Below are 238857 nucleotides of genomic sequence, written 5' to 3'. Positions count from 1 at the left end.
AACATATATGAGGATCTTCTTTCCACTTTAGTATTTTTGAATTGTAACTCATCATTGATTTGATCTGCTGTCAGTGAAAACACACAATACGCACCGTCCTTTTGATGTTTTGTTTGGTATGTGAATTGTGCACGTGAGTAAAAATGAATGACTAATGTGCTGTAATGTTTGTACAATAGGGTTGTTCACGAATAACTTCTTATTTATTTTACTGGGTGGCTACTTGGTAAAATTGTTATGTTGCATAAAAAGAACACTGAATCTGGCTAAATTTTAAAATGTAGAATCAATGATATGAGAGGAGAAAATTTTATATTTGAAAATAAAGGGAGTGTTTTTGGTGAGAAATTGTTTCATATAATATAATTACATGCTAGTAGTAAGCTGACTATTTTGTCACATCCAAAATATTCCACTCTAATAAATTCGCTTTTTCTAGTTGGAATTGAGCCAAATTTGCTAAGAATCATATTTTTACACAATATAACAATATCATTAGGTAGCCGGTAAAATTCGAAATCTCTATTTGTGGTTAATCCAAAATTTCTTTTCATATTCGTAACGCTCAGGCGGCTATTTCGGGAGCTGAGCAGGAAAGCTGACCTTTTTTTAGTCAAAAACCTGATAATGTGAAAGAAAAACTGTACGTCTACATAAACATGCATCTGTTGATTCTCTATCAGCTGGTATCTAGACGTGAATTCGTTGGTTCTATATCAGATAGCCTGTAGGATCAATTCGTTGTTTCTCCATAAGCTATAAGCTAATTCAGGATTGAAAACATGAGTTGAACATGACTTCAATACTGTGACTTGGACTCGACTCGAGTCATAACACTATGACTCGGACTTGAGCCTTTACACGGTGACTTGGACTCGGACTCGACTCGGTGATGAATTGAAAACGACTCGACTTGACTCGAGTCAAAACCACAAAAGTAAGATTGACTCGGAACAATGTGACTTGGTTACAACCCTGCTAATTCGTGAAGCAAGTCAATCAGTGCCCTATTTCTATGAATATATCACCACCCATAAAGGATGTCAAAAAAGTAAAGCCGAAAGCTGAACCTCATGGAAGGTTCGGAGGACTAAATATTTGTTTACTCCCCGTATTTTTAGTAGCTAGTGCCGAGCACGCCGCCGTGTTTGAGGAGTATAATTTAAGTGGAATCTACGACAAAAACACGAAGACATACACTCGATCAAGGGATGGCGAATTTAGGAATACTGCAAGATTGGCTCGACAACACGGCCATTTCGGCAAGCTGCACACTTCTCGGAAACCAGCTACCAAGAAAATAAGCCTAATATAATCCTCAAGACCATACCTTCCGCCCCCCCCCCCCAACTCCCCAATTAGGGCGGGGGCGAGCTCGAAGAGGACCTAAAATTATTTCGTGAATGAGCATAAATTACAGACTTTTTGAAAATTTAATGTTAATTTAATAATAATTTATTATTAATTAATTATTAATTTATTCAATTTTTTTCGCGCTGTGTGCGATATAGTGGTCGATGGTGCCACAACGCACCAAGATATATATGAAGTTTTGGTCAACATGGGATTCCGAGAAGGCTCTGCAATTGCAACTGCTGATCAAATTAAATAAGTAAAGGGAAAACAGCTCGACAGCGAAATAACCTTGGCTGAAAAGGACTGCCCTTATGCTGACCGAAAAACCACGATGTCCAATTGCCCATATGCAATATTCGTCAGAAAAGAAATACCAATTGGGAATCGTGTGCGTCTCTTACTTTTGTACGCATTGGCGATTTCAATGTCTTTTCATATAGCAGACGGGAGGTCACGAAATAACAACATGTAACGAAGTAATCATACCAACGGGCCCTCCCGAATATGTCCAAGACAGCACCTTACTCAGCTCTAGCTGTAAAACTGGGTACGCGGGCTGAGAGAGGTTAAAAAAATATATGCAATTACCAATATTATTGACCGATTGAATCATGAATCATGGAAAAATTCCGCGCTTGGCGCGATCAGGTCGTAAAACGTTGCCAATTAGTGTATACATGACATCTTGTGCATCGTGCATCTCGATGGGGGCTGGTCTGGGGGAAGCCACCAGAAGCTTGGTTTAGAACTGTATTGGGGGGGGGCACGGCCAACGTTTCGGGGGATGATGACAGGTTGTTTCGGTCATTCCAAATACTATTTGATTTATTGATATAAAAACGCGGATAGGGGTTTAAAGAAAGTTAAAAATGTATCATGTTTACCATTGTCTCAAAATATGACGGCAAATAAATATTTTTGGGTAATTAACCATCACTTTGTCATTCTCAATATCAACACATCCACTGAGCACCAATTAGTGCAATTCACTGCTTCCAATCTAGAAATAAAATCAATATCGCTGGATATTCTAAAATTTGTTACTCGGCCAGCCAGCATATTTTTGCTTCTCATTTGGCCCGCGGGGAAAAATAATTGCCCATCCCTGCCTTAGATAGATGTTACATTGACCAATTTTCAGACTTAAGACTCGCTATTACGTCTCGTAGCTAAAGCTATAAGTTTATAGATTTTACGCGCATTGTCTTTGTATAACATATCCCGCAACTTCTAAACCCTCTGATAATCAATTTTAAACCTGGCGGTATAGTAGTTTCCTCAGCTGCAACATCAATGAGTTGCTAAGTGGATCCCGACTCCAAAAATCGTATATCTAAATGCTGGATTTATCTTGGCGCCACCTTGTCATTCTATCCATGTATTTTGTGCCCGAAAAAAGGCTAGAACGAAAGCTGGCCGTGCTAGATATCGGTGGATAAGGATTCACTATAAAGAAGAGAATGTCAGCCTGGCGTGAAGTGGCCAATGAAGTCAAAACACGATGAACAGGCAAAAACATAGGGATATCGAGATTCCCATGCAGAAGCAAGAACAGCAACACTCAACGCGATATTGCAAATAGCTTATACTTTCTAAACTTGGATTTTGCTAAATACGCAATATGTTTCATATTGCATATGCTGACATTAAATTACAAGTATATTAAAACGAAAGAAGAAATTCGATAATCTGCTGGCCTGTCGGGGGCAATGGGTGAGTAAAGCAATCCAATATTCTGAATATTGCATTTCTGTTACGGTATGATTTTTTCGCAACATCACGGGTTGTTTGTAATATCCCGTTATCACACTGGAATTTGTTATACACCAGTATTCATTATTGTAAGCGAATCATGTAATTTTGCGCGTTTTCGATTGCTTTCAGCAACTCCTTTTAAATAAGATGTGCCTAACTGCAACTATTCAGAGGCAGATCAACATAATAACACAACATAACACAGGAATCGATTTTTCCAAGCACAGCACTGAAAGTATAAACTTGCTGAAGTTGCCAATTAGGGATAGCACTCATGCTCAAAATTAAGTCGTTGGCGTTTTGAATTTCTTAGATGCCTACCGCAGCCGAAACCTTTGAAAATGTATCGGTCCCGACCTCACTATGGCGAGAGCAATATAATTGAAAATAGATATAATAAGACTATAACTTATCAAGTTACAACTAACAAGGATATATATAATGAAGAAAAAAAATGAAACAAGTCCTCGCAGTATTTTTTACTACTTTCAATATCTCTATAACGTTTCTTGGGGTCTTCGGGTCGACACAAAATGTTGCCACATGTTGCCACTTCTGAAGTATACTAAACCTTCTAGTCAACTTTCGTAACTGCCCAAGTCTGCCTTTACGCAACTGGATCTCTTTGGTTTCATGTAATTCGGTGTCCCGCCGGAGTTCGACTTCAAATTGATAATGATCATCAACGTATGGATCGTCGCACATTAGATAACCATCATACTCTCCATCTAAGGATTATTTTATTTACCCCGCTGCAGTTCACTCATGTATAGACGTTTAGTCTACTACATACACGCATATTTGAATGAGCTATCCGTGTTTAGACAATGGACAATGGGCATAAAACGACAATGTCAGAGTCGAAATCGTGCTTGTGCATTAACTAAGTCAAAAGACTGTGGTTACGTTTAATGGTTCAGAGAGCATATGGGATTAGTGTTTGCCAAAATGAACACATTTGGCATATGTACAAACTCTCGTCAACTGGACCATTATAATTGTTACGTCACATTGAATAGTGTGGCAATTCGTAGTAGAATTCTAGCCTGCTTGGATCTTCATTTTGTTCAAGCCCCAGCATATGCCCCTATGACAGACCAGGGCAATGTGTGGCCCGCTGGTCAAATGCTGCCCGAGACGCGATTCTGACCGGCCCGAGAAAGGTTTCTTAAAATTTGGACTATATTATCTATTTCTTGATAGTACGGGATGTACGAAATCGATAGACTCTATATAAACTGAACCGAAAATGCGTTGAATTGGAGGACAAATTTTTGTATGTACCGTGATTACGTAACAGGCGTAGTGCGGGTGATACAGGTTCAAAATAAAGAGAATATAGCAAAGTATGCCATGACAATTATAGTTATAAGTCACTGTTTCCATATGCAACTTCAAATATTGTTTGTTCCCATTGTTACATTAGAAATGACAAGGCCTGCTCTTTAAACTGCTGCGCCATACGATTCCAAATCATAATTCGTAAAATAATTCAAACAGTGAATGTGATTAGCGGTGATCCTCGATCACAAACAATAATATATCAAGCAATCAAAGGTGCGGCTGAAGGCCAACATTTCAACAAGATTTCTACCACTAAAAAAGTCATCCGAGAAACGGTCTTTTTAGTTTATGATGAGCACCGAGCAGTTATCCATCTTTAAGGAATAAATGTTGAGTCGGCAGCATATGACAAAATCATGCAATGAAATACATACACTAGGTGGATGTGGAAGACCAGCTATAGCCCAGCTAGAAAAACAGCAATGCTGTTGCACCACATAGTACAGGTAGCAGCATATGTCAACAACCTAATTCACTGCTTTTAATTTAGAAATAATACAGTAAGCCTCAGAAAATCTCTTTTGTCTCGACCCGCCGGCGTATTTTCTACTTGACATTTGGCCACCACTGTCCTATAGTGTGTAATCAGCATTTTCGAACTGAGATATTGTTTCGGCTTATAGATTTGAATAAATTTGAGGACAATTTAGTAGCCTTATATGGGGACACTGTTTTATTTCGATTTGAATTGGCACGGAGTTTTAAGATTTCTCGTATAACCCCTGTTCATTTTCAACACAATTTCTGATGGTACCTATATTAGAATCAGAAGTCCTATTCATATGAAATCGCGCTTATCGCGAAGACTATTTTCCAATTGAACAAATTGGTCAAGAGAATATTCCACAGCATATAAACCTAATGCCGCAATGCATCTCGTACACCCAGATGTGGTGCTTCGTACCCCGATGGGGTCTACCGACCCTGGTTAAGAACCCCTGTGTTTGAGACCTCTGCTCTATACCCATGAACATATTGAACGCAGAATATTAACTGAGGATGAAATTCTTAGACGTCGGCTCGGACAAGATTTCATAAAATTGAAGGAATTTCCAGGGTTCCAGGTGTTGTATACGCGGTGTTCGAATTACATTGGTCATTTTACACCAAGTCGATATTACGTATTATGAGGTCTGATCTTGTGACTTTTGACACGGCCCCTTTTCTTGGGCTTTTGTAAGACATCGTTTACGCCTATGGGAACTTACGACAAGCACTGCGCCTTTGTACTATTAACTAAAAAATTTACATCAACTTTGGTGCAACAGGCACTGCGCCTTTGTTTATCAGAGAAATTTCCAAATGAATAAGATAGGATCCCCGCAATTCTTTCAAACTATTATTCTCACGAGTATACGCTGAAGTCCTATATTGCAAGCGCTACCAAACGATCGGAACAAACTCCCAAATTCCATGTGTATCTGCAGCTGCATACCCTGACTTGGCATCGTATCAAATCGCTCTGAAAAATCAATCAAATTAGCAGTTCGACGATGATATGACAGCGTTTCAATGCGTGTGGTGATACAACCAAACCGATTTTTGGAAATGTCACAATGTGCAGGGAAGGGTATGTTCGAGTGGCAACGCAGTACCAACACATCTCACATGGCCTATGTATGCCAGGGTTATAATACGTCCTCATTTAGGAGGATTTTTCCTCCTTTTTGAGGTATCGAGGACACCTAAATGTCCTCCTATTTGGCAATTTGTCCTCCTTTACAGCTTTTACAGCTAAGATAATGAACTAATTCGAGCGAAAAAGGCATAAATGACGCTAAATAAGAAATTCGTGGTTCGTTCGGAAGCGACGACCTTTTTTTAAGTGAACCCACCAAAATTTTCAGCAAAAAAACCGAAATCGACTGATTTCAGTTTTGATCAACCAACTTTTCTAATTTGGTAAGAGTGTTCTCCTTTCCCTATTCCCTTTCCCTAGTTCCCTCTTGCATTACCGTACTTCGAAAAGTGAGGTCGCATGACATTTTATCTGCTGTCCGTGGCCAAATTCAGTTTGTAAAGCTCTCTCCTGGGCAATGGGTAGGGCATATGAACACAGGCCAAGATTGGATCGTTAGGGCACATATATCATTCGTGACACCATTAATCGAGCTGCTCCAAAGTTCGTGTTTTTGTCGCTTTTGTTTTAGAATTGTGGACTTTTACATATTTAAACAAACTTGACGACCGTAAGCAGAACGAAATGGAATCCGCCAAGATATACGATCTTGCTTCTGTAGCCTAATTTAAGCTTTATTGGGCGGTTGGAACTCAGTTCCCTTTATAGATTTGGTCATTTCGAACACTTGGGATAATTTGGCACTTTTTCAGTCAATTTGGCACTATTTTTCGAAAAATTTGGCTCTCAGAGCCTTCACGCAGTTGGCAACTCTGATGCAAATCCTACGTCTTGAGAAATATCAACTCAGCCATGCAGTCGGAATAACCACAAGCATATAGTAGGGTTACCATATTTCGGAATAGGGAAAGGAGGACACATTTACCAAATCAGAAAAGTTGGTTGATCAAAACTGAAATCATTCGATTTCACTTTTTTTGCAGAAAACTTTGGTAAGTTCACTTAAAAAGAGGTCATCGCTTCCGAACGAACCACGAATTTCTTATTGAGCCTCATTTATGCCATTTTCGCTCTAATCGATATATCATCTTAGCTGTAAAAGCTGTAAAGGAGGACGAATTGCCAAAAAGGGGGACATTTAGGCGTCCTCGAAACCTCAAAAAGGAGGACAAATCCTCCTAAAGAAGGACGTATGATAACCCTGGCAAATAGGCCATGTGAGATGTGTTGGTACTGCGTTGCCACTCGAACATACCCTTCCCTGCACATGGTAACATTTGCAAAAATCGGTTTGGTTGTATCATCACACGCATGGAAACGCTGTCATATCATCGTCGAACTGCTAATTTGATTGATTTTTCAGGGCGATTTGATGCGTTGCCAAGTCATGGTATGCAGTTGCAGATACACATGGAATTTGGGAGTTTGTTCCGATCGTTTCTTAACGCTTGCAATATAGGACTTCAGTGTATACTCGGGAGAATAATAGTTTGAAAGAATTGCGGGGATTTTATCCAATTCACATGGAAATTTCTCTGGTAAACAAAGGCGAAGTGCCCGTTGCACCAAAGTTGATATAAATTTTTTAGTTAATAGTACAAAGGCGCAGTGCTCGTTGAAAGTTCCCATCGGCGTAAACGATGTCTTACAAAAGCCCAAGAAAACGGGCCGTGTCAAAAGTCAGAAGATCAGACCTCATAATACATAATATCGACTTGGTGTAAATGACCAATGTAATCCGAACACCGCGTATACAACACCCGGAACCCTGGAAATTCCTTGAATTTAATGAAATCTTGTATGATCCAAAGTCTAAGAATTTCATTCTCAGTTAATATTCTGCATTCATTATGTTCATGGGTATAGAGCAGAGGTCTAAAACACAGGGGTTCCTAACCAGGGTCCGTAGACCCCATCGGGGTACGAAGCACCACATCAGGGTGTAAGAGATGCATTGCGGAATTAGGTATATATGCTGTGGAATATTCTCTTGGCCAATTTGTTCAATTGGAAAATAGTCTTCGCACTACGCGCGATTTCATATGAATAGGCTTTCTGATTCTAATAGGTACCATCAGAAATTTTGTTGAAAATGAACAGGGGCTATACGAGAAATCTTAACGAAAGCACACGGGGTACTATCGCTAAAAAGGTCAAGAAGCAATGCTATAACTATGGTTCAATAAAGATTATATTAAAGTTGTTATTGATATGATCCAATAATAATCAAAGGCAAAATCTAACGCTGAATTAATTTGACTTTTGTAATGACAGTAACAATGGCCTATACTTATAACGACTATATCAAAACCAGGATTAGGCTACACCGCTGATATGCTCTGATATCAGACCAATCTTCAGTAGATGTTAAAATGTTCTACACAAAATTGTGGTACGTCAAAGGTCCAATATCTGCAATAATATATCCAGACTGTTTTAAGATGTCATGATGCGTTCTTTCGATGATGTCATTAATTACAAAAATTATGCTCGCCACAAAAACAATTTTATTCAAATATTTGAAAATGTGATTATTTCCGTGTCAAGCGTGAATAGTCCAATAGTAAATTACATTTCTACGATGTTTGTGGAATGCATGTCTGCAAGGCCCCCGTCAAATAAGGCCTACATGGAGATTAATCATTGAATATCTCTATTATTGAAGGTGTGGCCCGCGACGTCATCAAAAACTAGGACATTGGCCCGAGAGCACATCTGAGTTTGAGACGTCTGGTATAGAGCTATATAAGCTGTAGCTCATAATAATTTTTCAATGGATCTCATTACCACGATATAATTCCATTAGGTGCGGTTGACACAAATTAACACCATTTTTCAGGATTTTCCTCCCGTTTTGCAAGTCTGAAAGTTTTGAAAAAGCGTCCTCTTTTCACATTTCCAAAATATGGTAACCTTAGTAGTATTGAACATAAAACATACTTTATCTTACACCAACTCCGTGCCGATTCAAATCGAAATAAAACAGTTTGCCCTTGTAAGCAGGGTTGCCATACCGTCCTTATTTCAAAGATTTGTCCTTATTTTGGAGGGCCACGTCTTAGAAAACTCGACCGTCCTTATTTCTAAGAAATGTCCTTATTTTCGACTTGCGTCCTTATTTTGTCTTATTTTAAACCTCTACGGAACTTCGATAGTTTTCCTCTGGTATCTGTGTTGCATAATATTCTCAAATTATGCTTTTGCGTCGAGATTTTATGACATCATAAATGAAAGGAACTCTCCTGACGTTCACACCACAAGATTTGTTTTCTAAGTAGTGAGAGGGGTAGGGCATGCAGTGAGTGATAGCAGTTTTGTCTGTACCAAACTACCGCAGCGGACGTCAATTTAGCAGTAAACAGCAGTACCAGGTTCCTGCTGCTTGGTCTACAGCAGAATAAGCTCAAGCTGTGGGGAAGGCAGCATTTATTGCGTAGTGAAAAATGCGCAGTGCAGTCGACACATTGTTTAAAATGTAGTAAAGCTATAATTAATTGATAAATTTATCTAAATTATATTGCACCTGCTCATATATTTTTAGCTACTAATAAAGCTAAATCTGATGAGTTAAAATGAGCAGGCGTAAAAACATTTTTCGTGACGATTATGAGAGAGAATTCAAAGGCATATAACGAACCTTGAAGGGCGAGTGTTTCGCACATTGCAATATCTGCAAAGCTGCAATTGTGACATTAACGTGGAGACCATATGAAAGGCTATTCCAACTCACATTGATACCCCAAAACATAAAAAGTATGTCATAATGATTATTTTAAGCCAGTCGATGAATAATTACTACAAGGCAGCTGCTGCTGAGAGTACCATGGGCATTCCACACTGTCAAACACCAGCAATCATTCCTCGCCAACGATTGCACATCGCAATTGTTCAAAGCAATATTCCCCGATCCCAATACCGCAAATAAGTATTCATCGGCCAGGACCACGACTACCAGCATTGTTACGGGAGTTCTCGCTCCATATGCTCAAGAAATTATTTTGTCTCAACTTGGTGTACGGCCATTTCCCATCTTGGTTGACGCCTCTAATCACAACGAGTCGAAGAAGTTTGGTTATCACCCTATGGGTAGGCCCAAAAACCAGCGTTTTTTTGGGGGTGGGGGGCTGACGAAGTGCTGTTACGGCCCTTAGTAAAGGTAAACTTAGACCTGGGCTGTTGCGAGATCCATGAAGCACTTTCTAATAACAAGGAGGTGCTGGAGCAGATTGTTTCTGGCGAAAAATATGGAATATAATATGCCACGGCTCGTATAAATACAAAGTATGTACAAAAACGCTCTTTCATGCTAATCAAATTTCTCGACTGTCCTTACTTTTGGGTCCTTGTCGATGGCAACCCTGCTTATAAGGCTACTAAATTATCCTCAAATTTATTCAAATCTATAAGCTGAAACAATATCCCAGTTCGAAAATGCTGATTACACACTATAGGGCAGGGGTGGGCAGTTGTTTTTCTCGACAGGCCAAATGTCAAGCAGAAAATATGCCGGCGGGCCGGGACAAAGGAGACTTTGTGAGGCGTGCAGTATATTTTCTAAATTAAAAGCAGTAAATTAGGTTGTTGACATATGCTGCTACGTGGGCTATGTGGTACAACAGCATTGCTGTTTTTCTAGCTTGGCTATAGCTGGTCTTCCACATCCGCCTAGTGTATGTATTTCACTGCATTATTTTCTCATGCTGCCGACTCAACATTTATTCCTTAAACATGGATAACTGCTCGGTGCTCATCATAAACAAAAAAATACCGTATCTCGGATGACTTTTTAGTGGTCCAAATCTTGTTGAAATGTTGGCCTTCAGCCACACCTTTCATTGCTTGACATATTACCGTTTGTGAGCGAGGATCACCGCTAATCACATTCACTGTTTGAATTATTTTACGAATTATGATTTGGAATCGTATGGCGCAGCGGTTTAAAGAGCAGACCTTGTAATTTCTAATGTAACAATGGGAACAAACAATATTTGGAAACAGTGACTTATAACTATAATTGTTACGGCATACTTTGCTATGTTCGCTTTATTTTTAACCTGTATCACCCACACGACGTTCGCACTACGCCTGTTACGTAATCACGGTACATACAAAAATTTGTCCTCAAATTCAACGCATTTCCGGTTCAGTTTATAGAGTTTATGGATTTCGTACACCCCATACCATTAGGAAATAGATAATATAGTCCAAATTTTAGGAAGCCTTTCTCAGGCCGGTCAGAATCGCGTCTCGGGCAGCATTTGACCAGCGGGCCACAAATTGCCCTGGTCTGCCATAGGGGCACATGCTAGGGCTTGGACAAAATGAAGATTCAAGCAGGCTAGAATCCTACTACAAATTGCCACACTATTCAATGTGACGTAGCAATTATAATGGTCCAGTTGATGAGAGTTTGTACATATGCCAAATGTGTTCGTTTTGGCAAGACTAATCCCATATGCTCTCTGAACCATTAAACGTAACCACAGTCTTTTGACTTAGGTAATGGACAGCACGATTTTGACTCTGACATTGTCGTTTCATGCCCATTGCCATTTTCTAAACACGGATAGCTCATTCAAATATGCGTGTATGTAGTTGACTAAATGTCTATACGTTAGTGAACTTCAGCGGAGTATATTAAATGATCCTTAGATGGGGAGTATGATGGTTATCTAATAAGCGACGATGCATACGGTGATGATCATTATCAATTTGAAGTCGAACGCCGGCGGGACACCGAATTACACGAAACCAAAGAGATCCAGCTGCGTAAAGACGGACGTGGGCAGTTACGAAAGTTGACTCGAAGGTTTAGTATACTTCAGAAGTGGCAACATGTGGCAACATTTTGTGTCGACCCGAAGACCCCAAGAAACGTTATAAATATATTGAAAGTGGTAAAAAATACTGCGAGGACTGATTAATTTTTTCTTCATTATACATATCCTTGTTACTTGATAATTTATAGTCTTACTATATATTCTCAATTCGATTGCTCTCGCAATAGCGAGGTCGGGACCAATACATTTTCAAAGGTTTCGGCTGCGGTGAGCATATATCTCAGAAATTCAAAATGCAAACGACCTAATTTGGATCATGAGTGCTTTCTTTAATCGGCAACTCCAGCAAGTTTATACTTTCAGTGCTGTGCCTGGAAAAATCAATTCCTGTGTTATGTTGTGTTATTATGTTGATCTGTCCTCTGTATAGGTCTTATTTAAAAGAAGTTGTTGAAAGCAATCTAAAACGCGAAAAATTACATGATTCGCTTCCAATAATGAATACTGGAGTATAACAAATTCCAGTGTGATAACGGGATATTACAAACAACCCGTGATGTTGCGAAGAAATCATACCGTAACAGAAATACAATATTCAGAATATTGGATTGCTTTAGCCACGCATTGCCCCCAACAGGCCAACCGATTATCGAATTTCTTCTTTCGTTTTAATATACTTGTAATTTAATGTCAGCAAATGCAATATGAAACATATTGCGTAGCCTATTTAGCAAAATCTAAGTTTAGAAAGTAACCTATATGCGATACCGCGTTGAGTTTGTTGTTGTTCTTGCTTCTGCATGGGAATCTCGATATCCCTATGTTTTTGCCTGCTCATCGTGTTTTGACTTCATTGGTCACTTCACGCCAGGCTGACATTTTCTTCTGTATAGTGAATCCTGATCCACCGATATCTAGCACGGCCAACTTTCGTTCTAGCCTTTTTTCGGGCACAAAATACATGGATAGAATGACAAGGTGGCGCCAAGATAAATCCAGCATTTAGATATACGATTTTTGGAGTCGGGATCCACTTAACAACTCATTGATGTTGCAGCTGAGGAAACTACTATACCGCCAGATTTAAAATTGTTTATCAGAGGGCTTAGAAGTTGCGGGATATGTTATACAAAGACAGTGCGCGTAAAGTCTATAAACGTATAGCTTTAGCTGTGCGACGAAATAGCGAGTCTTAAGTCTTAAAATTGGTCAATATAACATCTATCTATGGCAGGGGTGGGCAAACTTTTGAGCTCGCGGGCCGCATTCAACATCTGATTCCATTCGCGGGCCGCACTAGATAAAATTGGGACTATAAACCAAAACGCAATATTGGTATTTTATTATATAGTGAGGACATGGAGATAATATATATGCTTATTTACAACAATCCACACAGTGATGATATCGTACACGCGTCAGAAACAGTGGCGAGATTTCATAGGCTGGTCGGCCTCAATAACCAATTTGTCGAAACTATAGCGATGAAAGTCGGTTGTCCCGATTCTTAGAACAGGATTGAAATATAAATCTATGAGCAGCGATCTGACAGCATCATAACCACGTTAGCTTCAAACACGCTTCTACTGTGTGTAGATAAAATAAAAATACCCTAATTCCACGCATACAGAGAACGAATCTACCTAAGACACGCGCGAATGGTTTTTTTCTATGCACATCACTGAAATAATTAGAACTCGAGTGGCCGATCTGAAATCACACTCGTAATCCGAATTATGTCAATCTCGTTTAGGATTCCTGTGATGTTTAGCAGATGAAACCTTTCAAACTGCGTGGGCTGATAGTTCGATGGCATGGAAGGTTACGACTGTGGCTGAGAGATTTTTAAATATGAAATTCAGACCCGCGGGCCGTAGTTTGCCCACCCCTGATCTATGGTATTGAAATATTTGCAAAAATTAGCAACCAGTATACGAAATAAGTAGAACCGATAAGTATGTTGGGAGTACTTGTCGCTATTATTTGCACTTCGATCGTGCTCGTTCGTGCTGACTTCCCGCTCTCTGGTAAGTACTTGAGCAACGATTTTCAGTAGTTTATTCAGATATTAAGTATTCGTAGACTGTATCGAGGTTTTCTGATTGCAAGTCGCGACCGATTGTCTTCAAGTTAAATTAACTCGGATGTCCGGTTTTGTCCACAATAAGGAAAATTGGAATTGCCATTTGGTGATATAGGTGACTCATTTTGATTTGAATCAGAAATAATGAAAAGAGTTCCTAATACATTTCCAGCTCAAAAGTCGCGTCAAAGTATCAGGGCCACAGATTGATTTTCTTTTTCTCGCAATACCCAGGATTCGGTGTAAATATATTGAAATATGCCCGCGCCGGCACCATTACGATTTCTCGCTTTCTTCCAACTCTGTTTCCCATTCCAGGGGACGACTGCGCTGCGAGAAATGTCGCCCTCGACCTCACATTTCTGGTCGACGGAAGCGGTCCAATTAGTAAAGCCAACTTCGTTGGAGTAAAAGAATGGATATTAACCGCTGTGAATCGATTCGAACCGGTAGAAAGACTCGCCGCGAATAAAATGCAAGTGACAGTGGTTCATTATTCTGAAAGCTTCGCAACGGAGCTTGATTCGCAAGAAGTACTGACATCATCGGATGAAATCAGAGCAAACGTTACCGGTATCAATCAAATGAAAGAAGGAACGAAGACTTACAGCGGTCTTTGCTACGTCACAGACCGTCTTAATCTACGCGAAGCAGCGTATAAAGTTTTGATTACTATAAGCCCATTTACATGGTCAAGTCGTCTTGAAGCCAAGTCGTCTTGGAGTGACGTCATGAGACGGCTTGCCAAAGTGATCGAGTTTACATGGTCATGGTTTATCGCATCTCGGGAATATGCTACGGCAGTTGAGATATCCAGAAATACTTCAACACAATTCTAGAATGACCAAATACACCGTGTATATATTCTTTCTGATAGTGAGTTGGGCAAGTTATATTGTTGGCTGTACCCGATTCCATAGACAACTCCTAGTCGCTTCGACATCTTCCTTTCTTTTCATTGTATCGCATTGTTTGTGGTATATTGAACTGATAAAATTGCTAATAAACCAAAGTTGTGACGCTGAACAAATAAGACCACGTGCATATTATAAAAGCAGTATCATGTACTGATAGAGCTTTCACATTCAGCCAGTTGAAATACGTGCTGGTTTCGTGAAATATGAACATGAAATGTTGGTATGTTGCTGTAGTCTGGATTCGTTCTCGAGTACCGGTACTGTTCAAGCCGTCTCCAAGCGACTCTGCGGAACGGATTGAGCTCAAGACGGATTGAGGCCGTCTGCTTTTTTCTCTTTTTCAAAAACGAGAGAGTCGGATTGACGAGTCAGCTTCGAAGCTGACCCAAACGGCCATGTAAATGGGCTTAATGACTGATAAGAGAGAAAACGAGAATCGAAATACGACTGCGGTAGACAAGACATCGGGTATTTCGATCTTATGGCAGACGTCGGAGTTGGAAAAGATATCAACGGGGGTGATTTGTTGAATGATTTGACGAAAGGAGTGGGACCCTTCACGATAGACGATTTCCTCACCCTGGATAACATTACAGGAAACATCAAGGCTGCAGTCAAACCAGGTAAGAGCTTGGATAAGTGTACGAACTGAAGGCGTTTGCGCATCAATTGGGATGGAACTTCCTAACGGACATGACCCCAGAGTTTATGAATAATTGATTTCTGGCCGCTTCCTTTAATACAGGGCCGGCCAACCCGTGGCCCGCGGGCCACATGTGGCCCGCGAGAAGGTTTTGAGTGGCCCGCGAGGTCATTTCCAAAATTTCTAATATCATCAAAAATGGATTGCACAGATTGTGAACTTGCAAGGCCAACCAAAAATTTGATTATTCTGGCCGCAACACTTGAGATGTGATGACTAAAATATCAGTTCCGACGCATTGACAGATCCATCAGCCATTCACATATTGGTATATATATCTTCGTACACTACAATAAAGCAGAATAATTTGCGGTAGATTTATCAAAGGTAAAAATTTTCTACAAGCTTGGCGCAACATGTTGTCACTCGATTTCTTGTTTTTAATATTGTTGCCCTTTTATGAAAATGTAAGAACACCTAATCCTAATGTATCAGATTGAGTCTAACTATATTCGCGATTACGAGACAAAGTGTCGTTCAACATATGCGACATTGCGTTTGCGCTCGCAGTAAGACCGTTGGCTATGAAACCTAGGCACGAAATGATTGACGCATGTTGGTCGCATCTTTCAATATCGATATGTCCATGCGCCGAATAGCCCTGTCCTCGCAAAACTAGCCCAGCGATGTACAACAGGCCCGCAATATAGCCAAATGACAATAATATTGACCTGTGAACTTCAAAAAATTTTCGCGCTTAGCGCGGCTAGTGGCCCGCGCGAAAATTTGTCAATAGAATGTGGCCCGTTGGCTGAAAAGGTTGGCCAGCCCTATGACAGGTCACATCTACTTCCTTTTCTTCACGAAAGCGGCTTCATTGTGCAGTACATCAGCCTGCCCGTCCTCTATTGAAACGGCGGGCGATAGGGACAGCAATGTCCTTACCTCGTTGGACTGACAGTTCGACTAAATTACGAAAACTTTGCGGCGATTATTCAAGTCGTGTGAATTGCGGTCGCCAACATCGACTATATCATCCAAAGGATAACTATATCCATTACAAGGCTTCCCAAACCATGGGTCACGACCGTAATTGGGGTCGCGAAACATTACGCTTTATGATATTGCCGCAATAAATAGTAAACCATACCTATACGTAATATATCGTTTTCTAGTCCGGCTTCGCCATTGCCAAGTTGTTATACCGTGTCGTGAATGGCTTGGTCATTCCCAGTGCTAGACCATAATATTATTCCAAGTACGTTTGCTATACTTTAGTTACTATATGCTTTTGGCATCACAATAACGGGTTTCTCCTAACATTTTACATTGCAGTAAGATCCCATTTATGCTAGCATTAGAATTGCGCAAAGGCCGGGCAAACTATAGTGAATGCTCTTTATCCGGTATGATAATTTGCTAAGTTTAGGGCAGGGGTCGTCAACTCAAAACGAGCTGCATGCGGCTCTTTGACGAGCCTTTGATTGCGGCTCTTTATTGATTGCAGGCACATGCGTCTCACCACTTTGCCAGAGAAGTTTAGCCTGACTATAGATTGATACATTCTATCATGTATTACCTATATGCAGGGTTTCCATACCGTCCTTATTTCCAAGATTTGTCTTTATTTTGAAGAGCCTTGTCTTAGAAAGCTCAGCGGTCCTTACTTCTAAGAAATGTCCTTCTTTTCGACTTACGTCCTTATTTTGTCTTATTTTCAACAAATACAGAACTTTGATCGTTTTCCTGTGGTAGCCTATCTGTGTTGCAATATCTACAATTCTGACATTAACCTGGGGGCCATAGAAAAGACGTTTATTTCAACTTATATTGATACTCCAAAACACAAGAAGTGTATCATTGATTAATTAGAGCCAGTCGATTAAAAAAATTTCACAAGTCGATCAGCACCAGCGACCACAGAAAATTTTCCGATTTTTTATTATTCATTTTTATATAATAAATAGAAATTTACTTCTCCTGTAGCAAAGCGGTTACTGGCTGGAATTGAACCAAATTTAGTGTGTAGGTTTAAATTAGGTAACATAACAATTTTATCAAGTAGCCAGTACGATTTGAGAAAAAAAGACATTTTTGAAGAGCCCTACTATACAAGCATTGTTACTGGAGTTCTTGCTCCATACGCCCAAAAAACGATATTGTCTGAACTTGGTGTGGAGCCTTTTTCTATCTTGGTTGACGCTAGGCTGTGAACCTCTGTAAGGTTCGGGTTCGTGTGAACGCGAACCTTCATGAAAGGTTCTGTGTGAACGTGAACGTCATGACGTCATATTGCTTATTCCAACCCTACATTTCAGCGCAGTGATAGCCTATATTAATGTACACGATACCTAGCGACGACTCGGGCCACACAATGTCACAATGCTGAATTACACATTGACGTTTTAAACGTCACCAAATGTATCAGCGGCGACAATCAAATGATATAATAATCCCATAAAATCAATATCTTACGTCGCTGAACGGTCTATGCCAGACCAGACAATGTATTCGACGTCTGAATATTGAGCAGAGTGTAAAACGGGTTTCTATACTTGCTGCCGATATTACCCCATTGACAAGTTATATAGCAGTAGCTAAAACTCCAATCGTCCGGATTTGGTTTTTATAATGCAATAGACATATGAAGTCGAATTGACCACGTACGCCTGCTAGATTTTTTGCATCATACAACGATATCAATTTCATTGATTAATTGAATAAGCATCATTCGCTGACTTCATGCAGTGTATTTCGCTCTTGATATTGTGTGATTGCGGGTCCATCTCACAGCAGAGAGTCATTAAATATTTACTAACGGAAAGCTGGATATTTCGCGCGAACTTTTGTAACAAAGTGGGTAAATATATTTGAGATTGTCAAGGTGCATGCCCGTTTTGTGTTGATTTTTTTAATGGTGCCAGCGCCATGCGCAGAGTGGTCCACATTTGAAATGAAATAGATTTCATACAAAGATTTTATAAGGAAGTGAAAATTATAATATATGAAGAAGGTTCACAGTGCAGAAGCTACCAAGGTTCGTTTTGGAACGCGAACCTCTAAATTTCCGAGGTTCACACACAGAACGCGAACGTGAACCTCACGCTCACACCATCCCTAGTTGACGCCTCTAATCACAACGAGGTGAGGGAGTTTGGTTTATCACCCTATGGCAGACCTGGGCAAAGTGCAGCCCGCGGGCCAAATGCGACCCGCGAAGCTATTCTGTGCGGCCCGCGAAAGGTTGCTTGGAATTCAAAACATAAAACTTGCTTTTTGAATGACTAAAACCATAGGCTGTATCAAATGAGCAGGAAATTCGTTTACTTTGAAGCCTGTTAATTAATATGCCACGATTAGGCTGCCTATGTACCTGGCATGCGTGATCCAGAATCAAAATAAAGGCAATGTGGCAAAGTATGAGTAGCAATTGAAGTCACAAGAAATCACTCTTTCCATATAGTTTAGTTCAAGCCTTCCTTGCTGACATTGTCACATTATGCATTATACTGTATGTGTATCAATTTGTGACGTGATATGTTTCCAAATCCTTAATTCGTAATTCGTAAAACAAGTCAATCAGTGCTCGCGGCGATTACTATATGACTCATCGTATCTATCACCCGTAAAGGATTAACGGGCATGCCAAAAAAAGCCGAAAACTGAAATTCAAAGAAGGTGTAGGTTTAGAATTTAGAGCACTAAATATTCGCATACTGGAGTCAGGGGTAAACCTATCCTTTCAGTTGTTGCCGATCATGTCGCCGAGATTAGGGGATTTAATTAAAGCTTGTCTTATGACAAAAGTACGAAACACTCGGTCAAGGGAGAGTTCAGAAAGTTCAGAAGAACTGCAAGCTTCGCTCAACATAAATACTATTTAACATACACACGGCTCGGAAGGCAAAGATCAAGAATTCAAGCTTTGTACACTGTATGTACATTTCAGTGCAGTGGTTCTCTAACTGAGAGATGTCAAAGCATCAAAAGGGTGGCGCGAAGCCGAAGTTTATTGAAAAATATTTTCGCGCTCCGCGCGATATGCCCCCAGCTTATAGTTGTTGCTCTGCGTTTTATCCGACTTTAATATTTCGCAATGTTCTCATCAACAGCCCTAATCTTCCATGCCATCAAACTAACCGTTGAGAGTGCTAACGTTCTGGTTGCACTTTTTTGTATTTTGTGACATCATGATAAGTGGGCGCGAAATTGTTTACTATCATAAAGGGAGGCGTGCCTAAAAAGTTTGAGAACCACTGTTTTAGAGTCTTAATAGAAGAACGTGGATAGCGGTTTAAAGAGTGCTAAAATATATCATGTTTAACATTGCTTCGAATCATAACATCTAATAGATATTTTTTAATTAATTCTAACTTTCTCATGACCTAATATCAACACATTCATAGGGCGGCATTAATTAATAATGTAATTGAGAAAAACAATTAAAATACGCTGAAGAATATAGCTAATTTTTTTCACTCGGCCCGCCAACGTATTTCTTTTTCTCATTTGACTCGCGGAGGAAAATAATTGCCCACCCCTGCTCTATGGGGTCCCAAGACCGATTTTTCGGCGAAAAGTATGGAAAATGATATGCCACGGCTAATATAAGTACAAAGTATGTACAAAAACTTTCCTTCTTTTTGAGTCCATGTCGATGGCAACCCTGCCTATAAGCATATTGTTTTTGGTTTTTTTTTCTGATGGTTTACGTCACACTTGAAGAATTTATGGAAGATGACACTACACAGGGTTCAAACTTGGCAATTGAATTCTAGAATCGAGTTCACATAAACGTTTTCACCGTGCATGGTCATTGGTCAATTGTCATCAATCAATGATTATTCATTTTGTTCAACAATGAACTTGATAATAATAAGTCACGGGAGCGCAGGTCACAATCATTTACAGGCTAACATGGGTGAATATGGCTTTTTCATTTGTATTGTAAGGCAAGAAATAACTGCAGAATCTGTCGTTGAGCGATAATTGCAAGAAAATAAAGTATGAACGGGAAAATAGAACTGAATGAGAGGAAGAGTATGCATTCTGTGAAAATGGAGGTAATCCGCTGTACTTTATCTGTGAAGATTTTCTCTACAATCACAAAGCTAGTAACTTGAAACGTCATTTAGCAAGCAAACACCAAAACTTTGCCACGAGTTATCCAACGGAGACAGATTTACAAAGTAATAAGATTACCGATCTGAAATCTTCATTAAATGCTCAGCACCAGTTGAACTGCTACGTACTGCTTTGACGTCATATCAGCCTGATTTTAAACACCTTTCACCCCAGTTGGAATGAGACGCTCCACATCACCCCACAATAAGAAATTTCATTGGAGAGCCTACATTTCATTGTGACGTAATAAATTCGTAGTTTTAATTTTTTGTGTTGTGGCTCTTTTAAAACTCGGATTTTCTTATGCGGCTCCCGCATGAAGCAGGTCCGCATACCCCCGCTATATAATATATAATGCGCCTATATAATAGTACAGTATTGCGCTTTCCAACCTGTGGGTCGCGAAGAAGTTCTTAATATATCAGTCACGGTTTTCTATTCAATTTTCCAAATATTCCGAACACTTTATCTTCACAATATTAAACGAGTGAATGCACAATGCACATTCTCTTCCTTAAAATAAAATTGCTTTTTTTGCGTCCATAAGCGTCACAAGCCCCGTCTACGTGGTCACAATAATTCGTGAGCTGGATTTTAGTCACAGTCATTTTGATTGGAGCGTGAAATTGGACAGTACGTTATTGTGTAGGCGTGAGAATTGAAATTCAATCTTTTCTCCAAAGGCTTTGCGAAGTTGATCGGTACACGCAGCAATCGAGCCTCATTTGTCGTTATAATTAGGGCTGGGCACAATGATTCGAGTACTCGATTCTGAATCGAGTGATTACTTTAATAATTCGAGTCGAGTAGCAAAATACGATTTTTTCGAGTACTGAAATTACACGTTTGTCGCTACTGAAAGTTATTTTATCTACAAGAATTATTGTTTCGATACCATTTTCCACTGTGGAAGCCTTGAAACCTCGATTGGCCGTGTCGCAGCATACGAAACACATAGTACAAAGCTACGACCGTAACTGGAAAAACATTTCCCAAGTCATGATCCTCCCACAACATTCTAACAAAGTGCAATGAAATTGGTAGGGTCGAAGAAATACCAAAGTATCTTTAATGTGATGGATAACAGGCAATATATATTCTTTATGGTGGCACAAAAGGTACATATTCAAACTTCGGAACCTTACGATTTGTTGTGACGTCATAATGTGTGATACTCGAATACTCGACTCGTCTCGAAGCATTATACGTGATTCAGAATCGAATCACTCAGGTACTCGATTTTGCCCAGCCCTAGTTATAATCAGCTAACAATCGCCGCTACCCACGACGTAAGCTATACTCAAAAACCCCTTAGTGTTCGACGTAAAAGAAGAATTACTGATTGCATACGCGCTTTTTCGTCTGTTTGTTTGTTTGTTGAACAGTATTTGGCACTTATCACCTATTTCGTCATTTGTGCCCAGAACATGAATGTTGTAAAGTTCGTTGGTCTTTGTCACTTCTGTACGCTTCGCGGACGACTTCCAGTCTCGCACGCAATCACCATCCTTCACTCTCGCTTCCGTGCGTCCACTTCAGTATCTGTTGCTGTCGATTATTAAAAGCTCGACTTCACTTTATCCGTCTGGGCTTTTCGTACGACACCGCTCAAGCAGTGAGGTCGGCGATGAGGAGCCCAGATAAACCTCCGACACTTAGAAACATGGCAGAGCCGAGACTCGAACCAGCACCCATTGGTGTCGTGACAGCAGTGTTTAACCAACTGCGCCACTCGCTTCCCTTTTTTAGTCTGTTGTTGCTTGTGGTATTTATGGTTTTCTCGACTACAATGGTCATACACCAGACCGATATTTTTCATTATGATTCCGCATCAACCAACTTGTATGGCAGGGGCAGCTCACCTCCAGACTTTTTCAAGACACCGCTTACGCAGATCGAATGGCGAGGAGCCTGGATAAGCCTTTCTCGTCTGAAATCATCTGGTACATGCAGGATCGTAACTGACGCACGTAATTGGTGCATCCGCATCGAGCTCGAATGAGCCAAAATCATCTCATGAATCAACATAAATTATGGATTATTTATTTGGAGAATTAAGGGCCGAGACCAATTTCTCTACTGAGTAGCGATTCTCTACTCAGCAGCGAATTTTTTACTCAACTCACGCCAAAAAGTATACTCACACTCAAATACGTTCGAATCGGCACTCAAATCTAAGTCAGCGGACCACCAGACTTAAGTATCGGGTCGAGCAGCCAACTGTAGGCATTTTAGGCAGCAGTCGCTGCGGGTTCGCCAAATACCGGACACCGGTACGGTACTCTATTGCTTTCTGCTGAACGGATGAAATCAGTGTCGCCTGCTGTACCATTTCGGCTTCTTGTACGGTATCTCGATTTACCGGAATGGTAACTTCTGCTGTATGAATTCGTTAGCGTCAAGTTCCGTTGAGTGAATGAGTGCGCTTTGATGGATTTTGTTCCATAAAATTTTATTATACATACCGTACGGCATGTCAACTGCCATTTGAAATTTATAGATACAGAAATGGCGACAAAGGTTGATCGTCAAGCAAAACCGACAAGTTTTGGGCTGCTGCTAGCGATTGAATTTAACGCTGCCGGCACTTTACGAATGCTCCTCTCACAATTAAGAAGATGCAGCATTTTGAACCTGAACTGATAGAATTCTTGGTGATATCCGTGTTGGGATGGAGTCACTATACCTTCAGGCCTTTCAAAATTCAGACGAGACTCCCCGTCAACAGACCAGCAATAAGCTTTCGGAAACAAAAAATGCTGAATATATCAGGGAGAAAATGTAGAGTGGATATGGCAAAGTTTAATGGTAGAGGAGCTAAGTGATTCGTGCATGGACGATCTACGATTGGAAAGAAATCCTGAAGAAATGTCAACTTTCAATTTATTTACACGATATCGACGCATTTTGTTCTTAGAGGCCTGCACTTACGTTATTGTGGCCTGTTGTGAAACTTTAACTTGATAGATTTCGAATGGGTTTGTGGCATCTTGCGAATATACTTCTGTGGGGCAATGGAACGTTGTGGGTATCTTTAAGGACTTCTAATATTTCTAATGGGCCATCTTCAAAGGGTATTGATAAGGTAAATCAGTGAGATCGACGTATACGTAAGTAAGTTTTGTGACGAAATAACGAGGCAAGCGTCTCGTTGTCATGACAAAATCGTTCACGCGTGTCTGGTTCAAGGCTAAAAAAATCTGGCAACACAACTTCGGAAAATGACGCCTGGAAATCGATACTCAACTGAGTTGAGAGAATTGGCGCGCACTCAACGCTGAGTATCGATCGATACTTAGTTGAGTGGAGATACGCATTTAAGCATTACTTAGTTGAGGAGAAGAATTGGGCTCCACCCTAAGGCACTATTTTCAAGTTTTCTGCGCGCTTTGTGCAATTTAACATCGCTGGATGGGTTGGTTTTAATAGGGGTAGCCCTCACCTAATGAAAAAATACGCATAATTTACAGAAATAGGGCTTTCGGTGTCGGTCATTACCGCGTCTCACAACATACCAAGACATTGGTATTGACGTTTTGGCCAACATGGGATTCCGCGGAGTGTGCTGCCAAAACATTGACAGCAGTGGCGGCTTGTCCTATAGGGCAACCGGGGCATTGCCCCACCTAAAATTCTGTCCAATAACAATTCTTTACCATTTATAGACGCACAGCAAGCTATATATACCGAAATCACAGCGAAAATCGTATTCTTCTTGTTCTTTCGCTTGTAAATACCCATATATAGCGAAGTGTCTGCGAAAATCGAATTCTCTTCTGTGTTTTCGCTTTGCGAATGCCTAGCCGAGGCATGCCCCGGTAGTTCTCATAACAAGCTTTCACTGTCTATTCTCTCAAAGCCGCGCACAATAAAGAAACATAAAATATTCATATTCATGAAATTACCGAGCAAGTTGGCACAATAGGTCTGTATCCCTAAGGTGTGATGTAACAATCGTATCTATATCTGAACTCGGTTACCGTCATATGCGTTTGGTCGACCTTTGCTGGTATAAGTCGATTTTGATGGTGTTTCACACCATGAAAACTCTTGGAACTTGGTATGTCATGCCGTGATGGTGGTATTTAACACTGTTCCAAGTTTCAGGGTTTCTACTTTAGTTTAGGGTAGTAATTCTGTTTCCGAAGTTGAGTGTGTGGTGATCCGTCATGTATCGCAAACAGATTTTACTCAAAAGGCGGTATTGGTATCCATTGATTTTGACGATGTTCCATACTGAGATCGGTTATGACATTTGGCATGGTGAGTGTCGAACCCTGTACCAAGTTTTAAGTTTGTCAGTGAACTATGTTAGTGGTAATTTCGTTTCCTAAGTCGAGTGAGAGCTGACTCGTCATTTATCGCTAACAGATTTTACGCAAAGCCGGTATTGGTCTCTATTGATTTTAACGATGCTCCTTACCTAGATCCAGTGGCGGCTCGTGACAATATCGGGTGGTGGGGCAAGGGCTGCAAGCGACTTTTTATCAAGATCACGTCACAATCGCGTTTTCCAACGTAAACAAGTAACTTGGTGGTACGGTAACACGAACTTCCCGACAACAGTGATTTTAACGTATGTGCCGCGAGAGGTCTGCCGGTGAGCTGTGACTTGAAGTGTGGTAACTGCGTAAACGGCGTACGGAACAAAGATTCGACACGGTCATGTTCGCACTATACCTGACTAATTATCTGCAGAAATGGAAATTACTATAACTCGAGAGATTGCGTAAGCCTAACTGGAAAGGTCAACGAGTTCGGACACATACGCAATTGTTATCTCATAAATTGGACATGTCATATTGAATCCAAAACATAATTCTGAAGAACTACGGATAGCAGCCTCGGAAATTCGGTCCCGTTACAGCAGGGGTCACCAACCTTTTTGCAACCAAGGGCTACTTTTGGGTACTGATTGAAGCGACGGGCTACCATTTACTCCCGTCGTTTACCCGTGTCAAATGGAATTTCCGCTTTGATATCCATAGCATTGGGCAGGTATCGTATAGCGGTAACACTTCTAAGGGATTCTTTTAATTCAGAACATCTCATTTCAACCAGCTAACCACGAAGACATTTTAAGAAATCACGAATTACTTCGCACCGTGTTTATATAAATTATTATATAACAACTGTAAGCTCAGATTTTAAAATAAATCACGTCACGCGTTAGACTGGACATCGTGTTATCTGTTTCTATATCAGTCAGTGGGAGACTTGGCATCGCATCCTATCAACTAGTGCGCTGTAGTCTGTACTCTGGTATGTAACTTACACTGCAACTCCGAGTGAGTGTTGCAGATGTGCATCAGTGAGGCGTGTTCTGTGTTTGTTTTTTGATGAATGTCGTGTCCGCAAAGGCTGATACACAACGATAAGTTGAACCAAACATTTCAAGAAGACCGTGGATGGCATGCCGTCATATCGCCTGTATGGGCAGTACGCCGTATTCTACGTCTTTGATCTCTTGTTATTCTATTCCATGTTGGTATATTACTAATTTTAGTTGGGGATAATTGATATCATTATTTTAAGTGTTTATATATATATAAATGTGTGTATTGTCATTTCTAAGTCACGTGTTATAGTTTGATTTAAACAAGAATAGCTAAATCAATCAATTTATATATTTAAAAGCTCACTGGTGATAATCTGACGAATATTGGCAAATGCTGCTATTCGATCTATTTTTAGAACATGCTCGCGGGCCACTCATCTGGTCCTCGCGGGCTACCTGGTGCGGGCACCAGGTTGGTGACCCCTGCGTTACAGTATACGAAATTTTGGCCTTGAGGCTGGAGACTGTCACACGACACATACGGCTTACGGTCTATATGTCTGCTGCAAAATCGCCTTTGGAAAATATATTACCGAATAAATACGTGGATGAAAGCCGAAAACTTGGTACACTGTTACATGAAATCATCGAGAAGTAGCATCATGACCGTTTTCGGTATGGTACACTGTCAAAATTAATACGAACAGACCAACACCGAATTTTGCGTAAAATTTACTGAGGAATAGGCTGATCGAGCGATCAGCTGTTAGCCGCCATCGCAAACGAAACAGCTATCGCGCTTGACATGGGTTGTAACTTGTAACTTTAAGCAAATGACCTGAAGGCCTCAATTTCACGGTGAAATTGACATTGGAGAATATAAAATAAAAGTAAATATTTGAATGCAAACCGAGGATGTTTGTAAACTGTTTCATGATATCATCATCTCATCACCTATCTCAGTATGGAACACAGTTAGCGTTAACACAGATACAGCGGCTTTTGCGTGAAATCCGCACTGCGTTAGGTAGGCTAAGTGTCAGATCAGCGCACATCTCTACCATACTCGACCTTGATAACGAAATTGCTGCCCTAATCATTGAGTGCCAACCTTGAGACTTGGCACAGCGTTCGATGCTAAAATCATGACTTACCATGCAAAAGCTCTTGACGAATCTAGGTAAGGAGCATCGTTAAAATCAATGGAGACCAATACTGGCTTTGCGTAAAATATGTTTGCGATAAATGATGAGTCAGCTCTCACTCGACTTAGGAATAGGGCTGGGCAAAATCGAGTACCTGGGTGATTCGATTCTGAATCACGTAAAATGCTTCGAGTCGAGTCGAGTATTCGAGTATCACTCATTATGACGTCACAACCGAATGTACTATGTCAAAGTTCAAATATGTACCTTTTATGCCCCCACGAAGAACATAATGCTTCTTATCCGTCACATTAAAGATACTTTGGTATTTTTTCGACCATCCCGATTTCATTGCACTTCTTGACAATGTGGTGGGATGATCATGACTTCGGAAGTGTGTTATTGCCAGTAATGTCCCTAGCTTTGTACTGTCTCGTATGCTGCGATACCGCCAATCAAGGTTTTAAGGCTTCCTCATTGGAAAATAGTATCAAAAGTATAACTCGCGTTAGTAAATTAACTTTCAGTTGCGCGGAGCGTATAATTTCAGTACCCGAAAAAATCGTCTTTTACTACTCGACTCGAATCATGAAAATTAATACTCGATTCAGATTCGAGTACTCGAATCATTGTGCCCAGCCCTACTTAGGAAACGAAATCACCACTAACATAGTTCAGTGACAAACTTGAAACTTGGTACAGCGTTCGATACTAACATTAAGACTTACGGTACCAAATGACATGACCGATCTCAGGGAAGCGAGTGGCGCAGTTGGTTAAGCACCAGCGTCACGACACCAATGGTCGTGGTTCTATGTGTCGGAGGTCATATGGGCTCCTCATCGCCGACCTCACTGCGATTGCGGTGACTTAAAAAGCCCAGATACGACAGTGGGTCGAGCTATCAGTCGACGGTAAAGGAAGATCCGAATAAAAAAGCCTTGAAGCTGCAAAGACTGCGAGCGCACGAGCCATGAGCGCGAAGAAATGACATTGAACTGTGTTATAAAAAATGTGATGTCGTGGAGCACAAAGCCCTAATCGGGCTATAAGCACCACTGTTGTATGTTGTATAATAATAATAACATGACCGATCTCGGTATGGAACATCGTCAAAATCAATGGATACCAATACCGCCTTTTGAGTAAAATCTGTTTGCGATACATGACGGATCACCACATACTCAACTTCGGAAACAGAATTACTACCCTAAACTAAAGTAGAAACCCTGAAACTTGGAACAGTGTTAAATACCACCATCACGACATGACATACCAAGTTTCAAGAATTATGGTGTGAAACACCATCAAAATCGACCTATACCAGCAAAGGTCGACTAAACGCATATGACGGTAACCAAGTTCCGATATAGATGCGATTGCTACATCACACTTTAAGGGCAACCAGGCTATGTTGCCCCACCTTCTCTGTAATTTTATGAATAGGAGAGAGTAAATCACTGTTTCTTTATTGTGCGCGGTTTTGAGAGAATAGACAGTGAAAGCTTGTTATGAGCGCTACCGGGGCATGTCCCGGCTAGGCATTCGCAAAGCGAAATCACGGAAGAGAATTCGATTTTCGCAGAGACTTCGCTATAAATGGGCTCTTACTAGCGAAAGAACAAGAAGAATACGATTTTCGCTGTGATTTCGGTATATATAGATTGCTGTGCGTCTATAAATGGATAAGAATTGTTATTGAACAGAATTTTAGGTGGGGCAATGCCCCAGTTGCCCTATAGGACGAGCCGCCACTGCCTAGATCCGTCATAGTGATTTTAGTATCGAACGCTGTGCCAAGTCTCATGGTTGACACTCAATGATTAGGGCAGTAATTTCGTTATCAAGGTCGAGTATGGTAGAGATGTGCTCTGATCTGACACTTTAGCCTACAACGCATTGCGGATTTCACGCAAAAAGCCGGTGTATCTGTGGTAACGTTAACTGTGTTCCATACTGAGGTAGGTGATGAGATAATGATACCATTCTCAGTTTGAATTCAAATATTTACTTTTATATTATATTCTCCCATGGTTGTAAGACTTGTAACCAAGTCACTAAGGCTCCGAGTCACAAGTCAATCTCACTTTATAGTTTTGACTCGATTCAATCAGTCAAGTCGAGTCATTTTCATTTTACCACCGAGTCGAGTCCAAGTCATCGATCAGACGTTCGAGTCCGAGTCATGGTATTATGACTCGAGTCCGAGTCCAAGGTCATTGTTTTGGGTTCTATACCAATACCGGAAAACCATTACCGCGAACGGACATTACCGAGAACGCTATTACCGAGAATGGACATTACCGAGAATTGACACTACCGAGAATGGACATTACCGAGGATTGACACCACCGAGAATGGACATTACCGAGAATTGACACCACCGAGAATGGACATTACCGAGAATTGACACCACCGAGAATGGACATTACCGAGAATAGACCCACAGAGAATGGACACTACCGAGAATTGACACCACCGAGAATGGACATTACCGAGAATCGACACTACCGAGAATGGACATTACCGAGAATTGACACCACAGAGAATAGACACTACCGAGAATTGACACCACCGAGAATGGACATTACCGAGAATTGACACCACCGAGAATGGACATTAGCGAGAATCGACTCTACCGAGAATGGACATTACCGAGAATATGGAAATTACCGAGAATTGACATTACCGAGAATGGTCATTACCTAGAATGGACATTACCGAGAATGGACAGTAATAAAGCCGTATGTTTCGTGTTACAGTCTCCAGTTTCAAGGCCAAAATCTCCTATGCTGTACCGAGACCGAATTTCCGAGGCTGCTGTTCTTAGTTCTTCAGAATGATGTTTTGGATTCAATATGACAGGCCCAATCTACGCAACAACAATTGCATATGTGCCCGAACTCGTTGACTTTTCCAGTTAGGCTTACGCAATCTCTCGAGTTATAGTCATTTCCATTTCTGCAGATAATTAGTCAGGTCAAGTGCAAACATGAACCGTGTTGAATCTTTGTTCCGTACGCCGTTTACGCAGTTACCACACTTCAAGTCACAACTCACCGGCAGACCTCTCGTGGCACATACGTTAAAATCACTGTTGTCGGGAAATTCACGTTACTTGTTTACGTTGGAAAACGTAAACACCCGATATTGTCATGAGCAATGTTCCCTCTAAGCTGCGCACGTGCGCGAATGCGCAGTGCTGAAACGGTCTCTGCGCACAGAAAATCTAGGCTGTGCAAAAAAAAATCGAAGTGATGACTTTATTTTTAATCGTTGTGCAATCTTGTCCAAGGCACCGCGCAGGCGCTCAGACTCGAGAAAAATGAGGGGAACATTGCCAGGGTTAAATAGTGCTATCGCTGAAGTCTGAAACCGAGGTAGGCCTACAAGTGCGGCAAATACTGTGATCCGCGAAGCAATGAGAATTTGCAATCGTGTGCGACTCACGAAAGAGATTTTTCTTTTACTATGGTATCGTACGCGTGAGCGATACTGATATCATATCAATAGCGCAATCCTTTGTGGGAATGGCGAAATAACATGGTTTAACTTATTTATAAATAACAATGGGCTAGCTCGAAGTTAACTGCGAGAAACCAACGAATAGTCTTCTCCGCGTGGCATGGATATTGTGTAAGATTTACAGTACAATTACATGCCGCGAATTTTCGAAGTCATCACTTCCATCAGGCGAATCTGATCACGTATGGTGATATAGGATAATATGCAGAATATGCAAGTACAAGCACCAATATTGTTGAAAAAATCCATCCCTTTGCAAACGTTGATCGGGAAATGCAGCAACTATATGCACTGTAGGGCGTTGCATTAGATCAGCTTCTCAGCAGCACAAATTTGTGATTTTATTCGATTCGTTTGAACGGGTATCTTCTGTCGATAAGGTCATACGCTGATCTTGTTCTTGCTTCAATCAGACTTGAATATTCGTATTATTATATCTGACGTCACATCAGTGTTTTAACGCGATAGGCCTACATCGATCGCATGTATTGATTTCAAGTGCGTTCTCGTGCGTGTATGTCTGTCTTCTAGTAATCCATAGCATGTCACCATATCGTCGCAGTGGAATCAAAGTGACTTATGTTCAGATTTCAATATCTTTTGGCATAGCAGATAGGAGGTCACGAAATAGCATGATATAAGGAAGTCATTATACCAACGGGTACGCCAGAAGATGTTTAATTATATTTAGGGGTCCTACCTTTTCCAACACATATCACTCGATCAGCTTTACCTGTAAATGTGATTACGTGAGCAGAGACATAGGTTTATCACCCTATGGGGGGCTGGTTGCGCACTGTTGTCCAATGGCCTGCGCAGTGAGTTGGCGTATATTTGCTCAGACTCGTGAAAAATTAGAGGGAACATTGGTCATGACTCATGAGCCGCCACTGACTTCACAGAATAATCATCAGAATAAACACTCGATTCTAAATTGAGTTCACGAATCAGTGTCTAGCCCTAGTGATAACGCTTGCCACGATTTATAGTAAGAAATTGGTTCAGTAAATAATTGTACAATGCGGTAGTCCAAAAAATAAGGCGAATAAGCAATCATTATTTATTTAACAATTGCACGGGGAAAATGGGCGCACATTCCGCCTTTCCGTCGTCGAACAGTCGCTGATAATGACAGTACGATCTCAAAGCCGTGAATGGCAGCTGTTGATCCCATGATCGCGGTTCCACGAAACTTATGGTCGTGGTCAAGACATGAGTGCGGTATGGTTATATTGTTAACCAGTTCACTTCGAGATCCGACTTGACATGTACTATCCCCACAACCAGGAATTCCTCGGCAAGGTAAGTATATCGAGCCACTGCGAGGGACAATCAAGGAAGAGCTCAATGAGAGTTCGCCTGTTAGTGACGAGTGAGCGACGTACGTACAGGATTTGTTTACATTCATTTTCTGACTTCGTTGAGATTCGGGATAAGTAAGGTTGCCTTGTCGAACTGACTTCGTTGAGATTCGTGATAAGTAAGGTTGCCTTGTCGAACACTTCGCGTTCCAAAATATGTGTTCATGTTTTGTTCCTGGGTATTTTACAATATGTCCTTGCGTGAAGCTGGCAATTCATTATTTATTTCTAAAAGCAAAAGTTCCGAAGCATATTAGACACTAGGTTTGGTCATTGCACCAGGAAACTAAAAAACTGCTCCAGTTTCCCTAAAATAGCCGGTTCACGTTTCCTTTGGGACTTTCATCAACTTTCCCACGTGCAATTAGTTGAATACAAATTGTTAGGCACAGTGAATAACATGTGTCAGCTCAATCAAGGTAATTCCTTGTCTGCCTGTCGGCACAATGATCTTCTAGAGCAGCGTTCCTTAACCTTGCTGTCTTTGCGTACCGCTTTTGTCCACGAAGGCCCCAAGTGGGCCCTCTCAAGTTATAGTTCAAATTGAACTCAATTATCCTGCATCAAGTCTCGTGCAAATATTAACTGTAGAAGTGCGCTTTGCCTGAAAATTACTTCATACCATGCGAAATTTGTGACGACTTTTCTTGTTTCATAGCGAAATCACTTCATGGAATTTATGCATCTGCATATCAGAAGGAAGTATTACATAGGTGATCGTGTTCGGAAAATCCGCGACTACGAATTATATGCATGAAAGCTGCCGAAAATCAATTTTCACGGAGATAGGTGGAATCAAATGGAATTATAACGCGTATCGCTTCCGACAACGTCTTTATATAATACCGCAACATGAGGCACGCACTAAAATTGTGAAAACGATTTTTCAGTGAACACATCTCGTCCAGCCTAGTGCAGTAAGCTCAATTAACTGTTAAAATCATGTAACACCCAGACCAGATCTACTTTCCGAAATTACCTACTTGAGCATTTCTCTGACCTTCATATTACTTCCCCTTGTAGTAGTCTTGACATTGCTTGGAAATTACTACTTCTGCTTCTGCATTTTTTCAGAACTCTTTATTCACAGTCCATCCTAACGGAATCATAGAAACTCTCAAAGAGAATGTGACATCCCGTAATTTGGATCATAATCACACATCTCAAGTTTGCGGTGACCCCGGATTTGGTGATTACGATACTTTCGCAGTAGACGGGCAATGTGTCTCTTGCCGCACTCGAGGTCAGTTAGAATGTGCGTCCGAGTGGTGAAAAAGTTTCGAAAAGTGCCTGTAAAAGTGTAAATAGATGATAATAGGTCTGTAGATTTACGCAACTGAATTCAACCAGAATCACGTTTATTTCGTTGAATACGCAGCGCGCAAATATAGCAGGTGTTACGATTCAAATAATGCGAATGATAAAATAAAACATTGAAAAGTACTCTCAACTATGGAGCTGGATTTTAACCTTAGATGCATATGTTCATCACTAGAGATATGATGCCGCTCAATTCAATTTTGACACTTCGTTATGTTTCTATGATGCCGCTGCCGATAAGCTTTAATGCCTATAGGGCAGTGGTTCCCAAACGGTGGGGAATTCCCCACTGGTGGGGAATTCAATGGTTTCAGGTGGGGAATAGACGCATTTTTTCAAAATTATATACAGGACAGTCTACATATTCACGGAGACACATGCGCAATCACCTTTACCAGTTAACTGCTCTGGAATGTATGTATCGAAAATTATACTGCGTGTTGTTCACAAAACCTCATTTTTAACTCTGGGGGGCCAATGATGGCGTCACAAACGCATCCAGCACGGCTATAGTTTGACGTGAAATAACACTATCTTGAAATTTTGAGCGTTACTGGCATCGGTTCACAATACGTTTTATGTTGCAGTTACAGGCGATTGACTTACGTACTGATGTGGTTGTGTGTCTTGTGTAGTCAAACCAGCAAATAGCTGCTCTGTGATGACATAAGTGCTGGGTAGTGGGGAGCAGGACCGTAAGTGCCGCACCCCAAACCCCCCAATTAGGGGGGCGAGCTCGAAGGGGCCCAAAATTATTTCGTGAATCAACATAAATTAAAGTATTTTTTTAATTTATGCCACTTTTACAAAAAAAAATTTGCACTTGGTGCGCGATTTAATATTGCCGAATATCTGATTATTGGGTACCTTTCCCCCACAAAAATACGTAGAATTTATAGAAATAGAGACTTCGGCCTCGGCCATTATTGCGCCACGACGCACCAAGGCATATGAAGTTATAGGCAATGTAACATGCAATTCCGAGAAGTGTGCCAGAAGGATCAGCAACGAGAAGACCTTGACCGAGAAGGAATGCCCTTGATATATATACAATACACATATATGTTTAATTGGCTAAATGGCTGGCGCCGAATGTTCCTGTCTGGGCGATCTGAGCCCCAAAGGACAAATGCCATCCCGCAGGGAAAAATTATTTGCCAGTAAAGCAATACCAATTTGAAATCGTGTGTGCCTTTTACTTTTGGCGATTTCCATATCTTTTGACATAGCAGATTTAGGAGGTCACGAATAGCATAATGCAACGAAGTCAATATACCAACGGGTCCGCCCGAGGATGTTCAATTTTTATTTAGGGGTCTTTCCTTTTCCAACACACCTCACTCAGCTCTACCGGTAAATCTGATTACGTGAGCAGAGAGGGGATAAAAAATTGATAGCAAAATATATGCAATTCCCGATCATATTGGCCGATTCAAACACAAATTATATAAATCTTTCGCGCTTCGCGCGTTTAGTCGAAATAATGCGACGCACTAAACAGTAGAGACCCAATGTAGCTTATAAGTTACAGGGAAAAAGCTTACAGGCTCAGCGGGGCTGAGGTGGTTCTGGGGGCCCAATACCAACGCTTTTGTGGCGGGGCTAACACAGTGCTCTTACGGTCCTGGTGGGGAATGAAGGCTCGGAATAGATCTGAAGTGGGGAATGAGACAAAAAGGTTGGGAACCACTGCTATAGGGATTGTGGCCCCGTTACAGATAAGAAAAATACCCAAAAACTTTATGCTTCGCAAAATTGTAGAACTACAAAGTAATAAAAACTTATTCAAAGACTGTGCACTAGTTATGGCAGAATTCGAGCTAAAACGCCTTCCGAAATGTTACAATCATCTCGGCCCTACGTTTGTGCTTACGATCCAGAGCCGGGTACCGGGGTAATGGATTGTATCGGGTTGTTACACCTAAAAAGTAAAAGAAAAGCGACTAATAAGGCAGTCTTAAGAAGTAATGTTGTCGTTCAAAATACAAATTTCGATGAAGTCGTTCATCTCATCAATTCATCCCATTTCTCCCTATGAAAACTAGGGATGGTGTGAACCTCTGAAAGGTTCAGGTTCGTGTGAACGCGAACCTTTTTGAAAGGTTCTGTGTGAACACGAACGTGAACCTCATGACGTCACGTGACGTGACGTGATATTGCTAATTCCAACCGTACATTTCAGTGAAGTGATATATAAATGTACCACACGATATCTATAGCGACGACTCGCGCCATATTATGCCACAACGCTGAAGTACATACTGACATTTTAAACTTCGCCAAATATATCAACTGGAGCAATGAAATGATATAATAATCCCATAAAATCAACATCTTTCGTCGCTTTGCCAACAATTTCGACGAAGACTTGCAAGGTAATATAAGCTTACACCTTAAACGGTCTAGGCTAGACCGAAATATGTATTCGGCGTCTGAGTATTGCTACATTGATATTTAGCAGAGTGTAAAAAGGGTTTCCATAGTTGCTACCGATATTATCCCATTAACATGTTATACAGGAGTAGCCAACACCCCAATCACATCGATTCTTTTTTGTATGATACAATAAACATATCAAATCAAGATGGTCCTCGTATGCCTGCCCCGTACGCCTGCGGGTCAAGCTCACAGCAGCGTCCCTAAACATTCACTTACGGAAACCCGATACTTCGAACGAACTTCTTGAACGAAGCAAGTTAACTTGTTGAGAGTGTAAAGGTGCGCCCTGCGCATGCTCGTTTAATATTGATTTTTTATGCTGCCAGCGCCATGCATAGAGTGGCACGCAGTTGAAATGCAATGAATTTTAACCAAAAATGTTATAATGACGTGGAAAATTGTAATATACGAAAAGGGTTCACAGTGCAGAACCTACCAAGGTTCGTTTGTGAACGCGAACCTCTCAATTTCTGAGGTTCACACACAGAACGCGAACGTGAATCTCACGTTCACACCATCCCTAATGAAAACCGTGTTAAAAGTAATGTTTCTATTTAGAATTCTCGATCAATGTTACGTGTCGAAGTAACGACTGATCAGTGATTGTGACTCTCCCAGTAGGTGGCGGTAAGCTACCCGACTCTGCAGAATGTCATCCAGCAACGTGCGTATCGCTTCGTGCGTGGGTCATGTTTAGTATGCTGCCACCTGCAATGCGACCAATTGAAGTTTTCAGCCATTTCCACTGTTGAAAATAGTATCGAAACTACTGTTTAATTCTCTGATTGATTAACTCTTGTTGGCCAGGAGCATTCAATCTCAGGACTCGAAAAATCATCTGTCGGCAAATAGGGATGAACACGATTGAACTTGATATTGAACTTGGCGGACATTACGGACATGACATGTGCTATCGCCGTAATCATGAGCTCCAGTGCAATGTCGTATATCAGGTCATCACGAGAGAAATTCTACGAAGAACTCGATGAGAGTTCAGACAGGTTAGTGATGAACCTCGCATACAAATGCGGAGTGACTTCTCTCATGTATTGCCTTATGTTTCATTTTTGATAATAGCAGATAGAAGTTACCCCCGTTGTCCTGACAAGAGGCCAGGGCAGAGTATAAGGTAAAGATGTAAACTGATGTAAACTGCGAACATTGCGCTTTTCTTGAATATGACATCAGACTATGCTAATTGTAACGACTTTTATTGCTTCAAAGCGAAATCACTTGAGGGTCACTGCTCTCTATATATGACAAGGCCTCGAATAAGAGATAAAGTCGGAGAAACAATTTTGGCGGCAGTCATTCTCTTCAGAAAGCCACGGTAATGGAACTGCAGCTATAGTATTATCACAATGATCTCCATTGCATTCTAGCTGCATAAATCACAGATATGTTAGTGTTACCAAACCAAAACACAGCAACATCAAATCCGACAAGTCCAAATCACGTACACTCGCAACAAGACCGCATCTCATTATTATATACTTATATAGGGCGATTTTTGGCATTGCGAAAGAGTCAAAATTTTATCAAAATTGCAGTGTTTGGTCAGAAAATTGCCAAAATTGCTTACAAAGTCAAAACTTAGATTTCCTTGGTATCGTATATTATGTTTGCACTGTCGGTTAACTTGTGATTTGACATTTTACAGCTTGTAGCCTACGATAAAAAGGTTGCCGTACGTCCTACTTCTTCAGGATATTGAAAATGTCGTCCGAGGACTCCTAAATGTCCTCATTTTGGCAATTAGTCCCCCTTTACAGCTTTTACAGCTAGGATAATAGACAGGGTCAACTGAAAATCGGCAGAAATGACGCGAAATAGGTGATGCGGACTCTAAAAATAACTGGTACTTTGTAGTGTACTTTCGAAGTTGAGAAATGCAGTCTCGTGGCCAATGCAAAATAACTAAGGAATCTACTATTAGATAAAAATTTGTTGGTTACCGTGATTAATGTTGAATTTCGTCCAGTTGTTATTACAATTTCGCTCATAAAAGTGATGAAAACCTATTCCAAAACCACAAAGTGTTAAAAATAAGTTGTTTCGCTAAAAAATGCTGAAGTAGAAGGGAAAGCAGTCTAAAAACATAACGACTTGAGTAACTGGTGCCAATACAGAGGTGGTCAGTAACGAACTACTTCTACTTTTTGAAGTACTTGAAGTAGATTTTTCCTACTCACACTACTTTTTAAGTCGATACGATTTTAGACTACTTCTACTTCTACTTGACAGTTTTCAGTTTTGTAGGCAAAAATAAGCGTAGAATACCTACTTACTTACTTACTTGTGAACCACCACTCCTACTTCAACTTGAGTAGAAATTCCGGCGTTACTTCTATTTCGAAGGTTTATTGCTTATAAAGCCCTAGTGCGGTACACAGTGCTGTGCTAGCTCGGTCACAGGCCCTCCTAACACACATGTAAATGACTATAGTCCTAAGCATGCCTTATTCGCTTTCGTTTTGCAAGAGCATGGGAAAAGCTTAACCCATAATTCGCGTCGGAGCCTTTGGGGCTTCGTCACCCTTTCGGGCAATTCATCGTCTATAACGCGGCCTTCGAGCAATGCGGTAAGTCGAGTTGCTCCACATGATCCATTCATCGAAACCTCCCTCGCATACAATAGCTGCGATTGAGTAGCGACGGTGACTACTTTGACCATCTCTGAGCCAATAGACAAAACCGTGAGCACTACGAAAAGTAAAAGCGCACTTACTATATCAGGAGTTTTCAAATGTGGTACGCGAGAGCATTTTAGGTGGTACGCGAAGAGTGCTGTGAGCATAATGTCATACCTAGAGTTACATTTAAAACAAAAATCAATTCATTTTTTTTTAGCCATGACGTCATGAATATTTAATTGTGACGTCACAGTGGATTGACATTGACACTTGAAAACATGAGGTAACTATGGCTCCTTCGACAAAAAGGGCTTCCGATCACTGTCATGAACAGACCAAAATATCTTTAACCAGGACTACATCGTTATGCGGCAATCGGTCGGCTGTCATCATCATCATAACACCCATTCCATACCAATGATATATATCTACTTGCAAAACTGTTGAGCCAACGACGATTTCGAGGGTTCCAGCCACCCCACATCGTATACGTCGACTATTTTGGGTGCAAATCGTCCGTAGGCTCATACTACGTGGTTTTTCAGACGTATTTACACAATTATGGTATAATTAGACAACAACAATTTTGTTCTTTTCGGGAAGGCATGTTTTAAACAAAGTGTTTTAGATAGGCTTACCATATTTTGGAAATCTAAAAAGAGGACACTTTTTCAGAAATTTGAGACTTGCAAAACCGGAGAAGAATTCTCAAAAACCGGTGAATTTTTCCCACTTTGTGATCGCTTGACTAAAAAAAAGGTCATCTTTCCGCTCAAGAGCTCAAAATACCGTTTTTTCTCTCCGCATTGCTAGGTGGATGACTAAAAAAAAGGTCATCTTTCCGAATCACCGTTTTTCACTACGAAATACCCACCGGAGCGTCACTTGTGTGCTAATTTACGGCATATCACTCGCAATTTGCTCTACATCTGACCTAAATTTTCAAAAAAAGAGGGCAATATCTCAAAAAAGAGGACAAAAGGGCGTCCTCCGAGGACACTTTCAGAAAAGTCAAAAAAGAGGACAAATCCTCTTAAAAGAGGACGTATGGTGGTATGCCATGCAGTGAAACACAAATTAGTTGTGCGCAGCGTGGTAAAAAAACAAATTGGTGGTATAGGCGTACGCGATGGAAAAAAGTTTGAGAAACACTGTATTATATTGACCATGGTTCTTCCGATCAGATAGAACAATTCTGATGGCAAGTCCACTATGTTTCAATGTTCGTTGTGAAGCTAAATTCATAGATTGAAGTGAACAAAAGCACATAGTCGAATTTTCTGATGATTTCTCGACTAGCCAGACAAAAATGTTAATTTCACGAGGGACGTTGATTTCACCATGGACAAAATGCGTTGTTAGATAACGGATAGCATTCCTCAGCGTATATCATCCAAAGTGAAGGCGTTTATAGGATAACTATCGGTCAGTACTTTTGACGCATCGTGAAATTTAGTGCCAATGCGCCTGCCTCTTACACCTGACCGCGCGTGTAAATGAGTGGATTTTTTGGTATGCTGATTTCAACGTAAAGTGTAAAATCGTTCGCTGCAAGTTTTCCAACACTTAATGCTGACACTTTTCGGGCAAGCTATTGAATTGAAATATTAGTGAACGCTCTCTTCGCCTTCTACTGCATCATCCCGCCGGCGCGAAACGTGACAGCTTCACCTTTAAGCCACCGAACTGAACGTTATATAGTTCCATCGTATAATGTGAATTTCTTCGTGAGAGAATGGTATAAACTACTATCTGCGACATCCGATTCCACGATCTCCAGTTAGTGAAACCCCTGTACTTAGTTGGGGGTAAACCTGATATTATATCATAAGGCGGGATCATACTAGGGATGGTGTGAACCTCTGAAAGGTTCAGGTTCGAGTGAACGCGAACCTTTTTGAAAGGTTCTGTGTGAACGCGAACGTGAACCTCATGACGTCACGTGACGTCATATTGCTAATTCTAATCATACATTTCAGTGAAGTGATAGCCTATGTTAATGTACTAGCGACGACTCGGGTAATATAATGCCACAATGCTGAAGTACATACTGACGTTTTAAACGTCGCCAAATGTATCAACTGGTGCCATCAAATGATATAATAATACCATAAAATCAATATCTTCTGTCGCATTGCCAACAATTTCGACGAGCACTTGCAAGGGAATATAAACTTACACCTTAAGAGTCTAGGCCAGACGGGACAATGTATCCGGCGTTTCAGTATTGCTAGGTTGATATTTAGCAGAGTGTAAAACGGGTTTCCAATTTCTATACTCGCTACCGATAGTAGACAACACCCCAATCGCACGGATTTGGTTTTTATGATACAATAAATATATGAAGTCAAGAATAACCCCGTAAGCTTGCTAGATTTTTTACATCAGACAACGATATCAATTTCATTGATTGGTTGAATAAGCATCATTCGCTGACGACATGTAGTGTATTTCGCCCTTGATCGTGTGTGATTGCGGGTCAAGCACACAGCAGGGAGTCACTAAATATTCACAAACGGAAAACTGGATTTTTCGAGCAAACTTTTGTAACAAAGCATGTAAATATTTTGAGATTGTCAACGGGCATGCTCGTTTAGTGTTGATTTTTTTTATGCTGTCTACGCCATGCATAGAGTGGCCCGCAGTTGAAATGCAATAAATTCCAACCAAAGATGTCATAATGAAGTGAAAATTGTAATATATATGAAAAAGGTTCACAGTGCAGAACCTACCAAGGTTCGTTTGTGAACGTGAACCTCTAAATTCCCGAGGTTCACACACAGAACGCGAACGTGAACCTCACGTTCACACCATCCCTAGATCATACGTAATCTCGACTCGATATGACTGTTACGTAATCATGCGGTCCGAGATCACACAGGTCGACAATACCGACTGGTATGTGCTCCGTGCTTATGCGTGGGTTGTTGGGTTGTTGGCTCGCTCGGAATTTTCGTTACTGCGTCTCTAGCGAATCTAATTGATTTATATCTTGTAGCCAACACACTTCTTCTGACGCACCTTCGGATTCTCGAATAGTCCATGCCAGTGCGAGGTCTTTCGCATTTCACAATACCCATTGCGCACTTAGTCTTGTGTAAGAATCTTGCGTGAGATGGAAAAGCTGCGTATACATTCCGTAGATGTTCAAGATTTACTTGAAAAGTAAGCCGCGTAGCAATAGTAATGGTAAAATTGCCTAACTATTGAGAAATGAAGTTTATCCCTTGGTGTAGTTATTCGATTTGGAAAACCTTTTCTCACATAGCTCGTCACATGCGACCGGTTCGTGTCCACTGTCCACGTTCACGGGATTGACACCTTACGATTGAGTTTTGGACAAAAGTATGGTACGAAATTACTGAACGCTATTTTCGCTAAAATATGGACGGTGCGAAATTACGATATTTATATCGTAGTATATCGTATCGTATATCGTATTTGTTGCTGCTGATTTGAAAAAGTCAATCAATGTCACAGCAGTTATATTGCTTGTCACAGCAGTTATATTGCTTGTCGTAGCAATGTCATATACGGCGTTGTAAATTGCTGTGCTACTAAAACCCTGGTCCTAGCGTACCATACCTATATAAAATGATAAGCGCCACGTGTGTCATTTTCAATATTAATAAATATAATAATGATATGCTGCTCCATTATTGCCATAGTAGCCTATGCTACGTCACAATGTACTTGGTTGTTCACATGAGTTGCCAGAGAGACAGCGCCATACACCACATGAAAATAAACGCGAGGGCTACTTCGCTGCCTGGGGCAGCGGCATCGAATAAAATCACCGATGACACTGGGAGAAATACACAGTTTGTGTGGGGTGTGAATTTGTGATGAACTACATCGAGATAGTCCCCACAGCTGTTACAATGCTTCTGCCATATCCATGCCAATTGCTTTTATGTGAACCATAGCAGCACAACTATACGCGTCAGGCTCACCACTGTGACGTTGAAAATATGGCGGAAATGATATACCAGCACCAGGTGTGGGTACTGGGTAGACCCGCTTCATGCGCGAGCCGCTTATAAAAAATCTTAGCTTCAAAAGAGCCACAACACAAAAACTCAAAAATACGAATTTATTACGTCACAAGGAAATGTAGGCTATCTAATGAAGTCTGTTATTGTGTGGTGATACTGTGCAAGGTGTTTGAAATCAGGCTGATGTGGCGTCAAAGCAGTGAGGAAAAAATCCCTTCAAGTGCTGCTGTGAATTTAAAGAAGATTTCAGCTCGGCAATCTTCATTGAGTAACTCGTGACAAAGTTTGGGTGTTTGGTTTCGTAATGGCGTTTCACGCTAGTGTTCTATTTTGCTGTTCATACTTTCTTTTCTTGCAATTTTCGCTCTCCTCTGGGCACAGTGATTCGAGAACTCGAATCTGAATCGAGTTTATTGATTCAAGTCGAGTAGTAAAGGACGATTTTTTTCGAATACTGAAATTGTACGCTCCTCTCAACTGAAAGTTAATTTACTGACGAGGATTATAGTTTTGATACTATTTTCCACTGAGGTAGCCTTGAAACCTTGATTGGCCGTGTCCCAGCATACGAGACATAGTACAAAGCTACGAACGTTACTGGAAATAACACGTTTCCCAAGTCATGATCATCCCACAGCATTGTCAAGAAGTGCAATGAAATCGGTATGGTCGAAAACATAGCAAAGTATCTTTAGTGTGTCGGATAACAGGCATTATGTTCTTGTGGTGGCATGAAAGGTACATATTTGAACTTTGACGTAGTACATTCTGTTGTGACGTCATAATGAGTGGCCCTACAATTTTGCCCAGCCCTACTCTGGAATTATTGCTAGCCTTTACAACACAAATGGAAGAGCCGTGATCATCATTGCTAACTCGGAAATGATTGTGACCTGCGCTGGCGGCTGGCATGATTATTTATCAAGTTCCTTGTTGAACACAATGATTTATGATTGATTGATGGTCAGCCACCATTGTTGCGGGTGAAACGTTTATCTGAACTGGATTCGAGAGTTCAATTGCGAATTTCAAACCCTGCAGTGCCACATTCCCTAAATTTTGCTGGTATTGCGTAAACCATAAGGAAAGAAACAACACGAAAACAATGCGTGATAGAATGCTTCATTTATAATCAGATTAACCCTCTCGAGTAAAATGACGAAACGCATGCGCATGTGCGACGTGCGGGCAATCATTAAAGAGCCGCAACCAAAGGCTGAGAGAGCCGCCTGTGGCTCGCGAGCCGCAGTTTGCCCACCCCTGTGATATACCATCTTACGTTTCGGATATCCAGTGCTGAGAATTGAAAACATGCCAATGTTATTACGACAATAATGAAAACTATGCCCAGATTGCCCACTCCTGCATCATACGATCGGTTTGGTGACTCATTACGTTTGTCTGCAAAGCTCTAAAGATCGCGGCAATGACTGTCTTGTATAGCTGTTCAAAGTATATTGGAAACTAGAACAACATCTCATGTCGTGAGACGAACACGACTCCAAATTAGCATTTCGACGCTGGGCCCATTATTTTTCTCTGCGGGTGTCATTTGCACCGTACGACTCGGGACAGGATTATTCGGCGCCGGTCAATTCGACGCCTGGACAAGTGGAGAGTGGACATATCAATATCGAACGTTTTAGCCAACATGCGGCTTTTAGTTAATTTCAAGGTTTTATCAATTTATCAATATGGCGTCACGTGACATCATATAGGTTCATGTTCACATAGAACCTTTCAGGGGTTCGTACCATCCCTAATCTGCACGTGCTCGTTCCAACACGCATGTATTTTGAAGTGCTATTGCTATCGTCGATCGGTTAATAAAACTACTCAAGTAAGGCGATTTAATTTTACCGATTATTCCCACTACTGGTTACGAATCTTACAGATTTAATTTCTGCGGGAACGGGCTCATTCAGTATTCTTGCGCGAGTAAACTGCGAAGAGAGCTGGTTGTTTTATCAGTCACCCGTTGCAGATATTATCGCTTCGGTGTCAAGAGGTGACGGCTTTCGGCGACTGCGGTAAGGAGTAATCTGCTGCTCATTGTACGTGTAGGCCTACTGCACAGTGTACTGTACAGTGTACAGTACATGTACATTGTACAATTTTGTACATATGGGCGCGAATCAAATTCTTTGAAAACCATCCCAGAATAATATGTACGTCCGTATATCCGTACACAATATATATTATAGCTTAATTCTGAAAGTATTGCAAACCAAGGCATCGTCTCGTAATAAAGATAATATACTAATACTCGACTTGCAGGACAAGAATTGAGCACCATAGCCTGATCATCTCGAAGCGTGATAAATGCAGGCTTTATTTCCCAGGAAATGAGATGTTACAAACGTTAAGACGTGCTGTGTACTTTTTGAAAAGAATAATGGTGCCACCAATTCACTGTTTACCATGTGACGCGGAGGCAATATTTGAAACGTACAATTTAGTCTTAATTTTCATGGCTCCGTGGCTTAACCGTTATCATCCTGGCACCGATAAGCAATGGAGCAGTGTGTGTATGTCGCTGAGCCGCGGCTTCAGGGTATTCGCGAAGAACACCGACCTATGAAGTGACTGTAAGCGAAGGAACAGATTCATCTTCATTTTTAGGGATTACGAGCCGATCGATTCACATTTTCAGCGTTAAAAATCGGAATATGAACACGATGTTGAGCGAGAGCAGAGATACGCGACCAGCAAACGCGCGTTTTTTTATTATAAATATCATCTCGTCCATGTAGATTTTTTTCACAATAATCAATTACTTTTTGAAGAACTAATTTGCGAGTTTTGCTGATAATTGACTACGGGAGTGACGGTGCAATGGCATATTAGATATGGCCGACTGAGTTTTCATTCATTAATGCGCCGAGGATAGATTTAATACATTATGTAGTTTATGATATACACCAACAAGTTTACAATAGATGGAACAGGTGCCGTCATGACGCCATGAAACACTTCCATCACCGAAAATAATTTAACCGATTCCACTGATAAACCAAGGTGATCTCATAGCTGGAGTAGAAGTAAAGCCGTCTCGAAATTAATTTAAACATGTAACAAAATACTCCCCGAAAACTCACCCCACAGAGAGGGCATCTCACATTAAAAACATTCTCGCGTTGGTAATGAGATTACGCATTCTTACGGGCGTAACGAGAAAAAAGCCGAAATTTCTACGAAATTGATAACCGATCTTACCTATATATGTTACGACAGGTGTACTTTACAGTTACGGCGTTGGTTTTTCGCCGACTGCTGTTGATAAAGGAAGTTGATGATATATATTTTATAAGATTAATAATAATAATAATCATTTAACAAGTAGCCTGCGTAAAGCGAAAAGGTCGCAAACTAAATAAATACGGAATGGAGCTGCATAAATGGTACCGACGTTCGAAGAGCGGAAGCTCGAACCGTTTAGGCGTGAATCATATACATGAGAGGTTTCCAACACGGTTTCAACGTAAACCATTTAATAAAATCGGGACAGTAATATTTTGCGCATTCAAAAACATGCGGTCGAAATATTTTGACTGATCAAATTGTCGCGAAGTTTGAGCACTTAGTGACGTTTCTTGAGTACGGGCCACGGTGCATACATTTTCAAGTTTTATGATGTCTTCACGTTTTCAATTATTTTCATCGTTATTTTCTTGCCTCAGATACAATACGACTGGAAACGAGCGAACCTAAAAAATAATCAGACGGCCCAATATTGGGACGCAAGTCACCATCCGTATGATGGGTAGCACTGATCTACATAATCTGCAAACCTAGTGATGTTTGGTATTGTGTCGTAACATACGGAAACACTTCGCTTCCATGCTGTAATGATAGGAAAAATCTGCCGTGATGGTCAAACCATCAATTCTAGCCTAGCAGCATTTACCACGACGCATTCCGTGATTTCCATCAGCATATCCTAACGTAGTGAAAGCAGCGTCACCGCGCAACCTACGGGTATCAATTCAAGCGTTGATTATCAGATTACGAATTCACCGGGTGTAAAGAGATGATTTGAGAAGATACAACAGTTGAAGCGCCTTTCTCGGAAATTATACCGCGTTGAGTTAGCTTATCATATGCTTTGTTAGAGTGTGGGGATCATACTTTCGCATGACCCAGTTGACAATAAACGCTGCCGGCGAACTATTATCCAATCCCCACACCTATATACGTGTTCGGTCGCGTTGGAATTCAGTCATTTTTATGAATGAGATTGAGTGGTAAGAAGTGCACATTCTGGAATTTGTGACATTCGTTGATTGCGGAATGAAAGGTCACTGCAGATTTTCCGTTCTCCATACACCGGACAACCCCCGCATTACTAACACTCTCCTAACACAGGAGTTATGCATTGATGCGTTCTCAAATCATGCACATACGTAAACTAAAGTTATTTTGCTCTTTTTTCCGTCGCTGAAAAAATATTCTGGAAACGCCCAGTCTATGTAAAAAAGAACATTGCATTTTCACTTGAAAATCATCGCCTGTAATATTATTCAAGTACAACTGCACTAATCAACTCCAGCGATGGCAGTTAGTGTACCGTTACTTGGTATAACATAGCATAACATAACATGGTTGGGTTATATTTTTGATCTGGTAATCAACCTGCGATGTAGGCGTTACTCAGAACAGTCGAAATATGGACATTGCGTATCGAGTGCTATGTGAGAGGCAGATAGTGTAAGCTCAAGTGCTAATGCTCAATATACTAAAATTATATATGCTTGTTGTTATGATTACTATGCGCACTTGGTGCCGCTGATTACTCATCATCATCAGCATTGGTTTATTAGCAATTTTATCAGTTCAATACACCACAAAAATGCGATACAATGAAAAGAAAGGAAGATGTCGAAGCGACTAGGAGTGGTCTATATGGAATCGGACACCCACCTTGGCCTAGGCGATGTCAAGAGGAGGGTAAAGAAGTAAAGAAGATAGTATAGGAAAAGGAAGCGACAAGAAATAGGGCGGCATGTCAGGGGAAGCGAGATCGATAGGTCAGTCGTGGTCCGGTAATCTTGAGGATGGACTGTGGATTCTGTTCCTTCCAATATTGTAGGCATACGTCTTATGTCCTTAGAGTTGATTTTCACAGTTTTAGTCAATAAAAACACAAAAAGCTATTAAGTAGATTCGTCGTTGCTATCTTCGGAAGCCCTACTAGAATATTCAATCAACTTCAAGTCCAATCGCAGACCGCTCCAAGTCGTTTCGAAACCCTTCGATCTTTTCATCATATCACAATCTTGTGGAGTATTGATCTGATGACATTATGAATAATAAACTGAACTGAACTGAGTTAAGACATAAGCAACTGACGGAGGAATAAACAGAATACGCATAACTAAGTAAACTAATTATAATAATCTGCACATATACGTCAAGCGTCCATGGCAATGACTGCGCATGTATGTATTATACGAAATATAATAATGCAGTTGCTTGATAGCAGGGGTCGTCACTTACGAAGTGCAGTAGAGTAATTTTGACAGCTTTGTAAGCCGAAGTATAAACCTTTTACTTGAAAAAAATAATATTGTCAAGTAAAGAACGGTTCTGGGACACGTTTTGTCTTTCCAATGATCGGAATACTCCTAAATTTGAATCTATAATCAATTGGAATGGTGACGCATATTGTTTCGAATGCCAATTTGGGTTTATCGTCCACAAAATGGAATTTTGTCAATTTGGAAGTGTCATCGGCGATTGACAGCTCGTCTCAATCTACTTTTTAAAGCTTTACTATGTGTAATTTTTATTGTTGCCTCTAAGAATTCACATGCCTCTCGAATCCGCTACCCGCTATGACCACCTCTACGCACTAAACAAAGATAGCTGTCTGAGCAATCGGTTAAAACCGGTCTATTATATCAGATTTTCCGCGAAGAGTACGCCGTACAAACAACTCGCGAACACTTTCCATCTTGATTAAAGCTATAATATGTTTTGCTACAGCCCAGACGAATTGTATACGTGTCATACTGTCAACAGCAGCAATGAAAGGATTAGGAAAGTGTCTGTGCCTCTACAGTCATAGTTCAGAACCAGGGATATCCCTGTTCAGAACTATCGAACTATTGAGCCAATTATCCTGTTGTTCAGGAAGCTAGCGATTTCCAGTGATGGCAGGAAGTGTTTCAGACAACTTGTGGTGTAGCGAAAAAATAAACCCTGACACAAAATGCAATATTGGATTGCTTTACTATCGTATTGCTCAGTAATTTTCATCGTGAATATTAAAAAACGAAGTGAATTTGACTTTGGTTTTAAAGTGATTTTATTAATAGAAAGTACAATATGAGATTATAATGCGTAATTTAGCGACATCTGAGTTAGGAAGAAAAGATACTGAAGATACTGGAAGCTATGTTTGAAAATTATTACCATAAGTATTAGCAGTTGCGTCGTTGATTCAACAGTTATAGGACGTAGTTATATACCACAGGAACGGAATTGATGTTCTGATGATGATGACCGCCGACCGTAAAAATGCTGCATGATGATATGGTCCTGGACCTCCCGGTCAAAGATATAATTTCCCGATATATGACAGGGGTCCAAAACCTTTTTCGATAAAGGAGTCATATTAATATTATTTTGCTATTGTACTTCTTAAGGAGATATGTAACAGTGCCACTCCCTTGTGGCATCACAATTCATAAATCCCGACGTAATGCCTACAAAATAGCATGTTTTGAAAATGTTTGTTTTAAATCAGTTTTTGTTTCAAATGTAACCCTACGTACGTATTTGCAGATATTCTCAATCATTTTGGTCAGCGTACGAAATTAGACCGAGTATCGCCGATAAGTATGCTGAAAAATCTTGTGCTTATTTGCACGTCTATCGTGCTTATTGGTGCTGACTGCCCGCTCTCTGGTAAGTACTTGAGTGTCCATGTTCATTAGATCATAATTATATCAAGTATTCGTGGATTTATTTTGATTGTGTTGTATTTTGAATATTTTAAATTTTACCTCGCATTTCGCAACGAATCAGTTACCAAGTTACGTCAACTCGTAATACTAAAATGAGGAAAATTGCTTTGGCAAATTGCGATATGAAGAACTCATTTTCATATTAATCGGAGGTAATGATTAAAAATTTTTCTACCAAATTTTCGTACCAAAAGTTGCTGATACAGTCCCATTTGTCACCAAATTTGGTTGTTGGATATAATTGGAATTTTTGAGGAGCTATACACTGTTAATTTACTTTCGTAACTGCAAACAATTTTTTACTATCTAATGTATCTACTGTATTTACTATACACGAGAGACACTTGTCGAATCATTTTAGCGTACCCTATCACTCTCCCGTGATCAATTTTCTTGCAAGCAGTATGCTGTTGAAATCAATCTGCATTAATTTGTGTTTTCGCGTAAGCATTCCGAATTCTATACCATTAGCAAATTCGTAATCCTTACGCGCTAACACATACTATAAAGGCAGACCATTGCCACGTTACAAATTAGAATCCATTTGTTACAACGGAAGCATAACCTGGGCCCACGAATCCGTCGCCTGATTCGCAAAGATGGTCAGTGGTCCCCGGTAAGCAAGGGGTTAACGTTATGCGTAACATTTTTCTTTTGTAAAGTTTGTGATCAGGCGTGCGTTACTTAACATGCGTGGTCTTGGTATTTTGTTTCGGAGTCTTTATCGCCGGTGACCCGTTACCAGCAAGCCATCAAATTCAGCCGGGTTTAAATTCAATCAAAACTTATTACACATACCCAGTACACATGCACTCGCACTCCAAAACGACCCCTTGCCCAAAACCACGTGAATCCAAACGAATCGGATTATCTAATCAATGACGACAAAAAAATACAATTTCCAGACCGCTAATAATAACCAATGACCAAGGGGTCACCCCGTCACACTTTGAAATTGAACTATATTTCGTTTTATTGCTCATTCTAATACCTGCATGGGGTAAATTTACTAACCGCGTTAACGAAAATGGTAAATGATGCAAGAAAAGGTTGAGAACAAACAACTGTTCCACAGTCTTTAAGGGGTTCATCAAAAATACCTTCAAAGGTTAGGTAACACAGCTGTAAAAGAACATCCTGCCTACAAAATCGCCGCGATTACTAATCTCTTGTTGCGGTCGTCTTGCAAGCACATTGCTGCAATCGCAGCGTACAAACGTATGCTATCTACAAGCTTCGAAATATCTGCATACCACACATTCGGGCATACGCAAACATGCGCAAACATACTCAAAAGCCGGTGTAAATAGGTGGGAATGCGCCCGGAAACCACTGCGATTTTCTGCTATTACACAGCCCCCTTTTCGCTTTTCAGATGACGCCTGCGCCGCGAGAAATGTCGCCCTCGATCTCACATTTCTGATCGACGGAAGCGACTCAATTAGTGAAGCCGACTTTGTTCGAGTAAAAGAATGGATATTAACCGCTGTAAATCAATTCAAACCAGCAGAAAGATCCACTGAGAATAAAATGCAAGTCACAGTGGTTCAGTATTCTGAAAGATTCGTAACAGAGCTCAATTCGGAAGTCGTGCTAGCTTCATCGGATGAAATCAGAGCAAACGTTATCGGTATCAATCAAATGAAAGAAGGAACGAAGACTTACGGCGGTCTTAGCTACGTTACAGACCGTCTCAATCTTCGCGAAGCAGCGTATAAAGTTTTGATCACGATGACTGACGGGAGAGAAAACGACAATCGCAATACAACTGCGGTAGAGATCGCTAAAGGTTATTTCGATCTTATGGCAGGCGTCGGAGTTGGAAAAGACATCGACTGGGCTGATTTGCTGAATGATTTGACGAAAGGAGTGGGACCCTTCACGATAGACGATTTTCTCACCTTGGATAACATTACAGGAAACATCACGGATGCAGTCAAACCAGGTAAGAGCTTGGATAAGTGTACCAACTGGAGGCGTTAACGCATGAACTCGGATGGACTTTTTTGAGCTTTTGACATTCACGCCCCAGAGCTTAAGAATACTTGCAACCTAGCCGAGCCGTATCTTTAAATATGACCGGACGCATTCACTTCCCTGTCTGTACGAAAGCGTATTTATTGTCCAACAGATCATCCCGCCCCTCGTCTAATGAAGAGGCGGCAAATACTGTGAAGCACGAAAATGTTAAGATATATTGGACATATTTTATGATAATATCGTGAAAGTATTGGTAGGATTAATTCCATGACCCGCTCGACAGTTTCCCAGTATTCGGGGCTAAAAGTCCGTGACTTATGCACTGCCGTCTATCAAATAAACTTAGGGAATTACAAACAATCACAATGATTCGTATATGTAGGCTTGAATACTATTATATTCATTATTAGAGCTACAGAACTTCAATATACAATTAAATAATATATTCATATTGAAATGATTGTTGAATGTTGATATACAATGTTCTTTCCAATTCCTTACTAGTTGCTGAAGATTATCCCTGACGAGTGTCAGCCGAAAATATTTGGGTTTATTTCAATATGAATATAATATTCAATTGTATATTGAAGTCATGTAGCGCTGTAGACTACACACGAGAAGTTCCTCATAGGTAGGCTTGTACAGTACACCGACACCGACAGTCTGGCGGAGATAATTTCACTCACCAAACATTTTACCTCGATGAACTGACGGATCTAATAGGCTACCATTGCTTTTCGACGTTTATCCAAGTGTTTTGAATCGACTATTGCAAACGTCCACCGCCATCAGAAGGATAACTATCCATTAGTACAAGGCTTCTCAAACCGTGGCTCTCGACCCTAATTGGGGTCGCGAAGCATTACGCTGTCTTATGATATTGTCACAATAAATAGTAGCCTATACCCGGGTAATGGATCGTTTTCTAGGCCAGGTTCGCCGGCACCGAGTTGTTATACCGTGTTATGGATGGCTTGACCATTCCTATTGCTAGATCAGTGATATTATTATAAATGTACTATAGGCTTTAGTTTAGTTTAGTTACTATGGTTCTGCCTTCATAATAGCGGGTTTCTCCTAACATTGTACGTTGTGTAATACGCTCTCATTTATGCCTGCGTTAGTATTGCGCCTTAATGCTGGGCAGTGCATAAACCATAGGGAATGTCTTTTTATCCGGTATAGGGTATATATTTATTTTTTCATCTTACTGAAAAAAACTAACATTGAAAATCAAATGGTTTTCATTCGCTTCATATAAGAAATGTCTTAGTCGCTCCCCAGTATTTGTCAAATTAATACTTCAACTTTAAAATCATCAATGGAAATCCGTTCTATCGATATGGACAATGGAAAATGAGTAGGGCGATTATTCTTGAAACGTCAAAAACGTCAAATTTTTGTCAAAATTGCAGCGTTAGGTCAAAAAATTGTCAAAATTGTTTACAAAGTCAATTTTTTTGCAAACTGCATTTCGTTGGTGTCGTAAAGGCTGCACTTATCAATATCATTTTACATTTTGCACCTTCAAGACTACTTCATAGGCGTACTGTTGGGGAATGAGGATGACCCATTGTCATAATTGTGAATCATAAGCCATCGCATGAAACAAATAAGTTGGCATGTCGTGATGATCAACACACCTCTAAACCAGCGAAATTTTAGTAGGTCTCAAGTTTTTACAGGCTCACACCGATATCTCCAACTGAATTTGAAACTTGACGACATTGGTTCTTACAGCACAGTGGTTCTCAACGTATGTCAGTCAGTCAATCAGTATGCTTTATTCATCTCACCAACAAACACAACATGGGTGAATCGCGAGATGTTAACAAAACTCAGATTTGGTTTGTGTTCTAAAAGTGCGATGTAGACAACAATGCCAGTATGACGCAACAGGTGTGTTACTAGCAATCTAGCAGTATGTACTGAACTTCAATGCTGCCAGCAAACAACTGCTGCTAGCTATTGAACGCTTTTCTCTATTCTTGCGGACAGATAATACCAACCAAAGATGTGGAAAAGTACTACAATTATAAGACTTCTAACATTATGAATATTGTTTGGCAATGCCTAATTTAAATACTCGAGGACTCTTTTTTCAAAATCAAGGTTTTCAATGTCAAAAAACGTCAAAACCTTCCGTTTATAGGAAAAAAAATAATTGCCCTAATGATGAGGATATTATATTCGAGTGTACCTGCACAATGTGCAGTGCACATGCACAATTGCACATGCTCTGAGTATATTTACGAAGAGTTCATCAGCTGATAGACAAAAGCTGCTGGAGTAAACCAAACGGAAAGTAGTTGACGGGTATTATAGCAGTATCGCACCTTTATCAATAGGCGTTCGTCAGTAGAGTACTACATCATGATACCAGACATTGTAATTTGTAATTACATATTTGATTTATTCACTCGCGCTGGATGACGCGAATTAACGAAATGTTAAAGTTCGCCGAAAATTACTCTAATTCAGCATAGTTGCGTAGCATATACAACCGAATTCGGACATGCGGACTCGCGCCACATTCACGCTTAGAGGAATTCATATCTGTGATTGCATGAGACACGGTATCTCACTCGCGCACTGCAGCGTAGCTGAAATATTTATACGCAACATCAAAATTTGTGTATTAAGGAAGCAAAATGCGCATTCTCACTATTACCTAACCCAGATTTAGTTTATTAGGGCGAACGCCTGAACACGAACGGTGTGCCAATTTGAATCGGTCGTCGACGCACCTCGTACAGGTACTGACGACCTGCATGGTGCGAATGATCGAATTTCAAACAATTGGTAATTAGTGGAATACGCAACCCCAACAGTTACGTTCGTGCCAATAAGCAGCAGTTATATTCCTGAAAAGTTCGAGTGCATTGCATTGTTAACAAATAATAATCCTTAGCGCGGTTATTTCAACATCAAAAGATGCCCTTTTGAATGCATTTGTCGTTTGAGCCAGGCCTTATGCTTATCCCAGCAGCGTAAGCTCTATGACATGTAGAGTATTACAACTTGTAAATACAGGCACACTTGAGAATTTCATAATATGAGCAATATTTCCTACATACAAAAATTCTGTTTCCGCCAGTTTGTGTTGGCGTGGATGCCAAGTGCTCGACTGCGACGGATTCCAGCGTTTCTTTGGACCTCAGCGTTTGTGTATATGGAGGCGAGGACTTCAGCACTGTATCTCCTATGCTTTCGGTGAGTTATCCTACTATGATTACCTTCTGATAGAATTCATTTTTATTCTTATTATTAACCTTTTGTGTAAGTTGTTTGTGTTATTCACGGTGCCTGTTGACTACAATGGTCAATTACTTACACCTGGCCGATATTCCTCAATTTTTGGTTCCGTATCTGCCGACTATAGTGACACGGCTGACTTCTAGGCTTTTTGTAAGACATCGCTTACGCAGATGAGATGGAGCCTAGATAAACCTCCAATACTTAGGTAGGAATACTGGAGACCTCTAACTGACCCATTGCTGTTTGCTGTAGCTGTGGAGTGTGGATTATACTTATACCACTATGCTATCTCGCCACTAGGGCTGGGCAAAATCGAGTACCTGAGTGATTCGATTCTGAATCAGGTAATATGCTTCGAGTCGAGTCGAGTCGAGTAATCGAGTATCACCCGTTATGACGTCATAACGGAATGTAAATCGTCACAGTTCAAATATTTGCCGTTTATGCTACCATCATGAATATAATGCTTGTTATCCATCTCATAAATGATACTTGGGTGTTTTTCCGACCATACCGATCTCATTCCACTTGGTGACAATGTTGTGGGATGATCATGACTTCGGAAATGTGCTTTGTACAGTACCCTTCGTAGCTTTGTACTACATATTTTGTATGCTACGATACGCCAATGAAGGTTTTGAGGCTGGAACAGTGGAAATTAGTATCGAAACTATAATTCTCGTTGATATATGAACTTTCAATGACGAGAAGGCTATAATTTCAGTACTCGAAAAAGTCGTATTTTACTACTCGACTCGAATCATTAAAATTAATACTCGATTCAGATTCGAGTACTCGAATCATTATGCCCAGCCCTACTCGCCACCCGTTTGTGTAAGTAAAAATATAATTGCGACTCTAGTCGAACTCGAGTCTCTACAACCCTGGTGACATCTCACAGAATAGCCAATATTGCCACATTTGTGCCTGAATATCTCCGAATTTCCTCAAATAGGCGGTGTATTCCCACATTAGGGGCTGACATATACCCTTGAGCAAGACTGTTGGTTGGCTTTGACTCTTGACCGTCAGCAGGCTGTTGATTTTGGGATATCAAACGATGGCGATGGAACTAAGGTGTTTTCACACAAATTTAGCAGTGGCTCGGGTCGGCCCATTACCTACTGATCTGTGGATTGGGACCAACGGTCGAAATCAGTGATCACATAACCAGTGCGGGTACGCGAGGGGGTCGTTACTGATCAGCGAAAAGTCGGTATACTTTTAGCAAGTTTAGTCACGGTTCAGAATTATAGTGGTCAAGATCACGGAGTAAATCTAAAAAATCACGTTCATCCATCTATTTAATCGGCTCGCGTTTGTTACTAATACATTGGACACCCTTCAAAAACCTTATATAGTGTATGGAGCGCCAATAAATGTTCAATTGTGAGCATTTGAATATTTTGAGGATCGGTCAGCAAAACAATTTCATTTTGAAACCGCTGCGCAGAGCAAAAACGTTACAGACCTGGTATAAATAATGACCGATTAGTAGAGTGCTTTTTAGTGACCTACAAACAGAATATTTTGACCTAAAAATCATAATTTTGACATTTTTTTACCTTAAAAAACTTAGATATGACAAAATTTTGTCCTCAGGTATGTATGTAAGTTGAATGTTTTCGCGCGAATGCTAGAATTGTACTAGTTATCTTCATTTCCGGTTAGAACTGTCTGTCCGTACGAAGTGGTTTGGCCTGACAACACTTTTTTGACTTGAAAGCGGACAAATTTTTCCGTGAAAAAACTTTCTTTTAACGAAATCTGGACCTATGAAGAATTCCAGTAGTTACATCGCGCATTATGGTAGAAATAACTAAAATTTGTTGTACTACAACGAAAGATACTTTCCTATATTCTCGGGTAGAAAGTGTCTGGCCTTCGTAAACAGCTTGCCAAGAATGGAGAAATAACGTTCAACAGCAGCAGTTGTTGGCTGGCAACACTGAGGTTGTGCGTGCGTACACTGCGTGTTGCTTCATTCTGATAATGCTGTCTACGTCACAGTTTTTCATCATGCGCTCCTTGATATAAGAACCAATGCCCACGCAGTCTTGCTTCAGTTAGGATATTACGGTACGTTGAGCAATAACACCATGTCAACCCATTTGCTGCATTTGACCGTTTATGATTCACAATGATCAGACAACGGGCCGTCTACAACGGCCGGCGTATAAAGTAAGCTACAGGCTGTAAATGCCAAATGTAACATGATACGTTCACCTACAGTTGCTAACATCTACGATACAAACGAAATGCAGGTTGACAAAATGTTTTGAAATTGTAAACAATTTTGACATTTGTTTGACTTATTTTGACATTTCAAAAAAAATCGCTTTACTGATTAGTAATGTATTCCTTCAATGCACTCAGAAGATATTTTCACCAAAGACCCATTCACCTGCTATTTTGCATTCAGACATATCAAGCTTCCATCACGCCCACAGGAACAGGGACCAGTATCGTTACGAATCAACTTCGTAATGGGACATTGGAATTTACAGGACTGGATCCATTCACTTCTTACACTATTACTATCGCTGATCCAGCTGCCAGAAAATACATATTACATGTACCGAATGCTATCAGCTGTCCCACTAAAGGTAGGTTGACATACATGAAATTCGAATATCTGACGGTAAGGTGATATATCAACCATGCCACATTCCCAATTCTTATCGAGATTCCACTACCTCACTCAAGACGAAACCCAAGTAATTGCTGCAAAATCAACGCAACTCTGAGATCTTACAAAAGTTAAACGATTTTTTCATTTGACTCACTAATTTAGTAGCGGCTCTATTTTTCTACTGTGTTGCGCACTACAGTAGAGAATATATTGTTGTCTGGTAATTGCATATTTTACCTTTATGCATACTCGCTAATATTTGATTAAATTTCTATGTTTTCTCCGGGCGCTTCACAAAGTTTGCATTCCTATTTTCTTACTTTATTGTATCAACCATGGCATAGGCGGATGGTTTATATTTCCACTGGTTTGATTCAGTCGGTCCAGCACATTTATGACTTTACATATATAGCGACACACCTTTGCAGTGTAGAGGATTCTGGCTGCGTTTGCTGGTCATAATGCGATAGGCCTATGTGCTTCTTGTTCAATAGGAACTGGGTAAGTGTCGAATTTCAGCAACGCCTTTCCTATTTCAGGTAGAATTGAGCTGGAAGCAAGCTGTGTGAATTCGACTGATGATTTTCTTGCCGTCAGCTACTCCGGCAAACCAAGCGGCCAAGTTGATTATATCAAAGTATGAAATTGCCTCTCTACATGAATTTATAATGGTCTATTTCATTGGCTTGCGCTAAATTGAAAAGATATAGGAGGTGTCAAATGGCTTGGCGACCGTCTTTCGATCAATCAAATGGCGCAAGACACTGCGTTACGGTCGATTGATTGCCAACTGTACGCGGTGTAGATAGCTTGGACACAACTGTGAAGATATACGCTTCGGATTCATTTTCGGCAGAAAATAGCCGATATCTGACGATTAGTGCATTTATTTAATTTCAATTTCAATTTTAGGACTTTTATATCGAAATTTCGCCGTCGGATGCTGCGATTAGTCAGGTCACGAAAGCAAACGGAGACGAAGCTTTGGTGATGTTTACTGGACTGAACCCCAACACTTCATACTCAGTTAACATTGCTGCCGTGGCTAACCAGAGTAATTTCGTGATAATCAACGGGTCCGCAACTTGTCCCACAAGAGGTAAACATTTCAAATAATGTCATAGTGAATGCTGCAAGATGTAAAAAACGGCCAATTCGATAAAAGGTAATGAGCTGAACTATTTATGCAACACGCAGGACCAGTGCTTCAAATTACCGCGATGTGCGTCTCTTACGCTTTATGAACTTTAATGTGTTGAATGGATACGAGTACATGAAACCATATGTGGTGTGGTATTCTTTTTCTTCTAGCACAGCGCTTGTAACTATAAGTATGATTAGTTTTCGCTGTGCTTCACTGACTTGAAATTGATGATGCAGAATGTCATAAACACTGGACAGAGATGATTCGTCATGGAGATTATCATATGGAATCGCCCACAAGCATTATATCGTATGTTGTGGTTGTAAGATGTATCAACGGCATAATGATAATGCGTGCTTTAAGCTGTGTTCACTTTTTGTATTAATCGTATAGAATCGGACTATATTCCACTGTTTCCTCGCGATTAGCGAAATGCACTCAAATACTCCTCTTCATTTCAATTTCCCCCAACCTCGGACTAAGTGATAAACCACTTAATTTGCAGTGATTCCAACATGCGGTGAGAAGACACTCGGCCTGACATTCTTGATCGACGGAAGCGACTCTATCGAGATGGACGAATACGAAGAATTTATCGAATGGATGCTGACTGTTATCGACGCGTTCAAACCGCGGGAAAGGGACAATGATCTACGCGTCGACATGGTTCAGTATTCTTCCACGTTCCGAACGGAGTTGTCTGGACTGTACGTTAGCGATTCGTCAAACGAGATTCGAAACCAATCTCTTGCCGTCGTGAGCGGGCAATTCCGATCCGGTACGAGGCCTTACAACGCGCTTCAATTTGTTATGGACAACGTGCCTGTACAAACCAGCGATGGATCTTACCGAGTCTTGGTGACAATTACCGACGCAAACTCGATCGAGCCCAGGGATCTGAGTATTGTTAACACGGCAAGATCAAATTTTGCGAGCATGGTGCTGTTCCAGAATAGAGACGCAGAGGATTCCAAGCAAGAAGTGATCGACGACTTGACTTACAATAGCGTCCCTGCGTTTGTCAACAACGCTTCTTCGCTTTCTAGCATCGCGCAAGCGATCTTGAATCAGATTCACGAAGGTGAGGGATATGTTTTATTTGGATTAGTCCCGACCAAAAATATCGATTTTTGACATCTACTCTCAAGCATATTCCCAACATAGTAGATGTTCACTTTATCAGGAATTGCACATTAGTCTCGATTGGTCGATAGCATCTAACGAGTGTTGATGTTCGAGTCTGCCTTGCTACATGATCTCGATTACGCATATATTTTTATAACTGCCGTAGGCCCTATCTCACGATCAATTCTGAATGCGTTCATGCCTGATGTAATGCAGGAATCCTCATTGATATCTCAATTAGGGTTGTATTTAAAACAATTGGTTGTTTAAAACATTTTGCGTTAAAACATGTCTTAAACAAAGGCCTTTTTAAAAAAGATTGTGTTGTTTTAAGTTGTATAATTATGATATAATTGTGTAAATACTTTCCAAAAACATGTTGTATGAGTCTGCGAACGATTACATTCCGATATAGCCGACGTATACGATATGGGGTGGCTGAAACCCTCAAAATATTCGGTTCAACAGCTATAATAGTACCTGGATATTTCGTCGAAGGAGCTGTATTTACCCTATATTTTAAATTGTCGATGTCAATCCACTATAACGTCAAAATTGAATATTCGTGACGTCATGGCCTTAAAAAAAACAATAAAAAGCATGTTTTAAACAAGGACCTTGTTTCAAACATGTCTGGTTTAAATTGATTTCTGTTTCAAATGCAACCCTAATCTCAATGATAAGGAAACAAGCTTGTTGTATGGGTTCCTAATAATTTCCTATGTTTTGCGCAAACAGACTGTGTGATCTTCAATGCGACGTGCGGATTGTCGAACGATACCTCTGTAACCGTGAGTTACTCGTACAGAATATATCCCGTCACCAGAGACGTCTCATACTATCTTCAAGTGAGTTTAATTGCTTTCTGAAACACTGGCACATATACTATTGTGTGGTCCGCCAATCCGCATCCAGGTGAAGATTTGCGCGGTTTAGTGCCGGCTAATATCTTGAAATATTTCCCCATGTTACAATATGGGTGTATTTTGGTAAGGAAGTTTCTTTTAGCCCTTTATTTTGATGATTTTCATCAAAGCAAAATTAGAATTGATCTGAAATACTCAACGGAAACACCGAATTCCATCTATTTTACATGAATACTGTACCTCGTTATTTTACTTGAAAAAACTTTACTCCAGGATTTGATTGTGTCAATATCGCCAACTGGAACAGCAGACAACAGATTGGTTAGAAATCTTGACCAACTGACCTCTACATTCACTGGACTATCGCCAAACACGAATTACAATATAGCTGTTACTGGGACGAAAGTGCCTAACCGTTACTTTGCGTTGGAGCCAACTTCGGTAACTTGTGCTACCAAAGGTGAGTAAAGTATTGAGATTGTCCGGATTCATCCTCGGTGAAAACATGTTTTGATGTGATTGGCAATTCATTTGCATTAGATATAGCTGATATAGGGCGGCTTGGTATCAGAGCTAGATAGTTTATATCCGCTTTTGTGGGTATACTTGAATAAATTATTTCTACTTGTAATACACTGTATCATGGGTGGAGAAATATTGTGTATTCCTCAGATTTTCACCATAGCATGGGGAACAAATCAAGTACCAAACTATGCTTTCACACCCCTTTCAAAGCGGGAACAGGAGTTAAACACACTAATCATTACGGAGATATATCCCAGGGATGTATTGGGTTATGTTTGCGTGTACCAGCTTTTGAGATTTGGAGTGGAACACAAATACAGCGCCCACTACACACATGGGATATATCTCTATAAGGAGTGGTGTCTTTGACTCATTTTAACCGTTGGGACGGGGTTTTAAAACGCAATTTGTACCTGGAGTGCCGTTCACCTTAATTACACCCCGCGCTATGGTGGAAATCTGATGAATACACATATATTTACGCCCACGTAATTGGCACTGCAGTGCAGTGTACATTGAGTACAAGTTCAAGCAGGTTTATTTCTTTACTATACTACCCTTCCACTTTAATCCTTTTCGGAGTCAAACTAATTATTAGTTTCCATATTTCATTTTATAATTAAAGTGTCCTAACAACCTGATAATACTTTCTGTTTGTTGCTATAAAAAAGAGTGTGAATATTGCCTCGTGTTGCTTTTTCCGTCAACCTGTTCTAGTAAGGAAGACGCGTCAACAAATTCCAAAAGTTGTACACTTGTAAAATATACTGCTCAAAATAGTAAGAGTTGTATGGGGTTGATAAGGTTTAACATTTTCACTTTCCATATTCCGTGGAAGTAATTCTGACCATTTCTCGACTCTATCTCGATAGCATTAGGATCTCAGAAGCTAAGGCAGTTTTAATAGCGATCTCATCTTTGCTATTATATCTCAGCTCGAATCCAAGTGACAGTGACCTGTCTACCCACCCTCAGTGATACGGCTTTGTCTGTTAACTATGACACCGTCCCCGCAGCCCTAGCCACTGATGCCACGCTCATCGAGGTAAGTTGATCGAATTCATAATGGCTGTCTACTTGTATTGCAATTCTTTTGTATATTTGCTCATGTGCAAGTTGCCGTATTGAATTTGATTGTTCGTATCATTATGTGAATGAGTCATAATGAGTGAGTCCTTTATGTGCAGTCCGGTTGTGTGAGTACTCTACGTTATATTTGTATATGTTGAAGCACATGTCACAAGGGAACATTTCTTGAAATTGCGGTTTTCTTGTACGCTGACAAAATGTAGACACCTGTGCCACATAATCCCTGACATAAATAGGTATATCTTATTTAAAATTCGTTACCAGGGAAATTTTCCTAAGCCAATTTAGTGGCCCTGGAACTCCCAAAATCAGCCTCGATTTTTTCATTGTTATGGAGATTGGTATTGGGACGCAACAATGCGGTCTGGCGAAACGAGAGAGTAGCTCAAGAGAAAAAGAGCCATACAGCATTGTTCAGCATTGTTGCGTCCCAATGCCAATCTCCATAACAATGAAAAATTCGAGGCTGATTGTGGGAGTTCCAGAGCCAAGAGCGGAATAAAATTTATATTTTCGTAATCAGTGCAGAGTCAGCTTTCGATTGATACCCGTTTTACCAAATTTAATGCTCGGCAAGCCGTCAAAAATGACCGCCAAATTGCCTGTAGCCAAACGGAAATTGTGACGTGATACAATTTCACTGAGGCGTGAGATTTGCCTGTGTCGACACCATATAGGACGCTATGGTGAGACGGTATCAAAGATATTTCTGTACTTCGGCATTTTCGAGAATTTACTCATCTTTGCCCTGAATTGTCATTAAATTTCTCGTTGGAATGCTATACCAGCAGTTCTAATTTATTGATATGTTTTGTATCAATTTCAGAATTACCGAATTATCATCTCACACCAAAATGGTACCGAAGTTGCTTCCTTGACAAAGGCAACCACTGAGCAACGCACAGCATCATTCTCTGGTCTGACTGCCAACACCGAATACACAATCAGTGTAACCATCGGGGAAGCTGCTGGAGCTGAAGTTGTCGTGATTCCAGGATCTGTAACTTGTGTTACTGCGGGTATGGGCTGCTAGCTCGCGGTGATTTCGATGTTGTTAGAACTTGTTTACAACAGATTATTACAACTTGACTTTGTAGCCTATTTCATCTAGTGCTAGTTGACTGTCAAGTCGCTAACAAATCGGGTGCAGTATTTTTCAAAATATGCAATGAAGCGTAAATATGAGGAATAACATTTAATATCTGACCTTCTATTACCATTATAAATTATCATCACTCAGTGATTTTATGTGACTAAGCTGAAATTTTTTCACTGTGATCCGGATAACGTATTTTCTTTTTTATCAGAACGCGTCAATCTAAATGTCCAATGTGATGCTTCTACCGACTCTTCCATTACCGTGAGCTACTCAACTGATCCTGCCTCTGTTGGCAGCAACTCCTCCTACATTCAAGTAAGTGTTTTCTCAATACTATAATCGGATGAACAAACCGGTTTACTGAACACCGGCCGAGAATCAATTGACATTAATTGTGTGCATTAACGGGTCGACTCGTTTGGTTTTTGTCGCGTAATAACAGGGGCCTTTTTAAAATAATAACTCAGCATCGATCTGTTTAGTGGAAGGGTGTTTTACCACTAGGGATCGACGAATAATTTGCCTTTATGTTGCCGTAATTGAATGTGAACGGTGTTGTATGCAAATACGATAATGGGGGTGCAGCTTCGGATTCGAGTTGGCACATTACGATTTCACTAATGCCCGATTGTAGCAGGCTCTTTTTCACAAACGTGATTTTTAGGGATGGTGTGAACGTGAGGTTCACGTTCGCGTTCTGTGTGTGAACCTCGGAAATTTAGAGGTTCATGTTCAGAATCGAACCTTGGTAGGTTCTGCACTGTGAACCTTTTTCATATATTTAAATTTTCACCTCATTATAACATCTTTGGCTGAACTTTATTGCATTTCAACTGCGGGCCACTCTATGCATGGAGCTGGCAGCATAACAAAAATCAACACTAAACGAGCACGCACCTTGACAATCTCAAAATTTTTACCTGCTTTGTTGCGAAAGTTTGCTCGAAATATCCAGCTTTCCGTTTGTGAATATTTAGTGACTCTCTGCTGTGAGCTTGACCCGCAATCTCACAACATCAAGAGCGAAATACACTACCTGTAGGTAGTCAGCGATGATGCTTATTCAACCAATCAATGAAATTGATATCATTGTCTGATGTAAAAAATCTAGCAGGCGTACGGGGTCAATCTCGATTTCATACGTTTATTGTATCACAAAAACAAATCCGCGCTATTGGGGTGTTGGCTACTGATGTATAACTTGTTATAGTAATATCGGTAGCAAGTACAGAAACCCGTTTTACACTCTGCTCATTATCAACGTAACTATACTCACACGCCGAATACATTGTTCGGTCAGGCCTATACCGCTAAGGAGTAAGCTTATATTCACTTTGCAAGTATCCTCGTGGAAATTGTCGGCAAATCGACGGAAGATATTGATTTTATGGGATTATTATATCATTTGATTGCCTCAGTTGATACACTTGGCGACGTTTAATACGTCAATATGTACTTCAGCATTGTTGCATTATGTGGCATGAGTCGTCGCTAGGTATCGTGTACATTAATATTGACTATGAATTCACTGAAATGCAGGGTTTCAATTAGCAATATGACGTCACGTGACGTCATGAGGTTCACGTTCGCGTTCACACGAACCTGAACCTTTCATAGGTTCACACCATCCCTAATTATTATTATTATTATACAACATACAACAGTGGTGCTTATAGCCCGATTAGGGCTTTGTGCTCCACGACATCACATTTTTATAACACAGTTCATTTCTTCGCGCTCATTGCTCGTGCGCTCGCAGTCTTTGCAGCCTCAAGGCTTTTTCATTCGGATCTTCCATTACCGTCGACTTATATTATAGCTCGACCCACTGTCGTGTCTGGGCTTTTCAAGTCACCGCAATCGATGAGGAGCCCATATAACCTCCGACTCATAGAAGTTAGTCCGAACCGGGATTCGAACCACGACCATTGGTGTCGTGACGCTGGTGCTTAACCAACTGCGCCACTCGCTTCCCACACCATCCCTAATGATTTTCTCTTTACTGCGATAAATTTATGAAATTGAATCACGCAATGCTTTTCGATCAATTTCGGGGGTGGTCTTCTCAAATTCTCACTTATTGCAATTGCTATGCTAATAGGCTATACGATCATAATCAGACATTGGATTTTGCTGTGGTATGATGTGACGTCACATGAAGATATGTCATAATTACGTACTTTTTTTCTTCAAAACGTTTGTTCATGTATAGTCCCTACTTCGCATGACAAAAGTATTCAATGATCAATTTTCCGTTTCAGAATTTCATAATCTCAATAGATCCGAGCGGAACGTCTCAAAATCCAGTCACTAACGCAGTCGGTTCTGCGATGACCGCAACGTTTTCCGGCTTGCGGCCAGCGAGAGATTATGTTATCACCGCTAACATCGTAAAGGCCAACGACGCGATATTTGAAGTGGACCCGAGATCTGTGACATGTCGTACAAATGGTGACTGCAAGCTTCGTAATATCATAACATAATCTATCCCCACGAAGTTACGTTTTTCTAGCTGTTTGTACGATTTCTTTTCAAGACCAGACATTTTAAGCATTCCATATTGTCCTTTATGAAATCTGAGATCTTCTTACCCAGTATTTGCAAGTATGTGCCCGTATTTTCTGTGTCGTGTTAAACGACCATCCTTTTCAGATTTGGTCTTGCTGAACGCAGCCTGCCTATCTGGTAACGATTCTTCGTTGACTGTTGGCTACGGCATCGACCCTGCAAACTATGCTGATATTACTGTGAGTATCCAGTAAGAGTGTAAATAACATGCACGTATCGGTATTAGCATCCTTGTTCAAATTATTAATTAGGGAATGCTGACGTCTTCAGATACGGGGATGTTCACGCATTTTCTATTATGATCAAAATCACAGGCATCCTGAAATTCACAGTACCAATATAGGCTAAATATTAAACCATGCTTCTTTTACAAGGGTTTCCGCGTCGATATGTCACTGAACGGAGTGGTACAGGCCACGTTTATGAAATCGGCCGACGACTTGACGGCGTCTTTCTACGGCTTACTTCATTCCACGAGATACTCTTTCGCGATCACCGCGCTTTTGTCAAGCGGTTCCACGGCTGTTTTGCGTCCGAACCCGATTACGGCGGAATGTGTCACAGACTGTAAGTCCTGATTAGACTGTACTCTACGATAATGATATTTCATTTAAAATATAGCGCAAGATATCACAATAGCGCCTCCTCAATATGTTTCAACCGCTCTAAAGATTTTATAGGATAGGCAAAACTCATAACTGACTCGATTTTTTATTCAAGGTTGTAATCCGGCCACTGAACATAATTCAGTCCAGTCTGGGGTTTATTAACCGGGGTCTATGGATATATTATGGGTCCATGAAAAGGAAATATCCAATCTACATCTATAAAACTACATGGTCCTGCATAACAGATGTCCTTTTTTTGAATTTTTTCGCCATCAGGTAGTTTTAGGTATAAATTATAGACCAGAGATGACAATATGTGATTAACTTTCATTCTTTGGCCTCAACTACCCAGATTGCAAGGTTATGGAGGACCACGTAACCACCGCAAAATGTCAGGGGGCCATGTGAGAAAAAATATCAAGACATACTGTTTAGTCTAGCAAAATGCTTGAAGGGTCTAGCTAACGATTGCATATGTTGATTTTAATAATTTATTTACGAATTTGACAAAATTCTTCACGACATCTGTTCAAGTCGTTGTTTCATTAATTCTTGAAGATCGGGAATGCACCGAAATTCCGATCAACCTCGTGTTTCTCATCGACGGAAGTGACTCGGTTACCGAAAGTCAATTCTCGGAAATGAAAGACAACATTCTGGAAATCGTGGATGCTTTGAATCCGTCTACCCTCAAAAATAGACCACGGATCGACGTGTTCCAATACTCTACCGATGCGCGTACTGAACTGTCCAACGCAGTTATACAAAATTCTGCGGATGAAATACGTGCAGCCGTCGAAAACATCACGACAATCCAAGAGCGGAGTAGACCGTACACCGGACTTGAATATGTTAACGCGATGGTAAGCAACGAGACGGCGTTTAAAATATTCGTCTTGATGAGCGACGGAATGGGACGGGAGCCCGCCGACCAATCGGTGATCGACACCGCTCGGACGAAATTTGACCTCATGATCGCAGTCGCCGTTGGCCAGGATGCAGACGTCGGTCAGCTGCAAGCGTTCTCCGATGTCGGGAACCCGGTGGCCAGCAAAGGCTTTTGGTTTTCACGAACCGCGGTCGAGCAGATCAGGAACGCCAGTTGCGAAGAAGGTCATTGTCAATTTGTTGATATGAAAATGTAATTTCATGAATGAATTAAAGACTATTGGGATGATTGTACTCATCGAAGTCCGAGTTACACAGATCTTTGTTTTACCGTAACTTAACATAGCAAATAACTCCGTTTTGCTGTTTCTAAACTATCTGCAATCTCTGCAATATTCCTTTTTTCGCAGATAACATCCAGTTTGTCGTGGAAACGGTGGCTACGAAAGATACCGTGAATGTGACGTTTTATCCGATTCCCATCGGTGTCGGCATGAACTCTACTCTTGTCGATGTAAGTTTTTCGCGTAGACGGGCACGCTATGCAAAGATATTTAATGGTGCGATAATTTACGGTTACTTAAGCAGTGAGCAAGGTATTGTATTGTGTTGATAATCCCGGTCGAGGACGGCTTTGGTAGTCTCTGGCACATTGCCCAAGCTCGAGACTATACGCATTGGGAAATGATGACCGATTCACGAGCAATTACACATATCGCGCACTTCGTCCACCCCGTCATTGAGAAGACCTATAATTCAGCGTAAATGTTGTATTCAGAATTACACGATCGTGATTTCATCGAATGGCACGGTGGTGCGTTCCGTTGTGGTAGATTCCGATGTGAGAGACTATTCATTTTCGGGGTTGACGATGGGTACCGATTACATCGTATCTGTGACTGGAACCAAAATCTCCGGTGCCGATGTCTTCATTGACGAAGCCACCGTGACAACTAGTACCAAACGTAAGCTGTGTTTTCATATAGTCAGATTCGACATATTCGTATATTTAGACTAACAGTATTTTACTTCTTCCAACTATGAATGCATCTGGAAAAGTAATCAGAGAAGTAAACAACTTGACGCATCGTTAACATAATTATGCTGCCCGAAAAGTCGAAAATGCCTTGTTGGAAAGATGGCAGCAGAGAGCTTACTTAGTCACTTAGCGCAAGCAGGGGACTTATATGTTTCTGTTTCTATGAATATCGGGATTTCAAAGACACTGACCAGCATTTCCTTCTAACAGCGTGCTACCAACCCATTGTAAGCTGCGAGTCTACCACTGAAGACACAATATCCGTGAACTATACAGTATTGCCTGGGGGATTAGACTCTTCCGCCGCTGATGTGAGTTGTTTACGTTAAAACGTCCGTTTTCTCTTTGCATTATGTGCAGTTAATGGTCTGTAACTCTGTACTGCCTGCTGCCAATTTCAGTCGTGGCTTTGATGCTTGAATATGCATAAGTAGGCTATCTTCAAGTCCAAATCCTGTGTCATGTCGCATATCCCTCCAAAACCACCAACATTCAATTTTTTTATCCAAATGCTGGGGCCAGGCTTTGCGATTTTGGGAAATATCCGTTTCTTAACACAAACTATGTGCTAATCCTCTTCCAGTTGGACTGAAATTATAGTGTTTATACCAATCCACGAAGTAACTTACCGAATAATACCCATTGACTATTTTGTTCTGCAATTATCATCACCTGGTATGCACACTCCCTATAAATATGTGCAATTGTGCATACTGTCCTCGCCACTAGGGATACACTCTCGTCATCACACCGACCGGAACGGCTGAGAACACGGTGCGAAAAACGTTTGATGAAAGTAGAGCAATATTTTCCGGATTGTCCCCGTACACCGAGTACTTGGTGACAGTATCCATTGATAAATCGTCTGCTGCGAACGTTGACGTCGAAACTGGATCGGTTTCTTGCACTACGAAAGGTAAGCCTTTCATATTCCCCGCGCCGAATCTGGCCCTTGTTACTAGTTATGATGCTTACTTATTGATTATTCTAAATCAAAAATTTGAAGTAAAAACATATAATATTATTCGTAAAGCGTAAATCGTAATGGTGAGCGCAAACATAGATCCTATCAAAGTTTGAACCCATATTGAATTTGTATTTTGTGTTTTGTTGATCAACGCACCAATGCACCACTTCACTGAAATTGCATAGAGCAGGGGTGGGCAAACTACGGCCTACGGGCCACATGCAGCCCAGAACACCGTTTTTGCGGCCCTCGAAAGCCTCAAGAAATGTAATTTTTGCAGCGACTTGGCAATACTTTCTCTTAATCTATTTCCCCGTGACAATGATAAGTTATATTCTTATTATGATGTTTATTTTATTGCGGGCGTAGTAGTCTGATCTCAAGGCCCACGTATTGTCAACAGAGGTGGTCAAAGTAGTAAAGAAAGCTACTCAAATAGAAGCGACGAAAAGTCTACTCAAGTACGAGTAGAAGTACTTCTTTCATAAGCCACCTAAAACTACTTGAAGTAGAAGTAGAAATAACTGACACTAAATCTACTCAAGTAAGCAAGTAGATTTGAAAACAGTCTTAATTCGTTCACATGGACCGTCAAAAGCTGCAAATTGAGCGATGCATAAGGTGCAGAGAGCTTGATTCGTATTGATGCATCCCAGGAAATATCAATTTTCGACAGAATAAGCATTCTTTCGCAACATGGGATGCAAATTATAGTATTGATATGAAAATGCGATACTAACCCTTTCTTTACTAGAAGACCCCGTTTTAAAGAATATCATGGCATGGCGCCCTACCCCAAATTATAAGGCCCCAAGTTTAGGCGAAGAGCAATACGGAGAAGTTGTATCGGATACGGTTTAGTATAGGTCATAATAACAAATAGTGTGGATCGTAGAATTTATATTTAGTGTAGCTTCATTTTCGGAAAATCGAGGCATTACTACACTTACTTTTATGCTTAAACAATCAACATGTATGTTCTGCAGACAAAAGAATTGAACGTAATTTGAACTCCAAGTATCATACTCGGAATTGAAAGTGAAATACAAATACCACTTCTAAAAAGCGGAAATTACATTTCATATCTTTTGTCCATAAAGCTTCAAAGGTGATCTGCTAAAACAGGTGTAACGTTCCTAAAAGCCGGATTTTCCGGATTAGCAGGACACGTCATGGGCTGCCATATAACGATAGGATAGGTAACTGCTAGATTGCAAAACGGTAGTATTAAACGTTATGGTGGACTATATATACTGTGATGAAATATTCGATATGGGTGACAATGCGGTCTGAGCGGAACCATAAACAATCTGGTACCTAAATTATATTTACTGATACTTTCGTGAAAACACATATGTCACTCCATAACTACTGTGCGCGAAGCGCAACAAAATTTCTGGGCTTTACTTGACTTTTATAAATATTAAATGTTGGTACTCCGTGAAAACAGCCCCGAAATTCCTCAGGCCATCTTTCGTATTGGGGGATTAAACTACTTCTACCTGACAAACTGAAAATAGCGAAAAGAAAGTAAGTAGATCACAAAATATTCCTAAGTAGAAGTGGAAGTAGATAAAATCAGATCTACTTGAGTAAGTACCAGAAGTAGAGGAAAACTGCTTGAGTACTTCCAAAAAGTAGAAGTACTTCGTTACTGACCACCTCTGATTGTAAAAGGTTTCAGTTGTTAAACATCACAGAAATTCTGCAAAATTGCAATACACCGATGCGTGTACGTTATCATCGAATTACTGTTTGATTTGTTTCAAATACATACATAGATAGATGTCATCTCCCATAATTCTTCGGTCCCTATATAATTGAATAAAAATATTGCGCTTTGACTAATCTTCCCAATTTAATATTGTGCGGTCCGCTAATGGATTCATATGTTGAATGCGGCCCGCGAGCTAAGAAGTTTGCCCACCCCTGGCATAGAGTGATGCTGGGCTGCATAGACAATTGCGCACAGTACTCATAACAACAAGATTCCAAGATATAGATAAATGGTGAAAACCCATGTTTGAGCTTTTCACATTGACTTTCCAGTACTATCAGGCACAAATAACAGTGAGCCCAAGATAGCTCATTCAGCAGCCTATTGGCAACGGCAAAAGGCAGTACTTGTCCAATGTCCATTCAATTCAATGGTAAATACCTAAATCACAATTGCTGGTATCGTTTTGAAATTGAAGTCAGGTATTGAATTGTGAATTGGTCGCTTGATGGGTAAACCAATTGTTCCAATGTTTTTTCTCGCATCACGTGCATCGAAAAATTAATTGATTGGAATGCATAAAACTAAAAGCCTATTTTTCGCAACTGAACTTGGCGAATAACTTTTCTAGGAGGTCACATTGTACCCGCCTCCCGCTAGTGACGCGCCCTTGATTCGATGTGCTGAATATCATGAGATAATTTCGAGTACGTAAAGCAACAACAAGCTAGTTCAGCGAGTTGCATGTGGGGAATGAGTAGCTTTCAATAATTTTCAAAAAATCAGACAGCAGTTTTGAATTTTATTTCTGAAATTCCGGCCGGTTGCAGTCTAACATTCAGTATGCATATGTGCGCATGAACTGTCCCAATGAAATTCATTTTTTGTCGCAGTCCCTATTCGTCCAGAGGTGACATGCACTTCAATGAACGGCGACAGTGTTGAATTCACCTACAGCGTCCCTGGCGCGGGTGACACATCCAGTATAATCACGGTGAGTGTTTTTTTTAATCAAAAATCCATAGAAACCCAACCGCAGTTGCTACTTCGTATTATACACTCGAATTTATGATGGCCGTCAATTGATGTGACAGCAGTATAGCGAGCCTATATTCTGCAATAGACATCAATGTGGTGATCCGCAATTAGGCAATAATTACTTTTCTCTGATTAGTTACGTTGTACAGTACAGTGTCGCCTTATCGTTACCGTGTCATTCTATTCTCTTCTGTTCTGCTGTCAGTTGTGTTCTATGTTGCTTAAAGCCACATTGGTTACCTTTGCTTTAATAAAGCTTCAGTTGGTTATTCAACGCAATAGTCAGTTTACGACAATCATCATAACTGTTGTGATCTTTGGAGACAAATCATTCAGAACGCAATGGGTTCGAGTTGACTCCGCCGTTCACCTCGTATATATCATATGATATATCGCCGTTTAGATTTGGTTTTGATCTCTGCTTACCTGATCAGTAAATGGTTGGTTAACCAAGGCGCTAGAGGTTGGTTGACGGACCAAGGAAATAACTACTCTATTCGACTTTGGACTCCACTGTTACTGCATTGTGCTCAAACTGACTTGTGCTGGTAACACCGCAACCTTTACATGATTGGGTTAATGGCGTCAATGTGTAGACTTAGTCAGAGGTACTTCAACTTTTTCGGAGTACTCAAGTACGTTTTGTCTGCTTGTACTAGTTACTCCGGTGGTAATGATTTCAGACTACCGGTGATCTAACGTGTTCAATTTAACTCGAATGATTTCTAACCAGGGTTACACGGTTAGTCGCGGGAGCGAAACTGTCAATCGGGCATACGGACAGAATACAGCTGCATTTGGCAACTTGTCACAATGTATGGACTATAACATCACAGTCGACGTTGACATTGACCCCAGCGTTCGGGAATACGTAATTCTTCAGAGTGGATCAATTGTTTGCAGGACGGGGGAACAACGTAAGTTGGAAATTTGAGTCGTTTATGGAATTTCGTAATATCGTCATGCAATATTCCGAAAACCTTGCTTTCTAAACTTTCTAAAATTCAGGATTACGCACCTTGATCTTGTGCAATTTGACGAAATCCTGATTCCTGATTCCGTGTTGGAACAAAATTCTTAAATACAGCATCTCATTCTGGAACTGTTTCCACAGCCAACAACGTCACACGATTATGCAATAAGCGATTTGACTTAAACTTATAACAAAATGTCCCATGCTAAATTCAACTTCAATTTCTTTTGCAGCCTCTTCTCCCAATATCGTGGTATCCTCGGATAACTCTGACAGTATCGCTATTGCCATAACACCTCTGCCATGTGTCAATAACTACGTAATCATTTACGATCGGGTACGAAACCTTCTTTGCACATTGCAGTCAAGAACATGTCCCAATCATCATATTTTTACAGACCGATTGCAGCGGGTCATACTGTACGGTGTACACAACTACGGAAACCAGCTACACTATTCCCGATCGTGATGCTACCAGCAGTTACAGGTGTGTTGAGATCACGTTTTACCTATACAACGATATGAAGCAATAGGGATTAGTTTCCAATGTGTGCTTTGTATTACATAATCGGCCTCCAACCGTAGCTATGGTGATGTGAAATTTTGCATCTGCTCTTCACAGTTGTGAGAGTCGCGAGCAGGAATCGGTTAGTTTCAAATAAGTTGAGTTACCCAAGTCCAGAATTCTTGAGACAAAGCAGCTGGGATCGAATTTCAAGATCTAGCGTTTTACTGCCATTATTTTGTAACTTTCTACTTACCGATGCGGCAGTAATCAACTATGTCTGATACAATGATATAATAGGGCAGTAAAACTCTACAGAATTACGCCCGGCCTGTGAGTTCGGGGTCTCGGCAAAATATTGCCTTCGCACTGTCGCAAAGGGGGTAAGCGGTTGCAACCATTTTCGGAGTGAAGCTATCATTTCGTGCGCCATCTGTCAACAGTAGCACACGGTAGCTAATTGACTTTTTACAGCATCACGGTGTACGGAAACTACCCAGTGTCTGGCCTTACGGCGGGGACAACAGAAAGTGTATCCGCAGTTACTCCGACTAGCTGTACGACACCACAGCCAACTACAGGTAAGCTCTATTTGTTGGATCGCGAGGACGAACTGGTATCGTGCAAAACGCGAAGTGGAACTACCAACGACTAGGTTTATGTTTCACGATTTAGTAAGTTATCTGAAACACTTTTTTTCAGCGGCAACCGTTGCAGCCCCACAGTGTCCAGACTCGTTGTTACCCGCCACGATTGTCCTCGGTGTATTGTTAGGCATTGCCTTGTTAGTTATCATCGTGCTTGGAGTTGCCGTGGCGAAAAAGTAAGGAATTTCCAAGTAGGTGATCTCTTCTGTGATTCTGCTTTCCAATCACCTACTCTTGTACTCGTGATTCTGAAGTATTTTGAATTTTTGCAATTGGATAAAATTGTGTGGTTTATTTAATTACTTTCTACTAGACGAGAGGAATCGTGTTAGCAATCGAACAGCGTCCTGTAAATTTCGAAACTTTGGCGGTTTGTGCGTAGTCATCTGGAACTAAGATTAGTATAGTTGTTGAAATACTTTTTAAATCTCTTTTTAATACTAGTTGCAGTTTTGACCCCCCTCTTGGAGATGGTTATTTACTTCTACCTCAGTAGTATCAGTGACTGGACATTGTAGTCCAGCAGGTTTGAATCGTTGTCGAGTCGCTATGTGCGTATCTGGTATTGCATACAATACAGCCATAGACCGCCGTAGTTATCACAACTTTTGCGTCGCTGATTGTTAGGTTAGTACACGAGTAGCGGTTGCCTGGCATCAAAATAGCAGACTAAATAACAAAGTTCATAATAATGAAATTTATTATTAAGGACTCAACGTTAAAATAACATGAAATTGCTGCTGCATAATAGGCGACTTGCCATCGGATACGAGTACTGAGATTGATTATTTATAGTATGAGGTCGAGATTTTACAGGGATATTTAGATTTCTGAAATTTCAAAAACATAGTCGCTGCTGAAAGCTTTGAAATTTCAATATAAATAAACCTCGATGGAATTTGGAAAAGCATGACTTGACGGGCCTAACAATTCGCTTCGTGTTTACAAAACATCGTAATAGATGTACTTGATATTACTCCAGTAGGATCAGAATTTTTCTGCACGGCCATTAACCATAAACATTGACTTCTGCTGGAGTAATATCGATGCCTGTAGATTCAATGTGGCGTTTTCCCCCCATTTTGACGAATTGGCATGATTGCATTTTAGTAATATATTAGCTTGCTTTAATTCACTTTCATTATGTCCAGGATTGCTGCCATAACTATTATTACTGGAAACGCCACGTTTAGTCTCCCACAAGTTAAACACTGTGATTTATTCTACATTGAACTTGACTATTTTTGATATGTTCTTTGGAGCATCGATCACGATAGTTTAACTTTCCCGAGCTGTAAACTGCAACAATAACTTGATCTTGAAATGACAAATATTTCATGATTCACTTCAAAGTGGTTAATTCTTTGAACTTATATTTTACAGGCGGGGTAGCTACGCCGTCAGTGGGTGATTAGTTTACGTAAGTATTTTCATGAAATATACAATCCGGCAAATGCATTTTATTTTTGAATGTGTGTTAGACTTACGAGTTTGATTTCTAAAAGTTCGTATTTTCATTCAATCATTCATTTATTCACACAACTATGACAGTGAGGAACCACAGGTTTTTTTGAAGTGTAACCATTCGATCAAATGCTAACTGGGACCTATGGTAGCCATGTCCCACAACCAAGAGCCACAAAAGATTAATTCGCGTTGATTGAGAGAAAACACAGAAATCCATAGTCCATGAACTATGCAAGTTGAAGTAAAAAACGAAATATTCCAGTAATTAGTATACAGATGTAGATAAGTTCTAGACGGCACAGGCTTTTGTTAGTCATTAGCCGATACGGGCTTGGAATTTGCAAGACCCAGCTTCTCGAATAATGCAGCACGACTCGTGGCGCCACAAAACATAAGCGATTCTCGAAATCATATCTCATTACTGCGATATGGCGTATCCATCGCCAGTTTCTATGACAACATATACAGTGTGGAATGTAATTAGTTTGACTTTTGACTTCAAAAACTGTAGAAGTGTAAATAATAGTCTAACAAGCTTACCATTAGTAATATTTCATATCGGTAGCTTAGTTGGTAAATTATTTCCGTCTCTCTTCAGATCCTCAGTATTCAGTTCCAACTACTAATTTGAAGGTTGATATGAAGGTAAAGTAAGCAAAATAATCGGACAACTTTCAACAGACTATTGTCGCAAAACCTTTTATCATTTTTATCGCTGTATTCTGCCAAATTTCATATTATCGCTGCCTATTTTCCACTTGGTGCTGCCTGTCTTTTATGGCCTATGCATTGCCCGGTAGTTCTGTGTTTAATGTTGCCGCTTGATTTTCTTCACACTTATGTTATCCGTGTTACTATACGAAATATCCGTTGTTAAATCGCTAGCGTTGCGTGTATACTGCCTTTGTTGTTTTGAAAATGTCTGGTAATGGTGTCATTATGACCTTCAATCTTGACTTTGATTTCTTCACCTATATATCGAATAGCATATGCATTATGCATTTTCTACTTTTCCATGCTAGTAGTTAGAAACCATTTTGAAACCTCTTCTGGCTTCTTGTGACAATCACTTTTTAAAGTAGTAAATTTATGTATGTAATTGTATGCATCCATCAAGCCAAAGAGGTGATCCGCTTTTGTTAAATTTGATAAACATAATAACTCGTGATATTCTCGTTTTTAATGGGTGATATTCTCGTTTTTAATGGGTCTAACGAAAATGTAATACATTGTAAATAAGTTCTGTATACATCTATATAGCCTATATCAAAATTCTGTAACGTATACGTGTTGTGAATCAAATACACCTCTTTACATCCAAGGCTTTTATTAACTAAGACAAACAATGAATGGAAACGCAATGGTTTTATACCCAGAACTACAGTAGATAATCAACCAATTAAGCAATAATAACAAAACCGAAATGAGACGATAGCGATCACCACAATCTCCCCGACTAATAAAACGAACATTAGCGCAGAAAATAACCAATTCAAACAAAATATCTAATGGGAAACGAAATCCCCATATCTATCAGGGGCTCTTCTTGACCGTGAAGAGCGTCTCGGAGTCTTGAGAGTCGGAGCTGCTTTGAGATTTGTCAGCGATTACAGGGATGGTAGCGTCTTCACTACGGAATTCGTCGGCCTGAGTAACCTTTTCTTCTTCGATTTCGCTGGAGGGCATATCCAGGTCCGATTGAGAAGGAAGAGATTTCTTTACGCGTGGCAAGGATTCGGTGACCTCGGTAATACGCGGATAAGGAGCAAGGTCTGTAGTGGAGACGGTCGACTCTCTTCCATCTGGATAGCGAATCAAAGCGTACTTTGGATTAGCATCGAGCAAATACACTTTATCGCATAAAGGGTCACTCTTGTCGCGGACGAACTTGCGCAGTAGAACTGTGCCCGACTTGAAAAGCCAATCGGGTAATGAAGAGCCATTCATTGATCTCCTTTGAAAAGAGAAAAATCGATCGTGAGGTGTACAATTTGTAGCCGTGCATAGAAGCGACCTGATACAGTGCAATGCGTCTGGGAGTAACCTCCTCCCATGAAGACAGTGGCATTTGGTATTGGGCAAGCAGGAGTTTTACTGTTCTCCAAACAGTTTGGTTGGTTCTCTCACATTGGGAATTGCCAGTGGGATGATAAGGGGTTGATTGACTTGTTGCAACACCTTTCTTCGTTAGGAAATCGTTCATTCTTTTCGACATAAATGACATCGATCTATCGCTATGTACATATTCAGGCAATCCAACGAGAGTGAACAACGTCATTAGACATTCGATGACGGTTTCGGACGTCATATTGTAGCATGGAAATGCAAAAGGGAATCGTGAATATTCGTCGACAATTATTAAAATGAATTTACGTTTACCGGGAACCGGACCTTTGAAATCGATTGATATTCTTTGCCAGGGATAAATGGCTTTGATCAGTTGGTGAGAATCTCCTTTATAAAATCTAGGTTTGAGTTCAGCGCAAACACGGCAGCTGGAACAAATACGTTTCACATCTTCCGTGGAATACGGTAAATTCTTGGATTTAACAAAGTGGGACAATCGGCGAACAATGGCCAAGTTGTGCATGGATTTCATTTAAATTTTGACCTGAACCGGTTACGGAGCAAATACGAGACAAGGTGTCTGCAGCGACGTTTTCGATTCCCGCACGATGTGAGATGTCATAATTGAAAGAGCTGAGTTCAAGACGCCATAGCGCAAGTTTTGTATTCTTGATTTTGCTGTGATGCTTCTTCTGAAATATGTAAGATAAAGCTCTTTGATCTGTAACAAGAAGGAATTTCTGATTGGCAAGCAAGTAATTCCACTTCCGAACCGATTCAATGATTGCGAGAGCTTCTTTCTCAATAGCGGGGTAGTTCGATTCTGTCTTTGTAAGTGTGCGAGAGAAGAAGGCTACAGGCCGATCACACTGGTTCAAAACTGCTGCAATGGCGCAGTTTGACGCGTCACACTCAACTGTAAATGGTTGGTCTTCGTAAATGCATCCTAGACAAGAGTCCACTATCTCTTTCTTTAATTGACGAAAAGCAGCAATAGCATCAGCTCCCAAAGGAAAATTGGATGAACGAATAAGAGGCCTAATCTTAGCCGAGAAATTGTGAATCCATTTGGAATAATATGAAAACATACCGCATATACGTTTCAAACCTTTGGAGTCCGTTGGCGCGGTCATATCCAGGAGCGGCTTCATGTGGTCAGGGTCCGGACTTATGTTGCCATGAGATATTTTGTGTCCAAGCAACTGTATTTCTTCGATTCCAAAACTTGATTTCTCTGTATTGATGGTGAGGTGACAAGCTGTTGCGGAATCTAAAAATGCTTTCAAGCGGATATCATGCTCTTCCTTGGTAGCGCCATATATTGTAATATCATCCAAATACGCTACGACACCCTGTAATTGATGCTTTGAAATAAACGAATCGATATAACGTTGATAAGCCGCTACTCCATTCGTGACGCCGAACGGTAATCGGCAAAATTGGTAAAGTGAACCGCAAGCGGCGAACGCCGTGAAAGGTCTGTCATCAGGGTGTAACGGGACTTGATGGTAAGCCGATTTCAAATCAACGGCTGAATAGTACTTGCCTTTAGAGACTTCATTGATGACATCTTCTATACGTGGCAGTGGATAAGCATCCAAATTGGTGTACTTGTTGATAGATACCGAATAGTCAATGACAAGTCTTCGTTTATGCCGCACGTCCCTGGTTACTAGTGGCTGAGCACGCCAAGGTGAATGACTCGGTTCTATGATACCGTCACTGAGAAGCTTCTGTACTTCGCCTTTAATAAATTCGTTATCTTCTTTGCTATACCTTCGAGAAGGAGCGGCAATGGGTTTGTAATCTGGAGTCAAGAATTGGAATATACGAAGCGGTTCATCGACTTTGGAAGTAACAAGTGCCAAGTGAGAGTTTACGCCTACTGTAAATGGCTCGTTCTTGCCATCTTTGAATTCGAAAATAACCTTCTTGTGCAATCTCATGAAATCTAGTCCGAGGACAAAGTCTGCACATAAATCATCGATTATGCCAAATTGATGAGTGTACTCACGTGACGCCACTATGAATCCGACGGTAACATGTCCTAGCACATCGGTGGCGCATTTGTTGGAAGCCAATTTGATACTGTAAGTTGGTCCCTGTGGAAACAAACCTAGCTTGATAGCAATATCCAGTTGGATGAAACATTCAGCAGCTCCCGAATCGAGCATGGCATCGAATATTTGCTGTGCATTTGTAAGGGGTATGGTCGAGTCTTTCAAACATTTCGGAGCAGCAGCCAGGTATTTGCTTTTTGATTTACAGAATTTCCTGAAATGTCCAAGTCTGCCACATTTATAACATTCAACCATCGATGCTGGGCATTGGTCGCGCTTAGCGGCATGGGTACCTCCACAGAACGTGCATTCTTTGATTGATTTAACTTCGGGTACTCTGCTACTAATTGCAGAAACCGTGTTAAGCTGAGGATCCGGTGCGTCTCTTGCAGGCTGGCTGGGATCGTTATAGGTGCTTGCAACGAAACGTGCATCGACGTCATTAACTTTATAGGAAGTGGAAAATTCTTGAGCTTTCTCCAGTGAAATAGCAGTGATAATCGCTTTTTGCAGTGGCAGTTCCTCGCATTCAAGCAGTCTCGTACGTATATGGGAAGATTTCAAACCTCTGATGAAAGCATCTCTTATAGATTCTTGGCGATATTGCTCGGCGGTGACACTCTTGAAATCACAATCCTTTGCGAGCGCTGATAAGCTTTGGTGAAATTCCTGAACGGTCTCGTTGGTATCTTGCGCTCTACTAGAGAGAAGATGTCTTGAAAATATAACATTTTTCTTCGGTTTGTAAAGATCCTGTAGTAACTTCAGAGCTTCGTCGTAGGATTGCTTTTCTTCTATCAATGCGTAGACGTCCGCCGAAATGAATCCACACAATAATGCAAGCTTATCTATTGTGGCATCAGAAAGGGATGCGGCAGCTATGTAGGATTGCAGTTGTCGTTCCCAATGACAGAATATCTTCAGAACCGCCGGAGCATTTGGTAATACCTCAAGAGTTGGCACCCGTATGAGAATAGGGCGTCGACCGTTTTCTGCTCCTCCATCGACAGACATGACTCAGTAGGTCTTAGTTAATAAAATTGTTGTGAATCAAATACACCTCTTTACATCCAAGGCTTTTATTAACTAAGACAAACAATGAATGGAAACGCAATGGTTTTATACCCAGAACTACAGTAGATAATCAACCAATTAAGCAATAATAACAAAACCGAAATGAGACGATAGCGATCACCACAATACGTATATCTATAATGATATGTATTGCAAGACTGCTATTAAGCCTAAGTACCAAGGCATCGAATTTTGTTATGATTCTCATTTGTGAACGCACATGTTCGATGTAGATTAAAATTACAACCTGTTTCCTATGCCCGATTAATTTCTACTACATTGCACTTGCCCCTTGAATTTTATTAATATACATCTCTTCAAGCTTGAGATATGTTATTCGCTAACGCATTTTATCAATATAATTTTTCACCGAAGTCATCTGTTTGTGTCGTGCTTCTGATATCTTGCTGGTGGATGACAGACCGGGGCACATATATACCATATATATTGTTATAGGTTTGAAGGCAACTCATCCTACTGGGGAATTCGTCATGGCAAAATTGATGGCCGAGAGTAGGCAGGTTACACTGTGAAAATGAAACGGCAGGGAATACGTTGAGAAAGGGTGTTTGTCAAGCTTTTGCGCTTTATTTACTATTGCGACGCTTGATTATCAACGCGTTGATGAATGATGATTAGTCAAAAAGAAGTGTGCGTAGAGAAGGCCAGAAAGGCAAAACTTCGTCATCGCCGCTGGTAATGATCATACTGGTCGTCGGTCCATAAAACAAATTGCGCGACCACCTTCGACGAGGGATATATCAATATTGAAAATGACTTCACTATGAAATTGGGAACATCACTATGTAGTTCAAAGTCGGCCGGTCAACGGAAAGTGTCGCTATGTGAGATTTAAAGTGGCACCCATCTTCTTGCACTTTAACGCCGCCAGCATGGACTACTCTCGTTACCATCGGATATGCTGCGTCTGCGAGAGAGGAATTACGCGAAATGGATCTGTCTGGGTGAGTGTTACTTATCCAATCAATCAATTTTAAGGTCGTATTTTTCATAGCACCATTTTACTATATAGCAATTTGGTATATTTTGTGATTTTACAAAGCAATCATGACACGCTACTCGTGCTGCTGCCATCTCCGCGGAGGTGGTCATGCAGTAACTAACGATCAAGTTTGCTACTTGCAATTCTTCGAAGTACTTGGGTAGGCTTTGTCTAGTACTAGTTGCACTGCTTGCTTGAATGGTTGTATATTCACACAGCTTGCCCTTTCATACTTCTATTTTTACTTGAAGAGATTCTTGGGGGTACAGAACTTTAATATACAGTTAAATAGTATATTCATATTGAAATGTGCCCGAATATTTTCGGCTGACACTCGTCAGGGATAATAATCGTCAGCATGTTGAGGACATATTTCGTGATACTATTGTTGATATGCAATGTTCTTTCTAACTCTCTGCTAGCTGCTGGCGATTACCCCTGGCGAGTGTCAGCCGAAAATATTCGGGTTCATTTCAATATGATATACTATTCAATTATTCTCAAGTATGCCAAGTAGAGCGTCTTTTTTGGTTTAGATCACAGGCACGAGCGAAATCGTGACTGTAACACTTTGACTTGACGTATTTTCGGAAATTACGACTATTCGCAGTGTCATTATAGCCGGACGTGTTAATCGTGAAGATGCATCGTGCAATTTCGAAATTACTCCACCTTCGTTTACTCGCTAAAATTCGACGACAGTAGAATCTTATGGTATGGTACCTGCTTCGGTAGTTGAAAAGCATCCCGAACATGATCGTAGATAGGGTTGCATTTAAAGCAAACAGTATTTTAAAAAACTCATCTTTTTTCTGAAGTTGTTCAACAATGCCATAATTCTGTAATTACTTTCGTCGTATGAGCCTACGGACGATTTTTAGCCGATATTGTCAACGTATACATAATGGAATGGTTAGAATCCCCGAAATGTCGTCGGTTCAACCATTTAATAGCACGTACAATCGTACATATGGATCATCGGTACGGTATGGTTGGTATGATGATGATGACCGCCGACCGTAAAAATACTGCAGAACACTACATTGTCTTGGTTAAAGGTATTTTTCGTCCGTTAATGACAGGGGTAGGGCGCCTTTTTCATTAAAGGAGCCCTATTTACCCTATATATTTTCAATTGTAAATGGCTATACAATGTAACTTCACAACTAACGATTAGTGACGTCATCGCTAAAAACAAAACAAAAAAATGTTTTCAACAATGGCGAAGTCTTAACATCTTCTTTTTTGAAGGCAATCGAAATTGCAGTTGAACTATAGGCTACAATTTATCACGAGGTAGATGGATGTCGGTTGTATGTTGCAGTCTTTGTAGAGGAAGCCTCGATCTTATTATGTGGCAGTGCTTCATTCAGGCATATTTTTTTTATATAGCCATAGTGTGCCGTACTAGTAGAGTAGTAATGCATTTTCGTGGGTATTTTAGTAGTCAATAGCTCACGGGCTTTTGTTTTCATAACATTATTTTTACAAAACTGCTGTTGCTTGACTAGTCATCTCGCGCACAGTGTACATTGGGTATTCAAGCATGTTACTGCACCAAAGTTATAAGGAAATTTTTCTTCCGTAGGAAGTGGAAGTGCGAAGAAGGCTGTGCTATTTTATGTCTATAGCGCGTCAGCTACTATTTATGTTTTACGGTCGATTCCGCGTCAGCTACATACTCCGTCACGGGTATGCAGTAATGCGCAATATGTCTGTCATTCTTTAGGTTCGCTTGATGCTATATATGATCAATACGATATAAATTGAGTTATTGTCATTGAATATCAGACCAATGTTAGATATTTAGGGCCAAATATTATTAATACCAAATATATCTATTTTCACGATATCAATCATCACAATTATACCGCGCCCTTCATTTTTGCCGTATATAGTCTCCGTTTCGTACAGTCAACCCCACCAATACTACTTATAGCAGGAACCTATCAAAATCTAATTTGTAACAGATGGTACGTGATGGCTCCGTATAATAGGAATGCGGTAAAACAAAATTTACTTTGGACCAGGGCCGTAACAGCACTTTGTCAGGCCCCCCCCAAAAAAACGTTGGTCTTGGGCCCCCCATAGGGCGATAAACCGGACTTCTGGGGGGCATAGCCCACCAGACCCCCTTGTCTACCCGCTTTTCGCCGCTACTTGTCATCAATATTGGGTGTCCGTTTAGTGGGCCTCCCATTCTCGCCTAGTCGCGCGAAGCGCGAAAAATTTCACGAATTCATGATTGAATCGGTCAGTATCATCTGGGATTGCATATATATTGCTATCAATTTTTATCCCCTATCTACTGACGTAATCAGATTTACCGGTAGAGCTGAGTGAGATGTATTTGAAAAGGTAGGACTCCTCAATAATAATTAAAATCTTCGGGCGTATACCCGTTGGCAGGAACGAAACAACACTTCATCAGGTCCCCAAAACACTTGGGTCTTGGGCTCCCATAGGATGATAAACCGACCCCCCCCCCCCCCCATCGTGTTGATCGCTTTTGCCACGAAATTAGCCGTACTGTTTAGCGATCCAGCGCGAAGCGCAAAAAATTCCGATAATTAATGACAAAATCAATCAATAAGATCGGGAATTGCATATATATTGCTATCAATATCTTGTCCTCTCTGCTCACTTTATCAGATTTACCGGTAGAGCTGAGGGAGGTTTCTTGGAAACTGTGGGGCCCGTAAATAATAATTAAACATCTTTGGCGGGCGGACCCGTTGGTAGGACTTCGTTACATGATGTTATTTCGTGACCTCCTGTCTGCTATATCAAAAAATATAGAATCGGGCTAACGTACTAAACTAAAAGACGCACGCGATTTCAAATTGGTTTTTCTTCACTGGCGTGTAATTTTTCCCTGCGGGATGGAATTCGTCTTCTGAGGTTCAGAAGGTCAACCTAAGGGCAATCCTTTTCGGACAAGGTTTTTACGCTGCCGGTCGTTCTGGCACACTTCTTGGAGTCGCATGTAATATGTCCTAAATCGTTATATGTCTTGGTACGTCGTGTCGCGGTATTGGCCAACGCCGATATGTCCATTTCTAAAAATCTTGCGTGCTCTTTTCTTGGGGGAAGAGTACCAAATAATCATGATATTTGACACCTTTAAATCGCGCGTAGCGCTAAAAATTTTTGGAAAGTTCCATAAATTTTCAAAAAATACTCCATAATTTATGCTAATTCACAAAATAATTTTGGGCCCCCTTCGAGCTCGGACCCCCCCCCCAATTGGGGGGTTTGGGGTGCGGCAGTTACGGTCCTGCTTTGGACGTATTCAGAGTTTTGATGAGTTTTCACCAAGGTTGTACCATACAATTACGTATCAGAGACGCCACTCCAGATTTTAAGCTGCGCGATAAGCATTACAGACATAAGTACGGTTTTACTGGTACACACTTAGCTGCAGGTTGCGAACCCGGCGATGTAGTTCCCTGCATACTGATGCTGCAGTTATGCGGTTACCTTGATACAAAACCAAAGAAGCGTGACATTTTATGAGATCTCACAATCTTTCAGGCTTGGCATCTCTCACCTGAGATTAGTGGAAATACACAATGTAGAGATAATGCGTTGAACTGAAAATCCCTTAACGCCATGCGTAGCCTGCGTTTCTTCACATAACAGCACCGTTGCTGGCAGCGATGATTTTCGGTTGATACAATTAACTTGAGGAAAGCTGTCGACTGTCGAGCCGTATAGTACTCGCGGTAGATCATTAAATAATAGCTTATGAACCAGCGTAAATGAAGGCCTATTGTGGGCTTCGTTACTATCAGATCAGATTCAATACCAGTTGAGGCAGAGTAAAGTGTACCACTGTAGGCCTACCTACTTCTTGAAATCACTCAACTGTAATTATAGTTTAAGTATATGTCGTATAGGTCTATTGTGAAAGTGTTTCCGAGATAGGTCGCTGTGATGATAAGCTGTCACTAAAATCTTTTCCCCATTCAATGCGCAGGCCTAGCACACCCGACGGAAACTGGAGATATTTTGAATAATTAATTCCCGCCATAAACAATTCTTTCAACACCAAATGAAGTCATCGCTGATCCCACCGTCGGGAAGCTTCGACCTTCGACACCCTTGGAATAGGTCGCGTTTAAGATCAATAATAGTTCAAAGCTGGATTTGTATATGGATTTACAGATAATTTTCAATTTTCATCGGACCTTTTGGAAAAATTCAGTCAACGTCGAATCTCGACTTGGATTTGCATCTCAAATCGGGGACATAATTTTGATATGAATATTAAATCTGCTCGTCTCTGCAATTTGTGTTGCCGTGTCGAACGACACGCCGAGCGTTATCAAGTATTTGAATGTCATAATTTTTCTGCCGTTTTCCTGCATATAGCTGATAGCAAGTTGGCGCTGTCGTAATTTTAGACCCTGCAAAATTTTTCGCAGAAATTTGTCGTAAATAATACATGCCTTTACAAACAAACGTCCAAATAACACGCGTTGAAATTCAACAGGGCATGGCATGTTTAGAGCAGACTAGAAAAGTGAATTCCAATGATTTCCTGAGTCTAATTGGATGTATTATTATGCGCTATGGCTACGTATTAGGATTTGGCGGTTAACGTGAGGCTTCCAAAACAGCACTTCATCATTTTGTTGTCTGTAAGCATCAGTACACTACACACTACAGACAGATTTTTCACTATACAATGAGAACACATTTACGCGTCATGTAATAGGATTTGCCAGAGTTTCGTGGTAATCTGCTATTAGCAATGAGCATGTCGAAAATGCTGCAGACGTGTATGCATAATGTGTATTGTATTGTATATTATATGCAGCAGAGTTTCTGATCATACCCGAGCCACGATGAATGATCGAAGTGTAATGTGGGTATATCCATTATCGTTATAAATGCCCGATGCGGCAGTTCAAGCATGAAGCAAGCCGGTTTCGGTTCCCTTTATAGCGCCATTCCTAGAACCGTTTGCGTATTTTCCTTACCTATACTATGTTGCCATAGAAACGTTGCAGGCTGCATCCATCATTGTCTGCATTGTTTGGAAACTTTTTTCTTGAAAATCGATGAAGTGTACCATATCCACCCAAGATCGCGAGTTATTTGTTTGCAGGCTCCATTTATGCCGCGATACCTCCAATATAGTACACAGTGACAGCACAGGGACTAGCGGCGATTAAATATACACTGAACGCCTCATTCGGAGTATTGTTTTGTTTATCGCGCGAGCCTGGTCACAGGAGTCCGCAAATTAGCAATGTCCGTACTAGTAACGACATTCATAAATATTTAAATGATATATAGAATATAGCGACCGATAGCGAGTCATTTCCTGCCCCGTGAAGTCAGTTGGGTGTTTTGACTTGAGTGCGTAGCTGGCGGCGATTTTTAATAACAATTAAGGTAAGCCCAGATACGTAAAGGGATAGCGCAATATACAATTGTTCGATGCATAGATCGTCCAATATGTTATTCAAAATAGGAGATATAAGTGAGGAAGGAGAGTCTTCGAAAAGGAATTGAAATATATTGTAAACCTATGCTACACATTGCGACACCCTCGTTGAAAGCTAATACTACCGCAAGAAGCTGGAGTTAGCCAAAAATAAGCTTTTTCGAAAATACAAATTTTTATGAGAGTTTTTGAAAAAAATGTCAACAAGAATTGATATGAGTTTGTATGAAGCGAAAAAACAAGTGTGTAAAGCAGAATTCTTAAATTACGGTCCGTGAATCCTTAGCGGGTCCGCAAACTATATATTCCAACGCTACAATGTAAAGTGAATGAAAATCATTGGCTTGAGTCCAAAAAGACCAACGATTAAATCTGGATTCACGGCTAATCTGTGCGTTGATCAATCCAGTGATTAGGAAATAGATGACATCCAGCGATTAGGAAATTAATGATATTACGCGATTAGGGAGTATACGATCTCTGCCCGAAAAAACAGGTTTAGGTAGTATTTCGGAATCTGTGATACAGAGAACAAAATTTTGGTTTTAGCGCAATTACTAGGCATTTTCCTGTTGTCACTGCTAATACATTTTGTTATATCATGTAGCCGCCACGCGCGACCTAGGCTGCATTTAGCTCAATGTTCATATACTAAATTCCATTCACCCTTTAACTTGCGATTGAAAACTATGCATGGTCATCGTTCAATCACTGATAGTTTTTGTCACGTTGTCTAATAGGAGCATGGTTTCATCAGAGAACAGATATCGTGCAAAAGGCCTCCCGATCGATACGTACCATAGAAGACAATACATTCAGCCCTAGATTTTTCTTGACCAGGTGGATAATTTTTCATATTATATTGAATTAAAAAAGCCACTCATTCTTTCTAACCATAGGTTGGGTAGTGAAGGCTATGATCCGTCTCAGCAACTCTTTCAAATTGTTATCATAAGTATTGTGATTTTGCACGGATATTGACTATGTAGAATATTTGCAGAAGCACTCGATTTTGCATCGGGTGAATTTGGTCTCCCAAATCGTTCTCAATTCGGATTTTAATCTTGCTGTTTGGTGGCACAGTCTGGATGCTGCATGCTTTGTGACCTCCGTTTCATAAGAAGGTCCAAAATGCCGAAAATAAGCTATTTCCCAAAAATAACCATGCCTGGTCGTATCGCGGCGTACGGAACGTATAGTGCAGCGCTGCGAAAGTTAGTGGAAATGACGTATCTGTGAAGTCGTGACCCACAGCAATGTCACGAAAATACAATGAAATAGGCACGGTTGAATGTGATATGTAGAACTTTCATCGGGGGTTGCATTTAAAACAAACAGAGTTCTAAAACACTTTGTTTAAACATGCTGCATATCGATGTAGTCCAGGTTAAAGTTATTTTTAGTATGTTAATATGCAGCAACTTGTGGTTTGCAAGCGCTTATATAGCAGCATAGCGTATGCACGACTCAACTTTTATTACCCTATACATAATAGATATCTTTTCCTCGCTGGCCCACCACTACTCTGCAGTAGAAACGTTAATTACCAATACAACCATACATTACCTATAAAAACATGATTGCGTTTACGTCGGGCCCCGGAGCTTTTGTTTGTATAGCGTTCCTTAATTTAAACTGGTGAAAGTCGACGGTACAAAAGGTTTCCACATTTTAACGCCCTTTATAATTGCGATGTCGTAAGGTCATCAACGTAGCCCAGGACCTCGCAATTGCTATGGTAGCAATAAAAGCAGTTTGTCACGCATCGTGATCGGGTAAAGATATTCACAGCAATCCACAGTGCCTATAAGTGAGTTTGCTGGCAGTATTTCTCATTACCAGCCCGTGTTTCGATGGGGCTAATAGCCTACGTAGCAATAAATTCGGCTCACAGATTTTCCTATTTAGTAATATTTGTCACCGCAATTCTACTATATACAGGCTGAGTGGTCTAATAGAATAACAAACTGTCATGGACCCGGCCGCGAGCCTCGTTTTATTTGGATTTACAATCATTGTACATCTCGCCGAAGGACAGCATTCGATTGTTGGTGAGTTTTTTCGTTTTTAATATGGCTACTTGAATGGCGTGGAATCTGGCACTTGAGTAAAAGTCGGGCTCTGTCGTGCTTGAAAGGTGACGAACGTAATCCGCACTCGGATGCATTCGACTTGAGTTTTGCAAACTTTGTGCTTTCAATTGGCGCTTTGTGTGACTGTTGGCAAAGCTGGTTTGGAAAAAGTATGTGTTTATTATCTTTTTACACGTCTTATTCTAGCCCAATTTCGAACCCATATTCAGGAACACGTAACCTTAATTCATTGATGATGTCGCGCATCCGCTATTGACGCTAGAGAGTAATATACCATGTGGGATGAATATATGGGAATTGTCTCTCACAGGATTGGCCAGATGGCCACTCGACCAACTCCGATTACAAATTGATGCGCATCCACTTTAGCATGATAATGATAGATCCTTGGTGTCGCATAAACACTCATTCACAAGTTTCCTGAACTTGTAGTCATTGATGCTTCCAAAGAGCATTCATGCTGAATAAAATTAGGTTACTGGAATTGAACTACAAAATATAATGCTAATAAGTACTGTTTGGCTTTAAAAAGTGGTTTGTAACGTGACACCAATCTCAAGGACCTCACAACGATAAAGAATGATAGAATACACTCCTCAACAATCAGTGGTTAACGGACCGGTTCAATAAGTTTCGAAATTGCGTTCCTTGATACAAGTTGTCGGATCAAATTATCAAATAATTCATATGAATGCACGGATGAACTATGCAAACCCATGCGGCGGAGGTAGGGCAGTTGTTCGAGATATATACAATTTGAATAGACAAACCGGCCGTCACAAAAATAGAATAGTGACACGGCCAGCAGTACTTTCACATAAATAGTTAAAACTTCATTGCCGGTATGTCCGCTATACGACCACCGGCATGTGAGGTCAATGGGGCTATTTTATTTTTAATCACGAATTCATGTGAAAAAAAAACAATTCAATAAAGTCAAAAACAGAATCTAGTTTCTTTTGGTTTCTTGCCACTTCCACTCGCGAATATTGCGAATTTATCAAAAACTAGACAATAAAAATATAAAAAGTTTAGTAGCTAGGTCCGTGTTGTGCTATATTTTATTCCGATACAATGCCACTATTTATGTGTTGTGAATCATCCGCAATCCGTCAGAACAGCGTACTGTGCGGTAACGCTGCATGTGATATTTGGGAGATTAAAGCAAAGGGCGGGGTCTTCTTCCTTGATATAAGTACGGGGTATTATATGCGAACGTGATTCGTGAATCATGCCTGCTATTTGGAGTCGCGCATGATAAACCGCATGGATGCGCGCACCGTTGCGCGATGGATGTTTGCACGCAAAAGTACGGCCTTTTCGGAAATCAGGTACCGTGCGCTGTACGTCATCTCACTAAGGCGTGTAATATCTACCCTACTGATTGCTGAAGAATTTGAGACCCTGATCGCTCGCGAGGCTTCTTCGTTTAGCCACATAACTATACAGGGTGTGATTCATGCTTACTGATCCGTAGCTAGGAATGTTATCCCCTATAAATACCGTAACTTCTATGATGGGCAGTCATAACTCCTAGATCCATTTTCATCACCGGTGACAACCGAACGTGCAAACCTAACAATTTTCCAGTCGCAAAATGTACTGTACTGCTGATGTTAGCGTTCGCCTATACGACCTACGGCCAAAAATTATGATAGGAATACCTTGGAAAGTTTGACTTTTCTAAGCCAACTGTAGCTTGTTTCAGATTCCCGAAATTACTAGGCCCTCGAACGCATTCTGGTTATTTCTAGACGTCGTAATTATGATCTTAGTATACCGTTATTGTTATATAATATATTCCCATCCCTTCAACAAATCAAACACTCGCCTTCTCACGATCCAAGTAGGAACGAGAAAAAAAACAGTGCTCAGATGGATATCAGGTTCAGACTACATTAAATTAAATTCTAGCGTTTTTATACGAGTATATGTAAATGTATGTTACCCGATGTAGTCCATGCTATGGGATTTGATCCGTACGCAGTGTCGCATTTCGTGAAACGATTCACCTTGAACTTCTGATCGTGCTCGGTCGTAAAGTCTTGGGATTCTTCGATGTATTAGTAGCCTCGAAGAAGGCACTAGCGATTCGGCTATGGAGAATGGAGAGAGCTTAATGTCAAAAAATCACGACGCCAGTTATACGCATGATGGCAAAATCAAGGTTACCGCTGTGTATTGTCATTAGCTCATACAAGCAGCCACTATTTATGACGTCTTTCATTCGTTAGAGAGTATGCTTCATGGCTTTTACTACGCATCACAATTAAGTAGTAACCGTGGCACCGTGACTTGCTTCGGATTGCATAGCGTGGAGCGATGTTTATCTATATTTCCCTCCTTGTCGCGCGTCAGATAATTGAATATCTGTTTGGTTTTATAACTTTACAAAATGTAACATCGATCAACGTTTTGTTGCTCATATTATTTCCGAACCGACACCCGACATACATATTCACAGATTCTGTGCTCTTTCACATATTCATAGCTGCTGGTGCGTGTTGTATTCATGTCATCAATTACAGTAAAACGCATGTACGCTCTGTCGCGTATCAATCGCCTTTGCGGTGAACTAAGAAATATCTTCACCGAATCATCCAGAAAATTCTTCAAACTTGTGCCACCCCGTCTCTCCATCCGCGTAATGGCAAATGTAAAAATGAAGCTTGCGACCTTTGTTAAAACGGGTTGTATTCAATCGTGTGAAAATGACGTAGTATCAGCGAGATTCCGTTGGTTATTTCAGACGAAAAACGATGATTTTATTATATAAGTTCAGATCAGTGTGATCGAAGGCCGGCATGTGTTTTCATGGGTCCATATTGAGTTGAGTTGAGTTTATTGTTAATAATTTTACCCATTCAATAACATCACAAGATTGCGAAACGATGAAAAGATAGGAAGATGTCGAAGCGACCTGGAGTAGCTTTTGAAATCAGACACCCACCCGAGCCTATGCGACATAAAGAAAAGGCATGCACGACACGGCGTGCACGTTGAATGAAAAGTAATAGAAGATGAAATAAAAGAACAGGCATGCGTTGGAAGCCGAGGTCAATCTATCATATAACATCATCATTTCACCAGTATTCATTGCTTGTATTTCGACTTGAATGTGACGTGCTAGACGACTGTCGGATAGCCATCGATTTACTGTCCCACATAGGGTTGCATTTAAAACAAATGGTGTTCGACCATGTTTTAAAACATTGCCATTTTAAAAGGAACAAAGTTGTGATTTTTTCATTTCAAAAGTTGTATAATTATGCAATACTTTTGTAAAGACCTTCAAAAAACATGTAGTATCAGTATGCGGACGATTTTCACCCGAATGAATGATTATAACTCTCGAAATCGTCGTCGGTTCAACAGTCATGGGCAGTAGTTTTACATCATTGGTACGGAATGGATGTTCTGATGATGATGATGACCACCGACCGTAAAAATGCTACATTACAATGTAGACCCGGTCAAAACATATTTTGGTCCGTTTAAGAAAGCCTTTTTGGCAATGGAGTCATATTGACCCTAATTATTATTGTCGATGTCATTTTCACTGTGGCGTCACAACTTATCATTCGTGACGTCATTGCTAATAAAATACAATAGGAACATGTTTTAAACAAGGGCCTTGTTTTAGATTTATTTTTGTTTTAAATGCAACCCGAGTTCCACAGTTGCGGTCCGCTGCAATCTGATTTCATGTAATTCATGCTGATCAAAATGGTAGTTGGACTACTAGGACGCGCGCGTACTGTGTCTGTAGCCTAGTCATGCGCTTTTGATTTCGACAAGCTATTATGCTGTGGTATTCAGTAATATCATGGACAAAAATATAGTTCAGCAATGATGCGACTTCCAGATTGATTGTGACATAGCTAAATGAGAAAGCGACGTGACCGCCGTGCTGCGCTTCCTGCCCTTGCATCGAATGTGCGTTTCTCGCACTTTCATCTTGGTGTCACTTTCTCGTAATCTACTCCACTATACCAAGGCAGCACTATTACGCATGAGTGGATAATTTATTACCGGCTCGTGCATATAGCGCTCGTTCAGGCGATGAATCAAGTACGCTTCCGGTGTTTTAGCGGGCTCTGCAATTTGAAAAAGAAACGTAAAATCTCGGTAGTTCAAGTATTCGCAAATACCGATTCTAGCATACCGAAACGTGGAACATGTAGCAATTCGTGTGACAACTGACAACGCAACTCATTTCTCTATAATAGTTGACCAATGTATTCTGCTAATCGCTCACGAGGTCAGGATTACGCAACTTCGTATCGAAATATTTGCGAGCTTACGATCTGGACGGATGAAATAATCCTACTTGTTTTCAACAATCACTGCTTTGTTAACGTCGCGGATCAATTCCCCTGATTGAATTAAAATAGGGTTGCAAATAGTTCATTAGCTCAGGTTATGATTTGTGTATACTATCGTATTGAAAATCTGAAGTCGAAGCTTTTTAATAATTTTGAGCTGAAACTCAAGATCAAAAATTGTATTGAATAGTGATTTTGGATCACCTAATCTGGGAGAGGGGGATACGGGTTACCCTAAATTCGTCCTCGATATTCATTTTATGCAACAATACTTTGGATTATAGTTATTCAATAATCCGAAGTATTCTTTCTCACTTCACTTGATTTTCTATCGAGGTACAATCTTTTTCGCCGTCGAATTTAACTTCGACAAGTTAAGCGTTTTTTCGCATCGCTTTTACCACTAGAATTGAAATTTTGGAGCTTGGTCACACTGAGTCGTCACGGTTCGCAATGAAGCCAGAAGTTTATTACTGCTGCTGTAATTTGCGATATCGCTAAAGAATGCGCTGGCGCTTATAAATCCACGCAGGGCCGTAACTGCCGCACCCCAAATCCCCCTAGTGGGGGGGGGCGAGCTCGAAGAGGGCCCAAAATTATTTCGTGAATTGGCATAAATTATAGAGTATTTTGAGAAAATTTATGCAACTTTTTCAAAGAATTTTCGCGCTCGGCGCGATTTCAAGTCGCCAAATATCTTGATTATTGGGAACTCTTATCTCAAGAAAAAATATGCAAGATTTATAGAAATGGACATATCGGCGTTGGCCATTACCGCGCTACGACGCAACAACACATATAAAATTTTAGGCCATGCGACTCCAAGAAGTGTGCCATAACGATCGGCAGCGAGAAAACCTTTGCCGTAAATGACTGCCCTTATGCTGACCGAAAACTTCGTTATATATACAATATACATATCGGTTACTTTGTCTATATAGGCGCCTAAATAACTGGCGCCGAATGTTCCTGTCTTGGCAATCCGAACCTCACAAGACAAATACCACCCCGCAGGAAAACATTACATGCCAGTGAAGAAATACCAATCTGAAATCGTGTGATCCTTCAGTTTAGTACATTTGGGCGATTCTATATTTTTTATATAGCAGACAGGAGGTCACGAAATAACATCATGTAACGAAGTCATACCAACGGGTCCGCCCGCCCGAAGATGTTCAATTATTAGTTACGGACTCTAGAGTTTCAAAAACACCTCACTCAGCTCTACCGGTAAATCTGATTACGTGAGCAGAGAAGTTCGGTTTATCACCATATGGGGGGCCCAAGACCAACGTTTTTTTTTTAGGGGGGGGGCTGACGAAGTGCTGTTACGCCCATGAATCCACGGGCAATATTTGATCGTAGGCTACGCTCGAAATAACATCTTTTTAAAACGGCTGCATAAGAGAAGATAGCTGTTATCACTGTAAGTATTGGGGTACTAAGTAGGGATGGTGTGAACGTGAGGTTCACGTTCGCGTTCTGTGTGTGAACCTCGGAAATTTAGAGGTTTGTGTTCACAACAGAACCTTGGTAGGTTCTGCACTGTGAACCTTTTGGTAAATTGTAATTTTCACTCCATTATAAGATCTTTGGCTCAAATTTATTGCATTTCAACTGCGGGCCACTCCATGCATGGTGCTGGCAGCATAAAAAATCAACGCTTAACGAGCATGCACCATGCACCTCGACAACCTTAAAAGTTTTAGTTGCTTTGTTGCGAAAATTTTCTCGGAATAACCTGCTTTCCGTTTGTGGATATTTAGTGACTATCTGCTGTGAGCTTGACCCGCAATCACATAACATCACGAGCGATATACGTAGTCAGAGAATGATGCTTATATTCAACCAATCAATGACATTGATATCGTCTTCTGATGTAAAAAATCGTACGGGCGTACGGGGTCAATCTTGACTTCATATCTTTACTGTATCATTAAAACCAAATCCGTGCGATTAAAGTGTTTGCTACTGCTGCATAACTTGTGGTTGTTTGTGGTATCGGTAGGGAGTATTGAAACCCGTTGTACACACTGCTCCATATCAATGTAGCAATACTCAGACTCCGAACACATAGTCCGGTCTGGCTAAGAACGTTAAGGCGTAAGCTTATATTCCTTGGTAAGTCCTCGTCGAAATTGTTGGCAAAGCGACGGAATGTATTGATTTTACGCAATTATTATATCCTTTGATTACCGCTGTTGATACATTTAGCGACGTTTAAAACGCCGATATGTACTTCAGCATTGTGGCATTATGTGGACCGAGTCTTCGCTAGGTATCGTGTACATTAATATAGGCTATCACTTCATTGGAAGATAGGGTTGGAATTAGCAATATGACGTCACGAGGTTCACGTTCGTGTTCACACAGAACCTTTTAAAAAGGTTCGCGTTCACACGAACCTGAACCTTTCAGAGGTTCACACCATCCCTAGTACTAAGTCAAACAAAGCCTAGTGATATGTCGCTGATCGTATATTTCCTGTTAGTCAATCCTAAACATCATATCCCCGATTCGATATGTAACACAAATGAAAGACACGGCTGTCACCTGCTCGACATTTTTCATTGATTGATTGACATCATTACGTTTTTGAGGTGTGGCCTACAACCTCAGTCGTGTACCTCAGTCGTGTACCATGGTATTGCGGGATCGCGCATTGTACTTGTGACGCCGTATCCGAAGGGTGGACAAATGTATATATATATATCTAAATTCGTAACGAACTAGATCTACTTTCTCCCGTGAAATTGTGCACCGTAAAAATAGAATATACCTGACACCCCCTACGTTAACAACAGACGAGAAGAACATATGATTTCGAAGAAGTTAGAAGATTCTGAATAATCCGAGTATGGTAGACGCGAAGAGTCACGCCAAAAATGTTGTTCTTTAAATCTTGTCTGGATATATAATTGGATGCATAAATACTCGCACGCAGAAACCGTGAAATTATCGTTGTTTTGTGGTTCTGGCGGTGGGTCAGTCAGTTGGAAATACTTGAGGAGCTTGCCTCGTTTTCACTGATCAAGCTGTGGAAACAGTATTGTAGTTGGACGCCTGTCAGACGCCTATTGGCTGTCATCTTTTGCTTGCGAAATTACGAATATATAGTCATTAGTGATGGACATTTTTCCTTCATTGTTTTGAGGGTGGAGTTCGTGGCGCACGACACTAGTAGAAAAAGGTTGCTCTTCTGCCCTGTCATCTGATATAACTAACGATTATCTGGCGAAAATTTGTCGAGGTTCTAGTAGTGCAGTGGTTCGCACCCCATGGGGAAGCGGGGAAGCATCTGAGGGGAGTCGCTAGGCCGCTTGAAAGAAATGATATTTCTTGAATTAGGAACGAGTTTAGTTTGTGCTGAAACTTCCGAATTTCAACAATGACAATAATCATAATTATATTTCGATTTTAAATGTCATATTTGCGTCGAGCCATCCACACACTGATGCTACATTTTGACTGATAACGGAAACTTGCACTAACCAGAAGATGCCCCTGAATGAAGTGTAACTAGTAAATGCGTGTAGCTATGCCATTGGTTTGTGATTTAGCTTATGATCAGGTATTGTTTGAACTAAGCTCGAGGTGCAAATAGGAGGGATTTGGCACCTAAATCGCTAAAATATCCATGTGCCACGAGCTACCAGGGCGCATGATTATGTTTAACAGAATATCAAACAATCTATACCTCCAGCTCGTATTTGTTGCTCTGTGTATAGTCAGAATTACATATTTGAGAAGTTACTGTACAGAACAGCTATAACACCTTCCGTGCCATCAAACAATGTGTCGGGATTGTAAACATTCTGGTTGCCCTTTTAAATATTTTTTTATATGACGATTCACTATCATCAAGGGGCGTGTCTAAAAAAGTTAGAAAACGACTGTTCTAGAGAATCAGCTATTGTTCCAGTTTCCGTATAGTTGCTGATTGGTGTATTCTTGGTCATTTTGATCGTATTTGCTCCACTCGCCATATTGTCCCTTTTATTTCGTTAAAACCATTGTGTGGGAAAATCTGAATAAAATTTTATTTGGGCGTATTTACTCTGCTACACATGTAACGGCTATTCTGCATGGAGTATAGGTTCGCATTTATTATGTAGAATGCAATATCGATTTCTATTCCCGCGCTAATAATTACAGAATGTAATCACTTCCGTCGTCAAATATGTTTGTTTACGTGGGATTGAAAGTGTGCTTATTAAATGGGTCGAATTGGTACTGGTTCCCGGAAATGTAATTCAGAACCCTCAAGTTCACTCCACGTTACGATATTGCAATGGTATGTGAGAGAGACGGTCCGTATATACATCGAACTGAAATATAGATCAAACGGGCAGCGACAGTGACACAGAAACATACGCATTCATGGTATTCGGTACCAGCACGGAATACCGATCATGAAAAATGTTAGGCGGTTTCCCGAATACCGAAGATTCTATTCTTACGAAGAGCATGTAATGACCCCCCAGATAGGAATGATATGTCTCGCAGCCGCGTCTATCGACTATTTCATTTCCCAATCTCGACATCGCTACATTATGCATACGCTGATATATATTTAAGCAGTTTCTATCGATTGTTCTCGACATTGCTTTTCAAACTGTGATGGTACTGGTTAACACCAGTGTCCGAAATCGCAATGACTTCGCTATGCTCTGAGTTAGTGACAAATAGACAGCATTATTGCTCGGGAAATCTGACCATTGTTTTGGTTAATTCTTTACATCTGTTGTATACGTGTGTATTACTCAAGCACCCAATATGATATGTCGGGGCTCAATAGATACACTCTCTATAAATCCAATCTATGCCCACTGACATATTTTCTAATCTACTGTTATGTACTCAATGACTCGATTGTCTACAGAAGATATAATACTTCGGTGTTTTAAAAGTAATGATATGTTACCGGCCCGTATACTTGGTCACGCGGAAAGAGGAAAACTTGCTAACGCGCATTACAAGTGTGCGTTTTCCAGTCATGCTTTGATGAATATTCTCTGCTGGGTTAACGGGATAACCTAATGCTCCTGGTATGCGGCTGTTGAAAGTATGAGACGTAAAGGATTTGACTGGCGTGGTATTTCTATGATGCATTGCTGGAATAACTCGTATACGTCGCAGGTTTGATCCGGCAAATTTGCGGAAAATCTTGACTTCGTGCTATACATGTACAAAATTTTTCAGTTGTTATTCGCGGCGTTTTGCCCGATCTGGCTTTTCGCAAGATCGCAAGTGCACTTATTTACGAATCTGGCTCATCTGCTGTTGACTTCGACTTAGCCTATATAGCAGAACCTGCATGTTTGGTTCTACACACCCAATTACCTAGACACTTTGAGATAGTGACCAAAGCCCAAAGGCAAATAAATAATTTCGTTGATAGCAAAATATGTACGATACTATTCAGTGATCATAATTGTGTACCGTAATCTGTTTTGGGTAATGTTTTTCTTGATTTCAGCCGACTTTAGCGATATATAATCATAAATCGCTCGTTATTCATCGATGATGTACCTCCGTCCTATGTGTGATGAGATAAGTGTAAATCGTTTCAGTTCTCCGCGACACTCTTGTGTCTAACGTATCGCTGAATCATATTATTAATTTTCAAATGCATGCGAATTCTTAGCACATTATTCATCATTTGACATTTTGAGTTTATTACAAATGTCAATGTACACATGCAGTGTTGATATTCATCCAGTGCGGTTTCTCATAACTTTAATACTTTAAACCATGGAGTTGCAATGCGTGTGAAAACTAACCTGTGTTTGGTCAAATTCAAGGCGCCTTTTTTTTGAGCAGCGTGTTATTTGACGCTGACGTGCTTACTTACGCGGAGGCCAGGAATTGCAATGGTTGAATGCTCGAATGGATAGAAAGCATACGATTGTCGGGTTGGGCGTAACCCAGAAGCTCTTCTTATTAATATAGAGGCAGAATATCCGGCTTTTTATCTATGTAGCGTAATTATTTAAAACGATGGAAATTTGTGAGTTGAGCTGTAGACAAGTTAATTCTAATTATTTTTAACCATGCGTTAGCCAGCTGTTAATTCAGAGATCGTTTTTTCGCAATTCCTCGGCTTCTGGTCACGTTCAAGAACCGATTAGGCTATTGTTCACTGTGTTCATGGTTTGATTTAAGGCTCGGTACAAGTTTTGCATGATTTGCAAGTTACGCATCAGACATCACACAGTTTCGCACTCGATTTTGATTAATTTTGTTCGAATTAATTTCGCAGGTTTAGGGTCGGTGCACGGTTGGTGTGTCCATTATATGTTTATAGTGTAATTTTATTTCCCGTATAACCAGTCGCTATTATGCTTCGGCTTGTTGTCGGCATATCTTTCGCGATTAGCCTCGCAACGTGTCAATACGCAAATGTCGGTAAGTAATGTTTTCTTGGTCGCCTGTAACTGGGTAGCCTATATCATAGCTCGATGTGACGGAGCCTCCCATAAGAGTGGAGATCCGTTTCTAAGACTCGAATATGTGGATGTGGATATATATGATATTTGGATAAATATGCTCGAAAGTGGAATAAAATTTCGACTATAGGTCTAAAGTTGTACTTGTTTACCTGAGGTGGGCCTATAAAAGAAGCACAGTTTTGCTTTTCCTTTATCCATCCGACCACATCCATTTTCTGTTACGAGGATTCTAATTATATTTAGGCGTCCCATGAAGTATAGTGAAATAATTCAGCGGATTCACACCGGTACAGTTGGGACCCTAGAATAAGTTGTGAGGTAGCCAATCAGCCCAACAGCGCTTAATTGTTTCCATTCTTTGTTAGGCCTGTTATCGCGTTGACGGAACCACTTAACCATAAAACCAGGGCCGTAACTGCCGCACCCCAAACCTCAAATTGGGGGTTAGTAGAATATTCCTGTGTATCAACATAAATTATGCAGATTTTGGGAGATTTTGTCAATCAAATTTAATTTTCTTCGCGCGATTCAATGTAGATGTCTATCTTTATCCATAGAATTAAGCATTTATGCAACGGTCATTACCGCGCCACGACAACCAAAACTTATACAGTTTCGGCCAACATGCGACTTCGCTGCCAAAAAGATCGGCATCGAGAAGACAATCGCTGAAAATGACCACCGAATGTTGGCTGAAACCTTCGATGTATTGATCACATCGGTCAGGAGTGTTGCTTAAAAGGCGTGTTGTACGAGGGTGGTCTGGGGTGCTGACAAGGTGCTGTTTCGGTCCTTCATAAAACCAAACCAAAAACTAAAAGTAAACGTCGTTGCCTAATCCACCGACGTGCTGATGATGTATTGAATTGCTATTGCGAAAACTAGAATAATTGTGAGTTTGATTTCGTATGCAGACTACCCGGTGAAATATTATATCGCCTGTCTAAATGCAATATAGATAGCGAAAGAGGGGTGGTCGTCGTCAAATTCCTTCCATATCGTTTCGATTGTTGTATGAACAACTGAGATTAGTCATGTAGGATCAGCACCGTAACTGCCGCACCATAAACCCCCCAATTGGGGGGGGGCGAGCTCGATGGGGGGCCCAAAATTATTTGGTGAATTAGCATAAATCATAGAGTATTTTTTGAAAATTTATGCAATTTTTTGACAATTTTTTCCCGCTACGCGCGAGTTCACCTAGCCATTTATCTTTATTATTGGGTATTGGGCCATTACCGCGCCACGACCACGACCTACCAAGACATACAATCAAGTTTTAGGCCATATAACATGCGACTCCAAGAAGTGTGCCAGAACGATTGGCAGCGAGAAAAGCTTGGCCGAAAAGGTCTATGCCCTTATGCAGACCAAAGACTTCGCTATATATACAAAATACATATAGGTCTAATTGTCCATAGGCGCCTAAATGACTGGCGCCGAATGTTCCTGTCTTTGCAATCTGAACCTCACAAGACAAATACCATCCCGCTGGGAAAAATTTTATGCCAGTGAAGAAATACCAATTTGAAATCGTGTGCGTCTCTTAGTTTAGAAGCCTACGTTTGGGCGGTTCTATATTTTTTGATATAGCAGACTGGAAGTCACGAAATAACATCATGTAACGAAGTCATATCAACGGTTCCGCCCGCCCGAAGATGTTTGATCATTATTTAGGGGCCCTCCCGTTTTCAAGACACTTCACTCAGCTCTACCGGTAAATCTAATTACGTGAGTAGAAAGGACAATAAATTGATAGCATACTATATATGCAATCGCCGATCTGATTGACCGATTTTATCATAAATTATCGAAAATTTTCGCGCTTAGCGCTGGCTCACAATACAGTACAGAGTACAGGTAATTTCGTGACAAACGCGAACAACGTGATGGGGGGGTCGTTTTACCAGTCTATGTAAGCCCAAGACCCACGTTTTTGGGGGCCTGACGAGGTGCTGTTTCGTTCTTGCCAACGGGTATACGCCCGAAGATGTTTATTTATTATTGAGTGGTCCTACCTTTTCAAACACACCTCACTCAGCTCTACCGGCAAATCTGATTACGTGAGCAGAGAGAAGATAAAAATTGATAACAATGTATGCAATTCCCGATCATACTGACCGACGAAATCATGAATTCTAGAAATTTTGCGCGCTTCGCGCGTTAGGCGACAAAAGCTGATTCACTAAAGAAACTCCCAATGAATATGATGAATAGTGGTAAACAGTGTATCGCCGGAGGGGGTCTGGGGGGCTCGCCCCCCAGAAGTTCGGTCTATAACCCTATGGGGGCCCAAGACCAAAGTTTTTTTTTTTTTTGGGGGGGGGGGCTGACGAAGTGCTGTTGCGGCCCTGTGTAGGATGCATGCCTCGATGTACCACAGTATAATACAGTGTTGGGATGACTCGAGTCATGACTTGACTCGATTCAACTTTTTCGTATGACTTGACTTGACTCGAGTCACTTCGCACTGTATCTTGTGGATTAGGGCTGTTCAAAAATAACTTATTTTTCTGGATTCCAGTCGTTCACTTATCAAATTGTCAGTTTACCCTAAAAAACGCTGCACTCCAAATTTGGTTCAATTCTAACAAGTATTGAATTTTTTAATTTAAACAGGGAAATTAAAAAATAAATTCAAATTTTTCTGTCAACCCCATGAAATTGTTGAGCTGTCTTCAGAGACCATGCAAAACAAATTTGACTCAATTCCAACCAGTAAAAGCGGAGTTATTGGAGTTTTTCGTTGATATTTCTCGGATTATCCTTGATTGGTGGATGTTTGGATTGTTGGCGATACGCCATAGTGTCACTTGTGAGATCAACTAATCCTTCACTGATTGTACGTTTCATTGATCCTCCATTGTTACATCACAAATAAATTGACCGCAAACGAAATGATCACAGCTTACGTTGTCGTAGTAGTAGTAGTAGTATTACTAGTATACTAATCTAGTAGCAGCTTAAATCTATTAATTAGACGGCTCTGTGCTTACATTGCACACCCCTCACCTTTAACATCTCTCTTGTATGATTCAAATGGAACAAATATAGTTTATGCGTTTATTTTCTCACGGATGTGTAGATGGGTAGTGTATTGTACGATATCAATTTGTTTCAACTTCTCGAGGCTTCGTACTTGAACCTCTATTTTGGCTGATAATAACAGAACGTAGCATGTAGCTATACAGTTATTTACATATTTCATTAGCAGTTCTACGTATGCATGAGCGATACAGACAGCGCATTTTTGCATGTCTAATTGTCTAGTTAACTATATTTTCATTATTTGATTCAAGATACCAGACCAATTAATCTGTCTTTCACACAGCTAGCAAAATGTAGTGACTTTGAATCATCACTCATACTTCGAAAATTCAATTTGACTTGACTTGTGACTTGACTCGTGACTTGACTTGACTGGACTCGAGTCACCCAAAAAAAATGAGTGACTTGACTCAAGTCACTTTCGAAAATCGATTGACTTGGCTTGACTCGAGTCAAAATGTGTAATGACTCGTGACTCGAAGGTAATGACTTGATCCCAACACTGGTATACTATGAGATGATGATATGAAGTATGTGTTGAAAACTGCTATAAAAAGTTTATGCCAACAGTCCAACAATCTGTGTTGCAGATAAATTTGTGCTCAATGCGTTTTCATATTCCTTGGCGATTTTGAGGGGGCTCTGATAACATGTAAATATTCGGATTGTCGTAATCAGTGCAATAATAGCATTCGATTTTTACCAGTTATTAAAACATCTATACGCGGCAGCGCGGGTAGATGAATTGCGACCTGTGAGTCTCGGTTAGTATGTACCGTACGTCACCTCTCCTTCCGTCCTATATTTGTGACCAGTATGCATGTAATTTTGAGTGTAAAAATGTTCAAAATTTGTTATTTGTAAACGTCGGTCCACAAATATCAATAGAGTCATTCAAGGTTTTTATAATTTTCATTTAGGCCTACTTATCCAGATGACAAAGCGAGTTCATGAAGCATTGCCTCACTTGCCTCTTACCCCACATCCCTGCAGGGATTATAGGCGGTGGCCTATTTTGGACAATATCCCCGAGCATAATTTAGGTTATCTTGGGGTCACCATATCTTTGTGGCTAAAATTCCAGACACTCTTTAGCGCCCACTAGCGGGCTTTACAATGAGGTATGGACACATTTTTCTTCCTATATGACGTGACACTAGCAAAGCTTTGCCTATCGACTGTACAGGAGTGGAGCGGAACATCGGCCTCAAATTGGGCTCTGCTGATTGCTAGGGCCTGCAACAGGGCCGGATGAAATTGTCCGCCAGGCCATGTCCGGTTGTGTGTTCCCCAGTCCTGTAATACTGTGGGGACATTGCGGTTATCTGGTTGTGTGTTGTAACCAGGTCCGACACAACATTTTTTCAGCTCTCTTCTGCCCGAAAAACCACTGACCTTGGGCCCACCATAGTCCGAGTCGAGTCACGATTTTTTGGTGACTCGATTTTAATCGAGTCATTTCTTCAAGTGCGTTAAATGACTCGACTCGAGTCACTTGTGTATTGACTCGAGTCATTGGGCAGGACTCGAACCAAGTCATATGACTCGAAACTACGACACGGCCAAGACAGACGTTTCATCGTAACTTCAAAGAATAGTAAAGTCACACTCGCCATTTTATTGCCATAGTGGAATCGATGGCAACGGCACGCGCAACGTCACGCGAGCATGTATATCTGATCACGTCGATTAATGAATTATGCTGAGGTCACAAAGCGATACCAGAGTCCAGATCCAGAATAAGACGCTTGCGCTTTACAATGAACTCAAGCAAGCGTGGCATTGTGTAACAGCGAATATACGGCGTAGCCCTAGTCTGGCGTATACCAGGTCTATTTTAGCACATTGTGTCATTTAATAAGTACTTCAGTTTTGAATCATAGCGAAAAATATTTCCGTCACGCGGATGAAATTTTCCAATCACCCGAGAAATCCGTCTGTCACACACAACATGTTGTTGAAAGAAAACACCGATTCCAGTCTGGCCTTATTGGTGTTTCGTCTATCTGTCGTGATAGTTGGAAAATGGGGCCATTCTATATCGCTCAAGTAGGGTTGAAAAACTGGGATGAATCGGATTTAATTCAAAACTGAACAGTGAACTGAATGACTTGGAGACGAACTCGAGTCACAACACTATGACTCCGACTCGACTCGCTACTCACTGCCTGGGTGTCAGTATCATTGTCCCTCACCCTAACCCTAACATCCCCCTTTCCCACAACCCTAATATCTCCCCTCCCCCAACCCTAATATCCCCCTAACCTCTCGAAAGGCAAAAAACAATTTATTTTGACGTTTATAAATTTTTGTTCGTGTTCATGGGGAAACATTTGTTGGTGCCAAGGTGGAACACTGGCTTGTCATGATTGTAAAACGAAGAAGCTTCAAATGACTTGGACTTGACTAAGTAGTGAATTGAAAATAACTCGAGTCAAAAAATAGAAGTAAGATTCATTTGTGACTCGCCAGCTTGTGAATTGTTTACAACCCTGCCATAGGGTAATTGATGCAACTTCTTGGAAGATTACATGCATATATGCATCTATAGTTATTTTGTGAATGAATTCTGTCAATGATATTGGTTCTTCCATTGAAATGCACGAACAGGTTGCACGTCCGGTTGTTTCCAACCTTATATGGCCGCGACCTCATTTCCAATTTGAAAATGTTCCGTGGCCCAGCTCAAAAATTGTTAAGCTGATTATTAAAAGAGGTCAGCTTGCCCAGACTTACTCACGGCCTAGTTTGGAAGCTGATTGCATTCAACATCTTTGCGATCCCCATGTTTATAATCACTGTCTTTGACTAAGTGCCTCCAAATGACCCTTTAACATTTCTAGGAATATACCGCCATCTTATAATTGCGATCACAATTAGACTAATTTCAATAAATAATGTGTTTTATCTATTTTTGAATGCATTTTTGCGAGGGCGTGGGCCGTTGGTCCCGATATTGGAATCAATATACATTGGACTAAATCGAGCGCAGCACGAAGAAGAATTGCAAGTAGTATAAATCTGCTTCAAAATAATAGTGTTAATGTTCATTTACGAAATTACTTTGCGCCTTCTAAATTCAGGACCTATTTTAGAATTTCCTCCCAAACGCAATTTTCACTGCGGAATTCCGGACATGTCCGGTAAATTCGGGACGTATGGCAACCCAGGGTTATCTTTTATGTGATTGTAGGTCAGCATCATGAAACCTGAGCTATGCAGATGGCGGCAAAAATCGCTTCAAGTCTGTCCCCAACAATGTTGCAGTATGCATAAAGGGGGTAGATAATAAGAAAAGCACTTGCTTTTCCAAAAGGGATAAATTTCATAATAATAGTCTGTTTCGTTCTAGTGTGGATAAAACATTCAATCTTGTGATATGGTCAATCGATGGGACCCATATTCTTATGTGTTACGTTGTGAATGAATGGTTATGAATAAGGTAGCAATTTCATGCTTGACTTTCTTTGGTAACATTCTAAAATGAAGATTTGGTATTCCTAATGTTTTTCGCAGGGTTGTAATGACTAGGGTCTAATTTTTTGTTGACCTTGACTTGACTCGAGTCATTTTCCTGAAAGTATAAAATGGCTCGACTCAACTTGTGTGTCTTTGCTTATTGATTCGAGACATTTTGTATTACTTGATTTGAGTCTTGTCTATCAGTACTGATACTTGAAAATAGGCCCAGAAACCATCTGCAATATATTTCAATAATTTCAAAATGGTAAAACCTGACTTGAACTCGGTAAGAGTGAGCACTATGGCTTGGACTCGAGTCTCGACATTATGACTCAAAATCTGCCCTTTGCTCCCGGACTTGACCTGGTGGTGAATTGAGAATGTCTCGACTTGACTCGAGTTGAAACTATGTCAGTAAAATTGACTTATGATTTGCAAATTGCAACCTTCTGATTTTGTTACAACCCTTCTTTTTACTGTAGTTATTTTCAAGCCATAATACCTTCAAATCTTTTGCGAGCCGCATAAAATATCCTGATGGGTGCGGCCATCATCCCAGGCCTACTTCAAGAATGAGTATTTTCTATTATTTTTATCTACAGCAGAACTGTAGAATTTGTACTGACGAAAATAGCCCCACCTTCAATATTTCAGCTCTTCCAAAGTCAACAGTGACTCGCAGGGCGAGATACTGCCCACTTTACTAACACTTGGTATAAAGTAAATGCTTGAATAATCTAGTATGCTGCTATGAATAAATGTTGCTATGAATTCAGCTTTCTGATGCTGGAATCAACTGCACAAGGTTTTCATATGATTCCAAAAATACTGTCAAACGTCCTTTTTTTATGGATGGGCCCATCATAAAACTGACTTTACAACTACCTTTTTTTGGTAGGAAACTTTTCATGTGACTGGAGTGATGAACTTGTGTCAAGGACTGCGTCAAGCGGCTCAGTATATTCTCCATGCTACTATGAGCCTGGAACAAATTATCCTGAAGAACTGACCGCAGGAAAGAAGCTTGTAAATATCACGCACAATGATGCCAGAGTCGTAGGTGAGAAAATATTGAGAGGATATACCTTCAGTCCACTCGGACCCATTCTATTGACTCTCTGATTTGTGATTTTGTATCCCCTTGAAACTGATTTTAATCTGACCGACTGAAAAATCCAAATGCTGGGGTTGTTTGATTTCATTTCCATGTTCAAAAATAGAACGACAAATCGCAGATATTCAATATCCATTTCTTTGCTCTAGTAGAGTTAAGTGAGTAAAGATCTTGGCTTAGCTAAGCAAGTTTTTGTGACATTGTTGTTGCCTCACAAAGTTATGTCAATCCTTGGTAAAGGGTTCCCTCCTTGGAGGACAGGGGGTCTCTCCTAAAGCAGAAATTGGATTTCACACTAAAATTTGGCACAAATAGATTACCATACCAAAGTTTAACACGGAATCGTTCAATCACTCATGTTGTGGTCCGAGTGAATCAGTGTTGATCCAAACATGTTATCGATATGTGACACTTTATATTTTTTATGGCTGAGATTTCTATGGCCCGCTTTGCTCTGGTCTGGAATATACATAATTTTCCTCATCGGAACTATATATGTGGACCACTTCACAGATTTAATGCAACATATTGCAGCAAGCCCTCAATAAACCTTCACACTCATCCTTTCGTTAAGAATTGAGATTTGATGGAATTAGGCTATCCGTCGTTACAACCCGGCATATGGGCAGCATTTTTGAATTACACAAAATACAGGTAGCTTGTTTATGTGGAATGTGGAAATGAGTAACCGCCCATATTTACCAACACACCGGCGAGACGTCTCCCACTAGGGTTGCGATGACTTGAGTCATGACTCAACTCGAGTCACGATATTCAGACGACTCGACTTGACTCGAGTCATTTTCTCAAAATACGGAAATGACTCGACTAGGACTCGAGTCATTGCACATGACTCGAGACTCAGACGGCCAAGAGCGGCATTTCATTGTAATTTCAAAGAATATTAAAGTGATCACACTATTGGGATTTCGTCTGTTGGTACTGGTACTTGAAAATAAGACCAGAAACTGCTAGAAGTGAGGAAAATTAGCATAATATAAATGTGAACCATTCGATGTCACCAGAGTTATAAAAAGTGGGTTTAACAAGACTTTAACTGGAAACTGAGCACTCAACACAATGACTTGGACTCGGACTCGAGTCAAAATACTATGACTCGGACTCGACCCTCTGCTCGCTAACTTGAACTCGGACTTGACTTGGTGGTGAATTGAAAATGACTCGACTTGACTCGAGTCATAACTATAAAAGTGAGATTGACTTGTGACTCGAGCCTTGTGACTTGGTTGCAACCCTGTCTCTCACAGTAAAACAGAACAGCAACCGCTCTCCCCAAATAAGGTGCTGCCTATTTCCTCCCAATTTCCATGAGCTATCGTGATTCACTCACAAGCACAGAAATAGTTCTAACCAAATGTATTTGATACAATTTTTGTCTTTCATGAAAGTTACTGTCTCGACCAAACTTTATATTCATGATTTGTGCTGGATGACTGCCTGCATAATCTTTAAGCCTATTGCGATGTTGGAAGCTTGTATTGGAGACCCATGATATAGGCTAATGATGAAATACATTCACTCCACATGTATAACGTACAGCAAATTCCAAATTGCACCATTCATGGTACCAGTAGGCGGTAGGGAAAAATGTGGCGTTCGCTTCATTCAGGTGGCATAATATTCCTTCGTCGTCAGTGACCTAGTCACTATAATGCAATCATGTAATGTTTTCAACTATCGGAATAGATTAAAAGTATAAGAATACATGAAATTACTGTTTCAGGGTATCAGCTTACCATTCGGGACTTCCAAATCGCAGAGAGCGATCGGCTTTATATCGGCTCGTTGACAGAAGAATCAATCAGTGATCATGTGCGGGCAGTAAGGTAGGGATTTCTAGTTCGTCCAGAGGTCTCACCAACGTCGTATAGAAACACAATATGTAGGCTGAGGAGTTTACCATTTATTTATTTGCTAGCAAAATGTTCTGAAATGTAATAAAGCTTATTTACAGAGTGGTTCCAAGTAGGCACCTTTGCTACTCGAATAAAAGTAGCAATATCATTGATATGTCCTAGCTACCTCAACTTTAAGCAGAAAATGGAAAGAATTCAAATGAGTTGTTCTATAAAGGAGATTTTCTCTAAGGGTCCCATGCGTTTAGCGGTTGATCGCAGGTAGCGATTAGATCCAAGTAGGTATGTGCCATCAATTATCATATTAACATGATGAAGGTGTATTCTCTGCGTGGCTACTGGTTTAACATTACAATTATGGATGATGCATTTTGTGCTGGATTCCCTTCTGCGCCTATTGCTGGTTAACCGTAGCCATTGTCTGTTTTATGAAATTCATGACTGTGTCGTTTTTACAGTGTTGTCAAGTATGATTATGTCTAATACAATTGTCCTGCTTTTCTTCACTGTTGACACGTGCCATATGATTAAAAAACCTATGTAACGTGTGTCGTTTCACAGAAATATCACTCTGCAATCCATGTCGACTTCGGAAGGAAAAATATTAGTGACTGACGAAGCCTCGCAAACCAATACGACTCTAGATTTCGATGGGACGTACTTGCTGGAAGGGTACACGACCTTAATCCTGGACTTCTACACAGTTATTGATACTGCAGGAGGAAGGGGTTTCTTGATTGAATACCAAGCAGGTCTCTGTTACTGGGTGTTCAGTGAATGTAAATATGTGTATAGGAAGAATGCTCCATCCAATGTCTTCCGCTATATGACAGTCCATTGGCCCTTTACTCTTAATGTCTGGCACTATATCCTGTACCAATTGACAGAATTAAAGCGTGATGATAGCTTGATTCTGTCTGAACTGGATCAATGAGCCATAGGCTACAACTCGTCTTTCAAATAAAAAATAATAAACGGTGCTTATGTAGAAGCCCTAAAACGTGTCAACAGCCAATGATCTCATATCTTATTATGCACCTCCTCCAGCTATTCTTTGTGGGCCAAGGTATAAAGGTATGTCAAGTATAAAACAGGCACAGAATTTATATTGAACTAAACAAGGATACAATTAAGGGCAGAAAAATGTCACTTGATCGGTTTTTGAAGACCAGCTCGTTCCCTCGAACTGTAACTAGCTATCACTGCAGTAAGTATTCTTCACTAAAAAGTAGATTGGGAACATGCAATTTGGCTCCGGTTCAATTGGGCAAGTGGGTGGAATATTACTGATATTGCATTTCCTTCACTAACTTTATGTCACAGCCTGAAACACATATATTGGTACGGTAACTGCAAAATGTAAGGTGATGACAAGTCTCTAATTCTCAACTCGGGCTGGGCAAAATTGAATCCTCTGTTATCTTGAGTGGGGGCCCAGCTTATGAGCAAGCTGTGGGTCATTTTCTACGTGCAGCTCAAAATTGGTTTGGAATTTATTCTTAGTCATGAGTCTCGCATTGGCCGCAACAGTGGCTCTGGCCAGTATACCTCAAATTTTCCATTCTAATCATACTGACACCGAATTGAATATTGCAACCCAGATATCAACCAATGCTTGTCCGTTGGTGCCGATTCTTACTGCAAAAATAACGGTAGTTGCACGAAAACGGGGTTCAATATGGAAGAATGCAATTGCACTGGCACTGGTTATACTGGAATTACATGCGAAGAAGGTGAGATACATTGCCCGTGTCCGAGTTATTTTTAGGAAATTGTTACAAAATGATCATTTGTATAATGCTTTTATCGATTTGGTGGATGAAGTAGGCTACCTAAATGCAGTATAAATGCCTACTATATATTATTATGCAAGTGGTACTTCAATTGCCATTGCAATTATGGCCAATTAGGAAACGGTGTTAATTGATTTCAGGTTGATTATATCATGACATTGTGATTGATCCTATTCCATCAGATATCAAAATCCAAAATGTGAATTCCAAGGTCGCATAGCTACGAAATCTGATGTGTGTAAAAATTGGTGTATTTTCATTGTTGATGAGTATGTTGTGAAATTTTATTTGAACGTAAGTACCTGTCATTGTATTAAACCGAAACTCATCAAATGAAACTGGAAAATGAGTTGAAAAAGTGAAAAAGTGCTTTCAAAGTAGCCTATCCTTGAATCAATGTGAGAGTTTTATAAAATCAAAATACATAAATTTGAGGCGCACAAACAAACGAAGCACTCATTGAGAGTGAAAGTAGTAGCCATGTAGCCTACATCTCTGTTTATGATATGCACGAAATGGAAATTACGTATCTAATGCTGAAACGTTTTCAGCAAATTTTTCTCACCATAAAAACGCGCCAACATCGAGTACTTTCATCCTGCTTTCGCAGTCTTGCTAAGTTACAAATTATTCTTGCTGATCTTGGATATCTAAAGTGTTCATATGCCTACACGCCATGTAATTGACAGATATTGACGAATGTGCGGCATCTGTCGATCCTTGTGGGGATACCGGAAACTGTACCAACCGCATTGGCTCGTATAACTGCACTTGCGCACCGGGATACGAAGGAGGAATCGATGGTCCTTGCAATGGTGTGATATTACTCCACAATACATGATGATGGTTACTCTGATGAAATATTCTCAAGCTTTTATCATGCATACCAGTTTTGGGGATCGTGTCTTCCTGTGTTTAGTGGATGATTATTTTAGTAGGCTACATTCTTGATCCAGCAGTAGTGAAAATCATAACTTTGCGATAGATCTGTACTGGGTGTGTGGACGTATGTACTGTCGTCTTCGAATTCATATTTGAATCCTAACATTGGAAAGATCAGATGACCCCTGTACAGGTGCGATCTTCACATAAGCATGTTTGTTCTTTTGATGAAGTTTTCATAAATTTCATCGCGGGTAACAGTCTGTGGAATATGTGTGCTTTTTTTGTTCAATGTGATCGTTCTGTAATATATGTTTATTTATTTTTCGATTCCGTATGTAGCTCTTGCTTATGAAGTTAAGAGGATAAAATTTGCTTGTTGATATTGTGCGTACCGGTACTAGTTTTGAGTCATACCTCAACTCCAATTTGGTTTCCCTTGCCCATTGCATAAGTGTGTATGTGGTTTGCATGCTTTCATAGTCCCACCTTACTCAACTGTAAAAGAAGTACTGCTATTATGGGTTTTCATTTTTATAACTTGTCGCATTGACAGACATTAACGAATGTGATGTACCTGACGATCCGTGTGAGGAGACCGGAAGCTGTACCAACCACGTCGGCTCGTATAACTGTAGTTGTAATACGGGATACGAAGGAGGGATCGGCGGTCCTTGCACAGGTACTACACTACTCCAGGGTTATGGTTACACTTATGAAGTATTCTCAAGTTTTTATCATGCATAGCGGTTTGCTTGACTGTGTCCTACATTAGGTGGGAGATCATTTTAGCACTTTCTCAATCCCATGCAGTGAACAATATAACTTGGCTACATATTTGTGCCTGGTCTGCTTGGCTGTATGTACTTTGTGTTTGGAATTAAAGTTTGAATCCAGCTATTGCCATTCTGCCTATACTCAAAACCTTTGGATTAAGACCAAACCCCATTGTGTCAAGAGCATGCTCACATCACATTTGATCTCTCCAGGGTTTGACCTCAATTACACTGGTGATTTATAAAGATATCAAGGCAATAAACTGTCATGATAAACCGTCACAACAATGCATTTGAGTATCTTCTGCTCAATCCTTTGAGCAATGGATGTTATTAGTTACTGTTAGTTATTAGTGTTACTAGTTATGTTATGTTACAAATGTTACTAGTAACAAGTTGGATTTAAAGCTTTAGTTTATTGTCAACTTGATGTTTATCGCCTGTGCCGTTTACAGATACTGACGAATGTGCGGCAACGGAAAATCCTTGTAATGTTACCGGAAACTGTACCAATGACGTTGGCTCGTATAACTGCACTTGTGAATCGGGATACACCGGAGGAGTAGGTGGCCCCTGTACAGGTGCGATATTCACTTAAGCATGTTTGCTCTTTGATGAAGTTTCCAACTGCATCTGTGGGCAAGGATACAAATGGAGAGTAGGAGGGCACTGTGTTGGTCTGATATTAATCCCTAACCGATACTGTTTCTTGTATTTTTATTGTTTATATTTTTATGTGTTGTCTGCTGGCAGATAATAGCAGTCCGGTGTCAAATTCACAGAACACGGAAAATCAGAAATTTGTTAAATACACATGATATAGACATGTCATATAGACCTGTCTGGGCTGAATTCACCATTCACTTCCATCAACCGTTCAAAAGACAATACTCCTGTGCTAATATTCGAAAAAGTGTAGTTGCCTCCATGTTTAGACCAATGGCTTTGCGATCTGCAAGCTGACTTTAGATCCGTTTTGGCGGCTGTCAACCTGGTGGTTCGAATCAATTGGTTAATGTCATTGCCTGTACGACGATGGACTCTGTCATACCACTACATAAGAGTAGAAGATTCATCTGGACCCATCCTCTCCTGTTCCAATGTCACATTAAGATGAAGCACAGAGAAAGATCCTGAAAAGGATGAGCACATTCGACTGAAAAAATCAGCCATGAGCAATATCAATGATACTGTTTTGTCTATTTGTCATTAGTGCTATATCTCGACAGGCCGAATGCCATGTTGGATTGCATGTGTAGTTTCAACATCCTTATATCTATTCAGTGCTCTGTGTGTTGCATTATACATTGTGTGTTTTGTGCAGATGATTATAGTGACGTTGCGGTTTATACTTGCCTCGCATTTAAACGAGACGTTGGCTTTGTAAATGCCATTTAGGTGGAAGCCAGTAATATCCTGATATGATCGTCGTAGGTCTAAGCTCGTACACGAGAGTTACAGATTAGTACCGGTAGCACTTTTTATGTACAATGTGGAATTGTATACGACGTCGATCAATAATTCGTGGCCAGTCGACTTACTGTTTTATCGCCTATTGGCAGATGTTGATGAATGCGTAGCGGAGCCGTGTGGTGACACCGGAAACTGTAGCAACACCGACGGCTCGTTTTTATGCTCTTGCAAGACAGGGTACACCGGTGGAGCAGGCAACTTGTGTGTAGGTATGGTATTACGGCTGTAACATGACGAACGTTTACTCTTTATATTACCGTCTTTGTGCCTATTTCACACCGAATATCAAAAGTCCAATTTTCAATTGTTCATATTTTCTGATATACTCACAATGATTAGATGCATTTTGACTTATTATTCACACCGTCTCTCTTAATTATAGACGCATGTTTTATACATAATGACAGTCTATAATTCACACATTCTGTGCTCTACGAAGCAATTGACTGGATCAAGAATATCACAGGCACCAACATACCCACAGAGAGAGTCAAAGGAACCTTCGTCGCTCACCAGGGCATTGTGACATATCTTATTCCAACGTCGCCTTGGATTCGTGATATCTCATCATGTTCGAATAATTCTACTCCCCCAAAATTATTATCCTATTATCAAACGAAGGTGGTTCTCTCCTGTTTCAACAATTCTATCAAGTTTGAACCAAAGCTGTCTGTTTGCAACTCTTTTTGTTTACCTCTTGATCAATTGACAGACATTGACAAATGCCATACAACGAATCCATGTGGTGATACTGGAAGCTATGTTGATCTCGTTGGCTCGTATATCTTATATTTTGAATAAGAGAGCGTTCAATGTAGGCCTACTATTTTTGTAGTAGTACATTGAACGCTCTCTTATTTGAAATTTGATGCTTGTAACGTCATATTTTGTGATACGGCTGTTGATATATAATGTTCTTTCCAAAATCTCTACTAGTTGCTGACGATTACCCCGGACTAGAGTCAGCCGAAAATATTCGGGATCATGTCAACATGAATATACTATTCCATTGTATATTGAAGTTTTCTATACCTCCAAGAAGCTCTTCTGAAATATTTGCATATTTCATTTTCATTCCTTATGTATCTCTTGCCTATGAAGTTAGTACGATAAAACTCACTTTACTTGTTGGTATGCTTGCGGACTAGTTGTTGAGTTGTACCTCGACTCCTATTTGGTTTCCCTTTCCTACTACGTTAGTGCTTATGTGGGTTTGCATGCATTTAAAGTTCAACCATGTCGTGTCAAGAATTGACGCTAATATAGGGTGATCAAAAGCTGTCTTTTTGCAACTTTCCATGCTAATCAATTGTCCAATTAACAGATATTGACGAATGTGCGGCAGATGACGACCCTTGTGGGGTTACCGGAAACTGTATCAACCGCATCGGCTCATATAACTGTACTTGTTCAGCGGGATACGAAGGAGGAGTCGATGGCCCCTGCACAGGTACTATATCACTCGTTAATTTTACATGCGTATTCCTTTAGCGTCAATATATATCCCAATCATCTCATGCCCCAGATTATTATACATTATGTGTTTTTCCGTTTGCTAGGATGGAGATTACTTCTTTACTCCCAAGACCCGCATACTGAGCATCACAACTTTGCAACGCATATGTTGATAATGGAATGATACGCCTTGCAGCTACTAGAAAACCTATGCGTAGGCACATGGCCCCGACCAATATTAGTATCTGGCCCGATTGTCAAAAATAATGCACACCCCTGTCAAAAAAGTGATATTCAATGTCTTCTACTCCTAAATGTCATTTCCAGATATCGACGAGTGCGCTGCGGGACAAACTAATGACTGCGTAACTAACGCTAATTGCACAAACAACGTTGGATCACACGATTGTAACTGCGACGAGGGATACACTGGAGATGGAAAAGTAAATTGCACGGGTATGCGTTATTTTTTAATTTCTTAGGGGGAAATAGTACAACAAACCACCATCGATGCTTCAGCCACAAAATAACAACTGGGATGATTTATGGCTGTCAAATTCTGCTAAGTTAAGATAGCTGTGTACAGTGTACAGTACATAGTGTACATAGTATAGGGTTACCATACGTCCGCTTTTAAGAGGATATGTCCTCTTTTTTGACTTCTTTGAAAGTGTCCTCGGAGGACGCCCTTTTGTCCTCTTTTTTGAGATTTTGTCCATTTTTTTAAAAATTTAGGTCAGATTTAGAGGAAACTGCGATTGATATGCCGTAAATTAGCACAGAGGTGACACTCCGGCGGGTATTTCGGAGTTAAAAATGGTGAATTTGGCTCTGAGCGAAAAGATGACCTTTTTTTTTTTAGTCATCCACCTAGAAATGTGGAGAAAAAACGGTGTTTTGAGTTCTAAGCGGACCGGTTTTGCAAGTCTCAAATTTCTGAAAAAGTGTCCTCTTTTTAGATTTCCAAAATATGGTAAGCCTAACATAGTACAGTGCACAGTATGGTTGGAATTCCGTCAAATTTTTCTGCATCCTTTTTGTAGACAAATCAACAATCTCATGGGTCTTGAAATAAAATTTTTTTAGGAAGTCCTGTAGTTTTGGATCTACTACCGTAGTTGGAATTGAGTAAAGTTTGGTATGCTGCGTTTTTTTTAGCCAACCAAACATTGTTATCAAATAGCCGGGAAGATTTGAAGATTTTTTATTTTTGAATAACCCCACTCTACAATACATCTTAGCCCCAAATAATTCTATATGCCCTTTAAAACATTTTGGAACCATAGCTGTTCCTCTTAAGAACATATGTAGTAATCGATTTATGGACTGCCCACATAAATATTTCAGATATTGACGAATGTACATTGGGAAGCAACGATTGCGATGTTGATGATGAGGCTTCATGTGCAAACACCAATGGTTCATTTACATGCACGTGTAAAGCTGGCTACACCGGTGACGGTAAAGCTTGCGAAGGTACATCGACTTATTTCAACCTGTCAGTGATACCTGACAAATTCGACAATATACTTCAGATATCGACGAATGTACTACTTCTTCACACAACTGCGATGAAAATGCAACTTGCAGCAACAATGTCGGTTCCTTCGACTGTGCTTGTGTAAAAGGATATACTGGAAACGGCACTTCCTGTGAAGGTAGGCTGGTTTGCGTCATGTAATTGCAACTTTCTACTCCACATCATGCATCCACTTTACTATCACGTGAAATATAACTTCTGTGAATTTCAAGAATCACATACTTGAGATTTCTAGTTCCAGGGTTTCAATATTTTTGAATGCTGGCCTCATATATATCTGCTTTAGGCGACTTCATATCTTTATTTCAAGAGTCGGTACTTATTTTGGTGAACTATAACATTACGATGTAAAATCGTATCGTACCACAAATATGGCTCAAGTAGTGTGTTCTCTTGAAAACAGAAATGACCGGTTCAGAATCTGAAGACATTTTCATCGGGTATTGGGCAATGATATCAAATATACTAACTCATGTTCATTTGCACAAACTTGACTTTGACCAACGATTGTCGAATTTCTTGATAAATATCTCTTTTTGTAATATTTGTCTTATCATGTTCGCAATTTCAAACTACCGGTATATAAAGTGTAATGCCAAATAATGCACTGTTATTGACCATCAAAGTGCCCAGATTGATTAGTAAAAAATAAAAATTACCTGGTGGCTGCTGTTTCTATTTTTAAACTTATTGTCAAGTTCATATCCTTCTCACTCATACCCTTCTCATTAATTTCAGGTTGCACACCCCTGTCAAAAAGTGATGTTCAATGTCTATGATTCCTGAATGTCATTTTCAGATATTAACGAGTGTGCTGCGGGACAAATTAATGATTGTAAGGATAACGCTACTTGCGCAAACAACGATGGGTCACACGATTGTACCTGTGACACTGGATACACTGGAGATGGGAAAGTAAATTGCGCAGGTATGCCATTTGTTATTTCTTATGATTGCAAAATCGCAAGAATTCCTAAAATTCATTGAGGAAAATCACAACAAACCGCCGTCAATGCTTCAGAAACAGCCTAGTCACTGGAATTATCCCGATTGTGGTCCAATATTGTATAATCCTCACTAGTACAGTAGCCGATTGACTGGATTCGATTCAATTGCCCGTACGAATCTATGATTAAATGCTAATACTCATGTGCGTCTACAGTGTCTGATATGCAGAGGTGGTCAAAGTAGTCAAGAAAGCTACTTAAGTAGAAGTAGAAGTAGCGACGAAAAAATCTACTCAAGTACGAGTAGAAGTATTTCTCACATAAGCAATCAAAAGCTACTTCAAGTAGAAGTAGAATTGACTGACTTTAAATCTACTCAAGTAAGTAAGTAGTTGTGAAAACGATCGTAATTCGTTCGCATGGACTGTCAAAAGCTGCGAATGGAGCTATGCGGTAGGTGCATAGAGCTTGATTCAATTGATGTATCCCAGGAGGTGTCAATTTTTGACAGCATAAGCAGTCGTCCACATCATGGGATGTCAATGAAAGTATTGATATGGAAATCCTCTGTTTACTCGAACACCCCATATAGACAATATCATGAATCATGGCGTGGCGCCCTCCCCCATATCATAAGGCCCCTTGCTCAGTCGAATAGCAATACGGAGAAGTTGTGTCGGACACGGCTTCAACACTTTGCGCGATTAGTATACGTTAATTTAAAATATGGCTGACCGTAAACATGTCATATAGTGCATAGCTTTATTTTCGGAAAATATAAGGCATTACTACACTTGCTTTTATACTTCAACATGTATCTTCTCCTGGCAAAAGAACTGAAACTATAATTAGGTCTCAACTTACAATACTCGTAATTGAAAGAAAAATAGAAATACTACTTCTAAAAAGAGAAAAATATATTTCATGTCTTTTCTCCCGAAAGTTTCAACGGGGGTCTGCTAAAACAAGTATAACATTAAAAAAAGTCAAAGTCCACTTTTCCAGATTAGGACACGTCATGGGCTGCTAATAGTTAATTGCTAGATTGCGGAACGGTAGTTTCAAACGTTATGGGGGCCATACTTACTGTGATGAAATATTTGGTATAGGCGACAATGCGGTGTGAACGGAACCACGCAACCCGGTATCTAAATTATATTCAGCGATAATTTCGTTAAAACATATTTGCCACTTCATATCTACTGTGCGCGAAGCGCAACGAACATTCTGGGTATTACATGACTTTTATGAAAATGAAATGTTGGTACTACGTGACAACAGCCCCGAAATTCCTTTGGCTATCTTTCTTATTGGGGGATTAAACTACTTCTACTTGACAAACTGAAATAGCGAAAAGTAAGTAGTTCACAAAATATTACGAAGTAGAAGTAGCGAAAAACAGATCTACTTGAGTAAGTACCAGAAGTAGAGGAAAACTACTTGAGTACTTCGAAAAAGTAGAAGTACTTCGTTACTGACCACCTCTGCTGATATGCCACCGTCATGTCATGTCAAAATACCCAACTCTGTGTTGAAACTTTACTTCTATACATCTGACTACCGTGACAGGATTAACTACGCTCACGTACTGTGTTGATCTCATTGAAATAAAATAGTTTGCCATCCTACACTATGGCATGTGGTTGTCAAGCTTATTTGAGGTGAAACGATATCGCAACGCCAAATTATTCCTTTTGAAAATCTTGCTCAGGCCATATAGTGTAACAATGGCTGGTGGACCGCCAAAGAAAAGATTCAATGAGCTAGTAAATCCCGACACTAACGTAAATGTGCTTTTTTGTCTTTTTTTATATACCTTCAAGGGGACGTAATCCTTTGATGCATATGTAGTCCTTGATTTAGGAACGGCACATATGTTTCAGATATTGATGAATGTGGTGTGGGTACTGACGAATGCGATGTTGACAATGAGGCTACATGTACAAACACCGATGGTTCATATACATGCGACTGTAACATCGGCTACACGGGTGACGGACTGACCTGCGACGGTACATAATCCTGTTTTAACCGGTCAGCAATACCTGACAAATTTGACAATGTACTTCAGATATAAACGAATGCACTACTTCTCCTGACAACTGTCACGATAATGCTAATTGCACCAACACTGCCGGTTCCTTCAACTGCAACTGCAGAACAGGATACGCTGGAAACGGCACCTATTGTGAAGGTAGGCAGGTTTGCTGTTTCAAGGTTGATATAATCACGTTTTTACTGTTCTACATAATGGATACATATCGCTAAAAAGAAAAATATAACTTCTGTGAATTTCAAGAATGAAATCCTTGAAATCTCTAGTTCCAATAGGTTATTGTTGAATGTCAACCTTGGATAGATCTACTGTGGCTGACATCGGATCCTAGAATCTATGAACAGTTTTGTTACAGTGTCGGTACTGATTTCGATGTTATGTATTATTATTATTATGTATAATCACACACTAGCAGTATGCTATTTGCTGCCTTTAAAACATAAATAACTGGTTATTCTAATTATATTGACATTTTGATCGGGTATTGGGTAATGACATCTAATATATTTACTGATGTTCATTTGAAGAACTTGACCCACAAAATGGGATTTGACCAACAAGTTCTTATTGAATATTTCTTATTGTGTTATAAATATCTTTATCATGTAATAGTTGTATCATCTTGATCGTCATTTAAATTTTATGAAGTGTAATGCCAAATACTGCTGTTGTTATTTACCAATAAAAGACCCTCTTTGAATAAAGTCCTTTCTTCCAATCTCTGATGTAGCATTGGAATGATGACCTGATAATTTTATCTGCAATTCATTTCTGATAATGAGCTGTCATTTTAGATATCGATGAATGTATGGATGGATCTAATAATTGCCACAGTGATGCTAATTGCTTGAACGGAAATGGTAGCTTCACGTGTACCTGTGAGGATGGATATACTGGCGACGGAATCAATTGTACAGGTATGTTTTTTTCATATTGCTCATGATATTGTGCGTTTTTATTTTTGATGTCAATATTTTCCGTCTTCATACCTTCAAACTTATTTCTGACAATATAAGCAAGTTCAATTTCTCTTTCTAAATACTTGGAATTAAATTTTCATTCAATATTTTTTTTATTCAAGGAAGTCGATGGAATTGAAGACAATTTTTTCTAATCTAGAAATGTGCTTGCTCTGATGATTTCGAGGACATGCATTTTGTTATGAGTGAAATTTCCTGAACTGCATCAGATCTGCAGGAAAAAAATGCATTTAATTTATGTTCCAAATCCTTTGCACCACTTTCTCTTTGAGAAAGAATGATGTAATTCGATTCCCTACCATATGGTTCTTGTGCAATTTTAAATTTTCTGGACAAATAGTTATTGATTAATATTTTGACAAATTGTAGATATCAACGAATGCGACGACGCGTTACATAACTGTACAGACGGAGAGACAACGTGTAACAACGTACCCGGGACGTTCCAGTGCCTCTGTAACTTCCCAACTTTCCGACCACGCGATGAGGAAGAAGGATGCGGTAATCATGCTGATCAAATTGTCATTTTCTTATTTTTACAGTCATCAATTTATTGTATAAAAGGATTGTTGTTGGCATTGTCACAGTGAGAGATGAAATACTTCGGATTTTCAAAAGCATGTAATCGATTCCAATTGAACGAGACTGAATGCTTCCTTAGTAACTTATACAACTGCAACCCACTATTACAGAGAGGACGAGATATTTATTGATCCATGCAACCGGAAAGAAAGTTATATTATCGTGTGGTAATAATAATGTGTAGGAAAGGCTGCAATGTATACGACTCTGGCTAGGGTCATCTGGTTTGATTACAAAATTCAAAAATTACAAATGTTACTTTGAAATTAATTTGTTCCAGGCTGAGATAAATATGGTAATTTAACTTGGCACAATACAAAAAAATGCTAATTTGGGATGGAATAAAGGATTAAGGGGGTCATTAAAAGGAAAGTAGGTGAAGGAATACTTCATCTCAACTGGTATAATATAATATAATTGGTATATCTTGAAAATAGACCCAAGGTTGTGGGAACTCCTTTTTTTTGCATAACCAAGAGTACCTTGCATAGAATGGAAATATTATACAGTGTGCTGTTAAAGTTTTACTACAGGTCACAGCCACAAGTATCGGTCTGTTAAAATCTGTCAATAATTTAATACAGATATATCTTATTGATATTTTCCGTTAATTTTAACCAGACTATTACTGCGACCACAATTCCACATGTCTGGCAAACAGAAACGGTTTCATTGATGTTCCGGTGAATTGGACGGGTAACACCCTTTACCCGACATTCGATGAGACATTTTTCAATTTCACCCAACCAGCAAACGGTACAGGTACGATCATTTTACAAAGTTGTTTTCGGGAAATGTTGAAATGATTTGCATAAGCTGTTAAGCGCATGCTATTCGGCTAATAAATTAAATTAGTATTATTTATAGTTTAGAATATTCAATTTGTCGATTTGTAATATGTCTTAAATATACTCATTGTTTCTCTCTTACCTACCATTCAAGTGTCGTATATCTATAGTTATCAATCCCAGAGCACAGTGTTGTTGTTTTTCAAATCAATCTGCCAGTGTTCTGCAGCTATTAAAAGACATTGCTGTTTCCTCTCCAGGTATTCGTTTCACTTTCCTGCAGTTCAACACGGAGGAGAAGGACGATTTTCTTTTGTTCTATCCTGGAAACGTTCGCGATTTAAACTCCGAAATAGTTGCCGTAAGTTATTAGGAGAACGTCGGAGTCGGTAGCCTGCGGTTACTTGTATTGGTAACTCATTTTATACTACTCTTGGCTCCGCACCTGCAGGCTTCTTCAAAAATTTGCAGACAGACAGAGTTTTTGACCGAAACGACCTATTGCATTTGATTTTGGTCTATTCACGGTCTGCTTGTACATTTGATCAAGAATTTTTCCGCACTGCTTCCATGCAGTTGTAAATATTTTCACGATTGCTTTCATCATTCACGTTGTTTATTACAGCTTTCAAAATGCAAAGAATCTATCACATACACTCATAAAGAATCCAACTAGGATCCGTGTTTAAAAAGCTAAAATACTAATCTCATTAAATTTTCAATAATAGCAAATTAGTTGGTGCCGAGCACTGCTTGCTGAATCCCTGCTGTCATTTGTAAGGAATTGGTGTGTTTCAAGAAGCTAATTTAATAAATTACTAATTTTCATTTCAAAACTCGCAGTCACAACTTGTGTCGCTTTGAAAACTATTATTACTGATACTGTTTATCGTTATTTTACATTTTTTTCCTCAACAAGTTTTCGCGTTCGAAGACAAACGATTTAAAGTTGTGAGTTTCCATTAGTTGAATATGCGGCAGTAATTTGACTCACCCTGAACAACTGTACTTTTTTTCGTTATTTGAGATGTTTGACTCTCCTGTGTATCCCGTCAATTCACTTGAAAATGTTCACAAGCTTGTACTTGTACCGCGCACTGCTTTCAACTTATCACAATTTCGCCGCCTGTCTGCAATTATTCATATTTCATAGATGTGTAACGCATGCTCCGATGAATCATTCATAACATACTCTACATTGAGAGAGATTATATATTTTTAGCTCTCTGGTACCAAAGATGAACTTTACAACGTCGATCAGAGAATTTTCGGGTCCAAGCACATTCAAGCCAACAGTTCCAATGTTACTGCGTTCATTAATCAATCGAATACGGACCCTACCCTTACTTTGAGTTCAGGCTTCATCAATCTTGCTTTCACTTCAGACCGACTGAATGCCTCGACTGGATTTGTGATAAAGTTTGAATACGGTAAGCGCTTTTGTGAGTACGGGCGTTTTCGCATGAATTTCATCAGTTAAAATGAAACCGAAATGAGTACATTCTATATACTAAGTAAAGCTACTTTAAGGGAGTATCCTGGTGGCGTGTTGCATCTCCCACCACAGTTCTATATATGATTATCTACTATCAAGGGCAGTTTTGAAGATGTACAATTCGATAATATGTTCTTTTCAGAATAAGTCGAATTCCTTTCAATTGATCACTTGTCATTAATTGCCATAATAATTGTTGTTCACGTGACATTATAGTTGCTAGGCCAAGTTTTCCAATGCTTTGCATTCGATGACGGCAATAAATTGTTCAGTTGAAGTATTTATTTGCGGTAGACAAACAACATCCAACTACAGCACCACTCACTAAACAACTCGTTTTTTGCCTGAATTTGAGATTTTATTTGCTCTATTATTGCTTCGTTTTCATGGTCACTAATCTAATTACCACCGATTATTTACAGATCCCAACGATTGTGACACTGCAATGTGCGCAAGCGCAAACACCTATAACTGCATCGACGAAACGTTCGCCTACAAATGCAATTGCACCGATGGGTATGAAGGAACCGACTGCGATATGGGTATGTACCGCTGACAATCAACTTTCTACCAGTTCACCCCAATTATGCGATATATTTTCTTCCGTAAATTTGATATGAACCCGAATAATGTCGGCTGACACTCGTCAGGGGTAATCGCCAGCAACCTTTAGAGAATTGGAGAGAACATTGTATATCAACTCAACAATCGTGTCACAAAATATGACGTCGCCGGCATGATATTTTGAATAGGAGAGCGTTCAATGTACTATTTTTAGATGGTGCACGAACTCCTTTTGTTGACACAGCCTTGGCTGGTGTGTGTTGATAATAGTCGACTCCAAGGCACACAAATGAGAGTGTGAATGGCCCCTGGCGACTCGAAATCTGTCGTCTCGATAATTTTTCGCACAAGCAGGATTATTCAACAGATTCCTTGGGAGGTCACGTTTCAACTAAAAATAGTACATTGAACGCTCTCTTATTCGAAATTTCATGCTGGCGACGTCATATTTTGTGATACAATTGTTGATATACAATGTTCTTTCCGATTCTCTACTAGTTGCTGACGATTACCCCTGACGAATGTCAGCCGAAAATATTCGGGTTCATTTCAATATGAATATACTTTTTAATTGTATATTGAAGTTCTGTTCCTCCAAGAAGCTCTTCCGTAAATTTGCTTCTTGTAAATTAGTTCCTTAACTCCAGCAATATTGGAAATTGTATTGTTGTTGTGAACATGACTTGTATCTGACTACCGAGTCTTAGCAACGTGCAGAATTTGAGATCTAAAGAACAGGAGGGTAAAAAGATTGGTTGTCTTCCAGATCAATTCCGATTTTCAATTCATCGTGCCTTCAACAGTTTATGAGAGGCACACAATTTTTTTAATAGATAACTTTTACTGGTAGAGTATTAGGTGTTGGTGTATTGAAACGAATTTATATAAAAGCTTAATATTGGTAACATTTCAAATATGTTCATTTCCAGATATCAACGAATGCAACCACACTTCCATTCCGAATCCGTGCGATGCAAATGCTACGTGCATCAACACAGATGGAAGTTACAACTGTACATGTAATGAATTCTACACCGGCACTGGCACCACGTGCCAACGTGAGTCCGAATTTATAGCCTTTGCGTTGAAGAGAAGTTTACGATTCCGATATCTATCTACAGCCCATTTGGTGTTGAGCAACTATTCGGTCACAGAAGATGTGAATGCTCTGTCCATCAATTTTGATATCACTTCTGCATGGAGATCGGCACAATACATTGCATATTTCCTTGTAAATATCACTACGGGAGGGAACATATTGACATACAATGTATCATTGAACGATCTTACTGGCGTGAGTATCTTATTTCTCAAAACAGTGATCACAAACGGGAACAGTGTATCTGGTTTACTAACTCGCCAATGTGAAGTTTAATTTTTTCACCATTTCTGTAAATCTTATTCACCTATTTTCACTTGATTGCTAGCATAATGACAATAGTTACAATGGTATAGCGAGGTTGACAAGAGTAGGGTAATGGGTACGGAAGCATCTTGGTATTGGTTCATATTTGTTTCCGGGCCTGTTTTGTTGATAATTGGAAAATTGAATAATATAATCATATTGGAATAAGCCCGAATATTTTCGGTGGACACTCATCAGTGGTAATCGTCGGCAACTAGTAAAAAATTTGGAAGAATGTTGTATATCAACAATCGTATCGCCAAATATGGCATCACCGTCATGGAATTTTGAATAATCGAGACAAAGGCTGTATATTGAAGTTTTGTACCGCCAAAAGGTTCTTAAATGGAAAACAGAATTTTTGCCCGGTGAAGATAATTGCTTGTCACTTGCTGGCCAGCGTTATGCCTTCACATGTACGCAATGTTATGGTAATGGTAGTTGATAGTTGCGATTTCATATGTAAATTCTGAACTATATATCATACAGGGCATCATTTCAGGCATGTAATCACCGTAAAAAAAAACAGTTTCAAGTTTCTAGTTTCATAGCCGCACGATACTGAATTTATGGCAGCAATGTAGCTCACCGTGCACAGCTGTGCTTCTTCGGTTATTTTTGATATTCGATTTGCTTATTTGCTGGAAACTATTCAGCAGTTGTTGGCAATGGTTTAATATTGTATTTCCCAAGCAGAGCGGTTTCAAAGTCGGAGGCTTGAATGCGTATACCACGTACGATGTAACAGTGGAATTGGTCGGCGGTCCTCTTTTCAACACAGTCGCCTTTGAGAATAACCTCGGCACGAGAAACTTCACCACCAAAGAAGGACGTGAGTATATTTCTGTTTTGTGTGCCCCCCCCCCCTAAATTTCCAGCGTCAAACTTGTTTAGCTGCCGGAACCCCAAAAAATTTGGGTGTGGGGTCCGGCACGCGGGACCGTGTCAACATCACCTGGGAAAAGCCAGATGAAATCGGATTTGGCGCTGTCACTTCGTACCAGTTATGTTATCAACCGGCAGACGACACAAAGACGCAACAGGTGGTTGCACTGCGTGGAGTCACCACCCAACCGACGGTCAGTATTAATTTAGAGACTTTGTTCAATTTTTGCAACTATAACGTAGTAGAACTATCAATTCACGTGATATAGAATGGCACGCATTCATAATATAGTAATTTTACTCAGTCATGACAGTTTCTGGCCCTTTTTTCCTAGAATCAGGACTGATAGACAAAATACCAATAATGGGGCACCGTTCTTGGAAGTAATTATGAAATGTCTGTCTTCATGGTCCTAGCCTAGAGCACAATAACTCGAGTCATTTTAGGCATTTGATGAAATGACTCGGGTCATTACAACCCTGATTCCTACACAATCGCAGTTACAAGTACCAATATCTAAGACATGCTAATAAGAACTGAAAAGTGTTTAGGTATTTCGATTCAAAAAGTAGAGCCCAAAAAAGTTTCAGGTAGAATGTTTATGATTCACAATGAGCAACGAACAACGGGCCGCCTATAAAGTAGGCTACAAGCTGTAAAATGTCAAATGATAAGTTCACTGACAGTGCAAAATCTACGATATAAACGAAATGCAGGTTGCAAAAAAATTTCGTCTTTGTCAGCAGTTTTGACATTTTTTGACGTAACGCTTCAATTTTGACATGCCAAAAAAATCGCCCTATTCATTAGTGATGAATTCTGTGCCTCACACTCATATATATACTGTCCGGTTCCAGAATCTCTATTTTTCTCAAGTGGGGGAGTGTCATAACTGCGACTATCTCCCTGTCTTCTCCAATATGACTTTTTTCTATCCCACGACAAAATAATGATAAATACGGGCTAGTGACTTGGCAGCAATCAACTCTATATTAAGCATTTGCGAAACATTGTCAAATGCAGAGTAGGGGGGCTGTTCAAAAATAACTTTTTTTAAATTTGAAAAGTAAAATTATTTTTGTACAGCCCCAGCAGAGTCATAACGTCTTTTATGTTCCCCTCGTCATATTATTGAATTTCATTCTCAGTGTATAATCCTGGATGACACGTACACAAGTTACGTGTGGGTCGGTCTGCCGAGCTATTTGAATCTGACGTTTCATATCAGAGCAAACACCTCTGCCGGTGCCGGAAACTACACTGCAACAACGGTGGCTGAGTACACAGGTGAAACTATGAACAAATCCTGCTTAATTTTAGAGTCTTCGCCCAAACCACCCTTGTGTATTTTACTCCTGTTCTAAAAGTACAATTATTCTGGCGATGCTTACGAATTATTTTGACTAGATAAACTAAATATCAGATAAAATAGAAATAAACAAATTTTGCAAACCGGTGAAACTTTACAATCGAGGTAAACCAGGAACGTAATTACGACAAAAGTATGCAACTCAAAAAAATATATGAAACTTCAAAGCAATGGGAAATTTTACCGTGTGTTTAAGATATTATAATGTGTGATACACAGGTCTGTTGAAGTTTATGTTATGCATAGTCCTGTTAAATAAGCTTAACTAGATTTTGATTGTGTGGTTTCATTTGAAAGAACAATGCGACATTTTTCACTATCAGGGGGGCGTGGCTAACAAAGTTTCAGAACCACTGCTCAAAATACTGAGCTGTATTGCAGAATTATGTTTAATAAGTCTTCCTAGCTTTCGCATATCACTAATCTTAAACAAGTTCTTGCTGCTTTCAAACATTTTGGTAGAACATTTGCGGCATTGTCACATACACAAAGTCCAAAGAAGTCCTTTAAATATATATTATGATACGATGGAGAAAAATATGTTGCAAATTTCTGGAACAGTTGAAAATTTTATGTTTCATTTTTCTAATTAACGGACAAGCGTCCAACTTCATGCATTTTACGATTGAGATGTTACATATTCGGCGGCCCGGCAAAAGAGTTGATGCAAACCAGTGGTTGAGAGCCGCTGTGCTAATTTATGCCGACTCTGTATTGCAGGGAGTACGTGCCCTCCGTGGACCGTATTCGCAGACCGCACGTACTGCCCGCACTTTCAAGGTTTGCTGGAGTCGGAAGGATTTCCTCAGGACGCCGAAAACCCTCTCATCGAAGTATTGCTGCAACAATGGAGTTACAACCTGACGACTAACACTGGATGGAGACCCACATTTGTGTATTTCGACACAGTTCTGCAAGAGTCTGCATTGGATTTTGGATACGGAGACATAGACATCACAGACCACGATATCGAAAAAGCTAATAGGCATGTATTCATCAGTTTTATCTTCCTTAATTAGTAGCAAGAGGTGGTCAATTAGTCAAGAAACCTACTCAAGTAGACGTGGCCACTCCAATATCTGCTCGAGTATGAGTAGAAATATTGCTTTTAAAAACACCCTAAAGAGTTACTTCAACGATTAGTTATCTCTATCTCGTGAAAGAACATAATACTTCGATTTGACAATGTAAATAGCATTGTTCTAATGACTCGAGTCATGACTCGGCTCAAGTCACGATTTTCTGATAACCAGACTTGACTCGAGTCATTTTCTCAAAATACGGAAATAACTCAACTCGACTTGGACTCGGGTCATTGCGCATGACTCGAACCAAGTCATATGACTCGAGACTCAGACAGCTTAGACCGACATTTCATTTTAATTTCGAAGAATAGTAAAGTAATCGCACTATTGCTATCTCGTCTATTGGTACTGGGACTTGAAAATGCGACCAGAAACTGCTAATAGTGAGGAAAATTGTATATTATAAATGTGAACCATTCGATATCACCAAATAGGCTTATAAAAAGTAGGTTAAACAAGACTTTCTCTGGTAACTGCAGTCAACACAATGACTTGGACTCGGGCTTGACTAGGTGGTGAACTGAAAACGACTCAACTTGAAACTATAAAAGTGAGATTGACTTGTGACTCGGAGCCTTGTGACTTGGTTACAATCCTGATAAATAGCAAAAAGTTAGTAACTGAATAACAAAATACTACAAAGTAGAATTACTAGACTGAGTACTGCATGTAAGGAAAAACTACCGAAGTACTTCAAAAAAGTAGAAGTACTGCATTATTGATGTCCTCTGTTAGTAGCTTCGGACCGATCGCGACAATGTTATCCGGTGTTAGCTTCATTTGGTTCCATCGTTGCAGGGAAAAATCATACTCCGGTACGACACCAAGTGCTGAAGAAGGTTTCAACTCTACCGTGCACAGTATACTGTGGTTCGCCTTCATTTCTGACCGCATCCGCAAGCAGTCTGGATTTCAAGTGGAAATCGAAGTTGGTGAGTGATATACAAATGCTTTTCTCGGTAATTTTTTTTAGTTTTTCATCAAGACATGTTAACACTACTTAAGAAGTGAAAGTATAAAATGTAAGATATGGAAAATAATATTGTCGCGGGGCCGAATACTTTTAGCAGGTTATCAGATTCGAAATTGTAAGATGCATCTTCTACTAATGACCAACTACACTACAAAGGCATGCATTCCGTACAATCTTCGACGATACATTCAATTACCGCGACAAACGGGTTATTTCACACGATTCTTATGATAATTTCGTCAAAAGTCATGAAAGCGATGTAAACTTAACTTTCTGCTTTTAAAAATCTAAATCGGGAAAAGTAAATAATTATGCCCACTTGAGTAAGTGATAATGTAAATAGACGAAACCTACTTGAGCAGCATGAAAAAGTAAAAATGCCTCGTTACCGACCATCTGTGCCCGGCATGGTCATTCATGATGCTTCCCATCGTTACTTCAGATAGAAATAATTGCGATTCCGGACCATGCCTAAATGGCGGAACCTGTAAGGATGAACAGTACGATTACACGTGCACTTGCACGCCGGAATGGACCGACAAAAGTTGCGAGACGCGTGAGAAACGGTTTGGTTAATTTTCAATGCGGAGACGCGAGTATTCTGATTTATTCAGCTCGCGTTCAACCGGCCGTGATGTGCTCACCTGGAAAGAGAGACTTGGAAATCAATTTTACCATCCCAGCTGACCGTGGAAACGATGAAACTATTATTGGAGTGAGTGCCTGTGTGTTTATAATGAATTCGAGGATTTTGTTGTACCATTCTCACAACAGTATTTATGTCATTTGCTTGTCAGGCTTTCGACGCTTAACTTCTTGACCCGTACAGTCCGGCTGTTATTATAGCCATTATAGCTATTTTCATCCAATTGAAATATATAGCGAGGAAACAGCAACGATAATGATACAGAAGAAAAACCGCAAACAAAGTATTTGGTAGCGGATACAAATGATCGATACGACTTTTGAGGATAATTAGTCTGATCATACTCGCGTTAAACGAATACACAGTCTGTACATATTAGTAATTCTAGGCAACTTTTGCCAGCAAACATATTAATCAGAATCTGAGGTTAACATCTTAATATGAATATAGCATATAATCGACGAAATAATTTCAAAATCTTTCAAACGGAAAATCACAGATATGTTGTAGAAGTGTATTCCCAATGATTGGTCCTGGTTAGTCAATAGATCTCTTAGTTAGGTTACTATCGGGTGGGGATATGCGCCGTAAGGTGGGTGTAAGTTTGACCTGGTGCCGACTCCGCATGCATTTAAATCAATCGAGGATTGAGTCACAGTCGTTTGTGATTTTGTAAAACTGTACAGACTTCAATAACCTAATGTCGGTGACTCTGTTGAGAAAACTCTCTCCGTATTTAGGGTTACCATGTCGACTTGACGCCAGCTGATTCCACACCTAGCTCAATGATGAAATCGATCGAAATGACACGGGAAGCGTCATTCTCAGGACTAAATCCATACACAAACTACACAATAACGGTTACGGTCCATTCTTCCGTCAGAAATGCCGTGCTGGTACAGGGATCTGTTGTTTGCGAAACTCTGGAAGATGGTAGGAATGAATTGTGTATTATCATCGCCCTAGTCTGTTATAATTGTGTATTTACTGATTTCAACATCGTGAATTTTGTATGTAGAGAGCATAATTTGCAGCTGTGAAAATGCGAGATCGATTTAAGTCATGTTAAAATTTGAGCTTGGTAAAAATTAACGAGATTTCATAATTTCCAGCTCCGACTGCACCACGAAATATTGCTGTAGCAGCGGGAAATCAGTCGCTTGATGTGACATGGGCGGAACCAGCGTCACCAAATGGCGTTGTTTCATATAACGTAACTGTAACATCGACGGTAAGACCTACCGGTATTTACCTTATGAGCCTTTACAGAAGTGGGAACTTTGATCGCACCCACCCTGGTGGTTTGTGACAGGCTGAAATCGCAGGCTTAGAGGGTCTGACCAGACATTATCGTCCAAAGTGTCTGCGGTCAGGGGTCGCCGCTCCGGCTATCCCAGGATACATGAAACCATGTCTCGGATGTCGTAAACTATAGGAAATTGACATCGATATCAACGTTTTCAATCTAGTTCAGTGGTTCTCAACCGGGGGGGGGGGGGCGGCCGTCGACATGCAAATTTAAATTACAAATTCCCTCCCAAATTTAAGAGGTTTTATACAATCTTTAACTTTTTTTTCGCGCTCGGCATTACATCATTTTTCGATTTTAATATAGTAGCGCCCTTCTCAATCTGAGCCGGAATCGGAATCGTGTGTTCTCACGAAAGAAATTTGTTTATGGTACATTCGGGTGATTTCAATATATTTCCACTACCGATACATTCGATAATCATGATGGGGGGTCAAGAAATAACAACATGTAACAACGTGACTAATAACCCGAAGACGCATTATCATTTATAACTTGCCCTACGTTTTCGAAAGCACTCCCTCCGTAAACTCTACTGGTGAATCTGATCACATGGGCTGAGAAAACATAAATATTTTATAGTAATATGTGATACTGCTACTAATAATTACGGAATTCATTCGTGAATCTGAAAAATTTTTGCTCTCGGCACGACATTATACTATGCCAGCAACTATTCATAACTTGGCCAATCGCGATTTTGGTGCGTACAATAGGTCGTTGTGATAAGTAGAATAGTCCGGAGTTTGTAGATATGGACAGATTTATATAGGTATTTTGCGTCCAGCTAATTCATTGCGGCTATGCCCTAGAATGCAGCCTTGGGCTACATAAGTAATCAAAATGCGGCCGTGATTAGCAGAAAGGTTGCCCACCGCTGTATTGTATTAGATGATGTGCTCTTTTTGACATGACGATAAGTGCAGGGGGTGCAAATATTTTGACCACTGATCTAGTTGTTTTAAACTTTGCGGTTTATTGATGTACTCCATACAGGCTGATTGTGTGCGGTAATGTTTTCAAATCAATACTGAAATCAAATCACTTCCTTTTCGACTCGTGTAAGCAACAAATCTTATTTTCAGGATCACGGTGTTTACGGAGATACCGAGCACAAGATGACGGAGTCTGTGTCTGATGTCTTGACATACAAATTTGAAGGCTTGAGCGTCTATAGAAGCTATAACGTTGTGGTCACGGCAATCACGTCAGGCGGGTCTACGGCCGCAGCTGCCGTATCTGCAAGGACCGACCCCGGGCGTACGCATAATAATTGACTATAATCTGTTTCGAACTTGTCCACTCTATGAATATTTTTTCTACAGCCGCTCGATCAATCAACGGAAGCGTGACGGTACTTCCCGATAACACTGCCCGTGTAACTTGGGGATTTCCGCCGGGCTCCAGCTTTCCAGGGCCGGCTACGATTACAATCAAGGCAACCTCGCTTGGTCACAGTAAGTCAATTTTAAGAAATCGTTACCGGATTGTTTTGTAAAGAATTCCAGTGATTTTTCTCCCCGGGATCACGTCAAAGTTGTAAGCCGTCGTAATGCAGAACTGGGTGTAATTACCACAGTTGGTCAATGTGGTCATCTTATCTGCTCAAGTTGAAGTAGAAGTACTGTCATGAATTTTTACTCGAGTACAAGTAAGAGCAGCCACTTCCAAGTAAGAAAAATTTATGTATTCCAATCATAGTTAAAATTATTCTATAGAAACTGTGTCTTACAAAAAACTTAGAAGTGGGCCGTGCTATAAGTCGACAGTTACCGAATAAAAATGATGAATATTGGTCTGGTGTAAATGACCAATTGACCATAGTAGTCGACAAAACACCATGAATACCACAAAACAAAAAGAAAATAGAAATTGTCTGAAATCATCGCCACCTGGGTAAGTAGTGCAAATAGGCGAAACCCGCTTGAGTACTTGAAAAAAGTAGAGTTACTTCTTTGTCGAGCTTTCCACCAGGGTTCCACCGAGGCGAGCATTCCACCGAGTCACAAGTCAATCTCACTTTTACAGTTTTGACTCAAGTCAAGTCGAGCCATTTTCAATTCGTCAGCTAGTGGAGGGTCGAGTCCGAGTCATTCTGTTCACCGTTAAGTTTTCAGTTCAATCCGGTCCAGCCCACTTTTTTAACTCCGTTCGAGTGATATAGAATGGCTCGCATTCATAACACGGTTCTACTCGGCCAAAATATTCTTGTAACTTGGGATGTGCATAATTGAATATCTGGATGATTCAATTCCGAGTCGAGCATTTGAGTCCCCTCATCATGATGTCATATCAGTGAGGCAGATTTGTAGTTTTCAAATATGTAACATCCATGTGAAAACAAAGTAAATGATGTCAGCAGTTTCACTTAATCGTACGTTATTTCCAATTGATTGATGTTGAGGGAATATCTATCGTATCATATTTCAGGGAGTGTATATTTCAAATGTCTGGACCGGGGTGGGTGCAAATCGCCCATGACATCCATATGTTTTAGCGATGCCGTCGATCTATATGTATTGTATAGTTATCTATTTCCACGGTTTATAATATACTTCGGCAATGGCAAATATATTGTCAGGGTATACGGCCGTAAACCAAACTTTACGCTGATTGGTCGAGAGACAATGGCCATGGATACGACGCAGCAACGGAGGACGCTGCATTTACTTCAACATATAGTCGGCACTACGATGTATTCCTATAGCCGTGTAGACTGTATAAAAACGACAAGATTACAGTTAAATGTTTATTTCTTCATCAATAATGAAATTAGGAAAGGAAATAAAATATTTAATAACATATACTGAAATATAATGCCGAAATACTACTGTGTTTATGAATGCAGTGCCACCAATGGCAATGAACTGGGGAAGGACAGATTTTTCCATTCATTTCCTTCCAACGCAAAGGTCAGGAAGGCTTGGGAATGCAGAGTAAGAAGGCAGGATTTCAAGCCTACTTTCACAAGCTTCATTTACTCCTCATCGCCGACCTCACTGCAGTTGCACTGACTTAAAAAGCCCAGAAATCACAGTGAGGCGAGCTACGTCGGCAGCTAAAGAGCCGATGAATCGCGAGCCGATGCATGAGAGAGTGGAAAGAATGTCAAAGACAAGAATAAATGCATTGATCAGTTCGAATACTGTCATGTCGTGGAGCACAAAGCCTTAAACAGGCTAAAAGCACCACTGTTGTGTACAATAATAATAATAATAATAATTTGCTCCTACCAATTTTGCAAGGAACATTTTGCTGCTAGTGCATTATAGATATACCAATACAGTCACGTCTAAAGAGAGGTGCGATTCCCAGTCGCAATCTCCGTGGTGAAGCAGAAGATTATGCGCATTGCAAAGAGGCGGACCCTGAACTCCATGCCGTGTCAACTGTCTTCCTGCAATGTTGTGGATGCTGCACATGCAAATCTTACATTGTCATCTGGTGATCCTGATCTAGAATCGCCATCGTGTAGCCTTGAAATGGAATCTTCAAATCCATCACCGGAATCTTAGGGTGAGAAGCCAACGAAGTCAGTCATATGCAGATTAGCTACCTAAGCCCACAGAACATCAGAACAGAGAGGATGTGCAGAATGGGGTAAATACATAGGGCTCTTCGACTCACAAGTAGCAATTTTGGTAGGGTTTTGGACTGCTTTGAGGGGAACAAGACAGCAGGTACTCCATATGCAACATCTCTTTTCAAATCACTTCAATGACAGTACAGTATGAACAGGTATTCAATATTGTGGGGGTTATTGCACGACGAAAGCGCCATTCAAGACTACTAAGCATCACGCATGTGAATGTAGCAAAGATTGGTCATGTTCTTTTTCCATATGGATATCTGGGTGCTTCACATGATAGAGTGATTCTAGCTGAGCAGACCTCATCTGCACTGGTGTGCTTGAGGTATCGTAACAGCACATGCAATGAGTTCATGAAATTTGCACTTGGGCAGAAATCACAGGAAAGGAGTTTTTATTTGACTGCTGCTAGATAATTACAAGTAAATCACTCTTATTGGCATCAAATTCAGGCCCAAATGTATGCCACAATTAGTCCTGCCTTCTTATACTCTGCCTTCCCAAGCCTTTCTGTCCTTTGCGTTGGAAGAAAATGAATGGAAAGATCTGTTCTTCCCCAGTTCATTGCCATTGGTGGCAATACATTCATAAACACAGTAGTATTTCGGCATTATATTTCAGTATATGTTATTAAATATTTTATTTCCTTTCCTAATTTCATTATTGATGAAGAAATAAACATTTAACTGTAATCTTGTCGTTTTTATACAGTCTACACGGCTATAGGAATACATCGTAGTGCCGACTATATGTTGAAGTAAATGCAGCGTCCTCCGTTGCTGCGTCGTATCCATGGCCATTGTCTCTCGACCAATCAGCGTAAAGTTTGGTTTACGGCCGTATTGGAAATATTTGGTTAGGCTTTAAATAAGGGGGCTGGTTTGACTGAACACGATTGGATTATATCATGTTTTAGGGGTAGGGTTCATAAGGGTAGCGTCTGCTTGTTAAAAGGCTAGGTTACCGATTGCGTTGGATCAGCAGCTGTGTTAATCATGGATTATAGGCTAGGTTGGGACATGAAAGGTCAGGGGCTGCGTTGGGTTAAACCTGACCTGACCTCCAAGTTAAAACCCAACCCCTAAACGTTAATCGATCCAGAATCCAAGGTTGTAACCAAGTCACACGGTTCTTAGTCACAAGCCAATCTCACTTTTATAGTTTTGACTCGAGTCAAAACCACCAATTCACCACCGATTCAAGTCCAAGTCGGTGAGTAGAGCGCCGAGTCCGAGTCACAGTGTTTTGATGGATATATAATGGTTCGCATTCATAATATCGTAATTTGCTAATTTCCCCCAGTGCTAAAAGTTTCTAGCCCTATTTTCCAAGTATCAGGACTGATAGACGAAATACCAATGATGTGGCAACTATTCTTCAAAGTTGCAATGAAAATCTCTGTCTTGGCCGTCCTAGTCTCAAATCATATGACTTTGTTCGAGGGATGCAGAATGACTCGAGTACAAGTCGAGTCACTACAACCTTGCGTTCCACATTATACGCCAAACGATTTTAAAAATCGTATTGGACCATGCCGATTTTTTGCGGTAATATCAATTACAGTTTGCGTTGCACAGTTCCTAATTTAACAGGTGATGATCGTGAAGACCTATGTAATATTTCGATTTTGCAATTTTACGAGCCGAAACTAGAAATGACAGTAATCTTAGCCCTTTCGTTTTTGTTGTGTCTATTAGAAAGTATACAAATTCTTGATTCCGTTAAAATATGAATCAATAATCCAAAGACACCGAGCCCTTTGGTACACCGGCATAAGTACCATTCAATATTTTGTACGTTTCAGATCCAGCAGCTACTACTGTTAGCCCGGGTCCCACGTATCTTGACACCGGATCCCCTTTCATATTTACCGAGTTGGCGGGAGGATTGAGCTATAACTTCACCGTCACTGCGTCTACTGGTGTTGGTGAAGACACCTCATTCACTATTACTGATGTAAACACGAATGAAACAGGTATATTCTTCTCGTCTTTAGCTCTCAGCGCCACTAAAATGATGTGATCAGCATTTCTTAGAGTTGAATGTCTACATATTTGTATTGACGATGTTGCAGACTTGACCCTTGGCATGCACGCTATCAAGGCATATATATAATAAAACTGTTAATCCTTATTCAAGCAATGAGTATTACCCCTGCGCGCCGAGCCCACTCACAGTAGAAACTGTCTAGTTGCCATGGATAGGTCTGGTTAACGGTAATGTTATGTTGTTATTGCGACACGAATACCTTTTTACAGCTCCGGGAAAACCAGCTTCGTTTGCATACGACCATGTTACTTCCGTATTCACCTGGGAAATACCAGCCATTTTAGATCGAAACGGACTGATCACGGGCTACGTTCTGTCGACCAAGGACAATGTCCCAGGATGTAAGTAAAAATACAATGGGTGTTTCGAATTATGAGTAAAAAACTACCTATTTCTTTCTACAACTTCAGATATAGAATATATATTCTCAGCGCGCTATACGTAGAGCTCCTGTGTTATGTGTGTATCGAAATATCGATCCAATAATCACAGGTGGTCAGTAACAAAATACGGAAATAGTTTTCCTCTACTTCTAGTACTTACTCAAGTAGAACAAATTTTTTGCTACTTCTGCTTCATAATATTTTGAGATTTACTAACTTACTTTTCACTATTTGCAGTTTGTAAAGTAGAAGTATTATATCCTTCCAATGAGAGAGAGAAAGAATGGAACGGAGAAATTTGAGGACTTTTTTCGCGAAGTACCTATCACAAAAGTTAGGAAAAGTCCAGAATTTTCGTCAGAAATGAGAGAGTATTTACGACTGCTTCTCACAGCTACATACTTGTTTACTTGAATGGATTTTAGTGTTGCTACTTCTACTTGAAGTAGATTTAGGATGCTTTTAGAAGGACTACTTCTGCTTTTACTTGAGTAGATTTTAGCTTCGCTACTTATAATTCTGCTTGAGTAGCTTTCTTGAGTACTTTGACCATCTCTGCCTATAACCGGCCCTTAGTAGCGTTATATTTTGTCCATCCCTTTCCGTGCCACAACGTGGAACAAGTTCTATGTCTTGTACTTTATATCGCAAATCTCGGCACCATAAAGTGAACTGTGAATAACAACACGGGAGTGGCTGTAAAGTCTCCTTTCTCAGTTAGAATTCAAATTGTTGTTTTATGAACAGATACTCATCAGCAACGGGATGTCAGGGATACTTGGCGTTTGTTCCCGTTGTGTTATTCATCATTTATTGACACAAACGCTAATGAAGATATTAGAGCAGCCTACAATATGCATCAACGACAATTCTTCTCATAGAATAACACAACAATTGCCTTTTCAGTTACTTCACCGATGTCTTTCGAAGCCACGACACTCAGTTATCAACTCAATGGTTTACCGGCCTTCACAAAGTACGAATTCGCCTTGCAAGCCGTTAATTCTGCGGGCAATGGCGTTGAATTTCCCTTGGAAATAACTACGAAAGAAATAAGTTTGTTGAATGTTTTTTCATCATCTCTGGAAAATAATTATCCAGCGCCCATGTTGCACTTTCAGTACCCAACCCCATCACGAATATCAGCGCAGATAGTGTAACCGCTAATTCCATCACAATATCATGGACGGCACAGTCTCCAGCTGTAGGAGAGACAACTTACGACATAGTATATGCAAGCAGAACCACCGCGTCGACCAACGCGTCGACAGCTAACACCACGATCACAATCAATAACCTGACACCATACACGGACTATGCCATTTCGGTAAGTGATCCATACGCAAAGGTTTTTGTCCTGTTCCACTGCTGCATCCAGTCAGACAGTGTTCATGTCTGTGTTGGACATTACAATTTTCAATGCCATAACTGGTGTTTAACCCTTTTGATGGGGGGTCACTTTTGGCCGAACTGACCATCACTTTTCATATTCATACCGTGACCTTACCAAGACTTGAATCTGAGCTGTTCCAGTTTAAAAGTGGGCAGAGTATAGCCTTCTACGTTTCCGCCCTCTATCGACACCCCATGACATGTCTAGGGTTTTTATAAGACTAAATAAACAAACTTTTTCTCATGGCTGTAAACCACGCGGCTCGCCAGATATTGAAAAATAAAAAATACATGAAAGATTTACATGTGGGCGTGGTCAGTGAGTGGTCATAATGGTCAAGTTCAATGTCAATGCCGAATCGGACCCCTACCTCCCAGTGAATGGCATGAAACTAACGTGGTATACTTTCTCTTGTCATATGCAACCATTTGCAGCCATAATAAACCAGTTTATGACTCATATTGCGTCACGAACTTGGACTTAAACTCGATTATGTTTTTGAAAATCACCGAAGCGTGACCACATTTAACTAAAACCCTCAGAAATCTCCCCAGAACAAGGTTTGATGTTCGAAACGATAATAAATTACACAGAATACGGTACAAGTCGACTTCTGATGTTCTGGCAGAATTTCTGACTATATTTCCCACTCGGAAAATATACAAGCTCACTCAAACCGCTTAATACAGAAGTATCAAGTAACTCTAGCATCGCGTACCTTTCTCAGTCAATCGGGGGTAGGTACTTTTGAGACATGGGTTGTGGCAGCTAATGCAGAATGACCAATGGCGCTATAAAAATCATATTATTTTGAAAAAACGTCACATCATGATGATACAGGGGTTTCTATCACAAATGTCCGCTTCGCAAAATTGAAATTGTAAAAAAACCTAATTAGTTCCTCTCCAAAAACCATGAAGCAGCAATGATGTAGTTTGAAAGCATATCCGCTTAAGACATTAAGTAATGCAGGTAGGCAGAGTATAGGGACCAAACGATTTTTGAATACAATCAATGACTACTAAGTTCAACGATGCTTGCTGCTGTTTTGGATCTAGTACAATTTCAGACAGTGAGTACCACACCCAGGAGGAGAGATACCGCATACAGAGTGTACCCGAGAATGGCACAGTGGTGAAAGTTATTTTATGCCTTCAGGTTACTGCAAAGACCAATGCCGGGTCTGCGGCACCGTACAACAAGACCATTCGAACGGCCGAAGATGTACCAGACGCTGTGCAGAATCTCGCACTGTCGTTTGTCGAAAACAACTACCAGATTTCTGTATCGTGGGAAGCACCGGCCACTCCAAACGGCATCATCACAGGATATAAGTAGGTGCCGCAATAACATCAAGGACAAAAATAAACTACGTCCTTTCCTTCCTTCCTTAGGGTGGATGGAATGAAATGAAAGTGTGATAACCATGATAATTATAATCATGAATTGTTCAAAGTAAGCCAGCTTTACGTAGTGGTGGTCAATAACAAAACCCTGTCATTTGAATATTGAAATATGATATTCCAAGCAGGGTTGTAATGACCCTAGTCGAGATTTTTCGTTGACTTGACTCGAGTCATTTTCTTAACAATGGAAGTTGGCTCGACTCGAGTCAATTTGTGTATTGACTTAACTTTGACTCGAGTCATTGCGCATAACTCGAAAAAGTCGCACGACTCGACAGACTTGGACTCAGACTCGACCCATCGCTCCCTGACTCGGACTTGAGTCGGTGGTGAATTGAAAATGACTTGACTTTAACCAAGTCAAATTGACTTGTGACTCGGAACCTTGTGACTTGGTTATAATCGTGATTCCTGGGGTGGCTCGGAAATTGCCTCGAACACGTTATCAGTTAGCGTGGCGGGACATTTGTTGGTCGAACACTCGTCGTATATCGGTTGTTTTGGCACGTTCCAATGCTACCGCAATGAATCGGACGTAATTCCGAGGTCGTGGACTTGACTGTTGACCAGAATACGTTCTTTTAGTGTTGCTTGGACACCGGGAACAGGCTCGCCGAATACGACATCAGCCAGTCTTGGAGCAAGCGCCACCTCATACAAGATTGCCAAGGCTGTGTCCTCTCAGACCGCTTATACAGTCGACGTGACGGCTTACACCAGCATTGGTGCGGGTGCTGCTGCCACAAAAATTCTTGTTACACCGAAAATAGGTACGCATATTATTGGTTCCTCGGCAGAAAGTTTCTGTCACGGATACACTCGGTCGGTGGTTGCGGAATGTTGTATTTTTGTCGAGCAAACCTTTCGGAGTTGTGAAAGGTTGCTGCGGTCCAAAGGTTATCAGTGAATTTGGGATTAAGGAAATATGGAATGTTGAATTTGGCTCTAGCTGGCCCCCACTGCTAATCCTAACATGCTCAAACCCGAATACCGAGCGCAAAGTGCCGAATTCACTAATTGACGATTATGCCAATTCACACTCATAGTCTGTGAAAAGTTCATTTTCAAATTTATCAATACTGGGTTGAAACTTTAAAATTCTGTCGCATTGAACACGTAACAAGATACTTCTACTTATTGGAGTACCCAAGTAGGTTTCACCCACTTGCACCATATCGTCGCTGAAAAACCAAACTGTCGATGTCCACTTTTCGTATTTTCGAATTTTTCTTCCATCACTATTTGGACACAGATCTTTCGTTTCAACAGGGTACCAAGTTCCTGAATAGCCGTAATTTCTAGTGAAGTGGGCATATGAACTTGAATTTTCAAAATATATTGAAAAAATAATGGTTTATGTCCAAATTATACGGTCAAAGTCATATGACTGTTTGGTTTACCAGCGATGATATATTCGAGTGGTTTCATTTTTACAAATGCTTAATTTTCATGGTTTTACATTTTTTCAAGTAGACAGTAGCATTCGGGTAGGTTAATATTACCATTAAAAATAAAATGACCACAAAACTAGAGGAAACCGACCTGTCCGTGCGGTGTAACAGATTACAATTTGGAAAATTCCGCCTGTTTGTCGCTGTTAGCAATTCTGCGTTGTTTGGCGACAAACAGAGGTGGTCAACGAAGAAGTGCTTTTGCAAATTTGAAGTACACAAGTAGCTTATTGAAGGTACAGATCTTCAATGTACAACTGAAAAGTATACTCATTGAAATGAACCCGAATATTTTTGGCTGACTTTCGTCAGGGGTAATCGTCTACTTTACTTGCGATTCCATTTCTACTAAACAGTTTTCAGTTATTTAAGCAGAATTTGGCCTAGAATACTTACTTTCAAATCGCTACTTGTACTTGTACATGCTTGTGTGCCTACGAGGGCTTTGTTACACGCTACTTCTTCAAACATCTTCAGTACTTTTTAGAAATTTTTTTTCCTCATCTCAGAGTGCTTTTGGCATGCCTCGGAAACCACTATCTGTACTTGTAATGGAGCGGAAATTGAAGCTGAACTTATGCCTCCAGTACCAACGATGCCCACTTTTATAACGTCTGCGCGCTACTCTCTATTAACAGTACCAGATAAACTCACCGGACTGGAAGCTACCGAAGTGACGAAGGACGCCGCCACCGTCAATGCCCCTGAGCCGGCGAACGCGGCATTCGTGACTGTCACAGGATACATTGTCAAGTAAAATGTGGAGCGATGCTTAGTTGGCACTGAGCATATATGTCACTTTATTTTCTCAGGACTGAGCAGGACAGGGCAGAGTGCGTCGCAAAGGGAGATGGCACTTGTGTCGATGTTGTTGAAGACAAAACTCCTACATTACCATACACAAAGACTGGTCTGATGAACTATAGGTTGGTAGAGACTTCGTATGATATACAACGATTGCATGATTGTCAATCAATGTACGTGTCTGATTGTTTGAAAAGTGTACAATAAGATCTAACTAGTGACTAGGGCTGAGAAAAATCAAGTATCTGGCTGATTTGATTGTTGAGTCGAGGGACTCACGAATCCTTTCATTAGCGATGTTTTCAGTCTGATATTCAGTAGTAAGTGCCTGTAGCACTCATAAATGAAAATCGTGAATCGTGAGTATTTAATCTTGACCCCGCCACCGTAAATGGTGGGTATTGTTCCAAATATATACATTGTATATTTTTGAGGTGAAGCAAGTCATGACTATATTTATTCTTTTCGCATGTTTCTTGTGAATATCCTGTTAACTCCTCACATGTTTCTATTTATAATGCATTCGAGACTAAAATATTCCAAACAAAAAGACAGAATAAGTGAAACGAACAATAAGCATAGCTAGACTATGGTGTTAGGTTTGGTAGATCAAGTTTGTAACAGTCCACCGCATCACAACTGTGTAAACATCTATAACTGTACTGTACCTGGACATTTTCTAGAAACGGTCTGTATATTTGGGTTTGTTATGGGTTGATAAACACCCCAGCATTCTAGTGGATTCGACCGAATATTTCCTCAAGCTTCGAATATGCAGGTTTCGATTTCACGCGTTGCTGCTCAAATGTTTTTTTCGGATGAGCTGTCGTAGATTTGGGGTTTTTAGTCAAATATTTTCTTGTAATTCTTATTCATCCCATTAGTATTCTCTGTACCATTCTCTATCATATGCAATGATATTGTGCCTTGCGATTTGGGGCTCGAATATTTCTATCATTCCAGGAATTACACTATCACGGTGGCTGCTGAAAGTGCAGGCGGGATTGGAGAATACAGCGAACCATTGAAAATTTCAACCTTGGCTGGAGGTGAGATATGTTTGTGGCGTAATAACAGGTTTTCGAGACATTTCAATAGCAACCAATTAGCGCAATAGGCTAATCCATGTTCCGACTATGTTAATACTACTTGTCATAGAAGGGAAATAACTACGTTTTACCAAAGGATTTAAGAGTGGAAAAGAGTGAATTGGTTGTGCACATTGTGCATTTGTTGCAGTTTAGAGTCCTGTTTTGTTAAATCAGCTTGCATTGGATCCCACTGGAGTCTGAGCAATGCTACAAGTATCAAAATCCACACCTGTATTTGATTTCAAAACTGACTTATCTGAATACTTCACGTCCCTGTGATAGCTCGGATATGCCGATGCTGCCCGATAGAATTCTCAACAGACTTGTACAAACTACTGGATTTTCAAATTGCAGAACTAGAACTACAACTACTCACTTTTCAAATGTCGCGACTAGAATTACAATCGGAAATACTCACTTTTCAAGCTAGCAACTAGAACTAGAACTACACAAAAAAAAACAGTAGTTGGCAGTAAACTAACGAGATCGGTAGTTTGTAGAAGCCTGATTTGAGACCTTAAAAAAATGGCAGTATCCACACCGTCAAATTCTACGATTTATTTTAAACGATGTTATACTATGCAGCATCAGCATTGAAGCTACTATTGCCATAATGTTCAGGGACATATTGCACCACTGCCAACCTGTGTTTTCTAAAATTACCGATGGGTTCATCTTCTAGCTTATACGTTCATCTTAGTTGCTGCTGCCTGCTCGTTGTCCCTTTTTTTTAATTCTGCCCATGTCATGCAACACTTTTACTACCCCGATGTGCTTTGAATCATTGATAAGGAAAACGAGCAAAGTATTCTTGGATTAAAGAAGTTTTTCACAGTATATCGTCGATTTTCATTATTCCAGAACATACATCCGTGACGACATATCTCTTTTTTCCAGCTCCCGGGACCCCCGTCGTTCACAGCATCATTGCCGTGCCGGGTGGTTTCGATGTCTTATTGAATTCGTCCAGGCCGTACACGGGTCCCGCAAATTATACAGCCACTGCCACAAAAGACGGACAAACTGTTTCGGAAACGGTAGGTGTGATGTGTCTTCGCGGCCGACGCAAAACGACTGATGACGCTACAATTAGGTTGAATCTTCAAAAATTTGGCTCAATTCCAACTTGTAGAAATGAAGCTTCAGGAGTTGAAAAATATTACATTTGGTATAACAAATAAAAAAAAATTCAAATGTCACTTTCAACCTCATGAAATTGTTGTTGTCTAAAAACGCGATTTGTAACAAATTTGGCGCAATTCAAGTCAGCAGAAGCGAAGTTCTTGATGTTCATAATTTTGGATTTGAAAAAAATAGTATTTACGGTGGCATATTCTTTAATTATTTATTGTTATAGAACTACCCACCGTAAATACTATTATTCAATATCCAAAATTTTCAACAGCAATAACGTCGCTTCTACCGAGTAGAATTGAGACTAATTTATTAGTTCCACGGAATCATGTCATGTCTTCTACTCACTTTTCAGGTGTTTTCCGGGGACCAGATCGACCTCATCAAAGTGGAACTACGCGGGCTGGACGGGGACGCGACGTACGACATCGCAGGAAGCGCGCAAAATGGAGAGGGAAGCTCGGCGGCCACAACTGCGACCCCCGCGCCCTCGTGTGAGTTGGTTGCGTGAGATTTCACCACACTTCCGCAGAATGTTGAGAAAAGAGGCTGGGGTGGGCGATGTCTTGAAGCTAAGTGTTATGCGTGTCGTGGGATAGCTTGGAATGCTTGTCGGTCTCTGCGATTTATGTATGGGCAGTAATGAAGTAATGCTATGTGAATAGGGGCTACTCGAGTGCTTGTCTTTTTAGAATTAGTAATCAATACACTTTGGATATGGTGAAGTAGAAAGTGCGTTTTAGGATGTAACCCGTAACGTGTCGCGGTGTGCCCACCACCACCGTGACAGCCGAAAATAAATTAATTGAGAAATATCTCTATTCTACAGCTCCCGGCCAGCCTACAGCTGATGTCGCCGCGTCTGCCGAAGGCGTTTTTACCATCACCATAACGAGAATCACGTCCGCTACAAGTTATGTTGTGTCCTACGTAGAGGTGTGTTATGTGTATGCAAAAATACATTGATCCTCCCTCACTGTTTGAAATGATTCTCCAGACGGGATGCACCAACTGTACTGCAACCACAGTGGACATTTCACCAGCTGCTAGCGGCGCTACTACCTACACAATCTCAAATCTCGATGCGTACAAGAACTACAGGTAAGGGTGTTGAAAGAATATTATTGTTAGATTTCTTTCGCTACCACATCCATCGCAGTAATACATTTATTTCAACACAAAGACTTTTCTGACGCCGCTCATCAGGAGTTATCAGAACACTAGAGAGCTTCAAACAAGTTCAAAAGTCAACAATTATTCAGTGGGCCAATCCCAGTTCATGTACGCTAAAAGGTTTTCTGTGTAACTCACAAATATCTCGTTAGATTCGTTTTGTGTATGTTATCAGTCGATTTGTCTTTGGTGTTGCGATTCATCCGATTCGTGTGTTTTACAGCGTCAGTGTGTATGCGAAATCGGCCGTAGGCGATGGATTGCCGACGACTCAGATCCAGAGAACCCAGGCCGGAAGTAAGTACCACACATTCAAAGTGAGATTTTACGGCCACGCAGAAGTCGTTAGCTTGGAAAAAACTCGCATTTTACCTTGCGAGGCTTGCTTGAGTCGTAATTTTTCATCGACTTGACTCGAGTCAATTGCAAATGACTCAACCAAGTCATATGACTCAACACATTCTGTATGACTTCTCAAAATCTTGTAAATCAGGACCGATAATTGAAAAATAGACCCAGAAATGGTCTTTTGTCTGTTTGAATAAACATGTTTAGAGTGAATCCAAGGCCTTCCATATCTATGGAGACCGAGAATTTTACAGAAATGAGTTGAACCTGACTTGAACACGATACTGAACCGTAAACACGATGACTTGGACTCAACCCGTAGCTCCCAGACTCTGATTTGACACGATAGTTAATGACTCAACTTGACTCGAATCATAACTATTTAAGTAAAATTGACTTGTTACCCGTTACCTTGTGACTTGGTCACAACCCTACGTCCAACACAACCGGTAACGTTTTCTATTCTCAACAGCGCCGGCTTTGATCAACGCTACCGCATCGCTACCCAATCCCAGCGGCGACACGAGCGGTATCCAACCGGCGTTCGCCGTCAAACTTACCGACCTGTGCGCGGAGAAAGCCAGTATTTTCGACGAGACGTCCGGGCCTGTGGTCAAAATCGCGTATTTCGTTCAGCAACAGCCGTCGACAGGTACGTCTATTTTGACTCGCAACGCTAACCAATCTGATCTGTTTAGGCATATCAATTATGGTACAGAGAGTACATATGACGTTACAATGACCGAGTCTAGGAATAGCACCCTTGCTACCAGGTAGTAATCTTTAGTAGAAGTACAACGTCGTAAATTTCAACTCTATGATATTTCCGAGTGATATTCTAGACCAGGGGTGTTCAATTATTTTCCCCGCGGTCCATATGGGAAAGCAGAAAATTCATTCACAGGCCGAGTAAAAAATTCAAACTGTATTCCTAAATCGGTAGCCGTGCATTACGTTGTTAATACATACTGCTCAGCGGGTGCATTGAGATTAGGCAATGAGAAAGTGACAGTTAATTAACAAAAGTAATATTTATTCGTCATGATACTTCAAAACAATGACAAACATGATACAATTTAAACTCTTTCACTGGAAACAGTTAGTTTAATTGTTGTAGCACATTTTGCTACGTTGGCTTTAATTTGAATCTGGATTACTCATATGACGTACGCAGTCCAGGGCTGTGGAGTCGGAGTCTGGATAATTTTCGCTTGATGGAGTCGGAGTCGTGAAAACTATAATAGCTGGAGTCGGAGTCGTGGGGAAAATACTGACTGGAGTCGGAGTCGGAGTTTGTGAAAATGACCCTGACTTCGACTCCAACTCCAACTTCTCTGTCATTAAAACATTTGCTTTCAAAGAATTTTCAATATAATTTCAATAATGTACCACCAATCACTGTTATTAATAACCATACAGATCAGGTGCGGCCAGCCCGAGGCACGCAGGCCAAATTTGGCACACGAGAAGGTTAGGTGCGGCCTGCGAGGTAATTCTCGAAATTATTTATGACATCAGGTACAATTGAAAGGCCAACCAAAATTTGATTAGCATGACGGCGAAATTTGATGATGACTAAAACAACAGTTCTGACGCATTGACGTACCCAGGGGTCAACCACATTTATCCCAGATCTTCGTATACGACCATAAAGTGGAATATTTCATAGCAGATTTATTTGACTTGAAATTTTTCTCGGTACTTCGCATGATTCATTGTCACTAGATTTCTTGCATTCAGTATTTGAGCCCCCTTCTGAATATACATCTGAATTATAAATACATATTATTCACAGAATTGAGTCTAACTATACTCTCAATTAGGAGATAACGTGTCATCCAACATGCGGCTTTGCTTGTGCACTCGCAGCGAGATCGTCGACAAAACATTTGCACGAAATGATAGAGGCATGTTCACTGATACCGTCGATTTTGCTATGTCTAAACGTCGAATAATCCTGTCCTTGCCAAATGAGCCCAATGGTATACAGATGCGATCCCCAATGTATGTTAGCAACATAATTATTGATATAATTCAGTCATTATCTTACAAAATAATTTCGCGCGACCAGGGCCTGGTTCCGCACTGCACAGTCGCATGACATATTGTTATCAATTTTAGAACATAATAATACAAGTCTTGTTTGCAATGTTACCTAATTCGGTTCGCTCCTATCGGACGACTAAGAAAAGGTTATCAACATTCCAGTTGCCCGCGCAATGGTTCGTAAATCTCATGTGTCCCTTTGGTCGAAAAAGTTGCCCACCCCTGATATAGATAAAATTAGACATTACTTGCAAATTACAACTCAGTTGCACAGGGGAAGAAAATTACAATATGCGTTTTCGCGATGCAGTCAAAATTGATGCAGTTTTTGGAATTATACCATGATACAGTGACCGAGCAAATGCATCGGGTGGTTTTGTAAAATTGTAAAAATGATGTAAATATGACCAAACGATGCTTCCCACTTGACAAAATTAAAAATATTTGTAGTATAGCTTAGCTGTTTGGGTCGAACAAATGATTAAGAAAGACTGCAAGTCCCAATCCTTGAAGACTTGATTAAGTACATGTAGAGTAGACATAGGCTATGGTCTTTCACTACTTAACTAAATTCCATTTATGACCAATGTTTATTAGTAGTAAGAGTGTGTGTGCTTGTAATCAGGATAGTGTGCAATGACAAAATTAATGAGTTCAATCTCTTTATTAGTTGCTGACTCATACACAAGAGCTACACTTTTTATCTACATTTTTATATTCAGGATTGGATATCTGCCATATTTAAAGGATTCATACAGTTCAGGATATTAGAGATTCCATGTTATAAAAACGTGAAAAAGGAAGGATATTTAGCAAATCTTTCTTCCTTGTTAATTGCATAGTGGATAATTCGAGCTGTGCCACAATGAAACAAATTAGCATGCCACCATTAATCATATGTTTGCATATGTTTAATGGTTGTATGATAGTCATTCAACTGACAATGTGGCATATAATTTTCGAAGTGAATTTGTAATAATGCTGGAGTCGGAGTCAGTACGTTTAAAGACCCAGGAGTCAGAGTCGGTATATTTAAAATGTGTGGAGTCGGAGCCGGAGTCGGTGGTAAAATTTGACCGATTCCACAGCCCTGACGCAGTCTACGTAATCTTGGCACCTAAATAAGCGGGCTCCATAGTGAACGAATGTCCGGTTCAGTTTATACAGCCTATAATTTTAGTCCCTTTGCATTCAAAAGTAGGATCCATATTCTGAATTCCGGGTAACTTTTTGCGGGCCGCACATTGCCCAGGTCTGTTCTAGTACTATATCAATTACATATTTATGTTTGCATTACTTATATATATGAAGCGAAAGTAGAAGTGGTGAAGAGTAAGTTTGCAAGTATGCGAAACCCGCTTGACCAATCCGGAGAAGTAATGCTTTGTTACTGGCCAGCTAAATCTACTTAGTACTCTGAAAAGGCAGAAGTACTTTGTTACTGACCACCTCTGGTAATTCGTCGGCAAACAAATGTTGCGTTAATCTTTTCGTTGCATTTAGTAGCAATCGCAATGCCGGCAGACCGACCCCTTTAACTTACAGAATCCGTATCGGACACCACGTTCAACGTTTTCTACAACGACGTGTCCGGACAAAGCCCGAAGCCCACCTATTTGTCGTACACCAGCAATTGCGTCGCCGCCTCTGCACGCAGGAAGAAACGGCAAACAGTCAACAACGATGTCACCATCGGTCAGTTTTCCGAAGCAACACAAAGATGTAGCCGTCTAACGTCGGTTTTCTCGTCATGTGTTTTGTGCAGGCTCGGTAAACAGTTGCCCGTCCGGCAGCTCGCAATGTAACGGACAGCTCGATCCTAGCACGAGATACAGGTTTGTGGCCTGCGGACAGAATGAGAATGACAGATACGTATGTCTGCAACCCACTTCAGAGTACACAACAGATCCTGCCCCTGTCGGTGAGTGATAGCATTGCACCCAGAGGACGTCAAAATAGTCATCATTGGTGCTTGAGTATAAATAGAGGTACGGTCGTAGATATCTACTCAAGTAGAAGTAGCAATTCAAAAGTCAGTAAAAAGTAGTCTTCTAGGCTTAGTGTTGCCTAGAAAAACTGAAAACTAGAGGTGGAAGTAGATACTCAAGTACTTAAGCAATCACACACTGCTTGTCGGAGATGGGCGCGTAATGTCTATATCGGCGAAACCAAACTTGGCGTTTCAAACAGTGCCCTTGACTTTTGATTCAGAAAGCCGTCTGACACGTGGAAATCAATATACGGAGACGTAAATCAGAGATGAGGAGATTCTCAAATTTTGAAATCCGATTTGAAATTCAGAGGCCGAAAAAAAAATTCTACCGGTGACTAAAATTTTGCAAAATCCCAATAATTTGCCATATTTCAGTAAAAATCCTGCTAAAATCCAACTTTCACATCAAATCGAAATCCGGCTCTTAACCAGCATAGCGATCCCCTGACTGCCTGCGACATCATAAATGGTATTGAAATTTTGTATTGGCATTACTTATTAATAGGGAAAGTTTTTGTTGCAGTCAAATCCGTGAAAAGCTGCACTTATTTTTCACAAAAGTTGCAGTAAAAAGTGGCATTTATTTTTCATAAAAGTTGCACTTATAAGTTATTACACTTATTAAGAAATTATTGGAGTACGAGATACTCGAATCGATCCGTATCCAACGCACTGTAGCAAAACTCGGTGTTGGCGACTCTGACCCAATCAAAATATAATTTTCGGCGGGCTCGCCTGAATGTACGTCAAATCAGAAAGGACCTCAAATTTAAATGCAGTGAAATAATTTATGAAGCGATCTATTTACATATAGTGCCAAATATTTCCAGTAAAAAGTTAGTTGCATGATAAATCGAAAAAAATTGCAAAAAGTTTCATGAAAAATCGAAAAAGATGCAAAAAGTTGCATGAAAAAATAGAGAAAAGTTGCAAAAAGTGGCAATGTAAGGTTCCTCCAAACAGCTTAAAACACCATAACACATAACTTCCGAGCATTTAGGATGCTGCCGGAAGCTGTAAAAAAAAGTTGCAAAAGTTGCAAAAACTTGCCCTGCTTATTAATCATTGTAGTAGTAGTAGTAGGGATAGTAAACTATGATATGATGGAAAACTGAATAAGCATTGGAGTGGTGCATATACAACAACGGTATGTATATGTGATAACATTAAACATTACAATAACTCACGACTACAGTCCAAATTACGATTGCAAACTTCTTGTATAGATAATAAATCTGTGTTCGATGTAAAGGTTACTGATTAAAATTTCCGGCCTTTCAGCTAACGCGCTCAGCGCGGGCGAAATCGCGGCGATCGTCATCTGCTCGATTCTGCTTCTGATCCTCATCATCCTCATCATCGTTTATTGCGTGAAGAGAAAGTGAGTGATTGATTTTTCAATCACTTTATACAGAAGTATAATGAGTGAGCGATATTTGTTTAGGAGAAGTCGACAGGGGAAGGCCAGCATCTCGAAGAAGGGCTCGGACAATCCGAATTTCGAGGAGATGGGCGGACAGCAGCACAGGTACAAGGTCGACCCGGCCGCCGAGCCGACGACAGAGTACACCACAAGTGATCCCAAGGTGAGATTTAGAAGATTGGGATTGTGGTCAGTAACGACGCACTTCTACTTTTGCGAAGTAATGATGCTGAACTTGCTTACTTGCACTACTTAGTCAAGTAGTTTATATACTACTTTAACTTCTAGTCGATAGTTCTACTAACTAACTATAAACTACTAACGTTTGACTTGTTGGCTTTTGTAACTTGGGAAGTAGTTTGGGATGTTTGTGTAACTTTCCTGAGTGAAATTGTTGTGAGAGCTTGACGAAATACCAGCTGTATCAGAGTAACTGAATATGTTTTTGAAGATTGCACCGACTTGTAGTGACATTAGGCGCGAAGACGCATCATGCAATTTTTAAGGCAGCCACCTCCTTGGTAACTGTTAAAAGCATGCGACCCCGCACTCAAATCCGTATTTTCAAACTACTTGAGTACTTTCCGGCCTTCACTTTTTATTCCCACTTGAAGTAGTTTGGAAGTGTCTTGGAAATCGCTATATCTGCATCTACTTGAGTACCAATGCTGACTGCTACACATCAAAACTACTTTAAGTGGAAGGACAAAATGAATATATGCATCAAAACGTTACCTTTGTTGGAGGTTTCGCATACTTTTTCCAGTTAATCGGAGGTTTCTAGTTCAAAATTGAAACGCAAAATGGCTATTGACTGTAGGAATAGGTGCAATTTTCGAAAATATATTCAGCACAGGGGAACACGCGAATATACTTTATACTACTCAAAATTAAAAGTATAAGAGGTTTTAAGTTGAAGTAGACTAAATATAACTACCTGAGTTACTTACCACCTCTGCTTTGCAAGTACGTTTTGCATGCCTTGGATATCGCTATTTCTTCTCGTAATTGAGTAGAGATTTATGGCGTTATTTTACTTGTGCTCGACAATCATCAACACACAATATTCAGTATGTTTTGTATCCGCAGGCGTGAGAATTGAACAATCCACACGCTACGATCGCAATAGGACAATGCACTGATGCTGGCGAGTTTAGAGGAACAAAGACTGCACGAATTCTAGGCCTTACTAGCGCTTTTTGTTATATCTATATTTACCTCTAACTATGAAATTGCGGAGTGCTTCCAAGTTTTGCAGTCAATCTTTATTTTGTAACGCCGTTCCTATTTTCTTCAACGCTGTACAGCGGAATTGATCTTCATGTCGTGTTCGCGATTCGAGCGAGCTGTTTCAGTATTCTTTTACTACTTGATGGTAGACCGCCGGTCACTTCTGAACGCCTGAACCGCACCATATGACGACGTTCAGATTGTACACTTCAAATTTGTAGATTTCTTGATATCGCGCGTTGACAGATTTTATGCAATTTCTCGCGTGCGGCACGCTGCGTACGAAAAAATCGTGTGATATTGTGTCTGTTGACTGTACATGTACAGTTGTTTGTGTTCAATTTTCTAAATAATCATCAATGAATAGTCTACATGCGAGTGGCTTGCAGCTACGAGTTTTGGTATTTGAACGTTTTCTCTCTGGACTTTATTTTCGCCGTTTTAACCCTGCCGTCAGCTGTAACGTGGATTTAGCGACGTCCACCGAGCCCCGTACCTTTTCACTTGTACAGTGCCTGGAATTTTTGCCAATTACTCCATCAACTAACCACTGTTCCCGGGACTGACACCTATTTCTAACGGCGTTAAATCTCAATCATAAATATATGTTAGAGAAGAATATATTCGTGATTATAACACGAGCATGATCATGGAAGAGTTGTAATCGCGTGATGGTATTGTAGCTGTTCGTTTTCGGATGTTATACTGTTACTGGACGGGATCTGTGAAGCCTGGCTTGTTCAGCCAATTAGCAAAGTTGAAGTGCATTTTCAGATATATCCTGTTCGGATGTAGATAGATAGCAGGGTTGTTACGTCACAAGGTTCCGAGTCACAGTATGCCAGTCGCGGAGTATAGGCTTGATTGGGTAATGAAACCACCTTCGTGCCTCGGCACAAACACCATTCCTAGCTGGTTTTTAATTGAACCTTAAGGGTTACCATATTTTGGAAATCTGAAAAGAGGACACTTTTTCAGACTTGCAAAACCGGAGAGGAATTCAGAAAAAACGGTAAATTTTCCCACCTTGTGGTCGGTTGACTAAAAAAAGTCATCTTTCCCGCTCAGCGTCCAAAATACCGTTTTTTCCTCCACGTTGTCAGGTGGTTGACTAAAAAAAGGTCAACTTTCCTCCCAGCTCCCGAAATACCCGCCGGAGCGTCACTTCGGTGCTGTTTTACGGCATAGCAGTCGCATTTTGCTATAAATATTACCTAAGTTTTCAAAAAAGAGGACAAAATCTCAAAGAAGAGGACAAAAGGGCGTCCTCCGAGGACACTTTCAAAAAAGAGGACGTATGGTCAGTGGTCACCCTAACCTTACTTCAATATAATGAAGCAGCGTGCTCAACTAGGACAAACACATAAAACCTAGCGTGACCTACGCTTAGGTGAGCTGGCGTAGTTGTATAAATGCAGTCGGTGCGAAGCAGGAGGTCCGGGCTCGAGTCTGGGCACTGTTCCCATTACTAGGAATTGGTTTATTTCGAGTTGAATCTCAATTTACTAATGCAGCTATTGAGTGTGGTTACGCAGAATTTACAGATATAATTTACGGTGTTTTAGCGTTAGGTTTCAGTACCGTTGACGAGCGATTAGTATTGACACATCTAGAAATAATTGGCCGTCTATAGAAGTGATCGGCTCAAGCAGGAGTATATGTACACTTGTACAGTACAATACACAGACAACCTTTAGTAACGTACACGTCGGTGAGGTGGCCAAGTTGGTTAATCCATTATTCAACACGTTGCGACCGGCGTGACACGAGAGGCCCTGGCTCGAGTCTCGGGTGTGACACCTCTCGTAGGATTGAAGTTACATGACTGATCGAACATAGCTTATTTTGACATGGATTTTCGTGTATTGAAGCGAACGTCTCCAGTAGGAGTATAAATACATAAAATTCACCTCTACGAATCGTCGGTGAGCTGGCGAAGATGGTTAGAACGTCAGGCAGCAGGCGTCACGCGAGAGGCCCAGGCTCGAATCCCAGCACGAGTCGAGTACAGAAAAAGTGCTGTCGGCAATCGAAGTGCGGCGGTCTAAGGTGGACGTGTACTTCGACATGAGCAGATGAGAATAATAGGGGGTTTACTGTTTTTTCGAATAAATTTTACGATAGACAGCGTCAGGGATCGCCTCTAGACGTGGTACTTAGAGGCACTCACCTGGTTGGGGTGGATAGCGTGAATGCGGCGATCGAACGGCTCTTCAAGCCCAGTTATTTAATCAGAATCCAATTCCGTTTCCTTGGCGATTAATCGCTGATTTCCACGCTCCTCTCGTCTTTGACGTCACTGCGAGAGTTGTGTACCTGCAAAAAGTGAGATGATTTTGTTAACTCGCGTCAACACGAAGAACCAAATTGCAGTCATACGAGTTATTGCATGAATGTGCGTCTTTTGGGTGAGCGGCTCGGACAAAAATGAGCAGTGACACAAGCCGCACAATATTATGATTTCTATGCAGGTTATTGAATAAATTTTTGTCGCAAATATTCTGTGCATTGTGCAAACTCAGCATATGCATTTATATTTTGGTGCGTTAGCAAATATAATTCACCAGGAGTCACAGAAATACGGTTCCACTCTTGCCAAAGTATTCTTGTAACTTGGGATATGTGCAAAATTAGGCTTACCATATTTTGGAAATCTAAAAACACTTTTTCAGAAATTTGAGACTTGCAAAACCGGAGAATTCTCAAAATTCGGTGAATTTTTCCCACTTTGTGATCGGTTGACTGAAAAAAAAACGGTCAACTTTTCGCTCAGAGCTTAGATCACCGTTTTTCACTCCGAAATACCCGCCGGAGCGTCACTTCTGTGCTAATTTACGGCATATCACTCGCATTTTGCTCTAAATGTGACCTAAATTTTCAAAAAAGAGGACAAAATCACAAAAAAGCGGACAAAAGGGCGTCCTCCGAGGACACTTTCAAAAAAGTCAAAAAAGAGGACAAATCCTCTTAAAAGAGGACGTATGGTAACCCTAGCAAAATTGAATATCTGGATGATTCGATTCCGAGTCGAGCAGTCGAGCAGTCGAGTCCCCTCATGATGTCATATCAGTGAGGCAGATTTGTAGTTTTCAAATATGTAACATCTGTGCGAAAGCGAAGGAAATGATGCCAGTTGCACTTAATCCTACGTTATTTCCAGTTTACTGACACTAATAATGTGTCATAGCTATCTGTAACAATACTGATTGTCGTGGTCCGCCCTATCTGCGAGTTGCCGACCGATGCTCTAATCGTTGGATTTAAGTAGGATATTGGTGGAATATCTGTCTTATCATATTTAAGGGAGTGTGAATTTCAAATGTCTGGACAGGGGTGGGTGTAAAGCCCCCATGGCATCCATATGTTTTGTCAATGCCATATATATAGTCATTAGTCATATATTTTGGCGGTTTATAATATACTTCGGCTATGGCAAATATATTGTCTGGGTAGGGGTAATATTTGGTTAGGCTTAAAATAACGGGGCTGGTTTGACTGGGTTACGATTGGATGATGTCATAGTTTAGGGGTAGGGTATATGGTAGCGTCTGCTGGTAAAAAGGTTAGGTTAACGATTGGGTTGGGTTAGCAGTAGGGCTGGGCACAATGATTCGAGTACTCGAATCTGAATCGAGTATTTATTTTAATGATTCGAGTCGAGTAGTAAAAGACGATTTTTTCGAGTACCGAAATTATACGCTACTCGCAACGGAAAGGTTAATTTACTAACGAGAATTATAATTCATATACTATTTTCCACTGAGGAAGCCTTGAAACCTTGATTGGCCGTGTCGCAGCATACGAGACATAGTACAAAGCTACGAACGTTAGTGGAAATAACACATTTCGGAAGTCATGACCATCCCACAACATTGTCAAGAAGTGCAATGAAATCGGTATGGTCGAAAAATACCAAATTATCTTCAATGTGACGGATAACAGGCATTATGTTCTTATTGGTGGCATAAAAGGTACATATTTGAACTTTGACATGGTACAAGCTGTTGTGACGTCATAATAAGTGCTACTCGAATACTCGGCTCGACTCGAAGCGTAATACGTGATTCAGAATCGAATCACTCAGGTACTCGATTTTGCCCGCAGCCCTAGTTAGCAGTTGTGTTAATCATGGATTATTGGCTAGGCTGAGACAGGGAAGGTTAGGGGCTGCGTTGGGTTGAACCTGGCCCGACGTCCAACTTAAAAACACGACCCAACCCCTAAACGTTACTCGATCCAGAACCCAGCGTTGTAACCAAGTCACAAGATTCTGAGGCACAAGTCAATCTCACTTTTGTAGTTTCAACTCGAGTCATTTTCAATTCACCACCGAGTCAAGTCCAAGTGAGTGAGTAGAGCGTCGAGTCCGAGTCACAGTGTTGTGAGTGATATAGAATGGTACGCATTCATAGTATCGTAATTTGCTAATTTCCCTCAGTCCGAGCAGTTTCTAGCCCTATTTTCCAAGTATCACGACTGACAGACGAAATACCAATAATGTGATGACTTAACTGTTCTTCAAAGTTCCAATGAAATTTCTATCTTAGCCGTCCTAGTCTCGAGTCATATGACTTGGTTCGAATTAGTTTACGCATTTGAAAAATGACTTGAGTCGAGTCATAGCTCGAGTCATTACAACCCTGCGTTCTACAGTATACATCAAACGATTTTAAAACTAGTACTTTATCATGCACAATGACTCGAGTACAAGTCAAGTCAATACACAAATTGACTCGAGTCGAGTGATTTTACGCATTTGAAAAAATGACACGAGTCAATCCAAGTCACAAAAATCGTGACTCTAGTCATTACAACCCTGCCAGAACCCAACCTAAACCCCTTCAAATAACCAGACGCCTACCATAACGGAACCTAACTAAGCCGCTATAACCAACCGTGCCATCGCCAAAGTATATTAAACGTCACTAAAATATATACTTTGGGATGGTGGGAACATTTTATTATTCACAGTCGGAATATAACGCATGTTCCAAGCAAAATTCTCGAGAATCACCACCATATCTGACGATGAAAGCTTATCTTGATTTTCTGATTAGAGATTATGTAGTCTTTTCGACCGTACCTATTTCGTTGTACTTTGTGACAATGTCATTTCCACATACGTGCACTGTAAAAAATCTGGTAGATTTACTGGGAAATCTCTGTAAATTTTACAACGAATTACCGGCCGCAGCCAATAACTGTGCGTAGCTTGTAATTTTACATTTTGATATGTAATATTACCTTAGTTTAGCTGTGAAGTCAAGTTACCAGAATTTCATCGCAAAATTACTGACAGTTACTCATAACTGAAGTTTACCAGGCTATTGGGAAGATTGATTAGCTTCATAATCGCTGCAGCCAATATATACGTCGAAATGAATGTTACTGATATATCATTCTCGTGGTGATTTGACTTGATTCAACCTCGTTCGCGAAACTGGGGCCTGTCGTACGGAAATTGTTGGCCCTAGTACCAATTTCAGTATAGTACACAGTAGGGTACAAGAAACAACTGACAATCGTAGCTAATGTGGTTACGCCATAGCCATTATATTATATTATAAGGCTATATGGCTATACGGCCGTTCTCGCTGGTTACATTCGTTGTTACAGATTGGGCTGATAAGTTAGAAAATCAGTTCAGGGTGTATAATATTGTTCGGGAAACTAGAAATATCAGCACCGCGTGCTCAGTTGACCATTTGCTAATGGCGGACAAGGCGACCTGTAATAGGTTACAATAGGTTACCGTTACGCGTTACTGGTTTTCTGAGATTCGTAGTAAACAGCCAACGCACAACTGTGACATCACAAGCAGCGTCTCGTTTAGTAGGTACAGTCAAAGAATGTAGAAGGACAAGAAGTGCGAGGTCATTGTTGCGTCACGCCACTGTTACGCAGCGGCATCCATTTTGGTCTCAAAAGACCATAAAAACAGCCTGAACGTATGCGTGCGGCTGTAGTTTTCGGTCATATTGGCAGTGATATTTATGGGATTACGCTCGCAACTGGGATATTGGACATAGAAACCAAGGTGAATTTATGTATTTTCGTTGTCTGCTGGTCGTTTTTATTTCAGATCACCCCGGACTACCACAGCAAAATGCCTTTCTGGGCTGCATCTAATTGCAGGCGATGGCGATGCTGCATAACGTTTTCCAGTGGATGAAGAGAGGATGCGGAGATGCAAAATAAACTACAGGCGAGATCAATGGACGACTTTGCGAAGTTTGTTGCAATTGAAATTTTAACGTAATAGCTTTTGGCCAACGCAAGTTAACTCAAGAAACACTTTGAAGCCAATCAATTTGAAAGAAAGCGTATTGACGGTTGCGCAAAATTCAAGTTGAATGAAATCCCGACATTATTCGATGTACCGAATCCCCGTCGGAGAGATACGTACTTGGCGGGTTCTCAAAAGATCAATGTCAACTGAAGGTACGAAATGACGTTGCATAAGTAGAAGAAAATTCTCCTATCCTATAAAAATCATATTGTCACAGAAATGGATTGCAATGATGGCGTGTATAACTATGTATATGCTTGGTGAAAAACAAATCACCGGCGAATCCCGGTAGGCGTACAATCCTACTTGCTTCTTCATGATTTGGCGAATTAATCCCTTTATTTAGAATCTCAACCAAAGGCTTTTTGTGAGAATTGTATCCTGTTGAAGCAGGAGATGGAGCTAGTAAGATTCAATAATGCCGATAGGAACTTTCCGCATAGATACTGTAACAGCATAGACCACCCACTACGATATAAAGTCACCCATCTTACAATTTGCAGCTAGAAGACCGGTGTCGGGAGAAAGATGAAGAAATTGCGCGTTATTATCATTATTATTAAAAGTTTAGAGTCACCCTTATCACCTGTTCAACGTGCTCGTTCTCGCAACGAAGCCATATATTTGAGTTTACATTTTGTAATGCAATACCCACCCCTAGATGATAAATGACTTTTTGGATATGGCGAACAAAACCACTTGCGTTATAATCGCCAATCAAATAATAATCAACAACAACAACAACCTGTTCAGGTCTTGCGTGCCACGGAATACAGTGCAAACAAATTCAGAGAGAAAGATGAAGAAATTGCGCCGTTGAAATCGCTGGTAATGCGAAATCCTTGTGAAATTAATTGTAGCATTTTGACGATACAAATACACAATGAGAACCATACAAGATACCCAAATGTGATTAATAGCGGGATTGTACAATTTATGATCGTTTTGGTAGTTGCATGTAAGCTCGGATAACACGGAACAGATGGAAGAGGATAGGAAGGTTTCTTAACAAGGATCAGATTCAGGCTTTGAAAAGAGAATGACAGGCCATACAATTATATCAGCACTGAAAATCAGGTTTTCATCTGGAAAGCATGGGTAGTTTTTGAACTCCAACAGTGCTTCTATATCGAATGTAAATGAGTGAATCCTCTGATACCACGAACATTTTTCTGAATTTTTTAATATATTCTCGGGTTAAGGCTCGTTCCAGTTTCTTAGTAATGATTAATTGGAGTATAAATTATTCACTCATAGTCGGACTTTATAAATAAAGGGTGAAATTATCCGAAAAATAAATTTTATTAGAACCGGCGAGCGCTTCTGCAGGCAAACCGAAGGCAGATCGCTGCAGCTTTTGAGACCAAAATGGCGGACGCCGTACGTAACAATGAAATGACGACACAATGACCTCGCACTTCTTGTCCTTCTACATTCTTTGGGTACAGTAAGTAGTGAACAACACTTGGGATAAATATCAATTTATACGAAATTAGATGGAAAAGAAAGGAACTATATGTAATGATAAATGTTTCTGTATGAAAGAGAAATAACCTAAGTCAAACATTATAACGTGGCCAGCAAATATTATTGGTGGCATGTCAGTGGATGAATACGACTTATTTCGAAATCGTTCGAGTATCGTATCGTTGTCTGGCCAAGGCCATTATTGAGATTTGAGCAAAGGGTGAAGCGGAGCTTGTTGTGCTTTAAGTTGAAGAAAGTGGACACGATCGTGGAAGATTCCTAGGAACGCTGAATGGGATACGCATCGTAAAAGGTACAGTACTACATAGTATTTGATACCGTGAATATCTGCGACTGTGCAATGTGCACACCACTTTGATTTCATGATTGAAATATTTCATTCTCCACATTCTCTGTTCTATTTTGGGATATTAGTCAACTTATATAGTGACCTGTGACACCACATACTCCGTCGCGGAGGAGTTGAAACTGTTAGCTTGTTTATGTCATTTTCGGGCCATAGCGTAGAGATGTTTTCATTCACTGCTGGATTTGTTTGGCACACATGCCACCTCAAATGAGGAACCTTTTGCTTCAATACATTAGATAAAGTAAGTCACGAATCTCTGCTATATCATGTACAAGGCGGAGCCTTCATCACACAATGCACCAGTACCGGTACTTCAAAACATGTTTCCGTATATTTTTGTTAGCCTATTTGTCTTAGTAGTCTTTATAATGTCATGTCTAGGTTAGGAACTTTGCTTTATATAGCGATTTACTCATGAATTCTTTTTAGTGGAACTGCAAGATACTAGTTACACAGAAGGAATGAGGAAGAGAAAAAGAAACGATTGGAAGTTTGGCCGGTGGTGGAATTAATTCACCTTTTCTTGCGACCACTCGTGTTACTGCATGTCTCCTAAAGAAGAATTAGACCTCCAGCAGCAATACTTTTCCATCGATTACCACTTCATCGTGATATCAAGAATGAATATACAGTTTGTTCCAATGTCGTTTTGGGAGTGTGAAGAAAATTTTGCGATATTTTAGCATCGGGTTGCTTTGCGATAGGTATGGATGTAGGACGTACGTGGATTTACTGGCTTGTATGTAATCCTGATTTAGGTAGGTAGGTAGGTAGGTAGGTGGGTAGGCGGTCTCAGTCTCAAATGTACAGGAGAACATGTAGATTGGATATACCGGAGGGGACTGTAACATTACAGTCTGGCGTGTAAAGTGAGATTACCGGACGGGTGTAAGTTGAATTTGCATTAACTAACGGTAATGTTAGATTACCACGAAATGTCTGGCTACCGTGCTTCCAAACATTTCGCGGTAAATCGAGGTTTTTATTTTTTACAGTGTGCATAGCATAACTCTGTACTATGCATATGTTCCCGATGCTGCGATAGGCTACGACGTTCACATAATCGAGATCCAATAGCCTTCAGCCTAGCGGAGTGTCGGAACTATAATTCTCGCTGATTTATCAACTCTTGGTGGAAATCAGAAGCGTAAATTTCAGTGCACGAAAAAATCTCCCACTACCCGAGTCAAATCATTAGAATTTATACTAGATTCAGGTTCGAGGATAATGGGACTCTTTCATGCTGCTATCGCGGTTCGTTATCGTTTTATATAATGTCAATGAGTAGTTCTAGTCTTCAACAGTCGATGAATTTTCAGTCATGTGAATAAAGTTTGTTTAACTAATCAAAGAGCGCCGACTTGGAATCTGATGCGTCTTTTCCGTATATTGGCTACTAGTTTTGATTAATCCCGTGTGCCCCGTTCCTCAATCCCAATCACAAGATGGAAGTCACTACACGACAGTAAAATATCAATTTGGCCTGCGATACAAACCCAAATAAAAACCAGTTCGCACTCTGCAATGCAATACAATAAAAAGACGTATTGTATAATGCCCGTGATTTGTTCGCGCGTACGGCCGCACGCGTAAAAGGTAAAACGATTAACTGATAGGTCGCGTCTCTATATCATCTCAATGCCATCAATTCTACTGTTATCCTAATCGCGTGAGTGCTCAACTGTTCAATCATAATTATCACATTCAATCAACCGTAGTATCCCATCAAAAAAGTGACAAAAATTAACAAGCAAGCCGCGGCAATGTTCAACCAGAACTTGGCACGGGGCGACTCCATCAATTTGTTATTCTCTCTTCCCACATTCGCTTGCTTCGATTCGTTTTGCGCCCCTGAAAACGCGTACAGAGGATAAAATAGAAAAGCGTGGCTCGTTGAAACGGGATACATCTTCATCAAAACGCTCGTGGTATAACAGTATAGATTTATAGAATGAAAGCAACATGTCATACGGTATTCGACGGCTTGACAAAACATGAAAGCGGCCTATCATTTAGGCGTTTTACAGCATTGCAAGAAGAGTTGTGCATAGGGTTGCATTTAAAACAAACGGTGTTTTAAACAGTGTTTTAAACAAAAATCCTTTTTAAAAAATGGTGTTTTTTCAAGCTGCAAAATTATGCCATAATTGTGTGAATACTTTCCAAAAAACATGTTGTATGAGCCTACGGACAATTACCACCCGATATATAGCCGACGTATATATCGATATGGGATGGTTGGAATCCTCAAAATAGTCGGTTCAACAGCAATAGTGCAGATATTTCGTTAAAGGAGCTATATTTACCCTGTATTTTCAATTGTCAATGCCAATCCACTATGACGCCACAATTGAATGTTCGTGACGTCGTGCCTTCAAAGAAAAAACTTGTTTTAACAAGGGCCTTGTTTTAAATATGTTTGTTTTAAATTGATTTTTGTTTTAAATGCAACCCTAGTTCTGCATAACGATTCGCGTATCAATTGTAGTGATTCTAGTTGAGTAGCAAGATTATATTTTTCGATCAACGAAAATATGCGTTATACATTATAGCAGTGCTTTTCAGCCTTTTTGAGCTCCATTCGCACTTTTTTTGTAAAATAAATTTCATTCGCACAAACTAAACGAAAATTGTTATACATAAAGAAGATGAAGATGGGCCTACTTAACAACATTTTGTTCAGATGTGCAACAAATTGACTACTATGTACCTTAAGTTAAGTGTCTCATTAAAAAGGCAACTTTTTTCGCTCGTTTTGCTTTCAACTATATCACTAACACCCTTCTCGGGAATTTGTACAAGAACGTCTACTAGTGCTTGGATGACCAGGTCTTATAAACTGTTCTGCACACCTATCCAAAATACAGCGTATTTTTCGCGAGTGAAAAATGCTTGCTGGCAGAAATCGTTTTTGAGAGCTAACACAAATGTCCCACGAGGCTCCAGTTTGTCGAAAGGATGGAAAACCCGCATGTTTGTGTTGAGGCCTTACCGTCTTTGAAACACAAGGTGCAAAACGATCAAGGCACATTAGAGCTCGCTACCTTATGATACGTTGCTCCAACTTGTGTCTCGCGAGTTTATGAGAAGAGCAAATAACTCATGATACCGTGTGTTTTGCTCATTAGCTCAATCTAACTTGAGAATTCATAACAGTGACGGTAAAGTTGCTTTTAGACTACACCACCGTCCACCAAAATTTGAATTTTTGTGGCATCTCGCGACCCGTGCCTCACCCATTAAAAAGAATTCATTTTTAATATTACAATTTTGCAGCAAACAATACGATTTTACGGGCATGTGTGACATACAGAACGCGTACACCACAATTCTACCCTCGACAACTCTACAAAACATGTATGACGCACGCGATTTCAAATAAAAACGAATTGAATTCCTTTGCGTATCGCAGTTGTACTATACTGTCTAACTCAGATTGCAAGAACTGGACTATTCCGTGCCGACAACGGAGCATATCCAATCCATTTCGAAAGGTTTGGCCATCCAGCATCGGTCATTTTTAGACTGATGTTTTGTCGCAGCTTATGTTTTTAGCAGCGGCTTGTTCGCCAAAACTTTACGTCTTCATGTGTCCCGACGCAGAAGGGGTTAGTCTCGAAATGAATGAATCTCATATGCCTGAGCTCGCTCGTTGCTCACCCCTACATTAGTTCATCCCAACGGTCTTCGAGCATGTTTTCCAGAAAAAACAGTCGGACAAATCTTATCACGAATTCTCATGATGAAGCTATATTTTCTGCGTGTCTCGCTAATTGGCTACAGTACCCAACACAGTGACCTTGGATATGTAAAAACTATCGCAGGTTTTTTTACAATAAATTCGATAAATATTACATACATATTAACAGATAGCATCGTGTCGACCCAAAATTATACCCTTTGCGGTCCATACTTTAATAACCTTGGACGGGGGGAAATTTTGCGTTACAGTAACTGCAAATGTGAGTCTGTACTGATGGTATTTACTACTATCCTCGTGCCTCGCGCTTATCGAACAGTTATTACGAAAATATGATGATTGTTTAGCGAAAGAGAGTAGAAAGTCAAATTTGAAGTCATTTTTCCAGCCTGTCGCAGGCTCAGACGGGCTGATATACTGTATGTCTGGCACTATAGAGATTGTAGAGATCTCTATACTGCCACCAAACCAGCTTCCAAACCAAGCGTCTGGTTACGTAATAATTATAGTGCGGGAATATTAATTCACTACGGCTTGTGAGAGCTACGATTAGTGGTGCGTCGTATCAAGTTTTACAATTCCGTCGCAACTACAAAAGTTACACTGACCTTAAATTTACTATAAGGTTTATTTGAATTATTTCACGTCAGAAAAGTTAACAATTATAACCACGATTTTCATTCGCACTTGATCCCGATTTTCATTCGCACTATTCGCACCACCTTCGTCATTCGCACCGCAATTTTTTTCATTCGCACAAGTGCGAACCGTCACACAGGTTGAAAAGCACTGCATTATAGTATAGTTATTTTATCAACGTGAAATGTAGTTTCTAATTTCGATAATTTATTCTTGCTGACTGAGCTTCCAAACCTCGGTCTGTTGCGTCGCATGATGCCTCGGATGTCAAAAGGCTGGATTGGACAATGGGCAATGGGCATGTTCGTGGAAACGACATTTCTGGGAAGTGGTTATCGAACCGAAGAATGGTTACAAAGTGCAATGAAATGGAAATTGTCAAGAAATACAAACTTATTTTATGTCGCTCAACTAGAATTGTTTTCTTTGTGACCGCCAAAAGAATACCGAGATGTTACGGGAGGTATCATTGCTAGAGAGTATAGCTTACGGCACGGCATGTCAAAAATAGCGAATGGCCCGTTTCGTTGAAGGATCTTTGAGACGAGCTTTGGTTCGAATGGTTTGAAATATGAAGCCAAATCTACGCAATAAACATGATACAGCAACCGATTTGTGGTGTTAACTTATTTTTATCTGGCGAGAAGCACAAATAGTAATGACCAGAGTTCTGTCAAACCAAGCATCATAAGCGCCGTGTATCTCGATCTAATTAAGTGTACCCTATAGCATAGTGACTATGCCATAGTTCATTTGGCAAAACGTGAGGCATAATTGATGATGGTAGGCCTATTGGTATATTACAATGTAGGCATATCTCATACCTTCAGTGTCTTGGGCCGAAGTAGCTCGACCATTATCGCTATGTTGTTTTGATTCGTTACCTTCCTCGCTTGGTGATTCCTCTTTGATCGCGACTATAAAATAGTGACACCAACATATATTCTCATGCAGGCTACATATGCACATACATAAATAATTTCTTCACGACTACAAGGACATGACACTGCAGCTATACAACCATTCTATCGTTCAATATACAGTATAGAGATATAGTGCCAACAGTTTCAACGACGAATTGCTGACTACGTAGATAAATTGTGTTGTAACCAACAAACCGACGACAAAACAACCATTGCAAAAATTAACCCCTTGGCGATTTCGGCTTACGGCAGGTATTCCAAACTGATATTTACGTTTCCAATGCGCCGAACAAAATACCTAGCCTCTAATTACTTTTTATAGCATATTAATATACTACGCAATTATGTAGCCAAGGCGAGAATGGCGCAAAGTGCCCCCTCCATAATACCGAAGTCTGCGTTGAGACATAATTCATTTTCATTGCGTCATTCTCGATCTTTGCCGATAAAAATAGTGTGGCAAATCATTAATACGACTATTAATATTTAAAATGACACATCCACAATCCAATCGTACCATACCGTACCAATTCATCTCATTACAGTAGTCAAAATTATTAGTAGGACTACAGTGGTCAGGTCAGACGCGGGCGGACGCCGGTCACGCACATGTCAGTTGTCAATATATGTTTAGCAGATCGACGATGAGTTTCTAGCAAGAGTAGATGAACAAACCTGCTAATTCCACGTTCTCGTCATTTTTCGCTTTCTCTTCTCCTATGTTAGACTTCCAAATATATTTCCAAGTAGTTCCCCGCAACTGAACAAAGTGTGTTACTGTTCACAACCAACATTTCTGACATTTCTGCCTCAAATGCTCCGTAATGCTTACTTCGGATTCATTCGGTGGATCCGACATACAGCTCAACACAAACATCACCAAAGCCTCGGCAGCAAATACGATGGAACTAACGTAGAGATAATTCACCCTGTAGAACAAACAGCACCATGCAATTCGCAATCATTATCGCAATCAAGGCAATTAGCATCACTGTACTTATACAGTATAGCTGGCCTGTATTCCTCTTCACCGCAGGCGGGAGGCTTGTGCGAAAAGTCTAGAATCAAGCGGACCATTCCGCCGAATATTCCGATCATAAGACCCCAGAATGCTCCCTAAAATATACAAGCTTTATCGGAAAGTGCTATGTTGTTAATTGCTAATTGGTTATCAATAAGGCGATTATATTTTGACTTAAAAATGATAATTTGACATTTTTCGACTTTAAAAAACTTAATTTTTACAAAATGTTGCACTCAAGTATTTAAATTAGGCATTGCTGCATAGGACGTTGGAATTGTAGTATTTTTCTACATTTTAGGTTCTTCGTTACGAAGTAGCTTGGCAGGAATAAAGAAAACGTTCAAGAGATGCAGTTGTTTGCTGGCCGCATTGAAGTTCAGTGTATTCTACTAAAGTACTAGTAACACACGTCTTGCTTCATATCGACAATTATGTCAACATCACACTTTTTAGGCCGCAGCCCAATTCTGAGTTTTGTTACCATCTCGTGATCGTTGAGAACCACAATGGGTAACGCTTTACAAACTTCGAGTCCTTTGGACAGCGTATGAGATAAATTTCAATGCAACCGTCCGTTACTTTCTCATTGACGCGAGGAATCATAATTCCAAAAACGTAGACTCCGAATATAGGTGGCCCAAGTGCTGACTGGATCGTTTGAAGGTAAATAAACAACTGCCCGCCAGCGGATGTCAGTAGGATCGGAATCCATAAAATGGACACGACTACGAGAAGAACTACAGTAATCCTGAAAAATTATTGACCAATTTGCAATAATAAGGTATATACGCGTCAATTATGTAAGCTTTACTTTCCAACGATAAGTTGTTCTTTGACGGACGCCTGTTTTCGCACGCGTAGCCAGATATCTAAAGTGAATATTGTACTAGTGCTGTTGAAAATCGAAGTTAGTGAGCTCATCAACGCCGCTAGCATTGCAGCTACCATGATGCCTCTTAGACCTGTGAAAATGTTAGGCGTCGTTCGGTAGCTTTTCAGATTACTTCTCTGTACTCTATATACTCTCATACCTTGTGGCAGAATATCAAGTACAAGCAACGGATATGCGATATTGGAACATCCCTCTGGGTTTTGGCATATCTTTTCGCATTCTGTTGAATTCGCACACGCGACCTCATTTGGAAATAACACTCTGCTGATCATTCCTGTGGAAACCAAGACATTAACATTTATAAATACAGACTCGCCAATAGCATTCTAATTAGGGTTGCATTTAAAACAAAAATCAATTTAAAACAAACATGTTTAAAACAAGGCCCTAATTTAAAATTGTTTTTTATTGTTTTTTATGTTTTTTTAAGCCATGACGTCACGAATATTCAATTGTGACATCATAGTGGATTGACTTTGACAATTGAAAATATAGGGTAAAAATAGCTCCTTTGACGAAATATATGCACTATTGCTGGTGAACCGACTATTTTGAGGGTTCCAACCATCCCATATCGATATACGTCGGCTAAATCGGGTGGTAATTGTCCGTAGGCTCATACGACATGTTTTTCGTAAAGTATTTACACAATTATGGCATAATGTTACAACTAAAAAAAAAAAACTAAAGGCACTTTTTTAAAACAATGTTTAGAACATGTTTTAAACAAAGTGTTTTAAAACACAGTTTGTTTTAAATGCAACCCCAATTCTAATTGTGGTTGATTTTAGTCGACCTGTCATCACGATCATGTACATGGGGATGATCTTCAGAAAGCCAGCCAAAATGCACCCGCCTTTTGCATCTTGAAGGGAACTTACGGATAGAGCTCTTTGAACAATGACCTATTAAACGAATATCGATATAAATCGTATGCTTTACTCACTTTAACACGCCGCTAATTTAATATTATCAAGTACATATTATTTGAACCAATTTCGCATGCACGCAGGCATTGTCAACACTTACTGCTAAGAGCTAAGTGGATATATTAATATTAAGCTGCCTTCCGAAACTATGTATGGCTCAGCAAAATAGCCTTGTTGTTTTACTAGCTTCACTAGCCGGTCCGCATCGGCCGAGTGTGTGTATTTCAATGCATGATTTTTCTCATAACGCCGACTTAAATTACGTTCCTTAAACACGGAGTCCTGCTCTGCGCTCAACTAACAAATAAAAAGATCGGTTCACGCCTGACTTCAGTAAAGAAATATATAGTGCTCCTAATCTTGTTGAAATATTGGCCTTCATAACATAACATCGTTAACGAATTAGGATTTGGAAACTTATGACGTAATAGTTTATAGCGCCGATCTTCCAATAAATAAGATTTGAACTTGAATGCGGAAACAGTGTGACTTGTAAGTGTAACTTCAATTGTTACGGCATACTTTGATTTATTGGCTTTATTTCGAACCTGGATTACTCAACGACGTACGTAGCTTACGTAGCCTATAATCACGGTACATAAATACAGTAAACTTCAAAGTAAACGCATTTCCGGTTGAGTTGATAAAATCAATATGCTCAGAATCGCGGGCGACGCAATGCCCAGTACGCGTAGCTAAACGTTACCTGATCTGTGCACCAGTACCATGATCCCAGAAGAAAGATTCCGGAGAGCATACCAGGCCAGGGTAGATCCGATTCTGTAGGATGGCGAAATATATGAAAAGAGTCTTCTCTAGGGAGTCCGCAAGTTGACATGTTGGAAGATTCCATAACGTCTTTCGATAGTTCTGGGACAGCTGACATGTACTTTTCTTCCAAACCGCTGTAACCGCCAATCTCTATAAAGCCTTGTAAATGTAAATTCACTGTCAGTCAGTAATATAATCCATGTACGATGTCATGAAAATACCCAATATTGTTACTAGCAGACCTCCGATAAGCATGACGACAGTTTGCATTGCGTCGGTGTATATCACCGCTTTCAGGCCACCCAGAACAGTATATAATATTGCTGTGATCACCAGTAGAGATACTGAAAACCAAGGTATGGAACGATGTAGGCTCCCATTGTCGGAAAAACTACAGATATGATTCGATGTAAAGAGAGAGTGCAAGGACATACCAACGGCAAGGTATAAGTTTATACCCAACGCTAATTGGATGAATAGTGCTCCGGCGTATATGTCCACCGCAATTTTAGTGAGGACGTACAAAACCATCGATATGATAGACATGGTAAGCCGTAGCCTTCTCCCGCCATAGCGTTTCTCCAGATATTCCGGCATTGTGTAAACCTACCACCAATCGCAATTTGAAACGATAGAAAATGACAATCGTCCACATTTTCTTACCTGGCATGACATATAAATCGGTAGGAACACCCATCCCAATAAAACTAATTCAAACGGCGCTAACCATTCGAAGGAACCGATTGCTATTCCATTAGCAGCACCTGTAATTTTGTATAACATCGATCGCTATTGTATACTCAATGAAACAACGCCATACATCGCACCTGTCCCTGCCAGACCTATGAAATGCCCGGTTCCAATGTTAGATGCAAAAAGCGATGCCCCAACTGGCCACCATGGCATAGTCTGTCCAGCAAGGAAATATCCTTTCACGCTCCCTCTTGTTGGTGACTTACTGGCCTGAAGCATTCATGTTATCGCTTTTGTGAATGCAATTGTATACACACCAATAATGCAATTTACGCACCCAAAGGCCTACTGCGAGCGAAGCAATCAAGTATATAATAACGACGACAATATCTGCAGCGGATAAGGTTCGAGCATTTTGAAATTCCAGATATTCAGAGATGGTGGTGTCGCCATATTCCACAGTCGTGTCAGGTGCAGAAACTTCAGATAATGTTACTGCATCCATAACAATCAAATATTTTGCACGCAATGAAATGTGATGAATTCCAGTTTATTCGATCAGACAAATTGGTATCCTATGTAGACATAGGAAGCAATCCGGGTTGGCTATTTTAAAAGTAGCAGCCAATCGTCTTGCATTTTACAGAAACAGTAATTTGCCACATCAAATCGGTAATCTTAAACGCAATTTCAAAATGGCATTTCCTGTATTCGAGGCAGGTTGCAAACTCCTTGCATCGGAATTTCCTTATTTCACGAGTCATCGTTTTAACGAAAATTGAAGTTTTGTGCGATAATCGCCGTATGCTAGTACCAAAAAGACCGAGGTAAATAAGCCCAATTGCCCAAGAATGAAATCAGTAGCTTTAGAAATGATGTAATTTCAGTTTTGAACTTGATGTTTTTGCGGCATATACACCTACTCATGATCATACGCACGATCTGTGCATATATGCATACCATGAGTGAGAGAGAGAGAGAGAGAGAAAAAGAGAGAAAGATATGATATCTTTTTTGCCTGCACCATCGATCGAGATGCTTTGACGACGGAGTTGCCATACGGCCGTGAGGTCATCTAGTCTAGTCATATTTTTCTCCTCCATTCTATCCATGATCGCTGAGCACCTAGCAGGATAGCTGTGGTCCTGTGGATACCAATTTTCAAGCCTTTGGTATGACCCGGCAGTGGATCGACACCACGACCTACCGATCGAAAAACTGGACGCATAACCATTGCACTATGATGTGCATATGCCGCTGGACAAGGAAGGCGCAGATGTAGCCTTGTCCGGCTTTCTAAGTCTTGCACCACCCCATCCATGTTATTCCGGTATTGCATGAGCCCCAGGCAGGGCAGTCATGGATACCAGTGTTACTATCAATCAATCAGGTTTATTAATATTGTCATCGTTTCAAAAACATCACAAGACTACGATACAATGAAAAGATAGGAAGGTGTCGAAACAACTTGGAGTAGCCATTAAGATCAGACACCCACCTTAGCCTATAGGCTAGGGTTGCCATACGTCCGGAATTTCACTATTCAAACTAGCGTCCGGGAGGAATTTCTGAAACATGCCAAATGTCCGGAATTTTGAAGACTTGACGTAGGCTCATAATTTTTTCGTAAATTAACATGAAAACATTATTTTTGGGAATATTTATGCTGATGCCTGATATTTTTCTTCGCGCTGCGCGCGATTTCCTATCGCATTTATTGATTTTAATATGATGCGGACTATCATCCTCGCAAAAAGTGCAATAAAATACAAATAAAAACAACCTTCATTTACTGGAATAAGCCTAATTGTAATCGCAATTATAGGAGAACGGTATATTCCTAGAGATCGTTAAGGCCGTTTGAATGCTTTATTCAATGATACAGTGGTTCCAAACTTGGCGGTCGTTTGCCTATATTTTGGGGTTCGCGAATATGTTGAACGTAATCAGCTTCCAAAATAGCCCGTGAGTAAGTCTGGGCAGAGGTGCTGACTTCTTTTAGTAATCAGTTCGTCAAATTTTGATCCGGGCCACGGAACATATTGAAATTGGAGATGCAGTCGTGACCATGAAAGGTTGGAAACCAATGAATGTTGGGTGTTTATAACGCTCCGTGGTGCGCACCGGCATAAAGCTGATTAACAATCTTATCGGTGGGACATGAACAATTGAACATGACTTAACGATGTAGGCCTACAATTACGCTCCCTGTATCTTCGAACTCATCATCCTCCACCAGCTCTACCGCGAACCAACTCTGATCATGTGGACCGGAGAGTAGTAACTATAGTAACTATATAGTAATATATGGAACAACCAATATTATTGACACAATTCATTCAAAAAATTTAACGACCAGATGCATATTGTAGAGAACGTAGCGTTGTAGGATAACCTGCTAGAGCCGTAAGCCTGAGTCCAACATAGGTTGTGACTTAGATAAATTAAATACTTAACTAGCAGTGGCGAACGCCTGGCTCTGCGTTAGTCCTTGATCTGACAGCTCAACGATGCATGCGACGACAATTGCCTCAGATAGATATGTGTTGGTCGAATGAATATGAACAGTAGTATAGCGTATGAGTCCCATGTGGGATGTCTGAATGTGCGCGTTTATATATGGCGCGATACACGAAGAAGGGCGTGGTCACGTGATATACAGCGTGGTACGATGTGATATAATGGCGTCTTATATATCATAGGGTGTATGAACCGTCAGAGGGCGCAGGGCGCTCCACAATATAGAAATCAGATTCATATAGCCCCCCTAAGTAGTGAGGGTTGAATCGTTTGTTGCCGTCCAATCAGAGAAGGCCACGTCGCCTTAATTGCCACGCCTACATTGCCACATCATCCGCCCATTGCCGCACCTATAGGACACCCCTTGCCACATCATCCGCCCATTGCCGCACCTATAGCACACCCATTGCCACATCATCTATGCAACATCATCAAGTGCCACGCCTATAGTGCCAAATGCTTTGTAAATTTCAATACCGATTTTCCATGTGTATTTAGCAATATGTATTGAATACCTTTGCGATTTTGAGCGCTGCGACTTGATAATATCAATCCCTACGCTTCTGATGTATAATTTTTTTTTGTGTGTGTGTTAAGGACCTTGGTAACATTCAGAGTCTGCAACGATTGTTTGGATATACATTATAGCAATACCCCACCAAACTATAGGCGGTTATATTACTCTATTGGCCAGAGATAACTCATCCGTCCATATTTTTAAACTTTATTTTATGTATACAAGTTACGGTCTCTGCAGCCTCAACATTTTACGACTTATTTTCATTAGACGCAGGCAAGCGCGATTCTCCAGTTCGGAGCTACGAAAACAAGTCACTTGCATGTGCGCGTTCCGAATAGTCTTGTAGAATTTTCTAAAGCCGTAACAGCTAAGTAGCATATACGCGAATCCCAAGGCGAAAATAATCGAACAATAATTTTCTAAAGTCGTAACAGCTCAGTAGCATATACGCGAATCCCAAGCGAAAATAATCGAACGAACTATAGCCGCAGGCGTGCGATTCGCGGGACTTTAATTATACAAACACTTCCGATGCCTGTACGTGAACCCCAGCGTTATAACGATTAGATCTAATTAGCGCGTTCTGAAGCCGTAAATTTAGTCAACATCATTGAGATAACCCTGATTTAAAGATGATGATCGAGTGTGACAATAGCACTCGTCAAGGTTATACTAACATACCCTTAAACTACTCTCTACTTCACAAAATATAAAGTTAACGATTCCTAACTCGCAGTTACGAAGCAAAAGTCGATATTGCTTTGTGATGATTTTGATGTTGTTCCATACCGATTGGGAAGATAGCACACCTAATTTCGTAACTAACTACATAATCCCTAGTAACGTAGTAAGACGCATAACGGAATTTACGCAAAATCGGTATTGCTCTGCGATAATTTTGATCACTATGTTTTGATAATGACTTGCTTCCGAGAAATAAATCACATTCATTATACGTTAGATGATACTTTTCCTTGATATTCTATCATGTGTATTTAGGACTAATGCGACATCACTATGTTTATGGCAGGTCTGATTTGAACACACTAATTTTGCGTATCACACCACAAACTGCGCAAGCCTTCAAAGTTGATAAGTAAACAAGTATTTGCACTCCATCAGAATACTAAAGTAGCTTTTCGCGTATATGTACCTAATACTAAAGTGTTTATGATTTCAAATTGCTTCAACTTCATGACATTTTCAGTATTACACAGAAATATAGACCTAGAATACTAACTTTTATTCGTAAATAGCTACTTCCTATACCTTAATTTAATGGATTTATCTGAGATCATTCCTTTACTTAATCTCTCCAAAATGTGCATTATACAAGTACGTCACCATCGAAACCCTCTCGCTATAACTATCTGACAGTATAATTGCATTTAAGACATTATGGCAATGTACCATGTCAAACTTTGTTACGCATTTCATGATTAAACAACTTTAAAACCAACGTAGTTCTATACCGACATTTGCGTGAATCTGTTTTGCGGGAGCGTAGCACATACCTATGCGTAGTCAACTTTAATGACGGAATTACAGATGCAATTAAGTTTCAACACTTTTACAACGATTCTTGCTTCCTATAACTTCCCACTCGAGACCCTCGTTATTAGGCTATGATCTCAGCCTGAGCTATGTCTTGAAGCCTACGGGGCTCTGCTAATTGTTTCGATTTATTCTGCCCGTTTTAATTTAAGACAAGGAAGCCCATTTTACTCAATGTATCGATGCCTACGGTACTCTACAAAATTTCCTGAATAATTCTCCCTATGTTAATTTACGATAAGAAAGACAATTTGACTCCTGAAGTCCGAAATACTTGTTCGCTTGAGCTCAGCCGCAGCGCCTGGAGTGGAATTTTATAGTTCTTGTAAAAAGTTGTTTGTGCACAATATATGTTTAAGGTAGGTCCTACGCATTCATGATTTAGTCCGAATTTGTATTTTAGTAGTACAATTTTATCGCGGAGCGCAACAAGATAAATCGTATGAATTTGTAAACTACTTATTCATGACATAGTAATAATTCTACTTGTGTACTTTTTCATATTTTGCAGCAATTTTAGTAGTACTTAAATAAAATTCGGAATATAAACTAATCGAAAAATTCGGTAACCAATTTCGCATAGGCTATGCATACAAATGAGGAAAGTTACATCAACGCGTGTTAACTAATTGAATTATGTAGCTTGTAATTCATGCAAGTTTCGAAACTTCTACACTGAATCCTTTAAAGTAGATAGAATCGAAAAAACTAATCGAAAATATTCACGAAGTTTGGATGCGACATATTTGGGTTTTTTAAAATCATTCATACCCATGATTCGAAATACTTTAACTAACTTATGTTTTCGACATAAGATAAGCGTGAAATGTACAAATTTCTATGTTGCGCAAATACCACAAACTTTGCTTGCTTTCAGAGCCGGCAACTAAATGCAAGACAGAATTTACGCAAAAGTTGCTATTCTGAAAATTTTGTCAAGGTAATAGTTTAAAAACTTACACTTGAGCACTACGAAATGTTCAAGTACTTTATCTTTACACGACGTTTTTTGTAAAATGAATACTAATATTATTGAAAAAATAAAAAATAAAAAGAGCGAAAAATTACATTTTATCCCGGAACGCAACAAGAAAAATCGTATGAATTTGTAAACTACTTAGTCATTACATAATAATAATTCTACTTGTACACTTTTTTTCACACTTTATAACACTTTAAGTAGTACTTAACAGTTTCAGTTTTAAATAAAATACGGAATATAAACTAATCGAAAAATTCGGTTACCAATTTCGCGTAGGCTATGCATACAAATGAGGAAAGTTACATCAACGCGTGTTAACTAGTTGTATCGAGTTATCGAATGATTTTTTTCTTTACATCAAAATAACTAGAGTGTGTAACTACATTAAAAACGTATCTAAATGAGCTCCAGGTCATTGTGATTATGCAGCATACCAAATTTCATCGCACATTTCATGATGGAACAACTTTAAAACTAACGCAGTTCTATAGCAACTTTTGCCTAAATCTGTTTTCGGTAGCATGTACATATCCATAGTCAGCTTTAATAACAGAATTACCATGCTAATATGTGACTCCTCACCTTGAAACTTGGTACGTAGTTGTAGGACATTGTGATTATGCAGCATACCAAATTTCTTCACGCATTTCATAATGGAACAACTTTAAAACTAACGCGGCTCTACATCGACTTTTTGCGTACATCTGTTTTGCGGGAGCGTATAGCACGTACCTATACATAGTCAACTTTAATAACGGAATTACCATGCTTAACATTGAATCCCAACTCTAAACTTGATTCGTAGTTGTAGGACATTGTGGCAATGCACCATGCTAAATTTCATCGCACATCTAATGATGGATCACCTTTAAAACTAATGCAGTCGAATACCGACTTTTAAGCATATCTGTTTTGCGTGAACATAGCATATACCTATGCATAGTCAATTTTAATAGCAGAATTACCGTGTTAAACATTGAATTCCCACCTTGAAAGTTGGTACGCGATTATAGGACACTATAACAATGCACCATACCAAATCCCATCACACATTTCATGATGGAACAACTTTAAAACTAACGCGGCTCTACATCGACTTTTTGCGTATATCTGTTTTGCGGGGGCGTATAGCACGTACTCATACATAGCTAACTTTAATAACGGAATTACCATGCTTAACATTGAATCCCAACTCTAAACTTGATACGTAGTTGTAGGACATTATGGCAATGAACCATGCTAAATTTCATCACACATCTAATGATGGAACACCTTTGAAACTATCGCAGTCGAATACCGACTTTTACACATATCTGTTTTTCGTGAACATAGCATATACCCATACATAGTCAATTTTAATAACAGAATTAGCATGCTAAACCTTAAATTCTCACCTTGAACGTTGGTACCCAGTTGTAGGACATAATAACAATGCACCATACCAAATTTCGTCAGGCATTTCATGATGTAACACTTTCAAAACCAACGCAGTTCTATACAGGCTTTTGGCTAAATCTGTTTTTCCGTAGCGTAGCACGTACCTATACATAGTCAACTTTAATATCAATACATGTTTATCGTAAGTCCTACACAGTCATGATATCCGACCGAGTTTGACTTTTAGAAAACATTATACCGACATCGCGACATCTTACAAAATTGAAACCGCGGTGACTGCTTGAGAGACCTACCAGTGATATCGCGGTAATCTAGTTACTTCCACAAAATAGTATGTATTCAACTTACTTTCCACAAATCTAACGCGCAAAACAATTTACTTTGCTAACGAAAAGTGCTGAGTCATCATATCATTATCCACGCAACAATACACCTAAAACATACTATCGTACAAAATGGTCGCTAACCTCTTTGTGCACCAGCTGTAAATCTCACAAGCAACAAGTTTCAAGATTCCAGTTATTGAAAAAATGTTAAAGTGTTTCTCCTGCGCCAAGTCGTTATGTTGACGAAAGCGTATATTGTAATATCATGATCGATTTGCATTCGTTGGTCACAAACTGTCACTACTCTAAATAATTATTTTTCACTCAAACACAACAGCATACTTGTCGCCATTCGTTTTCATCAAGCACGAGTTCAATAAACTTACTTACTACGACATGAATTGGTATTTTTATGTTGTGTAAATAGGTAATAATTAATTTTAGTAACACTATACCAACATCATCGAGTTGTGCGAATAGATTTACATGTGGTGTTTTGGTTTTAATCGAAGTACACTGCACGATCTAATGTAGAGTCATCTCTATTGTATAGCAACTCGGTAATCGAAATGCATGCATTAACATTTAAACAGCGATCGTGTTTCGTCACGCGAAAAATACGTTCACTACTGCGATACTCTGCACAGGGCGTGCAAATCCTTTTCACACTCGTAATAGTATACCAACGGCTACCGGCGACAACGTTTAACAATACCAACGACACTAAACATACGATACCTACCCAATCTGCAAATTGTTTCGATTTATTCTGTCCGTTTCAATTTAAGATAAGGAAGCCCATTTCACTCAATGTATCGATGCCTACGGTACTCTACAAAATTTTCTGATTAATTCTCCCTATGCTTATTTATCGCAAGAAAGATGATTTGACACCTAAAGTACGAAATACTTTTTCGCTTGAGCTAAGCCGCAGCGCCTGGAGTGGAATTTTACGGGGTATGTGGACTCATTTCGTAGGGCTCTATGCCATAGGTGCATACTTTACGCTCCAATTCGATTCCCACACATTCCATATAATTACTAACAGAACCATTGAGTACCAGCCTTGACATTTTCCGTAGTACTAGATGGCATGTATACAATTCCACGACATCCGACATTACGACGAAGACTATCAAAATATCGAAAGAAGCCCTCTATTCTTTTCTGAAATAATCAAGGTTTTATCAGGACTTCCCTTCATATAAACTCCAGCAGAATCACTAATAACCTCTCAAGTGTACTCAATTTACTCTAATTTGATACTCGTGTACCAAATCCCTATTTTCCGCAAGTATGATAGAGGCTATCGCTCGATACTCAACGATTCGTAATTTTGCTGGAATACAAGTACAATTAGTTTAAAGTAGTTTGAGGTTACGTTTGTATCACCTTGACAAGTGCTATTATCAAAAAATGCTTTTGCTAAACTCTTACACTTTCACTAAACTTCTACACTGAATCTTGTAAAGTAGATAGAAAAGGAAAACTATTAACATAAGGTATGTGAGAAGCACGCAAATTTCGATTGCATACAAATGCCACAAACTGCGCTAACTTCCAGAGTTGTTAAGTATAGAAGTACTCGTACGTCTTGAGAATACCCAAGTAGGTTTTTTGCCTACATGTACCAAATACTCTCTAGTCCTTATGATATTGGAGTACATCAACTTCATGATAGCTACAGTATTAAACAGAAATAGACCTAGAGTACTAACGTTTTTATGCAGTGAGAGTTCGCAAATTATCGAAGTATTTTTGTTATTTTTATTGCGATAAGTCATTCTGCAGCGCAAAAATGCGTCGTAGGATATAGATGAAACTAGCACCACTCATCAAGACCGCTGCTAACAGTACATTTCAACATTTAGTTGCAGTAAATTTCGAGTAAAGTACAAGAAGTGATGATTTCCGAGTGAGTTAAAAAGTAAGTATTGCAGGTATAGTTTACCTGAAAACCGAATACTCTGAAATAGAAGTAGATGCAGTGTAAATAGTTAATCACTTGATTAAGTATAGCGCAAGCAGATAAAACCTATACTTGAGTACTACAAAACACACGAGTACTTCGCTATCGACTCCCTCCACGTAATAAGTGACTACGGTTTAAGACTGCTTTTACCGATACTCGTCAGTTTCCGTTTTAGATAGAATTCGGAAACCAAATAATTTCATAAACATAAGCTAATTAAATGAATTTACTCGAATGTACTATGCCGCGCTGATAAGATTAATTATAATATACTTATCATGTTAGAGCGATTTTTCTAGCGTAGAAAATCTTTAAAATGTAGTAAGCAGGCCAATATGAAGATATTCGTTGAGCTGAATAAACATAAAAAATACTCTAGACTACTTTATCGCTACTTTACAGTTTCAGTTTTAGATAAAATTTGTCCCTTTCACTCATCGCTATCTAAACATGTTTAGAATATATTATTTGCGATGATACGAACCCGTAAAGTACTCAAGTAGCTTTTCGTTGGATATAGATGAAACTGACACCACTCACCAAGACCACTGGCCCACTGACAAAAAGTACATTTCAACATTTTAGTAACAGTAAAGTCCTACTAAAGTACAAGAAGTCATGATTTCCGAGTGAGTTAAAAAGTAAGTATTGAAGGTATAGTTTGCTCGAAAACCGAAAAACTCTGAAATAGAAGTAGATGCAGTGTAAATAGTCAATCACTTCATTTAGTATAGCGCAAGCAGGCCAAACCTATACTTGAGTACTCCAAAATATACAAGTACTCCCTCCACGTAAAAAGCGACTAGGGTTTAGACTACTTTATCGGTACTTGACAGTTTCAGTTTTAGATCAAATTTGGTGAGACTTTAAATTTTAAAGTAGTTTGAGCTTACGTTTGTATCACCTTGACAAGTATCATTATCAGACATGAAAATGATACTATCACCTAATACAGAAGTTAACACACGTCAATGTGCTTCGGAATTCACGAGAAATTGCTTACTAAGAGAAGTATATTCTTGTATACACAATAGTGGAGAGAATCTTTAAAATGTAGTAAGCAGGTCGATGGGTATTCATTGAGTTGTATAAGCATAAAAAACATTCCCGCGCGCGTCTTAGTATTAGGTGGTAGGGTAGGAAGTGTTAGGTTTAGGAGCGCGCGGGAATGTTTTTTATGCTTCATATATATATCATTGGTATAGTGTTACTAAAATTAATTATTACCTATTTACACAACATAAAAATACCAATTCATGTCGTAGTAAGTAAGTTTATTGAACTCGTGCTTGATGAAAACGAATGGCGACAAGTATGCTGTTGTGTTTGAGTGAAAAATAATTATTTAGAGTAGTGACAGTTTGTGACCAACGAATGCAAATCGATCATGATATTACAATATACGCTTTCGTCAACATAACGACTTGGCGCAGGAGAAACACTTTAACATTTTTTCAATAACTGGAATCTTGAAACTTGTTGCTTGTGAGATTTACAGCTGGTGCACAAAGAGGTTAGCGACCATTTTGTACGATAGTATGTTTTAGGTGTATTGTTGCGTGGATAATGATATGATGACTCAGCACTTTTCGTTAGCAAAGTAAATTGTTTTGCGCGTTAGATTTGTGGAAAGTAAGTTGAATACATACTATTTTGTGGAAGTAACTAGATTACCGCGATATCACTGGTAGGTCTCTCAAGCAGTCACCGCGGTTTCAATTTTGTAAGATGTCGCGATGTCGGTATAATGTTTTCTAAAAGTCAAACTCGGTCGGATATCATGACTGTGTAGGACTTACGATAAACATGTATTGATATTAAAGTTGACTATGTATAGGTACGTGCTACGCTACGGAAAAACAGATTTAGCCAAAAGCCTGTATAGAACTGCGTTGGTTTTGAAAGTGTTACATCATGAAATGCCTGACGAAATTTGGTATGGTGCATTGTTATTATGTCCTACAACTGGGTACCAACGTTCAAGGTGAGAATTTAAGGTTTAGCATGCTAATTCTGTTATTAAAATTGACTATGTATGGGTATATGCTATGTTCACGAAAAACAGATATGTGTAAAAGTCGGTATTCGACTGCGATAGTTTCAAAGGTGTTCCATCATTAGATGTGTGATGAAATTTAGCATGGTTCATTGCCATAATGTCCTACAACTACGTATCAAGTTTAGAGTTGGGATTCAATGTTAAGCATGGTAATTCCGTTATTAAAGTTAGCTATGTATGAGTACGTGCTATACGCCCCCGCAAAACAGATATACGCAAAAAGTCGATGTAGAGCCGCGTTAGTTTTAAAGTTGTTCCATCATGAAATGTGTGATGGGATTTGGTATGGTGCATTGTTATAGTGTCCTATAATCGCGTACCAACTTTCAAGGTGGGAATTCAATGTTTAACACGGTAATTCTGCTATTAAAATTGACTATGCATAGGTATATGCTATGTTCACGCAAAACAGATATGCTTAAAAGTCGGTATTCGACTGCATTAGTTTTAAAGGTGATCCATCATTGGCTGTGCGATGAAATTTAGCATGGTGCATTGCCACAATGTCCTACAACTACGAATCAAGTTTAGAGTTGGGATTCAATGTTAAGCATGGTAATTCCGTTATTAAAGTTGACTATGTATAGGTACGTGCTATACGCTCCCGCAAAACAGATGTACGCAAAAAGTCGATGTAGAGCCGCGTTAGTTTTAAAGTTGTTCCATTATGAAATGCGTGAAGAAATTTGGTATGCTGCATAATCACAATGTCCTACAACTACGTACCAAGTTTCAAGGTGAGGAGTCACATATTAGCATGGTAATTCTGTTATTAAAGCTGACTATGGATATGTACATGCTACCGAAAACAGATTTAGGCAAAAGTTGCTATAGAACTGCGTTAGTTTTAAAGTTGTTCCATCATGAAATGTGCGATGAAATTTGGTATGCTGCATAATCACAATGACCTGGAGCTCATTTAGATACGTTTTTAATGTAGTTACACACTCTAGTTATTTTGATGTAAAGAAAAAAATCATTCGATAACTCGATACAACTAGTTAACACGCGTTGATGTAACTTTCCTCATTTGTATGCATAGCCTACGCGAAATTGGTAACCGAATTTTTCGATTAGTTTATATTCCGTATTTTATTTAAAACTGAAACTGTTAAGTACTACTTAAAGTGTTATAAAGTGTGAAAAAAAGTGTACAAGTAGAATTATTATTATGTAAAGACTAAGTAGTTTACAAATTCATACGATTTTTCTTGTTGCGTTCCGGGATAAAATGTAATTTTTCGCTCTTTTTATTTTTTATTTTTTCAATAATATTAGTATTCATTTTACAAAAAACGTCGTGTAAAGATAAAGTACTTGAACATTTCGTAGTGCTCAAGTGTAAGTTTTTAAACTATTACCTTGACAAAATTTTCAGAATAGCAACTTTTGCGTAAATTCTGTCTTGCATTTAGTTGCCGGCCCTGAAAGCAAGCAAAGTTTGTGGTATTTGCGCAACATAGAAATTTGTACATTTCACGCTTATCTTATGTCGAAAACATAAGTTAGTTAAAGTATTTCGAATCATGGGTATGAATGATTTTAAAAAACCCAAATATGTCGCATCCAAACTTCGTGAATATTTTCGATTAGTTTTTTCGATTCTATCTACTTTAAAGGATTCAGTGTAGAAGTTTCGAAACTTGCATGAATTACAAGCTACATAATTCAATTAGTTAACACGCGTTGATGTAACTTTCCTCATTTGTATGCATAGCCTATGCGAAATTGGTTACCGAATTTTTCGATTAGTTTATATTCCGAATTTTATTTAAGTACTACTAAAATTGCTGCAAAATATGAAAAAGTACACAAGTAGAATTATTACTATGTCATGAATAAGTAGTTTACAAATTCATACGATTTATCTTGTTGCGCTCCGCGATAAAATTGTACTACTAAAATACAAATTCGGACTAAATCATGAATGCGTAGGACCTACCTTAAACATATATTGTGCACAAACAACTTTTTACAAGAACTATAAAATTCCACTCCAGGCGCTGCGGCTGAGCTCAAGCGAACAAGTATTTCGGACTTCAGGAGTCAAATTGTCTTTCTTATCGTAAATTAACATAGGGAGAATTATTCAGGAAATTTTGTAGAGTACCGTAGGCATCGATACATTGAGTGAAATGGGCTTCCTTGTCTTAAATTAAAACGGGCAGAATAAATCGAAACAATTAGCAGAGCCCCGTAGGCTTCAAGACATAGCTCAGGCTGAGATCATAGCCTAATAAAGAGGGTCTCGAGTGGGAAGTTATAGGAAGCAAGAATCGTTGTAAAAGTGTTGAAACTTAATTGCATCTGTAATTCCGTCATTAAAGTTGACTACGCATAGGTATGTGCTACGCTCCCGCAAAACAGATTCACGCAAATGTCGGTATAGAACTACGTTGGTTTTAAAGTTGTTTAATCATGAAATGCGTAACAAAGTTTGACATGGTACATTGCCATAATGTCTTAAATGCAATTATACTGTCAGATAGTTATAGCGAGAGGGTTTCGATGGTGACGTACTTGTATAATGCACATTTTGGAGAGATTAAGTAAAGGAATGATCTCAGATAAATCCATTAAATTAAGGTATAGGAAGTAGCTATTTACGAATAAAAGTTAGTATTCTAGGTCTATATTTCTGTGTAATACTGAAAATGTCATGAAGTTGAAGCAATTTGAAATCATAAACACTTTAGTATTAGGTACATATACGCGAAAAGCTACTTTAGTATTCTGATGGAGTGCAAATACTTGTTTACTTATCAACTTTGAAGGCTTGCGCAGTTTGTGGTGTGATACGCAAAATTAGTGTGTTCAAATCAGACCTGCCGTAAACATAGTGATGTCGCATTAGTCCTAAATACACATGATAGAATATCAAGGAAAAGTATCATCTAACGTATAATGAATGTGATTTATTTCTCGGAAGCAAGTCATTATCAAAACATAGTGATCAAAATTATCGCAGAGCAATACCGATTTTGCGTAAATTCCGTTATGCGTCTTACTACGTTACTAGGGATTATGTAGTTAGTTACGAAATTAGGTGTGCTATCTTCCCAATCGGTATGGAACAACATCAAAATCATCACAAAGCAATATCGACTTTTGCTTCGTAACTGCGAGTTAGGAATCGTTAACTTTATATTTTGTGAAGTAGAGAGTAGTTTAAGGGTATGTTAGTATAACCTTGACGAGTGCTATTGTCACACTCGATCATCATCTTTAAATCAGGGTTATCTCAATGATGTTGACTAAATTTACGGCTTCAGAACGCGCTAATTAGATCTAATCGTTATAACGCTGGGGTTCACGTACAGGCATCGGAAGTGTTTGTATAATTAAAGTCCCGCGAATCGCACGCCTGCGGCTATAGTTCGTTCGATTATTTTCGCTTGGGATTCGCGTATATGCTACTGAGCTGTTACGACTTTAGAAAATTATTGTTCGATTATTTTCGCCTTGGGATTCGCGTATATGCTACTTAGCTGTTACGGCTTTAGAAAATTCTACAAGACTATTCGGAACGCGCACATGCAAGTGACTTGTTTTCGTAGCTCCGAACTGGAGAATCGCGCTTGCCTGCATCTAATGAAAATAAGTCGTAAAATGTTGAGGCTGCAGAGACCGTAACTTGTATACATAAAATCAAGTTTAAAAATATGGACGGATGAGTTATCTCTGGCCAATAGAGTAATATAACCGCCTATAGTTTGGTGGGGTATTGCTATAATGTATATCCAAACAATCGTTGCAGACTCTGAATGTTACCAAGGTCCTTAACACACAAAAAAAAAATTATACATCAGAAGCGTAGGGATTGATATTATCAAGTCGCAGCGCTCAAAATCGCAAAGGTATTCAATACATATTGCTAAATACACATGGAAAATCAGTATTGAAATTCACAAAGCATTTGGCACTATAGGCGTGGCACTTGATGATGTTGCATAGATGATGTGGCAATGGGTGTGCTATAGGTGCGGCAATGGGCGGATGATGTGGCAAGGGGTGTCCTATAGGTGCGGCAATGGGCGGATGATGTGGCAATGTAGGCGTGGCAATTAAGGCGACGTGGCCTTCTCTGATTGGACGGCAACAAACGATTCAACCCTCACTACTCCCCTATCCCCCAGAAGTTGCATCGATTACCCTATGGTGAGCTAAAATTCATTGTTTATTTGGGTGGGAAGGGGCTGAAAATGTGGTTTCGGTCCCGGTTGCACAACACACAGCCACTTACATACTCCTGAACCGGATCGTGACCACCTCTGGTCTATGAGCAAAGCTTTGCTAGTGTGACGTCATAACTCATTTTGAAATCCTCTAGTGGGCGCTAAAGAATATCCGGAATTAGTGTCACAGAAATATGGTAACCCTAGCCTAGGCGAAATAAATAAGAGGCATGCCCACTGAATGAAAAGTAATGCCGATAATATAAGACGCAAGCGACAAAATGAGGTGGCATGTGGCGGAGGGCGAGGTCGATGTTAGGTCGTGGTCCGGTAATCCTGAAGACTGGCTAGTATTGATTTAGAAGAAATTGCTTGTATTTCGACTTGAATGCGGACATGCTCGACTACTGTCGGATAGCCGGCGAGATGCTGTTCCACAATTGGGGTCCAGCATACTTGATAGAGCAATGCGTTTTCTTGTATTCAGTCCTGATCATATGGTAGTTGTTCTTCGATGACGCGCGTGTGCTGTACTTGTGCGCTTTTGTCTCCGAGGTGAAGTACAGAAGTAGTCGTTGAAATTTGAGGGACATTGACCGCAATGGAACTGATACATAAACTTGGCAATTTCTAGCTTTCTACTAATCAGTTCATTGGTCTGACCCGGCCAGGGATCGAACCCACGGCCTATATCGATCAAGAAGCCGGACGCTTCACCATTATGTTATCTTGTCGATATCTACACCAGTGCTACTGTGGCCTGCATTCAAGAAATTTGAATATTCAATTTACAATCGATAGGAATGTTTTTACTGTTAAAAGGGATGTTTTAACTACTAATTTGCCCAATACATTTCCTGACCATTTATAATGGCATTACTCCCCTAATTCGTAATTCGTATTAAAACCTCCGGATATTGTGTACCTAGGAATTTGTGGGAGTGGGAGATAGCGTGTAGTGGTGAGCGTCGGCGCCATCCACGCAAGCGGTTCGGGTTCGATTCCCGCCGTCGGAGGTTATTCTGGGCTCCACGTCCTCCGTGTAGTTGTTCTCACGGCGACAGCCTAAAAAAAAGACGAGAAAGAAAGATCAAGGGACGACGGACGAAGAAAGAAAGAAAAACATCGAAGAAGACTGTGACATCGGGCACTGGGTCGAGGTGGATGCCAGTTCAAGAAACCCCGACTGGCTGGTCGTTCGACATCCCCCTATCTGTTCACTACATCGCATTGTGTCTTGTATATTACATTGCGTGTGTGTCTTGGGCAGATGAAAAAATATAGTCTGTCGATTCTTGATTTTATTGATTATTTATCTTGATCTCCTGAATCAGGATCAGAGATGGGCGGATTCCCAAATTTCGTGATCCGAATCTATCCGGATCCGGCTGGCAATTGGAAATTCAGAGTCCGAAAAAATCCGGCTGGTGAAGGTCCAGTTTGCAGAGAAGAGCGGATTGGGAATTTCTATGTCCTAATCCAATCCAAATCCGAACCTGCAAATCCAAATCCTAATCCTAATCCATAACAATTTCATATTCAAGTCCATGTCCAATCCTAATCCGATTCTAACTGGAAATTTAGAAAAAATGCTAATTTATGCAAGGGATGAATGGGGAAATTTTCTTTCACAACCAATGATTCCCTTGATTCAAGATAACTTAGTAAGCATAAGTACATTAATAACTGATCTGAATAAAGTTTGTCGCCATTCGCCACACGACAGATCGATCTCCCAGAAAATAGGTAAGTCCAATCCAAATCCTTATCCGTTCAGAAAAAAATCTTTAATCCTACTCCAATCCAAATCCGCCAAAATTTCACAAATCCTGTTTTTTATAATCCTAATCCTAATCCATGCTCATCTCTGCCAGTTTGGAATCCGAAAAATCCTGCCAGAACAATGCTAATTAATCATATTGCAGCAAAAAATCCGGCTAAAATCCGATCATCACCTCAAATTTAAAATCCGGATAGTGTAATGGTTATGCGTCCGGCTTCTCGAGCGGTAGGTCGTGGGTTCGATCCCCGGCCGGGTCATACCAAAGACTCGAAAAATGGTATCCGCAGCTATCCTGCTAGGCGCTCAGCAATCACGGATAGCATGGAGGAGAAAAAAAACGGGGGCGCAGACTAGATGACCTCATGGGGCCGTATCGCAACTCCGTCGCCAAAGCATCTCGGTGGTGCAGGCGAGAAAGAATATCATATCTCTCTCTCTCTCCGGCCAGGTAAAAAATCAATGAAATCCTGCTCCGGCTCCTGAACAGGACTGTGGCCATCTCTGATCAGGATCACCCACTGATCACCAGTGATGAGCGGATAGTGCTTTTCGAGACTCCGAATCCCTCCGACAACTTTTGTGTCTGGGGAAAACTCCCTCCGACTCCGAAGAGCTCAATCCCAGACTCCGAGATACTCCGATGAATCTCGTCAAGTATCCAAAACAGTGACAAGCATGGTACATGGTACACATGGTACAACATGGTACATGTGATAATATGGTTGGCCTCATAGTATTGTTTACTCTCCAGTCCCCAATTGCAGTGCAGATGGCTGATTTTTATGCACTTGGCAATCATTTTTGCATGTTACCCGTCATTTTACCATAGCCTTTATAAAGGCTATGATTTTACAACTTTACAAGGTGTCAACTGTCTGTGTTTTGGTTTGTAATCATAATCAATAGTGTATTCTGGTCAGAGCTATCCAAATATATCGGAGACAAAAGTTACAATCCTCCGAAATTCTCCAAAAAAATATCTGTAGTAAACTCCGACTCCGCTCCGACTGTTACAAAATCGGCCAAACTCCGCTCCGAATCCACTCCGACTCCGCTCCGATGCTCATCACTGCTGATCACCGGGCTGCATGCTACGCATCAACGGGTTTCGTTGAGTTGTTGATGTCTTTACGCTTCATTGCATACTGATGGAAATGGCTGACAGCTCAATCCTTATGAAAAGAAGATAGCAAATTTCAGCATCAGGCAGGCTGAAGTAGTGTTAAATACGTGAAGGCGCGCCAAGAAATAAACTATTAAGAGAACGAACGGTTCCTTCTTCCAAATTTTGGATATGACGTGCGTAGGAACTGTCATAGCGATATTCGCCATCGCAATTTGTCGGCTAATTTGGATCGCAACGCGTATTGGAAAGAAACCAACTCCTTCCATTCGGGTATCTGTACTTGCAATAGCTGGGTCAGGTCGGTAAATATGATTGCTTCGATACCTTCCGATCTCTTCATTGTATTGCAGTCTTGTGGTGTTTTGAAATGATGAAATCATAGTAATAAACTGAACTGAGTAATTACTATATTTTCAGGCGGCCATACAACTGAGCTTCTGCGACTTCTGAAATCCCTTTCGAAGCAGTATACTCCTGTACACTATGTCTTTGCTAGCAGTGATACAATGAGCAGAACGAAGATCATGCAGCATGAAGACGAGCGCAAAAATGTTGAAGGAAAAGATTTCTATATTAATACTATTCCTAGGTATGGTACCTTCCTGTTTTTCTCAATCTGCGAAGAGTTTTTAACTGGTCAATACTAATTTCAGAAGCAGAGAAGTTGCTCAACCATGGCTGAGCAGTGCCTACACCACACTGATAGCAATCATCCACGCATTTCCTATCATATGGAACACATCGCCAGATCTAATTCTGTGCACTGGACCTGGTACATGCATTCCTCTGTGTCTTGTAGGACTTCTATTCAAGGTTTGGGTGAATTCTGTTAAGTCACACTCGTCTGAGACTCTGAACTTCCATTTCCATTTTAGTACTTCGGACTAGGAAAAGCCCAGATAGTATTTGTGGAGAGTATATGCAGAGTAAAGACCATGTCATTGTCTGGACGTTTGTTATATCGCTGGGCAGACAAGATTTTCGTGCAATGGCCTGAACTTCAAAAGAAATATCCAAAGTCAATATTCATCGGTCGAACAGTATGAAGCTGCACCGCTATGCAATTTTTCGCACTATTTTATCGCTTCCTGAACACTGGGTTCAGCAAGCTAGATAGGATCTGTAAAGTGATCACTGAGCTTCCTAGTGTCGATTGATACTGCTCCATTGCTATACTCACACAATGAAAACTGGCTAGCGACTATGGTGGTCTTGGAACACAGACTGAAGATAATCGAAAGAACCACTGGGACAAGTTAGAGATATGATTGTATTAAAAAATATATCACAAAATTGAAAACGGTATTCCAAGCTCGCAAGCAGCGGTCAGGTTCACCGTGGTCGTATCAAATACCGTCCCTTCAAAAGCTGGTGTGTGCTTATTTTCACTAGAGTACTGTTGCTCTGCCGAACTGTGATGTCGTTGGAACCAATTGAAGTAATTGTTGCGCTGGAAAGAAGACGCGTGTTGGAATTAAGTATCCATTAGTAAGAAGGCTATCATGCAATTAATATGTGATGGTACTTTAAATGAAATCTTATTTGCACAATAATCGTCTTCTGTTCAATATACAATTGAATAGTATGTTTGTATATTCATATTGAAATGAACCTATTCCATGCAGAAGTGGAAAAACACTTAACTCACTGTGTGTTGCTCATCTCCTTCCCTTTCATCGTGATGGTTTGTCCTCTTTGGAAGACTCTTCCGTTGTACGTCAATTTGTGGTCGTTGATGCTGCAGGTGTGCTTCAATTTTGAGAAATGGTCTATAGAGAGCGCGAGATTGAACTCGACTGAAATCATGGGAGAAATAGAAGCCCCGTACCTCGGTGTCCAGATTTTCTTCGCTTGCTCGCCGTCAAAGCTCTCTTGATCACGGTCCAATCGTCGACTATGTCGTCCTCTCTCAACATGTAGACTATATACGGGCGTACAGCGGAGTTAAGGATGATGTCATCATTAATGTTACGAAGTCAGGGTTGAATTCAGATGCGGTAGTTTCAAAGGTACATTTGGTCGAGGGGCGGCGTATTGTTAGCAGTTAATCGGTGGCAGCTACTTTCTAAATTGTAAGATATATCTTCACGCCTAATGCAAAACAAGTAATTGGCACAACATATAGGTAGAATCTTCGAAAATATATTAAGTTCTAGTAACACGGAGTATCTCGTGCAATTCTTATGACAATTTAACTCATAAAAGTGAGAGAAACTGTTGAAGTAGAAGTGGGAAAACCTACTTTAGTACTCCGGTAAAGTAGAAGTAAGCCTATGTTGTTACTGACCAACTCTTGTTGGATCACAATTGAGTAATAAAATATGTAGCATAGATAGTAAGTTGCGTGTTTGGATTGTAAAAGGATATCCGACACTGTCACCGGCTTTCTCTTCCTCTTGTTCCCATTGCCATTTGTGAAGCCAAAGTTGAACTGACGTTCTTTTTTCGATTTCTTTCCATGACCCTTCAGTCCCGACTTGGCAACTGGTCCTCCGTGCATTGAGCGTGACTTTTGTGCGTTCGCCAACGCCGTGTCGGTCCAGAGTTCAGTCGAGAAGTCCACGTTGTCACGGTCCTCCTCCAGAATTTTGATTCTTTCCAGTATCTCCGCTCGGATACCGTCTGCCATTATGCTCTTCTCATTCTGCAGCGAATGTGAAATATTGAAAGAATTCGAATACGCTCGGTCAAGTTGGTCTCACCTCAAAATGTTGAGTGTTGGCTTGCGTTTGCGACTGGTACATGCATCTGATCGAGTTTTTTCTCAGCTCTCGCAGTCTCTCGCACACCTGATAAATTCATTGATTGCTGTATTAATCTCTAGGACACCACTTTGACTTGATTCGCTGTATGAGAAATATGGAATCACTCGTTACCTGGGGTAATATTTTCAAGTAATCAAAATGATTTTCCTTCGCAAAGCATTCCGAATCTACCCGACACATCGAAAAGTGACCAATCGGTCACTAATTTCCTCGACTCGATGTCCATGATTCGCCGTAAATGGTAATGTCTCAATTTGATGGAAAGTGAACATTGTACCAAATTGGGGCTGAACTGGGGCTTATGTAGCACACAACCTTATACGTCATAGTCCATTGACAAACAGGCAGGTTGTATGCATGCCCAACGCTATAACTATCATGTACTATTCAGTTCAAGTAATGCCGCATGGATTGAAAAAGTCGTCATGGCATTATTAGCAACTAATAGGCAATAGCCGGCATTAATTTTAATGTGGACAAAAACGGCATATATTCAAACCACTTAAGTTATAGTTACTGTTGTGACATAATAATATATGACACTTGACTTGGAATAGATTCACTCGTATACTGGTACTGGATTTTCCCAGCTTTAATTACAATTTCAAGATTTTCCCAATCAGAGATTACTTATAAGGTTCACACATAACTATATATTTGAACGAATTATGATCAAGACCAACCTCTATCCTGGTTTCTTTGCCCTGCTTCAACACATTGAATGGATTTAGGTATTCTGAAGCACTTTCAGACTCGACTTCTTTTAGCTTGCATGTGATCTGACTGTGTCGCTCTTTGTAAAGCCTTCAGAGAAACGAATTTTCAAATTAATCGAAGCATAAAAGGCGATGGACCTTCAATAAAGCTTACTGATCTCTGATGTCTGTAAATTGTTTTTCGATGGTTGACATTTCATCCAAGCATTGTGATCTTATTCTGTTGCAGTCTTCTTCGTCTAGTTCTGAACTTTCCGCGTCAGAATCTTCGTCCTGCATTCAGTACAATACACAACAGGATTGAACATGATAGCAACAAACATCACACCACAATTGGTCTGAACCTGTTCGTCGCAGTAGGCTAGTGTTGAATAGGCTAATTACAGACAATTTTTCCAGGAATTGCGAAATCAGAAATATGGAAAATGAGCGCGAAAACAGTAAAAAGTTTGATTCCTAAAACAATGAAATAGCGGTTGATCTTTACAGCATAGCGCAGAGCAACTCTGAAACACGGGAATGAAAACTTGTGGGAATAAGGCGGAAATTATTTAGCAATATTTTGGTGAAACAGCGGCCTTGATATGAAATTAGCCGAGGATGAGCGTTAAACAAAAATACACTTTAGCGAAACACGGAAAAGTAAGTCATGCAAGTTCAACACTGATTAGGCTGAAAATGACTGATCGAAATCACACGTCTTCATCCATGCTCCACTTTGTGCTAATTCATATTTTCATTTCATGTAAATATTCTGTTGTTTTCATTACAAGATCATTCCGGTGATATAAGTACAAGACATTCTACTGTTTACGAATTTAAGAGTTGATCTGCTATAAATATCCACATTTTCTGCTGTTTCGGCGCTTTAAGAATCACAATTTTTCACTATTGTGATTTAGTCTTTGCAGTTTCCGCTATTCAGCATTTAATCCAATTGCAACAAGGTGCAGACTGATCATGTAGCAAGTTTACTATCATGAAAATTTTAGCAAGATGTTTTCTATGACAGAACTGACAATGCTTGTGACCAGTGAGTGCGTGCAGTCGGCAGATACATTTCTCATGCACAGGACAGAAGTAGGCCTACCTACACCAGTTCCATAATGTATAATAATTATACAGGTTGCAGAATTGTCCTCAACATTATAAATTAACAGTCACAATAGTCAGGCTAATGGTTGCACTCAAACTTCCTTACAATATGTAGGCTGTCATCATCACATGGGCCGAACGCCGAACCCTATAAACTATACGATGTCTTCCACACACGATTAGCAATAAATGGTAATCTCCTACTTTTCAACAGCAACATAATATGGATATAAGCAACATTCATGTAGAAGACACTCACCTCCTCGTTACTTGATGATGACGATGATGAAGATGAAGGCGAAGAAACAGTACTTCCACGAACAACCCGGGACCTATTGCTGTTGCTGTTCATTTCCTGTAGCTTTTTAGCTTGCCTATCTTGGCGCTTTTGTTCGGAGTTAGCAACAGACGATAAAAGCGATAACATATCATTTTCCGCATTGTAAAGCTCTCCAGATAGATTATGAGCAATATTTGCAAAGCGATCTTCCATGCTAACTTCGCCGTGGTTGCCGGTTTGTGGAACTATTCCAGATGAAGACCCGCTAGAGTTTAACCCCGCGGCGTCCTGTTCTTTCGGAGATTCCTCCATTTTTTCACTACACTCCATTTTCAAGGTGAATTAGATGCGAGCTTGAAAAGAAAAATACGTTTATACCTGCGCCACCACTTATTAGTAATGTTTATTCTTCACTCAATAACCAAAATGTGACATAAAATAACAGACGAAAATCGAGAAAATAATAGCTCAGTGATAGAAACAGGGTACTTCTAGAAAGTATTGGTACGGTGTAGAAATTGGATAAATTGCGCATGTTCCGGTTCAGTTCTAGTTTTCAGGTTAACTGCATCTTCAAGAAGACTTTCGCCACCTAATCTAAACTAGCTGGTTTTCGGCCTATACAAATTGACGCGAGATATTTCTATACGCAACAACTCAAATCATGGTCTTAAAATGAAAGCAGACTGTCTTAGGGACCCAGCAACGTGAAGCAGAGACAGTCAGAACGAAGTACTACTACTTTTTCGACGTAGTCAGGTAGTTTTTCCTCAGGGATATATATCCCTGGTTTTCCTACTCCCACAAATTACTGAACTGGCTATGTCTTCACTGCATACTACTTCTACTGCTATTTAAACATCAAAACAACTTACTTTTTACACTTATTTTGATTTTGAAAAGTTGAAAGTAATTTTAGGATACATCAGATGAGCTGTAAATTTCCATGCTCAAACAACTGGTGGTCCAGAGGTTGAAGAGCCTTACATTACTCTAAAAAATTTAAACTGTAATAAAAAGGTCAAGGGTGCAAAATACAGTGCAGGTGCTAAGATTGTTTACTTGAAAAACGTCGTAAACGTGCATAAATTTGAAATTTCGAATCATGGGATCAAGTACTTGAAAAATATCGCGCTTGTATCCAATTGATTTTCCGAAAACCTGGGATGTGCAGTGTGCACCCATAGCCATTAACATCGTAGCTACGCTGTAAATTGCTATGGTGCGCCCAATGATATATTTGAAGAGCTTCATGGAGATACAGAGCTAAACCGGGGCCTACGATACTTATTACTGAATATCTTAGGCCCCGGCTTCACTATGCAATCGGATAGTATATTCATATTGAGATGAACCCGAATACTTTCGGCTATATATCATTGGCCAGACCTGGAGTGAGGAACAGTATCTCATCGACTATCCGACAGTCGACGAGCATGTCCAGTTCACATTCAAGTCGAAATACAAGTAATTTCTTCTGAATGAATACTAGTCAGCCCTCAACATTTACCGGATCACGACCTGACATATCGATCTCGCCTTCCGTCACAAGCCACCTGATTTTGTCGCTTATCATTTTATATTATCTTCTTTTACATTCATTCAGTGTATATGTGCATGCCTCCTATTTACATTGCCTATAGGACCAGGTGGGTGTCTGATCTCAAAGACTACTTCTAGTCGTTTTGGCACCTTCCTATATTTCATTGTATCGCAGTCTTGTGATGTTTTGAAATGATAATATTTTATGAATAAACTTGAACCAATGATATAAATATATCATTGCTTGAACTTGAAGTTATTGAAAAATCCAGGTCTCGCGCATTTCTAGTGGACAGTAGCGAGAATGACGTTGCTCACGCTTGACTTAATGTGTTGATATTGCGATCGAATCTTCATTCGCAGCTCGCAGCATTATACTATGCGGGACTGCGGCCACTTTCGGATGTGGCGCGATATGTCTCTCGTCTCGCTAATCGCGAGTCTGTCATGCAATATTTGATCGCATATTCCATTATGAACAGGGATAGTTCTATAGAACATGAGTAACTGCTGCATTCCGGGGTGCTCCTGGACTTTTTCCAAGGCCAAAAAGTCCTGTACCAACCGGTCTTTCTTTAGGATAATGCGACCTGAATTTGCGAAGAGCGACCAAGAGAAAACGCATAGGGAGTCGTTGCGGAGTTTTATTTTGTCGTTGCAAGATGAAAAACACCATTATGACAGTATCATGCACCAACTTCATAAAGAAAGGTAACATCAGAATTGAGTTGTACGTTTACACAATATGAAATTGAAGATCACTGAAACCAATTTCGTTTGAAATCGTTGAGACATTTACTTTGTATGTATAGATTCAGTAGTTCGAATTACAGTAAAGAAGTTGTGGATAGTTTTTTTTTCTGAATTAAGGTAACATCCCTGCTTTTTTAAACTGATTTCATGCAAATATTTTTCAGTGCAAGCATTTGCGATGTGCATTTTGACGAAGATGACATCGTCACAAAGAACAGAAGGAAAGATTTGAGGCTTGGTGCTCTACCAAAACGTCATTTGCCATCATCTATGAAAGGGCTGAAATCTGCTGGGATATGCTTAATCAATTGCAGTCCTTCATCTGGAATGGCTCCGCAAACCAGCTCCCACGGTGAAGATCGTTTTGCAGATATTACTCAGAATTTATCTGGAGAACTTTATAATGCGGACTCTGATATGCTATCCATCTTGTCGTCTGTTGCGAATTCGGAAAAAAATCGGCAAGATAGGCAAGCAAAAAAGCTGCAAACAATCACCAGAAGCAGCTCTAGAGTAGTCCGCAGAACTGCGGTTTATTCGCCTTCATCTTCATCATCACCATCTTCGAATAATGAAGAAGTAAGCTGTGTTGTAGTTATATTGAAATCTTTGACGTTTATGGGATAGACCTACTAGTATTCAATTATTGCATGTAAGCGAGCAAGGAAGTAAGATTTGTAGTATGCCCGCATGCTATGGGGTGTCTTGAATATGATTATAGGAACTCTTTATCAAATTCAAATTAGTTAACACCCACTTTATTCTGCGATGATGAATAAAAATTCTCTCTCTCTCTCTCTCTCTCTCTCTCTCTCTTTGTATGGGTGTTTGTTTATGCTGGTATTGCTGCATGAAGATGAGAAGTGTGACTGAGATTGTAGTTTAGTTAGAATCAAGATAGTAAAATCAAGTGTCTGGTGGTCCAGTCTATGTGATATTCCATATATGTGATAGTCCATATGACATTCATTCAAACTTGGCTAATAATATGCTGTTTATGTGTTTCTTCTTAACCTAAACAGTGTCCAGTTCTGGGTCTTTTAGTGCAACCTAGATTCCAATCACCTCTGTCATACGAAATTTCTAATACTATAGATAACACAATGGTAAAGTATCTAGCTTCTCCATTGTTAGTTAGTTGGTTCGAGCCCCCTCAGGTCCGACCAAAGACTTGTTTGTAAAGCTGCTGTTCCCAGCTTCTTTGCTGCTCATCTCCGCTGGCACTCCACGATAGCCCGGTACAGAAAAATGGGGACTCGGTGACCTTCCAGTTCCTTTCCATATCCATTGTCGAAGCACATCAATGGCGCAGACGAAAATATGCATATCTGTAGGCCTACATTATTTTACTTTTGTTGTAAGAAAACTGCAGACTGTAATTAGCTTATATAATATTTCTAGTCGTCACATTTATGATGCTGTGACCAACAGATTGATGGTGGCATGTCATTGTCCACATTTCTATACACACCTTTGTTTTGGTAATACTAATTTACATTACTGTGTATTCTGGTTGACGCAGGATGAGGATTCGGAAAGTTCAGAACTGGACGAAGAAGACAGTAGCAGAATACGCTCGCAATGCTTGGACGAAATGTCAACTATCGAAAGACAATTCACGAACATCAGAGATCGGTATATTATTTTGAGAGCGATTGACGCATATTATGTTTTTTAAACTTCAATGTTTTGAAGGCTTTACAAAGAGCGTCACAGCCAAATCACACGGCAGCTAAAAAAAGTAAAGTCTGAAGCTGGCTCTGAATATCTTGATCCATTCAATGCGTTGCAGCAGAGTCAAAAATCCAGGATCGAGGTTTGTGTGGATAATAGTTCATTGAAAAACAATCTGCAATCGTGAGATTCTCAAATTATAACGATGGATGATATGCTTCTTTATAAGGAATTGTTCACTTTACATCTGTGCTCAACTGAACAAATTTCAAATATCACTCCCACCACTATATAACAATTATTTCATTGTCTCAGCATGAATGACTTGATGGTAAAAAATCGAACATATTTTGTTGGATTGATGCCAACTGGAATTTTGTTGGCGGAAATACGACCAATTGAAATACGTGCTTAAAGTCACATTTTGTCTGATACCTCATGCAATTTGGTATACCTTTACTGCTATTGCTGACGTGACAGCGTACTGTTATAGCGTCCACCTTATGTATTGGCGGTTATGTTTTCGAACTGGTATCCACTGCTTCCCGGCTAGCCAATTGGCACTCCGGAATTGCATGAACGGGAAAATATGGTGATGCTGACTCCCTTCCGACTCCTCTTCCCAGCAGGGCAGATGATAATATACAGTTCGGCTCCTTCCTGCTTTAGTGTCAGTTATAATTTGCCTCCGTCTATCGCTCCCCAAATATTTATATTGAACATTCAAATTTGATCACAATAATTGTCAATAGCTTTGTATTACTTGACAAACGATGTATGACAAGTTGGTACAATAATTAACTCGGTAATTGATGAATTTATCAGGTGTGCGAGAGACTTCGAGAGCTGAGAAAAAGCTCGATCGGACGCATCTACAAGTCGCAAATTCAAGCCAACACTCAACATTTTGAGGTGAGACAGACTTTTGACAGGGTGCATTCGAATTCTTCAGATACATGTTTCAGAACGAGAAGAGCATGATGGCTGACGATATTCGAGCGGATATACTGGAGAGAATCAGGATTCTGGAGGAAGATCGAGATAATGTTGACTTTTCAACTGAATTGTGGACTGACACGGAGCTCGGAAATGCGCAAAAGTCGCGCTCAATGCACGGGGGACCAATTTGCAAGTCCAGACGGAAGGGTCATGGCCTGAAATTCAAAAAAGATTGCCAGTTCAGCTTTGGATACGTTAATGGAAATGGAAATAAGAGGAAGAGAAAGCCGGTGACAGTGTCAGATATCCTTTTACAATCAAAAGAAACAACTTTATTATATTACTACATACAAGTTTTTACATTTTAATGCACAGTCAAGAAAATCTTAAATTCTAGCAAATCTTCATTAGGCCTTGTCTTTTTTGTGTGTGTGATTAAAGATGACATTACCCTTGACTCCACCTCACGTCCATATATAGTCTACAAGTTGAAAGAGGACGATATAGTGGACGACTGGACTGTGATCAAGAGAGCCTTGACCGCGACCAAACGAAAAAAGTTTGGAGACTCAGGTGTGGTACTTCTTTTCTCCCGTGATTTCGGTTGGGATTAACTCTTACCCTGTAGACTACGTCTCCAAATTGAAGCACACTTGCAGCATCCGCGACCACAAATTGACATACAATGGAAGAATATACCGCAGAGGACAAACCGTTACAATGAAAGGAAAAGATATGTGCAATACACAGTAAGTGGAGTGTGTCTCCATATACTCCAGTAGATAGTTTGAAGAAGTGGATTAATTGGAACAGGACTTTGCTGACTTTCTTTTTTTAAACAATTGCTGAGGTCAGTTGTCGTATCTTGGTGACTAGCACAGAATAATTTGTGACATGTGCAATTGGTGCAATTATTCTGGTAAAGTCCAGAAGGGTCACCTCGCCCAGTTTTAGGTCAATTGTACCCATAAAAGTCCACCCAAACAATACATTCTACTTGGCACAATTAAAAAATTTAAAAGGGAGCAGTTTAGCTGCCAATACTGCTCAAGTGGAAGTGGAGTGGAATATGACATAACAACTTGAGTAAGTAACGAAAGTTGGAAAAACCTATTTAAGTACTCCAAAGAAGTACTACTTTCCTGGCCACGTCCAATTATTTCCGCCACATGGTGTCAGAATCAGTATTATTTTATCAATTGCCACACAATGAAAAGAATGGGAGGTATCAAAACGACTTGGTGAAATCCAACCAATCAAACTGCTACCTTGGCCTACGAATACAGTACCGGTGACTGAATGAAAGAATTTGTTAAAAGATATGCACATTGCACACTCAAGGACAAATAGTACAACATGGATGAATCATTCCCAGGTTGAGTATTATCAATAGTTCTCGAGAGTTTATGTATACAAAGCCATTTTCTTAATTAACTGTGTAGCAGTGATGAAACTATTGACACGCATAAAATACCCCCTTAGGTTTGTTTGTTTTTGGGGTATTCATGGTGTTTGTCGACTATTTTGGTCATTTACACCAGGCCGATATTCTTATTATTATCTGTAACTGCCGACTTACAGCACGGCCCACCTCTAGGCTTTTGTAAGACGCCGCTGACGCGGAGGAGGTGCCGAGGAGGAGCCTAGGTGAACCTCCAACACTTAGGTATCGGAATTCGGAAGTCGACCTCGGTTGGACTCGAACCCGGACCCATTGGTGTTGCAGCCGCGGATTATACCGCGCCTTATTATATTACGCCACCTTACCCCCTTAAGCGTTGATTTGTTTCGCATGCATATAATTATATCGCACCTGTTCTTTTCAGCGCGACAATAACTTCAATTGGCTTGAACGACATCACAGTTCGACAGAGCAACAGTACTTTAGTAAAAATCAGCTCACATCAACTTTTAAAGGGAAGGTATTTGATAAGACCACGATGAAGCACCAGCTACGGTGCACAAAATGGAGACGGTGTTTTTCGTTTTATTATGTCGTTGCTAATAAAATCTTACCTTGTAGTTGTGTGTATTTAAAATTCATCAGTCGGTGTTCCAAGACGATGATAAAATTATGTTCTTATTTGTGGGTAGAAGTGTGAGAGTAGTTTGGGTTATGATGAGCATTCGTGACCAGCGCGAAATGGGTAAAAATAACTATACGAACAGTCGTAGGTGTGAATATTTATCTTACGTTGGGCATTATCGAAACAGGTCGCCATATACTTACTCCTATACGTGCACCAACCATACCAACGAAATTGGAGAGAGCAGATGTGACCTCTATTTCGATACTTGCTGATCTTGTGGCCTCCGAAGCACCAAGTATAGACATTCACGGCATATGGCGTTGGAATAAGGCAGAGTTGGTCAGCGACAAACCCGATTTTTCGGAGTACTCCGGGAGGTTCTGCTTACTTGCACTACTTACACAAATGACTATATTTTGCACTGCGTCCGTTTCTGCTTCAACAATTTTGAAGCCAATAAACTACGGACATTTTGTCCAGTAAAAAGTGGTGTTATATATTCGGCACCATTGGTCATTCTGAGGTGAAACATTCCTCTTACAATGTTGAAATCCATTATCTGTGGTTGACTAACGAAGGCCTCGTTCTAAGCTACTTTTCCTCCCCCTTTTAATTACTTGTACGTCGAGTCTTCAGTACTTTCGTTTTCTACTATACTTCTTAGTAATGTCTTTGAAATCGCTGTTTCTACTAGTAGTTGATTGCGTCATTACTTGAATGTATACTTATTTTACCTTCACAATATCGTAGACTATTTGCAAGTCAACATACACTGAAAAACGTGGGCGACTCGATGTTGCAATGATTCGATATGTATTCAGCAAAGTCATGGTCAATTCAATTGAACAAAGTTAATCATGCACGGCGAGACAAGGTTTGGATATACATACACTTATATGAATTTTAAAAACTTCCACCACACCTTACTCAAAAGTTGCATCGAAGTTTAAATATTATATAGTAGTATTTAGGGCTCCAGTATCCATTCATAACTTTCAAGTGTGTATATATTGAGGACTTAACAATATTTATCATTTTAGAAAGAGCGTGTGACAAGTGAAATGCGTGTTAAGCTGCATATCTGATCGCTTATTATTTTGAACCTATCAAATGATGAACGGTATGTGATAGCGAATAATCAAGTCTACATTACACACAGTGTGAAGATATATAGTGACCACTGACCATGCGTGCTTTATAACTTCAATATACATCTGATAAATTATGGATGGTGGTGAATTTGTACATGCTAATCCAGTGAAAAAGTTCCAAACTAGAACAACTACCATCTTGTACCCAATGCGTTGATGTGGTTTGCGGATATTTACAATTACATTTCCAAATAAATTCGAAGCGTACACGTAACACTCAGATTCATCTACTTCTCCTTTTTCTCATCAACCTCGACGTAATTTCGTGCAATGAATTTGAGGCCTTCGTCGATTGCGATGACAGGAAGAGATATTTTCAAAACAGTCAACCACTCAGTCAGATCTAGCGGGCAGATTTGGAAGATCATAGGAAGTGGTCCAACGTGGAGGATAACAAAATGAAGCGTGAGGGACAGCACTATCGACCCGATTAGCCAGTTATTTGACCAGGGCGGCATCACCAAAAGCGATTGATTTTCAGAGACCGAGTTGAGAGCGTTGCACAATTCGATTATGACGAGAACAGATAAAGCCATGGTCATCGGATGAGGGTCTTCGAAAATCTTGCAACTCAATCCTTCAAACAGTTCCGGATTGGAGTGACACTGCATGTAGTGGGTGACTTGCCACCAACTCATTTGCGGTCCGTTCGGGGCGTATAGGAACCACCATGTCGACGCGCCTACTGTGGCTGCTCCTACGTATATACCAATGGCGCAATACCGACACAAAAGCCAGCCGTTGATCAATGTGTCTTTAGTGGAGCGTGGTTTCTTTGACATGATATCAAGATCGGGTGGATTAAAGCTGAGAGCAGTTGCGGGAAGCCCATCGGTGACCAGATTTACCCAAAGGAGTTGAACAGGAATTAGAGCTTCTGGAACTCCAAGAGCAGCAGCGAGGAAGATACACACGACTTCGCCAATATTTGAAGAGATGAGATATCTGATAAATTGCTTCATGTTATTGTAAATCGCTCTACCTTCCTCGACAGCTGCCACAATTGAGGTGAAATTATCATCAGCTAGGACCATCTCGGCGGCAGTTTTAGCTACTGCAGTACCACTACCCATGGCAATACCGATTTCAGCCTTTTTCAAGGCAGGAGCATCATTAACACCATCTCCCGTCATGGCAGTAACGTCGCCGTTAGCTTGAAGGTATTCAACGATCTTGCTTTTATGCGATGGTTCCACTCTGGCGAAAAGACGGGCTCTCAAGCAGGCTTTAAACTGCTCGCTTTTCGGTAAATCGTCGAATTCACGTCCGGTGTAGGCCAAACCTTCGGTACACTCATCTTCTCCGAACACTCCGATGCGGCGGCAAATAGCCTCGGCAGTTGCTTTATTGTCTCCGGTGATAACAATGACTCGAATACCGGCGGCTCTGCATTCCTGAATAGCACTGAAAACTTCGGTGCGAGGCGGGTCAAGCATACCTACCACACCGACGAATGTAATGTTCTTTTCGTAATCAGCGAATTTGGTGGCATCGGCGAGATCCATCGTGCACGGCTCAGGTGGGTTGTCAACTGTACCAAGCGCGATGCAGCGGAGAGTGTCTTTACCGGTACCGTATTCCTTGATAATTGCGGCGATTTGTTGTTTGATTTCGGGTGTCATTGGACTCTTCTGGTTACCCACTCGGACGTGAGTGCATCGATCTAAAATTCCTTCCGGTGCGCCTTTTACGAACATTTTCGGTCCGATTGGAGATTCGGGGTTGGCGGGCTCGCAATAGGTGCTCATTGATTTCCGGTCGCGTGAAAATTCTAACGTGAATACTTTCTTCATCATGTTCTTTATTGTCTGACAGCAGGCGTTCGCGCGTTGAGATTTCGACAACGAAGACACGTTAGTGTTGAATACGTTCATCTTCTCACAAAGCACTGTCAACGCGGTTTCGGTTGCTTCACCGACCTTCTCGTATACTCCTTTCGATGTATTGAAATCCAAAGAGGAATCATTGCATAAGGCACAAATAGTTGATAGCTCTACCAGAGAGTCATAATTTCCTGGTGTGATTTTCTTTCCATCTTTGAACACATCGCCGGATGGCTCGTAAGTTGATCCCGAGATTGTAAATTGGTCAATTTTTGCTCTTTGCGATTCAAGTGATTTTACCACGAACATCCTACACACGGACATTTGATTTGTCGTCAGCGTTCCAGTCTTATCCGAACATATGACGGAAGTACAGCCTAACGTTTCCACTGATGGAAGACTTCTGACGATTGCGTTCTTTTTGGCCATTCTTCGTGTGCCAAGGGCCAAGCAAGTTGTAATCACGGCGGGAAGACCTTCTGGGATTGCAGCAACTGCCAATGCCACCGCAATTTTGAAGTAGTACACCGCGCCTTTGATCCAAGACCCGCCGTGGATTGGGTCGTTGAAATGACCGATGTTTATGGCCCACACGGCAATGCAAATCAGCGTGATTATTTTGGAGAGTTGGTTGCCGAATTCGTCTAATTTCTGTTGCAACGGAGTTTTTTCGTTTTCTGTTGCCGCCATTTCGTTTCGTATCTTTCCAATTTCTGTATTGCTACCGGTTCCCACGACAACTCCAACAGCTTTACCTGCGGCGATGTTGGTACCAGAAAATAACATGTTTTTCTTGTCCTGGTTGACGGCTCTCAAATCAGGGACGGGTTCAGTGTGTTTGATAACGCTGACACTTTCTCCTGTCAATATGGCTTGATCAACCCTCAATGTAGTCGATTTAATGGTTGTGAGTCGAACATCGGCCGGTACTTTATCACCAACAGCCACTTCTACGATATCTCCTGGCACAATTTCACTAGCTCTAATTCGCTGGACAGATGCTCTGTCCTGACGAAATACTTTACCCATTTCGGGTTCATATTCTTTGAGAGCTTCAATTGCGCTCTCGGCATTTCGTTCTTGCCATATTCCAACCACTGCGTTTGCCACGAGAATTAGCAGGATTACGAATGGTTCTACGAATGCGGTAATCGATTCTTCCCCGTCTTCGAACAACGCTAAGACGAATGATATGATTGCTGCTAGCAACAGAATGCGGACTAACAAGTCTTCAAACTGTTCCATCAACAGTTCCCACAACGTTTTTCCCTCTTCTGCTGGGAGTTCATTTGGGCCATATTTTGATCTATTCTCTTTTACTTGTTGCTCTGACAGGCCTGCATTTTCCGAGACTGCAAAGAAGTCTAAAACCTCTTCGCTGTCCTTCGCAAAGGCGTGATCCATATTGGATCTGGCAAGTCAATGGTCACTATCGTAACCCCAGAGAGTCTATGAAGTAGGCGTCTTGAATCGCATGCAATTGATTAGAATCTGCGTCGCGCGTCGGTATAAATACAACACGGCCTTTAACTTTTCACACACTCGGTCTTAACCTTCAACAACGATTAACACGAAATCTATAAGAGATTACGAATTGCTGATGAGGCCTATAGGAAACTGTCACGTGGGAAGTGACTTTAGCGACGCAATACCCTATTTGGGCTGGTGCACTTGGCTTTCGAAAATTTTACAAACGTTCATGTCGTGTCACGACGCAAAGCATCATTTTGCATAGATTTCATATAACTAACAATTTAAATAATTACATGTGGAAAGCAAATATCCTCACAATCTCGAAAAGCAATTCCTCGCCAATTTTTACGACACTGTCTAAAATTGGGTGCACCGGACTACTGGTGTATTACTAGAACAAACGTTAATGTAGGCATTATAGTCACCCGACAATAAGGTATAGGTCTAATGCTCTCATCCGTCAGTATCCCGCCGTTATTATTTGAGTAAAGCTATTGTCACGAAAGCTCCATAATATACAGCAGCTGTATTTTGTTTATCTAATGTTTGAGTCGTCATTTACGTCCATTCTTACTGGAACCAAGAGACCACAAGACCTTATATATTTGATACGAATTATACTCAATGGAGGTATAAATGCAATCCAATATAAATTTCACAGTACAATATATGCGTTTAAGCCGTTGGAAAACATATGTTATCGACCACCAGTTGCAGTAGTAATTTGACAGACTAACGTTATATTGAAGACCATATTTTGCTACCCAAATGAACGTTGGCTTTACGCGATGCTTGTGCCCGACGATTATGACGAAACATGGACTAATAGTGGTAAATATTATTATTGCTCAGAAATGAGAGCGCAGGTAAGGTAGCAACCTTTCGTTGCCTTCGAATCAGTAATGTTACCTGCTATATACTCAACTCTGCAGTTACATGAATTTAAAATTTCCACTCTGTGTTTCATAGAGTGACCGATGTTGTCTGTCATCGTTCGTTATGTGCATTCGGATGCCTATAAATTCACGATTTTGATAATTGAATGATGTTAAAATTGTCGAGATTCTCGCTCTTCATGCGTGCCAAGGGATTTTACTAATATTGACCTTAGTGTCGGAAAAATGAACTTATACTATTATAAGTTGGAACTATAGACGAATTTTTGGTTCGCAGAAACTTCACTCAAATTGCATAGAAGCCACAATTCGTTTATAGTATATTTACGTGAAATTGTCCAAATGTTTCCTTTCGAACGATCTCATCGTGCTAGAACTCGAAATAAATTTATTCGGTTGAAAAGTTCAAGGCCATTCAATCCTTGATCCACTCACTTAGCACTCTGTTGGTTTGTTTGATAGTTAACACTTTTAAAGAACCTATCGGCAGCTTTGCGGTAAACGTCGATGACCGATAACGCAGCAGGCTCTTGCACAACGTCGATTTTACAGCATATCAATGGCTGATGTAGGCCTAGCAAAGATTATTGAAATCCTAGGATCGATTGTCGCTAACACCTTGTGTTTTTGCAATAGAGGTTGTGACGAAAGCCATCTGTCTGTATATTCACCCAACAGGTAATTTGGATACCGTCCAAAATTTTCGCGTTACAATTACGAAAAGCCGCCGATTATTAGAGGGAAGTTTTTCCGATTTGGTGACTGGCTGTGACCAGACATAATCGTGATTTGCAACCGATTACAACGATTACAGCGTTTTCAAGTAATCGTAATTGATTGTTTGCAGATACGATCGATTGCTTTGTAAAAGGACGATTTCTCTACGTTTTATTTTTAAAGGACTATGAGATAAAAACAGGATAATCTAACTAAACAACGAATGTAGTGCGGCGCATTAAGTTATTGACCGTCATATTTGTAATTTTTACTACTCGCTATCTAACTTTCAAGCCCAGCTATGGGCCGTGCTACAAGACGATGGATCAGGAATAGCAATCGAAATATTGGCCTGGTGTATAATGTCAAATGTAGTTTAAACACCATGAACTTTGAACAGCTATGATTCTGCTTGTATTCTAACTTTTTTCTTGAACCGTCTATGTGGACTAGGGCTCTTCAAAAATGACTGTTTTTCTCAAATCGTACTGGCTACTTGATAAAATTGTTAGGTTACCTAATTTAAGCCTACACACAAAATTTGGTTCAATTCCAGCCAGTAACCACTTTGCTACAGGAGAAGAAAGTTTCTATTTATTATATAAAAATAAATAATAAAAATTTTGAAAATTTTCTGTTCACCCCATGAAAGTGTTACGCTGTCTATAGAAACGATGCTGACCAAATTTGGTTCAATTCCAACCAGTGAAAGCGGAGTTATTGCCGTCGAAAAATTTGGATTTGAATAAAATAGTATTTACGGTGACCGATTCTTTGTTTATTTATTATAGTTGTGCTCACCGTAAATACTATTTTATTCAAATCCAAATTTTTCGACGGCAACAACTCCGCTTCCGCTGGTTGGAATTGAACCAAATGTGGTGAGCATCGTTTCTGTAGACAGCCTAACACTTTCATGGGGTGAACAGAAAATTTTCAAATTTTTTATTATTTATTTTTATATAATTAATAGAAAATTTCTTCTCCTGTAGCAAAGTGGTTACTGGCTGGAATTGAACCAAATTTTGTGTGTAGGCTTAAATTAGGTAACCTAACAATTTTATCAAGTAGCCAGTACGATTTGAGAAAAAATTCATTTTTGAAGAGCCCTAATGTGGACTGCAGAGTGTCGTGTCCAGAATATTGCATTTAGAGACATTGTTGTTTGGATACTTTCCAGGTAAAGGCACATTGAGCGTTGCTGCTAAGTGAGGGTATGCATATCCGACAAATGCCAGCTGAATGTTAAAAGATTCGAATATATTATACCGGTCAAACAAAAAACATGACAACATAAATCATTAGGACTCAGCTGCTGACATCAATCGGTTATTATCCGAGCTGTTCTTTATTTTGCGCTGTTTCGTGACGGCTCAGAATAGTGATATTATGGATTCTACGCACAGGAAGAATTTTGCGTACACTGCCCACTGCCCATGTTCCTTTTCTCAAAGGTTTTACGAAGCTCACGCCGATATCTCAAATACGAATCTGAAACTTGATCGCGTGGTGGACATTGTTTCATATATCCCAGTGGTTCTCGACGTATGGGTGGATCGCGAGATGTTCATAACATTCAAATTTGGGTTGCGGTTTAAAAGGAGCGATGTTGACAATATTGTCGATATTAAGCAATCATCATCATCATTGGTTTATTAGCAATTTTATCAGTTCAATACACCACAAAAAAATGCGATACAATGAAAAGACAGGAAGATGTCGAAGCGACAAGGAGTAGTCTATGGAATCTGACACCCACCTTGGCCTAGGCGATGTAAAGAGGAGGCATGTACACTGAGTGAAAGTAAAGAATATAGTATAGAGAAAGAAAGCGACAAGAAATAGGGCGGCATGTCATGGGAAGCGAGATCGATAGGTCAGTCGTGGTCCGGTAATCTTGAGGATGGACTGTATTTATTTAGTAGTAATTGCTTGTATTTCGACTTGAATGTGGACATGCTCGTCGACTGTCGGATGGCCGGCGGGATACTGTTCCACACATCAGGTCCGGCATATTTGATAGAGCGATGATCTTTTCGGTCGATCATATGATATTTGGACGACGTGGACGCGCGTGTGTTGTACCTGTGCGCTTTTGATTCAGAGGTAAAGAAGTCATTGAAATATTCGGGGCAACGACCGCAGTGAAACTGATACAGAAACTTGGCGATTTCTAGTTTCCGCATATCTTCTATGTTTAGGACGCCGAATCTCTTCAGCAGCGACTTATTGGATGGGCAGCCAGGCCCCTTTGGGGCCCTAGCTATGATTCGGAGCACTTTATGCTGTAGTTTCTGCAGTGGCTTGAGTGCAGTTTTACTGGCAGCCCCCCAACAGAGGATGCCATAATGTAACTTCGATTGGATTGAGGATTTAAAGAGTATCAGAAGAACCCATGCTGGCATGAAGCGCCCAAGGCTGTAGAACAGGCCGCACTTCGGTGATAATTTAGTTTCTAGGGACTTCGGTGTATTACATAGGACTCCAGCAGTATACGCTGAACCACAATAGTCTCAGCAAACAACTGCTTCTTTTGAGCGTTTTTCTTTATTCTTGCCAAGCTACTTTATATAGGACAGACAGTTCAAACAAAAGATGTGGATAAGTTCTACAATACCAACAGTATGCTGTGCACTTGTGCAGCAATGCCTAAGTGTGAAATTTTTCAAAATTAAGTTTCATAATGTCGAAAAATGTCCGAATTTCCATGTAATCGTAAACGACTCTGCTGCGCGATATTGCTGTAGTCGTAATCGCAATCAATTGCATTTTTGCATTATGATAGTCCCATGCATGGCTCTAACCGCAGTTCGGTTGTAGAATCACAAATATACCACGGTGGGTTAGTCCCTGTGTATTGCGCACATACACAGAAAATCAGAATAATGAACAACTCATGCACATAGAAACGAATAGGCCTACCGTATGAAAAGTTGGCTGAATAGGCACAGCAACGCTTCGCAGTAATTATATACACACTGAAGATTGAAGAATGCGATGACCACGTTGCATATGCAAATGTACGAAGCTGGATCTGCGGGTAGCCGGGTATACATAAATATATACCCTTGACATATTGAGGCAGCTTAGACAACAATTGCGGCTTTGAAAATATTGAGTCGACATTGTTGTACGTATCACATAAATATTTTTCGTCATATATCCGGATATCTCTGGTACTTGACCACAGCAGAATTATGTTAACTGGATTATTTGATTATTTCATGGGCCTATCACGCATGAGCAGTGACCAGCATGAGCATACTTTCTAACATCAGTAAGATGCAATAATATATTGTGCTTCGGGCCTATTTATTCAAGTAGGATCGCAACAGTCTATAATCCAGTCCTTCTTAAATCCAGTTTGCATGCCTCTTATTTACATGCTATAGGCCAAGATGGGTATCTGATTAAAAGGCTACTCCAAGTCGTTTCGACACCCTCCTGTCTTTTCATTATATCGCAAGCTTGTGGTGTATATTGTATGATAAAAAATTTAATAGATGATGATGAATCCCGAACCTATTATTCTTACCAAGAAGCCGCAGCTGCTCCCCGGTCAGGTATATGCAACGGGAATATTTAAACTAAAGTGCAAATACATGCTGATGGAAAAGGAATTGAAAACGTTAAAAGGTGTGTCATAACACGACTACATATATGTCAATGCATATTCAAAATTCAGACGTTTTTGTGTACACGGACTCGTTTTTGCTTCCTCGTTTCGTACGCGTAAAACGAAATTTGGATTTTGAATGCTTGTTCTTTTTTGTGTAAACTGAGTTTTTCTCGCCAACAGTCCCTTCTTCATCCATATTGACTTCATCGAAGTTACGTCCACTGTATCGGAACTTCTCATCATCGTTAGTCTATAAAGAACGAAGAATCCATTAAATATTCCCCGAAGTTAGACGCTTGAGTTTCTCTATGCATTGGGCATAGCTATAGGCTATCTTGTTTTGGAGGATTCCAGAAAGTCACTATTGATATCACTTGATCGGTGTGAAATAACAAATACGAAATGGCATTAACCTGTTTGAATCGTAAATTGGAGTATGGTAAAGTTCATCTTCTACACCCCAGTCTGCCAATAGGTTGATATAGTTCTATTCAACAGATTCCGATGAAAAACTGACTATGGGAAGTGTTGGAATGCCGGACTATCCAAAGCGAACCCTTTAACCTCAAACGCTATTCATTTTTGCATGCGAACCGGCAATTCAGATGTACCAGGGGTAGACAGACTTGCTTCATGCGCGAGCCGCATATCAAAAATCTTAATTTTAAAAGATCCGCAGCACACCAATTCAAAAATACCAATTGATTCCGTCACAAGGAAATGTTATAGGCTATCGAATGAAGTTTATTATTGTTTGGTGATACTATAGAATGTTTACATTCTATAGTGATACTGTGCGTCTCCACCTGGGTTGCGAGGTGTTTGAAATAAGGCTATAATACGACGACAAAGCAGTGCGGTGGCCGTACTCACCTATGTTAGCCCGGAAATTATCGTAACCTGGGCTGCCGTGATTAATTATCAAGTTCATTGTTGAACAGTGAACACGATCATTTATCATTGGCTGATGAACAAATGAACGGAACATGTACATTTTTCGTTTGAACTCGATTCCAGAGTTCAATTGCGAAGTTCTAGCCCTGTAGTTCTACATTTCCCAAAATTTCACAAGTGTTGCGTAAACCATGAGGAAAGAAACAACACGAAAGCAATATGCATATTGTTAACACGTGATAGAATCCATCAATTTATAATCAGGTTGAACCTCTCTAGCAAAGAGGCAAAACGCATGTGCGTGTGCATTGTGCAATAGGGCTCTTCAAAAATGACATTTTTTCTCAAATCATACTGGCTACTTGATAAAATTGTTAGGTTACCTAATTTAAGCCTAGACACAAAATTTGGTTCAATTCCAGCCAGTAACCGCTTTGCTACAGGAGAAGAAAGTTTCTATTTATTATATAAAAATAAATCATAAAAAATTTGAAAATTTTCTGTTCACCCCATGAAAGTGTTAGGCTGTCTATAGAAACGATGCTCACCAAATCTGGTTCAATTCCAACCAGTGGAAGCGGAGTTATTGCCGTCGAAAAATTTTGATTTGAATAAAATAGTATTTACGGTAAGCACAACTATAATCAATAAACAAAGAATCGGTCTCCGTAAATACTATTTTATTCAAATCAAAATTTTTCGACGGCAATAACTCCGCTTCCACTGGTTGGCATTGAACCAGATTTGGTGAGCATCGTTTCTATAGACAGCCTAACACTTTCATGGGGTGAACAGAAAATTTTCAAATTTTTTATGATTTATTTTTATATAATAAATAGAAACTTTCTTCTCCTGTAGCAAAGCGGTTACTGGCTGGAATTGAACCAAATTTTGTGTGTAGGCTTAAATTAGGTAACCTAACAATTTTATCAAGTAGCCAGTACGATTTGAGAAAAACAGTCATTTTTGAAGAGCCCTATTGTGCAATCACTAAAATGCTGCAATCATTAAAGAACGCATCAAAGGCTAGAGCTGCGTGCGACTCGCGAGCCGGTGCGCGCCCCTGAGATATACTATAATAATTGAAATATTAGACTTACTTCGGCATCATCTCCGGATGTCTGTGCGATGGCATTTTGACTCACTGGAGTTCTTAAAATGCAAACATTATTACTTAGCTACAGAGTCTCATATAGAATACGCTACATAACCATGAGTTACGTATAGGTTTTAATGAATGAATCACCGCTCTTGCAAGCCGATAATGCTATCCATGCATGGCTACACTACATTTGTACATTGTCAGTTCAAAGCAATTGCAAATATTTTACCTGGTATGGCGCAAAGATGCTCCTCAAAATACCCTAAATCAGGGACGTCAGCTTCAATTTGGGTCACGGGCCGTATTCAAACCTTAATATCGCTTCCGGACCGGACCAGACAAATAGAATCCCAGTGTTATCTCCAGATCCACAAACCCCTTGTTTTTTCGGTTGGATGCAGCATTATCGTCTAGAGGCCCTAGGGCCCAGATTCTATTCTATCCATGATGTCAAATATTAGGGATTATAGGCATAGGGGCACTATTCTAGCAACTTGTAACACACCTTTACTCGCAAACTTGTAAATTTGAATTTCTATGATCTCTTTTTTAGAGGTGATGCGGGTTTAGGCCAGCCCTTATTATTAATCTGCTGGATACAACAAGCTTTTTTTCATTTACTCATAATTGCTTCGCGACCCGGATCTGACCCGTGGGCCGTATGTTTGACATTTCTTCCATGTTTACGAGACTAACTACATACGCCACTCAAGCACCGTGTCTTGTGCTGTATATTCGATGGAAACACCCGCCTTAAAGAGTTCACATTAACGCACGTGTTCAGGACAAAAATTCTTTCACCTATTCAATAACAGCCGTTATCTTGACCGATCTTGATCTTACTATATAGTAACTCAGTAGTAAGTGGAAACTATATGCCGTCTTCACACATAATATTGCCATACATACTTCGCTGAAAGGAAGTCAATTAGTCATGCAATTGCGTTTTTGCATACATTCGCTATCGAAATGGGTCGTCGAGAAATGATTATGAACTCACTTTGCCGACTTTTGATTCGCGCAACAAAAGAACAACCTGTCCAGTATTTTTGAGAATCGACTTGACTCTGACATTACAGCGAATAAGAAGATTTCGCCAGTTATCAGACGTTTGAATAATTGTTTATCAGTCCAACATCTGATATTCTGCTGTAAACATACAAGAATTTCGGTGAATAATGGTCCTGATAAGTATGTTTTTAGGCCTACTGATGTCTGTTAAATGTTGCAAAAAGTACACAATCCAATTCTATCTCGAAGGACAGTGGATGACCCACGGACGGATCCAATGCTATATCTGCATTTCACTCCGTGTACTGTAGCTTACCCTACGCGCTCCACTCTCCTACAGGTTACAGCCCGATAGCTAACAGGTCACATTTGGTTTTACTATACTTTCTATATCATGCTGACTTCCTCATCTATCTTGGTAAAAGACCCTCGGCGCTATTTCCAAAGTCGTTGATAAAAAGGAAATGATACAAGACCGACGTGCTGGTTCACTCTCTCACTGCATTGCACTACTTACGAGCTACACAGTTTCTATAGTCATGGACAATATGCGCAATAGATATATAGTCATGATGCACGCATGCTGATAGTTGATGCCGTCATATTATGTGACATTACCCGTTCACATCAATTCTCGGTGCTTCCCATTACTGTCATCGTTGCTATCCAAACAGAATAAAGAAAATGCATAATATTGTAAGCTATGCGTATGTTACATATGGGAAATTACTCTTACACACACAATTGTATCTCTATGCAGATGAGGTCATAAAGTAGTGATTATTGATAGAGAAGTGCAGAACTGAAGTGAAGTTGTTGGGGCTATATGACCATATGTGCTGGGCGCAACGGTCGTTTTAATACTTTACCCCACCACTGGGGCGTCAAAATGTCGGGTATGTCACGGAAGGCGAGATCGACAGGCCAGGTCGTGGTCCAGTAATCTTGAGGAGCAGCAGCATTTTCAAATACTCGTGACCACAATCGATTACATTCGAAACAAATCCGATGTAACCGTAATCGTAATCGACTATTTCATATGTCTAGTCGATTTCTTTACGGAAAAAAACGATTACTTTTTATTTGTACAAGGACCATGACATAAACTAAACATTGAACATTCTTGAACAGTGAAGCGAGTGCGAGATAAACCAGGTTAATAATGGCAGAAACGTCGGATTTTCAAATGCCACTGCCCATTATTACGTCACAAGTATTAAATTTGCTCGTCATTGCGTAATGAATTATCATCCACACGTTACGTAGTAAATAGATATTCGGAGTAAATGTAGTAGTGTGAATGTGTGATTGTATAATGGGGTTGCCAACTTGCCATACGTCCCGAATTTCCCACTGCACTGTTCAAACTGTTATGTTCGTGCATTTACGTTTTAGTGTCGTGCAACTCTTTCTTTCTATAGGATTAGTAATTACAGCCAATCATTATTTCCTCGTGTGTCGTGCTTGTATTTATACCCTGTGTTCTGTTGTCTCGTGGTCTTTCATTTAACTGCACTCGGGATCGTGTCGCTGCCGTAAATAAGTTATACTGATTTCTTATTGCAACCTCGTCGCATTGAGTTATTGTTCAAACAAGATCAAGAACATAACAATTGGTGTCAGAAGTCGGATTCATATTTTTTCTGCGACTGAGATACATTATGGACGCAAGTATATTGAAGCTTCTAGAGAAGCAGCAGGAAATGATGGCTGAACAACGCGCACAGCACAAAGAAGATATGGCACAGCAAAAGCTGCAGCATGAGGAGGCCATATCGCAATTGGTGCAGAGGTTGAGTCCCGGTGCGTCAACATCTGAAGCTACCGCTCCCAAGTTTGATTCATTTGTAAAATCAAAGGAGAAGTGGGACCAATATCTGCAACGATTCAACCATCACCTAGCAATTTACGGCATTTCCAAATTCCAACATGGAGAAGAAAAGGGCGTGTCTACTCTCATGGGTCGGACCTGAAACGTACTCGCTCCTACGTAATTTGTTTGGTGCCGCTGATGTCAGTGCGCAATCCTTCGACGCGTTGACTGAGAAGTTGTCTATACACACTTCAAGGACTCAATTCATGTGCAAGCTGCCAGGTACGAATTTTACAATTGCAAAATGCAGCCTGGACAATCGTACGCCGATTGGATCGCTATACTCTACGCGGAATCTTCAAGGATTGCAACTTCACATGCTGCAGAGAAGGCTGTGATCAGAGCTACGTTGATGAGCTAATGCGCGATCTCATCATTAAAGAAACGCCGTACGCGGATGTGAGACGGTATTGTCTAACACAAACCAATCCATCCCTCGACGACGTTCTCAAAGTAGCCGCAACATACGTGAGAACGCTGGAAACTGATCGGGTTATCCAGGGCGAGAGTAGCGACAAAGAAACTTCCATCGTCAACAAAATGACGGGAAGTTATCAGAAGGGGAAAAAACTTCCAGATCCATCCAGGGCAACTTCTCGGAAAGACTGAAATCCTGCAGCCGCTGTTTCATCGATCACCAGAGAAAAGACTGTCAATATCGACATGCAGTATGTCAGCAATGTGGTCGTAAAATGTCATATCAAAGCTGTGTGCATGTCTACCAAACCTAGTATCACGCAGCAGGTCACATCCGTCAATTTCTGCTCAGTGCCGCTCCTCCCCTTCGACATCGATCAATTATATCGACGAGTAGGAAACCAGCTCCGGATCAACTCCAGCATCAACGGCATTCCGTTGCCGACACAGTGGGACACTGGTGCACCCTCCGCCATGGTGGGATTGACTGGGTACAAAACTTTGGGCTCTCCGAAACTCTCAGCATACCATTGCTCTTTCGTAGCGTACGGCGACAAGCCACTGTTTGCTTTCAAGTCGTGCCAAAAGTGAAAAAAGTTCATGACTGAATTTCGTCAGCATGTTTATATCACTATATTTATTCATTTTTTATCCTCATTTAGCCCCCGCGGTCAGATTTACCGGTATATCTGGTTAAAGCCCACGTTGTTATTATTAATTTATTGATGTTGCTAATTCGTGACATCCCTGCTACATACTTTTGCTATATAATGTGGAGCTCTGGCCCCTTCTCTCTCCTATATCTGTTATGGTATAATATTACGTCACGTGACTTATCGCATAGTTATAACCCAGTGCATATCAAAGTTGACTCAGAGAGACTCATGTACGCTAACCTACTGCTTGTATCCGAATTGATATACCGTCCGTACAATATATCTGGAAAAGGCAATTGTTTGTGTCTATTGAACTACAGTCAAGAACTACACAGGACGTTCGTGTCAGCTACTGCCAGTTAAGTATATACTATAAGCTGCTATCCGTAGACCACGGACTTCCCGTATACAATCGCAGACTGACAGACCGCTCTCCATCCCCGCAATTTGAGAAGACTAAATGAAAACTTTCGTGAGACGCACGCAGAAATTGTCGCATTTCTTCACGGGTTGCATCATTTTCCGCTGTGAACGTCCCGGGTGGCATTTGTATTGTGGGGCGCGGATTGGGAGTAAAGGATTATTCGCCGCGTTCATACAGCGCGATTATGGGCAATGGACACATGCACAACGTTTCGGCTAGGGTGGAATTTAAAACAGTGTTTTAAACAATGCCTTTTAAAAGTTGTATAATTATGCCATAATTGTGTAATATGCTTACCAAACCATGTTGTATATGAGCGTACGGACGACGATTATCCGATGTAGCAGACCTATACGATATGGGATGGTTGGAACCCTCGAAATAGTCGGTTCAATAGCTATAGTAGCCTACGTAGATACAGAATGAATGTTCTATATGATGATGAAAGCCGACAGTAAAAATGCCGCGAGACGATGTAATCGCCTGTTTAACGATATTTTGGTTATGTGTAGCCTATATGGCATGGGTTCATTTCAAAGAGTATTTCGTCAAAGGAGTTATATTTAGCCTATATTTTCAATTGTGAATATCAATCCACTATGACGTGACAATTGAATATGAGTGACGTCACGGCTTCAAAAAAAGAGTGTTTGTTTTATATTTATTTTTGTTTTTAACAGAACCCTAAAGTTTTGGCCAAGGGCTTTCTATGGTAGCACACATCGCGGAGTCGCATGTTGGCTGAACCGAAACTGCATGTGTCTTGATGTGTCGTGGCGCGGTAATGGCCGCGGCACCGGAATGCCTGTTTCAATAGACTACGCACATTTTTTTTATTGACGGGGGAGACGGGCGTGTCAAAACCAAGATACTTATAGAGACATATCGCGAAGCGTAAACAAATTTTTCAAGTTACTTCATTCTCTCGAAGATACTCTAAAATTATATGTTGATTTACGAAATAATTTTGTGTCCCCTATGAGCTCGATCCCTATCCCAATTGGAGAGAGAGTCTTTATTTTCATCCAACCAAAATGCATAACACACGGCAGTGATGGCGGTACAGAAAATATGCATGCACATTGCACATTGTGCACACAGTATTCGGTATTAGATAGGAATGATCGTGAAGGTCATCTAGTCTGATCACACCAGCATCAAACAGGTACACTTGACTCTAAACAGGGAGGTTTGATTACGGCCCCGGCTGGAATGCAAATTATTGGGTGCGAGAAATCGCAAGCTATAAAGTTGACCAATGGGTATATTATGACGTAAACAGTAAATGACGTCATTTAAGAAGAAAGTTGTCCTCTCCTTTCATCGCAATCGTTGTATTGAAAATATATCTTAAGTTCTATGAAGCAAAATAAAGGTATTCGCGATTATACTTTCCAATGTAATCGTTCAAGTTTATTCATAAAATTTCATCATGGAGTAGTCTTTGAGATCAGACTACTCCCTCACTTTGCTGTAAATCTTAATCGCGAGGGGGTTACCGCACGCCCAGAAGTGTATAATTGTTGATCACACAATAGAGACCTGAAAAACGAGGACAAATCCTTCTAAAGGAGGACGTATGGTAACCCTAGTTCATTAGATTTGGCGTTCTTCTCATACAATTATACTCTTTCATTCGCAATGTATTTCACAAGAGAACCATGATGGAACAGACGTCGCAAGGACTGCTCGCGATGCGAACTACTACAGTAGCCAATTTAGCATGGCTATTAAGCGTCCAGCCGGTACACTACGCGGCCGTGTACGCTATAAGTAGGCCAATCGAAATGCGGTCGTGACTGCCAAAAAGATTGAACGCCTCTGCTTGAGAGAATGAGTATTTGCTCGTCTAATCGATGAATGATAGATAAGGTGTTTTTTACTGAGATATGAGTCACAACGTTATGCGAAATAGCCTACATAGCGATCATTTTGTTTTGTTGTCAAGCTACACAATTGGCCAGCAAGGTTTTGCTGAAAACAACGAAATTGTGGGCATACCGCATACCCAAGATAATTACACGATGTGGCATAGGCTACCTAGCATAGCCAATAACCACTCCAAGTTCATCGCCTACTGCCGCCCTACTTACTCAAGATTTTACACTACTTTGACATCAGACGTTTTCGAAGTCAAATGAATTTTACCAATCCAGCATTTGAACAGTTTTCATCGCTTTTATGAGTGAAATTGTCGTAACAATTTGGCAATAAAGTTCATGTGCTCATACAACAGAATTCAAGTTCACTAAATACGGTGATTCGTGGCATTACTCTGCTAAGATGCTTCTAGTAATTCTGACTGCTGCGATTGAACAAAACTTGGCAGTGACGCATCGCCCAATCTGTATATTCAAACTAAAGTCTCGAAAGGTCTTGGAAAATTGCTACTTATGTATTTTTATTCAAGCAATCAGCACCGACTACTTTGGCTATTTATGATCCTCACACATTCATAAACTATAACTCGCTTATGCTATGATCGTGACATTTTGATGTGGATATGTCATATTATACCCTTCACGAGCTGGTATACTCAGCAGCCTGGCTCATCATCATAATAAGAAGAGAAGATTTATTACACTATTTACAAGTATCATAAAAAAGTACACACAAACGTCGCATTTCAAGTCGTAACAGACGCGGGACTCGACGAGCCCAGTCTCAAAAGCATTCGACGACAATCTTTCATACCCCGTTGATCGCCTATCTTCTCTAAAGTACTCATAGCCTTCGACACCAGATCGGCCTTTTGCCCCGGCACCGACAGCAAAGGATACGGCAAGTGTCTGCTGGCCATCATCAGCGCCGCGGCCCCCTCCCTCGACTCGCTGTTCGATTTGTCGGAAGGGTGACGCTTCCTCAACGTTCGACTCAGCAGCTGCTGCGTTCTCATCGGACAAGCGCTGGCCATGAGTCGCTCGATCGCCTCATTCAAGTACACCAGCGGCATGACGGCGGCCATTTTCCGAGCGATGCGTCTCAAGGAGCAAAGGTCACGATTAAATCCCGAGAGAAGGCTTATCGGCGCTCGTGCCGTCACATTGTCAGAGCAATAGACATGCTGCCAAACCATCACTCGACATGACAAAAGCCAGTCGCAAGTAATAAGGTGAAGTGCGTTTTCGAGCTGGGCATTTGACTTCGAGCAAATCAGACTCTCGTTCAAAAACTTCTCGGCAATTTCACACTTTCCATTAATTTTAGTCTCCACCGTGAATTTCTGTTTCTCGTTATAATCTAGCTTGGTGCAGTCCTGCCGAGCGGAAAACGCTGCAAACAGTGACAGACATATGGGATTGTTACTGGCTTGAAGATGCTTCGGAATGTCTTCAATATCCCGCACCAACTGATTGGCCAAATCGTCACTTCCACACTGCCAATGTACAGCGACAGAAATCATATTACACCACCAATTCCACACTGCGTCCGACTTTCCTCCCACAACGGAGCAATCCCTCGCAAGCTCGATATAATGAAGAGCAGCGCCGCATAAATCCACAGCTCCAGGTATATCAGATTTCTTCGACGCGTTTTCAACGTCAGGGAGTACCAAGGAATGCAAAGCCTTTGCAAGCATTCTTCTAGCGAGGCATTTTCCAAAAAGTTCAACGACGTCAACGTGGTCATCGTTCGGAAACAGTTCGGTGTCTCCACGAAAATCTTTTTGTGAAAGAGCCTTTTCTTCGTGGATGAAAGCACGAGTTTCGGCGTGGCAAATCCATTTCAAAGTAGAAAGTTTACCAATCTTATCATTCTTCACCAAGTACCGCACTTTCGCGAACAGCAGCTTCGAGAAGAACTTGGCCACTTGGTTCGTGGAACGCTTGCATCTCAACGCCGCACCAAGGTAAATTTCAACCATACCTCGCCCCGTAGCCCCGGCGGATTCCGCGTAATTCACAGCAGACAATGCAAAGAACAGAGGACACTGCTCGTCTGTAGCACGACCAGCCAACCTTAGTTCATTCAACTTGTGGTATATTCCTGCAACATCCCACGAAGATCTCATCTTGACCGACGCTGCTTGCATTGATCTACGGTGAGACAGGCGTCTGACAATTCTCAAGCGGCCTAACAACACATATACCGAAGCCAGTAAGAACGCTTTGAAAGTGTGAAACTTGGACACGTCGTGAGGTTTATCGAGCTGAACAAGGCATTGATGAAGTTGCTGGGTGGCCGCAGACCAGTTGCGCTTGGCAATATCACTGTCTGCTTGTTTTCGGAACTGCCAGTATTTGGATGATTTTCCAAGAGATTCCGACACAGGACGATGCCAGACGAAAAATTTGAAGAAAATCCCCAGGGTGACAATAATATTCAAAAACCATGCCAGGTTCCAGCCCCACGATTGTTCAAGGTAAGACTGTTCCTGTCCGAGAGTCTTTCTGCCTATGTTCACCGCGTCAGAATCCACGCCCACAAAACTCGGACTCAAGTAGTTGAACATTACACCAATAGGGTTCAGTATCAGCATCGAGACCATGAATAAACCGATAGATGCAGAACTGGTCAGCCGCCTTTTAGAGTTTACTGCTTCAACTTCGGCAGCAGTCATACATTCATCCATCGACTGAGGGCTATCAGCCACGGTTGAATCCGGATCAGAATGTGGCGGTGTCGGAAAGCCGCCAATAGGACCGAAGAAACTTTCCGGTGAACCCGCATCGGAATTCATATCAATGGGAGCTTGCGGGCTGTTTTCAATGAGATCACGAACTGTGACTTTGTTGTCAGGATTCAAATGCTTTCTTAAAAATGCATTTTCCGTCCTCAGTCGCTTATTAGCATTAGTAAGGAACTTGATATAGTCTATCGCCTTTTTCAAGACGGCTGCTTTGTTAGATTTTGCGTCCTTTGTCATGAGCATATCACGAAGCTCCGCTATTTTATCATTGATGGAGCAACGGTATCTTTTTTCGATCGCGTTATGGGACGATCTTTTCGGTGGTTCGTCTTTTAGTTGCATGTTGTGTTTGTCTTCAAGCGCGGCAGGAGGTATCGCTCCCAAACTCATACCGTCATCCAACGTCATAGGGACAGTGTGCTGTGAAAGCGGTTTTGAGTTAGCGGCGTTGGTCACTTTGGTACCGAATTGAGGGTTTTGTTGGAGAAGACCAATGAGATCGGTTTCCGGAGTTCTAGTTGGATTATTCCCATTACCCACAAAATTTGTAACAGTTGTGTTCTGCAGCACTGCAGTTTGGGTAGCGGATACCATCTGCACGGGAGTATTGTTTTGCAATTGAATGGTGTTGGTGGTTGTCGGCTGCACAATGAATGGGTGTGGTAAGTTCAATAGGATCGGTTGTTTATCAACAGTAATCGAATCATTACTAGGCATTACCATGATGGGAACCGTGGAGTACTGTGCAACGTCAGGTTTGATTTCTGGAGGTGACGCTGGTTGGATAATTTTTTGACCAGTCGGTACAATTTGCGGAGGCGATCTTGCCGCTAATGTGGGGTCGGTGAATGATGTATCACAGGCCGCTGTTGCAGCGTAAGGACGAGTGGGAGGGGCATTTAGCAAGTCATTCAGAGTTTGATTGCCAACAGTTTCTGAAACAGGCGACTTGATTACGGCGCCCTCCTTGGGGTCTTTTATAGTCTCCAATATCTCTTCAAGGTTGATTCCGTTCATCCAAGACTTGTCGAACGATGAGAAGTCCATATCTCGTGGTAAATCCGATGGATCAAGAAAGCAGTTACTAAGGTTCTGGTCATCAAAATTCATATCTAGGAAGCCATGATCTTCATCATGGATTGTTGCAGCCATCACTGCCTCAATATGTGTTATAGTACTTGCAGTTATATCCTTGGTAGATAATTGTAATAATTCTGAAAGAAGAAATGAATTACCAAGTACAGCACGCACATCTTTAATAGAACAACAGTAGATGGTCAATTAGGTAGAATGGGTTAGCCCCAAATGGAAAATAATTTTTTTGAATGATATACAATTTTTATTTCATTTTTTCCATATCAACTTCAAGTCGAAACCAAGTGAACATACTTTCTTTTATTGCACCGCTTTTCAACTTATCTTAACCTTTGTCGCATTAACAAATATTGTGAAAAAATAAGCTACTTTATACCAAGTCGACTAAACAGACACATCTCCCCCCTCTTACGAATTGATGTTTGGTCGATTTTTGTTTAAAATGAAATTGCATAGAACTAAAGAATAAGAAATAGTAATGCTGCAAAATGAAAATAATTTGGTCTTTTCATAATTGGTCAACCGATCGGCGATCGATATGACATTGTGTTGGAGCCGCCACAACTTATTTATGAAAAAAATATACCAAAAACAACGACATTGAGGCAACGGTTGATGCAGGCATCACGAGTATACCGCAGAAGCCCTTACTGGAATCTCGGTACGTTTTGCCTGATATAACTGGTGACGTGGTGAGCAGCCATGATTCTCCAAGTTGAAGTAATTTTAGTAATTGAATGAAAAAAATAAAACATAGTGTGAGCACGATTCCATACAGACGCAGAAGCAGAACCCAGAGTGGAATCGGTGGCAACGGCACGCGCAACGTCAAGCGAACATTTATATCTGATCACGCCGATTACAGACAGACAGACAGATTCTTTATTCGTACGATGATTGTTCACACAAATATGTAAAAAAGACAAACACAGCGATATGACCACATCAAGATGTGTAGTCTTCAAGTCAGCTGTAGTCAAGGCGTAACGTTAGAACATTTATATCATGCAACTGTCGGTCAGTAACACTTCAACAAAAGATTAAACAACAAAACGCAAACGCAAAACAGTGGTAGTAAAAAAAAAAAACTGTAACACTAGTTCAAAATAAATACCAGATTATACTCTCAGGTCTCAATATGTAGAAATGAGCTGAGACTTAAAATTCCGACAGAATGATGCAAATGACAAACCTCTGTGCTCTATTGATAAGGAGTTCCAAATCCTTGGACCAACAAAAGTTAGGGATCTCTGGCACACACTAGCGGCTAAATTCTTTATAAAGATATTTCCAGCGGTGGCGGATCTAGTTCCGTGAGAGTGGACACCGGCAGATGGCGTAAAGATGCGGCTAAGAGCAGAAGGGAATTCACCATGGTGATATCGGTACATGGTCTTGGCAATTTCATAAGTGCAGAGGTCGCGCACTTTCAATATCCCCAGGGATTTATATCTTGGAGAAAGACGCTCGTATCGGCCCATGCCACTTATCAAACGGATAGCCCTATTTTGGAGAACTGCGATTTGATTCAAGTAGGTATCGTAAGTTAACCCCCAAAAGATGATTCCATAGTCGAGGTGAGAGTGGAAGAGTGAAAAATATATGTCTCTTAGTACAGATCTAGGGATTAATGAATTATGCTGACGTCACAAAGCGATAACAGAGTCAGGATCCAGAATAAGGCGCTTTACAATGATCGCAAGCAAGCGTGGCATTTGTGCAACAACGAATATACGGCGTAACCCTAGTCCGGCGCATACCAGGTCTATTTTAGCACATTGTGTCGTTTAATAAATAATTCAGTATCGAATCACAGCGAAAAATATTTCCGTCGCGCGGATGAAATTTTTCAATCACGCGAGAAATCCGTCTGTCACGCACAACATGTTGTCGAAAACAACCACCGATTCCAGTCTGGGGCAGAACCATAGAACACAATATTAATTATTATAAGGCCGACTAATGCATAATTACATGGTAATAATCATGTACATGAAACATATCTGGTAACCGGCAGTAAGTTAAACCTCACCAATATTATTATGTACTGACATGAACATGAGCAGCAGGATCCAGCTAACGCTATATAACACGCACCGTCAGTGTCGGTATTTCAAAATTTCTCACGGCTGGCTGATAAGTAAATACGGTACCCCCCACCCCGCCGTAACCCCCTGATTGGAATCGCTGGCCTTTTTGCCTGATATACTTAAAAAATGAAATATAGTGTGAGCACAGGACACTGATTCCAGTTCCAGACAGGTAACCCATCGCCGATACACTCCGTTGCACGTGCTGTTACAATATGATAATGGTGATCCCTTGTATTCTACATACGCAAAAACCTGCACATTGCATTCAAAGAGATACGAAGCCTGAACGCCACAACTACACCGACAACTATCATACGATGCTCGCCTACGTCCAATAGTGAACCCAAATTTCATCGATGCTTGATCGTTCGAGCAGTGACGTAACTAAACAACAAACGCCTGAAAATCACGCGATGGTTCGAAAAGGCAGTTGCCAGCTATTTGACGATAAAAAAATAGTTAACTAACCTACCGCAGGTTAGGTATTTGTAATGAAAACCCGTCAATCAAAAAATGCTACTGTTATTTGTCCAAATGAACATAGCAGAAACTATTTAGAGCAGCATGCCTGCCTAACACTCATTGCTTTGTACACAGGGATTAGTATTTTGTAAATTGCCATATTCCAATCTTCTATTGTTTTTATATTATCTTCTGGTATTTCGACGAGTCATATCTATCATAATCAGTAATCCTAATATTTTAATCCTCTGAAAAAACAATGTACAATGCGACAGCGACATGCAAGACAATGGGGCGGTCGAAACGATCAATCTATCCATTAAACTACAGATTACTAACCTACGTATGTTAGTAATCTATAATTAAACCATAGCCTTTATAAAGGTTAGTAATCCATAATGTAGCATCCACCTCGGGGTGCTAGTATCAATGCCCGATGTAACGGTGTTATCGGTCATGTCAATCATGAACTTTCGGCCTCCTCAATCTTTTTTATCTTCCTTCACTGGTCTTTCTCCGGAATTTATCGCAAAGATGCTGAAAGAACAGCGACGCAGGGGATGAGGAATGTAGGAGCCAGACAAACCACCGTCCCAGTGGCGTAACCAAATGTGATAACTCCCCCACTCCCCCAATCCACCAGAGATGAGCATGGATTAGGATTAGGTTTTGAAAATACAGGATTTGTGAAATTTTGTCGGATTTGGATTGGATTTGGATCAGACATTTTTTTCAGAACGGATTAGGATTTGGATTGGATTTACCTATTTTCTGGGAGATTGAAATGTCGTGTGGCGAATGGCGACAAACTTTATTCAAATCAGTTATTAATGTACTTATGGTTACTAAGTTATCTTGAATCAAGTGAATCGTTGGTTGTGAAAAAAAAATTTCGAATCCCTCCATTGCATAAATTAGTATTTTTTTCTGAATTTTCAGTTGGATTCTGATTAGGATTGGACATGGACTTGAATAAGAAGAAGTAATGGATTAGGATTTGGATTTGGATTTGAAGGTTCGGATTTGGATTGGATTAAGACATAGAAATTTCAAATCCACTCATCTCTGCAATCCACCTATCTATTATTTTATGGCTCACTGGTTTTCCGTGCATATGTGCTCTTTGGCGGATATTCCATTGCTAAATACATAAATTTATCACTGTTTCTATATCGTGGGCACCGTCTAACTTTAATATGCTTTGATAATATTTATCCACTGCACTAATATTAGGTATGCTAACAGAAGCCGAGCACAAAACAGGAAGAAAACAATACCACGTGACCAGCGCAGAATGCCACTGCGCAATATTGCACAACAGTCTAGACTTGGGTCGTGGCTCGACGTTGAAGAAACGCACATAGCGGTTATCTGCGCTGAAGTCTATATACGTTCATTATTTTCATAGTACGTCTTTCGCTGGTGAGTTCGAATTTGGATACAGTGTGCCGTGTAAATTTAAAGAATTATTATGGATATCTTCGACGATTTCAGCCTTCTATCCAACGTCGATTTTCCAGAAATGACTACAATTGACGATGGTGAGTTGTCGCCTGCAACCACATCGTCGTATGATGGGAGCGAACATGGAGAAGTTCAACTATTTGACAGTCTTCTGAGTGACGCTGCATCCCCGGAAGATGGACTGGAATATTTGATGTCTCCGAATTTGATTTGTGATATCGATTCCGATCCCGGGGCCATGTTGTTGACTAATCTCGCATGTAAAGCGACCGCTGAATCCGCGAAAAACGTTCGTGAAGGCGGAGATCATTATTTTCGGAGTACAAAACGATACAAGTATGTCGAGACCAAAGGTGCTGCCGTGGCAAGGCAAAACAGGATTAAAAAAAAGAAATATGTTCAAGGTTTGGAGAGCTCTGTAACAAAACTGAGAGAAGAGAACGTCGAATATAAATCAAAAATAGACTCTTTGCAAAAAGCAGTGGAATCATTATCTAAAGATGCTGAATACTTGAAAGGTGTATTACAAAACCAGAGTGAACTGGCAAAAATACTCGAAGCGGTAACGTCAATTCCTGGTATATCAGTTGATCCAACTATAAAGTGTGTTAACCCGTCTTCGTCTGGTGCTAAACGGAAAAGAAACCCAGATTCCGAAGAAGCCGCAGCAAAAGCAAGGCGAAAAGAAAATGACTATGGTATTTGCCTGAATATAAAAAATGGCGGGGTTTCATTTGAATTCTGTCCGCATTGTAATGCATTCTCCAGCTCGCATCCTGCCACGTCCTCAAAACATCAATGACTCGAAATACGGAAGGCCCAGCTATGGTCGGTTAATATTACTTATTTGCCTTTGTTTCTATGTGCTTTGAAATTCGGAGCAGAAATTCTGTTGCCTTGGTATTTTTGCTGTCAAGGTATAATTAAGACTTGTACAATGTACATTTTTCGTATACATATGCTTTGCTTGTACTTACTTTTCAGATGCCACCGCGACCACGTGGACTGCGCCAGCTTCGGTACATTTGTATCGTTTCCAAGTCAAACTTTGCATTTTATCAAATTATTGGGGATCATTATTTAAACACAAAATTACCTTCTTCCAACGTAACAGGTTTCTGAAGACCGAAGTGGCGTTGCAAGTAATGCACTGCATTAAATGGGATGTATCCTGAGAAAGTTCCCGTTGTGGTTTGTAAATGAGGAAATCAGCCAGGCTGTTTTCTCGATGTCATGGGTCGGGTTAGGCTTAAACTTGAACTAATTTCCTAGAATTCTATTTTCAGATGAGCAGCTGGATCGCACTTGCAACAATGGGATTGTTGCAGTTCAGCCTTCACGTCCATATCTAGGTAGTGTATTTATTCACATTAACATATCAATTGGCACCCGATTTGCAAAGTTTGACTTGGAACATTATGTTCTTCCGAGATCTTGGCTTGGCGTCTGATGCATGTTTACTGTTTGATTATTCCTTTTGATATAAGATGTGTCGCAATAAATTGATGTGTGGGAGCGGGAGGGCATAGTTCATATAAGATATAACGGGTGCTTGTCACTGCTACTTCAGATATCTTGTTGGTAGTTGCCGGTCACTGGTTGTGAGGTGACCGTACAAAAAGTGAAGGCCAACTACTCGTATCGACTATGCCGCGAGAAACTAGTATACGACTATGCCGCGAGAAACTAGTAAGAGCTTAAAATTCGGCGATGGTTAGGCGTGGTTATTGACGGGTCCCTTTTGATTACTTAGGCGATACGGCAGTCCTAGCATAGAACTAATCATTCTGGAGTAGAAATTTACCATAGTGACTTCCAGAGGTCAGTAACGAAGTACTGCTTTTTGGAGTAGATTTTTCCTACTAACACTACTTCTCAGTAGTTATGATATTAGACTACTTCTACTTCACAGTTTTCAGTTTTGTAGGCAAAAATAATCGTAGAGTACTTGTGAACTTCTACTTGAGTAGAAATTGCAGCGTTACTTCTACTCGAGTAGCGACGGTGGCAACTTTGACCACCTCTGGTGACTTCTGCTTGAGGAGCAACGAGAGCTGCTTTCACGCCCTATGCACTAAACTGGTGTCCCGTAGGAGTCGAGGGCAAGCTGCGATCAAAAGTTTGCGTGAATAAAAATGTTAGAAGCATCTTCGTCAGTTTTCGAATGAATTATCGGTTCGATCTTTATGCGGATGCTAATTTTCCGAAACTGATAGTGTGATCACTTGCAATTGATGAGCTGGACCGATGATTGAAGATGATGGCTTGCCTATATTGTATGCTCTCAATGCAGAAATTGGGCGCGTATACTCAGCTTAGACACGCCCCCTTTATGATAGTGATGGCATGGAAGGTTAAAACTTGACGAGAGAATTATAAAAATATGAAATTAGGTGTTTATAGAGAAAGACGTGAATTGGATGCAAAGCGCCAATTTTTTTCAGTTGACCGCTTCTTCGCGCCCCCTTCCGAGCTTTCACACCCCCCAGGTTGGAAACCACTCCTATAGACAGCAGTGATGAGCATCGGAGCGGAGTTTTGCCGATTTTGTGACATTCGGAGCGGAGTCAGAGTTTACTACAAATATTTTTGCGGATACTTTCGGAGAATTGTAACTTCTGTCTGCGATATATTTGGATAGCTCTGACCAGAATACACTATTGATTATGATTACAAACCAAAACACAGACAGTTGACACCTTGTAAAGTTGTAATATAACGGGTAACATGCAAAAATGATTGCCAAGTGCATAAAAATCAGCTATCTGCACTGCAATTGGGGACTGGAGAGTAAACAAGACTATGAGGCCAACCCTATTATCACATGTACCATGTATACCATGTACCATGCTTGCCTCTGTTTCGGATACTCGACGAGATTCTTCGGAGTATCTCGGAGTCTGGGATTGAGCTCTTCGGAGTCGGAGGGAGTTTTCCTCAGACACTAAAGTTGTCGGAGGGATTCGCAGTCTCGAAAAGCACTATCCGCTCATCACTGATAGACAGTTTGACACATATCAAATGCAGGTGGGATCAGTGATCAGACTCGTTGACCTCCAAGATCGCACCGATCATCAGATACACGAGTGTAGTGGCTTTGATGGGTCCGTTTTATCGAGCCCTCCCTTCTGTACCTTGCTTATATGTATATCCTATTCGGCTACATCTCCCTGATCATTTTCGATGGATAAACTTCCATCACCTCGGTGCTAGTTCTCTTAGTCTGAACGCAGACAGAGCTAGACCTATATAATTATATATATATATAAATTTAAATCGATTGCATTTTTGTTATCTATACTATTGATTTGAACAGTTGACAGATGGAGATACCCTCTTGCGATTTCTACGTCTAGTCATCACGCTGTGTTTGTTATATGTTAGGCTTACCATATTTTGGAAATCTAAAAAGAGGACACTTTTTCAGAAATTTGAGACTTGCAAAACTGGAGTAGAATTCTCAAAAACCGGTGAATTTTTCCCACTTTGTGACCGGTTGACTAGAAAAAAAAGGTCATCTCAATATAGCGTTTTTCGCCCCGAAATACCCTCCGGTGCGTCACTTCTGTACTAATTTACGGCATATCACTCGCAATTTGCTCTAAATCTGACCTAAATTTTCAAAAAAGAGGACAAAATCCCCAAAAAGAGGACAAAAGGCCGTCCTCCGAGGACACTTTCAAAAAAGTCAAAAAAGAGGACGTATGGTAAGCCTATTATATGTACTTCGGTGGATGGAAATATATACGTAATCAATTTTCGTCGATTTCTAAGGCATTTTGCGCTGATGTCCATAAGGCGGACGAATAAACGAAAGATTCGCTGTTACAACATATCCTTCTCAACAGATAACAAAAAACAGTTTACTACTAATCGGCGTACTTTGAGGAACAAAGCTTCCAGTTGATTCCGTACCAACATGTTCAAAGTACGTGGATGTTCCATATTATGCTGGAACCCTACAATTATTACGACGGAAGCAGAGGCAACGGAATGAAAACCGCGGCAGAAGAGCATAGGAGTGACCCGAAGAAGCGTAATTAAAATATGTGACTTTCGTAGAGTCAAGAGAATATCTCAAGTCTTATGACTTGGTCGAGTTAAGTGCCATGGCCGCAGGTCAAATCGAGCCGATCCTAATAATGCAACCGCAATCTTGCGGTGTTTTGATTTGATGAAAATTCTAATAAAATGATTCTCTACTGACATTCGAGTCACTACAGCAGTCCTTAACTCATCTTTATTTAGCTTAGTTGAGCTCTCATTATGCTTTGAAAACTAAAATCCCGAAGTTTACGGAATATTTTTGCATTCAAACGAATCAATGGGGGCCCCTGGGATCCTGAAAAGTGATGATACATGCGATATATGAGATTGCTTTTAGTTGCACGACCGTATACTCAACAATTTATCAGGGCGACGTGTTATTTACAGAATACGTTTGCTCCATTGAGTGGAATAGTCGATATTGGAAAGCGAGGCTTCGTAAACGAATACTGTATATGTCAGCGTAGGTGTTACAGAAGTCGTGTATGCGGCGGTTGTTTTACGGACTGACGGTGTTGGAGAATGAAAATGCGGGGATTTCTGTTCACACTGGGCAGTTTCGCCGTTACAGTGGCGGTTGTAGGCAATGCATGGGCGCAGAAGAAACAGTTTTATCCTACTGTGGTCTATCTCACGAAGTCGAGCCCATGCATGGCGGTAAGTAATGTAACAAATGTAATTAGGACGCCCTTTTGTGATATATGATTCTACGTTGCAGGTGCTATATGTTCAAGCTTTTGTTTTTGTTTTGTTACTTGGGAAGCTAATGAGAAAGATATTTTTTGGTCAGTTACGAGCGGCTGAGACAGAGGTGAGTAGATTCGTCTGCACTAACTGTCGATCTAGCTTCTGATGAAATTATATCTACTACAGTACATCGGATTGAAAAAGTATTCTTGATACTCATGCTAAATCTCAAGACTTGTGATTGAAATTATTTAAAAACATGATATGAAATCGATTGAGATTGAGCCAATACAATCAATGCCATAGCATTTCATGCATCTAGTAACATTCTAATTCGTGCTAAATCTCCATTTTGATTTTCAGCATCTTATTGAACGATCGTGGTACGCGGTTACAGACACTTGCCTTGCATTCACAATGTTCAGAGACGATTTCAGTCCCCGTTTCGTTGCGTCATTTACATTTCTTCTCTTTTTGAAATGCTTTCATTGGTTGGCGGAAGACCGCGTGGATTATGTAAGTTAGAGTTCAATGCTTCGTTTGAAGGGGGTAACTGGTTAATTTGGAATTCAAACTTTTTATAGATGGAAAGAAGTCCCGTTATCAGTTTGTTATTCAAAGTCAGGGCTGTGTGTAAGTATGATCTTTTTAGTCGTGATCTTGGTTTACTCAGACTCATCTTAACATTGATATTCATCTACTATTTCTAGGAATTATTTATGATGTATATAATGTGTAACTTTGAACGATCAAGATAGATGCTTTTAGTATTTAGTTGCCTTGTGGCGGGGTTTAGCCACAGTGCAATCTGAGCTCTTTTTATACACATTCCTTCCCAAGATGCTCTTGGTAATCTTAAATTATCTGAGGGAGGTTACTGATAATCTTAGCCGGCTTGCTTGAATCGACTAGTAGCCTGCCTACTCCCTAGGTCAGTGGTGGGCAACATACGGCCCGCGAAGGGATTTTGTCCGGCCCGCGGACAGTTTTCTGTCTTACATGATAATGTGACCGCGGCCCCAGTCTGCCTAGATTCCCCACTACTTGCTTAGTATGTCAAATTTTAGTGACTGTATGTTGTTATATACGTGAATGCGCAGCGTGCGTGAGCAGAGCTTACGCGTAGGTTCGTCGAAGAGAGAAGACTTGCATTATCTGTGGCGAAATAGCGTAGTGGTATAATCCACTACTACAACACCAATGGGTTGTGGGTTCGAGTCCGGCCGAGGTCGACTCCAGAATTCCGACTTAAGTGTTGGAGGTTTTAACTAGGCCCCTCCTCGCCATCTCATCGGCGGTGTCTTAAAAAAAGCCTAGAAGTGGGCCGTGCTACAAGTCGTTGGATGAGGAATAAAAAAAATGAATATCTTGCTGGTGTAAATGACCATAGTAGTCGACAAATATCACAAACAACTTGCGTTATTGATATTTACGATGTACTCAACCCTAATGTCATTTGTGGTGATCATGGTGTTTGTCGACTACAATGGCCATTTACACCAGGCTGATATTTCTTATCTTTGATTCCGTGACCGCCGACTTGTAGCACGGCACACTTGTATAGACTTTTATATGACACCGCTTATACTCAAAACGGGTCGCGGGCCACTTTTCAAATTTCGTAGAGGACGCGGGCATGCATTCAATATCGAGATTATTAGGCCATACAGTTGAACAACGACGCTATCTCGTCACCTACTCAAGCTTAATGAATCTTGGTAAATCTTGGTAATCAATCTTGGTAAATTTGGACTACCGGGCTTATAGAACGCATTGAAATCCTAATTAAGGATTGCACCGTGTGTTGATTGATCAGATAGAAGCAGACACGCCGGCGCCTGTATGACAATGCTATTTTCAAATCCACATTGTGTTCGTTATTGTCGGCGAGAAATGGCTTTGAAGTGACATTGCTGTCGTTAAAATACATTCATTACATACGGTTTGTTCCTTGGATAAACGGGCGAATAATGTAGCGATTCAGCAATCTGGCCCACCAAGTACTTAATTTTCCTACATCCGGCCCGCCGACTGGAGAAGTTGCCCGCCCCTGCCCCAGGTGTTGTTTCGCTACAAATCTGCTCTTATACATTACTTAATTTACAGCCCTGTTAGCTTTGCTTTCAATTCTTGATGCGTTTTTCGTGAATTCTTCATACGAAACCGCGAGCAAAGGTGCTTCTGTGCAATTAGTTTTTGGATTTGAGGTATGTTGAATTTATCGACTGCAAGATTCCGGCTTGACTGATTCCGATCCATTTCTGCTATAGTATGCGATTCTGTTGACTGTTATTCTTACCATCGCAATGAAATATGTCTTGCATTCGATTGACCTACAAAGCGAAAATCCTTGGGAAAACAAAGCCGTTTATATGCTGTATGTGGAACTGGTTACGGGTTAGTAGTGAAATTATATTTTTTGCTAGGCCGTAAAATATTGCTAATCAACATTATTATTATCAATAGTAGAAAGTGCAAGTAGATATTGTGTATTTGTGCTAGGCTACTTGAGAGCATTATGATTTTTGGTCCTGTGAGTCGTGATCATTGGCCTATATGTGAAATCAAAATTATATTTTATTTTACAAATTAAAAAAAACAGGAAATTTGGTTTCTAGTATTTGTGTCGACACGAATATCCGAATTTCAGGTTTTGTCAGAGTCATATTGTACACTTGCTTCACCGCGATAATGATCAAGATGCACACTTTTCCACTCTTTGCCATCCGGCCGCTGTATTTGACCATGCGCCAGTTCAAGAAAGCATTTACGGACATTGTTCTTTCGAGAAGAGCAATTAGCAACATGAACACCCTGTGAGCATGCCAGACTTTGGTTTTAAGCATCCAACAGGTGTTGAATGTTATTTGCATCGCAGCTACCCAGACGCGACTGAAGAGGAACTGGCTTCTGGGGACAGCACATGCATTATATGCAGAGAGGAAATGGTGCATCCACAGCCTGCTGCGCAACCCGGTGGCAGGCCGACTCTCACTGGTAAATTTCAACGACTGTGCTCAATGCTAACCGAAGTATGACACGATTTTGTCTTATTTTCCACAGGTGTGAATAAGAAGCTGCCTTGTGGTCATATTTTTCATGCGTCTTGTTTGCGGTCGTGGTTTCAACGTCAGCAGACTTGTCCAACTTGCCGATTGGACGTCTTGGTCAATGCTCCAGCTGCTGCCCCGGTAGGTATTACTGGAATGGGAAATATGTCGCCTTGGTACCTTCGACATTGGCATGTCTGACTGAGAACCGAGCAGAGGTAGGGGTCTGTATCGAAGCACTTCTACTTTTTTGGAGTAAGCAAGCCGATGTTGCCTGCTTGCACTACTTACTCCAATTGTTATGATTTTAGAGTATTTCCAAAGTTGAAAGCTAGTATAATTTCTTTTTTACTTGTAAATTGCTCATTCTACTTGAACAGGAATTAACTTAGTACTTCTACCAACGATGATTACTTTGACAACTTCAGACTTTTTTAGATTAGGCTACTCAAGTAGGTTTGGGCTACTTGGGCTTGTGTATTTGACTACTGGGTACCAACTATGATTTCTGGTACTTGTAAGGTTCTTACTCCGACAGGGTTGGTGATGGTTCCATACTATTACCAAGAATGCTATTACCGAGATGGACTTTACCAAGAATGCTATTACCGAGAATGGACATTACCGAGAATGCCCAATGCCTAGAACAGGGGTGGGCAAACTACGGCCCGCGGGCCGCATGCGGCCCGCAACACCGTTCGAGAGTCTGAAGAAACTTATTAAAAATATTGATAAGAAGCGTACTAAAAACCGAATTAATGCAGGGACGTGATTAATTTTTTTTAGTATACTTCACCATGATAATTCTAAGGCAGTGCATGGTTCTCAAACTGGGGTGGGCGCGGAGTGAAAACATCTGAAGGGGGTCGCGAAGCTGAGCTCAACTGAAATTTTTTCGCGCTTCGCGCGATTTACATCCAATTCATAGTTATTGCTCTGTATTTAGTCTGAATTTCATATTTCAAAATCTCAAATTTCAAAATCAGTCGTAACCTTCCATGCCATAAAACTATCGGCTATGTTTGCTAGCATCCGGGTGTATCCCGTTTTGTGATATGACGATAAGTGGGGCGCGAAATCTTTCACCATCATAAGGGGGGCGTGTCTTAAAAATAACCACTGTTCTTAGTTAAATACTTGCTATATTATTTCTTATATTTAATTTCTTGCGCGACAGCCCGATCTCAAGGCCCACGAAGTTTGAAGGGTTTCAACTGCTAAACATCATAGAAATCCTAAACGACATTGACATAATTCGGATCACGACTCACGAGTGTGATTTCAGATTGGCCACTCCAGTTTTAATCATTTCAGTGATGTGCTTATAAAAAATGGTTCGCGCGTGTCTTAATTAGGTCGATTCGTTCTCTGTATGCGTAGAATTAGGGTATTTATATTTTATCTACACATATAGTAGAAGCGTGTTTGAAGCTATACCGTGGTTATGATGCCGTCAGCATTGTGTGGCCTGGAACTGAACCAAAAGCGGAATTACTAAATCTATGAACAGATTGCTCTTCACAGATTTAAATTTCACCGACTTTCATCTCTATAGTTTTGACAAATTGGTTATTGAGGTCGGCCAGCCTATGAAATCTAGCCACTGTTTCTGACGTGTGCACGATATCATCAAAGCAATCTTTGTTTTGTTTTTAATAGGCACATATATTATCTCCATGTCCTCACTATATAATCAAACACCAATATTGCGTTTTGGTTTGTAATCTCAATTTTATATAGTGCGGCCCGCGAATGGATTCATATGTTGAATGCGGCCCGCGAGCTCAAAAGTTTGCCCACCCCTGGCCTAGAATCTAGCTCAGTGGTTCCCAACGTGGGCGATATCGCCCCCCAGGGGGTGATTTGGCGATCTAGGGGGGCGAAAATGACGAAGGGGGCGACAGGGGGGCGAAAATGAACAAAGGGGGCGAAAATAGCGAAGGGGGCGATAGGGGGGCGATGACGCGTAAAAACGGCTGACCTTTTTTTTTTTTTTTTTTTAGTTATCCGCCTAGCAATGTGGAGCGAAAAATCGTTATTTTCAGCTCTGAGCGGGGAAAGATGACCTTTTTTTTTTTTTTAGTCAACCCGCCGGTTATTACAGTCTGTATGCCCAATTATCGGTGCACAAAATTTGGGGGGCGATGATCGGTGTTGACCTTGAAAAGGGGGCGATGGGTCGAAAAAGGTTGGGAACCACTGATCTAGCTTAATGTAACGGACGTTGTTGAGAATTTTATACCTGAGAATCGATACCGACTGTGGCAACGTCGTAATGCACACACACGACCTGTTCATATGCATAACATACCTGCATTGCATACATTGCATTCTCGGTAATGTCCATTCTCGGTATTGTCCTTCTCGGTAATAGCATTCTCGGTATTGACCGGACACCGTTGGTGATGCATTGTTGAATTTTGAAATTAAATCTAGCGCATAATCAATCTGCTTGATTAAGGCATGATTGCAAAATATCAAACATCGTTAAAAGTCGAACTTATATTTCCAGACTCCGCCCGTACCTCCCAACCCACAGGCTGCCATGCCACCTCAGCCGGGACAGAATCCATGTAAGCGTCGTCGTCACTTTTCGAATGTGTACCGCCTTGAAATTGTGCTGAACTTTTGACTTTTCAGTTGGAATGTTCAATCCCGGCATGTTTCCGGGGATGTTCCTCCCGCCGGGAGCTCAAAACCCTCACCAACCGCCACCTCCTCCCCCGCCATCTGGATCGGGTGAGTGATTTTAATTTTGAACAGTTCTTGTTATTTTGAAGGCGATGCAACAATATTGTATTATTATTAATTAAATGTTTCACTGAATATGAGCGTGAATTCTGATACCTGATACATGCCACGTGGTATGCAATAATGTATTTGTATTAGGATTAGGGCCCACAGGTGCCGAATTTATTGGTAATGAATATGCTATCAGAGAAGTGAATTTTGTATTAGAAATTTTTCAAATGGTATATGAAGCCGATGCATCAATATTGCGTTAATAAATTTTAAAATGAATGTTTCACTGAATTAGCTATGAGATTGAACGTTGTGATATGCGGCACTTGATATGTATGTATTAATGTATGCAGTTACGAAATAGGCCTGCCGAGTGGCCACTTGATTGATAATCGTGTCAATGGAAATGATGTAAGAGCAAAGAATGTTCTATGTTAAGATAATCGAACGTCTACCAGTGCACCGACGTCTGCCAGTACACCTGCCGGCGCAGCCCCGGCATTTGTTATGCCACCCCCGCCCATGATGATGCCTCCCCCGTTCATGCCACCCCCACCGATGCCGCCGCCGAACTACGGGTAATTTTATTGAGGTAATGCAATGGACATGGGGAATTACGATATATAATATTTTTTGCAGCGGTATGTCTGAAGAACAATTGCTGGCTATGGAAGGGATGCAGAGGAGGAATATTGAAC

At 40.4% G+C, this 238857-nt stretch overlaps 11 protein-coding genes and 2 long non-coding RNA genes across 27 annotated transcripts in view; 8 read left to right on the top strand and 5 right to left on the bottom strand.

Moving 5' to 3' along the window:
• Nucleotides 1-49042: 49042 nt before the first annotated feature.
• On the top strand, nucleotides 49043-76563 carry LOC145453167 (uncharacterized). 2 transcript variants are annotated; one of them, XM_080331146.1, is made up of 28 exons: nucleotides 49043-49186; nucleotides 50621-51190; nucleotides 54323-54438; nucleotides 56906-57093; nucleotides 57659-57752; nucleotides 58028-58214; nucleotides 58765-59340; nucleotides 60123-60232; nucleotides 60524-60710; nucleotides 61711-61820; nucleotides 62691-62883; nucleotides 63172-63278; nucleotides 65225-65414; nucleotides 65616-65710; nucleotides 65906-66098; nucleotides 66698-67252; nucleotides 67438-67541; nucleotides 67806-67992; nucleotides 68277-68377; nucleotides 68796-68982; nucleotides 71644-71744; nucleotides 72522-72705; nucleotides 72995-73098; nucleotides 73160-73248; nucleotides 73741-73847; nucleotides 73969-74089; nucleotides 75297-75333; nucleotides 75979-76563. In XM_080331146.1, the coding sequence occupies exons 1-27, from the start codon at nucleotides 49120-49122 to the stop codon at nucleotides 75322-75324; spliced, it is 4851 nt and encodes a 1616-aa protein (XP_080187272.1). In that variant the 5' UTR covers nucleotides 49043-49119; the 3' UTR covers nucleotides 75325-75333; nucleotides 75979-76563. The 2 variants fall into 2 exon arrangements, with proteins under 2 accessions (XP_080187272.1, XP_080187273.1); XM_080331147.1 differs by having other exon boundaries at nucleotides 73969-74104.
• A 12382-nt stretch (nucleotides 76564-88945) lies between these two features.
• LOC145453159 (uncharacterized) lies at nucleotides 88946-154582 on the top strand. 9 transcript variants are annotated; one of them, XM_080331105.1, is made up of 55 exons: nucleotides 88946-89090; nucleotides 107318-107479; nucleotides 109278-109380; nucleotides 109972-110162; nucleotides 111012-111143; nucleotides 111893-112018; nucleotides 112642-112767; nucleotides 113317-113442; nucleotides 114424-114543; nucleotides 115659-115784; nucleotides 116117-116245; nucleotides 117137-117265; nucleotides 117325-117447; nucleotides 118129-118257; nucleotides 120160-120288; nucleotides 120348-120470; nucleotides 121127-121249; nucleotides 121682-121813; nucleotides 122516-122656; nucleotides 122943-123043; nucleotides 123905-124112; nucleotides 124600-124719; nucleotides 125671-125799; nucleotides 125863-126035; nucleotides 126843-126978; nucleotides 127041-127225; nucleotides 128181-128319; nucleotides 129122-129386; nucleotides 130285-130418; nucleotides 130902-131015; nucleotides 131074-131174; nucleotides 131846-132038; nucleotides 132218-132336; nucleotides 133500-133674; nucleotides 133740-133871; nucleotides 137808-137978; nucleotides 138262-138393; nucleotides 139342-139491; nucleotides 139557-139762; nucleotides 140987-141162; nucleotides 141820-142004; nucleotides 143324-143438; nucleotides 143498-143611; nucleotides 144453-144538; nucleotides 145478-145617; nucleotides 146070-146208; nucleotides 146544-146650; nucleotides 146712-146815; nucleotides 147111-147184; nucleotides 147708-147887; nucleotides 150827-150976; nucleotides 151047-151202; nucleotides 152556-152655; nucleotides 152719-152860; nucleotides 153787-154582. In XM_080331105.1, the coding sequence occupies exons 1-55, from the start codon at nucleotides 89012-89014 to the stop codon at nucleotides 153790-153792; spliced, it is 7506 nt and encodes a 2501-aa protein (XP_080187231.1). In that variant the 5' UTR covers nucleotides 88946-89011; the 3' UTR covers nucleotides 153793-154582. The 9 variants fall into 9 exon arrangements, with proteins under 9 accessions (XP_080187231.1, XP_080187234.1, XP_080187233.1 ...); XM_080331106.1 differs by lacking the exon at nucleotides 88946-89090 and adding an exon at nucleotides 97720-99865; XM_080331108.1 differs by lacking the exon at nucleotides 112642-112767.
• Nucleotides 154583-159766: 5184 nt separating this feature from the next.
• On the top strand, nucleotides 159767-161116 carry LOC145453179 (uncharacterized). Of its 2 annotated transcripts, none has more exons than XR_013919643.1 (2): nucleotides 159767-160158; nucleotides 160230-161116. It is a non-coding gene; the product is annotated as an uncharacterized LOC145453179 (long non-coding RNA). The 2 variants fall into 2 exon arrangements; XR_013919641.1 differs by having other exon boundaries at nucleotides 160217-161116.
• A 547-nt stretch (nucleotides 161117-161663) lies between these two features.
• LOC145453178 (uncharacterized) lies at nucleotides 161664-162699 on the top strand. The gene is made up of 2 exons (XR_013919640.1): nucleotides 161664-161996; nucleotides 162483-162699. It is a non-coding gene; the product is annotated as an uncharacterized LOC145453178 (long non-coding RNA).
• Nucleotides 162700-163600: 901 nt separating this feature from the next.
• Nucleotides 163601-172231, bottom strand: LOC145453172 (sodium/mannose cotransporter SLC5A10-like). Of its 2 annotated transcripts, XM_080331151.1 has the most exons (15): nucleotides 171962-172225; nucleotides 171759-171894; nucleotides 171595-171695; nucleotides 171366-171537; nucleotides 171153-171275; nucleotides 170867-171090; nucleotides 170028-170136; nucleotides 169371-169505; nucleotides 169151-169301; nucleotides 168919-169087; nucleotides 168313-168431; nucleotides 168148-168244; nucleotides 167991-168075; nucleotides 167217-167309; nucleotides 163601-163904 (listed from the first exon to the last, which is right to left on the bottom strand). In XM_080331151.1, the coding sequence occupies exons 1-15, from the start codon at nucleotides 172127-172129 to the stop codon at nucleotides 163762-163764; spliced, it is 2025 nt and encodes a 674-aa protein (XP_080187277.1). In that variant the 5' UTR covers nucleotides 172130-172225; the 3' UTR covers nucleotides 163601-163761. The 2 variants fall into 2 exon arrangements, with proteins under 2 accessions (XP_080187277.1, XP_080187278.1); XM_080331152.1 differs by lacking the exon at nucleotides 167217-167309 and having other exon boundaries at nucleotides 171962-172231.
• Nucleotides 172232-190010: 17779 nt separating this feature from the next.
• On the top strand, nucleotides 190011-191624 carry LOC145453176 (UDP-N-acetylglucosamine transferase subunit ALG14-like). The gene is made up of 4 exons (XM_080331155.1): nucleotides 190011-190337; nucleotides 190457-190628; nucleotides 190693-190852; nucleotides 190915-191624. Exons 1-4 carry the CDS (start codon nucleotides 190208-190210, stop codon nucleotides 191083-191085), a joined length of 633 nt encoding a protein of 210 aa, XP_080187281.1. The 5' UTR covers nucleotides 190011-190207; the 3' UTR covers nucleotides 191086-191624.
• Nucleotides 191292-195316, bottom strand: LOC145453174 (breast cancer metastasis-suppressor 1-like protein-A). The gene is made up of 8 exons (XM_080331154.1): nucleotides 194875-195316; nucleotides 193675-193793; nucleotides 193488-193608; nucleotides 192742-192828; nucleotides 192407-192683; nucleotides 191868-191972; nucleotides 191688-191808; nucleotides 191292-191489 (listed from the first exon to the last, which is right to left on the bottom strand). Exons 1-8 carry the CDS (start codon nucleotides 195223-195225, stop codon nucleotides 191372-191374), a joined length of 1299 nt encoding a protein of 432 aa, XP_080187280.1. The 5' UTR covers nucleotides 195226-195316; the 3' UTR covers nucleotides 191292-191371.
• A 1483-nt stretch (nucleotides 195317-196799) lies between these two features.
• On the top strand, nucleotides 196800-201825 carry LOC145453173 (breast cancer metastasis-suppressor 1-like protein). Its single transcript, XM_080331153.1, has 9 exons — nucleotides 196800-197148; nucleotides 197355-197769; nucleotides 198713-198825; nucleotides 198886-199006; nucleotides 199690-199776; nucleotides 199830-200106; nucleotides 200272-200376; nucleotides 200432-200552; nucleotides 201630-201825. Exons 1-9 carry the CDS (start codon nucleotides 196937-196939, stop codon nucleotides 201745-201747), a joined length of 1569 nt encoding a protein of 522 aa, XP_080187279.1. The 5' UTR covers nucleotides 196800-196936; the 3' UTR covers nucleotides 201748-201825.
• Nucleotides 201826-202629: 804 nt separating this feature from the next.
• On the bottom strand, nucleotides 202630-206308 carry LOC145453170 (sarcoplasmic/endoplasmic reticulum calcium ATPase 1-like). The gene has a single exon (XM_080331149.1). It carries the CDS (start codon nucleotides 206209-206211, stop codon nucleotides 203212-203214), a length of 3000 nt encoding a protein of 999 aa, XP_080187275.1. The 5' UTR covers nucleotides 206212-206308; the 3' UTR covers nucleotides 202630-203211.
• Nucleotides 206309-210421: 4113 nt separating this feature from the next.
• Nucleotides 210422-214886, bottom strand: LOC145453177 (uncharacterized). Its single transcript, XM_080331156.1, has 3 exons — nucleotides 214509-214886; nucleotides 213507-213558; nucleotides 210422-211762 (listed from the first exon to the last, which is right to left on the bottom strand). Exons 1-3 carry the CDS (start codon nucleotides 214580-214582, stop codon nucleotides 211568-211570), a joined length of 321 nt encoding a protein of 106 aa, XP_080187282.1. The 5' UTR covers nucleotides 214583-214886; the 3' UTR covers nucleotides 210422-211567.
• A 5558-nt stretch (nucleotides 214887-220444) lies between these two features.
• LOC145453169 (sterol regulatory element-binding protein 1-like) lies at nucleotides 220445-224459 on the bottom strand. Its single transcript, XM_080331148.1, has one exon. It carries the CDS (start codon nucleotides 223669-223671, stop codon nucleotides 220516-220518), a length of 3156 nt encoding a protein of 1051 aa, XP_080187274.1. The 5' UTR covers nucleotides 223672-224459; the 3' UTR covers nucleotides 220445-220515.
• Nucleotides 224460-227432: 2973 nt separating this feature from the next.
• On the top strand, nucleotides 227433-229154 carry LOC145453156 (CREB/ATF bZIP transcription factor-like). Of its 4 annotated transcripts, none has more exons than XM_080331099.1 (4): nucleotides 227433-227591; nucleotides 227664-228331; nucleotides 228402-228461; nucleotides 228618-229154. In XM_080331099.1, exons 2-4 carry the CDS (start codon nucleotides 227692-227694, stop codon nucleotides 228806-228808), a joined length of 891 nt encoding a protein of 296 aa, XP_080187225.1. In that variant the 5' UTR covers nucleotides 227433-227591; nucleotides 227664-227691; the 3' UTR covers nucleotides 228809-229154. The 4 variants fall into 4 exon arrangements, with proteins under 4 accessions (XP_080187225.1, XP_080187227.1, XP_080187228.1 ...); XM_080331100.1 differs by having other exon boundaries at nucleotides 227448-227591; nucleotides 227690-228331; XM_080331101.1 differs by having other exon boundaries at nucleotides 228402-228812.
• Nucleotides 229155-232032: 2878 nt separating this feature from the next.
• Nucleotides 232033-238857, top strand: part of LOC145453154 (E3 ubiquitin-protein ligase synoviolin B-like) — an 8242-nt gene continuing 1417 nt past the window's right edge. Inside the window, exons 1-13 of the mRNA XM_080331097.1 lie at nucleotides 232033-232337; nucleotides 232399-232491; nucleotides 232731-232883; nucleotides 232952-233000; nucleotides 234474-234574; nucleotides 234638-234764; nucleotides 235018-235183; nucleotides 235246-235364; nucleotides 235431-235558; nucleotides 237930-237990; nucleotides 238058-238156; nucleotides 238599-238737; nucleotides 238799-238857. The exon at nucleotides 238799-238857 is cut by the window's right edge and continues 100 nt beyond it. Coding sequence (XP_080187223.1) covers nucleotides 232203-232337; nucleotides 232399-232491; nucleotides 232731-232883; nucleotides 232952-233000; nucleotides 234474-234574; nucleotides 234638-234764; nucleotides 235018-235183; nucleotides 235246-235364; nucleotides 235431-235558; nucleotides 237930-237990; nucleotides 238058-238156; nucleotides 238599-238737; nucleotides 238799-238857 — 1429 coding nt within the window. The 5' untranslated portion in view covers nucleotides 232033-232202. The remainder of the gene's footprint in view (nucleotides 232338-232398; nucleotides 232492-232730; nucleotides 232884-232951; nucleotides 233001-234473; nucleotides 234575-234637; nucleotides 234765-235017; nucleotides 235184-235245; nucleotides 235365-235430; nucleotides 235559-237929; nucleotides 237991-238057; nucleotides 238157-238598; nucleotides 238738-238798) is intronic.

Source organism: Botryllus schlosseri, chromosome 13, assembly GCF_051294905.1.
Source record: "Botryllus schlosseri isolate E-star chromosome 13, Bs_hap1, whole genome shotgun sequence".
In the NCBI taxonomy this organism is placed as follows: domain Eukaryota; kingdom Metazoa; phylum Chordata; class Ascidiacea; order Stolidobranchia; family Styelidae; genus Botryllus; species Botryllus schlosseri.
This window is presented reverse-complemented; position numbering and strand designations above follow the sequence as displayed.

What these genes read in the sequence shown, in the direction of transcription:
- LOC145453167 (XM_080331146.1), top strand. Translation starts at nt 49,120, where the DNA reads ATGCTGAAAAATCTTGTGCTTATTTGCACGTCTATCGTGCTTATTGGT. An exon ending in TGCTGACTGCCCGCTCTCTG is followed by an intron (nt 49,187 to 50,620) that starts GTAAGTACTTGA and finishes TTCGCTTTTCAG; the next exon opens with ATGACGCCTGCGCCGCGAGA. An exon ending in CGTGACAACTAGTACCAAAC is followed by an intron (nt 67,993 to 68,276) that starts GTAAGCTGTGTT and finishes TCCTTCTAACAG; the next exon opens with CGTGCTACCAACCCATTGTA.
- LOC145453159 (XM_080331105.1), top strand. Translation starts at nt 89,012, where the DNA reads ATGGACCCGGCCGCGAGCCTCGTTTTATTTGGATTTACAATCATTGTA. An exon ending in CTTGATTGAATACCAAGCAG is followed by an intron (nt 110,163 to 111,011) that starts GTCTCTGTTACT and finishes ATTGCAACCCAG; the next exon opens with ATATCAACCAATGCTTGTCC. An exon ending in ACGTAACTGTAACATCGACG is followed by an intron (nt 132,337 to 133,499) that starts GTAAGACCTACC and finishes TCTTATTTTCAG; the next exon opens with GATCACGGTGTTTACGGAGA.
- LOC145453172 (XM_080331151.1), bottom strand. Translation starts at nt 172,129, where the DNA reads ATGGATGCAGTAACATTATCTGAAGTTTCTGCACCTGACACGACTGTG. An exon ending in CGATTTATATGTCATGCCAG is followed by an intron (nt 171,538 to 171,594) that starts GTAAGAAAATGT and finishes GATTGGTGGTAG; the next exon opens with GTTTACACAATGCCGGAATA. An exon ending in GGTACTGGTGCACAGATCAG is followed by an intron (nt 170,137 to 170,866) that starts GTAACGTTTAGC and finishes TTCGTTTAATAG; the next exon opens with GTCATTGTTCAAAGAGCTCT.
- LOC145453176 (XM_080331155.1), top strand. Translation starts at nt 190,208, where the DNA reads ATGACGTGCGTAGGAACTGTCATAGCGATATTCGCCATCGCAATTTGT. An exon ending in ACTTGCAATAGCTGGGTCAG is followed by an intron (nt 190,338 to 190,456) that starts GTCGGTAAATAT and finishes CTATATTTTCAG; the next exon opens with GCGGCCATACAACTGAGCTT. An exon ending in TTGTAGGACTTCTATTCAAG is followed by an intron (nt 190,853 to 190,914) that starts GTTTGGGTGAAT and finishes TTTCCATTTTAG; the next exon opens with TACTTCGGACTAGGAAAAGC.
- LOC145453174 (XM_080331154.1), bottom strand. Translation starts at nt 195,225, where the DNA reads ATGGAGTGTAGTGAAAAAATGGAGGAATCTCCGAAAGAACAGGACGCC. An exon ending in CATCATCAAGTAACGAGGAG is followed by an intron (nt 193,794 to 194,874) that starts GTGAGTGTCTTC and finishes TACTGAATGCAG; the next exon opens with GACGAAGATTCTGACGCGGA. An exon ending in AAAGCCGGTGACAGTGTCGG is followed by an intron (nt 191,973 to 192,406) that starts ATATCCTTTTAC and finishes ACTCCGCTGTAC; the next exon opens with GCCCGTATATAGTCTACATG.
- LOC145453173 (XM_080331153.1), top strand. Translation starts at nt 196,937, where the DNA reads ATGAGTAACTGCTGCATTCCGGGGTGCTCCTGGACTTTTTCCAAGGCC. An exon ending in TTCACGAACATCAGAGATCG is followed by an intron (nt 198,826 to 198,885) that starts GTATATTATTTT and finishes AATGTTTTGAAG; the next exon opens with GCTTTACAAAGAGCGTCACA. An exon ending in AAAGCCGGTGACAGTGTCAG is followed by an intron (nt 200,107 to 200,271) that starts ATATCCTTTTAC and finishes ACTCCACCTCAC; the next exon opens with GTCCATATATAGTCTACAAG.
- LOC145453170 (XM_080331149.1), bottom strand. Translation starts at nt 206,211, where the DNA reads ATGGATCACGCCTTTGCGAAGGACAGCGAAGAGGTTTTAGACTTCTTT.
- LOC145453177 (XM_080331156.1), bottom strand. Translation starts at nt 214,582, where the DNA reads ATGTCAGAGTCAAGTCGATTCTCAAAAATACTGGACAGGTTGTTCTTT. An exon ending in GCGAATCAAAAGTCGGCAAA is followed by an intron (nt 213,559 to 214,508) that starts GTGAGTTCATAA and finishes TTGCATTTTAAG; the next exon opens with AACTCCAGTGAGTCAAAATG. An exon ending in CATCCGGAGATGATGCCGAA is followed by an intron (nt 211,763 to 213,506) that starts GTAAGTCTAATA and finishes CGTTCTTTATAG; the next exon opens with ACTAACGATGATGAGAAGTT.
- LOC145453169 (XM_080331148.1), bottom strand. Translation starts at nt 223,671, where the DNA reads ATGGCTGCAACAATCCATGATGAAGATCATGGCTTCCTAGATATGAAT.
- LOC145453156 (XM_080331099.1), top strand. Translation starts at nt 227,692, where the DNA reads ATGACTACAATTGACGATGGTGAGTTGTCGCCTGCAACCACATCGTCG. An exon ending in GCGAAAAGAAAATGACTATG is followed by an intron (nt 228,332 to 228,401) that starts GTATTTGCCTGA and finishes TGCATTCTCCAG; the next exon opens with CTCGCATCCTGCCACGTCCT. An exon ending in ATACGGAAGGCCCAGCTATG is followed by an intron (nt 228,462 to 228,617) that starts GTCGGTTAATAT and finishes CTTACTTTTCAG; the next exon opens with ATGCCACCGCGACCACGTGG.